The sequence below is a fragment of the Lepisosteus platostomus genome, chromosome 5 (genome assembly GCF_059453375.1).
Source record: "Lepisosteus platostomus isolate fLepPlt1 chromosome 5, fLepPlt1.hap1, whole genome shotgun sequence".
NCBI classification, from domain to species: domain Eukaryota; kingdom Metazoa; phylum Chordata; class Actinopteri; order Semionotiformes; family Lepisosteidae; genus Lepisosteus; species Lepisosteus platostomus.
The window spans coordinates 2516836-2792469 of record NC_142615.1 but is presented as its reverse complement, the minus strand read 5'-3'; the positions used below and the strand labels follow the sequence as shown (position 1 = coordinate 2792469).

Here is a 275634-nt window from a genome sequence, read left to right as displayed (position 1 = left end):
CTTCAGTGGGTTGCCAGTTGTGAGTTGCAGGGTGATATGGCTGCCGGTTTACACTCAAGGAGTTCTGGTGGTGACCATGAGATCGATGTGAATAACAACCCCAACATAATACGTTTTTGCTCAGTGGCCTGCAAATGTATTTGGTCAGATCACCCCCAATTGACTCAGTGTGGTCTTGTTTCTCACATTAGATCCTAGGGACATCGCGAGAGCACAACCTACATTCCCTAGAATGTCGGACTACATTCCCCAGAATCCTCTGGGGGGGCTCCCTGCATCACCTGACCAGCTACTCGAAGCTCATTGGTCAGTTGCCTGTTCCGGAAGAGGACGTCTGCAGACTCAGTGTTGACAAGCGGCGCAGCTTGATATCTTGATATCACTTTACACGTTTTCCGTTCAAGAAGTGGGGGAGGTTTTAGTTAATTGTAGTGTTTTTTTCATTAAAAAAAATCTTGAGCTTGTTTCCCCGTCTTGCGCAGCGGTTGAACGGGACCCCCATTAAAGAAAAGGTAAAGCGATTTTCTCTCCGGTACCGCGGTGAAGTTTTTTTAGTTTGTTTTTGTCAGCACCTGAGATGTTTAACAAGAAGTCATATCCGTATTTATTTAATGGAACATTTGGTAAATGTTTAAAATAGCATGTCTTTGAAATGAAGTGTGAAGGTATTTAAGAACAGTTATAGATAGCTACAGCAGTTACCTTTTAATTATTTATTAATGTCTTCATTGAACAGTAGGTCTGTTCTTCCACGAAACAGTCATGTCATGATTTTAATGTTTGCGATTTTGTTCATCTCTACTTACAAACGAGGAGCCATTTAGTCCAAATAATTCTGACTTATTTGGTAGAGGGTAGTGAATTGATCTGAGGGTCTTCTCCAGCTCTGGAGAGAAGCTGGTAGCTTGTTCCACACTCCCACCACCCTCTGTGTAAAGACGTTCCTCCTCTTCTCAGTATTAACGACGCTTTCCTGGAGTGACGCTTTCGGAGGAGGTGGGAGGGGGGGCACATTCATTTTAACTCCCCTTTGGAATTGAATGAGACGGTTTTGTTTGAGGTAGAGTTGGACAGTACTGATGGACACTGCCTGTGTCTCAGAATTAGCACAGAAAGGAACGTGTTACTTTAAGAAATTTCCTGTTGGCATTCAGTTTTTCAGTTATGCACTTAAACGTTTTTTATGTGTGAATGTATAATCAGTGTCCTTATTGTTTTGTCTTTTAACAGTCCGGACATTCTAAGGAATAATTATTTTATGGTCTAGCATTTAAGATTCTTGTGCCACAAACTTTTTTCCTACCTCATTTACTTGCTGAGTGTAGGCATTTTTGTACGATATCACTTTGCGTTGAGTCGTAGTTTCTCTTGTTGCTGATTCTTTTTGCAGTCATTGGATTTTCTTATAGTAGATACTGGAATGTTTCGTTTCTAAAGGAACAAGTACATTTTAATCCCACGGTGAGAATAAGGAAAAACAGTTCCCGCCGTTAAGCTATAAAGACTCTGAAAATGGCCAACATTTCTCTTTGGAGGAATCGCTGCAGGGTACAAAGATACATTTACACTTGTCAAGAGTCATTTTCTGAGCTGTAGCGCTACACTTGCACTAAAGAAACACAATAAAACGTGAATTGTTAGATCGTCCTCTGAGTCTGCTGTTCTTGTCTGCTGAGCTGAACTCGCATCAGCTCCTTCCTGGGCGGAGCAGGTTCTGGGGATCATCACTGGGAAACTGGGGTGTCCGTCAGGTGTCACAAAGCAACAGACAGTGGCCGTTCCGTGATCCAGATGGGAGCTGGATTTCCGAATATTTCAGCTCTTCTCCGCTTTCCTGTAATTGAAGAAAAAAAATGGAAGGACCCTTTATTCCTCTGGTTGTGAGATGTGTTCCTTTAAAAAAAAAAGACAGAGCCCTCATATTGAGGTGTGGAATGAAAACTGCAGAAGAGGCTTCAGGACGGCTCACGCTGCAGGGGACCAGTAGCTCATGTGCGGCGCCTGTGCTCTGACTTGGATTCAAGAACCACAGGGAAGACCTATTCGGCGGTTCGGGTGTAGCAGTACACTAGGAATCCAGCAGGTGGCGCTGTTGTTCTGTTTTTAATATCACTATGTCGTAGGAGGAGACTAGCGACGCCGATATACAATAAAAATAATTGCTTACACTTCTATAGCGCTTTTCTGGACTCTCCCCTCAGAGCTCTTCCCAGGTCAGCGGGATCCCCTCCAGCCCCCCCAGTGTGCAGCCCCACCTGGATGATGCTCCAGTCCGCTCAGCACACAACAGCTCTCAGTGGGGAGGAGAGCAGAGGGATGGAGCCAGTTCAGAGAGGGGGGTGATTAGGAGGCCATGATGGGTCAAGACCAGGGGGGTATTTGACCAGGACACTGGGGTAACACCCCTACTCTTCTCGAGAGACACCCCGGGATTGTTAATGACCACAGAGAGTCAGGACCTCGGTTTGACGTCTCATCTGAAGGACGGCGCCTGTTTACAGCCCGGTGTCCCCCGTCACTATACTGGGGCATCAGGACCCACACAGACCGCAGGGTGAGAGCGCCCCCTGCTGGCCCCACTGACACCTCTCCCAGCAGCAGCCTCGTCTCTCCTCCCAGGAGTCTCCCCTCCAGGTACTGGCCAGGCTCACACCTGCTGGGCTCCAGTGGGGCTGCCAGTGGGGAGCTGCAGGGTGATGTGGCCGCTGGCCAACTGGTTGATTCATCAGTCGGGGCCCCCCGCACGCTGAAAGGAGGTGAATCTCGTGAGCTCTTGTTCGCACGCAGAGAGGCTGCACGACGCTTGTGAGTTCAGGCGCTCCAGACAGCCTGGAAATTCTCCTTCCGTTCTCGGTTTCTTCAGTGCGGTGAAGCGGCGCTACCACGTCCGGCCAGCAGGGGGAGGCAGCGACCACCGGCTCTGGACCTGAATCTCGTCAGGCCGACCCGGTCTGGATGAACCGCTGTGTGTGTGTGGTGTTAGTCCTAACAGGCAGGTGAACAACGTAGATGTTTACTGAAAAGATTAATTCTTCTTATGTACTTATACTATACTAAATGGGTATCGGCAAAGGTGATCCAAATAATTCTGCAGCTCCTCTCCACCTCACAAGGGTCATTCTGGAGAAGAATCATTAAAACTGGGGCCTAGGAGTCGTTTCTTTACACAGTGAAATACTACGTGCAGTTATGGTCGCCCCGTTATAAAGAAAATGTTGCACAGATCTATATTTTTCATCTCCCCTTTTTATCCATACATCTAATGCATATCCTTCTGCGTAGAAAAGATATCGCTGCTCTGGCATCAGCCCAGGCAAGAACAACCAGATGCTTCCCTTAAGCTCCAGAAAACACACTGACGGGCTGAAGAAACTGAATCTCTGGTAGAATGAATAGAGAAACATGAGCCAGAGGAGACAAGGGAAATCTACATTGAAGGGCATTTAGAACTGGGAACAGGAGGCTCTTCTGTACACAGAGGGGGGTGGGGGTGGGGAACAAGCTGCCCAGCCCTGTGGTTGAAGCCGATACCGAGCTCCTCCAGTCAGGACAGGAGGCTCTTCTGTACACAGAGGGGGGTGGGGGTGGGGAACAAGCTGCCCAGCCCTGTGGTTGAAGCCGATACCCTGGCTTCTCTCCAGACACAGCTGGGTGAGCTCCTCCAGTCAGGACAGGAGGCTCTTCTGTACACAGAGTGGGGTGGGGGTGGGGAACAAGCTGCCCAGCCATGTTGTTGAAGCCGATACCCTTATTTCTTTTAAGAATGAGAATCTTCAAACTGTGATTTTCTCATCTCCGGCTGACACTTGGATGGATTAACTACTAACTACCCATCAGGTCAGCTGTGCTCTGTATTCAGTTCAATTCGAGGTGCTTTATTGGCATGACCGATGAGTACAACCAATGTTGCCAAAGTAAAACAAATACAATTCACATTAAACAAAAATCTACAGACATTTACAATAAAGACACAATCATAAAATATTTACATATAGATTTATGGAGCATTATTGAGAGACAGATTCACTGTTCCTCAGGCTGGGACAGGAGATCACACACTGTATTATTATTATTGAGAGACAGGCTCACTTTTCCTCAAGCTGGGACAGGAGATCACACACTGGGCTGCCAGTTCAGCTGAGTTCCCTCCTCCCTCTCCCAGTAGGATTGGGACCCGTTGTGATTCTGGCAGGTGTGGGAACTCTGGGATTAGATTTCTGAATTTCGGGGAGAATGTTTCTCTAATCCCAGAGTATCTGTCACAGTGCAGTAGGAAGTGCACCTCTATTTCTCCCCGCCGGCAGTGGGAGCACAGCCTGTCCTCTCTGGACAGTCAGGTCTGCCTGTGTCCAGTGTGTGTGTTTCCAGGCTGTGGTCACTGAGCCTATCCTTTCTGGACAGCCAGGTCTGCCTGTGTCCAGTGTCTCTGTCCAGGCTGTGGTCACTGAGCCTGTACTTCGTCAGGGTCTGTTTCTCTTTGCTGTTATTTAGCTTGGTTAGATATTCGGCTAGTGTGTATTGTCTGTTTAGGGTTCTGTAGCATTCCAGTTTATGTTGTGTTTGTGTGTGTGTGTCCCAGTGTGTGAGATATTGCTGTTTGATCCGTGCTGTGATGTGGTTGAGTCTGAGTTGTGGTGCTCTCACAGTGCTGTCCTGAGGCTGCTGTTGTGTTGTGTATTGTGCTGTGATGTGGTTGAGTCTGGGTTGTGGTGCTCTAGCAGTGCTGTCCTGAGGCTGGTTGTGTGTTGTGTGTATTGTGCTGTGATGTGGTTGAGTCTGGGTTGTGGTGCTCTAGCAGTGCTGTCCTGAGGCTGGTTAGTGTTGGTGTTGCTCAGGTCAGTGAGCCTCAGGACCAGCTGGCTCAGGGGGCTCTGTTTTGGGCTCAGCTCTTGGCTCAGCAGGGCTTTGTTGTGATTGGAGTTGGTCGCTGTTTTGTAGGTGTAGCCAATACTTTAATACTCTCTTCTGTATGTGCCCTATAGCTGCCTCTCGTTTGTGACCTGTCTTGTGTCCTCTGTCCAGGAAGGCACCACTTGTCTAACAGGTGCAGCTCTCCTGCGCAGAATCAAAAGCGTCCGATGTCTGAGAAACAGTCTGAGGGTCTTGGAAACAGATACAGAGGCCTGTGTGGTATCCATTTTTACACACTTGTCTATCTCATCCTCACATGTTTTTTTGGGGGGGGCTTTTCTGACCTGAATTCTGCCTGATGATTCATTTCAGGGAGGCTGAAGAGTAAACCAGCACACAGGCCAGCAGAGACACAGCAACAGAAACAAGACAGGAAACTGTCAGTGCGAACCTGTTGTCAAGTTCTCCACCTCCCCCCCAGCCCCCTCTCCTCCCGAGCCCAGTGTGACTATCACAGGCCTGAGAGAGTAAATATAGAGAGCAGTTGAGCTCATGGAAACATCTGCGGTCATCGTGCTGAACACCGCTCTGAAGCTCTTGTGCGAGGGTGAGATGAGGCTGCGGTCAGTTCTGCTGGCAGGTGCACACAGGCTGCACTGAGCCCTTGATGTGCTCGCTGGGGTAGAGTTCAGGGCTCGTTAGCTTGGATCAGCAAAGGCATCGCACAGGAAACTTCGAGAACTTTAATCTGTGTTTGGCTGCTTTCTTGCTCACTGCTTATCTTACTTGGTCTTCTGTATGGTGTAGGTTGTTTTTTTTAACAAACAGCCATATCACCCTGCAGCTCCCAGCTCCTTTCACCTCCTTTCAGCGTGCGAGGGGGCCCGACTGATGAATCAACCAGTTGGCCAGCAGCCATATCCCCCTGCAGCTCACCACTGGCAGCCCCACTGGAGCCCAGCAGGTGTGAGCCTGGCCAGTACCTGGAGGGGAGACCTCCTGGGGAAACACTGAGGCTGGTGCTGGGAGAGGCACCAATTCATCAAATCAATGGAGCAAAACAACCAGACATACAGAAAAATGATCAAACTAACAGAAATCACAGTTTCACAGGGTTCTTGTGAAGAGGACAGTTCAATCCCGTTTAACTAGTTCTCCACTGGACGTCTTGATAAAAAAACTTTTTTTATGGGTTGTTACACATTTATCAATTTTGATTCCCAGTAGTCAACCTGATTATGTTTTTCAGTCTGCTAAGTGCTCTTTGTGTATTTTGTGTACTTTACTGTCACACACGTCTCCCATGCTTGATCTCAGCATATGTAGTGGGCTGTGTGTTGTGGCCACCTCTCTTCTTGTGCTTCGTGTTTTGCCTGCTGATCTCTATAGTGGCGTACTGCAGTCCTGCCTCCTCTTCCTGCAAACACACAGACACACAGCACAGCTGCTGGTGAGGACGAGTCTGAACACACACACACACACACACACACACACACACACACACACTCTGCAAATTTCATCTGTGACCCTCCTGACACACGCTGATAAGACTGGCCAAATTGTTTCAGTCAAAATCAAAACTGCAGAAAAACACTTAGCGGCCCATAAAAATTGCCCTATCTTCACAAATACAATAATTACTAATAACAACTGGATCACACACATTCACTCATGGTCTTTAAGTTGTGTCTGTTGAAACGAGATATGATCTGAGATTGTGTTATATCACAGACAGAGGCAGACACTCCAGGTGATGAGACACAGTGTCCTGTCTGAAATAAAAATCGGATCGGTACCTGACTGTCCTGTCTCTCGCTGTGTCCACCAGTCTGGGGGCGACCCTCAGAGCTTCTACTGCCTGGTTTCGAAGAGGAAACACAGTTATACTCCACTGTGACCCCCAGAAATGACAATGACTGTACTACGTTTATCACAACACATTACTTAGTACCCTGAGAACCTACTGTGCGGAGAACCAGAGTTAAAAAAATGATGTCTTCCCACACAAAAGGTGACCAGAAAAAAAGGAAATAAATATTTTGCCCTACCCTACGGCACCGTAAAAGACGTGTTTCTTTATCTTAGACAGGGAGAAGAGGTGTATAAACACAGCTGTAGGATGTTCAGTAAGTACCGCTGTTCTGACACAACTACTAAAAGCATTGTTATGCAAAAGAGTCAGAAATAAGACATATCGGTTTAGGACATGAAAATCTTGGACCCCTTAAAGTTAGAATTAAACCGATACTTTTGTTTTTCAGTCCTTTTCTCCTGTTTTTCTTATTGAGTTAAACGGACTGACCAGCTGCTCACAGCCATACAAGACTAGGGAGCCCAACTGAATTATACGTCATCAATATCGCTGAAACAGCAGCACAATGCAAGATGTCAGAGTATCTCGGTTCTTTAGACTTCCCACGTTTACATGTTTGAATGTCTCGCGAACGTACAGCAGGTTTTCCGCAGACTGTATTTCTGTTTTCACTAATAAAGAAAAACACAGCCGTGTGGGCAGTCTTACCTCTTCTAAGGGAAACGCAGGAGAAAACGCAGACGGAGGACACGATGACACAGACCACACTCACAGAGGGCAGAAGAGTCCAGCACGTCAGGCAGGGACTGGGACTGACCACTGTCCGGTCTGGTTCTTCCAAGGAGGAGTTTTCTGTCACTGGTACTGCTGCTGAACCTGCAGGCGGACACAATGTCCACATCAGTGACAGGACAGTGAGGCTCCAGGCTGCTGGCCTGAGAGCAGGGTGACCTCTGCTCCCAGCTCCTCGACCTCACAGCCGACTGGCCTGGGCCGGACAGGGGCGGCGATGGACTGGTCAGCAGGGGCATCAGGTCCTCTCCAGCCTGAGCCACGCAGACGGGAGGGCCGGAGTGTGGAGGAGGAGGGGGTGCGGTTCTTTTTTCCATCAGCATCGTTTCAGTGAGGTCACAAAGCTGGGGTTCATCAATCGTGAAACTTTTTAAAAAAAGAATCCTTGTTTTCATCTGTGATATAAAACTCGGTATCGTTGAAAATCGAACTTTGTGCTGCATCCTGTGGGGGACGAAACGACTCTCACAGACATTTTGGAAGTGTTTACTGTACAGCGTTGTAATAAAGCACAGTAAAAATGGGGTAACGACCTAGCACTTAGCAGGTGTGGAAAAGGAAAGCAGCCGGTGTCGGGTACGAGCATGGCAACACCGGAACCGGTACCGAACAAGACTGCAGTGTTGAACAGTGAAGGAGTGGGACCCCAGGGTGTCTGTGCTGTGTAGGGGAGCGGGTGCACAGACTGGAACTGCTCGCGTGTTAGTGTGTGTGAGGGGTTATCGGGGTGTCGGGCGGTGGCTGGGGCTCACCGGGGAAGACGAGCTCCGTCCCGTTTCCGAAGCGCAGCCGCCCGAAGACTCTGCCGGCGCAGTAGTACAGCGCCCGGTCGGACTCCGTCAGGTTGGCGAGCGTCAGGCTGACGGAGAGGGTCGAGGGTTCGAGGACGAGGGAGAGGCGAGACCGGTACCCCTCTTCCACCTCCTTGTTGATCTGGGAGACGCTGACCTGGGCGACGGCGGCGATGAGCGGCACCTCCAGGGGCCGCTGTATCATCCAGAGCGTCGACGTCTGGTGCCTGATGTCGCAGGTCAGGGTGACCGTGTCTCCGGCTCGGACCCGCAGCTCCACGACCCCGGCCGAGCCAGCGAACAGTCCCCCCGCCAGGAAGACACCTGAGACACGAAACTCACGTCAGTCCTTTCAGAAGCTGGCCAGAACCTGCCACCGCCTTTGCGCAAGACACAGATAATAAAACTGTAATCACACTGGCGAGACCACTTCGTACGGAAGACGCGCTAATGTCGCTCATTTCAATCGCTTTCTGCCGGCGGGTGCAACACCGTTCATTCGGAAAAACCCCACAGAAGAAGAGACAGAAATGATTGATTTCAACCTCAAGTTTTCAAAAATAATTAGATCATCGTGAGCGACAGACACAGGCGGCACTGAAGGGGTGAAATAGGTACATATTTAAAGTCTTGAGCTTTCCCGTATTCAAAATCCACAAAGGCCTCGATACAGTCAACCCAATGGTTCAATATCAAGGCAGAGAGCAGAAAGGGAGGAGTACACATGCATCTGAAAATAGGAGGCTTTGCTTTACACAGAGAGTGGTGGGGGTGGGTGACAAGCTGCCCAGCCCTGTGGTTGAAGCCGATACCCTGGCTTCTCTCCAGACACAGCTGGGTGAGCTCCTCCAGGCAGGACAGGGGGCTCCTCTTTACACAGAGGGGGGTGGGGGTGGGGAACAAGCTGCCCAGCCATGTGGTTGCCTCTCTCCAGACACGAACAACAAAGATGGGCCAAATGTTCTACTGTCATTTTTTATCTCTCTCCATTATTGCGTTGCAATATTGAAAAATATTATTACTAATTTACGCCTCCATTTCAATATTCCTTTATATCTTTCTCTCAGCCTAAAATCTTTCAAAAATTCAATTTTTACCTGTGTTCGCAGTTAATTTCTCTTCTCTAACCTTTCCCACGTCTTTGTAATTGTATTAAATGCTTTGTTTCTTTTATTCCTATAGAAATTAAAATATGTTGCCAGAATAAAATTAGGGGTAAGAATTTTATTATTCTCAAAATTGCGGTATATGTAACAATTTTAAAAATTCATTTAGCCCTTAAATGGCGAAGTCCGGGAAAATATTACCTAAGTGATTTAATGGCGAAACTAAGAAAAAAAAACTTTATTAGGAAGAGACCGAAATATGTTATCTTGTTATCAATATGTGAGCTAAGAGTAACGGTCAAAAATATTAGATTAGAGAATCAGAGAAAAATATCGCGACAGAGGCAAATTATGTGTATAAAACATTTTCCAGCGATGTTTCCCGACTGTAACAGAACTGTAAGACAGTAAGGAGTTTACCTGATAACAAGAGACAATGAAGGGAGAGTGAACATGCTCTAAATATTTCAAAGATGTTTGTTTCCATTATACTAAAATGACGGACTGAGGCTCTAGGGGGGTATTTCAGTCTAACACGAGGAGAGTTACTATTCACTGTTGGATACTGGCAATTTCTAAAACTCGCGTTTTGCAGGCATTGATTTGGCGTCGTTAAATGCCGTGTTGTGGAAAATGCCAACTGTAGCATGAATCTTTTAACGAGCTCCATGTTTTTTACTCCAAGGTCAGCAATGCCCCACACATGCATATAACCAAAAGGAAACCGCTGCATCAATCAAACTAAAAACTATCATGTAACAAGACACTACATACTGCAAACTGAGGATATTGGACCTACAGCATGTTAACTTGCGTAATTGATATAAATATATCAGCAATCGATCTGATATTCGGAGAACGCGCTTAACTGAGAAGTGCCCCAGTTCTAAATAATTGTATTTATCAATAAGCATGATCAGTACGAAGTCCGCCGAGCGTTTAGTTTTTATCGAAGTCAAAGAATTCCCACATATTGGCGATTCAGCCGGTAACACCACCATGTCACTCACAGAGGAAGAGGAGCAGGGTCCGCGCTGCGTCCATGTCATCCTCTGCGCTGCTGTTGTAAAGAAGACCTGTAGTTCTCAGCCTATTTTGAACTTTACCCGGATTCTCATTGGTCGGAGGCCCAACTATTACACGTCTAACAACGAATGAACTATTGCAGTTCCTCTGATAGTCGACCTACAGGACACTGACGAAGGTGTCACTGTCGTCGTGATCTTGACATAGAGAAGGGCGTTTTCTGTGTAGATCGCAATTATGAGGAGTCCATACAGACTGTTTACCGGTATATGAAGCAGTAATTATACACAATAACATAAAAAAATTTATAAATGAGAGGTCATTCGGGCCATCTGGTCGTTAATTGATCCCAGGAGCTCACCCAGCTGTGTCTGGAGAGGAGCCAGGGTATCGGCTTCAACAACAGGGCTGGGCAGCTTGTTCCCCACCCCCACCCCCCTCTGTGTACAGAAGAGCCTCCTGTCCTGACTGGAGGAGCTCACCCAGCTGTGTCTGGAGAGAAGCCCCAGGGTATCAGCTTCAACAACAGGGCTGGGCAGCTTGTTCCCCACCCCCGCCCCCCTCTGTGTACAGCAGAGCCTCCTGTCCTGACTGGAGGAGCTCACCCAGCTGTGTCTGGAGAGAAGCCAGGGTATCGGCTTCAACCACAGGGCTGGGCAGCCTGTTCCCCACCCCACCACCCTCTGTGTACAGAACTTATCAGGTCACCTAACTGTCTTCTCTGTTCAAGACTAAAGAGACTCAGTTCCTCCAGCCTGTCAGTGTGGGATACTCCCTTCGTAGTAAAGAGACTCAGTTCCCCAAGCCTGTCAGTGTGGGATGCTCCCTTCAGACTAAAGAGACTCAGTTCCCCCAGCCTGTCAGTGTGGGACGCTCCCTTCAGACTGAAATAAATAGAAGACAAACACAATGGTCTAGAATTATTTGGGATGGTTTTGTCGCCCCTTATGTAAATAGTAATACTTTAGCAATTCTCTACGTACTGCTCCTGTCTTAACTGTTTAAACTAGTAAAGTTTGTGAACGGTTTATCTTTCCATCTGGACAATTACTTAAACCGATCAATTTACACATTTTAGGACGTACAGTGGTTGTTAATACAGAAGGTAATGATTGTTCTGTGTTAAACACTTCCCTCTAGTGGGCGTTTGTGTGTAATGCATCAAGATGGCCTTAAGCGAATGATAACTCTTCTGCTAAACGATGCATTTTAACGACTGAGAATATGATTTTGAGCTTTTATCACTTATCCACCTACTAATAAAATATACCTACTAATTAATGCACAATTGTTTTTATGCAAAGTTACATAAAGACGTGGTCTGATGAAACATCCACGGACCTGTGCGAGTGTCACATGGTCTATAAGCATATTCACTGCAAACTGTGCACTGAGAAGATCTACAGTTCAGCTGACGGGCGAGTTCATGCTCGATCACATCCGAGATACAGGACAGACTCCAGTCTGGTGAGAACTGGCAACAGCCCTACACCAGCACCACATGTTTTCTAGGACAACGAGCTTATCATTTGTTCATCAAGCTTCTGAATATAATGAGACTTCTGGTGCTCTTTCCATGCTGCAGCACTACCACGAGCCAGTGTGATCTCGGATCTAAAACTCTGATTGCAAATCCTGATCTCAAAACGTGACAATGGAAGGATTTCCCCCGCCGATGTTCAATTATTCCTCAGCTGGGCCAACGCCAACACACTGCCTACAAAGAGACGATTTGTGCTCCAGAGCGGCCCCTGACTGTGTGCTTGAGGTCTTCCCTCCTTCTTAAAGCTGAAAAATCAGACTGTCCAGTCATTGTACTGCGGTGAGAGCGCCGTCATTATGGTCAATCCGTAGTGCTGGGTGGGGAGCCCACAACACAGAGCGGGTTTGAGGCTGCTTGACCCCAGACACACCCCTCACACAAGAGTTTTTCAGTGGTAGAAATGTTGTCCTCTGGCAAAAATAAGCTTCTTCCAACCGGTGTCCGGCAAAGATAAACACTTTCAATTGAGGGGGGTGGAGCTTCGAGAATATTGTACTGCGTAACATGGGCATAACATCCGCTGAAGGGTTTGAGCGATTTCAGGAAGAGAAGGTCTGTTAGCCACCATTTTTTGTACGAAATCAAACCCCCAGGTTGAGCTGGACAGCGGTCGAGTTGTGAAGGAGATGGACATACTGTATGTCGTCTAACTACATAACAGAACGTCTTTCTGTTACCTGCCTCAGAAGACAATAGAAAAAAAGTTCGTTTTAACTTTCGGCAAACTCGTTTTCAAATTACTTTTAGTTTCGGTTGTGGGATCTAATTATATGCCTAAGTAGTAGTAGAAACAGTTTTGTATTGAACATTTAAGATACTTCATATATTGTTTCTGTTTCTGGACATTGACAGTCAAATGTCTTCATTTGTTTTCTTTTTTTCGGGCGATCGGATCTTATGTATAAGAGACGTTCTTGAATTTTCACGAAGGTAAAGGAGGAATTAAAGGTAAAGTGTTTCTTTTGTATACATCTCTTGAACTGGATAAACAATGTCCAGTTTTTATTACGAACAGTGTCTTTTAACAAACATTTTTTTCCGTTTCCGAAGTGATGTTATGTCGCCTTTCGCTCTACAGTCATTTTTAAATGTACTAATCCGGATGGATTACTGAACATATTGTAACGCAACGGGGGCATCAGGTCGGCCCCCCACCGTCGGGGGCTCGAACCCGGGACTCCCGCGTCTCTCTGCAGCGACCTAGCCCCGTGAGCCAAAGAGAGATCTCTCTACAGCCCAGTAGCTGTGGTCCTGCTATCACAGGGAAGGGCGGTGACGTCAACCGCTCTGGTACGCCGCCTCTTACACAGTGCCTGGCGGCCGTAAGCGTTACAATATCCTCGGTGAAAAGGGAATATCCAAATAAATAGCGACTGTCCAAGTCGTATTTTTGTATGGAATATATTTCAGAAAATCGCAAACCAATTAAAAAAAACTCAAAATAACACGAACTTGCACTGGGAAAAGGCGATTGCTGATTATAAAAACGTCTCACAGTTCTGACACCGAGGTGTGAGACAGTGTAACAGACTGTCCAAACCCTGAAGTACCAGAAAATCTACCGTACCGATTTTAAAATACGACCCTGTGAACACGGCATGTTCAAGTATATAGGAAGCCTAGATCAGGACAGGCGAACTGCAGTTCATAGTGATTGTCTCACTTCCTTTTTTTTCAGTGCTTAGGACACTTCGGCATGACATAAAATGTGCTTTAATGCCAGAATAAATAATCAAGGAAAAAATAGCCACAGTGGACATTCATAGCTGTGATTAGAGGGATGGTATATATCAGGTGGGCAGCTGCGTCAGCAGGCGTAGGCTGGAAAGGAACAAGTAAAGGTTTATCCCTGCTGAAAAGAGAGGAAAGGAAACGCAACGTTTCGGCTGTGGAGCGCTCTTCAGTTCTGAGAAAGACAGGGATAGTGATCTTTTCCTCTTTGCTGTCTGCAGTTTCTCTCTGCTGACAACATCAAAAAAGTGAAGGAATGTTTCTGGGCAACAGCTCCTCCTCGTGTTCCTTCGATAACGAATCTCATCGGATCCCTCGACCCCCACCTCCGAGAAGGATAACAAACTCCAATGACAACACCCGCAGCACCCCCACCAGTCCTTACTGAAACGTGTGATATCCTAAAGAGAAGACTGAATAAGGCATCATGCGGAATATTTTTGTAAAATATGTACGAAACGTTAAGAAGCATTTTTGTAACTTTCTACGTATTTTTCTTTGGGTACAAAGTATTATTGATGTATTTTGTATTATGGTATCATTCCCCTCTCAGGGGCACTACACCTGCGCTGGTATATTTGACTCGGATTCACCTTTTGCAAAGACAGAGCTTCAGACATCAAGTTTGTTCTGCGTGAATTTGCACACCTGCCATTTTGCTTTCACATCTATGTTCTGTGACGAGAGGCGTCCATTCACTGACCTGCGCGGTGGCCATTAGTGCTAAAATTAGGAGCCTTAACGCCGTGACAGTGTGCTGACATCACCTGATCACCCCCACACTCTGAATAAAATACCCCACTCCACGTAAGATGTATATCACTGTGGGCCACCTCTGCTGTCGTCATGACTTCTGCTCTTGTCATTACGCTATTTCTGTCTGTTTTGCAGACCTTTAATCATGAAGAGGATAACACTTCTGTTGTTTCTGGTCGGGAGTGTTCTGAACGGTAAGGGCTTTGAAATCATATCTAGAAAATAATGTCTGATTAATAATAATATTCAGAGGTATGGGTGTGTCTGGTATCTCACACAGTTCTAGGTGCTGTAGAGTTGTGTTTTCCTGTTCCTCTCCAGGATGTGTCGAGCTGTGTCGCTGTGTCTCTGAATATCTACTCTGTCTCCAGACTAAAGAGACTCCGTTCCTCCATCCTGTCAGTGTGGGACACTCCCTTCAGACTAAAATGAGGGCGTGTCGAGCTGTGTCGCTGTGTCTCTGAATATCTACTCTGTCTCCAGACTGAAGAGACTCAGTTCCTCCATCCTGTCAGTGTGGGACACTCCCTTCAGACTAAAATGAGGGCGTGTCGAGCTGTGTCGCTGTGTCTCTGAATATCTACTCTGTCTCCAGACTAAAGAGACTCAGTTCCTCCAGCCTGTCAGTGTGGGACCCTCCCTTCACACTAAAATGAGGGGGTGTCGAGCTGTGTCGCTGTGTCTCTGAATATCTACTCTGTCTCCTCAGATCCTCTCTCGGTGGTAGTGAAATATGGCGGATCTGTCATTTTGCCCTGTAAGGGAAACTCTATGGCAGTCCCCTTTAAGCTGATACACTTCAGATGGGACACGGACAAAGACGATCCCGTGCTGGAGTTCTTCAGTGAAGTGGTCTACCCTGGCGCCGGGTTCGAGACGGCAGCTGAAATCTCCAGAGAGCTGATTGGCCAGGGGGACTTTTCCCTGACTGTGCACAATGTGACATTCGCTCAAGAACATATCTATGAGTGCCGATATATAGACCTGGACCATACCAGAAAATTCCTTGGAGAGGTGCGCCTGTCTGTCACAGGTAAATACGTCCTGTGTTTTGCTGCAGGTATTAATGCAGATTGAACTAAGTTCTGGAAAATACGTGTGAAGTGAACCATCCCACTTGATAGACAAAGAACACTTCCTGCAGTATTGTCCTGTGTGCTTTATACTCTTGTTGCTAATCTGTCCAGGGAGAACAACAGTCTAACATAGGTTACAGAGCCAGGAAGTGGGAACTGTTTTCACGAAACTGAGGCAGGAGGGCAAAGTGGTGCAGACCTGTCTTTTTGTCACTTCAAATGTTCATTCTTGTTCTGTGTGCAGGTCATGAGGAGAATGTCACTGTCACTGATGGACACCCTCTGAACATCCGCCTCTACACCAGAGAGACTGTGAAGGTTCAGTTTGCTCCTGAGGGCTCTGGAGACTCTGTGCTGGTGTGTGCTGTAGAGAAGAGCATAGTGACCCCAGTCCAGCACTACAAACCCAGAGTCTCCCTCCAGGACGAGACTCTCCAGCTGTCTGGAGTCTCCTTCAGTGATCAGGGCTCTTACACAGTACTGGACCTCAGGGCCGACAGGATCATCAGCACTGTGAAAGTCCATGTGGAAGGTAGGACAGGAGACAGAGCACATTCATTTGCTGTACAATAGGCTGTGACAGAGCATGTGTTAACGCCGTCCTGTTTCTGAGTTACTCAGCTGTCTGTAGTTAAACATGCTCATCCTGGTCCTGAAATCTGTCTGTTGCATGAAGTCGGTTGTTAAGCTGGTTTATTGGATGTTTTCCAGACTCTGACTCCACTTGGCTGGTTCCTGTGATTGGCAGTATCCTGGCTGTGCTCGTGGCTGCTGGGGTTATATCTGTGCTGGTCAGACACCTGCGGTCAGGTCAGAGTCTCTCAGCCTCCTCCGCTAACGGCTCCAGCAGAACAGGGCCATCGTCATGGAGTTCCCCTGGGTCTGGTGTGGAGCTGCTGGGAAACGGAGCTGCTGGAAATCGCCCAGATGACCCAGGGCCTGCAGACACTCTGGTCCCCCAGTCTCCAGCCCAGCCCCAGTCTGATGGATCCCAGCAGGAGGAGTCCTGTTAAACTAAGCATTGACAGTGGGATGGGGAGAATCCTGATGTGCGAGTTCCTGGGATCAAGTGTAGGTCTCCCTGTGTTGAGTTTGTATGTTCTCCCCCAACGTTAATGTGGGTTTTCTTCCAGTTGCTTCAATCAATCAATCAATCAGGCATTATTTTTTATATCAATGCACAACACTACAACTGCCAGCAGTGCTTGTCGCCAATGAAATGCTTTTCCCACAAGCTGACAGCAGGTGATGGAATTTAATTTGGCAGAGTACAATAAGCTCCAATGTACAATTTAAACATTCCCAAAGCCCTGAGAAGTGTCGTTCACGTGACACTTTATTGTTTTTAACATCTCCCTCACCCCCTGCCCTTTCCAGCAGTAGTTATAGGACAAAACAGTGTCGAGAGACGCCTCTGCTGCCTCACAGACACAGAAACATTCCTACAGCGCTGAGCAGCTCCTCAGAATAATGTGAAAGGCCAACGTTACTCAAGTGCTGGACACCCAGAGCCTTAATTTTATGCACCTGGATGACCTGGACTGATGAACTGATGACCCTGAAAAGGGGCAGAGGGCACAACCCCCCAGGCCCAGAGGGGGTCTGTGCTGAAGCCACAAGAGAGGGGTCTACTGAGGAGAAAAGCTCAGCGCCCTGGCCAGATTTCCCCCTTGGCCTTTAACAATAATAATTCATAACTCCTCCCACGTCTAGAGCTCCACTCCGAGCTCTTCCCAGGTCAGGGGGATCCCCTCCAGCCCCCCCAGTCCTCTCCCCACACAGCAGCTCTCAGTGGGGAGGAGAGCAGAGGGATGAGGCCAGTTCAGAGAGGGGGGTATTAGGTGGCCATGCTGTTAGCACTCAGCGCAGCGGTAGAATAGATTTGCCAGAATGAACGTAGTTTCTGTCTTTCAGGCTTGTTTCCACAGCCTTGCAGTTTTTACCATGGTATCTTAACTGGTACGAAGTTAAATGGGCCCTATCTGTCATGAACACACAACTGGTGCTCTTAATTACACATTTCAGTACTGGGTGCTATTCTACAGTAATTAAGTGATATTCTACACTAGAAAGAGATTAGGTGAAAGAGCATTAATGGACATTTGAGCATTAATGTATGTTACACTTCACTGTGCCTTAAGACTGACACATTGCCTCTGTGCGTATCTCCTCATTAACACCTACAGGACAGTCAGGGACCCATTGAAATAGTCGAACAAGGGAGACACATCGTGTACCATGTAGGGCAGAATCAAAACGCTATGATTTTGTTCCGGATGTCAAGTGAATCGATGTGCTTTCTGTGCTTGTGCACGTGTTCCTCTTATTACTGGACAGACAGTGCTGCTCAGCTGTGGTTACCAGTGAGCCCACTCTCTGGTTTCCCCACTGTGGGGGTGCCTGTGGGAGCAGTCTTACTACAGGGGGGCTGGATCCAGTTGGGCTGTGGAGAGCCAGGCCAGGCGGGACCCTGCCCGTACCACGGTAACAAAAACCACCTAGTGCTGGTGGACCCGTAGGCGGCGCTCTGCCTGATGTCATTTCTGTACTAGAGAGGACCAGGGACACTGAGCTGTAGGAGAACTAGATCAAAGGAGGATTACAGCTGAGGTCCCGCCTGCTTAATTAAAGATCCCAGAGACAGTGATTGGAGGAGCAGGGGTGTGGAGTCCCACTGTCCCAGAGTCCCGGCTGTATCTGAGCTTGAACTGTCCCCTCCTACACATGAAACACCCTGGGATTGTTTGGAAAGACAAAATCAATTAATGCCAAAAGTGTTCTTTCAATTCTTATGAGTATTGATTAGAAACAGCTGAGCAGTATTCATAGTCAGTGTCCTGACCTCATTCCTGGCCAGATCAGAGCTTGAACAGTCTGAGATTTTCGGGTGAACAGTGCCCTCCTATGTGTGAAGCACCTTCGGGTCCTTCAGGAAGAACGATAATGCAGTATTGATAACTTATTGTTTTTCCTGTACGTATCCAGTAGGAGGTGCTTGAGGAACATCCCTTCAGGCTGGGGGTGTGTTATGTATTCTGCTCAGTGTTCTGGTCCACAGCTCCCTGTGTTAACAGCAGCTGCTCGGCACTGTCTCCAGACTGATCTGCGGTGCTGAGGGACGACCCCAGCAGGAGTCTGTGATGGTCTACAGGGTGTGCCCTTCACTGACACAGTACGACACTCTGCCCTCTGTCAAGTCTGACTCCACAGTGACGGTCTTCTGCTCTCCTCCCTCGAATCCTCGTTCTCCTGACTTCCTCAGATCCGCCGGTCTGTCACACTCAATACCTCCCCCAGTTCCCTGCAGCGCTGATCTCGATCTGGGATGGTGCATTTTACTGACCGTGTCTAAACACTGGAGTATCGGCTCCGCTGTTTTTCAGGAACCAAAGCGCGAGGTACCAGAAGCCTAGATGCCTCTGTGTCCTGTGGGATTTTGGGAATACAGCACTGGAAAAGTTGGAGAGAGAGGGAGCAGAAGACTGTGAGAGGGAACGGGTGTTAGACCGTTCTCCTGCTCTTTCTGGGAACTGAGCTGAAACCAGAGTTTTGTCGGGTTTAGACAATTCCTTGGAAGTTATTTTTGATGTGTAACGTTCAGCACTGAATTAATCGGAGTGTTTTAAAAGCATTGCACTGATACAACATCTCTAAATGTGTTACTGGAAGCATCACACTCCAGGCTGGGTTATGCACTGATGAGAGATGTGTTTGTCTCTTTAAATGATGGATTAGTTTGTGCACAGGTTAAAGTCAGTCTTTTACAGAGTATTAGAGAAATCTGGACCCCTAGGAGTTTTTTTTATATTGCTCAAAGAGCTTTAAAGCACTTTACATATAGAAGTGATTCTGGATACAAAAATCTCAAATGTAAAAAAATACTACAGATATAAGAGATGGAAAAATAAACTTTAATTTAATAATAATAATTACTTACACTTATATAGCGCTTTTCTGGACGCTTTACGGGTAATAGGGATCCCCTCCACCCCCACCAGTGTGTACCCCACCTGGATGATGCGACGGCAGCCATAGTGCGCCAGATCGCTCCCCACACACCAGCTCTCAGTGGGGAGGAGAGCAGAGGGATGGAGCCAGTTCAGAGAGGGGGGTGATTAGGAATCAGGCCAGGACACTGGGGTAACACCCCTACTCTTCTCGAGAGACCCTCTGGGATTGTTTATGAGCACAGAGAGTCAGGACCTCGGTTTTACGTCTCATCCGAAGGACGGCGCCTGTTTACAGTCCAGTGTCCCCCGTCACTATACTGGGGCATCAGGACCCACACAGACCGCAGGGTGAGCGCCCCCTGCTGGCCCCACTGACACCTTTATTTAGAGTTTTAATAGAAAATATTTTATGCAACAACGTTCGAGAGCGAGGTAAATAGCATTTTGTTATATTTTATATTATGATGTTATATTTTGTTTGCTCAGATGACAGATTCATTGAAATTGTATTACATTTAGTTTGCTGTTGTGCAAACTGAGGAAAATGTTCACTGGTTGTAATGAAGGGAAGAACAGACCTACTGTAGATGAAGTAAAAGTGTTCTTGAAAAACTGTTTCATGGAGCTACAGGGCTGCTCTTGCACTGAACTGAGTGTGTGAGGTGCTCAGTGTTCATGGTTGTACTGAGGGAGGTGTCAGATCCATGTGGGGTTTAAAACCTGGTTTCAGCTCTGCTGTCACGGAGTCGGGCACTTCTTTGTTTTTCATTGTGGTTTTTATTGTCTTTGTAAAATTGTCTAAGAATCATTATAATTTTAAGTTGCTACTGTTCCGAAGCCATTGACCAAAGGGATGGTGAATGGTGATTGTAGGTTTACGAAGGTTTAGTTTTCAATTTGATCGAGATCGCAGGTTGGGCGTTTGTCTTGGTGTGTATATATATGTATGTCATTTCCTGCAGCTGGATAGCGAGTCAGAAGCTATTGTCTGGAGTGGTGGGGGTGGGGAACAAGCTGCCCAGCCCTGTGGTTGAAGCCGATACCCTGGCTCCTCTCCAGACACAGCTGGGTGAGCTCCTCCAGTCAGGACAGGAGGCTCTACTGTACACAGAGGGGGGTGGGGGTGGGGAACAGGCTGCCCAGCCCTGTGGTTGAAGCCAATACCCTGGCTTCTCTCCAGACACAGCTGGGTGAGCTCCTCCAGTCAGGACAGGAGGCTCTTCTGTACACAGAGGGGGGTGGGGGTGGGGAACAAGCTGCCCAGCCCTGTGGTTGAAGCCGATACCCTGGCTTCTCTCCAGACACAGCTGGGTGAGCTCCTCCAGTCAGGACAGGATGGGTGGTGGGGGTCTGGAACAAATTGCCCAGCCCTGTTGATGAAGCCGATCCTTTCCAAAGAAGCCAAGACATCAATGAGCCATTAACTACCAACACCATCCTGTTGGTGGGTTTACTTTTATTCTTCAAGCGCTGGCAGTAGGAGAGGACTGTGACTGTTACAGGAGGCCATGTCCTAGTGTCCAAGATAAAACAAACACACTTGAATGTGGCTTTAATATGGAGACTTGATCACTGCGCACTGGGAGTCTGACAGCACTGTCACACCTGGAGCGGATCAGACTGCTGCGCACTGGGAGTCTGACAGCACTGTCACACCTGGAGCGGATCAGACTGCTGCGCACTGGGAGTCTGACAGCACTGTCACACCTGGAGCGGATCAGACTGCTGCGCACTGGGAGTCTGACTGACAGCACTGTCACACCTGGAGCGGATCAGACTGCTGCGTACTGGGAGTCTGACTGACAGCACTGTCACACCCGGAGCGGATCAGACTGCTGCGCACTGGGAGTCTGACTGACAGCACTGTCACACCTGGAGCGGATCAGACTGCTGCGCACTGGGAGTCTGACTGACAGCACTGTCACACCTGGAGCGGATCAGACTGCTGCGCACTGGGAGTCTGACTGACTGCACTGTCACACCTGGAGCGGATCAGACTGCTGCGCACTGGGAGTCTGACAGCACTGTCACACCTGGAGCGGATCAGACTGCTGCACTGTCACACCTGGAGCGGATCAGACTGCTGGGCACTGGGAGTCTGACTGACAGCACTGTCACACCTGGAGCGGATCAGACTGCTGCACACTGGGAGTCTGACTGACAGCACTGTCACACCTGGAGCGGATCAGACTGCTGCGCACTGGGAGTCTGACTGACAGCACTGTCACACCTGGAGCGGATCAGACTGCTGCGCACTGGGAGTCTGACTGACAGCACTGTCACACCTGGAGCGGATCAGACTGCTGCGCACTGGGAGTCTGACTGACAGCACTGTCACACCTGGAGCGGATCAGACTGCTGCACTGTCACACCTGGAGCGGATCAGACTGCTGGGCACTTACAGGGAGCTGAGTGCAGGCTGGGCTGGGGTCTTGAATTAAAGAGACCCCCTTAGATGATTTAATTGATGTATTATTTTGATGTTGCACCTCACTACTGCTGGTCCTACATGGGGCTTATTTTCAGTTAAAAAAGCGATTTTACCCTTTTTTTTACTTGCACGTTTCTGTGTTTTCTCCCAAGGGACTCAAGTTCTGAACTCTACCCCACCGCCGGCTCACACCGATGCTCTCTTTTTAAAGATGTGTGTTATTCAACTCCTTGTTGCTGCTGCTGTGTGTTTGTGTTTTTGGTGTTTCCTCAATGTCTCTGTCCTGGAGCCTACACGCGCACAAGCCTGTCATCGCACCTGTGCAGGTGACCGTGAGCTGGTCTGAGGTCTTAATGAGAAACAGGCTAGGAAAGCAGAGTGGGCGGGTGCGCGATGGAGACCAGTCTCTGATTGGCCAGAGGTCGCTGATTGACAGAGGTTTCCACCTGTTAGAGGAGCGGTGTCCACAGCCGGGCTATTTGAGCCGGTGGGAGGGGCTGGTCGTCATTCCGGCTGTGAGGTGTGTTCAAGCGAACAGGTGCGCTGCTTTTACTGCGAGAACAGACGGGTGGTGTTTCGAGGTGAAGGAAACCCTTTTGATGCACCTTTAGCAAACCTTTGCTTTAAATGTTACCGGTAAGTTATCGATGTGCTCTGTCGTGTTTTAAACTGTTCTAAAACGTTGTTTCCAAGGTAAGGGGAGGCGTTTTTAGGCAATTTAGGCGACATTTGCTGGGAAGCTGATACATGAGCGATGTGCTTTGGCGTGTTTTAAACTGAAACGCGAGGTGAATATTTCTGTGAAAGAGGTTCGTTTGCTCTGTGCGGTTGTATCTGGTGACACAACACGGTTCTACAAAGTCTTGTGTTTTGTGGTGTTTAGTCCGTGGTGGTGGTTTGATTTTGCGGGTAAAAATGTATTTTAGTTCAGGTGGGTAGCTGCGTCAGCATGCGTAGGCTGCAAAGGAACAAGTAATAGGTTTATTCCATGCTGAAAAAAAGAAGAAAGAGAACACAACGTTTCGGCCGTGGAGCCTTCTTCAGGTCCACGGCCGAAACGTTGTTTTCTCTTTCTTCTTTTTTTCAGCATGGAATAAACCTATTACTTGTTCAAAATGTATTTTATTTGCCCGTTGCGCAGTTCCTGTCTGAAGTGCCTTTGTCAGCGTTGACTCGTTTATTACAAAATAGTTTCACTGCTTTGAAAAAAAACTTAATGTTCGTGTTTAGAGGCGTTTGTGTTTTATTTTGCGAAACGATTTGAAAATGTTTGGGGAACTGAGAAGTGTCGCGTTGTAAGCAAATACACACGTGTAGTCGGGTGTGTCTGTTGTGGGCTGTTTAAAGTGTGGGTCTGTGCTTAAAGACATTGGATATTTCGGGTCGGTTTTATACACAAATCCATTGTTTGGTTCAGTTTCTGTTTTTTATGGGATAAACCGGCTTTAACATGAACTTTCAAAGCCCATTAAATGGTGCGAAGAAAGTATTTTTGTTGTCAAACGCCATTTACAACCCTGGATATAATAGTACTGACCCACAAAAATATCCAATGAGTTTATAGTAGAAAACTTGTTTACAGCATTAAATAACGAAAGATGAACACAGCTGCTCTTTAAGTAATCATTAAAACGGTTCTGTGACATTATTTCTTTAAAAGACCGTGTTTGTGTTATCTGTGCTGGCATAATGTAAATAGTTGATATAATAAAAAACAACCGGAAGGTGAAAGCAGTAGATTTTTTTTGTGTAGTATTTGTAAATCCTCGTATTGTTAAACAAAAAATAAATGTATTCAGAGGCCACTATATTACACCCTTTCTCAAAAAAACAAACAGGTTTTTCTGATGCACATTAACATGAGTGAGAGTCAGAGAGAGTGTAGCTGAGACAGAGGGACTGTTCTCAGTTCTGTTTCTGTCTTGAGTCATTTTCACTCCACAGCTTCTCCCTGAAAACTGAGTCCTGCTGGTTTGTTTTACAGGCTTCTCTTGTAAATCAACACCTAGGCTGTAGATGTGTGCTGTTTCTTCTTACTTCAGGGGGAAACTTCATCATTTAAAATACTAGTGTATTTGCTAATAAGGTTGCTTCAGTCAGAACCAGTGTTTTCTGTACACCAGGTGGAGTTTTGCACGAATGTCGGTTATTGTGCGAGACGTCGGTGTGAAATGGCGAGTGCGGAGTGACCAGGGCAGGTTGGGGTTCTAGTGATGGATTGGGGTGCACCTGCAGGCAGTGGGCTGGTGAGGACTGTGTCTGTGGGCTCATGTGGTCGTGTTTGTGGACGGGTGTCTCAGAGGGGCCTTCCAGCAGGTTCTCAGGAAGCTCTTCAGGAAGAGAGCCGGCAGAGGTCTGAAGTGGATCTCCTGGACTCGCCCCTGACCGGTCTGCTCCCAGTCCTGGCCTGGACTCTGGGAGTCGCTGTGGGAGGTGTGTCTTGGGTCAGGAGTCGAACCCTGGGCCCTGTCATTGGTGATTGGGGGGGAGTTGAGCCAGAGCCTCTATTGAGAACCTCAGGGCCACCGTCTTCACAGCAGGAGGAAGAGCTGGGTTCGAGGAGCTGGCCTGTACCGGATCCTGCACTCTGGGGCTGCAGGGAGCTCCAGCACCTGTACGAGGCCCGTGAGGAGGACCCCAGAGAGGACAGGGCGAGACCATCGGTGACTCTGACCTCAGGACAGGTCTTCTGCAGGGGGCAGCACAGCTCCGACTGGCCCAGTGTTCCCTGTCATAGAAGATCACTGGCTGTTCACTGGGCTGCTTATTCTCTGTGATGGACAGACACTGGACTGGGTATTCAGTATAATCATCACTGGACTGGGTATTTAATAATCACTGGACTGTGATCATTGAGGGATGATCACTGTACTGGGTTTTCAGTGCAGTCAATTTACTGGGTGTTCACTGTAATAATCACTGCAATGAGTATTAATCATCACTGTACTGGGTATTAAAAATCACTGTAGTCATCACTGCACTGGGTGTTCACTGTAGTTATCACTGCACTGAGTATTAATCATCACTGTACTGGATATTAATAATCACTGTAATCATCACTGCACTGGGTATTAATCATCACTGAATGGTTTATTCAGAGTGCTGTCTGTTACTCACTGTACAGATCAGTCCTGTTTTTCAGTTGTAGGTGGGCTCCTGAAAAGACTGCTGAGCCCAGAAGCAGGAGTGGGATTAGAGAGGAGGGACAGGTGAGGGGAGCTGTTTAAATCACCTGTGAGGCTGTCAGGGGCTGTGGGGCAGGGAGACACTGGGGGGCTGTAGGAGGCTGTGGCGCGGGGGGACACTGGGAAGGGTTTTGGCGCAGGGAGACACTGGGAGGAAGAGCTCAGTGTTGTCCCCATGCAGGTACCTCTCACTCATCCCTGCTGCAGCTCTGTGTGTGATTCACAGGACAGAAGTGTGGAGCTCACAGAGCAGAGGAAGTCAGAAACTCCTGCTGGAGCTCCTGACTCAATATTCTGTACAAACAGGCAGAGAAACAACATGGAGCCCTTTTCTTGGATAGGAACTGTACTGTTTAGTTGTTAGACTTTATTGAAGTGCTTTACTACATATTCACTGTGCTGGTCTGTCACATACACATACTCTCTCCTCAATATTTCCTGGAAATTCACTGTACTGGTTAGTCACTTTGACAGATATTCACTGGCATGTTCATCACTCAACTAGTCAGTTTCTTTCCTGAATGATTACTGACTTGACTCTACTGGGTCTTCACTGTAACTGTTCAACACTAAGCCAGTGTTTGTCTTCAATGGTTATTGTACAAGTTCCCTGGAATTACTAGTCAATCTCTATCCTGGATATTTTTTGTCCTGGATATTCAATGTACTCGATGTTTATAGTAATTGTTAATTACTAAGCTAATCATTGTCTTGATGAGAGCAGGGGGTTTTGGGGTACCAACTGGCTGAGAGCAAGAGTTGGGGTATCAGGCTACCAAATTATTTGTGGGAGAACTTCAAGTCAAGAGGAAGGACAGACGCCCCAACATCGGAGCTCTCTCCCAGTCGGACACCAGGAGCCCTGACGCCCTCATCCTCCCCCATCGGCTCCATCTCTCCGGTCGTCTCGTCTGGACGTCGGGCTCCAGGATCTCAGGGAAGGTTCCCTCCTCCCAGCCCGGCTCAGGCCTGAGGAGTCTGGAAGATCTGGGAGAAGCCAACGGGAAGAAACTCCTCCTGGACCTCGACTCTGGGAGGAGCCCAGCGCCTGGACCCCCCCGGAGACTCGGACTGACCAGGAGGAGGAGCCTGGCGCCTGGACACCCAGGGGTGTTGGAACAAAGAGGAGGAGGAGGAGGAGCCCAGTTGTGCCACAACAAGGAAGAGGAGCCCAGGGGTGTCAGAACCTCCGCAGGGGGAGAGAGAGCCTGTGGACAACACGCCTGTGTTTCTCCAGGACGGGTCACCAGAACAGCAGCTCTGGACCGGAGCAGTCGGGACTCGGTGGAGCACAGGCTGCCTTCAGGCCTGTTTATTCCCACCAGACACAGCTCCTGCAGGAGGAACCTGACCCTGCAGGCAGGGAGAGGTCAGGGAGGCTGTGGGACAGGTGGGGAGGGACTGGGAATGTGGGAGCTGCCCCCCGTGTTGGGGAAACAGGATCAGGCAGCCAGGGGTGAAGTGGGGTAACACTGTACCAGGCTGGAGAGGGCACCCCCAGACCTGCAGGTAGAGGACAGGGGAACAGGGGACCCCCAACAGCCAGGCAGGTGAGTGCAGAGCAGGTGAGTCTCTCCTTCGCTGGATTTCCCTCACAGGTGACGCTGGTCTTCATCGGTCCTGCAGGGATCCAATCAGACCAATCTGGGATCGACGCACTCCCAGGGGGCAGAGCAGGAGTTGTCTTGGGAAGACAGACAGGATGTCCCGACTGCCTTCCTCCTCCTCCTCCTCCTCCTCCCTGCCTGCTTGAGCCTGTGAGGATGAGGATGATCTTGATAAAGAGCTGCCGATGCCCCTGGTCCAGGTGGAGATCTGGAGCCCCAAGAGGACTCATCCTGTTGGGGTGTCAGGGGGTGACCCTCTTGGCTGTGTCCTGACCTCCTGCTGTCTCTCAACCACAAGATCAAGGTCAGTGTGCTGTTGACACTACACTCTCGTACCCGAGTCCAACACCACCCTCCAGCACGAGCACAAGGTCAGGTTTGTCCTGTCACTCCTGTGTCACACTCGGGGCATGAACACACAGCCCTACTAGTGAGAGAGGAGAACCGTTAATATTCTACCAGTATTGATATTTGTACTTGAGGAAATAGTTTGTTTTATTAACAGTATTAATATTAGTTGGCTTTTTTATTACCCCCACTTGCACTAGAAGTAGTTATTTTTAGCTGGAGCAAGACCAACAGAAGCAGTATTGCTGTTATTTTCTGCAGGAGCACAACTGATTGAGCCAGTCTTGTGAAATACGCCTCTTGTGTGTCTCCTGTGTTCTCTGCCATTGTCGTTCCAGTCGACCTCATCTCGAACCCTCACGGGACTGTGCTGGGACTCCTCTCATCCCGACTCCTGGGAGCTCGTATCGGGATCTTGTGAGGAGTCCACCAGGATGGGTTCAGTGACTCCTCAGCACTACCCACGGCGAGCCTCGAGCTGGGTCCCTCGGTTCTGACGGTCCCGTCTGCTTCAGGGTCTTCCTCCTGATCTTCATGACCGCAGCGCAGGTCTTCCCAGCGGCTGTGTGCTGTCGGATCTTCCCACAGTCGTCACTGGGAGGAGACCCTCCCTGGAGTCAGAGGATCGCTGGTGTCACCTGGGTGAGTCAGGTGTGGGACGTACAGTATGAGTACCTTTCTCTGGGGGGACAGGAGACACACTGGGGGACTTTCAGTGTCCCTTCTGTCCACATCCAGAGCACACAGGTGCTGTTTCCTTGCTTTCAGGGCCACTGTGATCTGCAGAGAGCTGCCCTTCTCCTCTACACTCTACAGAGCGGGTTACCGAGCCCGGGAGCTGTCCAGGTCTGAGGTCAGTGGGCACGTCAGTTCACAACACGTATGGGTGGAGATCGGGTATAGGCTGGACTCTCTCTGCTGGATTATTTTCCTTAATTCTCCAGGATGTCCAGAGACTAACACTAGGAAGACTGGTGCTGGGAAGACTGGGGAGTTGGAATGGAAGTGGGATACTCTCTTGTCCCATATTTTCCATGATGAGGCGGACTGTAGGAAGACGGGTGTGTGTGAAAATTATACCCTCCCCTGTATTTTCTTTAATTTTCCAAGATGTCCAGAGGCTGCCGGTGAAGAGCCAGGTATGGATGGGAAGATAAATCGGGAGTTGGGTGCTTCCTCCTGTCTCTTTTCCTAGTTTTCCAGGATGTTGGTATTGACATTGGACTGTTATTAATTCATTTTCCAGGCTGGCCAGAGGTGGCCAGTGGGAAGACGGATATGGCTGGGAGTTGGGATGGAGGTGAGTCTCTCCTTCACTGGCTGTCCCTCGCAGGTGACACTGGTCTTACATGATTGGTGCTGATTGGACCAATCTGGATCCACAGACTCCGAGGGGACAGAGCAGGAGTCGTCTCGAGGAGACATCCAGGGTGTCCTGATCTCCTGCCTGCTGGAGCCTGTGAGGATGACCATGATGACGAAGAGCTGCAGGTGACCCTGATTCAGGCTGCTCCTTAGAGATGAGCTCCAGGCGGAGAGCCAGTGGACTCCTCCTATCGGGGCTCCAGGGGGTGACCCTCAGGGCTGTGTCCTGACCTCCTGCTGTCTCTCGCCCACAAGATCCTGGTCAGTGTGCTGTTGACACTACACTCTCGAACCCGAGTCCATCACCAGCCTCCAGCACGAGCACAAGGTCAGGTTAGTCCTGTCACTCCTGTGTCCCACTCAGGACATGAACACACAGCCCTACTAGTGAGAGGAGTACAGTTATAAAGTTACTAGCATTGATATTGGAGCCTGGTGAAGTATTATTGTTGAATTAACACAATCTTGAGTGACAGGTGAACGCTGGGCTGAAGACGGATGATGAGGCACAGAGAGACTGCAGAGCCAAACTGCTGCCCTCAGACACACGAACCAGCTGTCCCAGCTGTGCAGCCTACAGCAGCGTGTCCTGGGATGGAGGTGGGACGCTCTCTCCTGTCTCTTTTCCCTTTTCCATTTTCCAGTAAGTCCGGCGGCTGACACTGGGGAGACATGTATGTATGAAGACTGAACCCTCTCCTGTTTTGTGTTCCTTCATTTTCCAGGATGTCCAGGGGCAGACAGTGGAGAGACAAGTATGGCTGGGATAGAGGTTGGATGTTCTCTTATCTTTTCCCTGATTTTCTAGGATGCCTGTAAAAATGACAGTATGGAAGGGGAGTTGGAATGGAGGTTGATGTTCTCTCCTGTCTCTCTTTTCCCTAATTTTCCAGGATGTCCAGTGGGAAGACGGGTATGGACAGGAAGATAGAATGGGGATTGATGGTCTCTCCTGTCTCCAGCAGCGTCTCCTGCTCTCTGAGGTCAAACACCAAAATGTCAGGGGTCAAAGGTTAAGATGGACTCCAATGCAGGGGCAGACAGTGGGGGGACTAGTGTGGATGGAGGATGATGCTCTATCTTGTGTTCATTGCTGTAGTTTTCCAGAATGGCCGGATGCAGACAGATGAGTTGTCCAGTGGCTGACAGTGGGAAGACTGGTATGGATGAGGATTTGGGATAGAGGTGGGATGATCTCTCCTGTGATCTTTTCCATTTTCTAGGCTGGCCAGAGGCTGCCACTGGGAAGATGGGTATGGCTGGCAGTTGGGATAGAGGTTGGTTACCCTCTCCTGTAATCTTTTTCCTAATTTTCCAGGATGTCCAAAAGAATTGACAGTTGGAAGACCCATTATAGATGGGAAGATGGATTGGAGTTCAGATGGTGTCTAGGATGTCCAGAAAACAGCCAGGGGGAAGACCAGTGTGGATGGAGGTTGACGCTCTGTCCTGTGATCATCTCTGTAGTTTTCCAGATTGTCCAGTGGCTGACAGTGGGAAGACGGATATGGATGAGGAGTTGGAATGGAGGTTGGATGCTCTCTCCTGTCTCTTTCCCTAATCTTCCAGAGTGCAGAGGCTGCCAGTGGGAAGATGGGTATGACTGGACTCATTGGACTGTATTTCCCTTAATTGGCCAGAGGCTGATAGTGGGAAGACTGGTATGGATGGAGATTGAACCCTCTCCTGTAGTCTCGTTCCCTCATTTTCCAGGATATTCTGAGGAAGACCGGAATAGATGGGGTGGTAGACTGGGGTTTGGATGCCGTCTCCTGTTTCTTTTGTCTAACTTTCCGGGATGTCCAGAAAAGTCAAGACCAGTGTGGTTGGAGGTTGATGCTCAGTCCTGTTCATTTCTGTGGCTTTCCAGAATGTCCTGAGGCTGCCAGTGGGAAGACGGGTATGTATGAGGTGTTGGGATAGTGGTTAGCTGCTCTCTCCCTGGTTTTTTTTTCCTTATTTTCCAGGAAAAGTGCAGAGTCTGACATTGTGTATGAAGCTTGAACCCTGTCCCTAATGTTCCAGGATGTCCACAAGCAGACAGTCGAGAGGCAGGTGTGGTGTTGGGATTGATGCTGAACTCTCTCTCCTGTATTGTTTTCAAGGCTGACCAGAGGCTGCTGGTGGGAAGATGGGTATGGCTGGGAGTTGGGATGGAGGTGAGAAGCTCTTTCCCGTCTTTCTCTTCCTCCTTGTGTCGGTCTCCGTGACGTCTCTTGAGCTGCGTCTTTCTCTGTCCAGCTGCTTGTGCTCTGTAAAACGCTACACTTCTGCAGTATTAAACAGGGCTTTTTGACTGTGGATTGCAGGTTTGATTCCAGAGGGGACACAGTCTTGTACCCCAGAGTGAGGTACTTTGCTCAGATGGACTGTTCTGATCAGGGTTATCGGTGGCTGTACTGTAGAAGTGTTGACAATGGTGTACTCGGTTCTCAAGAGTATTGTACCTTAATACACTGACACGTCTGTGTGTTGAACTGTCACCTGTAGTGAGCTTTGTTACTCAATGATATAGACCAGGGTGCTGAAGTCTTTCCTATATAATACTTGAACACCCAAACCTGTGTACTGTACTCCCATCTCCACTGAGCGTTAATACTGGTAATCCTCACACTTGTATAAGTAACTCTCTCTTGTACTGAGCTTTAATTCTCAATGACAGACCTGTGGACTGTGCTGTAATACTGAAACCAGCGTGCTCAACTTGTACTTAATCTAGTTCTCCCACTGACACGAGTGCTTTCATACTCAAAAGTGTGGACTGTACCATCATACTTAAACCGGTGTGATACACCTGTGTGCTAAACTCTCACCTTGACTGTGCTCTAATACTGAAACTCTGCTCAGCTCTCACCTGGACTGGGCTAAAATTAAATCACTGTGCTGATCTCTACCTTGTAAGTGAGCTTTAATATCCTGTGACACACCAGTATGCTTAACTTGAACCTGCAGTGTTATTTAAATCTCAAATCTGTGTGCTACACTCTTACCTTGACTGAGTTTTAATACTCTGCCACACCTGTGTGCTTTACTCTCGTTTTAAATTTTTTAATTCTCAGATCTGTGTGGTCAGTTCTGGACTAAAAAACTAAACCAGTGCTTTTTCCTGTGCTTTAATACTGATACCTGTGTACTCAACAGAATGGGTACTATTTTTCTGTGTTTTTAATACTGAGACCTGTGTTCTGAACTCTCCTCTCCACTGAGCTGTAATGTGTTGTAATACTTAAACCTGTGCACGTAACTCTTACATGGACTGTGCTTTAATACTTCAATCAGTGTCATCAGGTCTCACCTGGACTGTATTGAAATACTTAAACCAGGGAGGTGAGCTTGGACTGAGCTTTAATATTCAGAGATGTGTATGCTGAGCCTTCATCTGTAGTGAATTTCAATACTCAAATCTGTGTGCTACACTCTTACCTCTGAGTTTTAATCAATGACACCTGTACTATAAAAGTGAAACCAGGGTGCTGATCCCTAACTTGTTAGTGAGCTTTAATCCTCAGTGCCACATATGTAGGCTAAACCTTCACAAGCAGTGTATTTTAATACTCAAATCTGTGTGCTGGAGTGTCAACTGTACTATTGGAATACTCAGCCCTGTGGGATGAACTGTAACCTGTACTGTATTGTGATACTCAGGTCTGTGACCTCGCATGTCTGACTGGTACTATTTTGCAATGTACTGAGCTTTAATACTTAAACCAGTGTGCTGATCTCTCACTTGTGTGGATGTGTAATTTTTCAGTGATGTGTATGCTGGACCTTCATCTATAGTGTACTTCAATACTCAAATCTGTGTGCTACACTCTTACCTTGACTGAGTTTCAATACTCAACGACACACCTGTGTGCTTTACTCTCACCTTTTAAAAAAAAAAAAAAAAAATCTCAGATCTGTGGTTAGCTCTCAGGTGGATAGTACTAAAATACTTCAGGTGTGCTGAACTCTCCCCTTTACTGTGCTTTAATACTCAAACCTGTGTTCCCTACTCTCACTGGGCTGTACTAAACTACCTCAGCCAGTGTGCTGATCTCTTGTTCAGACTGAACTTCACTACTCAGTGATACAACCATTGCTGAAACCTTCACCTGCAGTGTACTTGAATACTCAAGTCTCGGTGCTGAAATTTCAACTGTCCTATTATAATACTCAGCCCTGTGTACTGTACTGTTGTAATATCTGGAGTGGTGTAGTGCAGTGTCACTTGTACACTGTTGTAACAGTCACCCTCTGTCCTGTATTTCAGTGTAACAGTCAGACTTCTGACCACAACTGTCACCTGTGCTCTAGTGTAATACTCAGCCCTGTGTACTGTGCTGTTATGTTAAATGTTTCCTATGTTGTTGTAATACCCAGACCTGTGTACTGTAGAGTGATGTGAACTGTCACTTGTATTGTGTTGGACCAGCCTTGTCTGTTGTGTGACAGTGTAATAAACACAGCAGTGTGCCAAACTCTCACCTGTAATCTATTGTAGTACTCAGACCTGTCTTCTGTGTTGTTGTAATATCTAGCCATGGGTACTGTACTACAACGTAATAATACACCCAGTGTGCCAAACTGAAACCTGTACTCTACTCTAATACTGAACTGTCAAACCTCAGCTGAAATCGTTTCCTTTCTTCTCTTTTCAGCAGGGAAGAAACCTGGACTTGTTCCTGTGCTGCCTACAGCTGCTGATGTAGGTTCCTACTTAAACTGTTGAAACCTTCAGCCCTGTGTACTGTGCTGCTGTAAAATTAATACTGGGGTGTTGAACTGTCATCTGTACTGTTTGTTAATACTCAGACCTCTGTAGTGTATGGTGTTGTAACAGATGGACTGGTCTAGTGAACGATCACTTGTACTATAATGTAACACTTCTTCTGTACTGTATTTCACTGTAACAGATGCATTGTGGATTATAGGAAAATGTCACCTGTACTCAATTGTAATCTTCCTTGTGTACTGTATTATGTGAACTGTTACCATTGTGGGGTTGTAATACTTAAAACTAGAACGGTCACCTGTGCTTTTGTCATACTCAGCCCTGTGTACTGTTGTAAAATTGACTGGTGTGTTAGTGTCATCTGTACTGTTCCTTTAATATGCTGACTGCTGTAGTGTATGGTGTTAAAATAGACTGCTGTACTGAACAGTCACTTGTACCTCTAATGTAACATTTCTTCTGTACTGTATTTCAGTGTTAAACAGGCGTTGTGGATGATAAGACAATGTCGATTTGTAATACTTGGCTTTGTGTACTGTATTATGTGAACAATTACCATTGTGGGGTTGTAATACTTAAAACGGTCACCTGTGCTATTCTGTCATATTAAACCTGTGTATTGTAATATGTGGACTACTCTTCTGAACTGTCACTTTTACACTGTTGTAATCACTCTTTACCATATTTGTGAGTAAAAGATGAATTTCGATCTGACAATGTCATCTGTACTTGATTGTAATACTCAGCCCTGTGTACTGTATTATGTGAATGGTTACCATTGTGGGGTTGTAATACTTAAAACTGTCACCTGTGCTGTTCTGTCATACTCAGCCCTGTGTACTGTTGTAAAATTGACTGGTGTGTAAAAGTGTATCTGTACTGTTCCTTAATACTCTGACTGCTGTAGTGTATGGTGTTAAAATGGATAGACTGCTGTACTGAACAGTCACTTGTACTATACTGTAACATTTCTTCTGTACTGTATTTCAGTGTTAAACATGCACTGTGGATTATAGGACAATGTCATCGGTACCTGATTGTAATACATAACCCTGTGTACTGTACTATGTGAACCATTACTGCTGTGGGCTTGTTATACTCACTTTTGTCTAAACCTGACACCAGTGCTGTTCAGTCTTAAGCCTGTGGAATTTACTAGTGTAATACGTGGACTAGTCTACTAGCCTGTTACTTTTATGATGTAATCATTCTTTACTGTTTTTGAGTGTTTCAGATTTCCATCTGAAACAGCCATCTGTCGTTGATTAATTGTAAGTCTTAGCCCTGTGTCCTGTACTCCCCTGTGATCTGCTACCTGGATTGTGCTGTACTACCCTGGTCTGGGGTCTGTGCTTCAGTGTAATACTCAGTTATGTCTAAAACTGTCACCACAACAGTGTTTATTGTATTGCAGTGTAAGATGCACACTGGTCCCACAATATCACCCTGTAGTTGATTGTAATAGTCAAATGTCTATAATGTACTGTGGTTTGCTCACCGAGCCCAGGGCTGCTGTTGTAAAACCACAACTGTCTGCTAGACTCTGAACTGTCATCTGTACTGTAGCGCAGTTGGGGACTGTTCTATTGTGAAGGGGTTAGATATCTGTACTAAACTTACTAGTATCTTAATCCTCCGTTCTCGGTTTAGCAGGATGGTGCTGTAATGGACAAACTGGCCTTTTTTTAAGCTTTAGCTGTTGAGATGTTGACCTGTTTCTGTGCTGAACCGTTTCCTGTATTTTACACCACTGCTTGGTGAGGCTGCAGCCTTTTTTCCCCCACCTCTGGGTGCTGCATGTTAACAAAACCACTGTGCTGGAGGTGTTCAAACAGGGCCCATGAGACCACACAGGCCCCCCTGAGAGGTGGGATGGGGGAATGAAGTCAGGGGAGTGGTGTTTCAGAGCGAGGGGGGAGATGTTTTCAGGTTTGGTTGGTGTAGACGGGCAGGAAGGGGGAGACTTCTTTTCTCGGTCCGGTGTTCAGGTACAATTCCTTTTTTCTGGTTGAAGCTCATCGCTGTTTGTTTTTTTACTTCATCTTTCCCTTCCCCTTGGGAACAGGAACATGCACCTCTGGAGTTCTAGTTCTGTTCTGTGCTCATCATGAAGTGGACTTGTTTCCAGGGGCCAGTCTGATCTGTTGGGTGTTCTTTTGTGTTGTGACTGTGTGTGGGCTCCTAGATGTGTTTTTAAGGTTGTAACGCTCCCTGATTTAACTGCTCTGAGCTGTGACGGGGTTATGGGAGAGGTGTGTGACTCCTGGCTGGAGTTGTGCTCCAGAACAGAGCTCTGCGTGGTGTCTGTGTGCAAGGAGAAGGAATAGGTCTCCTGGAGGAGACGTAGCCTGTGAGCAGCAGGAGCTGTGTACAAACACACCACCCCTCTGTCTGAAAGGGGAGAGAGCTGACTGAGCTGTGAGTGAAGCCAGTAAGTACTGGGGAGACTGAATATTAATCCACCTGCTGCCTCTGGATATGAGCGATAGAGGTTGAGCAGGAGCTCTTAACTGTTCAAGAGGGAGAGAGCAGGTCACTATTCCACAGAGCCAACCAGTCTGCTTTCTTTTCAATACAACACACCACCTTGCTCTTGGCTCCCTGGTGCAGTCATTTGCTCCAGGCTGGACTGGTCTTACACTGAGAGATACAGGTGGGGCAGTGGAGGAGTGTTTAAAATGGGCCAAGTGAGGGGTACAGTCTCAACCCTCTGTTACTCTCTCACTGGGACTGTCCTGCTGCATGATGTCATGAACTACATTTCCCAGCAGGCCATGAGGATGATGGTGGCCAATAAGCTGCCTCCCCTGGGTTAATGAGGCTCAGCTGGTGTATATAAGGAGGGGATGGGAGCTCAGCTCCTGCAGAGGGGTGGAAGGTGGAGGCAGGGGTCTGTCCAGTTAGTTGGACTTGAGGGTGGGAAGAGGACATCTGAGCTGCAGAGAAACTGGCAGCAGTTTTAAGAAAGGAAGAGATGGAGGGACAAGCTGGGTGGTTCTCAATGAGCTAGGAGCTGTGCTAGGGGTTGGGTTCAGGTGTTGTTAATCTCTTCCTGAATCAGTCCTCACCCCTGGTAGCAGGATCTGTGTTCCTGCTGTTTGAAGGCCAGTGGGGGGGGCTCTGGGGTGTAGGCAGGGCCAGTGTTTCACTTTCCTCTCAGTGGAGGCTCAGCAGGAGCCCTCATGAACCTCTAGAACTAGACTGGACAGGGGCCCTTATTTCTTCCTGGGCTTGTTGCTCAAGGAGCAGGGATGGATGTGTGCTGGTGACCCTCTCTCATTTGACACCCACCCTGTAGTCAGACCCTCAGGAAGAGGGCTCAGCTGGAGACTCATCACTGGTTGTTCTCCCCATCTTTTTCAGCTGGGAGGGGTCGAGGGGCTCACCTGGGCCCAGTCCTCCAGTGCAGGAGGCCCAGTGGGGCAGCTCTGGGCACAAACACTCACAGCCACAAGGTAAGGGATCGCAGTGCTCTTTATTCACAGCGAGGGACCCAGCAGGCCAGAAGCCACAAGACAGACCCTCGCTCTTACCTGGAGCCACCCCCAGCATCAAACCAGGCCTGTGGCAAGAAAGCCAGCACTCCCAGTTCAGACCTCCTCCTCTTCCGACACAGCAGCACAGCTCTGAAGCTCCTCTCTCCTGCTCTGCTCAGCACAACCACTCTCTTCCCCAGCCAAGGCTGGACTGAAGGGCTCCGCTGCCTGCTTTTTAAATGTCTCCTGACCAATGGGCTTCCACCAGTTAGCCAGGTAATAGTTTGGCGTGGCCTGCTGGGAAATGGAGTCGACATCTTGCTGCCTGAACCTGCTGCCCCTCACAGCGTCCAGAGCGAGTGGCACAGAAGCTGTTCCTGAAGTAGCTGAGCCCGTCGGCGAGGGAAATAAATCCAATTCAAATAAAAAAGAGCAAGTAGTCTTCTGGGATGAGTAAAATAATCATTGTTAACGTTTGTGAGAATTCAATGTAAAACACTTGTCCTGTGGAGGATTTGAACCTGTAGGCTGGAGGGGAGCAGGCGAGAGCTCTTCCACAGAGCCACCGTGTCTCTCTGCAGGCTGGGGCTCCTGTGGGCTCTTGCTCTTCCCGGCTCAGGGTTCCAGACTGAGCAGTAAAAGGCAGAGCGATGGCGTCTCCTCTCAGGGCAGGAGCAGGTGGAGGAGTGGAGATGGTGCTGCGCTCGTGACTGGGAGGTTGTGAGTTCGAATCCCAGGTGGGACCTGAGGTTGATAAGAAAAGTACATGATCTCAGTGTCTCTATTTATCAACATGTCTCTGTTTTCAAGAATTAAATTGAATAAAACAAGCAGCAAGTTTCTCCCTGGATTTGAACCCACAACCTCTCCAATACAGAGGCAGAGCTCTTCCACTGAGCCACCGTGTCTCTGTTGGTCTGGGGCTCCTGTGGGCTCTTGGTCTTCTTCCCAGGTCAGGGCTGAAACGGAGGGATAAGAGCCGGACCGAATCCCTCTCCCCTTGGGCCTGGAGCAGGTGGAGGAGTGGAGACGGTGCTGCGCTCATGACCAGGAGGTTGTGGGTTCAAGTCCTGGCTGATCCCTGGTAAGTAAACCGAGGTGAGTATGTGGGCAGGATGATGGGGAGGGGCTAGTAGTGGGGGGGTGGAGGAGGCAGAGCAGGGCCAGGAACAGGTAGTGGGGTGGAGGAGGCAGAGCAGGGCCAGGAACAGGTAGTGGGGTGGGCTAGGAAGGGAGGGGTGGTGGAGGAGGCAGAGCAGGGCTAGGGGTAGAGGCAGGTAGTGGGGTGGGCTAGGTAGGGCAGAGCAGTTAGAGGGGTGGTAGAGTAGGGCTAGGTTAGACAGGGGTAGTGGTGGGGTGGAGGAGACAGGGGTAGGGTAGACAGGGGGTAGGGCTAGGGTGAGGTGTAGGGTAGACAGGGGGTAGTGGTGGGGTGGAGGAGACAGGGGTAGGGTAGACAGGGGGTAGGGCTAGGGTGAGGTGTAGGGTAGACAGGGGGTAGTGGTGGGGTGGAGGAGGCAGGGCTAGGGTAGTGGTGGAGGTGAGAGAAGAGGAGGAGTGGCAGGTGGCCTGGGCCCGAGGGGTGGCGAGAGGAGGAGTGGCAGGTGGCCTGGGCCCGAGGGGTGGCGAGAGGAGGAGTGGCAGGTGGCCCGGGCCAAGGGGGGGGGTGGAGAGTAGGAGGGTAGAGTGCAGGTGGAGGAGAGTAGGGGGGGCCAGAGTGGAGGAGGTGGCAGTAGCAGCAGGAGGGGGGAGGGGGCCAGGCCCTTCAACTTTTGCTATACCCCTCCATGTAAACTCCATGTAGTTAGTCTGTAGTCTCAGAGAAGGAGAGGCCCCCTCCCAAACTACATGGAGGGGTATAGCAAAAGTTGAAGGGCCTGGCCCCCTCCCCCCTCCTGCTGCTACTGCCACCTCCTCCACTCTGGCCCCCCCTACTCTCCTCCACCTGCACTCTACCCTCCTACTCTCCACCCCCCCCCTTGGCCCGGGCCACCTGCCACTCCTCCTCTCGCCACCCCTCGGGCCCAGGCCACCTGCCACTCCTCCTCTCGCCACCCCTCGGGCCCAGGCCACCTGCCACTCCTCCTCTTCTCTCACCTCCACCACTACCCTAGCCCTGCCTCCTCCACCCCACCACTACCCCCTGTCTACCCTACACCTCACCCTAGCCCTACCCCCTGTCTACCCTACCCCTGTCTCCTCCACCCCACCACTACCCCTGTCTAACCTAGCCCTACTCTACCACCCCTCTAACTGCTCTGCCCTACCTAGCCCACCCCACTACCTGCCTCTACCCCTAGCCCTGCTCTGCCTCCTCCACCACCCCTCCCTTCCTAGCCCACCCCACTACCTGTTCCTGGCCCTGCTCTGCCTCCTCCACCCCCCCACTACCCCCCAGTAATAGCCCCTCCCCATCATCCTGCCCACATACTCACCTCCGATACTCACCTTGGTTTACTTACCAGGGATCAGCCAGGACTTGAACCCACAACCTCCTGGTCATGAGCGCAGCACTGTCTCCACTCCTCCACCTGCTCCAGGCCCGAGGGGAGAGGGATTCGGTCCGGCTCTTATCCCTCCGTTTCAGCCCTGACCTGGGAAGAAGACCAAGAGCCCACAGGAGCCCCAGACCAACAGAGACACGGTGGCTCAGTGGAAGAGCTCTGCCTCTGTACCAGAGAGGTTGTGGGTTCAAATCCAGGGAGAAACTAGCTGCTTGTGTTATTCAATTTAATTCTTGAAAACAGAGACATGTTGATAAATAGAGACACTGAGATCATGTACTTTTCTTACCAACCTCAGGTCCCACCTGGGATTTGAACTCACAACCTCCCAGTCACGAGCGCAGCACCATCTCCACTCCTCCACCTGCTCCTGCCCTGAGAGGAGACGCCATCGCTCTGCCTTTTACTGCTCAGTCTGGAACCCTGAGCCAGGAAGAGCAAGAGCCCACAGGAGCCCCAGCCTGCAGAGAGACACGGTGGCTCTGTGGAAGAGCTCTCGCCTGCTCCCCTCCAGCCTGCAGGTTCAAATCCTCCACGGGACAAGTGTTTTACATTGAATTCTCACAAACGTTAACAATGATTATTTTACTCATCCCAGAAGACTACTTGCTCTTTTTTATTTGAATTGGATTTATTTCCCTCGCCGACGGGCTCAGCTACTTCAGGAACAGCTTCTGTGCCACTCGCTCTGGACGCTGTGAGGGGCAGCAGGTTCAGGCAGCAAGATGTCAACTCCATTTCCCAGCAGGCCACGCCAAACAATTACCTGGCTAACTGGTGGAAGCCCATTGGTCAGGAGACATTTAAAAAGCAGGCAGCGGAGCCCTTCAGTCCGGCCTTGGCTGGGGAAGAGAGTGGTTGTGCTGAGCAGAGCAGGAGAGAGGAGCTTCAGAGCTCTGCTGCTGTTGCTGTCAGAAGAGGAGAAGGTCTGAACTGGGAGTGCTGGCTTTCTTGCCACAGGCCTGGTTTGAAGCTGGTGGTGGCTCCAGGTAAGAGCGAGGGTCTGTCTTGTGGCTTCTGGCCTGCTGGGTCCCTCGCTGTGAATAAAGAGCACTGCGATCCCTTACCTTGTGGCTGTGAGTGTTTGTGCCCAGAGCTGCCCCGCTGGGCCTCCTGCACTGGAGGACTGGGCCCAGGTGAGCCCCTCGACCCCTCCCAGCTAAAAAAGATGGGGAGAAAAACCAGTGATGAGTCTCCAGCTGAGCCCTCTTCCTGAGGGTCTGACTACAGGGTGGGTGTCAAATGAGAGAGGGTCACCAGCACACATCCATCCCTGGTCCCTGAGAAACAAGCCCAGGAAGAAATAAGGGCCCCTGTCCAGTCTAGTTCTAGAGGTTCATGAGGACTCCTGCTCAGCCTCCACTGAGAGGAAAGTGAAACACTGGCCCTACCTTCACCCCAGAGCCCCCCCCACTGGCCTTCAAACAGCAGGAACACAGATCCCACTCCCAGGGGAGAGGACTGATTCAGGAAGAGATTAATAACACCTGAACCCAGCCCCCAGCACAGCTCCTAGCTCATTGAGAACCACCCAGCTTGTCCCTCCATCTCTTCCTTTCTTAAAACTGCTGCCAGTTTCTCTGCAGCTCAGATGTCCTCTTCCCACCCTCAAGTCCAACTAACTGAACAGACCCCTGCCTCCACCGTCCACCCCTCTGCAGGAGCTGAGCTCCCATACCCTCCTTATATACAGCAGCTGAGCCTCATTAACCCAGGGGAGGCAGCCTATTGGCCACCATCATCCTCATGGCCTGCTGGGAAATGTACTTCATGAAGTCCTGCAGCAGGACAGTCCCAGTGAGAGAGTAACAGAGGGTTGAGACTGTACCCCTCCCTTGGCCCATTTTAAACACTCCTCCACTGCCCCACCTGTATCTCTCAGTGTAAGACCAGTCCAGCCTGGAGCAGATGACTGCACCAAGGAGCCAAGAGCAAGGTGGCGTGTTATATTGAAAAGAAAGCAAACTGGTTGTCTCTGTGGAATAGTAACCTGCTCTCTCCCTCTTGAACAGTTAAGAGCTCCTGCTCAACCTCTATCGCTCGTATCCAGAGGCAGCAGGTGGATTAATATTCAGTCTCCCCAGTACTTACTGGCTTCTCTCCCCTTTCAGACAGAGGGGTGATGTGTTTGTACACAGCTCCTGCTGCTCACAGGCTACGTTTCCTCCAGGAGACCTATCCCTTCTCCTGGCACACAGACCCCACGCAGAGCTCTGTCCTGGAGCACAACTCCAGCCAGGAGTCACACACCTCTCCCATAACCCTGTCACAGCTCAGAGCAGTTAAATCAGGGAGCGTTACAACCTTAGAAACACATCTAGGAGCCCACACACAGTCACAACACAAAAGAACACCCAAGAGATCAGCCTGCCCCCTGGTAACAAGTCCACTTCATGATGACCACAGAACAGGAGGAGAACTCCGGATGTGTACGTTCCTAATCCGTTGGGAAGGGAAAAATGAAGCCAAACAGAACCCAAAGATGGGCTAGAACTGGAAAAAAGGGAGTTGTGCCTAAACAGTAGGACCGTTCCTAAAAGAGTCTTCCTCCTCTCTCTGAGACACCACTCCCCTGCCTCCATTCCCCCATCCCACCTCATAGGGGGGCCCTGGGGGGTCTCATGATCCCTGTTTGAACACCTCTATCACCTGTGGGGAAAAAACAGAAGGACTCCAGCTCCAGCCTCACCCAGCGAGAGGGTGTAAAACACAGGAACAAGCTCAGGCTCGGAGAGGCTCAAGCTCAGGAAAGGACATTGTCCACTGCAGCACCATACTGGGGAGTGGACAGGTGGGGATTAAAATAGTAAGAGTAGTACAGCTGTCTGACCCATTCACAACAGAACAGTCCCCCCACTGAGTGTGACAATACAGGAGCCAGGTGTGATATTGCAACAGCAGGCCTGAGCCAAGGCAGCAAATCACAGTATTACATTACATACCTTTACATCTTACAATCAGGTACAGGTGAGAGTTTGGGTCATATATCTGAGTATTACACTACAATACAAATGATAAAGGTGACAGTTCACATGACACTACTGACAGTAGACTAGTATAGACAGTATTGAGTACAGGTGACAGATTTAGACAGAAGTGAGTATTACACTGCAGTACAGTCCACAGGTTTGGGTATTTCAACATGATACAGGTAACTGAGCACAGGGCAGTACAGTACACGGGACTAAGAATTACAACACACTCCAGGTGACATTTTCAGATAGAAATCTGTTACACCTAAATACAATAGAGAGGGTGATTGTTACAACATTGTGAAAGTAACCGTTCAAGAGAGTAGTCCATATCTTACAGTAGTACAATAGACAGGCATGAGTAAGAGAACAGGACAGATGACAGTTTCAAACAAAAGTGAGTATTACAACACCCCAGGGGTAACAGTTCACATAATACAGTACAGAGGGCTGAGTATTACAGTCAAGTACCAGTGATGTTTTCAGTTAGTCCACACCCCATATGTCACACTGAAATACAGTACAGAGCAAGTGTTACACTATAGTACAGTGACAGTTCAGTATACCAGTCCATCTGTTACAACACCATACACTACAGAGGTCTGAGTATTAACAAACAGTACAGTTGACAGTTCAACACACCAGTCTTAATTTTACAGTAGTACACAGGAGAGTGTTACAGTAAGAACAGATGACGTTGTCAGATAGTTCACACTGCATGTGTTACACTGAAACACAGTACAGAAAGCTGAATGTTACAACATTGGACAAGTGACAGTTCAGTATACAACACCGTACACTAGAGCAGGCTGCATACTAAAAAACAGCACAGATGACAGTTCAACACACCAGTATTAATTTTACAACAGCACAGTACACAGGGCTGAGTGTTACAATACAGTTTAAAGTAGGAATCTCTATCAGCAGCTGTAGGCAGTACAGGAACAAGTCCAGGTTTCTTCCCTGCTGAAAAGAAGAAAGGAAACTATTTCAGCTGTGGCATAACAGTTCAGTCTTATAATGATTACAGGAGACAGTTTGGTACACTGGTCAGGTTATTATATTGTAGTACAGTAAATATGGAGGATATTACAACAGATGACAGATATCACAGTACAGTACACAGATTACAGGTGACAGTTGACATTACAGAACAAAAGGGTATTATTACACAAGAAGTAATAGTTCACAAATTCTAATGCGGAGTACAGCTCATTTTGTTTGATCAGTTTTAGAGAAAGTTTGTTTTTAAACCTTAAAATCCCAAACAGGTTTTCGGTGTGCTTTTTGCCCTCAGTCTAGTTCTACGCCATCAACTTGCTGTTAAAGTAACATACAACACAGAGGTCTGGTATTACCATCAAGTACAGCTGAACGTGTTGAGCAGAAGTCTGAATTTTACACTGAAATACAGGTTGACGAGGGACTGTTACAAAAGGGTACAAGTGACAGTTCAGTACACCACTCCATCTACTCTAACAGCACAGTACACAGGGCTGAGTATTAGAATAGGACAGTTGAAGTTTCAGCACCCAGCCTTGTGTATTAAAGTACACTGCCAGTGAAGGTTTCAGTAATGGCTGCAGTACGGAGTAATAAATTTCAGTTTGAACAAGAGATCAGAACACTAGGTTAAGTACTTTAGTACTTTAGTAAGTGAGGAGTTGAGCACACAGATCTGAGAATTATTTTATTTTTTTTAAAGGTGAGAGGTGTGTCAATGACTACTGAAACCCAGTCAAGGTAAGAGTGTAGCACAGATGAGTATACAAGTACACTATAGATGAAGGTTCAGCATACACGTCCCTGAATATTACAGATCCGTACAAGTGAGTTCAGCAGACTGGTTTAAGTATTAAAGCTCAGTACTGGTGAGAGTTCAGAACAAGTCTGAGCATTGTAAGATAGTACCAGCCAGACATGCAAGTTCACAGACCTGAGTATTACAACAGTACAGGTTACAGTTCATCCCACAGGGCTGAGTACTCAAACAGTACAGTTGACAGTCCAGGGCACAGATTTGAGTGTTAAAATACACTGCTTGTGAATGTTTAGCATACATGTGTGTACAAGTGAGTATTAAAGCTCAGTTACAGTACAAGTTAGGGATCAGCACACTGGTTTCACATTTATAGTACAGCAAAGATGAGTAAAGCACACAGGTGTGTCATTGAACACAACTCCAGAGAGGTAAGAGTGTAGCACACAGATGAGTATTGAAGTACACTACAGATGAAGGCTCAGCATACACATCTCTGAATATTGAAGCTCAGTACAAGCTCACCTCCCTGGTTTAAGTATTTCAGTACAGTCCAGGTGAGATCTGACGCCACAGATTGAAGTATTAAAGTACAGTCAATGTGAGAGTTAAGTTCACAGGTTTAAGTATTACCACGCATTACAGCTCAGTGAAGAGGAGACTTCAGAACACAGGTTTCAGTATTTAAAACACAGAAAAAAGCACTGGTTTAAGTTTTAGTCCAGAGCTGACCACACCGATCTGAGAATTTAAAACACGTGAGAGTAAAGCACACAGGCACAACATCAAGTATGAAAACTCAATCAAGGGAAGAGTGTAGCACACAGATTCAAGTATTGAAGTACACTACAGATGAAGGTTCAGCATACACGTCTCTGAAAATTAAAGCTCACTTACAAGTTAAGGTTCAGCACAGTGGTTTAAGTATTTTAGTCCAGTCCAGGTGAGAGCTGAGCACAGAGTTTGAGTATTAAAGCCCACTTACAAGTTGGAGTTCAGCACACTGGTTTAAGTATGATAGTCCAGTCCACATGAGGGGTCAGTACACACTTGAGTATGAAAGCACAGTAATAGGTGAGAGTTCAGCACTCGTGTGTCAATGTGAGAATTAAATTAAGTACAAGTTCAGCACGCTGGTTTCAGTATTACAGCACAGTCCACAGGATAGCTCAGCACACAGGTCTGTCATTGAGAATTAAAGCTCAGGACAGGAGAGAGTTACTTATACAAGTGTGAGGATTACCAGTATTAACGCTCAGTGGAGATGGGAGTACAGTACACAGGTTTGGGTGTTCAAGTATTATATAGGAAAGACTTCAGCACCCTGGTCTATATCATTGAGTAACAAAGCTCAGTACAGGTGAAAGTTCAACACACAGATGTGTCAGTGTATTAAGGTACAATACTCTTGAGAATTGAGTACACCATTGTCAACACTCCACTCCCTACAGTACAGCCACTGATAACCATGATCAGAACAGTCCATCTGAGCAAAGTACCTCACTCTGGGGTACAAGACCGTGTCCCCCTCTGGAATCAAACCTGCAACCCACAGTCAAAAAGCCCTGAAAATAGACAGGAGAGGTTTCAAATCTTCATGCATACCCGTCTTCCCTCTGGCCACCTCTGGTCAGCCCGGAAAATACAGGAGAGAGAGTTCAGGATCAATCCCAACACCATATCTACACCTGCCTCTTGACTGTCTGCTTGTGGACATCATGGAAAATTAGGGAACAAGAACACAGGACAGGGTTCAGCCTTCATACATACCTGTCTTCCACAATGTCAGGCTCTGCACTTTTCCTGGAAAATAAGGAAAAAAACAGGGAGAGAGCAGCTAACCTCTATGCCAATTCCTCATACATACCTGTCTTCCCACTGGCAGCCTCTGGACATTCTGGAAAACTACAGCAATGAAAACAGGACAGAGCATCAACCTCCATCCACACTGGTCTTCCCACTGTCTGTTTTCTGGACATCCTAGACAGCATCCAAACTCAGTCTTCCCATCTATAAATCGGTCTTCCAATTATCAATTTTTTTTTGGACATCCTGGAAAACCAAGGAAAGATTACAGGAGAGGGTGACCAACCTCTATCCCAACTGCCAACCATACCTGTCTTCCCACTGGCAGCCTCTGGACATTCTGGAAAACTACAGAAATGAATACAGGACAGAGCCTGTCCTCCATCCCAACACTTCATCCACACTGGTCTTCCCACTGACTTCCCCTGCATTGAAGTCCACCTTGACCTTTGACCCCTGACTTTGTTTGACCTGTTTGACCTCAGAGCAGGAGACACTGCTGGAGACAATGGGGATTGATGGTCTCTCCTATCCATACCCATCTTCCCACTGGCAGCCCCTGAACATCCTGGAAAATGAGAAAAGAGACAGGAGTGAGCATCCAACATCCATTCCAACTCCTCCTCCATACCCGTCTTCCCACTGTCCATTTTATGGACATCCTAGAAAATCAGGGAAACGATTCTAGGAGAGAACATCCAACCTCTATCCCAGCCATACCCATCTCTCCACTGTCTGCCCCTGGACATCCTGGAAAAATAGAGGGAAAAAAAAACAAGGGTTCAATCTTCATACATACATGTCTTCCCATTGTCAGCCACTGGACTTACTGGAAAATGGAAAAGGGAAAAGAGACAGGAGAGAGCATCCCACCTCCATCCCAGGACACGCTGCTGTAGGCTGCACAGCTGTGACAGCTGGTTCGTGTGTCTGAGGGCAGCAGTCTGGCTCTGCAGTCTCTCTGTGCCTGGTCATCTGTCTTCAGCCCAGCGTTCACCTGTCACTCAACATTGTGTTAATTCAACAATAACACTTATTCACCAGGCTCCAATATCAATACTAGTAACTTTATAACAGTTCTCCTCTCTCACTAGTAGGGTTGTGTGTTCATGCCCTGAGTGTGACACAGGAGTGACAGGACTAACCTGACCTTGTGCTCGAGCTGGAGGGTGGACTCGGGTTCGAGAGTGTAGGGTCAACAGCACACTGACCAGGTTCTTGTGGGCGAGAGACAGCAGGAGGTCAGGACACAGCCCTGAGGGTCACCCCCTGGAGCCCCGATAGGAGGAGTCCACTGGCTCTCCGCCTGGAGCTCGTCTCCCAGGAGCAGCCTGAATCAGGGTCACCTGCAGCTCTTCGTCATCATGGTCATCCTCGCAGGCTCCAGCAAGCAAGAGATCGGGTCACCCTGGATGTCTCCCCGAGACGACTCCTGCTCTGTCCCCTCGGAGTCTGTGGAACCCAGATTGATCTGATCAGCCCCGATCATGCAAGACCAGCGTCACCTGCGAGGGACAGCCAGTGAAGGAGAGACTCATCTGGTCTGCACTCACCTGCCTGGCACCTCGTGCCCTTCAGTGCTGATGGGTTACCCTGTATCCTGCGCTGACCAGTCAAGAACATCCTCTTGTCCTCTACCTGCAGGTCTGGGGGTGCCCTCTCCTGCCTGGTACAGGGTCTGACCTGGCTCCTGGTGGGAATAAACATGCCTGAAGGCAGGCTGTGCTCCACTGAGTCCCGACTGCTCTGGTCCAGAGCTGCTGTTCTGGAGACCCGTCCTGGAGAAACACAGGCGTGTTGTCCACAGGCTCTCTCCCCTTCCTCACCTCCTCCTGACACCCCTGGGCTCCTCCTCCTGGTCAGCCCGAGTCTCCGGGGGGGTCCAGGCGCTGGGCTCCTCCCAGAGTCGAGGTCCAGGAGGAGTTTCTTCCTGTTGGCTTCTCCCAGATCTTCCAGACTCCTCAGGCCTGAGCCAGGCTGGGAGGAGGGAACCTTCCCTGAGATCCTGGAGCCCGACGTCCAGACGACACGACCGGAGAGATGGAGCCGATGGGGCTACTGGTGTCCGACTGGGAGAGAGCTCCGATGTTGGGTCGTCTGTCCTCCCTCTTGAATTTTCCTCCTTCAGGATCCCACAGATCATGGTTGAGGATGTTCAGTGTCCCACAGGAATGTTCTTTGGCTTCAACTGTCTGGTACCCCACTCCTCCAGCTCTCACCTGGCTGGTACCCCACTCCTCTCACCATTCCAGTGAACACAGAGAGACCGACTGGTTTAGTGACTCACCATTCCAGTGAACACCCAGCACAGAGACCAACTGGTTTAGTGACTCACTGCGTTCCAGTGAATACCCAGCACAAACTATGTAGTACAATATTCACCAAATAAACCAATGTTTTTTGTACAGCCATTGCTAAACACCCAGCATAGTGAGGACGCAATAATTCATAGAAGGCAGTGACTGGTTTAGTGTCCAACCACTGCAGTGAACATTCTGTACAGCAAATGTTTAATGAAATGATAAACAATGACATCTACAGGTGTAGTGACTTACCATTTTAGAGAATATCTTGGAAACCATTACTGTGAATGTCCAACACAGAAAGTTATCTATGACAGTGAATACCCAGTACAGGGTATATCAGTCAGAGAATAATTACAGTGCTTATCTGTTACAATGAACACACAGTACCACTCACAGTGGATATCAGTTAGTGAATAATTGTAATTATCTTTTACAACAAGATACCAGTAAGTGACTGGCCATTACAGTGAATAAGAGTGAGTATTCAGGACAAAGACTGTGTTGTGACTAACCATTACAATTACTATCCAGTAAACTGAATATCCAACATAATATTCAGGAAAAAAGACTGCCTGGATTAGTGAAGATTCAGGACAGTGAAGACACAAAAAGATATTTAGGAAAGAAACTGGTTTAGTGACCTACCATCCCAGTGCATTCCCAGCATGGGAAATAGGCAAATTAACCAATTATTCAGGAAACAGACTGGAGAGACCATCTGGTTTAGTGGTTAACAAGTACAGAGAATATCCCAGAAAGGGAGCCCTCTTTAATTCTCCGTTGGGTTTTCAGTTGTTTTGGTACAAAACTGTCCTTCATGAAGCAACACCTGCAGATTTCCACTGATCTGGTCCAAACTTCCATCTGTTTTCCAGGGAATCTCGTGGGCTTGTGAGGAGAATCAGAGATGAACGACAAACTTTATTGACATACTCATACCTGGTCAGATATTAATATTAACATCATATGCTCAAAACAGCTGGTGATACTCCAATTACAACCACACTAAACCTGACAGTGAAGTAGCCGTCTCTGCTCTGTACAGTATAAATACAGGACAGGTGTGACTCTGTACCGTGCCTCTCTAGACTGTATAAATAAATACAGGTCAGGTGCGTCTCTAGACCGCGCGTCTCTAGACTGTATAAATACTGTAGATATAGCAGAGGTGCGTCTCTAGACCGTGCGCCTCTGGACCATGCAAATACAGGACAGGTGCGCCTCTGTAGACTGTATAAACACAGGTCAGGTGTCTCTAGACTGTATAAATACAGGACAAGTGCACCTCACTCAGCTCTCTCTCCTGTTCCGTGACTGAGCCAGTGGACACACATGCAGAAGGAGAGCAGAGAACAGGGTGAAGATCAGACTCACTCGTGCTGCGATCTCCCATCAGGGTGGGCTCTGCTTCCTTTCCCTGTAAATTTCAAGACCAGAAACCCTTCAGCACAGGCAGCGAGTTCTCCTCCTCAGTGTCATTGCTAATTTCATGGTCCTGCCCAGCTTTATTCAGCAAACAGGAACATGAGGGTGGATGAGACTGAGGAAGAACTACAATGAGTTGTTTTTTCTACAACAGACAAGACAGATCACAAAGAGGAGGAGTCATCTGGCCCATCTTACCCTCTGGCAGTTAGGAGTTACAAGTCTGGAGGATCTTGAGAGAAGCCAGGGTTCAACAACATGGCCGGGCAGCTTGTTCCCCACCTCCACCAGCCTTTGTGTAATGAAGTGTAGATATGACCCATCCAAGAGCAAGCTCCAACTTCCACCCACCTGCTGGGAATAAACACTTCCACAAGGAAGTAATGCAACCAACGTCTGCATTTTTCCAGAGGATTTAAAGACTAAACACACCTCCTTCATCTGCCCTTGACCGACCGTCAGGATGTCCCACACAGAGCACAAGCAGCCTCACAGGACCACTGCTCTTGCCTCCTCGAGGTATCAGTCTGGCTCTCTTCCCAGTTTGAACTCACCCCCACACAGCTGCAGGAAAGTCTTTTCATCTCTCAACACTGAGATCACATCCTGACACACCCCAGATGAAGAAGAGAGTGGGATTTGTCCCACCTGTAAGCAGTCTGGTGCCTCTTCTGATGGGGATCTCTCCTCCGTCTCTGGTGGTGCAGTAGGACAGTCCGTCTCTGAGCCTCTCAATTCTCAGACCGGGAGAGTGAGTGGAGCTGGAAGACCATCAGGACAGAGAGCGATATAAGAACCCCCCTCTGTCAGGAGTGGAGACCCCTCTAGTCCCCCTACTGTAGACCTGCTCACCCTCCACAGTGACGATCGCAGTGCTGATGGTGTTTCCCTGAAGGTCCCTCACTGTGTAGCTCCCCTGATCAGACGCCCTCAGCTCCTGCAGCCTCAGCTCCTGATTGTCCACTGACACTCTGTCTCTGTACTGGGGGACACAGCTGGCTGTGCTGCTCTGGACAGAACACACTGAGGTCCAGTCTCCTGAGCCTACAGGGTCAAACAGCACCTCCACTGGCTCTCCAGTGAGCAGGGGGACAGACAGAGAGGCTCCAGCCTGCAGGGTGACATTGTCTCTGTGAGCTGGAAGACAATCAGGACAGAGAGCGATATAAGAACCCCCCTCCGTCAGGAGTGGAGACCCCTCTAGTCCCCCTGCTGTAGACCTGCTCACCCTCCACAGTGACGATCACAGTGCTGATGGTGTTTCCCTGAAGGTCCCTCACTGTGTAGCTCCCCTGATCAGACGCCCTCAGGTCCGTGCAGACACATACAACCGAAAAATAAAACCGTTCATCACTGCAAATAAGAGCCGCTATAATTGGATTCGCGTTCAGATCGTTTGTGCCGTGACTAATTGCACTTGAGTAACGCGCTTGTAGTCTCACCTGGTATAATTTAGCATGATAGTCCTTCTTAAATTAAAAAGGACAACACCCCGTTATACATAAACGCGACACAAAATAATTCTTCATATTCATTTACGGTTTAAATGAATTGAAATGCTCCGACTCAGAGCGTCTTGTAGATCGTGCTAATCAGGACAACAATGCGGAGCCCCTTGTGTATTAAGCACAAGTTCAGCTGGTCTCCAACTTGACACACATTAAAAACAAACTCAGATAAAGTACATTACATGTCGCTGCTTAAAGTGCTGAAGCCTGTTCAGACAAGTGTATATACGAGACATCCTTCATAGGTAACGAACGTTTTTTTTTCGGATCTCCGTATGAATCTTTAGCATTTCTCAGTGCAAATAAAAACCGCTTAAATAGGATTCGCGTTCAGAATTCAAACGCAGTAGTCTCGGACCCTCATCTGGTTTAATTTAACACAAATGACCCTCTTAAATCAAGAACAGGAACATCCCGTTATACATCAACACGACACAAAGTAATAGTTCTATATTAACGCGACCAGCATATTCATTTACGATTTAAATTAATTGAAATGCTCCGACTCAGAGCGTCTTGTAGTTAGTGCTAATCAGGACAGCAATGCGGAGCCCCTTGTGTATTAAACACAAGTCCAGCTGGTCTCCAACTTTACACACATTAAAAACAAACTTAAAGTGCAACACGTCGCCCCTAAAAGTGCAGAAGACCCGTTCAGACACAAACGTATATATGATACACACAACCGAGAAAAACGTTCGCTTACATATGAAGAATCTCCGGATGAATCTTCATTTCTCAGTGCAAATAAAGTCCGCTTAAATAGGATTCGCGTTCAAATTCAAACGCAGTAGTCTCGGACCCTCATCTGGTATAATTTAGCATGAATGACCCTCTTAAATCAAGAACAGGATCATCCCGTTATACATCAACACGACACAAAGTAATAGTTCTATATTAACCTGACCAGCATATTCATTTACGGTTTAAATGAATTGAAATGCTCCGACTCAGAGCGTCTTGTAGTTCGTGTTAATCCGGACAACAATACTGGGCCTTTGTGTATTAAGCACAAGTTCAGCTGGTCTCCAGCTTCACTCCGCACGGTTTCTTTCGTAGCGTTGAGCTCAGAGCTGTAGCTCTTCTCCAGACAGCAGATTGCTCTCCGAGAGCTCGTTATAACTGACCCACAGCGGTCAGTATGAAGTTTGCGCTGAACACTGTACATCACCCACACGCGGTACCTCTGCTTCCGAGCCCAGTCAGCTCTGCTGTGTTCACGACAGGACTCCAGCGCTGCCTCTCTCCTGTGATCTGATCCGACAAATGACGTTTCCCTCCGCTCTGGGCCCCAGACCTCTCTCACACCACCTGGGTGCGATCCCACCCCGGCCAATCAGGAGACTTCGTCAATTGTACAATTAAGAGTGCAGAAAACTTGATTGGAAACGCAAGTTCAGTTTCTGATGATGCATCTGAAAATACAGTTATAATTTTGCTTGAAAAGGTACTTTACCGCTGTAACAAGGATAAGAAGCAGCAAACAGTACGTAAAAGTGAATTCATATTCCATATTAACCTGACCAGCATATTCATTTACGGTTTAAATGAATTGAAATGCTCCGACTCAGAGCGTCTGGTAGTTCGTGTTAATCAGGACAGCAATGCGGAGCCCTTTGTGTACTAAGCACGAGTTCAGCTGGTCTCCAACTTGACACACATTAAAAACAAACTTGGATAAAGTGCAACACGTCGCCCCTCAGTGTGCAGAAGACCTGTGCAGACACAAATGTATATATGATACAGGCAACCGAAAAAACGTTCGCTTACATATGAATCTGTATCATTTCTCAGTGCAAATAAAACCCGCTTTAATAGGATTCGCGTTCAAATTCAAACCCACAGCTGCTGCTCTCGTTGGTGTCGTGACTAATTGCACTTGAGTATGGCGTTAGTCATCTCGGACCCTCATCTGGTCTAATTGAGCATGAATGACTTTCTTAAATTAAAACGAAGAACATCCCGATATACATAAACACGACAAAGTAACAATTCTACATACTCATTTACGGTTTAAATGAATTGAAATGCTCCGACTCAGAGCGTCTGGTAGTTCGTGCTAATGAGCACAACAATACTGAGCCCCTTGTGTATTAAGCACAAGTTCAGCCGGTCTCCAATTGTACACACATTAAAAACAAACTTAAATAAAGTGCAACACATGTCACCCCTAAAAGTGCAGAAGACCTATTCAGACACAAATGTATACAGGATACTGTACACACAACCGAGAAAACCGTTCGCCTACATATGAAGGATCTCCGTATGAATCTTCATCATTTATCAGTGCAAATAAAAGCCGTTTTAATAGGATTCGCGTTCAAATTCAAACGCAGTAGTCTCGGACCCTCATCTGGTATAATTTATCATGAATGACCCTCTTAAATTAAAATCAGGAACATCCCGTTATACATAAACACAACACAAAGTAATAGTTCTATATTAACCTGACCAGCATATTCATTTACGGTTTAAATGAATTGAAATGCTCCGACGCGTCTTGTAGTTCGTGTTAATGAGCACAACAATGCGGAGCCCCTTGTGTCTTAAGCACAAGTTCAGCTGGTCTCCAATTTTACACAAATTAAAAACAAACTTAGATAAAGTGTATTACATGTCGCCCCTAAATGTGCAGAAGACTTGTGCAGACACACACACACACAACTGTACATAATCATACATACCACCGAAAAAACCGTTCGCCTACATATGAATCTTCATCATTTATCCGTGCAAATAAAACCCAATTTAATAGGATTCGCGTTCAAACTCAAACGCAGTAGTCTCGTACCTCATCTGGTTTAATTTATCATGAATGACCCTCTTAGATTAAAAAGAAGAACATCCCGTTATACATAAACACGACACAAAATATTCATTCTATATTAACGCGACCAACATATTCATTTACGGTTTAAATTAATTGAAATGCTCCGACTCGGAGCGTCTTGTAGTTCATGTTAATCAGGACAACAATGCTGAGCCTTTTGCGTATTAAATTGGTCTCCAGCTTCACTCCGCACGGTTTTTTTCGTAGCATTGAGCTCAGAGCTGTAGCTCTTCTCCAGACAGCAGCGTGCTCTCCGAGAGCTCGTTAGAACTGACCCACAGCGGTCAGTATGAAGTTTGCGCTGAACACTGTACATCACCCACACGTGGTACCTCTGCTTCCGAGCCCAGTCAGCTCTGCTGTGTTCACGACAGGACCTCCACACTCTCTCTCTCCTGTGATCTGATCCGACAAATGACGTTTCCCTCCGCTCTGGGCCACAGACCTCTCTCTCACCACCTGGGTGCGATCGCACCCCGGCCAATCAGGAGACTTCGTCAATTAAGCAATTAAGAGTCCCGAAACTTTATTGAAAACGCAAGTTCAGTTTTTGAAGAATGCATCTGTAAATACAGTTATAATTTTGCTTGAAAAGGCACTTTACCGCTGTAACAAGGATAAGAAGCAGCAGGCTGTACATTAAAAAACAAGCTTAAAAAAATACGATTTCCTAAAAACGACATTCGATCTTTTAAACAACACAGGGCTGAGAGGGGTGACCGGAGAATTGCAGAGTAAACTTAACGATATTTAAGTTAATAAATGTTAAGATAGGTGTCAGTTCTGTACGTGATAGAAATATTTATGCAACGCAATAAGTACATCGAAGATGACTAACAGAATTGGAATTTTATGACCTTTCAAAGGTATAAATCTCAGTTCTGTACATTATACAGTATATCTAATAAGTAATTATATTAAAGACGATAGAATTTCATGTCATTTCAAATATATACATCTCAGTTCTGTACATTATACAGTATATCTAATAAGTAATTATATTAAAGACGATAGAATTTCATGTCATTTCAAATATATACATCTCAGTTCTGTACATTATACATTATATCTAATAAGTAATTATATTAAAGACGATAGAATTTCATGTCATTTCAAATATATACATCTCAGTTCTGTTCCACGATAGAAATATTTCTCTAACGAAGTAACTAATTACATTAAAGAGGATATAAATTCATGTGATGGCAAATATTTTAAATCTCAGTTCTGTACATGATGTATCTAATGAAGAAAGTCATTGTAATAAAGATGATAGAATTCCACGTCATTTCAAAGACATAAATCTCTTCTGAACACGATACAAGTATTTGTCTAGTGAAATCAGTAATTGCGCATAAACAAATCTCTGTTCTTTCTGCACATGACAGTACTGTAGCTCTTAGGACTAACATATACGTCACTGTGTCTGTACAGATACACTCAACGTGAAGAGACAGTTCTGTAAAATGGTCCGATTTCGATATAGAAGGAGTCTCTGATCCGGGGGGGGCTTGACCTCTGACCTCTGACCTCTGGGTTATCGCTGTCTGTCCACTAGTGGGGTTTCAAGAAAACCGCCACCTCATCTCCACCCCCACAGGGCTCAGATTCGGGGCTCCAGCTGCATCCCCTGTCCCCTCCGAACCGGGGTCTGGACCGGCCGAGTGGACGCCGACCCGACCCGAACCGACCCGACCCGCGACCCCAGGACGCCATGGTCAGTTCCTGGTTCCGAGCAGGCTCTCGAAACGCGTCCTCAGAGCTCTCCCCTTGCAGAAGCCAATCGCCGTTCCGCAAAGCGTCAGAACCACAGTGACCGCAGCGATGACCGCCCAAGGGTCAGTGGACTGGGCTCCTGAGGGCCCTGAAACCACAGAAACTGTCCGTCAGTAACTACATGGTGACCACAGTACACATCGGGGATGAGGATTCTGCACTGAGATTCATGGAGATAGACTGGGACTGGAGCTCCTATTGTAACAGACTGTTCTACTGGACTGGGACTGGAGCTCCTATTGTAACAGACTGGTCTACTGGACTGGGACTGGAGCTCCTATTGTAACAGACTGGTCTACTGGACTGGGACTGGAGCTCCTATTGTAACAGACTGTCCTACTGCACTGGGACTGGAGCTCCTATTGTAACAGACTGTTCTACTGGACTGGGACTGGAGCTCCTATTGTAACAGACTGGTCTACTGCACTGGGACTGGAGCTCCTATTGTAACAGACTGGTCTACTGCACTGGGACTGGAGCTCCTATTGTAACAGGACTGGTCTACTGGACTGGGACTGGAGCTCCTATTGTAACAGACTGTTCTACTGGACTGGGACTGGAGCATCTATTGTAACAGACTGTTCTACTAGACTGGGACTGAAGCTCCTATTGTAACAGACTGGTCTACTGCACTGGGACTGGAGCTCCTATTAATCAGTTACAAATTCCTCTCTCCCTTACCTCGCACAGTGACAGTGAGGGTGATAGTGCTGATGGTGTTTCCCTGAAGGTCCCTCACTGTGTAGCTCCCCTGATCAGACGCCCTCAGCTCCTGCAGTCTGAGCTCCTGATTGTCCACTGACACTCTGTCTCTGTACTGGGGGACACAGCTGGCTGTGCTGTTCTGGACAGAACACACTAAGGTCCAGTTTCCAGCTCCTGCAGGGTCAAACAGCACCTCCACCGGCTCTCCAGTGAACAGGGGGACAGACAGAGCGGCTCCAGCCTGCAGGCTCAGGACTTCTGATCGAGCTGAAAGACACAAGGAGGAAGGAGTTGACTGGGCAGAGTTTCACACACTGGTGACCAGTTCACGCTCACATCCCCCGTTTCTGTGGTCTGACTATATTCCCGTCAGACAACATTACACAATCTCGCATCTCCTCTCTCCACTGCCCGTTTACTCAGGGCACAATAATAATAATAATAATAATAATTGCTTACACTAATATACTGTAGCGCTTTTCTGGACACTCCACTCAAAGCGCTTTACAGGTAATGGGGAATCCCACTACCACCACCAATGTGCAGCCCCACCTGGATGAACCCATTCCTGTGTCCCTGCCTGTCTCCTGTCTCACACGCCCTCCCCTTACCACTGACGGCCAGGACTCAGGCACGATGCATCCTGGGATCTGTCTGGAGCGACACTTTGAAAACACGAGACTATTCTCTCCTGGCCCGAACCCTGCCCCCCTGTCTTGGAAAAAACGTCCCAGATCGTACCTGTAACGTTGAGCCGGACCCTCCCCAAACAAAGCAGGTTGTTGATTTCCTTCTTGAACGAGCACTCGTAGACGTCCTCGTCGGAGAAGGAGGCGTGGAGGAGAATCAGGGAGAAGTCCCCCCGTCTGATCTTCTCCCGGGACACCTGGGCTCTGGTCTCGAACCCGGGGCCGGCGTAGCGCTTCCCTCTGCTGAACGCACAGACGAAGAGCCGAACGGTTTTCCATCTCAGGTAGATCCGATCTTCTGGGGTCCCCCTGTAGGCTGATCCATCGCAGGGCAGAGAGACCGAGTCCCCAAACCTCACCGACACCGAGACAGGACCTGGGCAGACTGAGGGAGACAGCAGCGCCGTCACGGACACACAAAGATACAGGTTTTTCTACCCAATCAGCCACTGCCTCCCAGCGACACCGAGAAAGAGACGCAGGACAGCACCCTTACAGACACACGCAGGAGAAGCTCAGCCGCAGTGACAGACAGCTGTATTGATACCGTTATAGTTATTGGAAGAGGCTCTTGAGGTGTCTCGGGTGTCTGAGGGACAACAGTCAAACGTCCAGCGGGTGTCAACATTTCTAACGCTCGGGAGCTTCGGAGCAAGCGAGGAACTGAGGTCTTCACTCGGGTGGGGGGGACACACGCCAACCCGATGGGAGGAATGGTCTGGTTCTCCTTGGTTAAATCGAGCGCTGGGTCAACGATCGAGAGACATCGACTGCAGAGGAATAGAGAGATCTGACAGGTAGAGGAGTGAAGACGGGGCCAGACGGCGGTGGGGGGGGGTCCTCGTTCCGATTGTCCCCCAAGACCAGACTGGGGTTCAGTATCTGAAGCCAGTCCGTTGTATTTAGGAAACTCGGATTTCCTGTATAGGGAACCCCGAGGTGAAAAACAGTCTCTCCTGTTCAACGGAGGCCGTTTCGGAAAGAGGGAGATACGCTGCCCGTTCATTCTGTAGCACCTGGGCTTACAGAGAGAGATTTCACTCCAGGTTGGGTGCCGTCTGGCGGAGAAGGTAGGTTTAGGTACCCCGTTTGGCAGCGCAGGTGTTATACAGCAGTGGTTCTCAAACGTTCTGGACCAAGTACCACCCCTGACCAAACCAAAGCATCCAAGTGACACCTGCAGGTCGTCTTCACCTACAGGAACCCCAGGAATTCTCAATGAGCAACATGAGCGCGCACACACTCACGCTCACAAATAATCAAAATAGCACCGAGCACTTAGATCATATGGATCGTGCCGCCTTGCTGCCTGTAGTCAGGTTCCGCAGCAGAGCTAGCGTCGGTGCCCGATGAATCCCCCTCCTCGTTCTCAACAGGCGTGCGTGCTCGATCGGCGCTGGGCGTCAGTACTCTCGGTGTCTGTTCCTTTCAGCCAGGACATAAGTGTCACAGACGTCCAAAGGGACTCACCGTGGGGAGCAGGAGGGCGGAAAAAGACCCATATGCGTAGCGGCGAGACGGGAAAAAGGCCCGGGCTCGTTAGTGCAAAGAGTTCAGGAGTGCCGTATAGAAACCTGTGCCCTCAGGGAGCGGACGTGGGGCGCCCTGGTGCTAGGCGGGTCTCAGGACATCCGAACGTCAATGCTGAGCGAGGACAGAGAGCAAGACCCGGAAATATATAGCCCAAGGGAAAGAGAGGGACCGGAAGGACAGCAGACCGGAAACTAGGGACAGGGCAGAGAAGGAGCGCCCTCTGGCTGCAGAGGGCGTGACAATAAGACCTGATTTCTGCGAGGTATTTGCTTCCGATCGCTTGTTCTGTTGGCGTTAAGGTGGCGCTGAGCCGTGTCTCTAGAGGGATTCGTGCAGGCGTTGCATCGACAAAGGGAGGCACTCGTTTTATTCAAACAGAAAATCTGAAAACCCGTCTCAAGCTTTCTGAAACTGGTTAAGTAAATTCCAGATGAAAAACGCACATGATTTTTAATTGGTCGATTTTTAATTCCCAATTCTTCAGTGCACACAACACATTTCCAGGGTCATCTGGCACACCACCAGGGGGCGCTCCGTACCACAGTTTGAGAGCCACTGTTACGGAGGATTTGGGTACTTGCTAGCAGTCTGGGGATTTTCTGGTTGTTCAGGACCTGGGCCTTCTGAGATACCTGGTATGTAAACTGAGTAAACTGAGTAACTTGTATGTTGTACTGTAGGTTTATGTGGTGTGTTGTTCAGTGTGTCATCATCATGCAATTTTAATATTTCTTTAACCCAGTGGGGCAGAATTATTACTGTTATTTAAGGACAAGCACTGATTTCTGTGAGAAACAGTTAATACTGAACAGCACACAGAGCGCCAACAGAGACACACTGAGAGTAAATGAGATATTACTTTCCAATCGGGGCCCGAAGATTAAACACAAGCAGGATGCATTGATCATTACTGGGTCTCTGCACTTTGAATATTTAGCATTTTGCTTTTACCTGCCTGTAAATAGGAGAAACAAAGAAATAAATGTCTTGAGCTCTCACCTCCATTGAAGAAGATCCCAGTGAAGACAGCCCAGAGCATCATACGGGGACTCAGCAGAGAGACACAGCACAGCAAATACAGAAACAGTCGCTATAACAAGGAACACATGAATAAGACTCACTGACTTTTAGAACAGGCTCAATCATAGATCAGGCATTTCAGAAACAGCAGGGCTGTCCAGTCCTGGTCCTGGAGGGGTCAGTGTGTGTGTGTGTGTGTCTGCAGAGTCTCCAGGGGTCTTTAAAGCAGGGCTGTCCAGTCCTGGTCCTGGAGGGGTCAGTGTGTGTGTGTCTGCAGAGTCTCCAGGGGTCTTTAAAGCAGGGCTGTCCAGTCCTGGTCCTGGAGGGGTCAGTGTGTGTGTCTGCAGAGTCTCCAGGGGTCTTTAAAGCAGGGTGTCCAGTCCTGGTCCTGGAGGAGTCAGTGTGTGTGTCTGCAGAGTCTCCAGGGGTCTTTAAAGCAAGGCTGTCCAGTCCTGGTCCTGGAGGGGTCAGTGTGTGTGTGTCCCCAGAGTCTCCAGGGGTCTTTAAACCAGGGCTGTCCAGTCCTGGTCCTGGAGGGGTCAGTGTGTGTGTGTCTGCAGAGTCTCCAGGGGTCTTTAAAGCAGGGCTGTCCAGCCCTGGTCCTGGAGGGGTCAGTGTGTGTTATGTGTGTCTGCAGAGTCTCTAATGTAACACCACTAGAAGAGCTGGTAAACTCTGTCAATTAAGCCAATAACATGCTAAAATAATGTTTAAGAGCCCTCCCTACAGCAGCCTGAAAATATTTATTCCTTTGAATAATAGACAACTGTGCAGGTACTATACAGTATTAATTTTCTTTCATTTCCGTTTGTTATGTGGTATTTATGCAGAGTTACTCAATAGAAGAGGTAAAGCTATGACACATATTATAATCAATAATTTATATAACAGTGTGAAACAAAGGAAAACTCCGACGAGACCCGACACGAGTATTGAAAATCCTCAAGAGCCGTTCGTGCCACTAGCAGATAACAGGGAGAACAGTTACACGATGGAGACGAAGCGAAGCGTTAAGAAGACATACCGAGGCGCACAAATTAAAAAGGCGGACGTCACCTTCACGATAGCGTCCAAATCAGCACACAGACTGGCTCAAACCGCACAAACACAATTCTTCACCGAACCTCAGGCGCACAGCGCAGGGCTTCAGCGTCACATGAGCCTTGTTCCTGTGTCTGCTGCTGTAAAAAAACATTAACAGGCAGAATACTTCTCTTCAACAAGAAAACCGCAACTCGTTCAGCTTGTCTGGGAACTGACTCACGCCCCTCAAAGAGGAAATTAATTTCAATCTCTTCGCGATGCAAAAACAGAAACACCGCGCCTGACCTCAACAGCTTGAATGAGAGGGGAGGAATGAGATTCTTCTCCGTCATTTTCGGTCATTCGAGCGCTGTTTGGGCCGGCTGAGAAATTTCTGCAGCTTCTGTCCGATTTTGCACGGGGCAATGATATCAAATTCAAGTAAAAGCCCCCCCAGACGCGGACTATCTTATCCCAGCTCTGCAGACAAACACACACCGACCCCTCCAGGACCAGGACTGGGCAGCCCTGCTTTAAAGACCCCTGGAGACTCTGCAGACACACACACACACTGACCCCTCCAGGACCAGGACTGGACAGCCCTGCTTTAAAGACCCCTGGAGACTCTGCAGACACACACACACTGACCCCTCCAGGACCAGGACTGGACAGCTCTGCTTTAAAGACCCCTGGAGACTCTGCAGACACACACACACACTGACCCCTCCAGGACCAGGACTGGACAGCCCTGCTTTAAAGACCCCTGGAGACTCTGCAGAGACACACACTGACCCCTCCAGGACCAGGACTGGACAGCCCTGCTTTAAAGACCCCTGGAGACTCTGCAGACACACACACACACACTGACCCCTCCAGGACCAGGACTGGACAGCCCTGCTTTAAAGACCCCTGGAGACTCTGCAGACACACACACACACACTGACCCCTCCAGGACCAGGACTGGACAGCCCTGCAGACTCTGCAGACACACACACACTGACCCCTCCAGGACCAGGACTGGACAGCCCTGCTTTAAAGACCCCTGGAGACTCTGCAGAGACACACACTGACCCCTCCAGGACCAGGACTGGACAGCCCTGCTTTAAAGACCCCTGGAGACTCTGCAGACACACACACACACACTGACCCCTCCAGGACCAGGACTGGACAGCCCTGCTTTAAAGACCCCTGGAGACTCTGCAGACACACACACACACTGACCCCTCCAGGAGCAGGACTGGACAGCCCTGCTTTAAAGACCCCTGGAGACTCTGCAGACACAGACACACACACACACACACACACACACACACACACACACACACACACACACACACACACACACACACACACTGACCCATCCAGGACCAGGACTGGACAGCTGTGCTTTAAAGACCCCTGGAGACTCTGCAGACACACACACACTGGTGTAGGTTGGTAAATAATCTTATTTTTTGACGCTGTAACTAGTCTTTAAAGCAGGGCTGTCCTGTCCTAGTCCTGGAGGGGTCAGTGTGTGTGTGTGTCTGCAGAGTCTCCAGGGGTCTTTAAAGCAGGGCTGTCCAGTCCTGGTCCTGGAGGGGTCAGTGTGTGTGTGTCTGCAGAGTCTCCAGGGGTCTTTAAAGCAGGGCTGTCCAGTCCTGGTCCTGGAGGGGTCAGTGTGTGTGTGTGTGTCTGCAGAGTCTCCAGGGGTCTTTAAAGCAGGGCTGTCCAGTCCTGGTCCTGGAGGGGTCAGTGTGTGTGTGTCTGCAGAGTCTCCAGGGGTCTTTAAAGCAGGGCTGTCCAGTCCTGGTCCTGGAGGGGTCAGTGTGTGTGTGTCTGCAGAGTCTCCAGGGGTCTTTAAAGCAGAGCTGTCCAGTCCTGGTCCTGGAGGGGTCAGTGTGTGTGTGTGTCTGCAGAGTCTCCAGGGGTCTTTAAAGCAGGGCTGTCCAGTCCTGGTCCTGGAGGGGTCAGTGTGTGTGTGTCTGCAGAGTCTCCAGGGGTCTTTAAAGCAGGGCTGTCCAGTCCTGGTCCTGGAGGGGTCAGTGTGTGTGTGTGTGCAGAGTCTCCAGGGGTCTTTAAAGCAGGGCTGTCCAGTCCTGCTCCTGGAGGGGTCAGTGTGTGTGTGTCTGCAGAGTCTCCAGGGGTCTTTAAAGCAGGGCTGTCCAGTCCTGGTCCTAGAGGGGTCGGTGTGTGTTTGTCTGCAGAGCTGGGATAAGATAGTCCGCGTCTGGGGGGGGGCTTTTACTTGAATTTGATATTATTTGATATTATTTATTATAAAATATGAATTTTATTATTATTTGATATTATTACTCAGACACAGGGGGCAGGGGGACTCGGACACCACCGAGAGCAGCCGAGGAGGAGAAGGAGGAGGAAGGCTCTGGCGTTGTCTTCCTCCTGCCATGTGCCTGATGCTGGTGGAGACATTCGGCCCTGGCCTGAGGCCATCGAGGTTTAAAGGGACCCCTGCTCTCGTAGGGGGACACCTCGGAAACAGCTGAAAGGCGGGGACAACAGCATATCGGCTTGCACCACAGGGCTTGTTCCACACCCCCACCCCTCTCTGTGTAAGGAGCCATGTTGTTAAAGCCAATACCCTGCCTTCTCTCCAGACACACAGCACACAGACTGGCTCAAACCGCACAAACACAATTCTTCACCGAACCTCAGGCGCACAGCGCAGGGCTTCAGAGTCACATGAGCCTTGTTCCTGTGTCTGCTGCTGTAAAAAAACATTAACAGGCAGAATACTTCTCTTCAACAAATTCAAGAAAACCGCAACTCATTCAGCTCGTCTGGGAACTGACTCACGCCCCTCAAAGAGGAAATTAATTTCAATCTCTTCGCGATGCAAAAACAGAAACACCGCGCCTGACCTCAACAGCTTGAATGAGAGGGGAGGAATGAGATTCTTCTCCGTCATTTTCGGTCATTCGAGCGCTGTTTGGGCCGGCTGAGAAATTTCTGCAGCTTCTGTCCGATTTTGCACGGGGCAATGATATCAAATTCAAGTAAAAGCCCCCCCAGACGCGGACTATCTTATCCCAGCTCTGCAGACAAACACACACTGACCCCTCCAGGACCAGGACTGGACAGCCCTGCTATAAAGACCCCTGGAGACTCTGCAGACACACACACTGACCCCTCCAGGACCAGGACTGGACAGCCCTGCTCTAAAGACCCCTGGAGACTCTGCAGACACACACACACTGACCCCTCCAGGACCAGGACTGGACAGCCCTGCTTTAAAGACCCCTGGAGACTCTGCAGACACACACACACACTGACCCCTCCAGGACCAGGACTGGACAGCCCTGCTTTAAAGACCCCTGGAGACTCTGCAGACACACACACACACACTGACCCCTCCAGGACCAGGACTGGACAGCCCTGCTTTAAAGACCCCTGGAGACTCTGCAGACACACACACACACACTGACCCCTCCAGGACCAGGACTGGACAGCCCTGCAGACTCTGCAGACACACACACACTGACCCCTCCAGGACCAGGACTGGACAGCCCTGCTTTAAAGACCCCTGGAGACTCTGCAGAGACACACACTGACCCCTCCAGGACCAGGACTGGACAGCCCTGCTTTAAAGACCCCTGGAGACTCTGCAGACACACACACACACACTGACCCCTCCAGGACCAGGACTGGACAGCCCTGCTATAAAGACCCCTGGAGACTCTGCAGACACACACACACTGACCCCTCCAGGAGCAGGACTGGACAGCCCTGCTTTAAAGACCCCTGGAGACTCTGCAGACACACACACTGACCCCTCCAGGACCAGGACTGGACAGCCCTGCTTTAAAGACCCCTGGAGACTCTGCAGACACACACACACACACTGACCCCTCCAGGACCAGGACTGGACAGCCCTGCTTTAAAGACCCCTGGAGACTCTGCAGACACACACACACACTGACCACCTCATTCAGCTGCGTCTGGAGAGAAGGCAGGGTATTGGCTTTAACAACATGGCTCCTTACACAGAGAGGGGTGGGGGTGTGGAACAAGCGCTGCGGTGCAAGCCGATATGCTGTTGTCCCCGCCTTTCAGCTGTTTCCGAGGTGTCCCCCTACGAGAGCAGGGGTCCCTTTAAACCTCGATGACCTCAGGCCAGGGCCGAATGTCTCCACCAGCATCAGGCACATGGCAGGAGGAAGACAACGCCAGAGCCTTCCTCCTCCTTCTCCTCCTCGGCTGCTCTCGGTGGTGTCCGAGTCCCCCTGCCCCCTGTGTCTGAGCTCCCTGTCGTCTCTCTGCCGGTCCCTGGCGCCGGCGGACCCCTCTCGCTCTCCCAGGCCCCCCTTGACCGGCGGGGTGAGGACCAAACCTGGATGATGCTCCAGTCCGCTCAGCACACAGCAGGGTAGTCAGGGTGTGATTCCTTGCTCTTATATAGCGCCTTTCTGGACCCTCCACTCAGAGCTCTTCCCAGGTCAGGGGGCTCCCCTCCAGACCCCCCCCCAGTGTGTACCCCCACCTCGATGATGCTCCAGTCCGCTCAGCACACAGCAGCTCTCAGTGGGGAGGAGAGCAGAGGGATGGAGCCAGTTCAGAGAGGGGGGGTGATTAGGAGGCCATGAGGGGTAAAGACCAGGGGGGGGGGGGTGTGTTCAGCCAGGAGGGAGGGGATAAGACCCCCGCTCGATAAAAATACAGATAAAGAGACTGCAAAGGCCAGCGAGGTGGTGTACGGTCAGCGCCCAGCTTTATAAGAACAGCAGAGGGGGTATCTTCAACATCCAGTCCCACAGAGCGCCGTCAGAGTCCGAAAACAATGAGCAACGTGCCCTCCCATGTACCACCCCCACCCCCCCTCCCGATTCCAGTTTTTTACCCTTAAAATAAAATCCCACTCATTCCCCCTCCGACCTTTGACCTTTGACCCCCAGAACCCCTCCCACACACACACACCCCAAAAAAAAAAAGAGAGAGTCCTTCGTCCTTCACTGTCCGCCAGCAGGGCACTGCCGGATCGCCGTCGGGAGACTCCCCAGCACCCGGGAGGGGGTGAAGGGAGGAGGGTGGAGGATCGGCGGAGATCAGCACCGTCACAGGGCAACTCTCTGAGTGGGGGCCAGAGATATCGGGGTCCCCACCTCAGATTATACTACTCCCCCTCCCCTCCGTGGTGCACCAGCATGGATGTCCCCCACCCCCTGATTTCACGGGACACTCCCATCCAGCGACACAGGAAGACACACACTCAGGTGAGCCTGTCCAGTCCAGCTCGTTCATCTGAGCCCGATGAGGCAGAGAGCTGTGGGATCACAGAGTCCAGCAGGCCGGACAGTGGACAGCCAGCGGGTGGGTGGACTGAGCTGTTCACCTCTCCGGCAGGTAAAAGCTTTTTTGTGTGTGTGTGTGTGTGTCGGGCAGTGAGATGTCGCCCTCTTGTGGCGACAGGCGGAATGGAGGAATTTTCGCCGGAGACGGGAACGACGTCGGTCTCGCATACCGGCGGCTGGAAGAGAAAGACAAGGGAAAAAAAGGTTTAAAAAAAAAAAAAAGGCCGAAAATCAACAAAAAATTATTTAAAAAAAAACAGAGAGGGTGCCGACCGTTCAATTAGTCTGTCAAGGTGCAGCAGTGCAAATCAGAGATTCAGTCACGGACAGAGAAATCCAGCTTTCGGGAAATGGGAATTAATTATGAAAGTAATAATTGTTAAGTATGGCTTCTCTCAGGACACAGCTGGGTGAGCTCCTCCAGTCAGGACAGGAGGCTCTTCTGTACACAGAGGGGGGTGGGGGTGGGGAACAAGCTGCCCAGCCCTGTGGTTGAAGCCGATACCCTGGCTTCTCTCCAGACACAGCTGGGTGAGCTCCTTCAGTCAGGACAGGAGGCTCTTCTGTACACAGAGGGGGGTGGGGGTGGGGAACAGGCTGCCCAGCCCTGTGGTTGAAGCCGATACCCTGACTTCTCTCCAGACACAGCTGGGTGAGCTCCTCCAGTCAGGACAGGAGGCTCTTCTGTACACAAAGAGGGGTGGGGGTGGGGAACAGGCTGCCCAGCCCTGTTGCTAAAGATGCGATGCTGGGAAGAATAAACTGCTAACGATCAACCAGGCCCGTCTCGGCCTCCTCTCTCCTCCAGACTCCTCTCCTCTGCGATCAGTCCCGTCTTCGTCTCGTGTAAAGACGAGACGCTCAAACTCACCGGACCGGCGGCGGCTCCCTCCCCCTGCTGGGTCACAGGGTGTCCTTCAGGGCAGTGCGGGGCTCCAGCCGGGCCAGCAGGGTCTGCTGCAGCTCTGACAGCAGCCGGTCCTTCTCCTCCGCGTCGCTCAGGACTTGCTGGACCGGAACCACAGAGAGAGAGAGAGAGAAAGTTCTGAGCTCAGGACCCAGGGAGCAGGACACTCTCACCCCTGGGCAGGTTCTCCCAGAAGAAGAAGTAATAATTGTTAAGTATGGCCTCTCTCCAGACACAGCTGGGTGAGCTCCTCCAGTCAGGACAGGAGGCTCTACTGTACACAGAGGGGGGTGGGGGTGGGGAACAAGCTGCCCAGCCCTGTGGTTGAAGCCAATACCCTGGCTTCTCTCCAGACACAGCTGGGTGAGCTCCTCCAGTCAGGACAGGAGGCTCTTCTGTACACAGAGGGGGGTGGAGGTGGGGAACAGGCTGCCCAGCCCTGTGGTTGAAGCCGATACCCTGGCTCCTCTCCAGACACAGCTGGGTGAGCTCCTCCAGTCAGGACAGGAGGCTCTTCTGTACACAGAGGGGGGTGGGGGTGGGGAACAAGCTGCCCAGCCCTGTGGTTGAAGCCGATACCCCGGCTCCTCTCCAGACACAGCTGGGTGAGCTCCTCCAGTCAGGACAGGAGGCTCTTCTGTACACAGAGGGGGGGTGGGGGTGGGGAACAAGCTGCCCAGCCCTGTGGTTGAAGCCGATACCCTGGCTTCTCTCCAGACACAGCTGGGTGAGCTCCTCCAGTCAGGACAGGAGGCTCTTCTGTACACAGAGGGGGGTGGGGGTGGGGAACAAGCTGCCCAGCCCTGTGGTTGAAGCCGATACCCACCAGCCTGTGTTTGGACTGTGGGAGGACGCACACACCGACATGGGGGGGGGGGGACATGCAGACTCCACACAGACAGCAGCGCCGGTCCAGCACTGACCTCAGGGCCACAGAGCCGAGAGGCGGCAGCGCTCAATACTGTACCCCCCCGGGAACAGAAGCCATCCCCATCATCGCCACCCTCATCACAACACCGGAGACCTGAATGAGCTGGTCCCGGTTCTCCAGCCTCTCTCTCAGCCCCCTCGTCTCCCTCTCCTGCTCCTCCCTCTCGCACGCCTGCTGCCTCTCTCCCTCCCGGATCTCCCTCTCCTTCTCCCGGAGCTCGCGGAGAGCCGCGGCCAGTCGGGCGGACACCGCGTCCAGGGCCTGGGAGTGACCGTCACACCGCGCCTGGGAGAGAGACAGGAGAGAGACACACAGGGGTTAATAACTCTTCATCGAGGCCGGGGCAGGTGGGGCCGGAAATTTCAGCATTCCCAGAAATGGCGGCTGCCCACCTGCATCTCCGCCTCCAGGTGGTGCAGGGCGGCCGTCAGCTGTTCGACCTCCTGCCACTGGGTGGCGCAGTGCTCCTCCCGCTCCCGCAGAGCCCGGGCCAGCTGGTCCCCCTTCTCCCGCAGCTGACTGGCCAGCTGGCTCTCCGCCCCGCCCCCCTCCACGCCCCGGCCAATCACGGACTCCGACAACGCCTGTGGGGGGGGAGGAGACAGGGAGTGATTGACAGGTTCTGTTCTGTATTTCGTACACACACATGTACACATGTACACATCCTCTCTGCAAACTGCTCTCCGCTCGCACCGGACTTTGACTGCAATGTCTCTCCAGGGTGTGTGAGTGTGTGTGTGTGTCCTGTGATGGACTGCTGTCCTGTCCAGGGTGTGTGTGTCTGTGTGTGTCCTGTGATGGACTGCTGTCCTGTCCAGGGTGTGTGAGTGTGTGTGTGTCCTGTGATGGACTGCTGTCCTGTCCAGGGTGTGTGTGTCCTGTGGTGGACTGGTGTCCTGTCCAGGGTGTCTGAGTGTGTGTCCTGTGATGGACTGGTGTCCTGTCCAGGGTGTGTGTGTCCTGTGATGGACTGGTGTCCTGTCCAGGGTGTGTGTGTCCTGTGGTGGACTGGTGTCCTGTCCAGGGTGTGTGAGTGTGTCCTGTGATGGACTGGTGTCCTGTCCAGGGTGTGTGAGTGTGTCCTGTGATGGACTGGTGTCCTGTCCAGGGTGTGTGTGTGTGTCCTGTGATGGACTGGTGTCCTGTCCAGGGTGTGTGTGTGTGTGTCCTGTGATGGACTGGTGTCCTGTCCAGGGTGTGTGAGTGTGTGTGAGTGTCCTGTGATGGACTGGTGTCCTGTCCAGGGTGTGTGAGTGTGTGTGTGTCCTGTGATGGACTGGTGTCCTGTCCAGGGTGTGTGAGTGTGTGTGTGTGTCCTGTGATGGACTGGTGTCCTGTCCAGGGTGTGTGAGTGTGTGTGTGTGTCCTGTGATGGACTGGTGTCCTGTCCAGGGTGTGTGAGAGTGTGTGTGTGTCCTGTGATGGACTGGTGTCCTGTCCAGGGTGTGAGTGTGTGTGTGTGTCCTGTGATGGACTGGTGTCCTGTCCAGGGTGTGAGTGTGTGTGTGTGTCCTGTGATGGACTGGTGTCCTGTCCAGGGTGTGTGAGTGTGTGTGTCCTGTGATGGACTGGTGTCCTGTCCAGGGTGTGTGTGTGTGTATCCTGTGATGGACTGCTGTCCTGTCCAGGGTGTGTGTGTGTGTGTGTGTGTATCCTGTGATGGACTGCTGTCCTGTCCAGGGTGTGTGTGTGTGTGTGTGTGTGTGTATCCTGTGATGGACTGCTGTCCTGTCCAGGGTGTGTGTGTGTGTGTGTGTGTGTATCCTGTGATGGACTGCTGTCCTGTCCAGGGTGTGTGTGTGTGTGTGTGTGTGTGTGTGTGTGTGTGTGTGTGTGTGTATCCTGTGATGGACTGCTGTCCTGTCCAGGGTGTGTGTGTGTGTGTGTGTGTGTGTGTGTGTGTGTGTGTGTGTGTGTGTGTGTGTGTGTGTGTGTCCTGTGATGGACTTGTGTCCTGTCCAGGGTGTGTGTGTGTGTGTGTGTGTGTGTGTGTGTCCTGTGATGGACTTGTGTCCTGTCCAGGGTGTGTGTGTGTGTGTGTGTGTATCCTGTGATGGACTTGTGTCCTGTCCAGGGTGTGTGTGTGTGTGTGTGTGTGTATCCTGTGATGGACTTGTGTCCTGTCCAGGGTGTGTGTGTGTGTGTGTGTGTGTATCCTGTGATGGACTTGTGTCCTGTCCAGGGTGTGTGTGTGTGTGTGTGTGTGTGTGTGTGTGTGCTGGATGGATCAGTACCTGCATGTCGCGGGCTGTGCTCTCCAGCGCCCCCTGCAGGTCCCCGGCGAGGCGAGTCCTCTCCAGCAGGGCGGCGCCCTGCGCGGCGTCCCGGCGCCTCCAGGCCTCCCGCTCCCTCTGCGCCGCCGCCCGCGCGTCCCGCAGCGCCCCCTCCTGGCGGCCCAGCGCCGCCCGCAGCTCCTGGCCAGGCAGGGAGACCGCCGTCACCTCTCCCCGGGGGTACAGGGGCCCCGAGCGCCCCTGGGGGGACTCCAGATCTCCAGGCGCTGCCGGCTCCCCGGACACCCGGACACGGTTCGGAAGAGTATCCCCCCCACTTTTCCCAGTTCGGCACTTTGTCGTGCTGTTGGGGGACCAGTAGGGGTGCCCTAGAGCTCTAGACAGGACCCCCACGTTCCCCTGCAAATACCCCCCATGCCCCCCGTGAGGTTACGACTCCCAGGTCACTGTGTGTGAGTGTGTGTGTGTCCCCTGCGATGGACTGGTGTCCTGTCCAGGGTGTGTGAGAGTGTGTGTGTGTGTCCGTCCTGTGATGGACTGGTGTCCTGTCCAGGGTGTGTGAGTGTGTGATGGACTGGTGTCCTGTCCAGGGTGTGTGAGTGTGTGTGTGTGTCCCGTGATGGACTGGCGTCCTGTCCAGGGTGTGTGAGTGTGTGTGTGTGTGTGTCCTGTGATGGACTGGTGTCCTGTCCAGGGTGTGTGAGTGTGTGTGTGTGTGTGTCCTGTGATGGACTGGTGTCCTGTCCAGGGTGTGTGAGTGTGTGTGTGTGTGTGTGTGTGTGTCCTGTGATGGACTGGTGTCCTGTCCAGGGTGTGTGAGTGTGTGTGTGTCCTGTGATGGACTGGTGTCCTGTCCAGGGTGTGTGAGTGTGTGTGTGTGTGTGTGTCCTGTGATGGACTGGTGTCCTGTCCAGGGTGTGTGAGTGTGTGTGTGTGTGTCCTGTGATGGACTGGTGTCCTGTCCAGGGTGTGTGTGTGTGTCCCCTGTGATGGACTGGTGTCCTGTCCAGGGTGTGAGAGTGTGTGTGTGTGTCCCCTGTGATGGACTGGTGTCCTGTCCAGGGTGTGAGAGTGTGCGTGTGTGTCCTGTGATGGACTGGTGTCCTGTCCAGGGTGTGAGAGTGTGCGTGTGTGTCCTGTGATGGACTGGTGTCCTGTCCAGGGTGTGAGAGTGTGCGTGTGTGTCCTGTGATGGACTGGTGTCCTGTCCAGGGTGTGAGAGTGTGCGTGTGTGTCCTGTGATGGACTGGTGTCCTGTCCAGGGTGTGAGAGTGTGCGTGTGTCCCCTGTGATGGACTGGTGTCCTGTCCAGGGTGTGAGAGTGTGCGTGTGTCCCCTGTGATGGACTGGTGTCCTGTCCAGGGTGTGAGAGTGTGCGTGTGTCCCCTGTGATGGACTGGTGTCCTGTCCAGGGTGTGAGAGTGTGCGTGTGTCCCCTGTGATGGACTGGTGTCCTATCCAGGGTGTGAGAGTGTGCGTGTGTCCCCTGTGATGGACTGGTGTCCTATCCAGGGTGTGAGAGTGTGTGTGTGTCGCCTGCGATGGACTGGTGTCCTGTCCAGGGTGTGTGAGTGTGTGTGTGTCCTGTGATGAACTGGTGTCCTGTCCAGGGTGTGTGAGTGTGTGTGTGTCCCCTGTGATGGACTGGTGTCCTGTCCAGGGTGTGTGAGTGTGTGTCTGGGCCCGCTCAGGGTGAAAGGCGCTATACGGACCGGCCCTCACTCACGTGGATGGTGTCCTCATTGCTCTGCAGCACGGCGGCCAGGCGGCTCAGGTCCCTGTCCTTCTCCCTGAGCGCCCTCCGCAGGGACTCCAGCTCCCGGTCCCTCTCCCGCAGCTCCGAGAACTTGGAGTCCAGGGCGCGCTGTAGACGCACGCAGACACGCAAACACGCCGCGCGTTACACAGACCGGACACTGATCGCACACAGCCCCTAGAGCCGATCCCAGAGAGAGAGAGAGATCGCACCAGACGGACAGCCCTAAAGGCCGATCCCAGAGGGAGAGATCACACCAGACGCACAGTCCCAGAGAGAATCACACCAGCCACACAGCCCCTAGAGCCGATCCCAGAGAGGCGGATCGCACCAGACGGACAGCCCTAAGAGCCGATCCCAGAGGGAGAGATCACACCAGACGGACAGTCCCAGAGAGAATCACACCAGCCACACAGCCCCTAGAGCCGATCCCAGAGAGGGGGATCGCACCAGACGGACAGCCCTAAGGGCCGATCCCAGAGGGAGAGATCACACCAGACGGACAGTCCCAGAGAGAATCACACAAGCCACACAGCCCCTAGAGCCGATTCCAGAGAGGGGGATCGCACCAGACGGACAGCCCTAAGGGCCGATCCCAGAGGGAGAGATCACACCAGACGGACAGTCCCAGAGAGAATCACACCAGCCACACAGCCCCTAGAGCCGATCCCAGAGAGGGGGATCGCACCAGACGGACAGCCCTAAGGGCCGATCCCAGAGAGTGAGAGAGATCGCACCAGACGGACAGCCCTAAGGGCCGATCCCCGAGAGAGAGAGAGAGACCGCACCAGACACTCAGCCCTAAGGGCCGATCCCAGAGAGAGAGATTGCATCGAACCCCGTCTCGGGGACACTGGGGTCCCGGCACACCGCAGGGAGTAACCCGCCGGACGCTCACCTCGACGGCCAGCTCCCTCTCCTTCAGTCTGTCCTGCAGCCTCTCTACCAGGGCGCCCTGGAGCTCACCGGCCGACCCCAGGGTGACCTTCTTCAGCAGGCCGAGACAGTCCTGCAGAGAGACGCCCACACGGTAAGGCGAAACTGATCAGGGTACGGAGACATCCAGGATATCGACTCAGCGAGATGTCTGGAGAATTCCAGGTCCATTCTCAAGGGCCCCAGTCATTCCAGTCGCAAACTGGTTTCCCTCCTACTGCCCGGTAAACGGTACCAGAGCATCCGACCCAAGTCCGACAGACTACAGAACAGCTCCCACCTCCAGGCAGTCAGACTGCTGAACAGCCGGCCTGCGGCTCCTTCAGCTCATCCCCCGCCCTGGATACACGGACACAGCTGTCACTGTATCGGGCACAACTGGACCACTGGGACACTGGGACTGCACACAGCCTGGACACATCGCAGCTCTGTGTAGACTGACCCCTGTCTGAGCTTCTCTTGTTCCATTTCTACCGCACTGTTGTCTACTATTACAGTCTGTCACCTTATTTTTGTAACTTGAATTGTGTGATTTTTTTAATTTTGTGAGCTGCGGCACGCGGTCTTGTGGTGCATTTGAGAGACAAACTTTGATTGATTGATGCATTTGATAAACTTTAATTGATTGATTGACTGTATTGTGTATTTGAGAGGCAAACTTTGATTGATTGATGCATTTGATAAATAAACTTTCATTGATTAATGATTGACTGTATTGTTGTGCATTTGAGAGACAAACTTTGATTGATTGCATTTGATAAATAAACTTTCATTGATTAATGATTGACTGTATTGTTGTGCATTTGAGAGACAAACTTTGATTGATTGCATTTGATAAATAAACTTTCATTGATTAATGATTGACTGTATTGTTGTGCATTTGAGAGGCAAAGTTTGATTGATTGATGCATTTGATAAACTTTAATTGATTAATTATTTACTGTATTGTTGTGCATTTGAGAGATAAACTTTGATTGATGCATTTGATAAATAAACTTTGATTGATTAATGATTGACTGTATTGTGGTGCATTTGAGAGATAAACTTTGATTGATTGATGCATTTGATAAATAAACTTTAATTGATTGATTGATTGACTGTATTGTGGTGCATTTGAGAGAAACTTTGATTGATTGATGCATTTGATAAATAAACTTTAATTGATTGATTGATTGACTGTATTGTGGTGCATTTGAGAGACAAACTTTGATTGATTGATGCATTTGATAAACTTTGATTGATTGACTGTATTGTGTATTTGAGAGGCAAACTTTGATTGATTAATGATTGACTGTATTGTGGTGCATTTGAGAGACAAACTTTGATTGATTGATGCATTTGATAAATTGACTTTGATTGATTGATTGACTGACAGAGCGAAGCCCGCCTCCCCCCTCCCCCCCCCCGTCACTGACCTGTACGATCCTCTCCCTGCTGTGCAGACTCTGCCCCAGGCGGTGTACCAGCTGCAGCTGCCACTGGGGGGCGCCGTGCTCTCCGTTCTCGGGGGGCTGGACGGCGGGGCCGGCCGGCTGGGGGGGGGAAGACACGGGCTCGTCAGCCCCCCATGACCGCCGACGCAGGCCAGCGGGACCTTGGGGGCTCTGTGCCCGGGGACAGCGACCTCCTTTCTGAAAACCCCGAGCCCCTCCATTGATCGCCGTTTGAGTCGGCTTCCCAGACGCGTTTGACCTCTCCCCCCGAATATCATCGGACGGGTCACTAACGAGAGGTCAATCGGGCCCGTTTAGAGGTCACTATTCCTTCTTCCACACCCCCCCACCACAAAGGGTATCAGCTTCCAACCACAGGGCCGGGCAGCTTGTTCCCCACCCCCACCCCCCTCTGTGTACAGAAGAGCCCCCTGTCCTGACTGGAGGAGCTCACCCAGCTGTGTCTGGAGAGAAGCCAGGGTATCGGCTTCAACCACAGGGCTGGGCAGCTTGTTCCCCACCCCCACCCCCCTCCGTGTACAGAAACGCCTCCTGTTCTCAGCTTTGGACGCAGTTTCCCAGTTCATCCTGCAGAACGGTTTGATTTCTTCAGCGATGGCGGAGGATCTGGAGCCCTGGGAGTGAGCGCCCCCCCCGCTGCAGAGCGAGCGATTATCGGATCATCGCGTCTCGCCTGCAGGACGAGCCCAGCGCAGCAGGTGGCTGACTGGCGGAGCTCGTGAGCGATCCCCGGAGCGAGGGAGAGGAGGAGGGGGGGGAGGGACACCAGCCCTACAGAGGAATTCTGCTCCAGCGAGATTCCAGACGGGAGACACGCCCTGCACCTGTCCGCACCCGGGCGAGTCCTCAAGGCACAGAGGACAGCTCACCTCTGTAGATGAACAGATCTCACAGAGAAACCTCATCCCGGACTGGGACCCCGACTGTAGAGACTCGTCCTGCACTGGGACCCCGACTGTAGAGACTCACCCTGCACTGGGACCCCGACTGTAGAGACTCCTCCTGCACCGGGACCCCGACTGTAGAGACTCGTCATGCACTGGGACCCCGACTGTAGAGACTCACCCTGCACTGGGACCCCGACTGTAGAGACTCACCCTGCACTGGGACCCCACTGGTGATATTGCAGTGCTTGAAAGCTGCTCTGCACACACTCACCACGTCTGGGCTCTGCGCCGCCCTGGCCCCGCCCCTCAGCTCCGCCTCCAGGGTCCTGATCCGGGCCTGGGCCTGATCGAGCTGCCCTCTCAGCTGCCCGACGGCGTTCTGCAAGAGCTGACGCGCCGCAGCCCTCTGCCCAGAGAGAGAGGGAGAGGGAGAGGGACGCGCAGGTCGATGAAGGATGAGGATGTTCACAGTGACCCTTAACCCCTGACTGAAGACCCCCAGAGCCCCTGAAGGACTGGGGCGCTCAGAGCCTGAACTGAGCCAGTTACTGTCTTCATGAGCCCAGAGTCACAGTGACCTTTAACCCCTGACTGAAGACCCCCCGCAGCCCCTGAAGGACTGTGGCTCTCAGAGCCTGTGACCTTTAACCCCTGACTGAAGACCCCCCCGGAGCCCCTGAAGGACTGGGGGTCTCAGAGCCTGTGACCTTTAACCCCTGACTGAAGACCCCCAGAGCCCCTGAAGGACTGTGGCTCGCAGAGCCTGTGACCTTTAACCCCTGACTGAAGACCCCCCAGAGCCCCTGAAGGACTGGGAGCCGGTGACCTTTAACCCCTGACTGAAGACCCCCCCAGAGCCCCTGAAGGACTGGGGTCCCCTCAGCGGCTCCTCGACACATCCCCCCCTCGAGACCGGTCGTCCCCTCACCTCCCCGTGCAGAGGGATGTACTCCTCCCCCAGCCGGGCCAGGACGTCCCTCTCCTCCTCCTCCTCCTCCTCCTCCTCCTCCTCGCCGCGCGCCTCCAGTCCCTCCCCGAAGCTCAGCTTCCTCGCCAGCCCCCGCCCCCTGCTCCGGTCCCGGACGGGAAGCCTGCTCCCGGCCGGAGAGGCGACGGGCCTGGGCTGGATCCCCCTCAGCAGCCCGAGGGCGTCCGCCAGCTCCTCGGCCCCGCCCCCCGAGAGCAGCGATAGGCCGGAGGCCGGGCGGGAGGCGGGGCCGGGGGCGGGGCCGTCGAGGCCCGGCAGCGACAGGCTGGAGCTGGCCAGGGAGGAGGGGGCGGAGCCCAGGCGGAGGGCGCCGCGGCGACCGGCCGGGGGGGGCGGGGCCGGGGCGGCGGGGGCGGGGCCCAGCCCGTCCAGGGACAGGCTGCGGGCCGGGCCGCGGCGCAGCAGGGGCCGCTGGGCCAGGCGGCGGGGGAGGCCGCAGACGGACTCGTACTGGGACTCGGGCACCCGGAGGGCGTGGCAGCCCCCGCAGAGCCTGCCCCCCCCCGGGCAGGCCGCCCCGCCCTCGGCCCACCACTCCAGCCCGGCGAAGGCCATGTCGTCCTGCAGGAGCTGCCGGTAGGCCTCCCCGGGCCCCCCCTCCTCCTCCTCCTCCTCCTCCTCCCCCTCCCGGTGGCGCCGCCCGTACGCCCGGGCCAGCTGGCGGCCCAGCCGGGCCCGCTCCCCCTCCAGGCGGCGCAGGCGCTCGGCCGACAGGGCGCGCACGCGGGCCATCACGGCGTCGAAGCGGAAGAGCCGCGCCAGGGCGGCCGCGCACCTGCCGCACAGGAACTCCCCCCGCCCGCCCCCCCGCGGCACGGGCCGGCCCAGCAGGTGGGTCAGCACCGCCAGCGGGTCGGGCCGCGGCCGGGCGGCGGGGGAGGGGGGCAGGGAGAGGGAGGAGGAGGAGAGGGAGGAAGAGGAGGAGGAGGAGGAGGGGGGGGCGTCGGCTCGGAGGGAGGGGACGCTGCCCCAGGACGCGGGGGGCCCCCCCTGGGGGGGCCGGCGCCGGCCCCCGAAGAGCCACCGCCGCTGGGTGCCTCTCAGGGGCTCCCCGCACACCCGGCACTCCTCGTTGGCCCTCGTCGTCATGGCGCCGCCGCCGAGCTTCTAGAACGACCTAGAAGAGGGAAGAGGGGGTGTCAATGGGGGGGGGGGGGGATGGGGGTCCCCCCTAGAACGACCGGGCCCAAGAATTGAAAACGACGCACGGGACCGGGGGAAGAGGAACCGGGCCAGGAAACCGAGTGTCTCCCGTGTTCCAGGGGTCCCGGGGGTTCGGGGGTTCAGGGGTCCCGGGGGTACGGGCGGGGCTGTCTGTGTGGAGCCTGCACGCTCTCTCCAGGGGCTCCTCACACCCCCCGGGGCCGGGGACCGGCTGGTGGGTTACTGGGCTTCTGGGAAAACTGGCCCTGGTGTGAGTGTGCGTGTGTCCTGTCCAGGGTGTGTGAGTGTGTCCTGTGATGGACTGGTGTCCTGTCCAGACTGTTCTACTGCACTGGGACTGGAGCTCCTATTGTAACAGACTGTCCTACTGGACTGGGACTGGAGCTCCTATTGTAACAGACTGTTCTACTGGACTGGGACTGGAGCTCCTATTGTAACAGACTGGTCTACTGGACTGGGACTGGAGCTCCTATTGTAACAGACTGTTCTACTGCACTGGGACTGGAGCTCCTATTGTAACAGGACTGGTCTACTGCACTGGGACTGGGGCTCCTAGTGTAACAGACTGGTCTACTGCACTGGGACTGGAGCTCCTATTGTAACAGACTGTTCTACTGCACTGGGACTGGAGCTCCTATTGTAACAGACTGTTCTACTGCACTGGGACTGGAGCTCCTATTGTAACAGACTGTTCTACTGGACTGGGACTGGAGCTCCTATTGTAACAGACTGTTCTACTGGACTGGGACTGGAGCTCCTATTGTAACAGACTGGTCTACTGCACTGGGACTGGAGCTCCTATTGTAACAGACTGGTCTACTGGACTGGGACTGGAGCTCCTATTGTAACAGGACTGTTCTACTGCACTGGGACTGGAGCTCCTATTGTAACAGACTGTTCTACTGCACTGGGACTGGAGCTCCTATTGTAACAGACTGTTCTACTGCACTGGGACTGGAGCTCCTATTGTAACAGACTGTTCTACTGCACTGGGACTGGAGCTCCTATTGTAACAGACTGTTCTACTGCACTGGGACTGGAGCTCCTATTGTAACAGACTGTTCTACTGGACTGGGACTGGGGCTCCTATTGTAACAGACTGTTCTACTGCACTGGGACTGGAGCTCCTATTGTAACAGACTGGTCTACTGCACTGGGACAGGAGCTCCTACTGTAACAGGGCTGTTCTACAAATTTGCTAGTCATATCACCCGCTGCAAAAAAACAAGTTCAGCGAGGGAGACAATTTGCAATTTCAAGCGAGTCCAATTTCGACAGCGAACCCCAGTCGGCCTGACCTGCACGACCGGAATCACGCCACGCCGGGGGTCACGCCGTGTGTGACGACAAACCAGCACCGAGCACAGATACTCCAGCGATCGACGAAACAGCAAGATAAGCTCTGATTTCCCAACAGCGCCGGCACCTCCGATATAACTCAACCCCGCTCTGTCCCAGCTCCGTCTCTTTATTACTGACCGCTGAAGTCGGTTTGCCCGCAACGCCCGCTGTTCCAAAACAAGTCGCTCAAAACAAACAAAATAAAAAAAATAAAATAAAAGAAGCTTTTAGCTACAGCCGACGTGTCGTGTTGTCGACTCACCTCCGACGACACGCCGGCTTTTCCGCGACACCCCAAGTTCCCACGCTGTTCGGATCGGATCGGGTCGCTTACCTGAGTGAACGCGGAACTCCTGCAGCCCGAGTCTCTCTCTCTCTCTCTTTCTCTCTCTGTCCCTCCCTCCTGTGACAGGAGACCAGTTTTCTCTCAATCCGCCCGTCCGAGGCGGCTGATCAGACACACGTCCCCCGCTTCCGCGCTGGTTCGGACGGGTAGGTTTGGAGGTAAATGAGGGGCGATGGAGAAAGACACACACACAGAACTCTCTCCGAGCCGTGTGTGTGTGTGAGACAGAGTGATTACTGGGAGGGAGCTGCTGACGTCACGGCTCTCTACCTGTCGGTGACGCGCCCCTCCGAGACTCCCCTTTCTTCGCGCGTGGCGTGTCGGGACCAGCGCGGCTTCTTCTGTCTCCTCTCTTTCCCTGAAGGAAGCCGAGCCGAGCCGAGCCGTCGAGGGGGGAGATCACGCAGGAGGATTTCCACAGCGGGGTGTGCGCGGGTGTCTGCCGGCCGCTCAGTCCGGCTGCTGAACGCTGGTGTACGGAGCTGATCTCCATCACCAGCAACTGCAGGGAGCCCCGGCCCGGGGTCAGAGGTCACCCTCAATCAGGGGTGCCCCACTCTGAGCCCCCCCACTCCGGGTTCAATAGGGGCATAGGTCACCCTCAATCAGGGGTGTCCCACCCTGGGGTCATAGGTCACCCTCAATCAGGGGTGTCCCACTCTGAGAGCCTCAGTCCGGGTTCAATAGGGTCATAGGTCACCATCAATCAGCAGTGTCCCACCCTGGGGTCATAGGTCACCCTCAATCAGGGGTGTCTCACCCTGGGGTCATAGGTCACCCTCAATCAGGGGTGTCCCACTCTGAGCCCCCCCCGCTTTGGGTTCAAAAGGGTCATAGGTCACCCTCAATTTGGGGTGTCCCCCCTGGGGCTGGAGAGCCCCAATCCAGGGTCATAGGTCACACTCAGTATCTTGTCTTCCTGTTGGAGTGACCCCCGTTCCCCCCAAAAAACACAACCGGAAACCAGGCACTTTTCCAAAACCTCGTTTTAATGAACAGAGCTCAGAGCCAGGCCGGGAGAGGTGCAGCTCGGTCCGTCTCCCTCCGCAGCTCACTCCTCCTCCTCCACCGCCAGTACAGCACGCCGGCTGGCTCTGGGACCCGTCTCCCCTTCTCAGCTCGGAATTCGGTTATTGCAGAGGAATCCCGAGGGAAAGGGGCAAAATACGCAAAACCGCTCGCCGGAAAATACGACACAGGTACAGTTCCCTTCTGAGGACACTCACACACTGACACACACACACAGGTACAGTTCCCTTCTGAGGACACTCACACACTGACACACACTGACACACAGGTACAGTTCCCTTCTGAGGACACTCACACACTGACACACACACACAGGTACAGTTCCCTTCTGAGGACACTCACACACTGACACACACTGACACACAGGTACAGTTCCCTTCTGAGGACACTCACACACTGACACACACTGACACACACAGGTACAGTTCCCTTCTGAGGACACTCACACACTGACACACACTGACACAGGTACAGTTCCCTTCTGAGGACACCCACACACTGACACACACACCCACACACTGACACACACACACAGGTACAGTTCCCTTCTGAGGACGTAGAACACACCCACACACTGACACACACACACACCCACACACTGACACACCCACACACGTACAGTTCCTTCTGAGGACGTGGAACACAAACACACACACCCACTGACACACACACCCAAACAGGTACAGTTCCCTTCTGAGGACGTGGAACACAAACACACAGTGACACACCCACACAGGTACAGTTCCTTCTGAGGACGTGGAACACAAACACACACACTGACACACACACACTGACACTCAACAGGCGCCTCTGGCTGGGAGCTCAGCGTGGAGAGTGGGAGCGAGCTTCCCTTCGTCCCGAGATCCGGGGTACAAGCCCCGACTCTACCTGCCGAGGGGGTGGGGGTCTGTCAGGGGGGGAAACGCCCTCTTCAGAGCCCCAGTTCAGGGTCACAGGTCACCCTCAATCAGGGGTGTCCCACCCTGGGGTCATAGGTCACCCTCAATTAGGGGTGACCAATCCTGAGAGCCCCAATCCAGGGTCATAGGTCACACTCAATCAGGGGGGTCCCAACATGAGAACCCCAGTCCAGTAAGAACGAAAACAGCGACCTTACTGGTATCCCCCTCTCTATACACACACACGTGTGAGTTACCACCACGTGCACAAACTGTGTGAAACTACAAATCCAGGCTCTTCTGGGTGAGTGATCAGACCTGCTCAGAAAACGTGCAAATTCCTCCTGTCTGATACCTCCTTCCCCTGCCAGGGCCGAATCCTGCTGAGCTAACAGAGATAATACCCTCAGGCCTGGCCTTGACACTGAGAGAGGCACACACAGGCACAGGAGAGACACCCAGCCCAGAGAGCAAACACTTTAAACACACACAGGAGAGACACTCAGAGCAGAGAGCACACACACACACACAGGAGAGGCACTCACAGCAGACAGCACACACACACACAGGAGAGGCACTCACAGCAGACAGCACACACACACACAGGAGAGACACTCAGAGCAGAGAGCACACACACACAAACACAGGAGAGGCACTCAGAGCAGAGAGCACACACACACAAACACAGGAGAGGCACTCAGAGCAGAGAGCACACACACACACAGGAGAGACACTCAGAGCAGAGAGCACACACACACACAGGAGAGACACTCAGAGCAGAGAGCACACACACACACAGGAGAGACACTCAGAGCAGAGAGCACACACACACACAGGAGAGACACTCAGAGCAGAGAGCACACACACACACAGGAGAGACACTCAGAGCAGACAGCACACACACACACAGGAGAGACACTCAGAGCAGAGAGCACACACACACACACAGGAGAGACACTCAGAGCAGAGAGCACACACACACACAGGAGAGACACTCAGAGCAAACAGCGCACACACACACAGGAGAGGCACTCAGAGCAGACAGCACACACACACACAGGAGAGACACTCAGAGCAGAGAGCACACACACACACACAGGAGAGACACTCAGAGCAGACAGACCACACACACACAGGAGAGACACTCAGAGCAGACATCACACACACACAGGAGAGACACTCAGAGCAGACATCACACACACACACACACACACACACACACACAGGAGAGGCACACAGGAGAGACAGCACACACCCACACTCCGATCGACAATTTCACAACCCACGCAGGTGTGAAACACCACATAGAAAACAAAACCGGAGGCGAATACAGAGGCCGAGAAGCACACCACTTCTTCTCGATCATTACTCTCACATCTGGAGAGACGACTGAGCACAGAGGAAAGAGAACACATCCTTACAAAACACGGGTTGTACTGGGCAATAACGGTGTGTGTGTGTCTCTACGTGAGCCACCTCTCTATACAGCCTGTGAACACTGTCAGGTTGGAGTGCCACTTGGTGTGGTAGACTCCTGGGAAAACACAGACAACCAGGTCACCCCTGGACTGTAGCGTCCGGAGACCAAAAGAGTCCTGTATGTACACCTGGGAGAGAGAGAGAGAGAGAGGGGTTAATACACACACTGGACACTCCAGGACATGAACACTGCACTGAGAGAGAGAGGGGTTCATACACACACCCTGACTGGACACTCCAGTACATGAACACTGCACTGAGAGAGAGAGGGGTCCATACAGACACACTGACTGGACACTCCAGTACATGAACACTGCACTGAGAGAGAGAGGGGTCCATACAGACACACTGACTGGACACTCCAGGACATGAACACTGCACTGAGAGAGAGAGGGGTTCATACAGACACACTGACTGGACACTCCAGTACATGAACACTGCACTGAGAGAGAGAGGGGTTCATACAGACACACTGACTGGACACTCCAGTACATGAACACTGCACTGAGAGAGAGAGGGGTTAATACAGACACACTGACTGGACACTCCAGTACATGAACACTGCACTGAGAGAGAGGGACACAATCTGTCAGTAATCAATGCTAAATCTGTTAGTCTGCGTCTACAGTCTGTCTACAGCAGATCAGCACAGGGCTTCCTGACGAGACCTGTCGGAGAACTAACACTCTCGCTGAGGCCACCGAATCAGCCCCATTAACAAGACCTCCGGGGGTAATAAATCATCCTCACCTGCTGCTCCTTCAGCTCCACCACGGTTTCGTTCTCGTTGTAGAAAGCAAAGTGACTGAGAGGAGGGAAAAGAGAAGAGAAGGAGAGATTAGAGGCAAAACGAGTTCAGGAGGGGAACTCACCCGAGCCCAGAGGATCAGAGCTCGGATCTGGGGAGAAGACAGGAGGTCGCTGGGAGAGAGAGGAGTAGGGAGAGAGACAGAGAGGGAGGAGACACAGATAGAGGGGAAGAGAGGAGGAGAGTGGAGGAGAGTGAGACAGGGAGAGGGGAGAGAGGGACAGAGACAGGGTGAGGAGAGGAGGAGAGAGAGTCAGGGAGAGGGGAGTAGGGAGAGAGACAGAGAGAGATGAGACACAGATACAGGGGAAGAGAGGAGGAAAGTGGAGGAGAGTGAGACAGGGAGAGAGGAGAGAGAGACAGAGACACGGTGAGGAGAGGAGGAGACAGAGTCAGAGAGACAGGGAGAGGAGAGGAGGAGAGAGAGTCAGAGAGACAGAGAGACAGGGAGACAGGGAGACAGGGAGAGGAGAGGAGAGTCAGAGAGACAGGGAGAGGAGAGGAGGAGAGTCAGAGAGACAGGGAGAGGAGAGAAAGACAGGGCTGGAAGAACATCCTGCCGGAGACGCAGACGGACAGACGGGAGACCAGATGAACCGAGCGTCCCACACCCCACACCCACCTGGACTGCCAGGGCGTGATGACTCCATCGTCAGGGCCCCCGATCAGAACCAGCTTCTTCAGGCGCAGGAAGTTCTTCTTCCACACTGCGGGGGGGGGGGGGGAGAGAGAGAGAGGGGGGCTCATGCTGGGGCCCAGGACCGACACAGCGAGAGGCCCGCAGACGGCTCCGTGCCGGATAACCCATCAGGTGGGGGAGGAGGAGGAAGAGGAGGAGGCTGGGCGGGCGGCCCTTCCTTACCTGTGGAGTTGGGGTTGGGGCGCTCGCTGTTGACCACGGCCAGGAAGTCGCTGCTGTTGACATACAGGTCCCTGTGGTGGGGGTCTGGAACAGGCGAAGACGACGTGGGGTTAGCGTGCGTCCTGAGGCTTGACCGTCTCTCTCTCTCTCTCCGTTTGCCCCCCCCCAGGGTCTCGATTTCACTTCCTCTCTCTCCGTTTGCCCCCCCCACGCCTCCTTCGTTTCGTCCCACGAGGGGAGGGCGGGGGGCTGGAGGTCGATCACACCTGCCTCACCCCTGGAGTGAGCCACCGGACTGGAGTGGAGTGCGACACTGGTGTCAGCGGTGGGATGGCGGCTTCAGCATCGCCCCCCTTAAGAGTGATCGGGGGATACGGGAGTGAGACTGATCCTCGTTGGGACCTCTGTACCCCTCGTGTCACTACCCGAAACGTGATGACGCACAGCAGACGGAAAATGAAGCCCCCACCCCCCACCCCCTCTCTCACCGTTCCAGTAGTTACAGATGGACACTTTCTGGCCCACGGCGCTGTAGCAGAAGCGAAACAGGTTGGATTTCACGAAATGAGGAAACAGGTACTTCAGGTAGTCTGTGTCTGGGGAAAAGAACAGCCGATCACATAAACTGATTGCATTTCGACCAGTTAATTCCACCATTGATTGCTGGCATCAGCCCTGTCACTGCAGATACATCACCTCTGTCAGTGCAGATACAGCGATAACCATCACCCCTGTCACTGCAGATACATCACCTCTGTCAGTGCAGATACATCACCTCTGTCAGTGCAGAGACAGCTACCACCATCACCTCTGTCACCCCAGATACAGCTGCTACCATCACCACTGTCACCCCAAATAGTTACTACAGTCACCTCTGTCACCGCAGATAGTTACCACTGTCACCTTTGTCACTACAGATACAGCTACTACCATCACCCCTGTCACAGCAGAGACAGCTACTACCATCACCTCTGTCACTGCAGATACAGCTGCTACCATCACCTCTGTCAGTGCAGAGACAGCTCCTACCATCACCTCTGTCAGTGCAGAGACAGCTGCTACCATCACCTCTGTCAGTGCAGAGACAGCTACCACCGTCACCTCTGTCACCCCAGATACAGCTGCTACCATCACCTCTGTCACCCCAGATAGTTACTACAGTCACCTCCGTCACCGCAGATAGTTACTACTGTCACCTTTGTCACTACAGATACAGCTACTACCATCACCCCTGTCACAGCAGAGACAGCTACTACCATCACCTCTGTCACTGCAGATACAGCTGCTACCATCACCTCTGTCAGTGCAGAGACAGCTCCTACCATCACCTCTGTCAGTGCAGAGACAGCTGCTACCATCACCTCTGTCAGTGCAGAGACAGCTACCACCGTCACCTCTGTCACCCCAGATACAGCTGCTACCATCACCTCTGTCACCCCAGATAGTTACTACAGTCACCTCCGTCACCGCAGATAGTTACTACTGTCACCTTTGTCACTACAGATACAGCTACTACCATCACCTCTGTCAGTGCAGAGACAGCTACCACCATCACCTCTGTCACCCCAGATACAGCTGCTACCATCACCACTGTCACCCCAAATAGTTACTAGTCACCTCTGTCACCGCAGATAGTTACTACCGTCACCTCTGTCCCTGCAGATACAGCTACTACCATCACCCCTGTCACAGCAGATACAGCTGCTACCATCACCTCTGTCAGTGCAGAGACAGCTACCACCATCACCTCTGTCACCCCAGATACAGCTGCTACCATCACCTCTGTCACCCCAAATAGTTACTACAGTCACCTCTGTCACCGCAGATAGTTACTACAGTCACCTCTGTCACCCCAGATAGTTACTACTGTCACCGCAGATAGTGACTACCGTCACCTCTGTCCCTGCAGATACAGCTACTACCATCACCTCTGTCACTGCAGATAGTTACTACTGTCACCTTTGTCACTACAGATACAGCTATAACCATCACCTCGGTCACCGCAGTTACTACTGTCACCTCCGTCACCACAGATAGATACTAGTCACCTGTCACTGCAGACAGCTACTACTATCACCTCTGTCCCTGCAAATACAGCTACAAACATCACCTCCGTCACCGCAGAGACAGCTACCACCATCACCTCCGTCACCCCAGATAGTTACTACTGTCACCGCAGATAGTGACTACCGTCACCTCTGTCACTGCAGATACAGCTGCTACCATCACCTCTGTCACTGCAGATAGTTACTACTGTCACCTTTGTCACTACAGATACAGCTATAACCATCACCTCGGTCACCGCAGTTACTACTGTCACCTCCATCACCACAGATAGATACTAGTCACCTGTCACTGCAGACAGCTACTACTATCACCTCTGTCCCTGCAGATACAGCTACAAACATCACCTCCGTCACCGCAGAGACAGCTACCACCATCACCTCCGTCACCCCAGATAGTTACTACTGTCACCGCAGATAGTGACTACCGTCACCTCTGTCCCTGCAGATACAGCTACTACCATCACCTCTGTCACTGCAGATAGTTACTACTGTCACCTTTGTCACTACAAATACAGCTATAACCATCACCTCGGTCACCGCAGTTACTACTGTCACCTCCGTCACCACAGATAGATACTAGTCACCTGTCACTGCAGACAGCTACTACTACACCGCAGAGACAGCTACCACCATCACCTCCGTCACCCCAGATAGTTACTACTGTCACCGCAGATAGTGACTACCGTCACCTCTGTCCCTGCAGATACAGCTACTACCATCACCTCTGTCACTGCCAGTACTGTCCTACTGCTGCTGGTATTACTGCTCCAGATGGTACTGGCACTGCTGTCGAGAGAGCGAGGGAGAGCAGACCCTGACCTCCGTACTGTCCGGCCTGCGGAGAGGACAGGGAGATGAAGGAGTCGACGTTGTGATCTGGGAGGGTGGAGAGGATCCCCCGACACACCAGCCCCCCTGAGAGAGAAAGAGAGACAAGAGAGCCAGGTGTTGAGACAGTCAAACTGGGAGACAGACCATGCGCTCCTTTAACGAGAGAGAGAGAGACAGAGTGAGAGGAGAGGGACTGGAGAGGGACAGAGATGGAGAGGAGACAGGAGAGTGAGAGGAGAGAGACTGGAGAGGGACAGCGAGGGAGAGGAGACAGGAGAGTGAGAGGAAAGAGACTGGAGAGGGACAGAGGGAGAGGAGACAGGAGAGTGAGAGGAGAGAGATAGGAGAGAGACAGAGTGAGAGGAGAGTGGAGAGGGACAGGAGACAGGAGAGTGAGAGGAGAGAGACTGGAGAGGGACAGAGTGAGAGGAGAGAGACTGGAGAGGGACAGCGAGGGAGAAGAGACAGGAGAGTGAGAGGAAAGAGACTGGAGAGGGACAGAGGGAGAGGAGACAGGAGAGTGAGAGGAGAGAGATAGGAGAGAGACAGAGTGAGAGGAGAGTGGAGAGGGACAGGAGACGGGAGAGAGAGAGGAGAGAGACTGGAGAGGGACAGAGTGAGAGGAGAGAGACTGGAGAGGGACAGAGTGAGAGGAGAGAGACTGGAGAGGGACAGAGAGGGAGAGGAGACAGGAGAGTGAGAGGAGAGAGACTGGAGAGGGACAGAGTGAGAGGAGAGAGACTGGAGAGGGACAGAGAGGGAGAGGAGAGAGACTGGAGAAGGACAGAGAGGGAGAGGAGACAGGAGAGTGAGAGGGAGTGAGGCGAGAGTGACACACAGAGATACAGATGGCGTTCAGTCCCCCAGTCGAACACCGCCGTGTGCCCCGTAACCTGGCGGGGGGGGAGAGAGAGAGAGAGAGAGAGGCGGCGAGGCCCCTGTACCCTGAGAGTAGCAGATGAGGTGCACTCCGTCCGCAGCGTTCTGCATGATGGGGTAGATGGCCTCTTTGAACCCCTCTACCTGCTTCCACAGGGGCTGCAGGCTGGCGCTGCGGTCGAACAGGTCGATGACCGTCACGTTGGTGCCGGGATGGGACTGCAGCACGCAGGGAGAGACAGAGAGCAGGGTTAACTGCCCGTCTCGCTGAGGGCCTGTCTCACTGAGGGCCTGTCTCGCTGAGGGCCTGTCTCGCTGAGGGCCCATCTCACCGAGCGCCTGTCTCGCTGATGGCCTGTCTTGCTGAGGGCCCGTCTCACCGAGCGCCTGTCTCGCTGAGGGTCCGTCTCACCAAGCGCCTGTCTCGCTAAGGGCCCGTCTCACCGAGGGCCCATCTCACTGAGGGCCCGTCTCACCAAGCGCCTGTCTCGCTGAGGGCCCGTCTCGCCGAGCGCCTGTCTCGCTGATGGCCTGTCTTGCTGAGGGCCCGTCTCACCGAGCGCCTGTCTCGCTGAGGGCCCGTCTCACCAAGCGCCTGTCTCGCTAAGGGCCCGTCTCACCGAGGGTCCATCTCACTGAGGGCCCGTCTCACCAAGCGCCTGTCTCGCTGAGGGCCCGTCTCGCCGAGCGCCTGTCTCGCTGATGGCCTGTCTTGCTGAGGGCCCGTCTCACCGAGCGCCTGTCTCGCTGAGGGCCCGTCTCACCAAGCGCCTGTCTCGCTAAGGGCCCGTCTCACCGAGGGCCCATCTCACTGAGGGCCCGTCTCACCAAGCGCCTGTCTCGCTGAGGGCCTGTCTCGCTGAGGGCCTGTCTCACCGAGCGCCTGTCTCACCGAGGGCCTGTCTCACCGAGGGCCTGTCTCACCGAGGGCCCGTCTCGCTGAGGCAGAAGCAAGTGTGTATCTGTGTGACCCCGTGTGGGTGCATCTATGAGGCAGTGTGTGCCTGTGCTACTCTGTGTGTGTGTGCATCTATGAGGCAGTGTGCGCCTGTGCTACTCTGTGTGTGTGTCTGTGAGCCAGTGTGTGCCTGTGCTACTCTGTGTGTGTGTCTATGAGGCAGTGTGTGTGTGTGTGTGTGTGTGCCTGTGCTACTCTGTGTGTGTCTGTGAGCCAGTGTGTGCCTGTGCTACTCTGTGTATGTCTGTGAGCCAGTGTGTGTCTATGAGGCAGTGTGTGTCTGTGTGACCCTGTGTGTCTGTCTATGAGGCAGTGTGCGTCTGTGTGACCCTGTGTGTGTGTCTATGAGGCAGTGTGCGTCTGTGTGACCCTGTGTGTGTGTCTATGAGGCAGTGTGTGTCTGTGTGACCCCGTGTGTCTGTCTATGAGGCAGTGTGCGTCTGTGTGACCCTGTGTGTGTGTCTATGAGGCAGTGTGTGTCTGTGTGACCCAGTGTGTGTGTCTATGAGGCAGTGTGTGTCTGTGTGACCCTGTGTGTGTCTATGAGGCAGTGTGTGTCTGTGTGACCCCGTGTGTGTGTCTATGAGGCAGTGTGCGTCTGTGTGACCCTGTGTGTGTGTCTATGAGGCAGTGTGCATCTATGAGGCAGTGTGTGTGTGACCCTGTCAGTTCTTCTAAAATGACCACAGCTCCAACCAGACCAGCTCTCCGGGTCGGGTGGGGAACTCCTGAGTTTTCTTTAGCACTTTGCAAGGGCCGAAAAGAGGATTTCCCTCCCCCCAAACTTCCCCCTTTTGGGCCGTTTCGTTTTCTAACCGGACAGGCGCCGGCCACCACCAACGCCGCAGGTTTCGGGCCACACAAACAACAACAAAAAAAGAAACGAAAAAAGATTTTTTTTTAAAAAAAAACCCCGCCGTTAACGGCATCTTCCTTTCCGTTTTCGCTATCTTTAACGGCTCCCGTCTTACAAAGTGGGGGGCTTTGAGTGGAGTGCCCAGAAAAGCGCTATATAAGTGTAATTTAATATTATTATTATTATTATTAATTATTATTATAAAACGGCGCAAACGGTGAGAAAACGAAACCGGCCCAACGGTCGGGCCCGCGCCGGTTCAAACGGCCCGCCCGGGCTCCTCGCGCCGCGGCGGTTGGAGGCAGAGAGACGAGGAGAGGAGGAGGAGGAGGAGGAGGGGGGACGAGGTTAATGGCGTTTAAAATAAAAAGAAAACAAACAAAGTTTACGACGGGGAGGGCGTGACGGGCGTTGGCAGGAGGGGAGCTCGCATTACGCTTATCGCAGCGGTTTGCCGCGGGGGAGGCGGCCTCGCCGGCTCAAAGGGCCGTGTTGAGCGGAGCCGGCCAGCCGCCGTGTCGCAACGGCCATTAGGAAACGCTTAACACGTCGCAGGCACACGGGAGGGGGGCTACAGCGCCGGCTCCGGCCGCTCCTGGGCCGAAACTCGCCTCCCGTCTCCGACTCCTCTCCCCCAGTGCCTCCTCCTGTCCTCCTGTCTCTAACTCTTCTCCCCCTGTGCCCCCTCCTGTCCTCCTCTCCCCCTGCCCCCCCTCCTGTCCTCCCGTCTCTGACTCCTCTCCCCCTCTGCCTCCTCCTGTCCTACCATCTCTGACTCCTCTCCCCCTGCCCCCCCCTCCTGTTCTCCCGTCTCTGACTCCTCTCCCCCTGTCCCCACTCTTGTTCTCCCATCTCTGACTCCTCTCCCCCTGCCCCCCTCCTGTCCTCCCGTCTCTGACTCCTCTCCCCCTGTGCCCCCTCCTGTCCTCCCGTCTCCGACTCCTCTCCCCCTATGCCTCCTGTCCTCCCGTCTCTGACTCCTCTCCCCCTGCCCCCCCTCCTGTCCTCCCGTCTCCGACTCCTCTCCCCCAGTGCCTCCTCCTGTCCTCCCGTCTCTGACTCCTCTCCCCCTGCCCCCCCTCCTGTCCTCCCGTCTCTGACTCTTCTCCCCCTGCCCCCTCTCCTGTCCTCCCGTCTCTGACTCCTCTCCCCCTGCCCCCTCTCCTGTCCTCCCGTCTCTGACTCCTCTCCCTCTGCCCCCTCTCCTGTCCTCCCGTCTCTGACTCCTCTCCCCCTGCCCCCCCTCCTGTCCTCCCGTCTCTGACTCCTCTCCCCCTGCCCCCCCTCCTGTCCTCCCGTCTCGGACTCCTCTCCCCCTGCCCCCCCTCCTGTCCTCCCGTCTCGGACTCCTCTCCCCCTGTCCCCCCTCCTGTCCTCCCGTCTCTGACTCCTCTTCCCCTGCCCCCCCTCCTGTCCTCCCGTCTCTGACTCCTCTTCCCCTGCCCCCCATCCTGTCCTCCCGTCTCTGACTCCTCTTCCCCTGCCCCCCATCCTGTCCTCCCGTCTCTGACTCCTCTCCCCCTGCCCCCCCTCCTGTCCTCCCGTCTCTGACTCCTCTCCCCCTGCCCCCCCTCCTGTCCTCCCATCTCTGACTCCTCTCCCCCTGCCCCCCATCCTGTCCTCCTGTCTCTGACTCCTCTCCCCCTGCCCCCCCCTCCTGTCTCTGACTCCTCTCCCCCTGTCCCCCCTCCTGTCCTCCCGTCTCTGACTCCTCTCCCCCTGTGCCCCCTCCTATCCTCCTGTCCCTGACTCCTCTCCCCCTGTGTCCCCTCCTGTCCTCCTGTCTCTGACTCCTCTCCCCCTGTGCCCCCTCCTGTCCTCCAGTCTCTGACTCCTCTCCCCCTGTCCCCCCTCCTGTCCTCCCATCTCTGACTCCTCTCCCCCTGTCCCCACTCTTGTTCTCCCATCTCTGACTCCTCTCCCCCTGCCCCCTCTCCTATCCTCCTGTCCCTGACTCCTCTCCCCCTGTGTCCCCTCCTGTCTCTGACTCCTCTCCCCCTGTGCCCCCTCCTGTCCTCCCGTCTCTGACTCCTCTACCCCTGTCCCCTCTCTTGTTCTCCCGTCTCTGACTCCTCTCCCCCTGTCCACACTCTTGTTCTCCCATCTCTGACTCCTCTCCCCCTGTCCTCCTATCGTCTCTGACTCCTCTCCCCCTGTCCTCCTATCGTCTCTAACTCCTCCCCCCCCGTCCCGTGTCTCCTCTCACCTGGTTGATGAAGCCCAGCAGGGTCAGGAAGTCCAGCGAGCTGTCGAACAGCCCGTGCACGATCACCACGGGCTTGTAGCCGAGCGCCGAGCCCAGCAGGCAGGCGGCCAGCAGGGGCAGCCAGGGGCGCCAGGGCCCCCCGGCTCCGGCTCCGGCTCCGCGCATCGCCCCCTGTCTCACCCGAGGGCCACCATGCGAGGACAGGCGGAGCGACCCGAAGCCCCCTCACGGGCTCAGCGCTGCCATTCCCCCGTGAAAACAAAACCAAACAAAACACCAGCGCTCTCCCTCTCTCTCCGTCTGTCTGCGCGCCAGCAGAAATACGAAACCACAGCGGCCCCCGGGCGACCTGCTTCACAAGACGCCGTGAGAGGCGAGGGGCGGCTGCTGCTTCTTCTCCGCTTTTCTTCGCCGCACAAGCTCCGCTGTCCCCTCCAGCGCAGACGGTAGTAACAGAAGTGCAAACACTCCGGGCTGCTGCTGTCCGTCTCTCTCTCGCCGGCCGGCCCTCCTCCTCCTCCTCCTTCCGAGATGCGCGCCCGTGACGTCACGTCCGCTCTGCCCGGGGTGTCCGTCGCGCTGTCTCTCTCTCTCTCCCCTCCTCCTCCTCCTCCTCCTCCTGCTGCTGCTGCTTCTTCAGCCGAGCCCCGCGATAAAGGCAGGAGGGAGAGGACCCCCTCCCCCGTCCTCGCCCCCGATCGATTTTCTCTCCGCTCCCTCCGGCGAGAGCCGACCAAGCCGGAGAACCCGTTGTGTTGTTGTTGTTGTTGTTGTTTGTGTTGTTCCGCGGGTCGCCGAGGAGGAGATGGCGAAGATAAACAAGCTTCTTTCCGCCCACCCCAGTATTGACTGGGGCTGCAGGGAGACGTGGCAGTGCAGAGTTACTGCTGCCCCAGCTGGCCTTTTGGAGTCCGGGGGGGGTTGAGTCCGGTTGGGGGCACCTTCTGTGGGGAGTCTGCATGTTCCACCCCACCCCCACACATAACCGCCCCCCTCTCCCACCCGCCAAACCGCCACCGAGCGACACACACACACAACAAAATGAGGGGGAGACTCGTCCATCCAAGAAACGTCCTTTTATTTCATGTCCCGTAAAAAGGGATTTGGTCACAGGTCAGAGGTCAATTCCCAGAATCTCACCCCCCCCCCCCCATCCCTCCTTTCTCCCTCCCCAGCTGACAGCAGCACCCATGGGGGGGGGGGGGGTTGAAGGCCTAAATACAACTTGGCCAATGGGCTTCGAAGGTCCCAGGCAATCAGCCAATAGTCTTTGAGGGTCCCAAACTCTCAGCCAATCATCTTCAAGTGTCCCAGACTCACAGCCAATGGCCTGCGACGGACTCCAGCTCTCAGCCAATGGGCTTCAAGCTTCCCAAACTCACAGCCAATGGCCTGCGACGGGCTCAAGCGCTAAGCCACACCCAGTCTCCTCCACCCAACACTTCTTTAAAAAGGTTTTCAAAGACGGCTTTCAAACTGCACCCAGAATCCCACTTCTCTTTGCTGCTTGTGTGTGTGTGTGTGTCTGCTTGTTGTTAGTGTGTCTGAGTGTGTATAAGTGTGTGTGTGTGTGAGAGAAAGTATGTTTTTAGTGCGTCTAAGTGTGTATAAGTGTGTGTGTGGGTGGGTGTGGGAGAGTGTGTGTAGTTGTGTGTGTGTGTAGTTGTGTGTGTGTGTGTGTGTAGTTGTGTGTGTGTGTGTGTGTGTGTGTGTGTGTGTGTGTGCTTGCGTGCTGCAGTTTCTGTTCCTCACAAGCGATCCAGGAGGCACGGCGGGGGTGAAGTGGTCACACATCAGAGTTAAGTGTGTGTGCGTGTGTGTCCCTCCACACCACAACCTGCCTCCAGGGATCCCAGAACCCCCTGCAGCGTGCGTGTCCGCGAGTCCCCCCGCGCTCTCAGGCCGTGTACGAGGGCTGCAGCAGCTCCTGCAGCAGCAGGAGGGCGCTCTGCAGCTCCTGGGCCAGGCGGTCCGCGTGCGTCTCCTCGCAGCAGTTGAAGGCCGACACGGAGAAGTTGATGTGCTCGTTCAGGGGGTTGTAGCAGACGGCGTAACCGTCGGGCACCTGCGGGCCGAAGCACATCACGCTGTCCGTCCGAGAGGACACCTGCAGGGGCAGGGAGAGGGGCTGAGGGCACGGTACTCTCAGGGCAGTGTTCATGTCCTGGAGTGTCCAGTCAGTGTGTATGTATGAACCCCTCTCTCTCTCAGTGCAGTGTTCATGTACTGGAGTGTCCAGTCAGTGTGTATGTATGAACCCCTCTCTCTCTCAGTGCAGTGTTCATGTACTGGAGTGTCCAGTCAGTGTGTCTGTGTGAACCCCTCTCTCTCTCAGTGCAGTGTTCATGTACTGGAGTGTCCAGTCAGTGTGTATGTATGAACCCCTCTCTCTCTCAGTGCAGTGTTCATGTACTGGAGTGTCCAGTCAGTGTGTGTGTATGAACCCCTCTCTCTCTCAGTGCAGTGTTCATGTACTGGAGTGTCCAGTCAGTGTGTCTGTATGAACCCCTCTCTCTCTCAGTGCAGTGTTCATGTACTGGAGTGTCCAGTCAGTGTGTGTGTGTGAACCCCTCTCTCTCTCAGTGCAGTGTTCATGTACTGGAGTGTCCAGTCAGTGTGTCTGTATGAACCCCTCTCTCTCTCAGTGCAGTGTTCATGTACTGGAGTGTCCAGTCAGTGTGTCTGTATGAACCCCTCTCTCTCTCAGTGCAGTGTTCATGTACTGGAGTGTCCAGTCAGTGTGTCTGTATGAACCCCTCTCTCTCTCAGTGCAGTGTTCATGTACTGGAGTGTCCTCTCTCTCTCTCTCTGTGTGTACCTGTCCCGTCCTGAGTCTCCAGTGGGTGGCCAGGGCGTAGGCAGTGTCCATGAACAGTCTGGGCACGCTCAGCCCCTCCTCGATGGCCTGCAGCTTGAGGCCCAGCAGGTGCCGGTCGATGGCCTGTCCCTGGAGCGCCTGAGAGGAAATCGGGAAGAAAAGACCCCAGAGATTCGCCAAGGTGGGGATTCAAACGCGCAAACATCTGTACATAATCCATGCGGGGTGGGGGAGTCTGTTTTTAACTCTCTGATCTGCACGTCACTCACCGAGCTGGGTGTATGCCCTGCTGCTGGGCTGCCCACGGACCGCCTGAGCCAAATTTGCAAAAGGACCCCCCAGACTGGAGCTTTCTGGCCCCCTGCCAGCCCCCTGCCTCCGCCCCTCCCTGGCGTATCCGGGGCAAGAAACGGCCTCCCCACGCGTAGCGACCCGACAGAACCGGTCCACCAGGGGAAACCAGGAACCGAACGCCGGCCCGCGATTGGCCGGCCCGGGGCCGACCCCCAGGGCCTTTGTGATGTCATCCCAGCAGCGAGTTCCGGCCGCTCTCGGGCTCCAGCGTGTATCCCTACGCCGCCCCCAGGGAACTATTTAACGCGGCAGGAGGGTCGATTTGTCTCGTTTTCTGTTCCCGTACGGCGCTGAAAGAAGGCCCAGCGTTTGCCTTAAGCAAGATCACCTCCACCCCCCACACACCCGTCCCCAGCCGGGGATACAGGGACGAGTTCGGGGTCCTCGGCCCCAGGAATGTTACCTGGTCCGTCAGGGTGCTGTGAGCCTCGATGGCCTCCTTCAGCAGGGCCACCTTCATCTCCCTCTGCAACAAGAAGGCCATGCGTCAGCGCGCTGTCGCCTCTCCCTTCCCCTCTGCCCCCACCCCCCAGGGCTCACTCCCCGCCCCTTCCTGTCCCCGGGACTCACTCCCCGCCCCTTCCTGTCCCCGGGACTCACTCCCCGCCCCTTCCTGTCCCCGCCCCCCATGGCACACTCCCCGCCCCTTCCTGTCCCCGGGACTCACTCCCCGCCCCTTCCTGTCCCCGCCCCCACGGCACACTCCCCGCCTCTTCCTGTCCCCGGGACACAATCCCCGCCTCTTCCTGTCCCCGGGACACCCCTCCCGCCCCTTCCTGTCCCCAGGACAAAATCCCCGCCCCTTCCTGTCCCCGGGACTCACTCCCCGCCCCTTCCTGTCCCCGGGACTCACTCCCCGCCCCTTCCTGTCCCCGGGACTCACTCCCCGCCCCTTCCTGTCCCCGCCCTCCCCGGCAGGGGTCGTTACCATGGTGCCGGGGTCGTCGACGGCCTGCACGAACCGCAGCGCCTCGCTGGTGGCCGAGCGGATGGTGTCGGTGCGCCCCCCTCTGAACATCCGCAGCGACGCGGTGTCGCTGGTCGCACACAGCTCCCCGTACATCCTGGGACACAGAGAGAGAGATTAGCACCCCACACACTGACCCCTCCAGGAGCAGGACTGGACAGCCCTGCTTTAAAGACCCCTGGAGACTCTGCAGACACACACACACACACTGACCCCTCCAGGACCAGGACTGGACAGCCCTGCTTTAAAGACCCCTGGAGACTCTGCAGACACACACACACTGACCCCTCCAGGACCAGGACTGGACAGCCCTGCTTTAAAGACCCCTGGAGACTCTGCAGACACACACACACTGACCCGTCCAGGACCAGGACTGGACAGCCCTGCTTTAAAGACCCCTGGAGACTCTGCAGACACACACACACACACTGACCCCTCCAGGACCAGGACTGGACAGCCCTGCTTTAAAGACCCCTGGAGACTCTGCAGACACACACACACTGACCCCTCCAGGACCAGGACTGGACAGCCCTGCTTTAAAGACCCCTGGAGACTCTGCAGACACACACACACTGACCCGTCCAGGACCAGGACTGGACAGCCCTGCTTTAAAGACCCCTGGAGACTCTGCAGACACACACACACACTGACCCCTCCAGGAGCAGGACTGGACAGCCCTGCTTTAAAGACCCCTGGAGACTCTGCAGACACACACACACTGACCCCTCCAGGACCAGGACTGGACAGCCCTGCTTTAAAGACCCCTGGAGACTCTGCAGACACACACACACTGACCCCTCCAGGACCAGGACTGGACAGCCCTGCTTTAAAGACCCCTGGAGACTCTGCAGACACACACACACTGACCCGTCCAGGACCAGGACTGGACAGCCCTGCTTTAAAGACCCCTGGAGACTCTGCAGACACACACACACACACTGACCCCTCCAGGACCAGGACTGGACAGCCCTGCTTTAAAGACCCCTGGAGACTCTGCAGACACACACACACTGACCCCTCCAGGACCAGGACTGGACAGCCCTGCTTTAAAGACCCCTGGAGACTCTGCAGACACACACACACTGACCCGTCCAGGACCAGGACTGGACAGCCCTGCTTTAAAGACCCCTGGAGACTCTGCAGACACACACACACACTGACCCCTCCAGGAGCAGGACTGGACAGCCCTGCTTTAAAGACCCCTGGAGACTCTGCAGACACACACACACTGACCCCTCCAGGACCAGGACTGGACAGCCCTGCTTTAAAGACCCCTGGAGACTCTGCAGACACACACACACTGACCCCTCCAGGACCAGGACTGGACAGCCCTGCTTTAAAGACCCCTGGAGACTCTGCAGACACACACACACACTGACCCCTCCAGGACCAGGACTGGACAGCCCTGCTTTAAAGACCCCTGGAGACTCTGCAGACACACACACACACACTGACCCCTCCAGGACCAGGACTGGACAGCCCTGCTTTAAAGACCCCTGGAGACTCTGCAGACACACACACTGACCCCTCCAGGACCAGGACTGGACAGCCCTGCTTTAAAGACCCCTGGAGACTCTGCAGACACACACACACTGACCCCTCCAGGACCAGGACTGGACAGCCCTGCTTTAAAGACCCCTGGAGACTCTGCAGACACACACTGACCCCTCCGGGACCAGGACTGGACAGCCCTGCTTTAAAGACCCCTGGAGACTCTGCGGACACACACACACACTGACCCCTCCAGGACCACGACTGGACAGCCCTGCTTTAAAGACCCCTGGAGACTCTGCAGACACACACTGACCCCTCCGGGACCAGGACTGGACAGCCCTGCTTTAAAGACCCCTGGAGACTCTGCGGACACACACACACACTGACCCCTCCAGGACCACGACTGGACAGCCCTGCTTTAAAGACCCCTGGAGACTCTGCAGACACACACACACACTGACCCCTCCAGGACCAGGACTGGACAGCCCTGCTTTAAAGACCCCTGGAGACTCTGCAGACACACACACACACTGACCCCTCCAGGACCAGGACTGGACAGCCCTGCTTTAAAGACCCCTGGAGACTCTGCAGACACACACACACACTGACCCCTCCAGGACCAGGACTGGACAGCCCTGCTTTAAAGACCCCTGGAGACTCTGCAGACACACACACACTGACCCCTCCAGGACCAGGACTGGACAGCCCTGCTTTAAAGACCCCTGGAGACTCTGCAGACACACACACACTGACCCCTCCAGGAGCAGGACTGGACAGCCCTGCTTTAAAGACCCCTGGAGACTCTGCAGACACACACACACTGACCCCTCCTGGACCAGGACTGGACAGCCCTGCTTTAAAGACCCCTGGAGACTCTGCAGACACACACACACTGACCCCTCCAGGACCAGGACTGGACAGCCCTGCTTTAAAGACCCCTGGAGACTCTGCAGACACACAGAGCCCAGAGACAGAGACGGGCAGTGTTCCTCACCTGTAGTAAGCCAGCTGGAGAGCCACCTGGATGAGGGAGTTCGGGCTCAGCCGGTATTTCTTGGGGAAGTTCTTCCCAAACCTCCGGAACGTGAAACAGCTGATGTCCAAGTCGTTGATCAGGCTGCGGAAACGAAATAAATCGCTCACTCAGACGAGGAGGAGGAACGCCACGGACGCCCCTTCCCACAATCCCCGGCAGCCCCCACAATGCACCGCCTCTCGATTTCCTTTTTGTTTTTTTTGGGGGGGGGGGCGGTGGTGCTTTTCCAGCTCGTCCGAATTTAAAATCCGTGCGTCCGAGAGAACGTCATGCTGCCCGGAAACGAGAGGAGGAAGGGTTTTCCTCCCAGCCTTGACCGCGGGGGATTCAGAGCTGGACTGCGAGACGCCCGTCTTCAGCTTTACCCTCCTTCGTGACTCCTGCGCTGGAGTCCCCGCACTGGCTCCCCGTCAAGTGTCCCCTCGGCCCCTGTCCTCCGACTCCGGTCCCCCCTCTGTCCCCCCCAGCCCGTCTACACTCGGAGGGGGAGGGGGTGTAGAAGGGGTCTTCGCCCGCTGCGCCCCCGAGCTCTGGAACCCTCTCCCCCAGGAATCTCAGAGAGGCCCCCCTGCAGGTCCAGACTCAAAACCCGCTTCTTTCGGGAATCAGAATCATCTCCCGGCCCCGACTCCGATATCGCCTGTCCCTGTCACGTCCGTCGCCTAAAGCGCTTCGAGAGGCTGCTTTTAAAAGGCGCTATATAAAGTCCAGTTTATCGAAGCATTACCAGGGACGAGCCGCCGCCCACCCCGGCGTGGCCAGACGGTGCTGCCCTTACGCAGGCTGTCCATAAGGTGGCGCTGGACCGCGGGGCTGGGGGGCGCTGCGGGGGGACCCCCCCGGGGGTCACTGACCTGTCCAGGTTGAGCTTGGCCATCTCGATGTCCCTCTTGATCTCGGGGTCGATGTAGAAGTACAGCTTCTTCGGCAGTGGCAGGGGGACCATGGGGGCGCGCACCGTCTCCGGCTGCTTGCTGCGGGGATACCGCGACGCCGTTTCCGGGGGCGACAGGCACGCTCACACGAGCGCAGCATCGCCGTTTCCAAGGGCAACAGGCACACTCACACGAGCACAGCATCGCCGTCTCCAAGGGCGACAGGCACACTCACACAAGCACAGCATCGCCGTCTCCAAGGGCGACAGGCACACTCACACGAGCACAGCATCGCCGTCTCCAAGGGCGACAGGCACACTCACACGAGCGCAGCATCGCCGTCTCCAAGGGCGACAGGCACACTCACACGAGCACAGCATCGCCGTCTCCAAGGGCGACAGGCACACTCACACGAGCACAGCATCGCCGTTTCACTGACCAGTAGTCAAGCACGTGGTCCACCAGCGTGGCCACCGGGGGGCCCTCGGCGATGGCCTGCTCGTACACCACTCCACAGGAGCCGTCCTCCCCCACAACGAACTGGCCAGAGAGTGGACAGGGCTGTGGTCAGCGTGCACGTGGATTGTGACGGTGATTGGCTGCCAGGGATGACGGACAGCTCACCTGCAGGGTCTTGTCGAACCAGCGGTTGCCGCTGTTGGAGTAGGTCCCGCCCCCGTGCAGCATCTGCGCGGCCATGCGGCTGGAGTACCTCTCCTCCGACACCCTCATCACCGGGGCGTCCAGACACACCGTGAAGACCCCCCTCTCGATCGCCCGCACCGACTCCCGGTTAATCTTGTCTGAGAGAGAGGGGTCAATACAGACACACTGACTGGACACTCCAGTACATGAACACTGCACTGAGAGAGAGAGGGGTTCATACAGACACACTGACTGGACACTCCAGTACATGAACACTGCACTGAGAGAGAGAGGGGTTCATACAGACACACTGACTGGACACTCCAGTACATGAACACTGCACTGAGAGAGAGAGGGGTTCATACAGACACACACTGACTGGACACTCCAGTACATGAACACTGCACTGAGAGAGAGAGGGGTTCACACAGACACACTGACTGGACACTCCAGTACATGAACACTGCACTGAGAGAGAGAGGGGTTCATACAGACACACTGACTGGACACTCCAGTACATGAACACTGCACTGAGAGAGAGAGAGGGGTTAATACAGACACACTGACTGGACACTCCAGTACATGAACACTGCACTGAGAGAGAGAGGGGTTCACACAGACACACTGACTGGACACTCCAGTACATGAACACTGCACTGAGAGAGAGAGGGGTTCACACAGACACACTGACTGGACACTCCAGTACATGAACACTGCACTGAGAGAGAGAGAGGGGTTAATACAGACACTCTGAGAGAGACAGGGGTTAATGCGGACACTGGACACTTCTGTCCCCTGTGCCTCACACCTCTCAGGAGTCTGTTGTAGGCTTGACCCCACGTGTTCCTGTGCTGGCTGGTCAGGATGCCCATGGGCTCTTTGTCTGTCTTCCATGACTGAGCTCTAATCCTCTGCAGCTGTGTGTGGATCTGACCCACGGTCAGTGGGGAACCATCACTGTTGTACACCTCTAACTGGAAAAACTGACCAGAGAGACACAGAGAGAGAGAGACACATAGAGAGAGAGAGAGAGAGAGAGAGAGAGAATTGAATTGAATTGAGAGAGAGAGAGAGAGATCACTGCTGTACATGTCTAACTGGGGAAAAAAAACTACCCATCTTACAGCTCCTGTCCACAATCCCAGTTGAGTGCAGCAGTAGTAAAGAAGGAGTAAACAGTGAGTAGAGTGTGTGTAGACACCAGACAGCTCCTGCCCGCAATGACAGCTGAGTGCCGCAGCAGTGAAGTACGAGTAGAGAGCGAGTAGAGAGCGAGTAGGGCCCGCGGGCAGTACCTGGTAGTTCCTGACCACGGTGATGTGCGTGGGCGGCCGGCGGGACCGGTTGTGCAGGATCACATGGTCGTGTTTGGGGCCGGGGACTCGGCAGGACGAGAAGATCTGGGAGTACTGCTCCATACAGAGAGGGCGACCCCGCATGTACTCCACTAACAGAGTGTGACTGAGGGAGAGAGGGGTTCACACTGACACCCTGACTGGACACTGAGAGAGAGGGGTTCATACAGACACACTGACTGGACACTCCAGTACATGAACACTGCACTGAGAGAGAGAGGGGTTCATACAGACACACTGACTGGACACTCCAGTACATGAACACTGCACTGAGAGAGAGAGAGGGGTTCATACAGACACACTGACTGGACACTCCAGGACATGAACACTGCACTGAGAGAGAGAGGGGTTCATACAGACACACTGACTGGACACTCCAGTACATGAACACTGCACTGAGAGAGAGAGGGGTTCACACACACACACTGACTGGACACTCCAGTACATGAACACTGCACTGAGAGAGAGAGGGGTTCACACAGACACACTGACTGGACACTCCAGTACATGAACACTGCACTGAGAGAGAGAAGGGTTCACACACACACACTGACTGGACACTCCAGTACATGAACACTGCACTGAGAGAGAGAGGGGTTCACACAGACACACTGACTGGACACTCCAGTACATGAACACTGCACTGAGAGAGAGAGGGGTTCACACACACACACTGACTGGACACTCCAGTACATGAACACTGCACTGAGAGAGAGAGGGGTTCATACAGACACACTGACTGGACACTCCAGTACATGAACACTGCACTGAGAGAGAGAAGGGTTCACACAGACACACTGACTGGACACTCCAGGACATGAACACTGCACTGAGAGAGAGAGGGGTTCATACAGACACACTGACTGGACACTCCAGTACATGAACACTGCACTGAGAGAGAGAGAGGGGGGTTCACACAGACACACTGACTGGACACTCCAGTACATGAACACTGCACTGAGAGAGAGAGGGGTTCATACAGACACACTGACTGGACACTCCAGGACATGAACACTGCACTGAGAGAGAGGGGTTCATACAGACACACTGACTGGACACTCCAGGACATGAACACTGCACTGAGAGAGAGAGGGGTTCACACACACACACTGACTGGACACTCCAGGACATGAACACTGCACTGAGAGAGAGAGGGGTTCACACACACACACTGACTGGACACTCCAGTACATGAACACTGCACTGAGAGAGAGAGGGGTTCATACAGACACACTGACTGGACACTCCAGTACATGAACACTGCACTGAGAGAGAGAGATGGGTTCACACACACACACTGACTGGACACTCCAGTACATGAACACTGCACTGAGAGAGAGAGGGGTTCACACAGACACACTGACTGGACACTCCAGGACATGAACACTGCACTGAGAGAGAGAGGGGTTCATACAGACACACTGACTGGACACTCCAGGACATGAACACTGCACTGAGAGAGAGAGGGGTTCATACAGACACACTGACTGGACACTCCAGTACATGAACACTGCACTGAGAGAGAGAGGGGTTCATACAGACACACTGACTGGACACTCCAGTACATGAACACTGCACTGAGAGAGAGAGGGGTTAATACAGACACACTGACTGGACACTCCAGTACATGAACACTGCACTGAGAGAGAGAGAGGGGTTCACACACACACACTCACCTGTCGATCTTGGCCTTGAAGTCCAGGACTCCTGCGATGAGTTTGGCTGCAAACCTGCCGACACACAGACAGATATGAGATACCTGGAGCCACCGGGGGGTCTGGGGGGGCCGGGGGTGGGGGTGACCTACATGAGCTGCCCTCTCCAGTCGCTGTAGTCCTGCCGGGGCAGAGTGACGGCGGGGTTCGAGTGCACGGCCAGGGGCAGCCGGCTCTCCAGGTAGGCCGAGCGCTGCCACCAGTCCGAGATCTGGGAGGGGGAGAGGAGACAGGGCGCTCAGGCCGGCCCGCGGGGCGGGGGGCAGGGGGCGGCGCCGGCGGGCCCGGTTCGGTGCGGTCTTACCCAGTTGTTGGTCCGCTGGGCCCTCCTCTCCAGCCCCCCCTGCAGCCTCTCCCCCGGGCCCCCCGGGGCCCCCAGCTTCAGGGCCTCGGAGCGCGTGTGCTCCAGCTCGGAGCTGGGCAGGTGGGGCTCCAGGGCCCGCAGGTACCGGCTCAGGGTCTGGGCCAGGGGGGGCACCGGCTGGGGGGGCACCGAGGAGCTGAAGCCCCGGGCCCACAGCTGGGGGGGGGGAGAGAGGGAGGAAGAGGGAGGGGGAGAGACGGAGAGAGGAAGAGGGAGGGTGAGAGAGAGGGATGGAGAGGGAGAGAGAGAGAGAGGGAGAGGGAGAGAGAGGGAGAGAGAGGGAGGAAGAGAGAGAGAGAGAGAGGTTGATATCATCATCATCATCATCTCCCTCTGCAGGGCTTCAGCGCCCAGCGACAGTCCGCCCGCCCCCCCCCCGGGAGCCAGCCAGCCCGACACTGGCGCCGTGGACTCGGTCACGTAGCGACCGCGCACCCGACTCCCGTGACCACCCCAAAAAAAAACCCTCAACTCTCTCTCGCTCCGGGTCTCCGTTAACACAACAGCCCAGCCCAGCGACCCGCCAAGCTCGCCTTTCCCACTGCTCGAGTCCTGCCAAAAATAAAAACCCACGACCAGATCTAGTTTTCCCACGCACGCCGCTTCTGCCCAGCGAAAAAGCAGGAAGCGTTCGCGTTCGTGCGTGGAGGCCGGGGCGACGCGGAAGCGAGGCGCGATCAAACCAAGGACGTTTCAGGTGTCGAATAATCGCGTCTGAACTCTCCCCCACTCCCACTCGAGTCCAGACGGCTCCGCGGAGGACATACAGAGACACTCGAGCTGTCGGTGGGAGGAGAGCAGCGCAGGTGCTTTTGTTTTGGGGTGGGGAAAAAAAAAGTTTATGTTGAACACGCCAGCAAGAAAATCAGGAAGCCAACAAAAACACGCAGGAAAGAAAAACACTCGCATTGATCTCGGTTTCAGGAGGGGGGAAATGTCAACTCGCTCCCCCTCTCTCCTTCCACGCCCGCCCGCCCCGCAACCCGTAAAAACACGAACCGAAACATGGAAGAAACAACCACGCGAGTCCACTCCACGGCGCCCCGAGCCCCAGGAGACTTAGCTCTGTAAAAAGCAGCTCCGCAAAACACAAGCTTTCAAACACGACGTATGTTTATTATTATCGTTGCGATGTGCACAGAAAAGTTTGTAAAACAAACCGAAACACGCCTCCAGGCCCACTTACCCGCAACATGAGCGCGCCGTGTCCCGCACACCCACTCCCCACGGGCACCATGACAGCGCCCCGGGCCGACGGCCGGGAGGGAGCAGGGGGTGGAAGAATTGAATGTAATTAATTTGGTAATTAATTAATCCGGTGCAGTGTGGCCAGAGAGAGCTGGCGCTGGCGCTGCAAACCCCCCACGCGTGAACGCGGATGTGTCTCCGACGGTCCACGCAGCCTGGGGAGAGCGGTTAGTTTTTTGGGGGGGTTGACGGTGCCACCCCACCAACAGACACGAGCTCAGGGCTGTCCCGTCCCGTGTCGTGTCGTGTCACGGAAGCTCGGTCAAGCCCCCTTCGCGAAAGCTGCAGGTTACGTGTTTATTTCCACGGGTCGCATGTCTGGGTGGGGGTAAGGTTTTTGCTCTCGTGTTTTACGGCCCGACACCTTCCTCCACAGCCGACCGAGAGAGGAACAGCAGCAAAGAGAGAGAGTGGGTTTGTGTTTCTGGAGGGGACTGCGTGATTTCGGACACGCAGAGCTGGGCAGAGCCTCACACGTGCGCGAGCGCCACCCACTGGGCTACCGTAACTCCCCGCGTATAGGGGCGATGCAAGTCTTTTTTTTTCTTTTGCACTCGATTCCAGCAAGTTTTAGCGTGCGAGTTCGTCTTTTAAAGCACAAAAGAGGGGTGGCATTTCGTCATCGGGGTGCTCAGTTTATTCCACTGTAGTTTAAACCTAGAGACCCCTAACATCGGTGTACTCCTAACATCGGTGTACTTTATGGCCAGCAGCCATATCACCCTGCAACTCACAACTGGCAACCCACTGAAGCTAAGCAGGTGTGAGCCTGGTCAGTACCTGGATGGGAGACCTCCTGGGAAAAACTAAGGTTGCTGCTGGAAGAGGTGTTAGTGGGGCCAGCAGGGGGCGCTCACCCTGCAGTCCACGTGGGTCCTAATGCCCCAGTATAGTGACGGGGACACTATACTGTAAACAGGCGCCGTCCTTCGGATGAGACGTAAAACCGAGGTCCTGACTCTCTGTGGTCATTAAAAATCCCAGGGCGCTTCTCGAAAAGAGTAGGGGTGTAACCCCGGTGTCCTGGCCAAATTTCCAATTGGCCCTTACTAATCATGGCCTCCTAATAATCCCCCTCTATGAATTGGCTACATTACTCTGCTCTCCTCCCCACTGATAGCTGATGTGTGGTGAGCGTTCTGGCGCACTATGGCTGCCGTCGCATCATCCAGGTGGATGCTGCACATTGGTGGTGGTGGAGGGGAGTCCCCATTACCTGTAAAGCGCTTTGAGTGGAGTGTCCAGAAAAGCGCTATATAAGTGTAAGCAATTATTATTATTATTATTATTATTACTCATCCCGCCCTATGTCCCGGGAGTGCCCTGTAAATAGGAGTATTACGGTAAATCCACCCAGCGGGGGACGACCCGGTTGTTGTTGTAGTTTCGCCAGCCCGTGACCCAGGAACTGCTTCCGGCCGGGCCGCGTCGACTCGCTGGGGCTGCGAGTTCAGCTCCGTTACTGCTAATAAACTCAGAACCGCGTGGGGGCTGTTCTGCCCCTGCAGGTCCTGTGGTTGCTCAGCAGCCAGTTATTGGTAGAAGCAAGGATCTCCCCCAGCTGTGTTTGGAGAGAAGCCAGGGTATCGGCTTCAACCACAGGGCTGGGCAGCTTGTTCCCCACCCCCGCCACCCTCTGTGTACAGCAGAGCCTCCTGTCCTGACTGGAGGAGCTCACCAAGCTGTGTCTGGAGAGAAGCCAGGGTATCGGCTTCAACCACAGGGCTGGGCAGCTTGTTCCCCACCCCCGCCCCCCTCTGTGTAAAGAAGAGCCCCCTGTCCTGACTGGAGGAGCTCACCCAGCTGTGTCTGGAGAGAAGCCAGGGTATCGGCTTCAACCACAGGGCTGGGCAGCTTGTTCCCCACCCCCACCCCCCTCTGTGTACAGTAGAGCCTCCTGTCCTGACTGGAGGAGCTCACCCAGCTGTGTCTGGAGAGGAGCCAGGGTATCGGCTTCAACCACAGGGCTGGGCAGCTTGTTCCCCACCCCCAACCCCCTCTGTGTACAGTAGAGCCTCCTGTCCTGACTGGAGGAGCTCACCCAGCTGTGTCTGGAGAGAAGCCAGGGTATCGGCTTCAACCACAGGGCTGGGCAGCCTGTTCCCCACCCCCACCCCCCTCTGTGTACAGAAGAGCCTCCTGTCCTGACTGGAGGAGCTCACCCAGCTGTGTCTGGAGAGAAGCCAGGGTATCGGCTTCAACCACAGGGCTGGGCAGCTTGTTCCCCACCCCCGCCACCCTCTGTGTACAGCAGAGCCTCCTGTCCTGACTGGAGGAGCTCACCAAGCTGTGTCTGGAGAGAAGCCAGGGTATCGGCTTCAACCACAGGGCTGGGCAGCTTGTTCCCCACCCCCGCCCCCCTCTGTGTAAAGAAGAGCCCCCTGTCCTGACTGGAGGAGCTCACCCAGCTGTGTCTGGAGAGAAGCCAGGGTATCGGCTTCAACCACAGGGCTGGGCAGCTTGTTCCCCACCCCCACCCCCCTCTGTGTACAGTAGAGCCTCCTGTCCTGACTGGAGGAGCTCACCCAGCTGTGTCTGGAGAGGAGCCAGGGTATCGGCTTCAACCACAGGGCTGGGCAGCTTGTTCCCCACCCCCACCCCCCTCTGTGTACAGTAGAGCCTCCTGTCCTGACTGGAGGAGCTCACCCAGCTGTGTCTGGAGAGAAGCCAGGGTATCGGCTTCAACCACAGGGCTGGGCAGCCTGTTCCCCACCCCCACCCCCCTCTGTGTACAGAAGAGCCTCCTGTCCTGACTGGAGGAGCTCACCCAGCTGTGTCTGGAGAGAAGCCAGGGTATCGGCTTCAACCACAGGGCTGGGCAGCCTGTTCCCCACCCCCGCCCCCCTCTGTGTACAGAAGAGCCTCCTGTCCTGACTGGAGGAGCTCACCCAGCTGTGTCTGGAGAGAAGCCGGGGTATCGGCTTCAACCACAGGGCTGGGCAGCCTGTTCCCCACCCCCGCCACCCTCTGTGTACAGAAGAGCCTCCTGTCCTGACTGGAGGAGCTCACCCAGCTGTGTCTGGAGAGGAGCCAGGGTATCGGCTTCAACCACAGGGCTGGGCAGCTTGTTCCACACCCCCACCCCCCTCTGTGTACAGAAGAGCCCCCTGTCCTGACTGGAGGAGCTCACCCAGCTGTGTCTGGAGAGAAGCCGGGGTATCGGCTTCAACCGCAGGGCTGGGCAGCCTGTTCCCCACCCCCGCCACCCTCTGTGTACAGAAGAGCCTCCTTTCCTGACTGGAGGAGCTCACCCAGCTGTGTCTGGAGAGAAGCCAGGGTATCAGCTTCAACCACAGGGCTGGGCAGCCTGTTCCCCACCCCTGCCCCACCCCCGCCCCCCTCTGTGTACAGACGAGCCTCCTGTCCTGACTGGAGGAGCTCACCCAGCTGTGTCTGGAGAGAAGCCAGGGTATCGGCTTCAACCACAGGGCTGGGCAGCCTGTTCCCCACCCCCACCCCCCTCTGTGTACAGAAGAGCCTCCTGTCCTGACTGGAGGAGCTCACCCAGCTGTGTCTGGAGAGGAGCCAGGGTATCGGCTTCAACCACAGGGCTGGGCAGCCTGTTCCCCACCCCCACCCCCCTCTGTGTACAGAAGAGCCTCCTGTCCTGACTGGAGGAGCTCACCCAGCTGTGTCTGGAGAGGAGCCAGGGTATCGGCTTCAACCACAGGGCTGGGCAGCCTGTTCCCCACCCCCACCCCCCTCTGTGTACAGAAGAGCCTCCTGTCCTGACTGGAGGAGCTCACCCAGCTGTGTCTGGAGAGAAGCCAGGGTCTCGGCTTCAACCACAGGGCTGGGCGAGTGGGCGAGTGGGCGAGTGGGCGAGTGGGGGTGGGGGCGCGATTTCACCCCTCCCACGCCGATCTGCCGTGCAGTGGGGTTCCCTCCCACGCCTCAAGTGCTTTTGGGATGGAAAAAAAAAAGAGCTTTTCTGAGGCGCTGGATTGTTCTCGGAGCGAGCTGGGGGGGCGAAAAACAAAATCTAAATGAAAATGAACAAAACTGTTTCAGTCGCTGAGCTTTCTTCGGGTATTATCGTTATTATTTATTTTAATTATTCTCCCTATCTGTGTGTCTCATAATAATAATAATTAATCATTGCTTATACTTATATAGCGCTCCACTCAAAGCAGTTTACAGGTAATGGGGTCTCCCCTCCACCCCCACCAGTGTGCAGCCCCCACCTGGATGATGCGACGGCAGCCATAGTGCGCCAGAACGCTCACCACACACCAGCTCTCAGTGGGGAGGAGAGCAGAGGGATGGAGCCAGTTCATAGATGGGGGTTATTAGGAGGCCATGATTGATAAGGGTCAATGGGACATTTGGCCAGGACGCCGGGGTTACACCCCTACTCTTTTCGAGAGACGCCCTGGGATTGTTAATGACCACAGAGAGTCAGGACCTCGGTTTTACGTCTCATCTGAAGGACGGCGCCTGTTTACAGTCTAGTGTCCCCGTCACTATACTGGGGCATTAGGACCCACACAGACCGCAGGGTGAGCACCCCCGTCACTATACTGGGGCATCAGGACCCACACAGACCGCAGGGTGAGCGCCCCCTGCTGGCCCCACTAACACCTCCTCCAGCAGGAACCTTAGTTTTTCCCAGGAGTCTCCCATCCAGGTACTGACCAAGCTCACACCTGCTGGGCTTCAGTGGGCTGCCAGTTGTGAGTTGCAGGGTGAGATGTCTCATGGACAGCAAGCTGGGGTCTGTGAAAAGCCAAATTCATAATGCAAGAAATTGTAAAGGGTTAATAAAGTGATGTTGTTGTTATTATTATTATTATTAATATTAATCGACGCTGCAGTGGGACCCCGTACAGTACGGGAAGCTGCAGTGCCGACTCTTGTCCAGCAGGCGGCAGGAGAGAGCAGCCCACCGAACACCATAACACAGCACCTCCGCCCAGCTCCGATCCGCCCGGGACCCCAGTCATCTCCGGGTTTTTCCTCCCTCCCGTCACTGGCCTTAATAAACTCTTCGTCAGCTTAACTCGAGTGGTTTAACATTTTGTGCCAAGTCTCAGATACGCTTCACAACGACGACAACAACAACAACAGAAAAATAAGTCACGAGTCGATACATATCGTCTTTATTGATTTATATAGCAGTACACAGGATGGGGGGGAGGTACATTCGGAATAAAATACCCACACCGTATTTAAAAAATAAATTATTCAAAGCTAACAAACCACAGGTGTGTTTTTTTTTTTATTAAAGCGCTCTCCGAGTTCAAGCATGGGCAGGTAGCACTGCACCGCGTCAATCTGTAAATATACATTCTTTTAAGAGGGTTTTTAATCTCATAACGACCCCCAACATTGTCAAACAATCTATTAATACCGACCCGCCAGGCTGTTAAAAACCTGTAAAAAAAAAAAACAGCGCTCGGAAAAGTTATTCGCCCTTAAATATTCTAAATCTGGGGTCTCCAGCCCCAGTCCTGGGGTACCCCAACTCAGCAGACTTAAAATGACCAATTTCTAAAAATATAATAATTTAGGACTAATAATCCGAGTACTGGACTGCCGGGTCCCCTGACACCTGCCCTGAGTCACCTGGAAATGAAATTACAGGTGAGCCCCAACTCTAACTGCACATGACCCGAGAGACTTACTGGACCAGAGCTCTGCAGAACCAGGGACTCAGACCCCAGTACTAACTTTACTAGAGCTCTCCAGCACCAGGGACTCAGATCCCAGTACTAACTGGACCAGGGACTCAGACCCCAGTACTAACTGGACTAGAGCTGTCCAGAACCAGGGACTCAGACTCCAGTACTAACTGGACCAGAGTTCTGCAGAACCAGGGACTCAAACCCCAGTACTAACTGGACTAGAGCTCTCCAGAACCAGGGACTCAGACCCCAGTACTAACTGGACCAGAGTTCTGCAGAACCAGGGACTCAGATCCCAGTACTAACTGGACTAGAGCTGTCCAGAACCAGGGACTCTGACTCCAGTACTAACTTTACTAGAGCTCTCCAGCACCAGGGACTCAGATCCCAGTACTAACTGGACCAGGGACTCAGACCCCAGTACTAACTGGACTAGAGCTGTCCAGAACCAGGGACTCAGACTCCAGTACTAACTGGACCAGGGACTCAGACCCCAGTACTAACTGGACCAGAACTCTCCAGGACCAGGGACACCGACCTCTGGACTAACTGGACCAGAACTGTCCAGGACCAGAGACACAGACCCAGTACTAACTGGACCAGAGCTGTCCAGGACAGAAGGAAGAAGACGGTGTCTTTTTTAACCCTGGACGGATCGGGTCGGGTCCTAGGCTTGTGGTCGAAGGAAAGAGGAGTCCGGGAAACCGACTGTCCCACAGAAGCGATCTGGAACGGGTCTGAGAGAGGTTCTGGCGTTGTCCTTCTGCTGGGGCTATCGCCTGCAGGACTCGTCTGGGGGAGAGGGGGGGGAGGGGTTAATACTGACCAGCTGGGGCCAGATCATACCACACACACACACACACACACACACACACACACACACACACACCCTGGACAGGACACCAGTCCATCACAGGACACACACACACACACACACACACACCCTGGACAGGACACCAGTCCATCACAGGACACACACACACACTCACACACCCTGGACAGGACACCAGTCCATCACAGGACACACACACACACCCTGGACAGGACACCAGTCCATCACAGGACACACACACACACACTCACACACCCTGGACAGGACACCAGTCCATCACAGGACACACACACACACTCACACACCCTGGACAGGACACCAGTCCATCACAGGACACACACACACTCACACACCCTGGACAGGACACCAGTCCATCACAGACACACACACACACTCACACACCCTGGACAGGACACCAGTCCATCACAGGACACACAAACACACACTCACACACCCTGGACAGGACACCAGTCCATCACAGGACACACACACACACACTCACACACCCTGGACAGGACACCAGTCCATCACAGGACACACACACACACACTCACACACCCTGGACAGGACACCAGTCCATCACAGGACACAAACACACACTCACACCAGTAGCCCATTAACCCACCAGCCTGTTTCTAACCCACACCGACCTGGGGAGAACACGCAGACTCCACCCAGACAGCACCGCCCGGTGCCGCCCAGTCCAGTCCCTCAGTCCAACCCCTCAGGCGGGCTGGTTCCCGCGAGACTCACCCACTCGGAGCAGCCGGCCCCTGCCAGCGCCCGGGGCGCCCCCCCTGCAGAGGAAGGCCCCGCCGACGTCCTCCTCCTCCTCCTCCTCCTCGTCCCTGGGGGCGGGGGCAGCGGGGGGCTCGTCCCGGCTCGTCCCCTCGGAGCTCTCGGGGGGGTACTCGAACGTCGTCTCCAGCCGCGCCTCGTCGAAGCACACCGCCGCCTGCCGGGCCGAGAGGGACAGGGTCTGACAGTTAACCTGTCTCACTCTCTAACCTTTTAACATTTAACCTGTCTCTCTTTCCTCTGACATTTAACCTGTCTCACTCTCTAACCTTTTAACATTTAACCTGTCTCTCTCTAACCATTTAACCTTTATCCTGTCTCTCTTTTCCTCTGACATTTAACCTGTCTCACTCTCTAACCTTTTAACCTGTCTCTCTTTTCCTCTGTCATTTAACCTGTCTCACTCTCTAACCTTTTAACATTTAACCTGTCTCTCTTTCCTCTGACATTTAACCTGTCTCACTCTCTAACCTTTTAACATTTAACCTGTCTCTCTCTAACCATTTAACCTTTATCCTGTCTCTCTTTTCCTCTGTCATTTAACCTGTCTCACTCTCTAACCTTTTAACTTTTAACCTGTCTCTCTCTAACCATTTAACCTTTAACCTGTCTCTCTTTTCCTCTGACATTTAACCTGTCTCACTCTCTAACCTTTTAACTTTTAACCTGTCTCTCTCTAACCATTTAACCTTTATCCTGTCTCTCTTTTCCTCTGTCATTTAACCTGTCTCACTCTCTAACCATTTAACCTTTAACCTGTCTCTCTTTTCCTCTGACATTTAACCTGTCTCACTCTCTAACCTTTTAACTTTTAACCTGTCTCTCTCTAACCATTTAACCTTTATCCTGTCTCTCTTTTCCTCTGACATTTAACCTGTCTCACTCTATAACCATTTAACCTTTATCCTGTCTCTCTTTTCCTCTGACATTTAACCTGTCTCACTCTATAACCATTTAACCTTTAACCTGTCTCCCTTTTCCTCTGACATTTAACCTGGCTCACTCTCTAACCTTTTAACATTTCACCTGTCTCTCTCCCCCTCTCACATGTAGCCTGTCCCAGTCTCTCTCCCAGCCAGCACCCTCCCCTCCCTGCCCTCTCTCTCAGAGCCCTGCTCTTAATCTCCTCTCTCTCTCCAGACCCCAGCGCCCTCCTGCTGCGAATTCACCCCAGTTAATCCGGTCAGCACAGCCGATTAACTCCGGCTCTCCCTGCGCTCACCGCAGTTGACCCCCTGTCCCACCTGGAGCTGGGGGGTCGGACTGTCCAGTCAGGGTGTCTGTGTGAACCCCTCTCTCTCTCAGTGCAGTGTTCATGTACTGGAGTGTCCAGTCAGTGTGTGTGTGTGAACCCCTCTCTCTCTCAGTGCAGTGTTCATGTACTGGAGTGTCCAGTCAGTGTGTGTGTATGAACCCCTCTCTCTCTCAGTGCAGTGTTCATGTACTGGAGTGTCCAGTCAGTGTGTGTGTGTGAACCCCTCTCTCTCAGTGCAGTGTTCATGTACTGGAGTGTCCAGTCAGTGAGTGTGTATGAACCCCTCTCTCTCTCAGTGCAGTGTTCATGTACTGGAGTGTCCAGTCAGTGTGTCTGTATGAACCCCTCTCTCTCTCAGTGCAGTGTTCATGTACTGGAGTGTCCAGTCAGTGTGTCTGTATGAACCCCTCTCTCTCTCAGTGCAGTGTTCATGTACTGGAGTGTCCAGTCAGTGTGTCTGTATGAACCCCTCTCTCTCTCAGTGCAGTGTTCATGTACTGGAGTGTCCAGTCAGTGTGTGTGTGTGAACCCCTCTCTCTCTCAGTGCAGTGTTCATGTACTGGAGTGTCCAGTCAGTGTGTGTGTGTGAACCCCTCTCTCTCTCAGTGCAGTGTTCATGTATTGCACTGTCTTTCTTCTCTCACACGCTCTGTTATCGCCACACTCTGAAGAGGAAGTGGGTGGCTGTGACACAGGAAGTGCGACTCAAGAGCCAGCGTTTCTTTTGTAGACTCTGTGCTCTCGTGCTGCACAGGCAGTGCTGCCGACACTTCCAAAGGCTTAAAAAAGAGAGGCAGAGAGAGAGCACTGGGCCTAACATGCTCACAGCTATCTGTGCGCCCTCTGTCTCAACTGCCTGCCTCTTCTGAAAAAACACCCTTCACAATCATCGCCTTGAGAAATCTGCAGAAGTATCGCTGTGTGGTTTTATTTTCACTTCACCCTGTCGAGTAAACATATTAGATAAAGTAAATATTCACTTGGTTAATACAGCAGCCCAGCGTTGTATCTTCGGTAGAATCGGTGCTCATCATACTGATACTTTTACCCTAAATAGGGGCTACAGTAAAGTCAGTCTAATTGACATTAATACTAATCTGTATTATCTACGGTAAAGTCGGTGTTAATGATTTTAATACACCAACTTAGTCTGGGGTCACTGTTGATGATGTTAATACACAGCCCAGTCTGCCATCTACAATAACGTCGAGGATAACGAAGTTAAGACACTGACCCAGTCTGGGCTGTACAGTAAAGTCAGTGTAAATGATACTAATGCACCAGCCCAGTCTGGGGTCTACAGTCAGTGTTAATGATGTCAATACAGCTGAATTTGCTGTAGTCTGGGGTCTATAGTAAAGTCAATGCTAATGATATTAATACACCAGCCCACTGAAGAGTCTACAGTAAAGTCAGGGCTAATGGTATTAATACATCAGCCCAGTTAGCAGTCTACAGTAAAGTCAGGGTTAATGATATGAATACACTGCCCAGTCTGAGGTCTACAGTAAAGTCAGGGTTAATGTGTTAATACACAGTCTAGTCTGAAGTCTACAGTAAAGTCAGGGTTAATGATGTTAATACACAGCCCAGTATGAGGTCTACAGTAAAGTCAGGGTTAATGATGTTAATATATCAGCCCAGTTAGCCGTCTACAGTAAAGTCAGGGTTAATGTGTTAATACACAGTCTAGTCTGACGTCTACAGTAAAGTCAGGGTTAATGATGTTAATATATCAGCCCAGTATGAGGTCTACAGTAAAGTCAGGGTTAATGTGTTAATACACAGTCTAGTCTGACGTCTACAGTAAAGTCAGCGTTAATGATATGAATACACTGCCCAGTCTGAGGTCTACAGTAAAGTCAGGGTTAATGTGTTAATACACAGTCTAGTCTGAAGTCTACAGTAAAGTCAGGGTTAATGATGTTAATACACAGCCCAGTATGAGGTCTACAGTAAAGTCAGGGTTAATGATGTTAATATATCAGCACAGTTAGCCGTCTACAGTAAAGTCAGGGTTAATGTGTTAATACACAGTCTAGTCTGACGTCTACAGTAAAGTCAGGGTTAATGATGTTAATACACAGCCCAGTATGAGGTCTACAGTAAAGTCAGGGTTAATGTGTTAATACACAGTCTAGTCTGACGTCTACAGTAAAGTCAGCGTTAATGATGTTAATACACAGCCCAGTATGAGGTCTACAGTAAAGTCAGGGTTAATGTGTTAATACACAGTCTAGTCTGACGTCTACAGTAAAGTCAGGGTTAATGATGTTAATATATCAGCCCAGTATGAGGTCTACAGTAAAGTCAGGGTTAATGTGTTAATACACAGTCTAGTATGAGGTCTACAGTACAGTCAGGGTTAATGTGTTAATACACAGTCTAGTCTGACGTCTACAGTAAAGTCAGGGTTAATGTGTTAATACACAGTCTAGTCTGACGTCTACAGTAAAGTCAGCGTTAATGATGTTAATATATCAGCCCAGTATGAGGTCTACAGTAAAGTCAGGGTTAATGTGTTAATACACAGTCTAGTATGACGTCTACAGTAAAGTCAGGGTTAATGATGTTAATATATCAGCTCAGTTAGCCGTCTACAGTAAAGTCAGGGTTAATGTGTTAATACACAGTCCAGTATGAGGTCTACAGTAAAGTCAGGGTTAATGTGTTAATACACAGTCTAGTCTGACGTCTACAGTAAAGTCATGGTTAATGATGTTAATACACAGCCCAGTATGAGGTCTACAGTAAAGTCAGGGTTAATGTGTTAATACACAGTCTAGTCTGGGGCCTACAGTAAAGTCAGGGTTAATGTGTTAATACACAGCCCAGTATGAGGTCTACAGTAAAGTCAGGGTTAATGATGTTAATATATCAGCCCAGTTAGCAGTCTACAGTAAAGTCAGGGTTAATGATGTTAATACACAGCCCAGTCTGGAGTCTGCAGTAAAGTCAGGGTTAATGATGTTAATATATCAGCCCAGTATGAGGTCTACAGTAAAGTCAGGGTTAATGATGTTAATACACAGCCCAGTATGAGGTCTACAGTAAAGTCAGGGTTAATGTGTTAATACACAGTCTAGTCTGGGGCCTACAGTAAAGTCAGGGTTAATGTGTTAATACACAGCCCAGTATGAGGTCTACAGTAAAGTCAGGGTTAATGATGTTAATATATCAGCCCAGTTAGCCGTCTACAGTAAAGTCAGGGTTAATGATGTTAATACACAGTCTAGTATGAGGTCTACAGTAAAGTCAGGGTTAATGATGTTAATATATCAGCCCAGTATGAGGTCTACAGTAAAGTCAGGGTTAATGATGTTAATACACAGTCTAGTATGAGGTCTACAGTAAAGTCAGGGTTAATGATGTTAATACACAGCCCAGTATGAGGTCTACAGTAAAGTCAGGGTTAATGATGTTAATACACAGTCTAGTATGAGGTCTACAGTAAAGTCAGGGTTAATGATGTTAATACACAGCCCAGTATGAGGTCTACAGTAAAGTCAGGGTTAATGTGTTAATACACAGTCTAGTATGAGGTCTACAGTAAAGTCAGGGTTAATGTGTTAATACACAGTCTAGTCTGACGTCTACAGTAAAGTCAGGGTTAATGATATTAATATATCAGCCCAGTATGAGGTCTACAGTCAAGTCAGGGTTAATGTGTTAATACACAGTCTAGTCTGACGTCTACAGTAAAGTCAGGGTTAATGATGTTAATATATCAGCCCAGTATGAGGTCTACAGTAAAGTCAGCCCTGAAAAGAGGAAAGCACTGAACCGCAGCCATCGATATGATCAAATACACGTCCCTCAGTTTCTCTGCCATCGAATCTCCATGAGCAACAGCTAATTGAATTTGCTTCTGCAAAAGTGAGAAAAACAGGAAGAGACTTCGAGTGGCGGAAGAGCGGGTTTGCGAAGAGGAAGTCGGTCCTGTCAGAGCGAGCAAGAGAGTCGCTTGCCTCCTCTGCTGCTCCTGACACAGCGTCCTGCCCCCGAGTCTGCACAGCCTGCCACCCGCACGCACACGCACACCCACAGAGACTCAGACACACACTCACACGCACACTCACAGAGACTCAGACACACACTCACACGCACACTCACAGAGACTCAGACACACGCACACGCACACTCACAGAGACTCAGACACACACTCACACGCACACGCACAGAGACTCAGACACACACTCACACGCACACTCACAGAGACTCAGACACACACTCACACGCACACTCACAGAGACTCAGACACACACTCACACGCACACTCACAGAGACTCAGACACACACTCACACACACACTCACGGAGACTCAGACACACACTCACACGCACACTCACAGAGACTCAGACACACACTCACACGCACACTCACAGAGACTCAGACACACGCACACTCACAGAGACTCAGACACACACTCACACGCACACTCACAGAGACTCAGACACACACTCACACGCACACTCACAGAGACTCAGACACACACTCACACGCACACCCACAGAGACTCAGACACACACTCACACGCACACTCACAGAGACTCAGACACACACTCACACGCACACCCACAGAGACTCAGACACACACTCACACGCACACTCACAGAGACTCAGACACACACTCACACGCACACTCACAGAGACTCAGACACACACGTGTGCACACTCACACTCACAAAGACTCAGACACACACGCACGCACACGCACACTCACAGAGACTCAGACACACACGCGTGCACATGCACACTCACAGAGACTCAGACACACACGCACGCACACACACACTCACAGAGACTCAGACACACACTCACACTCACACTCACAGAGACTCAGACACACACTCACATGCACACTCACACACTCACACACTCACACACTCACACTCACACACTCACACACAGAGACTCCAGGCCTGCGCAGGACTGTGTGGCCTTGATCTGCTCGCTCTGCCTGAGAGACACGGTGTCTGGGTTTTCTAAAATAAAACCCCAGTCTGACCACAGACGGCGTGATTTGCTCTCCTCACGATGAAGCAGTAAGTAAGCATCTGGGAAAACCACTCCGTGATCACTCAGGGCCAAGACAAGGGAAAGCATGCGTTTTTACCCTGCTCTCACTGTGTTTTTACCCTGATCTCACTGGGCTTGACTGCACTGGACTGAGTTTTTACCACAGTCTGACTGGTCTGTACTGCGCTGTACTGTGTTTTTACCCTGATCCCCCTGGGCTGGAGTGCACTGGACTGTGTATTTACACAGATACTACTTGTCTTTACTGGGCTGTACTGTGTTGTTACCCTGATCTCCCTGGGCTTGACTGCACTGGACTGTGTACTTACACAGATACCACTTGTCTTTACTGGGCTGTACTGTGTTTTTACCCTGATCCCCCTGGGCTGGACTGCACTGGACTGTGCTTTGTCAGACAAGCAGAACAGGAAGCGCTCCCATGGTTTGGTAAAGCAGTATCTGACCTGCCAGCAGGCCTCCTGAGCTCACTGAGCCTGGCAGCCAGCACTGCTGTCACTCCTCATTAACAGCCCAACCAGAGGCCTGTGATCACAGTCCGGGTTAATCCCATTAGACCACCTGTCCACACGCACTGACCGGGTGGTCACTGACAGGCTGGATTAAGAGACAGCAGCCTGAGCTCCAGGAGAGAGTCACTCTAACTGCCTGGACACTCCAGGACATGAACACTGCACTGAGAGAGAGAGGGGTTCATACAGACACACTGACTGGACACTCCAGTACATGAACACTGCACTGAGAGAGAGAGGGGTTCATACACACACACTGACTGGACACTCCAGACACCGAGCTCGTCTCAGGCGATCTCAGCACCACGGCGCCCGGCACGGACGGGACTCACCTTCCTGTCTCCGGTCTTCGGCTTCCCCAGGCAGGACCTGGGCAGCGACACGTACCCCCCGATCACCGTGATCTCCTCCGCCGTGGGGTACCTCTTCTTCGCCTGGGTGCCCTCCGGGAGCAGACCGTTGGGGACCCCCGCGGGGGGCGCAGGGTCCTGGACAGGGGTCGTCGGAGGGGTCACGGCCTTCCTGGGGTTGATGGTGATGGTGTTGCCCCTGCGGGACTGGGCCGCCCCCAGACTGCGGAGAGCCACCAGGGCGGGGGGGGCCGATGAGGAAGAGGAGGAGGCCGGCGCTGGTGTGAGACGGGGCCAGGCCTGGTTTTTCGGGGTGCAGTCCTCAGTGAGCGGGGTGCCCGGTTTCCAGGAGGAAGAGGAGGAGGAGGAGGCCGGCGCTGGTGTGAGACGGGGCCAGGCCTGGTTTTTTGGGGTGCAGTCCTCAGTGAGTGGGGTGCCCGGTTTCCAGGAGGAAGAGGAGGAGGAGGAGGAGGCCGGCGCTGGTGTGAGACGGGGCCAGGCCTGGTTTTTTGGGGTGCAGTCCTCAGTGAGTGGGGTGCCCGGTTTCCAGGAGGAAGAGGAGGAAGAGGAGGCCGGCGCTGGTGTGAGACGGGGCCAGGCCGGGTTTTTCGGGGTGCAGTCCTCAGTGAGCGGGGTCCCCGGTTTCCAGGAGCAGGAGGAGGAAGGGGGCTCGGCGGGGGCCGTCGCCCGGGGCGTCAGGCCGGACGGCGGCTTCTCGGGGCCCGGGGTCCCCTCTCGGGGCCGGGGCCCCGCCGGCTGGAGGCTGTAGAGGCGGCTCATGGCCGCGGGGGGGCCGGGGGGCGGGGAGGGGGGGGGGGAGGTCGGAGGCGAGTAGGGAGCGTCGAGCCCCGCTGCCCCTTCGCCTTCGTCTTCTTCCTCGTCGTCTGGACCCCCGCGGAGGAGGGCGGCGGCGGAGCAGGAGCAGGAGGAGGAGGAGGAGGAGGAGGAGGAGGAGGAGGGCGCCGGTCCGCTGCCCCGGCGATCCTCGGCGACAGAGGCAGGACCCGCCGGTGCCGCTGGTGCTGCTGGTGCTGCTGGTGCTGCTGCTGCGCTGGAGACGGTTTGACAGGAAGCGGGCGGCCGGCCGGGGCAGGAAGGCCCGCCCGCCCCTCCCCCCGGCTCCGCGCTGACGCGGGCGGCAGGCCGCGGAGGCGCCGCCCCCTCTTCCTCTTCCTCTTCCTCTCCCTCTCCCTCTCCCTCTCCCTCTCCCTCGCCCGCCGGCTTCCTCTCTCGGGCTTCTCCTCCCCGCGGCGCGTGGCCAGACGCGGGCCCCTTCCTCCCTCCGGCAGGGGGGGGGCCCCGCTCGCTCCCCGTACCCCCGTCCTGAGGCACCGGGGGGGCACAGGAGGGCCCCCTTCCTCCCCCGCCCTCGCGGGGCTCCCCGTCTCCCCCGGGGCCCGGGCACAGACCGGCGCGTGTGGGCGGGAGTCCCCCCCTCGGCCCCAGCTCCCTCTGTCCGGAGTGGGGCGTCCCCCCGAGGGGTGGCCCCCCGCTGGGATCCCCCCCGGGCCCGCTCCGGGCCGGGCCCCCGCCCTCCACGTTTCGGGGAGCCCCGCCGGCGCCCCCCCCGTGCCCCCCCGCCCCCTGCCGCTGCCGGCTCTGCGAGGCTATCCCAGCATCCCCGTCCTGCTCCCCTCCGCCCCCCTCCCCCTGGGCGCCGGCAGCGGGGGTCCCCGCGTCCCTGAGGGGCGCCCCCAAAACCCCCCCCTCGCCCTCGGCGCCGCTGGGGAAGCTGAGCGACCGTTTCGGGACGCCCCGGGACGGGGGCCCGGTGTCGCCCCCCTCGCGCCCCTCCCTCCAGCGCCCAGGCCGGGGCGCCCCCTGGGGGTCGGCCATGTCGTCCCTGCTCCGGGAGCGCGGCGCCGGCGGCGTCCTCGAGCACTGGGGGGCACGAGGGGGAGCCGGGGACGGGGAGGGGTGACCCCCAAATTTGCTGAGCATCTGGCTCACCCTCCCTCCTCCCCCTTCACTACCCCCCTCTGCCCCTGGGTCCTGACCTCTCCCTGTCTCCCTCTCTCTCCCCATCTCCCTGCCTGTCTCCCTCTCTCCCCCTGTCTCCCTGCCTGTCTCCCTCTCCCTGCCTGTCTCCCTCTCTCTCTCCCTGCCTGTCTCCCTCTCAATCTCTCTCTCCCTCCCGACCTCTCTCTCCCTGCCCGTCTCCCTCTCTCTCCCTGTCTCTCTGCCTGTCTCCCTCTCCCTCTCCCTGCCTGTCTCTCTCCCTGTCTCCCTCTCCCTGCCTGTCTCCCTCCCAATCTCTCTCTCCCTCCCGATCACTCTCTCCCTGCCCGTCTCCCTCTCCCAGCCTGTCTCCCTGCCTGTCTCCCTCTCCCAGCCTGTCTCCCTGCCTGTCTCCCTCTCTCTCCCTGTCCCTCTCTCCCTCTCCCAGCCTGTCTCTCTCCCTGTCCCTCTGTCCCTCTCCCAGCCTGTCCCTCTCCCTGTCTCCCTGCCTGTCTCCCTCTCCCTGCCTGTCTCCCTCTCTCTCCCTGTCTCCCAGCCTGTCTCTCTGCCTGTCCCTCTCTCCCTCTCCCAGCCTGTCTCTCTGCCTGTCCCTCTCTCCCTCTCCCTGCCTGTCTCCCTCTCTCTCCCTGTCTCCCAGCCTGTCTCTCTCCCTGTCCCTCTCTCCCTCTCCCAGCCTGTCCCTCTCCCTGTCTCCCTGCCTGTCTCCCTCTCCCTGCCTGTCTCCCTCTCTCTCCCTGTCTCCCAGCCTGTCTCTCTCCCTGTCCCTCTCTCCCTCTCCCAGCCTGTCTCCCAGCCTGTCCCTCTCCCTGTCTCCCTCTCCCAGCCTGTCCCTCTCCCTGTCCCTCTCCCTGTCTCTCTCTCCCTCTCCCCCCCAGGCCTGCAGGGTGTCTGTTGGCCAGGGGGGGCGCTGGTGGGCCGGGGGGGGCCCCGCTGGATGATCAGCACCTCGGAGGCGCGGATCTCCGCCACGACCCGGCCCAGACGCAGCAGACCCCACCCCCCCCCCGGCCCCCCCGGCCCCCCGCGCTCCGCCTGCCCGGCGTCTCCCCTCCTCTCCGGGCGCGGGGAGGGGTTCTGCTCGGGTCCGGGGTCCGGCTCGGCCCGCCGGGCCCGCCGGCGCTCCAGCAGGCCCAGCTTCCAGGCCGGCATGCTGGCCAGGCGCTGGCCTTCCTCCCGCTGACGCCGCGCGCGCTCCTCCTCCTCCCTGCGGCGCCTCTCCAGCAGCTGCAGCTTCCACTCCGGGACAGGAGCCGACATGACCCCCGAGAACACTGCCCTGAGAGAGAGAGAGAGAGGGGTTCACACTGACTGACCCCCGAGAACACTGCCCTGAGAGAGAGAGAGAGAGGGGTTCACACTGACTGACCCCCCAAAACACTGCCCTGAGAGAGAGAGAGAGAGGGGTTCACACTGACTGACCCCCCAAAACACTGCCCTGAGAGAGAGAGAGGGGTTCACACTGACTGACCCCCGAGATCACTGCCCTGAGAGAGAGAGAGGGGTTCACACTGACTGACCCCCGAGATCACTGCCCTGAGAGAGAGAGAGGGGTTCACACTGACTGACCCCCGAGAACACTGCCCTGAGAGAGAGAGAGAGGGGTTCACACTGACTGACCCCCGAGATCACTGCCCTGAGAGAGAGAGGGGTTCACACTGACTGACCCCCGAGAACACTGCCCTGAAAGAGAGAGGGGTTCATACAGACACACTGACTGGACACTCCAGGACATGAACACTGCACTGAGAGAGAGAGGGGGGTTAATACAGACACACTGACTGGACACTCCAGTACATGAACACTGCACTGAGAGAGAGAGGGGTTCATACAGACACACTGACTGGACACTCCAGGACATGAACACTGCACTGAGAGAGAGAGGGGTTCACACAGACACACTGACTGGACACTCCAGTACATGAACACTGCACTGAGAGAGAGAGGGGTTCATACAGACACACTGACTGGACACTCCAGGACATGAACACTGCACTGAGAGAGAGAGGGGGGTTAATACAGACACACTGACTGGACACTCCAGTACATGAACACTGCACTGAGAGAGAGAGGGGTTCATACAGACACACTGACTGGACACTCCAGGACATGAACACTGCACTGAGAGAGAGAGAGGGGTTCACACAGACACACTGACTGGACACTCCAGTACATGAACACTGCACTGAGAGAGAGAGGGGTTCATACACACACACTGACTGGACACTCCAGGACATGAACACTGCACTGAGAGAGAGAGGGGTTCATACACACACACTGACTGGACACTCCAGTACATGAACACTGCACTGAGAGAGAGAGGGGTTCATACACACACACTGACTGGACACTCCAGGACATGAACACTGCACTGAGAGAGAGAGGGGTTCATACAGACACACTGACTGGACACTCCAGGACATGAACACTGCACTGAGAGAGAGAGGGGGGTTAATACAGACACACTGACTGGACACTCCAGTACATGAACACTGCACTGAGAGAGAGAGGGGTTCATACAGACACACTGACTGGACACTCCAGGACATGAACACTGCCCTGAGAGAGAGAGAGGGGTTCACACTGACTGACCCCCGAGATCACTGCCCTGAGAGAGAGAGAGGGGTTCACACTGACTGACCCCCGAGAACACTGCCCTGAGAGAGAGAGAGAGGGGTTCACACTGACTGACCCCCGAGATCACTGCCCTGAGAGAGAGAGGGGTTCACACTGACTGACCCCCGAGAACACTGCCCTGAAAGAGAGAGGGGTTCATACAGACACACTGACTGGACACTCCAGGACATGAACACTGCACTGAGAGAGAGAGGGGGGTTAATACAGACACACTGACTGGACACTCCAGTACATGAACACTGCACTGAGAGAGAGAGGGGTTCATACAGACACACTGACTGGACACTCCAGGACATGAACACTGCACTGAGAGAGAGAGGGGTTCACACAGACACACTGACTGGACACTCCAGTACATGAACACTGCACTGAGAGAGAGAGGGGTTCATACAGACACACTGACTGGACACTCCAGGACATGAACACTGCACTGAGAGAGAGAGGGGGGTTAATACAGACACACTGACTGGACACTCCAGTACATGAACACTGCACTGAGAGAGAGAGGGGTTCATACAGACACACTGACTGGACACTCCAGGACATGAACACTGCACTGAGAGAGAGAGGGGTTCATACAGACACACTGACTGGACACTCCAGTACATGAACACTGCACTGAGAGAGAGAGGGGTTCATACAGACACACACTGACTGGACACTCCAGTACATGAACACTGCACTGAGAGAGAGAGGGGTTCACACAGACACACTGACTGGACACTCCAGTACATGAACACTGCACTGAGAGAGAGAGGGGTTCATACACACACACTGACTGGACACTCCAGTACATGAACACTGCACTGAGAGAGAGAGGGGTTCACACAGACACACTGACTGGACACTCCAGTACATGAACACTGCACTGAGAGAGAGAGGGGTTCATACAGACACACTGACTGGACACTCCAGTACATGAACACTGCACTGAGAGAGAGAGGGGTTCATACACACACACTGACTGGACACTCCAGTACATGAACACTGCACTGAGAGAGAGAGGGGTTCATACACACACACTGACTGGACACTCCAGGACATGAACACTGCACAGAGAGACACAATTCCTCTGGACAGACAATAACATCCTTCATTACGCTGGTTTCTGGTATGAGACCCTGCGCTTTATTATAAACTCTGTCTCTTCTGAACGCCCCGCTGAGGACAGCGACAGGACTCGCCGGTGAGCTGTACCGCGAAGGACAGGCGGTCCCGTCGAGCTGATGCACTCCCAGCGTGAGCGGAAGATACGGGCGGGTGGCCGCCCTGTCCCGGACCGGACCGGGCCAGTCCCGGGTCTGTCCCGGGTCTGTGCCAGTCACTCTCCTGACAGGTCACCCGCGAGCAGCACCACTAGCCGCGGAGACCCCGCTCTCGTGGGCGGTGGTGGGGGGGATCAATTAATTAATCAATTAACTAACCGAGGGGCTCATTTTACCCCCCGGAGTTTCGTCAGCGGAGACGGTGGGGGTTGATGCCCCCTGAAAACCGAACCTTGTATTGGGGGGGCTCCCCTCCCCAAGGAGGCCAGAACAGCACCCCCCGCCCCCCGGCGGGTCCGTCATAACGTCACGGAGACGAATAGAAACGGCACACACACACACACACAAAAAACAAAACAACCAACAACTGGATTTTTCCCACCCACTTCCTGTACGCGGCACCAGGAATGTGGGTGAAAAATAAACCCGAACTAGAACTAAAAACCCCAAACTAAAAACTACAACACGGGGCCCCGTCCCTCCCTCACCCCCTCCGGACGGTCCCAGCTGAGGGCGCTCACCTCACGTCTCAGAGCGGCTGTCCGGTCCGGGAAGTCCCGACCCGGCGGCGTCTCATCCGAACCAGCTGAAGCACTGCCCCCAAACCAGTGCCGCCGCCGAGTCTCCGGCTGCCTGCCTGCCCGCCTGCCCGCCTGCTCGCTCAGATCTTCTCCAGCTCGTTTCTCCTCTTTTTAGATCTATCGACCCAGAGGGGAGAGTGGGCTGGGGGTCGTGAGAGAGAAGGAGACGTCCAGCGGGGTCGGTTCCGAAGCGGTCCGGCTGGGCTCGCTGGAGCAGGCGAGGCGAGGCGGGCGGTCACTCCACCCCAAACACACACACACACACTCACACACACTCTCACTCTCTCTCTCCCTTCCTCCCTCTCTCTCTCTCTCTCCTTTCCATCCCTGCCGGTCCCGCTGATCCCGCCCGGCCGGGCTGCCTTCCCGGGACGCCGCGACCCGCTGTCGTCTGCAGGCGGCGCGTTTCCCTCCCACGAAGCGCCGTCTTTTTTTTTTTTAAAGAATTGAAACGAGACGGGCGGGTCCACGATTCGTGGCGTTTCTGAAACCGCTCTCAGGGTCGAACTGTATTGCCTTTATATGTACAAAAATATACAGGAGCTTCATCTCTAGAGTATAGGAGCTTTATAACTATATATTGTATAGACTGTACATATATAGGAGATTTATACCTATATACATATATAGGAGCTGTAACACTATCACGCACACTAACACACACAGACACTGACACACACAGTCACTGGCACACAGACACAGACACACACCAAAGACACACACAGAGATGCACACAGTCACTGTCACAGAGATACACACATACTGACACACACAGTCGCTGGCACACAGACACACAGACACACACATACTGACGCACACAGTCAATGGCACACAGACAGACACACACCAAAGACACACACAGAGATTCACACAGTCACTGTCACAGAGATACACACATACCGACACACACAGTCGCTGGCACACAGACACACAGACACACACATACTGACGCACACAATCACTGGCACACAGACGCACACAGTCACTGGCACACAGACACAGACACACACCAAAGACACACACAGAGATTCACACAGTCACTGTCACAGAGATACACACATACTGACACACACAGTCGCTGGCACACAGACACACAGACACACACATACTGACGCACACAGTCACTGGCACACAGACACAGACACACACCAAAGACACACACAGAGATTCACACAGTCACTGTCACAGAGATACACACATACCGACACACACAGTCGCTGGCACACAGACACACAGACACACATACTGACGCACACAGTCACTGGCACACAGACACACACAGTCACTGGCACACAGACACAGACACACACCAAAGACACACACAGAGATGCACACAGTCACTGTCACAGAGATACACACATACTGACACACACAGTCGCTGGCACACAGACACACAGACACACACATACTGACGCACACAGTCGCTGGCACACAGACACACACAGTCACTGGCACAAAGACACAGACACACACCAAAGACACACACAGAGATGCACACAGTCACTGTCACAGAGATGCACACATACTGACACACACAGTCGCTGGCACAAAGACACACAGACACACAGATACTGACACACACAGTCACTGGCACACAGACACAGACACACCAAAGACACACACAGAGATGCACACAGTCACTGTCACAGAGATACACACATACTGACACACACAGTCGCTGGCACACAGACACAGACACACACCAAAGACACACACAGAGATTCACACAGTCACTGTCACAGAGATACACACATACTGACACACACACAGTCACTGGCACAAAGACACACAGACACACACATACTGACACACACAGTCACTGGCACACAGACACAGACACACACCAAAGACACACACAGAGATGCACACAGTCACTGTCACAGAGATACACACATACTGACACACACAGTCGCTGGCACACAGACACAGACACACACCAAAGACACACACAGAGATTCACACAGTCACTGTCACAGAGATACACACATACTGACACACACAGTCGCTGGCACACAGACACACAGACACACACATACTGACGCACACAGTCGCTGGCACACAGACACACACATACTGACACACACAGTCACCGGCACACAGCCACTAACACGCACACACTAACACACAGCCAAAACCCGACTGACAAACACTGTCGCCAACAAAAACGTCCTTGTCAGACTCTTTTTTAAAAACCAGTTTATTACACACGATGCAAGGCGAGTGTGACCCCTCTCACAACACCCCTAGTATAAAAATAGACCCGACAGCTTACATTAAAAAATTATTGCTTTGTTATTTTTCAAAAATAACACTTTGCAGGCGGTTGTTACTCTGAATGAAATGATGCTCCAGCGGTTATCGAGTGCATTAGACATTTTTTGCTTTAAATACAGAACGCAGTGCAAACTCAAAGAGAATTAAAATATAAAAACGCAGCATTCATCCATTAAACACTGAAGGTTCTCCTATCACTTTCTACCTGAACTCTTATTTCTTACTGTGTCTCCTCTCCTGTTGTGTTTATTACTGAGGGACTGCTACTCACTGTGTCTCCTCTCCTGTTGTGTTTATTACTGAGGGACTGCTACTCACTGTGTCTCCTCTCCTGTTGTGTTTATTAGTAAGGGACTGTTACTCACTGTGTCTCCTGGCCTGTTGCGTGTGTTTATTACTGAGGGACTGTTACTCACTGTGTCTCCTGTCCTTTGTATTTATTAATGAGGGATTGTTACTCACTGTGTCTCCTCTCCTGTTGTGTTTATTACTGAGGGACTGTAACTCATTGTCTCCTCTCCTGTTGTGTTTATTACTGAGGGACTGTAACTCAGTGTCTCCTCTCCTGTTGTGTTTATTACTGAGGGACTGTTACTCACTATGTCTCCTGTCCTGTTGTGTGTGTTTGTTACTAAGGGATTCTCTGGGATCTCCTCTAAGTGTCTCCTGTTCTGCTGTACACACCACACTTCTTACTGAATCCTTCACTAATAAAGACACACAAACACACAACAGGGCAGGAGCTGAAGACGGGGATCAAACAGAGCAGGGGGTCAATGTATACAACTTAAAAAAACATTTAGTTCTTTATAAAAACACCACAGATACAAATGCCCCCGGAGAGCAGATACAGTCCTGATTTTACAAGACTGTTTGGCAGGTGACTCTACACCTCTGGCGGCCCTTAATCCAACAGTCACATTCAGAGCAGGGACACGGGTTCGAAACGCAACCAGCTGTCAAACACTGTTGCCTGGTGCGTGACCCGAGTGTCCAGTGTTTGTTCATGACCGCAGGTCTGGGCAGACAGGTCAGCCCTGACCGTGCCCAGAGAGAGAAAGACCAGTACTGACAGTGTGCAGAAAGAGAGAGAGAGGTCAGTCCTGACAGTGCCCAGAGAGAGAGACAGGTCAGTACTGACAGTACCCAGAGAGAGAGACGGTTCAGTAGTGACAGTACCCAAAGAGAGAGACAGGTCAGTGGTGACAGTACCCAGAGAGAGAGACGGGTCAGTAGTGACAGTCCCCCGAGAGAGAGAGACGGGTCAGCAGTGACAGTACCCAGAGAGAGAGACGGGTCAGTAGTAACAGTACCCAGAGAGAGAGACAGGTCAGTACTGACAGTACCCAGAGAGAGAGACGGGTCAGTAGTAACAGTACCCAGAGAGAGAGACAGGTCAGTACTGACAGTACCCAGAGAGAGAGACGGGTCAGTAGTAACAGTACCCAGAGAGAGAGACAGTGTCACGGACGTCCAAAGGGACTCACCGTGGGGAGCAGGAGAGCAGAAAAAGACCCATATGCGTAGCGGCGAGACGGGAAAAAGGCCCGGGCTCATTAGTGCAAAGAGTTCAGGAATGCCGTATAGAAACCTGTGCCCTCAGGGAGCGGACGTGGGGCGCCCTGGTGCTAGGCGGGTCTCAGGACATCCGAACATCAATGCTGAGCGAGGACAGAGTGCAAGACCCGGAAATATATAGCCCAAGGGAAAGAGAGGGACCGGAAGGACAGCAGACCGGAAACTAGGGACAGGACAGAGAAGGAGCGCCCTCTGGCTGCAGAGGGCGTGACAGACAGGTCAGTACTGACAGTACCCAGAGAGAGAGACGGGTCAGCAGTGACAGTCCCCCGAGAGAGAGAGACGGGTCGGCGCTGACAGACCCCCGAGAGCGAGACGGGTCAGCAGTGTCAGTACCTAGAGAGAGAGAGAGAGACGGGTCAGCAGTGACAGTCCCCCGAGAGCCAGCCCCCGGCCTCAGTCCTGCCTGTGGTTGGGGGCGCCGGCGCTGGGGCTGCCCTGGGGCTCGGAGAAGAGCCTCAGCTTGCTGTGCAGCTGGGCGCCCAGGTAGGCGCAGTCCTGGGGGTCCAGCGAGTGCCCCAGGCCGAGGTAGGCCGTCAGGCCGGCGGCCAGCAGCAGGCGGTCGGGGGGCAGGCAGGGCACGGCCCACAGCACCGCGCACAGCTCCAGGAACACCGGGTGGCGCAGGTGGGCGTACAGACGCTGGGCGCGGGGCGACTTCATGGCCAGAGGGTCGCCCAGGCCCAGGCAGTGGTAGTACACCTGCAGCGGGGGGGAGTAGAGGGGGAGTAAGGAGTGAGTGAGGAGTGCAGGGGTGGGGTGGGGGTGAGAGTAGAGGGGGAGTAAGGAGTGAGTGAGGAGTGCAGGGGTGGGGTGGGGGTGAGAGTAGAGGGGGAGTAAGGAGTGAGTGAGGAGTGCAGGGGTGGGGTGGGGGTGAGAGTAGAGGGGGAGTAAGGAGTGAGTGAGGAGTGCAGGGGGGTGGGGGTGAGAGTAGAGAGGGAGTAAGGAGTAAGTGAGGAGTGCAGGGGGGTGGGGGTGAGAGTAGAGGGGGAGTAAGGAGTGAGTGAGGAGTGCAGGGGGGTGGGGGTGAGAGTAGAGAGGGAGTAAGGAGTGAGTGAGGAGTGCAGGGGGGTGGGGGTGAGAGTAGAGGGGGAGTAAGGAGTGAGTGAGGAGTGCAGGGGGGTGGGGGTGAGAGTAGAGGGGGAGTAAGGAGTGAGTGAGGAGTGCAGGGGGGTGGGGGTGAGAGTAGAGGGGGAGTAAGGAGTGAGTGAGGAGTGCAGGGGGGTGGGGGTGAGAGTAGAGGGGGAGTAAGGAGTGAATGAGGAGTGCAGGGGGGTGGGGGTGAGAGTAGAGGGGGAGTAAGGAGTGAGTGAGGAGTGCAGGGGGGTGGGGGTGAGAGTAGAGAGGGAGTAAGGAGTGAGTGAGGAGTGCAGGGGGGTGGGGGTGAGAGTAGAGAGGGAGTAAGGAGTGAGTGAGGAGTGCAGGGGGGTGGGGGTGAGAGTAGAGAGGGAGTAAGGAGTGAGTGAGGAGTGCAGGGGGGTGGGGGTGAGAGTAGAGGGGGAGTAAGGAGTGAGTGAGGAGTGCAGGGGGGTGGGGGTGAGAGTAGAGAGGGAGTAAGGAGTGAGTGAGGAGTGCAGGGGGGTGGGGGTGAGAGTAGAGAGGGAGTAAGGAGTGAGTGAGGAGTGCAGGGGGGTGGGGGTGAGAGTAGAGGGGGAGTAAGGAGTGAGTGAGGAGTGCAGGGGGGTGGGGGTGAGAGTAGAGGGGGAGTAAGGAGTGAGTGAGGAGTGCAGGGGGGTGGGGGTGAGAGTAGAGGGGGAGTAAGGAGTGAGTGAGGAGTGCAGGGGGGTGGGGGTGAGAGTAGAGGGGGAGTAAGGAGTGAGTGAGGAGTGCAGGGGGGTGGGGGTGAGAGTAGAGGGGGAGTAAGGAGTGAGTGAGGAGTGCAGGGGGGTGGGGGTGAGAGTAGAGAGGGAGTAAGGAGTGAGTGAGGAGTGCAGGGGGGTGGGGGTGAGAGTAGAGGGGGAGTAAGGAGTGAGTGAGGAGTGCAGGGGGGTGGGGGTGAGAGTAGAGAGGGAGTAAGGAGTGAGTGAGGAGTGCAGGGGGGTGGGGGTGAGAGTAGAGGGGGAGTAAGGAGTGAGTGAGGAGTGCAGGGGGGTGGGGGTGAGAGTAGAGAGGGAGTAAGGAGTGAGTGAGGAGTTCAGGGGGGTGGGGGTGAGAGTAGAGGGGGAGTAAGGAGTGAGTGAGGAGTGCAGGGGGGTGGGGGTGAGAGTAGAGAGGGAGTAAGGAGTGAGTGAGGAGTGCAGGGGGGTGGGGGTGAGAGTAGAGAGGGAGTAAGGAGTGAGTGAGGAGTGCAGGGGGGTGGGGGTGAGAGTAGAGAGGGAGTAAGGAGTGAGTGAGGAGTGCAGGGGGGTGGGGGTGAGAGTAGAGGGGGAGTAAGGAGTGAGTGAGGAGTGCAGGGGGGTGGGGGTGAGAGTAGAGGGGGAGTAAGGAGTGAGTGAGGAGTGCAGGGGGGTGGGGGTGAGAGTAGAGGGGGAGTAAGGAGTGAGTGAGGAGTGCAGGGGGGTGGGGGTGAGAGTAGAGAGGGAGTAAGGAGTGAGTGAGGAGTGCAGGGGGGTGGGGGTGAGAGTAGAGAGGGAGTAAGGAGTGAGTGAGGAGTGCAGGGGGGTGGGGGTGAGAGTAGAGGGGGAGTAAGGAGTGAGTGAGGAGTGCAGGGGGGTGGGGGTGAGAGTAGAGGGGGAGTAAGGAGTGAGTGAGGAGTGCAGGGGGGTGGGGGTGAGAGTAGAGGGGGAGTAAGGAGTGAGTGAGGAGTGCAGGGGGGTGGGGGTGAGAGTAGAGGGGGAGTAAGGAGTGAGTGAGGAGTGCAGGGGGGTGGGGGTGAGAGTAGAGGGGGAGTAAGGAGTGAGTGAGGAGTGCAGGGGGGTGGGGGTGAGAGTAGAGAGGGAGTAAGGAGTGAGTGAGGAGTGCAGGGGGGTGGGGGTGAGAGTAGAGGGGGAGTAAGGAGTGAGTGAGGAGTGCAGGGGGGTGGGGGTGAGAGTAGAGAGGGAGTAAGGAGTGAGTGAGGAGTGCAGGGGGGTGGGGGTGAGAGTAGAGGGGGAGTAAGGAGTGAGTGAGGAGTGCAGGGGGGTGGGGGTGAGAGTAGAGAGGGAGTAAGGAGTGAGTGAGGAGTTCAGGGGGGTGGGGGTGAGAGTAGAGGGGGAGTAAGGAGTGAGTGAGGAGTGCAGGGGGGTGGGGGTGAGAGTAGAGAGGGAGTAAGGAGTGAGTGAGGAGTGCAGGGGGGTGGGGGTGAGAGTAGAGAGGGAGTAAGGAGTGAGTGAGGAGTGCAGGGGGGTGGGGGTGAGAGTAGAGAGGGAGTAAGGAGTGAGTGAGGAGTGCAGGGGGGTGGGGGTGAGAGTAGAGGGGGAGTAAGGAGTGAGTGAGGAGTGCAGGGGGGTGGGGGTGAGAGTAGAGGGGGAGTAAGGAGTGAGTGAGGAGTGCAGGGGGGTGGGGGTGAGAGTAGAGAGGGAGTAAGGAGTGAGTGAGGAGTGCAGGGGGGTGGGGGTGAGAGTAGAGGGGGAGTAAGGAGTGAGTGAGGAGTGCAGGGGGGTGGGGGTGAGAGTAGAGAGGGAGTAAGGAGTGAGTGAGGAGTGCAGGGGGGTGGGGGTGAGAGTAGAGAGGGAGTAAGGAGTGAGTGAGGAGTGCAGGGGGGTGGGGGTGAGAGTAGAGGGGGAGTAAGGAGTGAGTGAGGAGTGCAGGGGGGTGGGGGTGAGAGTAGAGGGGGAGTAAGGAGTGAGTGAGGAGTGCAGGGGGGTGGGGGTGAGAGTACAGAGGGAGTAAGGAGTGAGTGAGGAGTGCAGGGGGGTGGGGGTGAGAGTAGAGGGGGAGTAAGGAGTGAGTGAGGAGTGCAGGGGGGTGGGGGTGAGAGTAGAGGGGGAGTAAGGAGTGAGTGAGGAGTGCAGGGGGTGGGGGTGAGAGTAGAGGGGGAGTAAGGAGTGAGTGAGGAGTGCAGGGGGGTGGGGGTGAGAGTAGAGGGGGAGTAAGGAGTGAGTGAGGAGTGCAGGGGGGTGGGGGTGAGAGTAGAGAGGGAGTAAGGAGTGAGTGAGGAGTGCAGGGGGGTGGGGGTGAGAGTAGAGAGGGAGTAAGGAGTGAGTGAGGAGTGCAGGGGGGTGGGGGTGAGAGTAGAGGGGGAGTAAGGAGTGAGTGAGGAGTGCAGGGGGGTGGGGGTGAGAGTAGAGAGGGAGTAAGGAGTGAGTGAGGAGTGCAGGGGGGTGGGGGTGAGAGTAGAGGGGGAGTAAGGAGTGAGTGAGGAGTGCAGGGGGGTGGGGGTGAGAGTAGAGGGGGAGTAAGGAGTGAGTGAGGAGTGCAGGGGGGTGGGGGTGAGAGTAGAGGGGGAGTAAGGAGTGAGTGAGGAGTGCAGGGGGGTGGGGGTGAGAGTAGAGAGGGAGTAAGGAGTGAGTGAGGAGTGCAGGGGGGTGGGGGTGAGAGTAGAGAGGGAGTAAGGAGTGAGTGAGGAGTGCAGGGGGGTGGGGGTGAGAGTAGAGAGGGAGTAAGGAGTGAGTGAGGAGTGCAGGGGGGTGGGGGTGAGAGTAGAGGGGGAGTAAGGAGTGAGTGAGGAGTGCAGGGGGGTGGGGGTGCTCCAGCTGAAGACGAGCAGGGCGCCTGCGCAGTGTGAGAATACTGGCTATGGTGCGAGTAAACTGGAAGTAAAGAGTGAGTAAATTGTGAGTAAAGAGTGTGGGGGGCCTGCTGAGTGCCCAGCTGGAGACTGGCTATAGTGTGCATCGGAGTAAATTGGGAGTAAAGACTGAGTACCTGCTTGATTCCCAGCAGCTCGGGGTAGTCGAAGATGAGCAGGACAGCTCTGGGTGTACAGTGTGACTAGACTGTGAGTGGAGTGGGAGCAGGGTGTGAGTAAGGCACGAGTACAGCACCTGCTTGATTCCCAGCAGCTCGGGGTAGTCGAAGATGAGCAGGACAGCTCTGGGTGTACAGTGTGACTAGACTGTGAGTGGAGTGGGAGCAGGGTGTGAGTAAGGCACGAGTACAGCACCTGCTTGATTCCCAGCAGCTCGGGGTAGTCGAAGATGAGCAGGACAGCTCTGGGTGTACAGTGTGACTAGACTGTGAGTGGAGTGGGAGCAGGGTGTGAGTAAGGCACGAGTACAGCACCTGCTTGATTCCCAGCAGCTCGGGGTAGTCGAAGATGAGCAGGATGCTGCAGATGACCAGCCAGCAGACGAAGTGCAGGACGAAGCAGAGCAGGGGCAGCCAGGTGTCCCAGGGCGCGGAGCTCACCGACCACAGGCAGGGGGCGCCACTCACCGGCCGCCAGCAGCGCATCATCACCTGAGACACGCAGACAGGCGAGGGTTCGACCGCTGCAGGCCACACACACGTTGACAGATGTCAACAGACACACCGACAGTCTGACAATATAGGCAAACGGCCTATATGACATCACACACGTCTGACATCACACACGTCTGACATCACACACGTCTGACATCACACACGTACGTCCCGCGGCTGTCAGGCCACAGCACACAGGGCACAGGGGTACCTGCAGCGCCAGCGCGGTGGTGAACACGTAGAAGGCTCTGTTCATGACGCCCAGCACTGCCCGGCAGGCCAGCTTCACCGGAGCCCAGGCGAGGGCGCTGTGCTGCAGGGCGAAGAGCAGGACCAGCCCCCCGTCCACACACAGAGCCCTGACCACAGCCTGGTCACGCAGGGCCTGTCCCCAGGACACTGAGTCTGAGAGAGAGAGAGAGAGAGGGGTTCATACAGACACACTGACTGGACACTCCAGTACATGAACACTGCACTGAGAGAGAGAGGGGTTCATACAGACACACTGACTGGACACTCCAGTACATGAACACTGCACTGAGAGAGAGAGGGGTTCACACAGACACCCTGACTGGACACTCCAGTACATGAACACTGCACTGAGAGAGAGAGAGGGGTTCATACAGACACACTGACTGGACACTCCAGTACATGAACACTGCACTGAGAGAGAGAGGGGTTCATACACACACACTGACTGGACACTCCAGTACATGAACACTGCACTGAGAGAGAGAGGGGTTCATACAGACACACTGACTGGACACTCCAGTACATGAACACTGCACTGAGAGAGAGAGGGGTTCACACAGACACACTGACTGGACACTCCAGTACATGAACACTGCACTGAGAGAGAGAGGGGTTCATACAGACACACTGACTGGACACTCCAGGACATGAACACTGCACTGAGAGAGAGAGGGGTTCATACACACACACTGACTGGACACTCCAGTACATGAACACTGCACTGAGAGAGAGAGGGGTTCATACACACACACTGACTGGACACTCCAGTACATGAACACTGCACTGAGAGAGAGAGGGGTTCATACACACACACTGACTGGACACTCCAGTACATGAACACTGCACTGAGAGAGAGAGGGGTTCATACACACACACTGACTGGACACTCCAGTACATGAACACTGCACTGAGAGAGAGAGAGGTTCATACACACACACTGACTGGACACTCCAGGACATGAACACTGCACTGAGAGAGAGAGGGGTTCAAACAGACACACTGACTGGACACTCCAGTACATGAACACTGCACTGAGAGAGAGAGGGGTTCATACACACACACTGACTGGACACTCCAGTACATGAACACTGCACTGAGAGAGAGAGGGGCTCATACAGACACACTGACTGGACACTCCAGTACATGAACACTGCACTGAGAGAGAGAGGGGTTCACACAGACACACTGACTGGACACTCCAGTACATGAACACTGCACTGAGAGAGAGAGGGGTTCATACAGACACCCTGACTGGACACTCCAGTACATGAACACTGCACTGAGAGAGAGAGGGGTTCATACAGACACACTGACTGGACACTCCAGTACATGAACACTGCACTGAGAGAGAGAGGGGTTCAGACACACACACTGACTGGACACTCCAGTACATGAACACTGCACTGAGAGAGAGAGGGGTTCACACAGACACACTGACTGGACACTCCAGCACATTAACTCCCAATTATTTGATACATCCTTCATGCAAGTGACTTTAAATGGTGTAAAACGTTTTTTAAGTCGTTAAGTTAAAAAGCAGACCGCCCAACGTGGGGCTCGAACCCACGACCCTGAGATTAAGAGTCTCATGCTCTACCGACTGAGCTAGCCGGGCGGGTGTGAATATCAGGCGACGTGTTTTTTTTAATGAACGCAGCGTATCGTGACACGATCACCGAGCTGCGCGCAAAACACAAACACCAGTGTGTGCAGCGTTTGCGCGGAAGATAAACAGCAGAGCAGGAAGAGAAGAGAGCCTTTTTTATTATTGAGGTTTCACACCGACTGTATTTACACCACAGGGAAACATCTGCCTGCCTCTGTTAAGCAGAAAACAAGTAAAACACTTCCCTCCAAAAGATCCGAGTAGCTCCAGGAGAACTTTTATTGATTTCAGATGGATAGATCCTGCGGCAGCTGTCTTTTTTTATGTATGTATATAATATTATTTGACAATTCATTATGAATAACTGATCGGTTAACCGGAATAAAATCTCAAAACACGGAATAATGGCGGACCACCTTCGAATCGCTTCGTAAAGGAGCGTTTTCAGCTCCTGCGGGCGATGCGACCACTCGAGAAACATTATTTGGAAGAAAACGCCTCTTTCAGCTCAATAAGGAAATGACAGCGCTGTCCCTCCCCCCCACGTGGGTCACGGGCCCTGCGGACCGCCCGCTTCTCGGCCCGCGATTGGCTCGTTCCCGGTAGCAACGCCGGCCCCGATTGGTCGACGCCCGCTCGGCGTGACCGCTGCTCGGCATTCTGATTGGACGCTTCTGGGCGGCCAGGCGCGACCTGATTGGATCGGATGAAAAAACCAGCCGGTGGAGGGGGTGTGGTTACTCCCAATTATAACAGATGGCAGGAAAACTGAGCGATATATCACCCCCTAAATTATTACTTTTTATTTTTTTAAAAACAGCGTTTTGTGAAAGTGTGCACCACCCACACACACACACACACTGACCTGGCGCAGGCTGCGATCACAGCTCATGCATTTCTCGTAAAACGGGCGCACAGCGAGAGCAGAAAAGGTAAACACCGCCGCCCAACGTGGGGCTCGAACCCACGACCCTGAGATTAAGAGTCTCATGCTCTACCGACTGAGCTAGCCGGGCTGGTGCACGCAGCCCCCTGACACCCGAGTGTTTCTTCATCACAGACAGATCAGGCGTGAAGGATAAACGTTCATACACACCCACCCACCTACACACAGCGGGGCGCCGCCCGTCAGGTTGCGATAAATCGCCCGGAAGGACAGGAAGCGCACGAACTCGGCGCCGGTGCCGAAGACGAAGACGAAGTTGAGGAGGGTGAGGGCGGCCAGGCACAGGCTGGGGAGGGTGACGGCGGCGGCGGCGGCCATGGGCGTCAGAGAGAGAGGAGACACACACACACGCTCACGCACGCACAAGAAGAAAGGAGCCAACGGCGGCCAACCTCTCTCTCTCTCTGTGTCTCGCCCAGCCCCTTCCGCCCAGAGCGGCGCTGCAGTGAGGCCCGGCGGCCGCCAGGGGGAGCCCTTTGCGCCTGTGTTTCCGCCCAGCGGCGAGACACAGGAAAAAAAAAACCCGAATCACTGTCTCTCTGCATCCATAAAGCGGGCCAGGAAAGGTTTTAAAACGAGCCGGGCCCTCGCCGCTGTCAGGATCAGAGGGCCCTGCGAGTCTTGCCCGACGTCTGTGAGGACGCTCCCCGCAGCGGCCCGGCTAGCTCAGTCGGTAGAGCATGAGACTCTTAATCTCAGGGTCGTGGGTTCGAGCCCCACGTTGGGCGGCGCCGAGTTATTTTCTTATGCGATTTAAAAAAAAAACAAACAACCGACGCCCCTGAAACGCGAGGGAAAGTGGGAGAGGGTCTGTGAAGCGGGCCTGGCTAGCTCAGTCGGTAGAGCATGAGACTCTTAATCTCAGGGTCGTGGGTTCGAGCCCCACGTTGGGCGGCGCTGAATTCTTTTCTTATTTGTGATTTAAAAAAAAAAACAACAACCGACGCCCCTGAAACGCGAGGGAAAGTGGGAGAGGGTCTGTGAAGCGGGGACGAGGCACGAACTCGAATGACTAATAAATTAACTAGAAATAAGTGCTCTCTTTCCAAATTTTCTATTAAAACGGTCTAATAAAATATCAATATCCTTCAATCTAAAAAACACCTTTAACTGCCTGCAAACAAACAGAGCTCTGCATGTCCGTCCAAAACAGCTTCATTATGAACAAATAAACGCGTCAAAGTTTCCCCTTCAGCCCGACACAGAACACACACACAGATCCTCCCGCCCATGCTAACACTGAGAGAGCGCTAACTGGACCGGGTGAAACTTCTGCACAACTTGAAAAGCAGCTCCGACTGTTGCAGCTACCGCTGCACGCCGTCCTGTAGTGCGTTTGATCAATAAACTTTGATTTGATTGGACTGACGTGACATCACGCCGCTCGCATATTGAAGATACTCCAGACTCGGCGGTCCCTGCCTTGTCTGAGTGGGCGAGTCTCCCCGAATCATATACGGTTTATAAAAGAGGTTCAGCTGCTCTTTCTTTCTCTTTTCTTTAAAAAAAGGGGCTAAATTCATTCCTGTACCCTGGAGACCTGAGACGACTGCTCCTAGCGACACAGCCCGGCTAGCTCAGTCGGTAGAGCATGAGACTCTTAATCTCAGGGTCGTGGGTTCGAGCCCCACGTTGGGCGGCGTGGTCTTTTGCTCTACCTGAACCGGATCGAGTTAATTCCCGTGTGTCTCACACCTCCACGGTGTCCGAGGTTGCTATCGCGACCTAATCGAGCCCAACGCGGATGAAAACACCCCTTTCCCCGCGTTTTTAGCAGACCCCTCAAAGCCTCCTGCGTCCGAAACCGACGCGCCAGGGGCTCTCGGACACGCAGGAACCGCCGTGGAAAATCTGCCCCGTGTGATAGATCACCCGGGATTCCACCCGTGATCTACCGAGCGCGCCGCCAGACTCCGGGTCGCCAGACAGTCACTGAAACTCGGCAACAAGCCCGGCTAGCTCAGTCGGTAGAGCATGAGACTCTTAATCTCAGGGTCGTGGGTTCGAGCCCCACGTTGGGCGGTGGCGTGTGTTTTGTTACCAGGTATTTCATGCGCCGAGTCTTAACACTGGAATTTTCTGAGCGCTATTATTTTTCTTTAAAAAAAAAACAAAACAAACGCTTTGCTCATTAACAATCCCGGGGTGTCTCTCGAGAAGAGTAGGGGTGTTACCCCACTGTCCTGGTCAAATACCCCCCCTGGTCTTGACCCCTCATGGCCCCCTAATCACCCCCCTCTCTGAACTGGCTCCATCCCTCTGCTCTCCTCCCCACTGAGAGCTGCTGTGTGGGAGAGGACTGGTGCTCTCCAGTCTAGTGTCCCCCTCACCCCTCACTATACTGGGGCACTAGGACCCACACAGAGCGCCCCCTGCTGGCCCCACTGACAACTGGAGGTTGTCCAGGTGGGGGTACACACAGGTGGGGGTGGAGGGGATCCCCATAACCTGTAAAGCGCTTTGAGTGGAGTGTCCAGAAAAGCGCTATAGAAGTGTAAGCCATTATTATTATTAATTAACTCCCCCAGCAGCATGTATTTTTAAAAAAATGTTCACACCGCCGTTCACTCAGGATATAACACACACACAAGCGGAAACCCTTTTTTGTTTACTGGGTGAGGGCCATATCGCCATGGTGTTTGTCCACCTAAAAGGTGGTTGTTGTTTTTTTCCCGCACGGCGTTTTGAGGCGTAGACAAACAAACGAACCGCTTCCTCCTCAATCCTCAAAGACAGGCAGAAGTGAGGAGGGGGGGGCCGAAGCGCTACTCGTTGGAACAAAAACGCAAGAAAAAAAAAAACAGAAAAACAGACGCAGGTTTTACCTGTGCGGTCTGTACACCTGCGGAGCCGTCTCCATGGAGCCGAGGGGAGGGGGGGATGGTGACGTCACGCCTACGTGCTGCCCGTGACTCCCGTCTCTCGCGGTATCTGCCGCAGCGGCCCGGCTAGCTCAGTCGGTAGAGCATGAGACTCTTAATCTCAGGGTCGTGGGTTCGAGCCCCACGTTGGGCGGCGCCGAATTGTTTTATTTTGTGTTTTTTTTTTGTTACACCCACCCCAATTCAAATCAAAATCAAAGCAAATCAAAGTTTATTTATCAAACGCACAACAAGACGGCGTGCAGCAGTAGTTGCTGGCAATGAAATGTCTTTTTCTGCGAGCTCACAAAAGCCACAAGAATCACAGAAATCACAAAATTCACAAAGACACAAAAATCACAAAATTGAGGTTACATTATTTTTAATTGAATAAAACTCAATATGCGTAGAGCTGTTATGTGTCTGTGGTGTATGCAATTATATACATGTAGTGCAGTTATGGTGAATACAGTAAAAACTGTGTCCATGTAGGCAGGACAGGTGATTTGCTGAAGGAGCTGCAGCTTGGCTATTTAGCAGTCTTATTGCCTGAAGGTATTTCATACGCCCTGAAAACACTGAAATTTTATAAGTGATTGGTTATTTTTTTTAAGAAAACAGTGACTAAAGGGAAGCTCTGAGAAGGTTTGTGAAGCAGGTATGTGGTACAAATTAGAGATTTATGACATCTCTCCACTTATCAACACCCGAATAATGTAGGTTTTGCTGGATACAAGGCTCTGAAAACTTGTTCCTCAGGCTGGGACAGGAGATCACAAACTGTATTATTATTATTATTGAGAGACAGGCACACTGTCTGTTCCTCAGGCTGGGACAGGAGATCACACACTGTATTATTATTATTGAGAGACAGGCTCACTGTCTGTTCCTCAGGCTGGGACAGGAGATCACACACTGTATTATTATTATTGAGAGACGGGCTCACTGTCTGTTCCTCAGGCTGGGACAGGATATCACACACTGTATTGTTATTATTGAGAGACAGGCTCACTGTCTGTTCCTCAGGCTGGGACAGGAGATCACACACTGTATTATTATTATTGAGAGACAGGCTCACTGTCTGTTCCTCAGGCTGGGACAGGAGATCACACACTGTATTATTATTATTGAGAGACGGGCTCACTGTCTGTTCCTCAGGCTGGGACAGGAGATCACACACTGTATTATTATTATTGAGAGACGGGCTCACTGTCTGCTCCTCAGGCTGGGACAGGAGATCACACACTGGGCAGGAGTTGAAATTCTTGGGTTAAATTTGTCATTTCAGGGACGAAGGTCTAATCCCAGAGTATTTATCACAGGGCGGAAGAAAGCGCATCCGCCTGCAGTATTATATACCCTCAACTTGGGCCCGGCCAGGCGGAACATGCGGTAGTGAAGACCCAAGACGCGTGGTGCCGCCAGGGGGCGCTCAGGCGTTCCTCTCCCCGCCTCGCCGGAGCCCTTTGACCCGAACTTCCGCTTCCGGGTGAAAGCGGCGGCGGCGGCGGTGGTGGGGGGTCAGATGTTGTTATGGCGTGTGTTTGAAAGTTGAGGGTGTGGGTTCGGATCTTGATTCGAGCGGGACCGGTTCCGGGACCATGAGGTGCTAGGAGCGGGCTGCCTGAAATAAAGAGCGAAGAAAACAAACAGCGCGGACGGACAGGAGACCGGTTCGGACGGGAGGGTCGCCGAGAGAGAGACATGTATGTAAACAGTTCAGCTCTCGGTTTTCAAGTCGCTGCACTGTAAATGGTGCGAGGTGTAGTCATTATCTCCCAGTATTGACATAAAACAGTGTGTTTGCGGTCGGCATCTCACACACATAGGACGTTTAGCCTCTTTCTGATTATGAACCGGTTTTGTGTATCTGTTGCTGTTGTTGTTTTTTCTAAGTAAATAAAGCACAACCTCGTCTGCTGGTTGTTGTTGTCGTCCAAACGCCGCTCGTCTGCGCCTTCGTAGCCGGAGCGCGGTGCGAAAGGTGTCGTGTCGTGAACGTGATGTCGTGTGGACGAGACGAGATGCATTTAAAGGCACTGAAGAACTAGTCCAGCTCCCAGTCCAGTCCAGCCTGGAGAGTCTCAGACTGCTCTGTCAGTGTGAGTCTGATTATAATCCCAGTTCAGAACTCATCCAGCTCCCAGTCCAGTCCAGCCTGGAGAGTCTCAGACTGCTCTGTCAGTGTCACTGGAGTCTGATTATAATCCCAGTGAAGAACTCGTCCAGCTCCCAGTCCAGTCAGTCCAGTCCAGCCTGGAGAGTCTCAGACTGCTCTGTCAGTGTCACTGGAGTCTGATTAAAATCCCAGTGAAGAACTGATCCAGCTCCCAGTCCAGTCAGTCCAGTCCAGCCTGGAGAGTCTCAGACTGCTCTGTCAATGTCACTGGAGTCTGATTAAAATCCCAGTGAAGAACTGATCCAGCTCCCAGTCCAGTCAGTCCAGTCCAGCCTGGAGAGCCTCAGACTGCTCTGTCAGTGTCAGTGGAGTCTGATTATACTCCCAGTGAAGAACTCATCCAGCTCCCAGTCCAGTCAGTCCAGTCCAGCCTGGGGAGTCTCAGACTGCTCTGTCAGTGTCAGTGGAGTCTGATTATAATCCCAGTTCATAACTAGTCCAGCTCCCAGTCCAGTCAGTCCAGTCCAGCCTGGAAAGTCTCAGACTGCTCTGTCAGGGTCAGTGGAGTCTGATTGTAATCCCAGTGAAGAACTCATCCAGCTCTCAGTCCAGCCCGGAGAGTCTCAGACTGCTCTGTCAGTAGGTATGTAGACGTGTGCTCTGGAAGTGTAGATGTGTGGATGTGTGCCCTGTCACTGTATAGCCTCAGTTATCCCCTAAAAAAAAACCCCATTGTAAAGGGTTTATTAACCCTTTACAATGTCTTGCATGACGAATGTGTCTTTTTCACAGACCCCAGCTTGCTCTCCATGAGACCCACAGACAGGGAGAGAAGCTGGGGGTCAGAGCACAGGGTCAGCCGTTTATACAGCACCCCTGGAGCAGTGGGGGTGAAGGGCCTCGCTCAGGGGCCCAGCGGAGTAGGATTCCTCTGCCGGCCGCGGGATTCGAACCGGCAACCTCCCAGCCCCAGGCACAGATCCTGAGCCACAGGGACACCGCTTCGCCCCAGTGATCCGTGTCTGATCTGATCAAGCCGATGTTTCATGATCCGTGTCTCTCCCTCGCCCTCAGAATGGCCGGCCTGGAGCAGTGGGTCAGTGACCAGCTCCACGGCCTCCTGGGCCTGAGCGACCGCTACGTGGCGCAGTTCCTGATCGGCACGGCCAAGAGGAGCGCCAGCGCCCAGGACTTCCTGTCCCGGCTGAGGGAGACGGGCACCATCGACGTCGACCAGCGCGTCGCCTCGTTCGCCGCCGAGCTCTACGCCAAGGTACCGGGCCCCCGCCTGCCCCCTCCCCCTCCGGCGCGGAGGCAGCCAATCGCGGGCCGGTCGCCGCGGCGCCTCGCCGGGGAGCCGGCGCTGATTGGACGAGCTGCCGGACTGGTCCTCTTTCGCTGACGTCACAATCGGGTGTTGCCCCTGGCAACCAGAGGGCGCCAGTCCTCTCCCCACACAGCAGCTCTCAGTGGGGAGGAGAGCAGAGGGATGAAATCAGTTCAGAGAGGGGGGGTGATTAGGAGGCCATGAGGGGTCAAGACCAGGGGGGTATATGACCAGGACACTGGGGTAACACCCCTACTCTTCTCGAGAGACACCCCGGGATTGTTAATGAGCACAGAGAGTCAGGACCTCGGTTTGACGTCTCATCTGAAGGACGGCGCCCGTTTACAGTCCAGTGTCTCCCGTCACTATACTGGGGCATGAGGACCCACACAGACCGCAGGGTGAGAGCGCCCCCTGCTGGCCCCACTCACACCTCTCCCAGCAGCAGCCTTAGTTTTTCCCAGGAGTCTCCCCTCCAGGTACTGGCCGGGCTCACACTGCTGGGCTCCAGTGGGGCTGGGAGCTGGGTGAGAGCGCCCCCTGCTGGCCCCACTCACACCTCTCCCAGGAGTCTCCCCTCCAGGTACTGGCCAGGCTCCCCCTGCTGGGTTCCAGGGGGGCTGCCAGCGGGGGGCTGTGGGGTGACACGGCTGCTGAAGGCCTCGGCCGAAGTCCCTGGCCCCGGGCGATCCTGGGGGGCTGTTCCCCGCGCGCGGGGCGCAGGCGGAGGGGCGTTTCCTTCGCCCCCCAGCGTGACCTGTTTCTTGTTTTGTTTTTTTTTGCCTCCCCAGGTGCCCAGGAGGCAGGTGGTGGAGAAGCCGGCGCGGGCGGCCGAGAGGCTGGCCCTGGAGATGGAGAGGAAGAACCGGAGCTACGTGCTGCTGGAGGACAGCGAGGGAGAGGGCGGGGGGCAGGAGGAGGAGGAGGAGGCGAGGGCGAGGAGGAAGGGCCCGCGGGGAGGGCCGGAGGGGGCCAAGGACCGGGGGAGGAAGAGGAAACACCTGAGGCAGAAGAGGCAGGAGAGCTCCTCTTCTGGGGAGGAGGAGAAGGGGGAGAGCAGGTGAGTCCGTTAGGGAGTTCAGTTCCACGCCCCCGCCACCCTCTGTGTACAGAAGAGCCCCCTGTCCTGACTGGAGGAGCTCACCCAGCTGTGTCTGGAGAGAAGCCAGGGTATCGGCTTCAACCACAGGGCTGGGCAGCTTGTTCCCCACCCCCACCCCCCTCTGTGTACAGAAGAGCCTCCTGTCCTGACTGGAGGAGCTCACCCAGCTGTGTCTGGAGAGAAGCCAGGGTATCGGCTTGTTCCCCACCCCCACCCCCCTCTGTGTACAGTAGAGCCTCCTGTCCTGACTGGAGGAGCTCACCCAGCTGTGTCTGTGTGAGAGAAGCCAGGGTATCGGCTTCAACCACAGGGCTGGGCAGCTTGTTCCCCACCCCCACCCCCCTCTGTGTACAGAAGAGCCTCCTGTCCTGACTGGAGGAGCTCACCCAGCTGTGTCTGGAGAGAAGCCAGGGTATCGGCTTGTTCCCCACCCCCACCCCCCTCTGTGTACAGTAGAGCCCCCTGTCCTGACTGGAGGAGCTCACCCAGCTGTGTCTGTGTGAGAGAAGCCAGGGTATCGGCTTCAACCACAGGTTGAATTTGTTTTGTCACCGAGCATTAATAAAAGGTCTGAGAGACTGGGACGGCAGCTCCTCTTTAAGACGGAGCTGCACTGGGCTTGCTGGTCCTGACTCTCAGCCCGGCTGGTTTCTGACCCCGTGCGTGCCATCTGCGCAGGCAGAAGCCGGGCGCGGCGCCGAAGGGGGGGACTCGGGGGGAGGAGGAGGAGGAGGAGGAGGAGGACTGGGAGAAGGAGGAGAAGGCCAGGCTGCAGGACCTGAAGGAGCGGGACGCCTTCGCCGAGCGCGTCAAGCAGAGAGACCGGGATAAGACCCGCAACGTGCTGGAGAGGAACGACAAGAAGGTACCAGGGGACGACTGTGTCTCTGAGAGAGGGGGGAGAGGAGGGGGACGACCGCGTCTCTGAGACAGGGGGGAGAGGAGGGGGACGACAGCGTCTTTGAGACGGGGGAGAGGAGGGGGACGACTGTGTCTCTGGGACAGGGGGGAGAGGAGGGGGACGACTGTGTCTCTGGGACAGGGGGGAGAGGAGGGGGACGACCGTGTCTCTGGGACAGGGGGCAGAGCAGGGGGACGACTGTGTCTCTGAGACAGGGGGGAGCAGGGGGACAACCGCGTCTCTGAGACAGGGGGGAGAGGAGGGGACTGCGTCTCGGGGACGAGGGGTCACTGATCGCTCTGTGTCGTTCCCAGGCCTATGAGGAGGCCCAGAAGAGGCTGAAGATGGCCGAAGACGACCAGAAGAAAATGGTGGGCCCGCGTCTCCTTTCATTTTCAGTCGCTGTTGAATAGAATCAAACGTGTGGTTTGCCTGCCAGTGTCTCCGTTGACACACCTCTCCCTGTGTCGACCGCTGTGTCTCTCTGTGTTGACTGTGTGTAGTGAACCCTGTCTCTCCCTGTGTGTCGGCTCTCCCTGTGTGTCGGCTCTCCCTGTGTGTCGATACTGACGTGTGTGTCGGCTCTCCCTGTGTCGATACTGACGTGTGTGTCGGCTCTCCCTGTGTGTCGGCTCTCCCTGTGTGTCGATACTGACGTGTGTGTCGACACTGACGTGTGTGTCGACTCTCCCTGTGTGTCGACTCTCCCTGTGTGTCGACACTGACGTGTGTGTCGACACTGACGTGTGTGTCGACTCTCCCTGTGTGTCGACTCTCCCTGTGTGTCGATACTGACGTGTGTGTCGGCTCTCCCTGTGTGTCGGCTCTCCCTGTGTGTCGGCTCTCCCTGTGTGTCGGCTCTCCCTGTGTGTCGATACTGACGTGTGTGTCGGCTCTCCCTGTGTGTCGACTCTCCCTGTGTGTCGATACTGACGTGTGTGTCGACACTGACGTGTGTGTCGACTCTCCCTGTGTGTCGATACTGACGTGTGTGTCGGCTCTCCCTGTGTGTCGGCTCTCCCTGTGTGTCGGCTCTCCCTGTGTGTCGGCTCTCCCTGTGTGTCGACTCTGACGTGTGTGTCGACTCTGACGTGTGTGTCGACTCTGACGTGTGTGTCGATATTGACGTGTGTGTCGGCTCTCCCTGTGTGTCGGCTCTCCCTGTGTGTCGGCTCTCCCTGTGTGTCGGCTCTGACGTGTGTGTCGACTCTCCCTGTGTGTCGATACTGACGTGAGTGTCGACTCTCCCTGTGTGTCGATACTGACGTGTGTGTCGGCTCTCCCTGTGTGTCGGCTCTCCCTGTGTGTCGGCTCTCCCTGTGTGTCGGCTCTCCCTGTGTCGATACTGACGTGTGTGTCGGCTCTCCCTGTGTGTCGATACTGACGTGTGTGTCGGCTCTCCCTGTGTGTCGATACTGACGTGTGTGTCGGCTCTCCCTGTGTGTCGATACTGACGTGTGTGTCGGCTCTCCCTGTGTGTCGGCTCTCCCTGTGTGTCGGCTCTCCCTGTGTGTCGGCTCTCCCTGTGTGTCGGCTCTCCCTGTGTGTCGGCTCTCCCTGTGTGTCGGCTCTCCCTGTGTGTCGACACTGACGTGTGTGTCGGCTCTCCCTGTGTGTCGGCTCTCCCTGTGTGTCGACACTGACGTGTGTGTCGACTCTCCCTGTGTGTCGACTCTCCCTGTGTGTCGACTCTCCCTGTGTGTCGACACTGACGTGTGTGTCGACTCTCCCTGTGTGTCGACTCTCCCTGTGTGTCGACTCTCCCTGTGTGTCGATACTGACGTGTGTGTCGATACTGACGTGTGTGTCGATACTGACGTGTGTGTCGACTCTCCCTGTGTGTCGACTCTCCCTGTGTGTCGACTCTCCCTGTGTGTCGACACTGACGTGTGTGTCGACTCTCCCTGTGTGTCGGCTCTCCCTGTGTGTCGGCTCTCCCTGTGTGTCGACACTGACGTGTGTGTCGGCTCTCCCTGTGTGTCGACACTGACGTGTGTGTCGGCTCTCCCTGTGTGTCGGCTCTCCCTGTGTGTCGACACTGACGTGTGTGTCGACTCTCCCTGTGTGTCGACTCTCCCTGTGTGTCGACTCTCCCTGTGTGTCGACTCTCCCTGTGTGTCGACACTGACGTGTGTGTCGACTCTCCCTGTGTGTCGACTCTCCCTGTGTGTCGACTCTCCCTGTGTGTCGACTCTCCCTGTGTGTCGATACTGACGTGTGTGTCGATACTGACGTGTGTGTCGACTCTCCCTGTGTGTCGACTCTCCCTGTGTGTCGACTCTCCCTGTGTGTCGACTCTCCCTGTGTGTCGACTCTCCCTGTGTGTCGATACTGACGTGTGTGTCGACTCTCCCTGTGTGTCGACTCTCCCTGTGTGTCGACTCTCCCTGTGTGTCGACTCTCCCTGTGTGTCGATACTGACGTGTGTGTCGGCTCTCCCTGTGTGTCGGCTCTCCCTGTGTGTCGGCTCTCCCTGTGTGTCGGCTCTCCCTGTGTGTCGGCTCTCCCTGTGTGTCGGCTCTCCCTGTGTGTCGACACTGACGTGTGTGTCGACTCTCCCTGTGTGTCGACACTGACGTGTGTGTCGACTCTCCCTGTGTGTCGGCTCTCCCTGTGTGTCGGCTCTCCCTGTGTGTCGACACTGACGTGTGTGTCGACTCTCCCTGTGTGTCGACTCTCCCTGTGTGTCGACTCTCCCTGTGTGTCGACACTGACGTGTGTGTCGACTCTCCCTGTGTGTCGACTCTCCCTGTGTGTCGACTCTCCCTGTGTGTCGATACTGACGTGTGTGTCGACTCTCCCTGTGTGTCGGCTCTCCCTGTGTGTCGGCTCTCCCTGTGTGTCGGCTCTCCCTGTGTGTCGGCTCTCCCTGTGTGTCGATACTGACGTGTGTGTCGACTCTCCCTGTGTGTCGACTCTCCCTGTGTGTCGACTCTCCCTGTGTGTCGGCTCTCCCTGTGTGTCGACTCTCCCTGTGTGTCGATACTGACGTGTGTGTCGGCTCTCCCTGTGTGTCGGCTCTCCCTGTGTGTCGGCTCTCCCTGTGTGTCGGCTCTCCCTGTGTGTCGACACTGACGTGTGTGTCGACTCTCCCTGTGTGTCGACACTGACGTGTGTGTCGACTCTCCCTGTGTGTCGACTCTCCCTGTGTGTCGACACTGACGTGTGTGTCGACTCTCCCTGTGTGTCGACTCTCCCTGTGTGTCGATACTGACGTGTGTGTCGACTCTCCCTGTGTGTTGGTATTGACCCCAGTGTTGACTCCCCCTGTGTGTTGATATTAACTCCCCCTGTGTGTTGATATTGACTCCCCCTGTGTGTCGATATTGACTCCCCCCGTGTGTCGATATTGACTCCCCCCGTGTGTCGATATTGACTCCCCCCGTGTGTCGATATTGACTCCCCCCGTGTGTCGATATCGACCCCTGTGTTGACTCCCCCCGTGTGACGATATTGACTCCCCCCGTGTGACGATATTGACTCCCCCCGTGTGTCGGTATTGACTCCCCCTGTGTGTTGGTATCGACCCCCAGGTGCCCGAGCTCCGGAAGCAGTCCCGCCGGCAGTACCTGGGCAAGCGCGAGGCGGAGAAGCTGGAGGACCTGGAGGCGGAGATCGCGGACGAGGAGTACCTGTTCAGCGTCCAGGAGCTGACCCGCCGCGAGCAGGAGGAGCTGGAGTACAAGCGCACCGTCCGGGACCTGGCCCGCGAGTACAAGCACGCCGGCGCGAAGGAGAAGGAGGAGAGGAAGAACCGCTACTACATCCCCGAGGAGAAGAGGAGCAAGGTAGGGGGGGCCGGGGGACAGGGGGTGGGCAATCCCATCATCCCTTCGAGGAGGACAGGAAGGGGAGGGGCTTCGGTAAAGAGCAGGGACCGACGGGGAGGAGACAGGAAGTGTGCAATCCCATCATCCCTTCGAGGAGGACAGGAAGGGGCGGGGCTTCAGTAAAGAGCAGAGAGAGACGGGGAGGAGACAGGAAAGGGAGGGGCTTCAGTAAAGAGTAGAGACTGACAGGGAGGAGAAGGAAGTGTGCAATCCCATCATCCTTTGGAGAGGACAGGAAGGGGAGGGGCTTCAATAAAGAGCAGAGACCAACGGGGAGGAGACAGGACGGGGAGGGGCTTCAATAAAGAGCAGGGACCGACGGGGAGGAGACAGGAAGTGTGCAATCCCATCATCCCTTCGAGGAGGACAGGAAGGGGAGGGGCTTCAGTAAAGAGCAGAGACTGACAGGGAGGAGACAGGAAGTGTGCAATCCCATCATCCCTCGGAGAGGACAGGAAGGGGAGGGGCTTCAGTAAAGAGCAGAGACCGACGTGGAGGAGACAGGAAGTGTGCAATCCCATCATCCCTCGGAGAGGACAGGAAGGGGAGGGGCTTCAGTAAAGAGCAGGGGCCGACGGGGAGGAGACAGGAAGTGTGCAATCCCATCATCCCTCAGAGAGGACAGGAAGGGGAGGGGCTTCAGTAAAGAGCAGAGACCGACGGGGAGGAGACAGGAAGTGTGCAATCCCATCATCCCTCAGAGAGGACAGGAAGGGGAGGGGCTTCAGTAAAGAGCAGAGACCGACGTGGAGGAGACAGGAAGTGTGCAATCCCATCATCCCTCAGAGAGGACAGGAAGGGGAGGGGCTTCAGTAAAGAGCAGGGGCCGACGGGGAGGAGACAGGAAGTGTGCAATCCCATCATCCCTCAGAGAGGACAGGAAGGGGAGGGGCTTCAGTAAAGAGCAGAGACCGACGGGGAGGAGACAGGAAGTGTGCAATCCCATCATCCCTCAGAGAGGACAGGAAGGGGAGGGGCTTCAGTAAAGAGCAGAGACCGACGGGGAGGAGACAGGAAGTGTGCAATCCCATCATCCCTTCGAGGAGGACAGGAAGGGGCGGGGCTTCAGTAAAGAGCCGAGACCGACGGGGAGGGGCTACAGTCTGAGACTGACACCTCCTCCCCCCTGCTCCCGCCTGCGCAGACGGTGCCGGAGCGCGCGGAGGCGGAGGAGGGCGAGGCGGGCGGCGGCGGCGAGGCGGGCTGGAGCGGCGCCGGGGAGCAGAGCCGCTGGGAGGACGCGCGGCTGGAGGCGGCCTCGCTGCGCTTCGGCGCGCGGGAGGCGCGGGAGCGCGGGCAGGAGGCGGAGAGGGAGAGGTACCAGCTGGTCCTGGAGGAGGACGAGATGATCAACTTCGTCAGCGCCGTCACCATGAAGGGCACCGACACGGGCCAGGTACCGGCCGGCTCTCTGTGTGCCCCCTGTGTGCCCCCTGTGTGCCCCCTGTGTGTCTGTGTGCCCCCTGTGTGTCTGTGTGTGCCCCCTGTGTGCCCCCTGGCCTGTCTGTGTGCCCCCTGGGCTGTCTGTGTGCCCCCTGTGTGTCTGTGTGTCTGTGTGCCCCCTGTGTGTCTGTGTGTCTGTGTGTCTGTGTGTCTGTGTGTCTGTGTGTCCTCTGTGTGTCTGTGTGCCCCCTGTGTGTCTGTGTGCCCCCTGTGTGTCTGTGTGTGCCCCCTGTGTGCCCCCTGGCCTGTCTGTGTGCCCCCTGGGCTGTCTGTGTGTCCTCTGTGTGTCTGTGTGTCTGTGTGCCCCCTGTGTGTCTGTGTGTCTGTGTGTCTGTGTGTCTGTGTGTCTGTGTGTCCTCTGTGTGTCTGTGTGCCCCCTGTGTGCCCCCTGTGTGTCTGTGTGTCTGTGTGCCCCCTGTGTGTCTGTGTGTCCGTGTGCCCCCTGTGTGCCCCCTGGGCTGTCTGTGTGTCCTCTGTGTGTCTGTGTGTCTGTGTGTCCTCTGTGTGTCTGTGTGCCCCCTGTGTGTCTGTGTGTCTGTGTGCCCCCTGTGTGTCTGTGTGTCTGTGTGTCCTCTGTGTGTCTGTGTGCCCCCTGTGTGTCTGTGTGTCTGTGTGCCCCCTGTGTGTCTGTGTGTCTGTGTGCCCCCTGTGTGTCTGTGTGTCTGTGTGTCCTCTGTGTGTCTGTGTGCCCCCTGTGTGCCCCCTGTGTGTCTGTGTGTCTGTGTGCCCCCTGTGTGCCCCCTGTGTGTCTGTGTGTCTGTGTGCCCCCTGTGTGTCTGTGTGTCTGTGTGTCCTCTGTGTGTCTGTGTGCCCCCTGTGTGTCTGTGTGTCTGTGTGTCCTCTGTGTGTCTGTGTGCCCCCTGTGTGTCTGTGTGTCTGTGTGCCCCCTGTGTGTCTGTGTGTCTGTGTGCCCCCTGTGTGTCTGTGTGTCTGTGTGTCCTCTGTGTGTCTGTGTGCCCCCTGTGTGTCTGTGTGTCCTCTGTGTGCCCCCTGTGTGCCCCCTGGCCTGTCTGTGTGCCCCCTGTGTGCCCCCTGTGTGTCTGTGTGTGCCCCCTGTGTGTCCGTGTGCCCCCTGTGTGTCCGTGTGCCCCCTGTGTGTCTGTGTGTGCCCCCTGTGTGTCTGTGTGTGCCCCCTGTGTGTCTGTGTGTCTGTGTGTCTGTGTGTGCCCCCTGTGTGTCCGTGTGCCCCCTGTGTGCCCCCTGGGCTGTCTGTGTGTCCTCTGTGTGTCTGTGTGTCCGTGTGCCCCCTGTGTGTCTGTGTGCCCCCTGTGTGTCTGTGTGCCCCCTGTGTGTCTGTGTGTCTGTGTGCCCCCTGTGTGCCCCCTGGGCTGTCCGTGTACCCTCTGGGTGCCCCCTGGGTGTCCAAGTGCTCCCTGGGTGTCCAAGTGCCCTCTGTGTGCCCCCTGGGTGTCCAAGTGCCCTCTGTGTGCCCCCTGGCCTGTCTGTGTGCCCCCTCGGTGTCCAAGTGCCCTCTGTGTGCCCCCTGGGTGTCCAAGTGCCCTCTGTGTGCCCCCTGGCCTGTCTGTGTGCCCCCTGGGTGTCCAAGTGCCCTCTGTGGGCCCCCTGGGTGTGTCTCTGTACTCATGGTGCCCTCTGATTGGGTCTCTCACTGTCCTTCACTCCCTCATGGTGCGCTGTCCCTCTCCCCCTCCCCCTGTGCCCCAGGAGAAGAGGGACCAGGCCGAGCCCGAGCTGTCGGAGGCCCAGAAGGCGAGACAGTCGATCCAGGAGGTGAGGCGCAGCCTGCCCGTCTTCCCCTACCGCGCCGACCTGCTGGCCGCCATCGCCGAGCACCAGGTGCTCATCATCGAGGGCGAGACGGGCTCAGGGAAGACCACCCAGATCCCGCAGTACCTGCTGGAGGAGGTGAGCGGGCCCCGCGCCTGTCTGTCTGACTGCTCGCCTCCGACTGTCTGTCTGTCTGTCTGTCTGTCTGTCTGTCTGTCTGACTCCCAGCTCACCTGTCTGCCTGTCTGCCTGTCTGTCTGTCTGACTCCCAGCTCACCTGCCTGTCTGTCTGTCTGCCTGTCTGTCTGACTGCTCGCCTCTGACTGCCTGTCTGTCTGACTGCTCGCCTCCGACTGTCTGTCTGTCTGTCTGACTCCCAGCTCACCTGCCTGTCTGTCTGTCTGTCTGACTCCCAGCTCACCTGCCTGTCTGTCTGTCTGACTGCTTACCTGTCTGCCTGCTAGCTCACCTGTCTGCCTGACTCCCAGCTCACCTGTCTGTCTGACTGCTCGCCTCTGACTAACTGTCTGTTTGTCTGCTGACCTGCCTGTCTGTCTGACTCCCAGCTCACCTGTCTGTCTGTCTGACTCCCAGCACACCTGACTCCCAGCTCACCTGTCTGTCTGTCTGTCTGTCTGTCTGTCTGTCTGTCTGTCTGTCTGTCTGTCTGTCTCCCAGCTCATCTGTCTGTCTGCCTGCCTGCCAGCTCACCTGTCTGTCTGCCTGCCTGCCAGCTCACCTGTCTGCCTGCCTGCCAGCTCACCTGTCTGCCTGCCTGCTCACCTGTCTGTCTCTCTCCCAGGGCTACACCGAGGGGGACAAGAAGATCGGCTGCACGCAGCCCCGCAGGGTGGCGGCCATGAGCGTGGCGGCCCGGGTGGCGCAGGAAGTGGGCGTCAAGCTGGGCAACGAGGTGATGATGACGTCACTTCCTGTCGGGGCGGGGGGGCGGCGCCGCACGCGGGCTCTCTCGCGGCGCGGGCCTGTTCTGAGCAGGTGTGTGTGTGTGTGTGTGTCTGTGCGCCAGGTGGGTTACAGCATCCGGTTTGAGGACTGCACCTCCGAGCGCACGGCGCTCAAGTACATGACCGACGGCATGCTGCTGAGGGAGTTCCTCACCGAGCCGGACCTGGCCAGCTACAGGTCTGTGTGAACCCCTCGGAGCGGAGTGTCTGTGTGAGCCCCCCTCTCTCTCTCAGAGCGGAGTGTCTGTGTGAACCCCTCTCTCTCTCTCAGAGCAGAGTGTCTGTGTGAACCCCTCTCTCTCTCTCTCAGAGCAGAGTGTCTGTGTGAACCCCTCTCTCTCTCTCTCAGAGCAGAGTGTCTGTGTGAACCCCTCTCTCTCTCTCTCAGAGCAGAGTGTCTGTGTGAACCCCTCTCTCTCTCTCTCAGAGCAGAGTGTCTGTGTGAACCCCTCTCTCTCAGAGCGGAGTGTCTGTGTGAACCCCTCTCTCTCTCTCTCAGAGCGGAGCGTCTGTGTGAACCCCTCTCTCTCTCTCTCAGAGCAGAGTGTCTGTGTGAACCCCTCTCTCTCAGAGCGGAGTGTCTGTGTGAACCCCTCTCTCTCTCTCTCAGAGCGGAGCGTCTGTGTGAACCCCTCTCTCTCTCTCTCTCAGTGTTCATGGGGTGTAGCCTCTCTCTCTCTCAGTGTTCATGGGGTGTGGCCTCTCTCTCTCTCTCTGTGTCTCAGCGTGGTGATTATAGACGAGGCCCACGAGCGGACCCTGCACACCGACATCCTGTTCGGCCTGATCAAGGACATCGCCCGCTTCCGGCCGGACCTGAAGGTCCTGATCGCCAGCGCCACGCTGGACACCGAGCGCTTCTCCACCTTCTTCGCCGACGCCCCCGTCTTCCGCATCCCCGGCCGGCGCTTCCCCGTGGACATCTACTACACCAAGGTGCGGCCCGGGCGCTGTGCGCCGCAGACGCTGGCGGCTGGCGGTCGGGAGCGGTCTGTTGCCGTTAGGCCGCCAGACCGCTGGGCCGTCGAGCAGTTAAGCAAGACCCCTAATGAGCTAAAGACCCCCCCCGTGTTGCGTTTCGTGTCCGCTGGATGAGGTCAGTGTGTGTGCGTGCGTGCGTGTCTCATCTTGACCGCTGACCCCTGACCCCTTTCACTGGGAAGGGGAGTGTGTGTGTGTGTGTGTCTCGTCTTGCCCGCTGACCCCTGACTCCTGACCTCCTGGCACCAGGAAGGGGAGTGTGTGTGTGTGTGTGTCTCGTCTTGCCCGCTGACCCCTGACCCCTGACCCCTTTCACCGGGAAGGTCAGTGTGTGTGTGTGTCTCGTCTTGCCCGCTGACCCCTGTTCCCTGTCACCGGGAAGGTCAGTGTGTGTGTGTGTGTGTGTGTGTCTCGTCTTGCCTGCTGACCCCTGACCCCTGTCACCGGGAAGGTCAGTGTGTGTGTGTCTCGTCTTGCCCGCTGACCCCTGACCCCTGACCCCCGGGAAGGTCAGTGTGTGTGTGTCTCGTCTTGCCTGCTGACCCCTGACCCCTGACCCCCGGGAAGGTCAGTGTGTGTCTCTGAAGTCACACCTCCTCAGTCACCCTAGGCCAGCTGGGGTGGAACAGAACAGTCACACGTGAACAGTGAACACCCTGGACCAGCGCCTGGCCTGTGACCCTCGCCCCTCGCCTCCGAGCGGGTCTGAAAGGTGGTGTTGGGCTCCGGCGGTCCGCGCGGTCAGCCCCGGCCCGGCGCTCACCTCCCCCCCTCCCCGCAGGCCCCCGAAGCGGACTACCTGGAGGCCTGCGTCGTCTCCGTCCTGCAGATCCACGTGACACAGCCCCCCGGAGACGTCCTGGTCTTCCTCACTGGGCAGGTGAGCGCGCTGCTGTCTGGTCTGTCTGTCTGCAGGAGAATTCAGTGGGGCTCGCAGTGTTCAGTCTCTCCTCTCTGTGTGGCTTGCAGTGTTCAGTCTCTCCTCTCTGTGTGGCTCGCAGTGTTCAGTCTCTCTCTCTCCTTTGTGTGGCTCGCAGTGTTCAGTCTCTCCTCTCTGTGTGGCTCGCAGTGTTCAGTCTCTCTCTCTCCTTTGTGTGGCTCGCAGTGTTCAGTCTCTCTCTCTCCTCTGTGTGGCTCGCAGTGTTCAGTCTCTATCTCTCCTCTGTGTGGCTCGCAGTGTTCAGTCTCTCCACTCCGTGTGACTCACAGTGTTCAGTCTGTCCTGCCCCTGTGTTCAGGAGGAGATCGAGGCGCTACAGTGGAGCTGTAGCTCAGAGTGTTCGGTCTGTCCTGCGCCTGTGTGACTCACAGTGTTCAGTCTGTCCTGCCCCTGTGTTCAGGAGGAGATCGAGGCGCTACAGTGGAGCTGTAGCTCAGAGTGTTCGGTCTGTCCTGCGCCTGTGTGACTCACAGTGTTCAGTCTGTCCTGCCCCTGTGTTCAGGAGGAGATCGAGGCGCTACAGTGGAGCTGTAGCTCAGAGTGTTCGGTCTCTCCTGCCCCTGTGTGACTCACAGTGTTCAGTCTGTCCTGCCCCTGTGTTCAGGAGGAGATCGAGGCGCTACAGTGGAGCTGTAGCTCAGAGTGTTCGGTCTGTCCTGCCCCTGTGTGACTCACAGTGTTCAGTCTGTCCTGCCCCTGTGTTCAGGAGGAGATCGAGGCGCTACAGTGGAGCTGTAGCTCAGAGTGTTCGGTCTCTCCTGCCCCTGTGTGACTCACAGTGTTCAGTCTGTCCTGCCCCTGTGTTCAGGAGGAGATCGAGGCGCTACAGTGGAGCTGTAGCTCAGAGTGTTCGGTCTGTCCTGCCCCTGTGTGACTCACAGTGTTCAGTCTGTCCTGCCCCTGTGTTCAGGAGGAGATCGAGGCGTGCTGTGAGATGCTGCAGGACCGCTGTCGCAGGCTGGGCTCGAGGATCGCAGAGCTGATCGTCCTGCCCATCTACGCCAACCTGCCCTCCGACATGCAGGCCAAGATCTTCAACCCCACGCCCCCCGGCGCCAGGAAGGTCAGTGTGTGTGTGTGTGTGTGTGTGTGTGTGTGTGTGTGTGTGTGTCACCTCTCGCCCCCTGACCCCTGACCCCTGACCCCACGCCCCCTGGTGCCAGGAAGGTCAGTGTGTGTGTGTGTGTCACCTCTCGCCCCCTGACCCCTGACCCCACGCCCCCGGGCGCCAGGAAGGTCAGTGTGTGTGTGTGTGTGTGTGTCACCTCTCGCCCCCTGACCCCTGACCCCACGCCCCCGGGGGCCAGGAAGGTCAGTGTGTGTGTGTGTGTGTGTGTGTGTCACCTCTCGCCCCCTGACCCCTGACCCCGCGCCCCCTGGCGCCAGGAAGGTCAGTGTGTCTCCTCTGACCCCAGCACCAGGAAGGTCAGTGTGTCTCCTCTGACCCCAGCACCAGGAAGGTCAGTGTGTCTCCTCTGACCCCAGCACCAGTAGGGTCAGTGTGTCTCTCCTCCTGCCCCCTGGTGCCAGTAGGGTCAGTGTGTCTCTCCTCCTGCCCCCTGGTGCCAGTAGGGTCAGTGTGTCTCTCCTCCTGCCCCCTGGTGCCAGTAGGGTCAGTGTGTGTCTCTCCTCCTGCCCCCTGGTGCCAGTAGGGTCAGTGTGTCTCTCCTCCTGCCCCCTGGTGCCAGTAGGGTCAGTGTGTGTCTCTCCTCCTGCCCCCTGGTGCCAGTAGGGTCAGTGTGTGTCTCTCCTCCTGCCCCCTGGTGCCAGTAGGGTCAGTGTGTGTCTCTCCTCCTGCCCCCTGGTGCCAGTAGGGTCAGTGTGTGTCTCTCCTCCTGCCCCCTGGTGCCAGTAGGGTTAGTGTGTCTCTCCTCCTGCCCCCTGGTGCCAGTAGGGTCAGTGTGTGTCTCTCCTCCTGCCCCCTGGTGCCAGTAGGGTCAGTGTGTCTCTCCTCCTGCCCCCTGGTGCCAGTAGGGTCAGTGTGTGTCTCTCCTCCTGCCCCCTGGTGCCAGTAGGGTCAGTGTGTGTCTCTCCTCCTGCCCCCTGGTGCCAGTAGGGTCAGTGTGTGTCTCTCCTCCTGCCCCCTGGTGCCAGTAGGGTCAGTGTGTCTCTCCTCCTGCCCCCTGGTGCCAGTAGGGTCAGTGTGTCTCTCCTCCTGCCCCCTGGTGCCAGTAGGGTCAGTGTGTCTCTCCTCCTGCCCCCTGGTGCCAGTAGGGTCAGTGTGTGTCTCTCCTCCTGCCCCCTGGTGCCAGTAGGGTCAGTGTGTCTCTCCTCCTGCCCCCTGGTGCCAGTAGGGTCAGTGTGTGTCTCTCCTCCTGCCCCCTGGTGCCAGTAGGGTCAGTGTGTCTCTCCTCCTGCCCCCTGGTGCCAGTAGGGTCAGTGTGTCTCTCCTCCTGCCCCCTGGTGCCAGTAGGGTCAGTGTGTGTCTCTCCTCCTGCCCCCTGGTGCCAGTAGGGTCAGTGTGTGTCTCTCCTCCTGCCCCCTGGTGCCAGTAGGGTCAGTGTGTCTCTCCTCCTGCCCCCTGGTGCCAGTAGGGTCAGTGTGTGTCTCTCCTCCTGCCCCCTGGTGCCAGTAGGGTCAGTGTGTGTCTCTCCTCCTGCCCCCTGGTGCCAGTAGGGTCAGTGTGTCTCTCCTCCTGCCCCCTGGTGCCAGTAGGGTCAGTGTGTCTCTCCTCCTGCCCCCTGGTGCCAGTAGGGTCAGTGTGTGTCTCTCCTCCTGCCCCCTGGTGCCAGTAGGGTCAGTGTGTCTCTCCTCCTGCCCCCTGGTGCCAGTAGGGTCAGTGTGTGTCTCTCCTCCTCCCCCCTGGTGCCAGTAGGGTCAGTGTGTCTCTCCTCCTGCCCCCTGGTGCCAGTAGGGTCAGTGTGTGTCTCTCCTCCTGCCCCCTGGTGCCAGTAGGGTCAGTGTGTCTCTCCTCCTGCCCCCTGGTGCCAGTAGGGTCAGTGTGTGTCTCTCCTCCTGCCCCCTGGTGCCAGTAGGGTTAGTGTGTCTCTCCTCCTGCCCCCTGGTGCCAGTAGGGTCAGTGTGTGTCTCTCCTCCTGCCCCCTGGTGCCAGTAGGGTCAGTGTGTCTCTCCTCCTGCCCCCTGGTGCCAGTAGGGTCAGTGTGTGTCTCTCCTCCTGCCCCCTGGTGCCAGTAGGGTCAGTGTGTCTCTCCTCCTGCCCCCTGGTGCCAGTAGGGTCAGTGTGTCTCTCCTCTGCCCCCTGGTGCCAGTAGGGTCAGTGTGTCTCTCCTCCTGCCCCCTGGTGCCAGTAGGGTCAGTGTGTGTCTCTCCTCCTGCCCCCTGGTGCCAGTAGGGTCAGTGTGTGTCTCTCCTCCTGCCCCCTGGTGCCAGTAGGGTCAGTGTGTGTCTCTCCTCCTGCCCCCTGGTGCCAGTAGGGTCAGTGTGTCTCTCCTCCTGCCCCCTGGTGCCAGTAGGGTCAGTGTGTGTCTCTCCTCCTGCCCCCTGGTGCCAGTAGGGTCAGTGTGTGTCTCTCCTCCTGCCCCCTGGTGCCAGTAGGGTCAGTGTGTCTCTCCTCCTGCCCCCTGGTGCCAGTAGGGTCAGTGTGTGTCTCTCCTCCTGCCCCCTGGTGCCAGTAGGGTCAGTGTGTCTCTCCTCCTGCCCCCTGGTGCCAGTAGGGTCAGTGTGTCTCTCCTCCTGCCCCCTGGTGCCAGTAGGGTCAGTGTGTCTCTCCTCCTGCCCCCTGGTGCCAGTAGGGTCAGTGTGTGTCTCTCCTCCTGCCCCCTGGTGCCAGTAGGGTCAGTGTGTGTCTCTCCTCCTGCCCCCTGGTGCCAGTAGGGTCAGTGTGTCTCTCCTCCTGCCCCCTGGTGCCAGTAGGGTCAGTGTGTGTCTCTCCTCCTGCCCCCTGGTGCCAGTAGGGTCAGTGTGTCTCTCCTCCTGCCCCCTGGTGCCAGTAGGGTCAGTGTGTCTCTCCTCCTGCCCCCTGGTGCCAGTAGGGTCAGTGTGTCTCTCCTCCTGCCCCCTGGTGCCAGTAGGGTCAGTGTGTGTCTCTCCTCCTGCCCCCTGGTGCCAGTAGGGTCAGTGTGTGTCTCTCCTCTCCCCCCCCGAGGCCGTGGCTGGTGAAGGCAGGGGGGCGTTTGTCCAGGACACTCTGATAAGCTTCCTGAGACGCTGCTTAACGGCTTCAGACCAAACCAAGCGGCTCTTGACCGCAGCCCCTCCGTGAGACTCCTCAGCTCGACTCCTGCCCCTCCTGAAGACCTTCTTCCTCCCAAACCGCCCACCGACCCCCCAAAGCCCCCTGCTTCTGTTCTGTCTCGCCCGTCGCCTGACCCGTCGCCTTCCCTCCCCCGACCCCCGCGGCAGGTCGTCGTGGCGACGAACATCGCGGAGACCTCCCTGACGATCGACGGTATCATCTATGTGATCGACCCGGGCTTCTGCAAGCAGAAGAGCTACAACGCGAGGACGGGCATGGAGTCGCTGATCGTCACGCCCTGCTCCCGCGTAACGTATCGGTCCCCCGTCTGTCTCGCGCGCTCTCTCGCTGGACACAGAGCCACACATCGGTCCTCTTGGGCGGTCGGTAGCTAACTGACCCCGGGGTATCAGGGCTTCAACCACAGGGCTGGGCAGCTTGTTCCCCACCCCCGCCCCCCTCTGTGTACAGAAGAGCCCCCCTGTCCTGACTGGAGGAGCTCACCCAGCTGTGTCTGGAGAGAAGCCAGGGTATCGGCTTCAACCACAGGGCTGGGCAGCCTGTTCCCCACCCCCACCCCCCTCTGTGTACAGCAGAGCCTCCTGTCCTGACTGGAGGAGCTCACCCAGCTGTGTCTCGAGAGAAGCCAGGGTATCGGCTTCAACCACAGGGCTGGACAGCCTGTTCCCCACCCCCACCCACCTCTGTGTACAGAAGAGCCTCCTGTCCTGACTGGAGGAGCTCACCCAGCTGTGTCTGGAGAGAAGCCAGGGTATCGGCTTCAACCACAGGGCTGGGCAACTTGTTCCCCACCCCCACCCCCCTCTGTGTACAGAAGAGCCTCCTGTCCTGACTGGAGGAGCTCACCCAGCTGTGTCTGGAGAGAAGCCAGGGTATCGGCCTCAACAGCAGGGCTGGGCAGCTTGTTCCCCACCCCCACCCCCCTCTGTGTACAGTAGAGCCTCCTGTCCTGACTGGAGGAGCTCACCCAGCTGTGTCTGGAGAGAAGCCAGGGTCTCGGCTGTACGCCGTGATTCTGAGGGTGTGGCCCCCGTGCGGGGCGCTCGTGTGGCTCGGTGGTTGACGTGGCGTGTGTGCGGGCGCTCACGCGTGTTCCTGCCCCCCCCCCAGGCCTCGGCGAACCAGCGGGCGGGCCGGGCGGGCCGGGTGGCGGCGGGGAAGTGCTTCCGGCTGTACACCGCCTGGGCCTTCAAGCACGAGATGGAGGAGACCACCGTGCCCGAGATCCAGCGGACCAACCTGGGCAACGTGGTGCTGCTGCTGAAGAGCCTGGGTACGAGGGCCGGGGCACGTGGGGGCGGGGCATGGGAGTGTCAGAGGGAGAGGGGGCGGGGGAGTGTCAGAGGGGGCGGGGTGTGGGAGTGTCAGGGGGAGAGGGGGCGGGGTGTGGGAGTGTCAGAGGGAGAGGGGGCGGGGCGTGGGAGTGTCAGGGGGAGAGGGGGCGGGGCGTGGGAGTGTCAGAGGGAGAGGGGGCGGGGCGTGGGAGTGTCAGGGGGAGAGGGGGCGGGGCGTGGGAGTGTCAGAGGGAGAGGGGGCGGGGCGTGGGAGTGTCAGAGGGAGAGGGGGGCGGGGCATGGGAGTGTCAGAGGGGGCGGACGGGGTAATGGGAGTGTCAGAGGGAGAGGGGGCGAGGTGTGGGAGTGTCAGAGGGAGAGGGGGCGAGGTGTGGGAGTGTCAGAGGGAGAGGGGGCGGGGCGTGGGAGTGTCAGAGGGAGGGGGGGCGGGGCGTGGGAGTGTCAGAGGGAGGGGGCGGGGCATGGGAGTGTCAGAGGGAGAGGGGGCGGGGCGTGGGAGTGTCAGAGGGAGAGGGGGTGGGGTAATGGGAGTGTCAGAGGGAGAGGGTGGGAGTGTCAGGGGGAGAGGGGGCGGGGCGTGGGAGTGTCAGGGGGAGAGGGGGCGAGGTGTGGGAGTGTCAGAGGGAGAGGGGGCCGTGGGAGTGTCAGAGGGAGAGGGGGCGGGGTGTGGGAGTGTCAGAGGGAGAGGGGGAGGGGTAATGGGAGTGTCAGAGGGAGAGGGGGCGGGGCGTGGGAGTGTCAGAGGGAGAGGGGGCGGGGCGTGGGAGTGTCAGAGGGAGAGGGGGCGGGGCGTGGGAGTGTCAGAGGGAGAGGGGGCGGGCCGTGGGAGTGTCAGAGGGAGAGGGGGCGGGGCGTGGGAGTGTCAGAGGGAGAGGGGGCGGGGCGTGGGAGTGTCAGAGGGAGAGGGGGTGTGGGAGTGTCAGAGGGAGAGGGGGCGGGGCGTGGGAGTGTCAGAGGGAGAGGGGGCCGTGGGAGTGTCAGAGGGAGAGGGGGCGGGGCGTGGGAGTGTCAGAGGGAGAGGGGGCGGGCCGTGGGAGTGTCAGAGGGAGAGGGGGCGGGCCGTGGGAGTGTCAGAGGGAGAGGGGGCGGGGCGTGGGAGTGTCAGAGGGAGAGGGGGCCGTGGGAGTGTCAGAGGGAGAGGGGGCGGGGCGTGGGAGTGTCAGAGGGAGAGGGGGCGGGCCGTGGGAGTGTCAGAGGGAGAGGGGGCGGGGCGTGGGAGTGTCAGAGGGAGAGGGGGCGGGGCGTGGGAGTGTCAGAGGGAGAGGGGGCGGGGCGTGGGAGTGTCAGAGGGGGTGGGCGGGGTAATGGGAGTGTCAGAGGGAGAGGGGGCCGTGGGAGTGTCAGAGGGAGAGGGGGCGGAGCGTGGGAGTGTCAGAGGGAGAGGGGCCGTGGGCGTGTGTGTGTCAGAGGGAGAGGGGGCGGGGCGTGGGAGTGTCAGAGGGAGAGGGGGCGGGGCGTGGGAGTGTCAGAGGGGGCGGGGCGTGGGAGTGTCAGAGGGAGAGGGGGCGGGGCGTGGGAGTGTCAGAGGGAGAGGGGGCGGGGCGTGGGAGTGTCAGAGGGAGAGGGGCCGTGGGCGTGTGTGTGTCAGAGGGCAGAGACGGTGGTGCTCAGTTGCGTCACGCGCGGGGCTGGCGGTGGGGGTGACCTTCGGTCTCTCTCTCTCTCTCTCTCAGGCATCAATGATCTGATCCACTTTGACTTCATGGACCCTCCTCCCCACGAGACGCTGGTCCTGGCTCTGGAGCAGCTGTACGCGCTGGGGGCCCTGAACCACAGGGGAGAGCTCACCAAGGTACAGGGGCCAGGGAGGGTGAAGCAGGGTGATGCAGGGGGGGCCAGTGTAGGGTGAAGCAGGGTGATGCAGGGGGGGCCAGTGTAGGGTGAAGCAGGGAGGGGTGGGGCAGGTACAAGGTGATGCAGGGGGGGCCAGTGTAGGGTGATGCAGGGAGGGGTGTGACAGGTGCAGGGTGATGCAGGGAGGGGTGGGGCCGGTGCAGGGTGATGTAGGGAAGGATGGGGCAGGTGCAGGGAGGGGTGGGGCAGGTGCAGGGTGATGTAGGGAAGGATGGGGCAGGTGCAGGGAGGGGTGGGGCAGGTGCAGGGTGATGTAGGGAAGGATGGGGCAGGTGCAGGGAGGGGTGGGGCCGGTGCAGGGTGATGCAGGGAGGGGTGGGGCCGGTGCAGGGTGATGCAGGGAGGGGTGGGGCAGGTGCAGGGTGATGTAGGGAAGGATGGGGCAGGTGCAGGGAGGGGTGTGACAGGTGCAGGGTGATGCAGGGAGGGGTGGGGCAGGTGCAGGGAGGGTGACAGGTGCAGGGTGGTGCAGGGAGGGGTGGGGCAGGTGCAGGGAGGGGTGGGGCAGGTGCAGGGTGATGTAGGGAGGGGTGGGGCAGGTGCAGGGAGGGGTGGGGCAGGTGCAGGGTGATGTAGGGAAGGATGGGGCAGGTGCAGGGAGGGGTGGGGCAGGTGCAGGGTGATGTAGGGAAGGATGGGGCAGGTGCAGGGAGGGGTGGGGCAGGTGCAGGGTGATGTAGGGAGGGGTGGGGCAGGTGCAGGGAGGGGTGGGGCAGGTGCAGGGTGATGTAGGGAAGGATGGGGCAGGTGCAGGGAGGGGTGGGGCAGGTGCAGGGTGATGTAGGGAAGGATGGGGCAGGTGCAGGGAGGGGTGGGGCAGGTGCAGGGTGATGTAGGGAGGGGTGGGGCAGGTGCAGGGAGGGGTGGGGCAGGTGCAGGGTGATGTAGGGAAGGATGGGGCAGGTGTAGGGAGGGGTGGGGCAGGTGCAGGGAGGGGTGGGGCCGGTGCAGGGTGATGCAGGGAGGGGTGGGGCAGGTGCAGGGAGGGGTGGGGCAGGTGCAGGGTGATGTAGGGAGGGGTGGGGCAGGTGCAGGGAGGGGTGGGGCAGGTGCAGGGTGATGTAGGGAAGGATGGGGCAGGTGCAGGGAGGGGTGGGGCAGGTGCAGGGTGATGTAGGGAAGGATGGGGCAGGTGCAGGGAGGGGTGGGGCAGGTGCAGGGTGATGTAGGGAAGGATGGGGCAGGTGCAGGGAGGGGTGGGGCAGGTGCAGGGTGATGTAGGGAGGGGTGGGGCAGGTGCAGGGAGGGGTGGGGCAGGTGCAGGGTGATGCAGGGAGGGGTGAGGCAGGTGCAGGGAGGGGTGGGGCAGGTGCAGGGTGATGTAGGGAAGGATGGGGCAGGTGCAGGGAGGGGTGGGGCAGGTGCAGGGTGATGCAGGGAGGGGTGGGGCAGGTGCAGGGAGGGTGACAGGTGCAGGGTGATGTAGGGAAGGATGGGGCAGGTGCAGGGAGGGGTGGGGCAGGTGCAGGGTGATGTAGGGAAGGATGGGGCAGGTGCAGGGAGGGGTGGGGCAGGTGCAGGGTGATGCAGGGAGGGGTGGGGCAGGTGCAGGGAGGGGTGGGGCAGGTGCAGGGTGATGTAGGGAGGGGTGGGGCAGGTGCAGGGAGGGGTGGGGCAGGTGCAGGGTGATGTAGGGAAGGATGGGGCAGGTGCAGGGAGGGGTGGGGCAGGTGCAGGGTGATGTAGGGAAGGATGGGGCAGGTGCAGGGAGGGGTGGGGCAGGTGCAGGGTGATGTAGGGAGGGGTGGGGCAGGTGCAGGGAGGGGTGGGGCAGGTGCAGGGTGATGTAGGGAGGGGTGGGGCAGGTGCAGGGAGGGTGACAGGTGCAGGGTGATGTAGGGAAGGATGGGGCAGGTGCAGGGAGGGGTGGGGCAGGTGCAGGGTGATGTAGGGAAGGATGGGGCAGGTGCAGGGAGGGGTGGGGCAGGTGCAGGGTGATGTAGGGAAGGATGGGGCAGGTGCAGGGAGGGGTGGGGCAGGTGCAGGGTGATGTAGGGAGGGGTGGGGCAGGTGCAGGGAGGGGTGGGGCAGGTGCAGGGTGATGTAGGGAGGGGTGGGGCAGGTGCAGGGAGGGGTGGGGCAGGTGCAGGGTGATGTAGGGAAGGATGGGGCAGGTGCAGGGAGGGGTGGGGCAGGTGCAGGGTGATGTAGGGAAGGATGGGGCAGGTGCAGGGAGGGGTGGGGCAGGTGCAGGGAGGGTGACAGGTGCAGGGTGATGTAGGGAGGGGTGGGGCAGGTGCAGGGTGATGTAGGGAAGGATGGGGCAGGTGCAGGGAGGGGTGGGGCAGGTGCAGGGTGATGCAGGGAGGGGTGGGGCAGGTGCAGGGAGGGTGACAGGTGCAGGGTGATGTAGGGAAGGATGGGGCAGGTGCAGGGAGGGGTGGGGCAGGTGCAGGGTGATGTAGGGAAGGATGGGGCAGGTGCAGGGAGGGGTGGGGCAGGTGCAGGGTGATGTAGGGAGGGGTGGGGCAGGTGCAGGGTGATGTAGGGAAGGATGGGGCAGGTGCAGGGAGGGGTGGGGCAGGTGCAGGGTGATGTAGGGAAGGATGGGGCAGGTGCAGGGAGGGGTGGGGCAGGTGCAGGGTGATGCAGGGAGGGGTGGGGCAGGTGCAGGGTGATGTAGGGAGGGGTGGGGCAGGTGCAGGGTGATGCAGGGAGGGGTGGGGCCGGTGCAGGGAGGGGTGGGGCAGGTGCAGGGTGATGTAGGGAAGGATGGGGCAGGTGCAGGGAGGGGTGGGGCAGGTGCAGGGTGATGTAGGGAAGGATGGGGCAGGTGCAGGGAGGGGTGGGGCAGGTGCAGGGTGATGTAGGGAAGGATGGGGCAGGTGCAGGGAGGGGTGTGACAGGTGCAGGGTGGTGCAGGGAGGGGTGGGGCAGGTGCAGGGAGGGGTGGGGCAGGTGCAGGGTGATGTAGGGAAGGATGGGGCAGGTGCAGGGAGGGGTGGGGCAGGTGCAGGGTGATGTAGGGAAGGATGGGGCAGGTGCAGGGAGGGGTGGGGCAGGTGCAGGGTGATGTAGGGAAGGATGGGGCAGGTGCAGGGAGGGGTGGGGCAGGTGCAGGGTGATGTAGGGAGGGGTGGGGCAGGTGCAGGGAGGGGTGGGGCAGGTGCAGGGTGATGTAGGGAAGGATGGGGCAGGTGCAGGGAGGGGTGGGGCAGGTGCAGGGTGATGTAGGGAGGGGTGGGGCAGGTGCAGGGAGGGGTGGGGCAGGTGCAGGGTGATGTAGGGAAGGATGGGGCAGGTGCAGGGAGGGGTGGGGCCGGTGCAGGGTGATGTAGGGAAGGATGGGGCAGGTGCAGGGAGGGGTGGGGCAGGTGCAGGGAGGGGTGGGGCCGGTGCAGGGTGATGTAGGGAGGGGTGGGGCAGGTGCAGGGAGGGGTGGGGCAGGTGCAGGGTGATGTAGGGAAGGATGGGGCAGGTGCAGGGAGGGGTGGGGCCGGTGCAGGGTGATGTAGGGAAGGATGGGGCAGGTGCAGGGAGGGGTGGGGCAGGTGCAGGGTGATGTAGGGAAGGATGGGGCAGGTGCAGGGAGGGGTGGGGCAGGTGCAGGGTGATGTAGGGAAGGATGGGGCAGGTGCAGGGAGGGGTGGGGCCGGTGCAGGGTGATGTAGGGAAGGATGGGGCAGGTGCAGGGAGGGGTGGGGCAGGTGCAGGGTGATGTAGGGAAGGATGGGGCAGGTGCAGGGAGGGGTGGGGCAGGTGCAGGGTGATGTAGGGAAGGATGGGGCAGGTGCAGGGAGGGGTGGGGCAGGTGCAGGGTGATGTAGGGAAGGATGGGGCAGGTGCAGGGAGGGGTGGGGCCGGTGCAGGGTGATGTAGGGAAGGATGGGGCAGGTGCAGGGAGGGGTGGGGCAGGTGCAGGGTGATGTAGGGAAGGATGGGGCAGGTGCAGGGAGGGGTGGGGCAGGTGCAGGGTGATGTAGGGAAGGATGGGGCAGGTGCAGGAAGGGGTGGGGCCGGTGCAGGGTGATGTAGGGAGGGGTGGGGCAGGTGCAGGGAGGGGTGGGGCAGGTGCAGGGTGATGTAGGGAGGGGTGGGGCAGGTGCAGGGAGGGGTGGGGCAGGTGCAGGGTGATGTAGGGAAGGATGGGGCAGGTGCAGGGAGGGGTGGGGCCGGTGCAGGGTGATGTAGGGAGGGGTGGGGCAGGTGCAGGGAGGGGTGGGGCAGGTGCAGGGTGATGTAGGGAAGGATGGGGCAGGTGCAGGGAGGGGTGGGGCCGGTGCAGGGTGATGTAGGGAAGGATGGGGCAGGTGCAGGAAGGGGTGGGGCAGGTGCAGGGTGATGTAGGGAGGGGTGGGGCAGGTGCAGGGAGGGGTGGGGCAGGTGCAGGGTGATGTAGGGAAGGATGGGGCAGGTGCAGGAAGGGGTGGGGCAGGTGCAGGGTGATGTAGGGAGGGGTGGGGCAGGTGCAGGGAGGGGTGGGGCAGGTGCAGGGTGATGTAGGGAAGGATGGGGCAGGTGCAGGAAGGGGTGGGGCAGGTGCAGGGTGATGCAGGGAGGGGTGGGGCAGGTGCAGGGAGGGGTGGGGCAGGTGCAGGGTGATGTAGGGAAGGATGGGGCAGGTGCAGGGAGGGGTGGGGCCGGTGCAGGGTGATGTAGGGAGGGGTGGGGCAGGTGCAGGGAGGGGTGGGGCAGGTGCAGGGTGATGTAGGGAAGGATGGGGCAGGTGCAGGGAGGGGTGGGGCAGGTGCAGGGTGATGTAGGGAGGGGTGGGGCAGGTGCAGGGAGGGGTGGGGCCGGTGCAGGGTGATGTAGGGAAGGATGGGGCAGGTGCAGGGAGGGGTGGGGCCGGTGCAGGGTGATGTAGGGAGGGGTGGGGCAGGTGCAGGGAGGGGTGGGGCAGGTGCAGGGTGATGTAGGGAGGGGTGGGGCAGGTGCAGGGAGGGGTGGGGCAGGTGCAGGGTGATGTAGGGAAGGATGGGGCAGGTGCAGGGAGGGGTGGGGCAGGTGCAGGGTGATGTAGGGAAGGATGGGGCAGGTGCAGGGAGGGGTGGGGCAGGTGCAGGGTGATGTAGGGAAGGATGGGGCAGGTGCAGGGAGGGGTGGGGCAGGTGCAGGGTGATGTAGGGAAGGATGGGGCAGGTGCAGGGAGGGGTGGGGCAGGTGCAGGGTGATGTAGGGAAGGATGGGGCAGGTGCAGGGAGGGGTGGGGCAGGTGCAGGGTGATGTAGGGAAGGATGGGGCAGGTGCAGGGAGGGGTGGGGCAGGTGCAGGGTGATGTAGGGAAGGATGGGGCAGGTGCAGGGAGGGGTGGGGCAGGTGCAGGGTGATGTAGGGAAGGATGGGGCAGGTGCAGGGAGGGGTGGGGCAGGTGCAGGGTGATGTAGGGAAGGATGGGGCAGGTGCAGGGAGGGGTGGGGCCGGTGCAGGGTGATGTAGGGAGGGGTGGGGCAGGTGCAGGGAGGGGTGGGGCAGGTGCAGGGTGATGTAGGGAGGGGTGGGGCAGGTGCAGGGAGGGGTGGGGCAGGTGCAGGGTGATGTAGGGAAGGATGGGGCAGGTGCAGGGAGGGGTGGGGCAGGTGCAGGGTGATGTAGGGAAGGATGGGGCAGGTGCAGGGAGGGGTGGGGCAGGTGCAGGGTGATGTAGGGAAGGATGGGGCAGGTGCAGGGAGGGGTGGGGCCGGTGCAGGGTGATGTAGGGAGGGGTGGGGCAGGTGCAGGGAGGGGTGGGGCAGGTGCAGGGTGATGTAGGGAGGGGTGGGGCAGGTGCAGGGAGGGGTGGGGCAGGTGCAGGGTGATGTAGGGAAGGATGGGGCAGGTGCAGGGAGGGGTGGGGCAGGTGCAGGGTGATGTAGGGAAGGATGGGGCAGGTGCAGGGAGGGGTGGGGCAGGTGCAGGGTGATGTAGGGAAGGATGGGGCAGGTGCAGGGAGGGGTGGGGCAGGTGCAGGGTGATGTAGGGAAGGATGGGGCAGGTGCAGGGAGGGGTGGGGCAGGTGCAGGGTGATGTAGGGAAGGATGGGGCAGGTGCAGGGAGGGGTGGGGCCGGTGCAGGGTGATGTAGGGAGGGGTGGGGCAGGTGCAGGGAGGGGTGGGGCAGGTGCAGGGTGATGTAGGGAGGGGTGGGGCAGGTGCAGGGAGGGGTGGGGCAGGTGCAGGGTGATGTAGGGAAGGATGGGGCAGGTGTAGGGAGGGGTGGGGCCGGTGCAGGGTGATGTAGGGAGGGGTGGGGCAGGTGCAGGGAGGGGTGGGGCAGGTGCAGGGTGATGTAGGGAAGGATGGGGCAGGTGCAGGAAGGGGTGGGGCAGGTGCAGGGTGATGTAGGGAAGGATGGGGCAGGTGCAGGGAGGGGTGGGGCAGGTGCAGGGTGATGCAGGGAGGGGTGGGGCCGGTGCAGGGAGGGTGACAGGTGCAGGGTGATGTAGGGAAGGATGGGGCAGGTGCAGGAAGGGGTGGGGCAGGTGCAGGGTGATGTAGGGAGGGGTGGGGCAGGTGCAGGGAGGGGTGGGGCAGGTGCAGGGTGATGTAGGGAAGGATGGGGCAGGTGCAGGAAGGGGTGGGGCAGGTGCAGGGTGATGTAGGGAGGGGTGGGGCAGGTGCAGGGAGGGGTGGGGCAGGTGCAGGGTGATGTAGGGAAGGATGGGGCAGGTGCAGGGAGGGGTGGGGCCGGTGCAGGGTGATGTAGGGAAGGATGGGGCAGGTGCAGGAAGGGGTGGGGCAGGTGCAGGGTGATGCAGGGAGGGGTGGGGCAGGTGCAGGGAGGGGTGGGGCAGGTGCAGGGTGATGTAGGGAAGGATGGGGCAGGTGCAGGGAGGGGTGGGGCAGGTGCAGGGTGATGTAGGGAAGGATGGGGCAGGTGCAGGGAGGGGTGGGGCAGGTGCAGGGAGGGGTGGGGCAGGTGCAGGGTGATGTAGGGAAGGATGGGGCAGGTGCAGGGAGGGGTGGGGCAGGTGCAGGGTGATGTAGGGAAGGATGGGGCAGGTGCAGGGAGGGGTGGGGCAGGTGCAGGGTGATGTAGGGAGGGGTGGGGCAGGTGCAGGGAGGGGTGGGGCAGGTGCAGGGAGGGGTGGGGCAGGTGCAGGGTGATGTAGGGAAGGATGGGGCAGGTGCAGGGAGGGGTGGGGCAGGTGCAGGGTGATGTAGGGAGGGGTGGGGCAGGTGCAGGGAGGGGTGGGGCAGGTGCAGGGTGATGTAGGGAAGGATGGGGCAGGTGCAGGGAGGGGTGGGGCAGGTGCAGGGTGATGTAGGGAGGGGTGGGGCAGGTGCAGGGAGGGGTGGGGCAGGTGCAGGGTGATGTAGGGAAGGATGGGGCAGGTGCAGGGTGATGTAGGGAAGGATGGGGCAGGTGCAGGGAGGGGTGGGGCAGGTGCAGGGTGATGTAGGGAGGGGTGGGGCAGGTGCAGGGAGGGGTGGGGCCGGTGCAGGGTGATGTAGGGAAGGATGGGGCAGGTGCAGGGAGGGGTGGGGCAGGTGCAGGGTGATGTAGGGAAGGATGGGGCAGGTGCAGGGAGGGGTGGGGCAGGTGCAGGGTGATGTAGGGAAGGATGGGGCAGGTGCAGGGAGGGGTGGGGCAGGTGCAGGGTGATGTAGGGAAGGATGGGGCAGGTGCAGGGAGGGGTGGGGCCGGTGCAGGGTGATGTAGGGAGGGGTGGGGCAGGTGCAGGGAGGGGTGGGGCAGGTGCAGGGTGATGTAGGGAGGGGTGGGGCAGGTGCAGGGAGGGGTGGGGCCGGTGCAGGGTGATGTAGGGAGGGGTGGGGCAGGTGCAGGGAGGGGTGGGGCAGGTGCAGGGTGATGTAGGGAAGGATGGGGCAGGTGCAGGGAGGGGTGGGGCAGGTGCAGGGTGATGTAGGGAAGGATGGGGCAGGTGCAGGGAGGGGTGGGGCAGGTGCAGGGTGATGTAGGGAAGGATGGGGCAGGTGCAGGGAGGGGTGGGGCAGGTGCAGGGTGATGTAGGGAAGGATGGGGCAGGTGCAGGGAGGGGTGGGGCAGGTGCAGGGTGATGTAGGGAAGGATGGGGCAGGTGCAGGGAGGGGTGGGGCAGGTGCAGGGTGATGCAGGGAGGGGTGGGGCAGGTGCAGGGAGGGTGACAGGTGCAGGGTGATGTAGGGAAGGATGGGGCAGGTGCAGGGAGGGGTGGGGCAGGTGCAGGGTGATGTAGGGAAGGATGGGGCAGGTGCAGGGAGGGGTGGGGCAGGTGCAGGGTGATGTAGGGAAGGATGGGGCAGGTGCAGGAAGGGGGAGTGTTCCCCTCCAGCCTCAGCGCCTCACTGGTCCTCTCCGCTCCCCCACAGCTGGGCCGCAGGATGGCTGAGCTGCCTGTGGACCCCATGCTGTCCAAGATGATCCTGGCCTCGGAGCAGTGAGTATCCCCTGTCCCTCTGTGTGAGAGAGTGTGTGTGTGTGCGACTAAACACATGCTTGGACAGCTGTCTCCTCTCTTATCTGTCTCTTCTCTCCTCTCCTCTCTCCTCTCTCCTCTCTCTGTCCTCTCCTCTCTCCTGTCTCCTCTCTCTCAGGTACAAGTGCTCGGAGGAGATCCTGGCCATCGCCGCCATGCTCTCGGTCAACAACTCCATTTTCTACCGGCCCAAGGACAAGGTGGTCCACGCCGACAACGCCCGGATGAACTTCGTGGTGCCGGGCGGAGACCACCTGGTCCTGCTCAACGTCTACAACCAGGTCTGGTCCGGCTTCTTGTGTGTGTGTGTGTGTGTGTGTGTGTGTGTGTGTGTGTGTCCTGTGATGGACTGGTGTCCTGTCCAGGGTGTGTGTGTGTGTGTCCTGTGATGGACTGGTGTGCTGTCCAGGGTGAGTGTGTGTGTGTGTGTGTGTGTGTCCTGTGATGGACTGGTGTCCTGTCCAGGGTGAGTGTGTGTGTGTGTGTGTGTGTCCTGTGATGGACTGGTGTCCTGTCCAGGGTGTGTGAGTGTGTGTGTGTGTCCTGTGATGGACTGGTGTCCTGTCCAGGGTGTGTGAGTGTGTGTGTGTCCTGTGATGGACTGGTGTCCTGTCCAGGGTGTGTGTGTGTGTGTGTGTGTGTGTGTGTGTGTGTGTGTGTGTGTGTGTGTGTCCTTTGATGGACTGGTGTCCTGTCCAGGGTGTGTGTGTGTGTCCTGTGATGGACTGGTGTCCTGTCCAGGGTGTGTGAGTGTGTGTGTGTCCTGTGATGGACTGGTGTCCTGTCCAGGGTGTGTGAGTGTGAGTGTGAGTGTGAGTGTGAGTGTGAGTGTGAGTGTGAGTGTGTGTCCTGTGATGGACTGGTGTCCTGTCCAGGGTGTGTGTGTGTGTCCTGTGATGGACTGGTGTCCTGTCCAGGGTGTGTGAGTGTGTGTGTGTCCTGTGATGGACTGGTGTCCTGTCCAGGGTGTGTGAGTGTGTGTGTGTGTGTGTCCTGTGATGGACTGGTGTCCTGTCCAGGGTGTGTGAGTGTGTGTGTGTGTCCTGTGATGGACTGGTGTCCTGTCCAGGGTGTGAGTGTGTGTGTGCATGATGAATGAATGATGTGATTGTGGTGATTGGAAGTGATGACTTGGTAATTGGTGAGGATTGATTGGTGATTGGCTAGTGATTGATGCTTATTACTCAGTGATAAATACGGATTGGTGAAGGATGGCGATTGGTGGTGAATGGTGATTGATTGGTGTTTGATGTGATAGGTAGGTGGTTGGTAGTGATTGGAAGTAATTGATTGGTGATGGATGTTGATTGATTGGTGATGGATGTGATTGATTGCTGATTGACATGATGTTTGGAGGTGGTTGATGGGTAATTGATAGGATTGATTGGTGATTGACATGGTAGCTGGTGGTGATTGATGGGTGATGGATGGTGTCTGGTTGGTGATTGATGGTGATTGTTGAGTGATGGATGGTGACTGATGGGTGATTGATTGGTTATTAATGGTGATTGTTGATTGAAGCTGATTGATTGGTGATTAATGGTGATTGATTGGTGATGGATGGTGATTGATTGTTGATTGAAGGTGGTTGGTGATGGATGGTGATTGAAGCTGATTGATTGGTGATTGATGGGTGATGGATGGTGATTGAAATTGATTGTTTGGTGATGGATGGTGATTGATGGGTGATTGATGGTGATTGAAATTGATTGATTAGTGATGGATGGTGATTGAAATTGATTGATTGGTGATGGATGATGATAACAGCCGTACAGCAGTTGCCTTGGTACTGGGGCTGTGGCTCGGACTGTGCTCGGTCTGTGTGCTGACCCGTATATCGGTCGCGTGTCGATACCGCAGTGGGTGGAGAGTGGCTACTCGACTCAGTGGTGCTACGAGAACTTCATCCAGTTCCGCTCGATGAAGAGGGCCAGGGACGTGCGCGAGCAGCTGGAGGGGCTGATGGAGAGGATCGAGATCGAGCTGACCAGCTGCCAGGGGGACACTGTCCCTGTGCGCAAGGTCTGTCCCCCCTCCTCTCACTCTCTCTCGGTGTCCAGTCAGGGTGTGTGTATGAACCCCTCTCTCTCTCAGTGCAGTGTTCATGTACTGGAGTGTCCAGTCAGTGTGTGTGTATGAACCCCTCTCTCTCTCAGTGCAGTGTTCATGTACTGGAGTGTCCAGTCAGTGTGTCTGTGTGAACCCCTCTCTCTCTCAGTGCAGTGTTCATGTCCTGGAGTGTCCAGTCAGTGTGTCTGTATGAACCCCTCTCTCTCTCTCTCAGTGCAGTGTTCATGTACTGGAGTGTCCAGTCAGTGTGTCTGTATGAACCCCTCTCTCTCTCAGTGCAGTGTTCATGTACTGGAGTGTCCAGTCAGTGTGTCTGTATGAACCCCTCTCTCTCTCAGTGCAGTGTTCATGTCCTGGAGTGTCCAGTCAGTGTGTCTGTATGAACCCCTCTCTCTCTCAGTGCAGTGTTCATGTCCTGGAGTGTCCAGTCAGTGTGTCTGTATGAACCCCTCTCTCTCTCAGTGCAGTGTTCATGTCCTGGAGTGTCCAGTCAGTGAGTCTGTATGAACCCCTCTCTCTCTCAGTGCAGTGTTCATGTACTGGAGTGTCCAGTCAGTGTGTCTGTATGAACCCCTCTCTCTCTCAGTGCAGTGTTCATGTCCTGGAGTGTCCAGTCAGTGAGTCTGTATGAACCCCTCTCTCTCTCAGTGCAGTGTTCATGTACTGGGGTGTCCAGTCAGTGTGTGTGTATGAACCCCTCTCTCTCTCAGTGCAGTGTTCATGTACTGGGGTGTCCAGTCAGTGTGTCTGTGTGAACCCCTCTCTCTCTCAGTGCAGTGTTCATGTACTGGAGTGTCCAGTCAGTGTGTGTGTATGAACCCCTCTCTCTCTCAGTGCAGTGTTCATGTACTGGAGTGTCCAGTCAGTGTGTGTGTATGAACCCCTCTCTCTCTCAGTGCAGTGTTCATGTACTGGAGTGTCCAGTCAGTGTGTCTGTGTGAACCCCTCTCTCTCTCAGTGCAGTGTTCATGTACTGGAGTGTCCAGTCAGTGTGTGTGTATGAACCCCTCTCTCTCTCAGTGCAGTGTTCATGTACTGGAGTGTCCAGTCAGTGTGTCTGTGTGAACCAACTCTCTCAGTGCAGTGTTCATGTACTGGAGTGTCCAGTCAGTGTGTGTGTGTGAACCCCTCTCTCTCTCAGTGCAGTGTTCATGTACTGGAGTGTCCAGTCAGTGTGTGTGTGTGTGAACCCCTCTCTCTCTCAGTGCAGTGTTCGTGTACTGGAGTGTCCAGTCAGTGTGTCTGTGTGAACCCCTCTCTCTCTCAGTGCAGTGTTCATGTACTGGAGTGTCCAGTCAGTGTGTCTGTATGAACCCCTCTCTCTCTCTCAGTGCAGTGTTCATGTACTGGAGTGTCCAGTCAGTGTGTGTGTGTGTGAGCCCCTCTCTCTCTCAGTGCAGTGTTCATGTACTGGAGTGTCCAGTCAGTGTGTGTGTGTGTGAACCCCTCTCTCTCTCAGTGCAGTGTTCGTGTACTGGAGTGTCCAGTCAGTGTGTCTGTGTGAACCCCTCTCTCTCTCAGTGCAGTGTTCATGTACTGGAGTGTCCAGTCAGTGTGTGTGTATGAACCCCTCTCTCTCTCAGTGCAGTGTTCATGTACTGGAGTGTCCAGTCAGTGTGTCTGTATGAACCCCTCTCTCTCTCAGTGCAGTGTTCATGTACTGGAGTGTCCAGTCAGTGTGTGTGTATGAACCCCTCTCTCTCTCAGTGCAGTGTTCATGTACTGGAGTGTCCAGTCAGTGTGTGTGTATGAACCCCTCTCTCTCTCAGTGCAGTGTTCATGTACTGGAGTGTCCAGTCAGTGTGTCTGTATGAACCCCTCTCTCTCTCAGTGCAGTGTTCATGTACTGGAGTGTCCAGTCAGTGTGTGTGTATGAACCCCTCTCTCTCTCAGTGCAGTGTTCATGTACTGGAGTGTCCAGTCAGTGTGTCTGTATGAACCCCTCTCTCTCTCAGTGCAGTGTTCATGTACTGGAGTGTCCAGTCAGTGTGTGTGTATGAACCCCTCTCTCTCTCAGTGCAGTGTTCATGTACTGGAGTGTCCAGTCAGTGTGTGTGTGTGAACCCCCCTCTCTCTCTCTCAGTGCAGTGTTCATGTCCTGGGGTGTCCAGTCAGTGTGAACCCCTCTGTCTCCCTCAGGCTGTGACGGCTGGGTTCTTCTACCACACTGCTCGCCTCAGTAAGTCGGGGTACAGGACGGTGAAGCACCAGCAGACGGTCTACGTCCACCCCAACAGCTCGCTGTTCGAGGAGCAGCCCCGCTGGCTCATCTATCACGAGCTGGTCTTCACCACCAAGGAGTTCATGAGACAGGTACCCGTCCGTCCGTCTCTGCGTGTCTCTCTGCGTGTGTCTCTCTGCGTGTGTCTGCGTGTGTCTGCGTGTGTCTGCGTGTGTCTGCGGCTCTCTATGTCTCTCTATGTCTCTCTGTGTCTCTCTCTCTGCCCGTGTGTATGTGTGCTTGTCTGTCTCTCTCTCTGCCCGTGTGTGTGTCTGTGTGTCTGTCTGTCTGTGTGTCTGTGTGTCTGTGTGTCTGTGTGTCTCTGTGTCTCTGTGTCTCTGTGTCTCTGTGTCTGTGTGTCTGTGTGTCTCTGTGTCTCTGTGTCTCTGTGTCTGTGTGTCTGTGTGTCTGTGTCTCTGTGTCTGTGTGTCTGTGTGTCTGTGTGTCTGTGTGTCTGTGTGTCTGTGTGTCTGTGTGTCTGTGTGTCTCTGTGTCTCTGTGTCTCTGTGTCTCTGTGTCTGTGTGTCTCTGTGTCTCTGTGTCTCTGTGTCTGTGTGTCTGTGTGTCTGTGTGTCTGTGTGTCTCTGTGTCTCTGTGTCTCTGTGTCTCTGTGTCTCTGTGTCTCTGTGTCTGTGTGTCTCTGTGTCTCTGTGTCTCTGTGTCTCTGTGTCTGTGTGTCTGTGTGTCTGTGTGTCTGTGTGCTTGTCTGTCTCTCTCTCTGCCCGTGTGTGTGTGTGTGTGTGTGTGTGTGTGTGTGTGTGTGTGTGTCTGTGCTTGTCTGTCTCTCTCTCTCTCTGCCCGTGTCTGTATGGGTGTCTGTGTGTGTGTGCTTGCCTCTCTCTCTCCCCCCGCCCGTGTCTGTATGGGTGTCTGTGCTTGCCTGTCTCTCTCTCCCCCCGCCCGTGTCTGTATTGGCGTGACTGCAGACAGTGCCAGGCAGGCGCGGGCGGGCGGGCTCTGTCCTCACTCGGGCCCTCTCCCCCTGCGCAGGTGGTCGAGATCGACAGCTCCTGGCTGCTGGAGGTGGCGCCCCACTACTACAAGTCCAAGGAGCTGGAGGACAGCGCCAGCAAGAAGATGCCCCGGCAGCAGGGGAAGACGAGGGACGAGCTGGGCTGAGCAGCGCTCTCTCTCTCTCTCTCTCTCTCGCACACCGGACACCGAGACTGACCGGGCCTCCGGAGGGGCTTACTGGGGGGTACGGGGGGGCCTCTTTCTCCGGAAGCGCGGGAGTCCACACCCACACACAGGACTGGCGGCGGGGAGTTGTCCTGTACCTCGTAGTTGGACTCCTTTCTCTCTCTTTTGTTCTGGTCGTCCTGCTCCGTCCGACATCGGGATCGGGGCTCCGCCGGAGAGAGGGAGAGACGGACAATAAAAGCCTTTTCTGCGGCCGGCCAAGACTGTAATGCGGAGTTGAGCCGTTTTCTAGTTTTAATCATCGTTTCTGACCTGCTGCTGGTACGGGGGGGGGGGGGTGGGGGTTTCACCACCAGAGGGCGGCCTTTCCTTGTTGTCTCCCCCCCGATGTCTGATATGTGAGAAAGCGATGATGTGGCTGTCCTGCCCCCCAGGGACGTGCGGGTCGAGTTATTTCGCAGGTTCCTGCTGGCGGGTGACAGCAGCGTTTTTCTGTTCCTTTTTAATAAACCTTTTCTAAAGCTCCACCTTGATTCGCCTGGTGCTGCGGTCTCTCTCCCCTCCCCCTGATGAGCTGGTGCAGGACGATCGCTGTGCGTCTCCCAGGTGGGGTTACTGGTTTCAGAACGATCGCTGTGCGTCTCCCAGGTGGGGTTACTGGTTGCAGAACGATCGCTGTGCGTCTCCCAGGTGGGGTTACTGGTTGCAGAATGATCACTGTGCGTCTCCCAGGTGGGGTTACTGGTGCAGGACGATCGCCGTGCGTCTCCCAGGTGGGGTTACTGGTTTCAGAACGATCGCTGTGCGTCTCCCAGGTGGGGTTACTGGTTGCAGAACGATCGCTGTGCGTCTCCCAGGTGGGGTTACTGGTTGCAGAATGATCACTGTGCGTCTCCCAGGTGGGGTTACTGGTGCAGGACGATCGCCGTGCGTCTCCCAGGTGGGGTTACTGGTTTCAGAACGATCGCTGTGCGTCTCCCAGGTGGGGTTACTGGTTTCAGAACGATCGCTGTGCGTCTCCCAGGTGGGGTTACTGGTGCAGAACGATCGCTGTGCGTCTCCCAGGTGGGGTTACTCTTCATTGTGGGATTCTCTCGGTAGGAAATACTGTCATAATGAAGTGGATCAGACTGCTGTTCACTGCTAGTCTGACTGACAGCACTGTCACACCTGGAGCGGATCAGACTGCTGCGCACTGGGAGTCTGACAGCACTGTCACACCTGGAGCGGATCAGACTGCTGCGCACTGGGAGTCTGACTGACAGCACTGTCACACCTGGAGCGGATCAGACTGCTGCGCACTGGGAGTCTGACTGACAGCACTGTCACACCTGGAGCGGATCAGACTGCTGCGCACTGGGAGTCTGACAGCACTGTCACACCTGGAGCGGATCAGACTGCTGCACACTGGGAGTCTGACAGCACTGTCACACCTGGAGCGGATCAGACTGCTGCACTGTCACACCTGGAGCGGATCAGACTGCTGCGCACTGGGAGTCTGACTGACAGCACTGTCACACCTGGAGCGGATCAGTCTGCTGCGCACTGGGAGTCTGACAGCACTGTCACACCTGGAGCGGATCAGACTGCTGCGCACTGGGAGTCTGACTGACAGCACTGTCACACCTGGAGCGGATCAGACTGCTGCGCACTGGGAGTCTGACTACACTGTCACACCTGGAGCGGATCAGACTGCTGCGCACTGGGAGTCTGACTGACAGCACTGTCACACCTGGAGCGGATCAGACTGCTGCGCACTGGGAGTCTGACAGCACTGTCACACCTGGAGCGGATCAGACTGCTGCAGACTGGGAGTCTGACTGACAGCACTGTCACACCTGGAGCGGATCAGACTGCTGCGCACTGGGAGTCTGACTGACAGCACTGTCACACCTGGAGCGGATCAGACTGCTGCGCACTGGGAGTCTGACTGACAGCACTGTCACACCTGGAGCGGATCAGACTGCTGCGCACTGGGAGTCTGACTGACAGCACTGTCACACCTGGAGCGGATCAGACTGCTGCGCACTGGGAGTCTGACAGCACTGTCACACCTGGAGCGGATCAGACTGCTGCGCACTGGGAGTCTGACTGACAGCACTGTCACACCTGGAGCGGATCAGACTGCTGCGCACTGGGAGTCTGACTGACAGCACTGTCACACCTGGAGCGGATCAGACTGCTGCGCACTGGGAGTCTGACAGCACTGTCACACCTGGAGTGGATCAGACTGCTGCGCACTGGGAGTCTGACTGACAGCACTGTCACACCTGGAGCGGATCAGACTGCTGCGCACTGGGAGTCTGACTGACAGCACTGTCACACCTGGAGCGGATCAGACTGCTGCGCACTGGGAGTCTGACTGACAGCACTGTCACACCTGGAGCGGATCAGACTGCTGCGCACTGGGAGTCTGACTGACAGCACTGTCACACCTGGAGCGGATCAGACTGCTGCGCACTGGGAGTCTGACTGACAGCACTGTCACACCTGGAGCGGATCAGACTGCTGCGCACTGGGAGTCTGACAGCACTGTCACACCTGGAGCGGATCAGACTGCTGCGCACTGGGAGTCTGACTGACAGCACTGTCACACCTGGAGCGGATCAGACTGCTGCGCACTGGGAGTCTGACTGACAGCACTGTCACACCTGGAGCAGATCAGACTGCTGCGCACTGGGAGTCTGACTGACAGCACTGTCACACCTGGAGCGGATCAGACTGCTGCGCACTGGGAGTCTGACTGACAGCACTGTCACACCTGGAGAGGATCAGACTGCTGCGCACTGGGAGTCTGACTGACAGCACTGTCACACCTGGAGCGGATCAGACTGCTGCACACTGGGAGTCTGACTGACAGCACTGTCACACCTGGAGCGGATCAGACTGCTGCGCACTGGGAGTCTGACTGACAGCACTGTCACACCTGGAGCGGATCAGACTGCTGCGCACTGGGAGTCTGACAGCACTGTCACACCTGGAGCGGATCAGACTGCTGCACTGTCACACCTGGAGCGGATCAGACTGCTGCGCACTGGGAGTCTGACTGACAGCACTGTCACACCTGGAGCGGATCAGACTGCTGCGCACTGGGAGTCTGACTGACAGCACTGTCACACCTGGAGCGGATCAGACTGCTGCGCACTGGGAGTCTGACAGCACTGTCACACCTGGAGCGGATCAGACTGCTGCGCACTGGGAGTCTGACTGACAGCACTGTCACACCTGGAGCGGATCAGACTGCTGGACACTGGGAGTCTGACAGCACTGTCACACCTGGAGTGGATCAGACTGCTGCGCACTGGGAGTCTGACAGCACTGTCACACCTGGAGCGGATCAGACTGCTGCGCACTGGGAGTCTGACAGCACTGTCACACCTGGAGCGGATCAGACTGCTGCGCACTGGGAGTCTGACTGACAGCACTGTCACACCTGGAGCGGATCAGACTGCTGGACACTGGGAGTCTGACAGCACTGTCACACCTGGAGTGGATCAGACTGCTGCGCACTGGGAGTCTGACAGCACTGTCACACCTGGAGCGGATCAGACTGCTGCGCACTGGGAGTCTGACAGCACTGTCACACCTGGAGCGGATCAGACTGCTGCGCACTGGGAGTCTGACTGACAGCACTGTCACACCTGGAGCGGATCAGACTGCTGCGCACTGGGAGTCTGACTGACAGCACTGTCACACCTGGAGCGGATCAGACTGCTGCGCACTGGGAGTCTGACAGCACTGTCACACCTGGAGCGGATCAGACTGCTGCGCACTGGGAGTCTGACAGCACTGTCACACCTGGAGCGGATCAGACTGCTGCACTGTCACACCTGGAGCGGATCAGACTGCTGCGCACTGGGAGTCTGACTGACAGCACTGTCACACCTGGAGCGGATCAGACTGCTGCGCACTGGGAGTCTGACTGACAGCACTGTCACACCTGGAGCGGATCAGACTGCTGCGCACTGGGAGTCTGACAGCACTGTCACACCTGGAGCGGATCAGACTGCTGCGCACTGGGAGTCTGACTGACAGCACTGTCACACCTGGAGCGGATCAGACTGCTGGACACTGGGAGTCTGACAGCACTGTCACACCTGGAGTGGATCAGACTGCTGCGCACTGGGAGTCTGACAGCACTGTCACACCTGGAGCGGATCAGACTGCTGCGCACTGGGAGTCTGACAGCACTGTCACACCTGGAGCGGATCAGACTGCTGCGCACTGGGAGTCTGACTGACAGCACTGTCACACCTGGAGCGGATCAGACTGCTGCGCACTGGGAGTCTGACTGACAGCACTGTCACACCTGGAGCGGATCAGACTGCTGCGCACTGGGAGTCTGACTGACAGCACTGTCACACCTGGAGCGGATCAGACTGCTGCACACTGGGAGTCTGACTGACAGCACTGTCACACCTGGAGCGGATCAGACTGCTGCGCACTGGGAGTCTGACTGACAGCACTGTCACACCTGGAGCGGATCAGACTGCTGCGCACTGGGAGTCTGACAGCACTGTCACACCTGGAGCGGATCAGACTGCTGCGCACTGGGAGTCTGACTGACAGCACTGTCACACCTGGAGCGGATCAGACTGCTCTCCTGAGGGAAACTTTATTCTGTGACGCGGAAGGGGTTGCCGTTGAGACAAATTAAATGTGTGAACCAGGGCTGGGAAACCACTGGTTTTGAGCTCGTGTGTGTGTGTGCAGCCTGTGTCCCTCCTGCATTATTGCCACTGTTGTATGGGGGGAAAAAATAAACAGGTAAAGCTATTTTATTAAAAACGAATAAACGATTTGAAGAAAAAACCCGAGAGGTTATGAGACTTGGTGGCGGCGTGCGAGATGGGGTTCTTGTGGGTGATATTAATATCAGCAGGGGTAATATTGATATCGGGAACATTCATGTTCCTGTCCTTTTTAATCCCGGTGGCCTCTTTAAATCAGTCCTCCTGCACCTCCTCACAGAGCAGGGACTCCTAGCCCACACCCCCCTGTTTCCAGTATTACTGAAGAGGCGACGTTGACATTGGACATATTCGTGTTGACATCAGTCAAACGGATCAGTTGGCAGTCCCTGATCCCAGTGTTCTGAAAGAGGGAACGTCGACATCATTGAATTTAAGGAACAGGTAAAGGTTCGTTCCAGGCTGAAAAGAGGGTGCGTCTCTTTCCCTCTCTCTTCGACGCAGGAATAAACCTACTGGAACTCATTTGATTTGAAGTCAGCTTGAAGAGGCCATCAGGACTCAGAGCAGCCATTTTACTGATATCAATGTACAATATCACCGCTCCTGATCCCGGTATCATCAAAGAGGTGGCGTTGCTATCGGACATACGCAGCACGTTGCTATCGGCTGCTCTTGGTTCTGATGTCCTCTTCAGATGGATTACAGAGCAGGGCCGCCCAGTCCGCAGACACACACCTGTTTCCAGTGTTGTCAAAGAGGTAACGTTGCTACCTGTCCAATGGCTGGTGTCCATGCTGAGCTCCTCACTGTCGCAGCAGTGGTGTAAGACACCTCTGTGAATGCTGTATAACGTAGACATTATCAGACACGGGACACTCTCACAATATTATATACACCTGCTTATTCTGGGACAGCCTTTTATACACTGAAAGACACTACACTAACACAAAGACCCTCTGTACACAGATACACACACGCTACACTAACACAGAGACCCTCTGTACACAGGTACACACACACACTGCACTAACACACAGACCCTCTGTACACAGGTACACACACTACACTAACACACAGACCCTCTGTACACAGATACACACACACGCTACACTAACACACAGACCCTCTGTACACAGGTAAACACACACTACACTAACTCACAGACCCTCTGTACACAGATACACACACACACTGCACTAACACAGAGACCCTCTGTACACAGATACACACACACGCTACACTAACACAGAGACCCTCTGTACACAGGTACACACACACTGCACTAACACACAGACCCTCTGTACACAGGTACACACACTACACTAACACACAGACCCTCTGTACACAGATACACACACACACTGCACGTGCACACAGGCCCTCTGTACACAGATACACACACACGCTACACTAACACAGAGACCCTCTGTACACAGATACACACACACACACTGCACGTGCACACAGGCCCTCTGTAGACGGATACACGCACACACTGCACGCGCACACACTCTGTACACAATGACAGGCTGGCTCACGATAGCAGGGCGACACCCCCACGCCTAGTCATGCTGTCATACATACCTCTCCGACAGGTCGGACCTGCTAGGCAGGACCGAGGCAGAGAGGACACACTCTGAGCAGTGCAGGGAGCAGCAGAAGGAAAACAGCACAGGAGCAGCAGGGAAGAGGAGACACAGGCTGAGCTGCTGACACAGACAGAGGGACCCTGTGTGGAGACAGACTGAGGAGCCAGGAGAGAGCAGGTGAGAGAGAGAGAGGGGTTCATACAGACACACTGACTGGACACTCCAGTACATGAACACTGCACTGAGAGAGAGGGGGGTTCACACACACACACTGACTGGACACTCCAGTACATGAACACTGCACTGAGAGAGAGAGGGGTTCACACACACACCCTGACTGGACACTCCAGTACATGAACACTGCACTGAGAGAGAGAGGGGTTCACACAGACACACTGACTGGACACTCCAGTACATGAACACTGCACTGAGAGAGAGAGGGGTTCACACACACACACTGACTGGACACTCCAGTACATGAACACTGCACTGAGAGAGAGAGGGGTTCATACAGACACACTGACTGGACACTCCAGTACATGAACACTGCACTGAGAGAGAGAGGTTCATACAGACACACTGACTGGACACTCCAGTACATGAACACTGCACTGAGAGAGAGAGGGGTTCATACACACACACTGACTGGACACTCCAGTACATGAACACTGCACTGAGAGAGAGAGGGGTTCATACAGACACCCTGACTGGACACTCCAGTACATGAACACTGCACTGAGAGAGAGAGGGGTTCACACAGACACACTGACTGGACACTCCAGTACATGAGCACTGCACTGAGAGAGAGAGGGGTTCATACAGACACACTGACTGGACACTCCAGTACATGAACACTGTACTGAGAGAGAGAGGGGTTCACACACACACACTGACTGGACACTCCAGTACATGAACACTGCACTGAGAGAGAGAGGGGTTCATACACACACACTGACTGGACACTCCAGTACATGAACACTGCACTGAGAGAGAGAGGGGTTCATACAGACACACTGACTGGACACTCCAGTACATGAACACTGCACTGAGAGAGAGAGGGGTTCATACAGACACACTGACTGGACACTCCAGTACATGAACACTGCACTGAGAGAGAGAGGGGTTCATACACACACACTGACTGGACACTCCAGGACATGAACACTGCACTGAGAGAGAGGGGTTCATACAGACACACTGACTGGACACTCCAGGACATGAACACTGCACTGAGAGAGAGGGGTTCATACAGACACACTGACTGGACACTCCAGGACATGAACACTGCACTGAGAGAGAGAGGGGTTCATACACACACACTGACTGGACACTCCAGGACATGAACACTGCACTGAGAGAGAGGGGTTCATACAGACACACTGACTGGACACTCCAGTACATGAACACTGCACTGAGAGAGAGAGGGGTTCATACACACACACTGACTGGACACTCCAGTACATGAACACTGCACTGAGAGAGAGAGGGGTTCATACACACACACTGACTGGACACTCCAGTACATGAACACTGCACTGAGAGAGAGAGGGGTTCATACAGACACACTGACTGGACACTCCAGTACATGAACACTGCACTGAGAGAGAGAGGGGTTCATACAGACACACTGACTGGACACTCCAGTACATGAACACTGCACTGAGAGAGAGAGGGGGGTTAATTCTGCAGTTAATATTCTACTCTTGTGATGTTGTACGCCCGTCATGTGATCGTGCTGAATGTTTTTCCTGATCTGGGTGTGCACTGCCCCCGTCCAAAAGACCTAGCTGCTCTCCTGAATGTCCTGAATGTCGTTCTGTGCCTCCGCCATGCTGCCACGCGCGCTTGTCTGCTTCCCTGGGCCTCCCCGGTGCGCGTCCGCACGTCCGAGGCCCGCAGCCCTGTCCTACCTTCCGAATTCGAGCTGTGACCCTCTCCCTTCCACCCCCTCTAGGACCACCCCGCCCGCGCCCGGAGACCGTATCCCTCCGCCCTGCCCGGCTCCGATGACCTCCTGACCGGGACTACTTCCCCAGCCCCCGCCCGCCGCCGCCGCCGCCGACGATGCTAGCGGTCGCCATGCCGACGGAAGCCGGCGACAAGGGCGCCGAGGGGGGCGGGGCCGGGGGCGGGGCCGGGGGCGGGGCTTGGGGTCGCCGCCCAGGCAGCGCCAGCAGCGAGCGCAGCCAGAAGGGGGCGGACAAGATGGCCGCCGCGGGCGCGGGGCCGGAGAAGGGGAGGGCGAGCCGGCGGCGGCGGCGGCGGGAGCGGAGGGCCCTGGAGGCGCCCGGCGGCGAGGAGGCGGGCGAGCCGGGCGAGCCGGGCGAGCTGGGCCTGGAGGTGAGCGAGCAGGAGTGCGTCGTCTGCTTCTGCGCCTTCGACAACCTCTTCAAGACGCCCAAGCTGCTGGCCTGCGGGCACACCTTCTGCCTGGAGTGCCTGGCCCGCATCAACGTGGCCTCGGCCCGCCTCACCAGCCTGCCCTGCCCGCTGTGCCGCGCGCCCACGCCGCTGCCCCACGGCCGCGACCTCACCCGGCTGGCCACCGACGCCAGCGCGCTGGGCCGCCGCCGCCCGCCGCTCTCCGTGCGCTTCGACCGCAGCCGGGGCCGGCTCTTCGTGCGGGGCGTCGGGGCCCTGCCGGGGCTCAAGCGGGGGGGCGGGGCGGCCGCCGGCCCGTCCCTGGAGGTGGGGCGCCCCCCCAGCCGGGCGCCCGGGCGCCTGCGGCGGTTCTTCCGCTCCGACGGGTGCTACTACGGGGTGCTGGCGGCGGTCGTGCTGGTGATCGTCGTGCTGCTGCTGCTGGGGGTCCTGGCCTTCCTGACCGTGCCCGGCCTGGGGGGCGGCTCCCGCCCCACCTCCTCCTCCTCCTCCTCCTCCTCCTCCTCCTCGGCCCCCAACACTTCCGGGTCGCAGGCCACCGGCCAGCCCAATCCCTGAGGAGGAGGAGGAGGAGGAGGAAGGGCGGGGCAGGGCGCAGCTGGCAGGGGCCGGAGGGCGCAGGCAACCGGGGAGCAGCTACCTCGGAGGGGTTCGTGCCCGGCGTTCAGCCGAGACACAGGACGACAGCGAGGCCTGCTGGGAAATCACTGCCACTTCCTGTTCCTGTCTGGTTGGCCACGGCCGGCGCCGCTTCCTGTTCCTGTCCGGTTTGGCCGCGGACGGCGCCACTTCCTGTTCCTTTCCGGTTGGCTGAGGCCGGCGCCACTTCCTGTTCCTTTCCGGTTGGCTGAGGCCGGCGCCACTTCCTGTTCCTGTCCGGTTGGCCGCGGCTGGCGCCGCTTCCTGTTCCTGTCCGGTTTGGCCGCGGCCGGTGGGGACTGTGGGACGGTCTCTGGCAGAGCAGCGCCCGGGTCCTCGTTTGCAGGGGGTGGACGGTCATGTCCGTGGTCAGGACTCCCGGCTCCTGATCCCCCTCGACCCCCCCGGGCGGCCCCCGCTGTCTGGATCTGCATCGTGGCTCCAGTGCCCTCCCGGGGTCACAGTGGAGTGATATCGTGGCCGAATCGTCTGTCCAGGGGGCGCCTGGTGCTGGGAGGAGTGGGCTGGACTTGCTGGAGAATCTGGGCGAATCCTACGCTCTCCGCCCCATGTGACTGCCTGCGCACCAGGAGGAGAGTTCACTGCTCTCCAGGGGACATCGGACCCCCGTCTGCTGTCTGACAGCTTCTTCCAGTCCAGGGTCACAGACTGGGGGAGCTGGAGTCTGTCCCAGCAGGCAACCGGCACAAGGCAGGGCTCACCCTGGACAGGACAGCAGTCCATCACAGGACACACACACACACCCTGGACAGGACAGCAGTCCATCACAGGACACACACACACACTCACACACCCTGGACAGGACACCAGTCCATCACAGGATACACACACACTCACACACACACCCTGGACAGGACACCAGTTCATCACAGGACACACACACACACTCACACACCCTGGACAGGACACCAGTCCATCACAGGACACACTCACACACTCACACACCCTGGACAGGACACCAGTCCATCACAGGACACACACTCACACCCTGGACAGGACACCATTCCATCACAGGACACACACTCACACACCCTGGACAGGACACCAGTCCATCACAGGACACACACACACACACACACACACACACACACACACACACACACACACACACACACACACACACAGCAGCCTGTCTGTGGACCGTGGGAGGAAACCCAAGTGAACAAGGAGGGGGCAGCATGCAGACTCCACACAGACAGCGAACCCCCCAGACCCGGAGCGGGACCTGGGGCCCCAGCGCAGGGAGGCGGCAGTGCTGAACCCTGACCCCCGCCGGCGGTGTCCCGCTGGTCCAGCTGCGAACTGGGAGTACAGGAGGCACTTTCTGGAGGAGAGATTGCGATGCTCTAAGCGCCCTCGGGCTGGAGCGCTGCATGATGGGACTCTGCGGAGCCGTTTGCCGTCGCACAGCGATACAGCAGGCGCTGGCTGCCGGCGAGCACCGGGTGAGAGGACTCTGGTGACGCGCCCCCCCGTGGGGCGGGCGGGGGCGGACCGGAGCGCTCTGATTGGGCGGCGCGGACCCCGCTGAAACGGCCCAGCCAATCGCAAGGCTGGAATGGGGGAGATCGACACTGGTGGGTGGTGGTGGTGGGGGGGGGGGGTGATTCTGTATTCCTTTGTACATATTCCTGGTGTAAATAAACGCATGTGACTTGAAGGGACCCCTCCCCGAGTTCCTCTTCCTTCGCTCCGGGGGGGTAAAAGCTGCATATCCTTAGTGGTCACAAATGACATGAGGTCATTCTGTCCAGCTCTCACCCAGCTGTGTCTGGAGAGAAGCCAGGGTATCGGCTTCAACCACAGGGCTGGGCAGCTTGTTCCCCACCCCCACCCCCCCTCTGTGTACAGTAGAGCCTCCTGTCCTGACTGGAGGAGCTCACCCAGCTGTGTCTGGAGAGAAGCCCCAGGGTATCGGCTTCAACCACAGGGCTGGGCAGCTTGTTCCCCACCCCCACCCCCCCTCTGTGTACAGTAGAGCCTCCTGTCCTGACTGGAGGAGCTCACCCAGCTGTGTCCTGAGAGAAGCCGGGGTATCGGCTTCAACCACAGGGCTGGGCAGCTTGTTCCCCACCCCCACCCCCCCTCTGTGTACAGTAGAGCCTCCTGTCCTGACTGGAGGAGCTCACCCAGCTGTGTCTGGAGAGAAGCCCCAGGGTATCGGCTTCAACCACAGGGCTGGGCAGCCTGTTCCCCACCCCCACCCCTCTCTGTGTAAAGACGCAGGTTTGTGTCTCAGTGTTCACCTGCTGGCTTGAGTTTTCAGTGCTGTTGAGGATTTTAATACTCTTATCCGGCCTCTTTTCAGTTCAAAACTAAAGAGACTCAGTTCCTCCAGCCTGTCAGTGTGGGACATTCCCTTCAGACTAAAGAGACTCAGTTCCCTCAGCCTGTCAGTGTGGGACGCTCCCTTCAGACTGAAGAGACTCAGTTCCCTCAGCCTGTCAGTGTGGGATTGTAGGAGTGTAATGAAGTCCCTGATCTGCGTGGGTTATGAGCGCGGGTGGTCCTTGAATCCGATGGTGTTTTCCGTCCGATGTCCCGACGTCTGGAGTGTCCGGGTGATGGTATGAGTCACGGAGGCGGGTGAGCTGAACGTGCCGTTTTCAGCCGACAGACCACTCGCCAAGAGGCGACGTGAAAGTGTGTGTGTGTGTGTGTTTTGTTGTTTTTTTGCGCATGCTTATGAATCTAAACTCTTTTCCCCGACTTCCCCTGTCCGCGGTCTGCTGGTGTTTGGTTTTGTAAAGAGTTTCCCCCGGTCCCGAGCTGACCGGAACTGACCGGAAGCGAGCGTCCGTTCCTCTGTTACACAGCCGAGACGCCGAATGGTATCTGGGTGTTTTTTTTTTTCTTCAGGTCAGGGGTGAGCCAGACAGAACTGGTTGTCGGGGTTTTTCCTAGACTGGGTGGATTTGTGGTGGTGGTGGGGGTCGCCTCACAGGTATGGGCGCATTCCTGAGATCCCACCAGCCGATAAACGACCGCTTTCAGCATATGAAGTACACCCCCCGCAGGTGGGATAGCTAACTTAGCTTGTTCAAGATGAAACAGACCACCTGAACCCGTAACCTGACAGCAGGCTGCGCCTTTGAAGACTGCAGGGCTGGGGACGATACACACGGACGATAAGATACCCCCCAGCTGTGAACAGGGGCGCGGAGCAGGCTTTACCGGGAGAAACACCCATCGAAACGGACGCCGAAGCTGACCCGGTGAATGAGTTATTTTTGGCGGCGAGGGGCAGCTGATGACTGACAGGGGTTAGAGGGCTCTGGCCTGGATAACGACAGCGGGACGCAAAAATGTCTTAATTGTTTTTCAAAGTTGTTGTTGTTGTTGTTTTACGGTTGGGAATTCCTCTGGCTGAGAAGTGTCTATTTCTGGATCGGTTTCAATCTTCTGTCTCCTGGTGTTGTATTATTTGTGGTGTTTAAATAAATATATATATATTGGCGAAAACATGACAGCGGGGAGGTGACGAGGGCAGGAATGATGAGCCCATTTGAGGTGACCCCTGACCCGTAACCCCACACAGCCTCTGCACTGTTGAGAAACGTCTAGCCGAGGTTGGCTCTTACCGTCATATTGTGACATCGGTACGCGTATAACCTCGTTTTTTTTGTATTTGACTTTTTGTTTTGTCTTTAAAAAACCAGACAAACTAAACAAACGGAGCTGTGAGTCTTTCGCGTGAAGCAGGTTTTTTTTGTATTGTGGGGAAGTTTATTTATATACGTTTGCGTGTGTGTGTGTGTGTGTGTTTGTTTTTGTTCCGAAGAGGAAATTAACGAATTCGCTCGACTCCTTTGCGCTTTTCGTGACCCGCTACGCCCGTTCGCTGTGTGATTGATGTGAAGATGAAGATGTCTGTCTTTGGCTCGGTGTGAGGTTCCCTCTTTGAGCTCCTGCCAGAGTTTCAGCGCCGACGGAGGAGCAGGTCGGACTGCGTTGATCTCCCGGGTGCGTCACCAGGAGGAATGTTCTTCTGCCCATCCGAGGTAGAAACCGGAACACGCGTGAGCGGAGACATCGGCACAGGCCAGTAAACGCAAGGGGAAACTATAGGACTTTCTACAGTCCCAGTCCCGCAGAACAGTCTGTTACAATAGGAGCTCCAGTCCCAGTCCAGTAGAACAGTCTGTTACAATAGGAGCTCCAGTCCCAGTGCAGTAGAACAGTCTGTTACAATAGGAGCTCCAGTCCCAGTCCAGTAGGACAGTCCTGTTTCAATAGGATCTCCAGTCCCAGTCCAGTAGGACAGTCTGTTACAATAGGAGCTCCAGTCCCAGTCCAGCAGAACAGTCTGTTACAGCAGGAGCTCCAGTCCCAGTCCAGTAGAACAGTCTGTTACAATAGGAGCTCCAGTCCCAGTCCAGTAGAACAGTCCTGTTACAATAGGAGCTCCAGTCCCAGTCCAGTAGAACAGTCCTGTTACAATAGGAGCTCCAGTCCCAGTGCAGTAGAACAGTCTGTTACAATAGGAGCTCCAGTCCCAGTCCAGTAGAACAGTCTGTTACAATAGGAGCTCCAGTCCCAGTCCAGTAGAACAGTCTGTTACAATAGGAGCTCCAGTCCCAGTGCAGTAGAACAGTCTGTTACAATAGGAGCTCCAGTCCCAGTCCAGTAGGACAGTCCTGTTTCAATAGGATCTCCAGTCCCAGTCCAGTAGGACAGTCTGTTACAATAGGAGCTCCAGTCCCAGTCCAGCAGAACAGTCTGTTACAGCAGGAGCTCCAGTCCCAGTCCAGTAGAACAGTCTGTTACAATAGGAGCTCCAGTCCCAGTCCAGTAGAACAGTCCTGTTACAATAGGAGCTCCAGTCCCAGTCCAGTAGAACAGTCCTGTTACAATAGGAGCTCCAGTCCCAGTGCAGTAGAACAGTCTGTTACAATAGGAGCTCCAGTCCCAGTCCAGTAGAACAGTCTGTTACAATAGGAGCTCCAGTCCCAGTCCAGTAGAACAGTCTGTTACAATAGGAGCTCCAGTCCCAGTGCAGTAGAACAGTCTGTTACAATAGGAGCTCCAGTCCCAGTCCAGTAGACCAGTCTGTTACAATAGGAGCTCCAGTCCCAGTGCAGTAGAACAGTCTGTTACAATAGGAGCTCCAGTCCCAGTCCAGCAGAACAGTCTGTTACAATAGGAGCTCCAGTCCCAGTGCAGTAGAACAGTCTGTTACAATAGGAGCTCCAGTCCCAGTCCAGTAGGACAGTCCTGTTTCAATAGGAGCTCCAGTCCCAGTGCAGTAGGACAGTCCTGTTTCAATAGGAGCTACAGTCCAACAAGAGTCTGTACAGGTGTGCATGTACAGTGTGTTTGATACAAGCCTGTACACCAGTTGCACAATATAATGGGAATCAATAAGAAATAAACAGGTTTATTGTGCCTGAGGCAGAGAGAGAAAACATTTGTCACTCTTCTATCAGCAGGGCAGTGGAATGCAGAACATCACAGGAATTTCAAACCAGTCTGTCTACAGCCTGTTTGTTCCTCCACCAAGCACAAGAAGGTAAAGATCAACAGATACATACCGGATACACACTGCACTGAGAGAGAGAGGGGTTCATACACACACACTGACTGGACACTCCAGTACATGAACACTGCACTGAGAGAGAGAGGGGTTCACACAGACACACTGACTGGACACCCCAGTACATGAACACTGCACTGAGAGAGAGAGGGGTTCATACAGACACACTGACTGGACACTCCAGTACATGAACACTGCACTGAGAGAGAGAGGGGTTCACACAGACACACTGACTGGACACTCCAGTACATGAACACTGCACTGAGAGAGAGAGGGGTTCATACACACACACTGACTGGACACTCCAGTACATGAACACTGCACTGAGAGAGAGAGGGGTTCACACAGACACACTGACTGGACACCCCAGTACATGAACACTGCACTGAGAGAGAGAGGGGTTCATACAGACACACTGACTGGACACTCCAGTACATGAACACTGCACTGAGAGAGAGAGGGGCTCATACAGACACACTGACTGGACACTCCAGTACATGAACACTGCACTGAGAGAGAGAGGGGTTCACACAGACACACTGACTGGACACTCCAGGACATGAACACTGCACTGAGGTTAATACAGAACTTGAGTTGTAGCGCTGCTGCCCTCGTGTGGTGAGGTGAGGGAACTGCGCCCTAGCCAGGTCTTCACTTCTCGCTGTGAAGTGAACTGTTCTGTGGTCACCAGCCTCCCTGCGATTCATCACGCTGTATCTAGTGGAGTCCGATGGCGGTGCGATTCTGATTCTGAATCTAACTATGCCTTACTTGTGCTTAGTACTGTCGTAACTTTCTTATTTTACAGTCCCTGACTTCTAATTATTCACTTTGTAACAGATACTTTGTACGCAGATACACACACACTGACCCCTCCAGGACCAGGACTGGACAGCCCTGCTTTAAAGACCCCTGGAGACTCTGCAGACACACACACACACTGACCCCTCCAGGACCAGGACTGGACAGCCCTGCTTTAAAGACCCCTGGAGACTCTGCAGACACACACACACACACACACTGACCCCTCCAGGACCAGGACTGGACAGCCCTGCTTTAAAGACCCCTGGAGACTCTGCAGACACACACACACACTGACCCCTCCAGGAGCAGGGCTGGACAGCCCTGCTTTAAAGACCCCTGGAGACTCTGCAGACACACACACACTGACCCCTCCAGCACAAGGACTGGACAGCCCTGCTTTAAAGACCCCTGGAGACTCTGCAGACACACACACACTGACCCCTCCAGGACCAGGACTGGACAGCCCTGCTTTAAAGACCCCTGGAGACTCTGCAGACACACACACACACTGACCCCTCCAGGACCAGGACTGGACAGCCCTGCTTTAAAGACCCCTGGAGACTCTGCAGACACACACACACACACTGACCCCTCCAGGACCAGGACTGGACAGCCCTGCTTTAAAGACCCCTGGAGATATGCAGACACACACACACTGACCCCTCCAGGACCAGGACTGGACAGCCCTGCAGACTCTGCAGACACACACACACTGACCCCTCTGGGACCAGTACAGCTCATTCGTGATCTAGATTCCCGTCTGGTCTTGTGTAGAAAGACTGGTGGAGGTGCCTTTATAACGAGCTGACAGCTGGCTTCCTTGTGGGCGTGTTTTCTTGAAATACCCCCCTCTCCCCCCCCAGCCTCAGACTCGAGTCTCTTGGTGGAAACTTGCCTGGCTGACAATAACCGCGGCCACTGGAAACTCCCCCCTGTGTGAGCGGCTCAGATATCAGAGGAGGGAGGTGGTGGGGGCGGTGTGGTTTTGCTGAGACTCCGCTCTGGCCAGAGACCACATCCTCCCCTGCAGGTGTAAGCAAGGAAGCCAGGCGAGCTTCACCTGCACGCTGGTCAACCTGTGATCACCTCGCAGGTAAACAACAGCAGCAGCAGCTCAGAGCTCTCTGCACCCAGGCCAGCTCAGCCTAGCTCAGCCCAGCCCAGCCCAGCCCAGCCTAGCTCAGCTCAGCTCAGCCTAGCTCAGCCTAGCTCAGCTCAGCTCAGCCTAGCTCAGCTCAGCTCATCCCAGCTCAGCCTAGCTCAGCCTAGCTCAGCTCAGCTCAGCCCAGCTCAGCTCAGCCCAGTACAGCCTAGCTCAGCCCAGCTCAGCCAAGCTCAGCCCAGCTCAGCCTAGCTCAGCTCAGCTCAGCCCAGCTCAGCTCAGCCCAGCCCAGCCCAGCCCAGCCTAGCTCAGCTCAGCTCAGCTCAGCTCAGCCTAGCTCAGCTCAGCTCAGCTCAGCCTAGCTCAGCCCAGCTCAGCTCAGCCCAGCCCAGCCTAGCTCAGCTCAGCTCAGCTCAGCTCAGCTTAGTTTTGCTCGGCTCAGCGCAGCCCAGTTCAGTTTGGCTCGGCTCAGTTCGGCCCAGCTCAGCTCAGCCTAGTTTGGCTTGGCTCGGCACAGCCCAGCTCAGCCCGGCCCAGCCAGGAGATCGTTCCGCGTCGCTGACATCCTCCAGACCAGACGCTTCTTGCACAAGCAGGTGTCTGTTTTGTGTCTCTCTCGGGTCCGGGCCGGGGGGGGGGGGCTCTCGCCGCCCATGTTCACCGCGACCTACAAACCTGTGACACGCTCTGGGCGGCCCGTGCAGTGAGGTGCAGCGCAACACACCAGCGCGCACAACCACACACACACATCCTCCCCAGCGCCGGGCGCGAGACCTGTAAACAAGCACTCCCAGACGTGCGACACAAGGCCGGTCTGCAGTTTCCAACGACATCCTCGTCGCCATGCTAATAAAACTAATAACAATCACAACAACAACAACAACCACAATCGCATCCACGCCAGCCTGCGTGTATTATCGCACCTCTCCGGGCCTCCAGGACGCCGAGAACAGGACGTCCTGCGAACGCACACGACTGCGGTACACGTTGTTTCGCGGCGCGACAGTTTCGCAACGCGGAACGCTCCGCGGGCCGGGTCAGGGCGAGTCCGACGCTGTGGCTCCGGCACCGCAGCGAGTCCGAAAAAGGCCCGGGAGAAAAAGGGTCCTGGGAGACAGCCCACGCGATGACCCCCGGGGGGGGGGGGGGGTTGTCCGATCGGGACCATCACACCCTCCGGCGGTACTCCACCTCCGAGTACAGGGAAGACTCGGCGCGCTGCGGAGGTTTGCTCCGGGGGCGTTTCGGGCCGCCCTGGATCTGCAGCGTGGCGTAGTTCAGCGCTTCGTCGTCGTCGTCGTCCTGCAGGGGAAACAGACACGCGCGGCACAGAGTGGGGCTCGCGATTGAAAACACACACACACACACACACACACACACACACACACACGTTTATCCTCCCTCTGGAGGCACCAGTCACAGGGCCTCTGGGGGTGTGGCCGGAGGGGCGACGGGTTCGAATCCAGATCGCCTCTGCGCTGTGGCACGCCTGTGTGTGAGGGCGCTCCACCTGGATCGCTGCGCGGAGAGGGAATCCGCCCCAGGGGTCCTGATCTCTAGACTCTAGCGCCGCGGGAGACGGCGGGCTTACCTGCGCCGTGCCTGCGCCGCGCCTCCTCTCCGCGCTCGCCCGCCCGCCCCCGGGCTCCCCGGCGCTTCCCGGGCCTGAGGGGGACACGGACCGCTCGGTTACCCCACTGCTGCTCCGGTTTGGCCCTGCGGTAGCCGAGCAAGATCGCCAAATGGGGGAAAAGGGTGGGACCGGAAGGCGTTATGGGGGTGATCGGGTCGGCTCAGGCCGTCACTGGGGTACAGCTGACATATTTACAGCTCGCTGTCTCAGGAAGGCGTTATGGGGGTGATCAGGTCAGCCCAGTCTAACACTGGGGTACAGCCCCCCTCTGTCGCTGACATATTTACAGCTCGCTGTCTCAGGAAGGCGTTATGGGGGTGATCGGGTCGGTCCAGTCTAACACTGGGGTACAGCCCCCCTCTGTCGCTGACATATTTACAGCTCGCTGTCTGACTGGAAGGCGTTATGGGGGTGATCGGGTCACATTCTTTCACATTCTTGCTAATATAAGCCAGATTCAGAAACGGCGCTTTTTCAAGTCGCTGGGGCAGAAAACCAACACAGGAACACTGTTCGTGCTGTCAGGGACTTGTAAGCTGAGGTTCTTGAAGCAAACTAAGACGTTATGGGCATTTTGTTTTTGCAAAAGACGCCTCCGTAGGTCCCCGAGCAGATTAAAACTGCACTCCACCCACTGAGCGCCCATCGCATACCCCTGTGCAGAAGAGGTAGGAGGGAGCTTGTCAGTCGCAGGTGGGTGGGCACTGGGATTGTGATGTGGTCCAGGGGTAGGTGCTGTGTGGGGAGGGGCGAGTTAGATTCGTCTGTGTGACCAGGACGGGCTCGCTACTGCCTGACGACGAAGGTGCTGCTGCTGTTGTGGATCATGCTGGTGATGGTGATGATGATGATGAAGATGGAGGTGATTGTGATGGAGGTGGTGATGATGATGATGATGGAGGTGATTGTGATGGAGGTGGTGATGATGATGATGGAGGTGATTGTCATGGAGGTTGTGATGTTGATGAAGATGGAGGTGATTGTGATGGAGGTGGTGATGATGATGATGATGGAGGTGATTGTCATGGAGTTTGTGATGTTGATGAAGATGGAGGTGATTGTGATGGAGGTGACTGTGATGGAGGTCGTGATGTTGATGAAGATGGAGGTGATTGTGATGGAGGTGGTGATGATGATGATGGAGGTGATTGTCATGGAGGTTGTGATGTTGATGAAGATGGAGGTGATTGTGATGGAGGTGGTGATGATGATGATGATGGAGGTGATTGTCATGGAGTTTGTGATGTTGATGAAGATGGAGGTGATTGTGATGGAGGTGACTGTGATGGAGGTCGTGATGTTGATGAAGATGGAGGTGATTGTGATGGAGGTGGTGATGATGATGATGGAGGTGATTGTCATGGAGGTTGTGATGTTGATGAAGATGGAGGTGATTGTGATGGAGGTGGTGATGATGATGATGATGGAGGTGATTGTCATGGAGTTTGTGATGTTGATGAAGATGGAGGTGATTGTGATGGAGGTGACTGTGATGGAGGTCGTGATGTTGATGAAGATGGAGGTGATTGTGATGGAGGTGGTGATGATGATGATGGAGGTGATTGTCATGGAGGTTGTGATGTTGATGAAGATGGAGGTGATTGTGATGTTGATGAAGATGGAGGTGATTGTCATGGATGTTGATGTTGATGAAGATGGAGGTGATTGTGATGAAGGTGGAGATGATGATGACAACAATGATGATGATGTAATGGAGGTGATTGTGATGAAGGTGGTGGTGATGAAGATGATGTAGTGGAGGTGATTGTGATGAAGATGCTGGTAATGGCGGTGATGAAGATGATCAGGGCAGCCCTCTCACCTTTCTGCCGACGGCACCAGTAGACCCAGGCGGACGACCCCAGGACCCCCAGCAGAAGGACCGAGGCCAGCAGTGACCAGCACAGCATGCAGGACCGGTCCACCTCCTCCTCCTCCTCCAGGTCAGTGCTCCTCCCCCCTCCTGAAGGACACCAACGCCCAGGATCAGAGCTCAGGTCCGGACAGCGGTACAGCACGGACCCCCCTCCCCCCAGACCCAGGAGCAGTCTCCCCCCTCCTGCAGCGCACGTCCTCAACCACTCGCTGCGCAAAGCCATACACGTCGGCGCTACGAGCTTCCCGCACGGTCTGTCAAAGGGTTTTTTTTTTCTTTTTACAGATCTACCGTCCAGAAACACATTTACTGTATGCGTCCGTTCCCTGTTCTTATTATTGACTATGCGTGTGTGTGAGGTGGTGTGCACATCGTGTGTGGTTGTCTGCTGTGCTGTGCTGTGTGTGTGTGTGTCCCCAGAGCTCAGCGCGGTGAAGAACCCCTCTGTGCGCGAACACAGGGCGGTGAAGTCCCCTACTGCAGAGCCTCGGCACGGCTCTGATCGCCAGAACAAGCACAGAATAGCGCTGGCGTGACAAAACACTCCTACGGGTCCCCTTACAAACACTGTTGGCTTTGCGGTATTCGTACCAAATACATTTCCCACTTATGATATTTTTTTTTCCGTTTCCCCCTGGGGGACATGATCTTTGCCCACGTCAAAATAACACTTTTAACAACAACAACAACAACACAAAAACAGGACGCGCACGACTACAGCTCGCCTTGTCTCCGGCGGGAAAGGCAACTACGGGTTCACCCATTATAGTCAAGACGTGGAGATGATCGCGGGGATTTTAACCATGTACAATAAATATATATATATATGCTGTTCGTCCATACGCCCCAGAAACGTCACGACTTGTTAAATGACCTCACCGCTAAATGTAAAATCGGGGCCGCCGTCTGTAGACTTTTTGGGTTCAAAACTTCCGAGTTCGGGTTAAAAAAAGAAAGTGCAGGAAAAGAGAAATGATTCGTTCCTACGTTAAATGTTATCGACGAAATAATATGATCGTGTCATGAACTCATTACAAACGTTTGCTGGAGCGATTACCAACGTACCGATGCCCTGGGAGAATTCAAGGACCGGGTTTGATCTGACAGAAACGCAGGGGAACCTTTCTCCGTCCGCGAAGGCAGGAGGGAGAACGGTTCGGCACGTCCCCTTTCTCTGAACGCCTTCAAACCCAGACGCCAAACCTCCTCTTTCTGCAGAAGAGCCTCTCCCGACCCGGTTCTGTTCTGTTCTGTCCTCCCCCCTGCTGTATTTAGTACCGCCGTCCGCGGTCTCCAACGCGTGTGGTAATTCGTGTTTAATCCCGGCTGTTCTTTTTGTATGAGTTGTTGTTGTAGTGAAGTGATATATAAAATAAAGGTACAAGTATTATTTGGAATTACAAGAGTCCATCAGATGCCTCTGCCCCATCCTCGTCGCCAAAATATGTTGTATATCTTAACACGAAGCAAAGACTGACACGGAGGCGGGTGTGGAGCGGTGAGCTATTTATCAAAGTGAAGCTTGTTTGTACAGACCGTTACCCTGCCGATCCGACCCCTCTCTCTCTCTCTCTCCAACCAGCTCTCCTCAGCTGTCCCCCAGTTCCCCAGTTCTTCCCGGTTTTCTCCCTCGCTTGTTCTGGCGCCGGGAGACTCCTGCAGCTTCGGAAAACGGGATCCGATGGACTCTCACTTGTCATTCCAAATCATACTTATACCTTTCTTTATAGATATAGCTCTCACTGTACTACAGCTGTCGTCCCGTCAAGCGCATTGAGAAGCCATCTTTAGATAGAGAGATACTTTATTGATCCCGTGAGGGAAATTGCAGTGCAACAGCAGCTTAACACACACAACACAACCACAGTGTAACGAATTATATACTAATAGTACAATACATACAATACAATCAGTACAGTGAGGGTGCACTAAAAGAGCGACTCACAGTCCGGACACACAAAGAACAAACTAGAAGAGAACAGCACGCAGAAAAATCGTATCACACATATGACTATAAATATAGATGTAAATATAGATAGAAATATAAATATAGATGTAAATGTATTGCACAGTTCCCTGGCATATATTGCACAGAATACGGTTATAAACGGGAAAGAGAAAGAGAACAGATGTAGCAGTAGATGTGTAGATGCGTTCAGTCCAGAAACAGGTCACTGTCGGTGTTCAAGGCGCTATATAAAATCATGTTAATGTTATAAAAACACTGTCAATGTTAAAGGCGCGATATAAAATCGTGTTGTGTTTATGATGATTATTTATGAATTAAATAATCATAAATTACTGGCGACACGCGGGCGGAGGGACGTCGTGCGCGGATTCCCCGTCACGCCACGGAGACGGAGCTGGACAACTGAGGAGTGAAGAGCCTCTCCGGGCGCTTTTATCGACCGACTGCCCTCTCTCTCCCCCTCACCCCTGAGGAAGACCCCCGCAGCCGAAACGTTGTGTCCTAAATCGAAGTTTTCAAGAAACCCGTACTTGGGTCCTCGGGCCGCGTTCTGACCTTTGAACCCGGGACGCGGCGAACGCGAGGCAGGGGTGCGATTCGTTTAACAGAACTGTTGACCTGGGGGGGGACTTCTGTAAATTGAGCAGCAAACAGGACTCGGGAACATTAATCCGAGCGGGGAGGATTAAAACGCACAGAGAAAGGCGGCTCTGGGAACGGCCGGTCCAGCGGAATTAATAGACGCACACCGCTCGTTCACTCACACAGCGACCATGAATAAATATGTCGATACCGTAAACGAATCTATCTACTGAATTCTTATTAATCTACGAATACTGCGTGTGGAATTATTAATGGGCTGGATCAGGCTGAAAGCGGCGTCAAAATGGTAGATCTCTCGCGTACGATTCATCGGTCATATTGCTGTTGCTCATGATTTTGGGGGGCGCCGGTTATTTATACCGGTTCGTTTGGCTACGAAACGCGTTTCTTTCGTGCTCATTTTCCTGCGATTTAAGCGTGAGCGCCGGCCGAGACTCCGGGGTTTTAAAATAACATCCACCCCCCCCGCTCGCCCGCCGTGTTATCATCACGTGTACAGGACGCGCTTCATCGCCACCAGAATAAAATCAATACCAGATATTGGGAAATACCAACGTGTGTTCGGTCTCACAGGCTCGTCGTGTCTCCCGGTTCAGGTCGTCCGGAATGTGTGTCCGAAATTTCAGTGTCCGAAATGATCGGCGACCTTTTACAGATTGCAAACGTTTCGGGACGTTTTCTCTTCTTTCTCTCCTTTTAAAGGGATTTTGAAAACGGATGAATTTAGCGAGTTCATAAAAACCCGGGTCTTTCTGCCTGCCTGCCTGCCTGCCTCCCGCGGGTCTCGTCCCAGCTGAGCTCTGGATCGATTCGGCGCATCGATCCCCCCCCCCCCCGGTGCGTCGACGACCCGATTAGACATCTGTTTCGAGGTCGCGTCGGCTGGAGAGGACACGGGACACGGGCCAGTCAGTCCACACACTGAGCACGGGTTGGCGACGGCGGGGGGGTGATTCCTGACCCCACCCTAACTCCCTCTTCTTGGCCCAGCCGAGCGAATCGATCGGTGATCGGCCGATCGGAACACGAGAGACGACGGGAGACGCCCGGGAGATCAGGACTCTGGGGACCTCGCCGGGGACGATGCCGACTCGGGCGTCGGACCCCCTCCGCCATCACCCGCAGGCGTAAAAGCCCCCCCCAAAATTGACCCGTTTCGGTCTTTAAACCCGTCTCTCTCTCTCTCCCTCCCAAACCGCGCGAAACACGCACTCTCTCTGGTCTCCCCAGCCGTGTCTCCCGTGCCGACGTCTGGGGGAGGGTTGTCACGCGTGCGTTGGTATGGTTGTGTCGTGAAAACGTGAATTTAAGCCCCCGGAGACAAGAGACTGGACTGGACTGGACTGGGGGAGTCTGTACCCCTCGCCTTGCTGCCCGCAGCTTGGGCGACCCGGTGCCGGATGAAGCGCCTCGGTGTCGGGTGGGCTTGCGCGCTGTGTGGAAACGGCACGGCCCTGTCTCTTACCCGGGAAGACGAGCCGGGTGCCGTTCCCCACGACCAGCCGCCCGCCGACCCGGTCGGCGCAGTAGTACATCGCCAGGTCGGCCTCGCCGACGTCCCGGATCCGCAGGCGGACGGAACCGGCGGTCGCGTCCAGCTCGCCGGTGAGGCGCGGGTCCGGCCCCCGGTGGACGACCCCCCCCTGCAGGCTCTTGGACACCGCCACCCCCACGGCCGGCGTGGCGTTGGGCCGCTGGACGAACCACAGGGTCTCGTACTGGAGCGGGATGTCGCAGCGCAGGGTGACGTTGCCCCCGGGCCGGACGGGCGCGGTCACGATGGAGCCGGCGACGAGGTCCCGGGTGACTGCGGAGGGGAGGGGGAGACGAAAACGGGTTTGAGTCAGGGACCAGGAGCCGGCCGACCGCGTGGGTCCGGCCCACGGGCGAGGGGCGACACGAAAGAATAGTTTTCATCTCTCCGCCAAAATCTTCTCTCTGCGGGATCTCTCACACGGGCGGTTTATCGCTAAAAACAACCCCCCCCCCGGAAAAAAATCGATATAAGAAAGCGAGGCGCGCCGCCACAACTTTTTTTCAATTTTCAATTCCATCCCCAAAGGCAGTAAGAGCATCCAGGGTGGACACACAAACAACACAAAACAACACAAAACTGGCACGCTGATGGGTGAAATCAAAGTGCAGACTTTGCAAACTTTTTGTTTTGCATCGGCACGACGCGTCCCGACCCCGTCAGGTGCACCGCCGCCCCCCCCCGGCTCCTGATCGACGGACGCCCGGACCCGCCGCGGTGCCGGCCTCAGACTCAGCCGGGTCCAGCCGGACTGGCGGTACTCACGGAGCAGGACGACGAGAACGGCCGGGCCGGCGGGGACAGTCATGTCTGCTGCTGCTGCTGCTTGTGGACCCCGCTCACCCCTGACTGACAGACAGACTGGTGGCCAGGTGGGGGTGCGAGGGAGACCCCCCCTTCCCTCCTCCGTGGGGGGGAGGGCGGCACTGGGCGGGATCGCGGTTCATTGGCCCGGCTGCGAGAAAGGGCGTTATCATCCCTCGGGCCTGGGGGGGGTTCAGAAGCTGGGGGGGAGACCAGACACACACACACACACACACACACACACACACACACACACACACACTACCGGGTGACTGTCATGATATCCACAAGACCTTCGACGGGTTGCGCCCAGACAGCCTGCCCAGCGTACACGCCGTCTTCGGGTGTGCAGATAACGACATATATATATATATATCGATATATATTTATCTCGACATCTGCAGGACGTGTACTCTTAAAATAAGCACGGTGTGGTATTTGAGGGGCGAGTCTTGTACAGACTGTATCGGTGGGGTGTTTTGGTTTGTGCAGATGTTTGTGCATGGTGTCGCGTGTACATCGCCCCTTTGGTCCCTGGTGTTCAGGGAGATCGATGTTCAGGGGTGGTTGTTGTTTTTTTTTCCAAGTTCACCTGCGCCGCCGGGAGCGCGGATTCCACTCGCTGCAGTGCGCGTCCTCGGCCGCCAGGCGGCGCCCCACCGCCCAGAACTGTAACCTCTCTTCGGTCAGACCTCGTCGGCTTCTGAAAACCCCGTCTTCCGCCACCCCGCGCTAGGCAGCGGGCTGTCTCTCTTTTCTCTTCCCTCTCTGCGCAGTGTCCTTGCGCAGCAGACGCAATCAAAGGCCGTTCACAACACACAATCTGCGTCGCTGCGCATAGGAGAGGAAACGTCCGACAGCATTGCTCTCCTGTGCCTCTGATGTCTTCGAGTCTGTCGATTAAGATCTGAAAGCACCGCGTAAGAGTCTCGTCGGCTGCCTCGATGCACAGAGACCTGGATAGAGCTCTCCTCTTCGGGGCATATCGAATAATAATAATTAATAATCATCATCATCATCATTATCATCATCATTCCTCACACGCCTCTTCTCTGGACTCTCCCCTCAGAGCTCTGTACATTAATGGGGATTGGGGATCCCCTCCTCCCCCACCAGTGTGTACCCCCACCTGGATGATGCGCCAGTCCGCTCAGCACACAACAGCTCTCAGTGGGGAGGAGAGCAGAGGGATGGAGCCAGTTCAGAGGGGGGGTGATTAGGAGGCCATGATGGGTAAAGACCAGGGGGGGTATTTGACCAGCACACTGGGGTAACACCCCTACTCTTCTCGAGAGACACCCCGGGATTGTTAATGAGCACAGAGAGTCAGGACCTCGGTTTGACGTCTCATCCGAAGGAGGGCGCCTGTTTACAGCCCAGTGTCCCCCGTCACTATACTGGGGCATCAGGACCCACACAGACCGCAGGGTGAGAGCGCCCCCTGCTGGCTGTCTTCACTGTCTTCTAAATTCTAAATCTATGTGTATTCAGACTCGAAGATAAACATCAGTCCGCCTGTCTCTTAGGAACCAAAACTAAAAAAAAGGTTTTATTTCCTGCTCCAGTGCTCGAAACAAGCTAGACCCAGGTGTGCTGTTACTGGGGTTTATGTCCTGAGATCTGCAGCTCCTCAGGCTGGTTCTGGCTGGAGGTGACAGTCTGAGTGACGCCCAGGAGAGGGCGCTATTGTCAGAAGAGAGGGTTTATTTGAAAGGCTCCAAATATCTGACAGTGTAATCCCACCCATTGCCCTATACGGCAGTGAAGTGTGGGGTCCCCTCACAGACCAGGAGTACACTCAATGGGACAAACACCCCACAGAAACTCTGCAGTCTAACAACGGGTGCAGACCAGTACCCACTATTGATAAACATACAGAAGAGAGTATTAAAGTATTGGCTACACCTAAAAAACAGCAACCAAAAATTCCTACCACCACAAAGCCCTGCTGAGCCAAGAGCTGAGCCCAGAACAGAGCCCCCTGAGCCAGCTGGTCCTGAGGCTCACTGACCTGAGCAACACCGACACTAACCAGCCTCAGGACAGCACTGCTAGAGCACCACAACTCAGACTCAACCACATCACAGCACAACACACACACAACACACAACCAGCCTCAGGACAGCACTGCTAGAGCACCACAACTCAGACTCAAGCACATCACAGCACAATACACACAACACACAACCAGCCTCAGGACAGCACTGCTAGAGCACCACAACCCAGACTCAAGCACATCACAGCAATATCTCATACACTGGGACACACACACACAAACAACATAAACTGGAATGCTACAGAACCCTAAGCAGACAATACAAACTTGCCGAATATCTAACCAAGCTAAATAACAGCAAAGAGAAACAAACCCTGACGAAGTACAGGCTCAGTGACCACAGCCTGGACACACACACTGGACACAGGCAGACCTGGCTGTCCAGAAAGGATAGGCTCAGTGACCACAGCCTGGACACACACACTGGACACAGGCAGACCTGACTGTCCAGAGAGGACAGGCTCAGTGACCACAGCCTGGACACACACACTGGACACAGGCAGACCTGGCTGTCCAGAGAGGACAGGCTCAGTGACCACAGCCTGGACACACACACTGGACACAGGCAGACCTGGCTGCCCAGAAAGGATAGGCTCAGTGACCACAGCCTGGACACACACACTGGACACAGGCAGACCTGACTGTCCAGAGAGGACAGGCTCAGTGACCACAGCCTGGACACACACACTGGACACAGGCAGACCTGGCTGTCCAGAGAGGACAGGCTCAGTGACCACAGCCTGGACACACACACTGGACACAGGCAGACCTGGCTGCCCAGAGAGGACAGGCTCAGTGACCACAGCCTGGACACACACACTGGACACAGGCAGACCTGACTGTCCAGAGAGGACAGGCTCAGTGACCACAGCCTGGACACACACACTGGACACAGGCAGACCTGACTGTCCAGAGAGGACAGGCTCAGTGACCACAGTCTGGACACAGACACTGCACACAGGCAGACCTTGCTCCCCAGGGAGGACAGGCTCAGTGACCACAGCCTGGACACACACACTGGACACAGGCAGACCTGGCTGTCCAGAGAGGACAGGTTCAGTGGCCATAGCCTGGACACAGAAACTGGACACAGGCAGACCTGGCTGTCCGGAGAGGACAAGCTGTGCTCCCACTGCCAGCGGGGAGAAATAGAGACAGAGGTGCACTTCCTACTGCACTGTGACAGATACTCTGGGATTAGAGAAACATTCTTCCCGAAATTCAGAAATCTAATCCCAGAGTTCCCACACCTGCCAGAATCACAATGGGTCCCAATCCTACTGGTAGAGGGAGGAGGGAACTCAGCTGAACTGGCAGCCCAGTGTGTGATCTCCTGTCCCAGCCTGAGGAACAGACAGTGAGCCTGTCTCTCAATAATAATAATACAGTGTGTGATCTCCTGTCCCAGCCTGAGGAACAGACAGTGAGCCTGTCTCTCAATAATAATAATACAGTGTGTGATCTCCTGTCCCAGCCTGAGGAACAGACAGTGAGCCTGTCTCTCAATAATAATAATACAGTGTGTGATCTCCTGTCCCAGCCTGAGGAACAGACAGTGAGCCTGTCTCTCAATAATAATAATACAGTGTGTGATCTCCTGTCCCAGCCTGAGGAACAGACAGTGAGCCTGTCTCTCAATAATAATAATACAGTGTGTGATCTCCTGTCCCAGCCTGAGGAACAGACAGTGAGCCTGTCTCTCAATAATAATAATACAGTGTGTGATCTCCTGTCCCAGCCTGAGGAACAGACAGTGAGCCTGTCTCCCAGTAATGCTCCATCTGTCTACAGTATATGTCAATATTTTAGGATATGTCTTTGTTGTAAAAGTCTGTAATATGCCTGTAGATTTGTCTCCTCCACGCCCCTCCTGACTTCTGCAATCTGACTCCCGCCCCGGACGGCCCACAATCCTCTGCGCGGCGCACGAGTCGAGCCGCAGAAGGAGGAAGCCGGACGCTCGGGTCAGTTTCGACTTGAATTCATCATCAACAGGGAGGTAGGGAGTCTTGTGTCAACAAAACCACTGTTCCGGGAGGCTCTGAACTTGACCCTGGTCACAGTCACAGAGGCGCGATCCGAAGATATTCATTATCGTGATCTCGCCGGAGAGAAAGTGAAACTGCTTTCCGATGTGCGCCTCTTGTTGAAACATTTTCCAAATCCCAAAAATGATGAACAGCCCTGCGCTGGTAACAGAGAGGGTGGAGACAGGGAGCAGAGAGTTTGTGACCGATACTGACAGTCTGATCTCCTCCAGGAAAGAGATAAACACATCAGATTAGGAGTATTTGCACAGTATAGACACGGATCACATGACCCGGACGCGACCCGGATGCACCCCAGATACAGCAGGCCTGGCCTCTCTGTGCTCCGGGCGGTGCACTCTCATACTGTACATACACCCAGCAATGCGTGTTTTAAACAAGTAATCCACTCCCAGCTGGTCTGTCCCTGCTGCCTCTGCTGCTGCAGGGACTCTGGTCTGACTGCAGATCTGTGCTGAGGTGGGTCTCTCTGCCCGTCTGGCCCTGTGATGGCCTCTCCCAGCCCTGAAGTATGACTTCATCTTGAATGCTGGAAGTGCTCTTGCATACAGCCTGAGCCTGACGAGAGCAGCGTTCTCGGAAAAGACAGACCTGCACTGGTAACTGACAGGGGGTGGACATTGAGAGGAGAGAGTTTGTGACCGATACTGAGTCTGATCTCCTCCAGGAAAGAGATGAGCACATTAGATTAGGAGTATTTGCATAGATCTCATGACCCAGATACAGGCCTGTCCTCTGTGCGTCATGTCTCCTGCACCAGGAGCTGGGTGTGTATCCCAGTGGGAACCAGTGCAGATCCCCAGGGAGTCCAGGAGCTGGGTGTGTTTGTGTGTATCCTAGTGGGAACCAGTGCAGATCCCCAGGGAGTCCAGGAGCTGGATGTGGATCCCAGTGGGAACCAGTTCAGGTCCCCATGGAGTCCTGGAGCTGGGTGTGTATCCCAGTGGGAACCAGTGCAGATCCCCAGGGAGTCCTGGAGCTGGGTGTGTATCCCAGTGGGAACCAGTGCAGATCCCCAGGGAGTCCAGGAGCTGGGTGTGTATCCCAGTTCGAACCAGTGCAGATCCCCAGGGAGTCCAGGAGCTGGGTGTGTATCCCAGTGGGAACCAGTGCAGATCCCCAGGGAGTCCAGGAGCTGGGTGTGTATCCCAGTGGGAACCAGTGCAGATCCCCAGGGAGTCCAGGAGCTGGGTGTGGATCCCAGTGGGAACCAGTGCAGATCCCCAGGGAGTCCAGGAGCTGGGTGTGGATCCCAGTGGGAACCAGTGCAGATCCCCAGGGAGTCCAGGAGCTGGGTGTGGATCCCAGTGGGAACCAGTGCAGATCCCCAGGGGGTCCAGGAGCTGGGACATCAGTCAGGTGCCAGGTGGTGTGTGTTGGGCTGTACAGACATGAGTGAGGTGGACTGTGACTGGATTGTCTCTCTGCAGGGCTGTGCTGATGGGCTTGTTCCTCCCTCTGCTCTTCACCCTGCTGCACACAGAGGGTAGGTACTGATCCCACCTGCTCCTGTCCCATCAGGCACAATATATCTGCTGGTGTACCCCCTGTCCCCAGCTTTGTCACATATCCCCTCCTGCACCCCATATCCTCCGCCAATACCCCACATCCCCTCCTGCACCCCATATCCTCCACCAATACCCCACATCTCGTGCTGTTTGAAAAAAAACAGACGTCTCAAAGAACTCCCAGATTATTTCCCAGAAGCCTGGGTTTGTCTGGGCAGAACAACATCTAATCAAGTCGTGTCAAACCTCATGTCCCTTCTCCTGATGTCTCTCCCTGTGTCCCCCCAATTCCAGCTCTCGCAGGGACCTCGGTGTCGGTGAGGGTCGGGGATGGGGTCACCCTGCCCTGCAATGGGAGCAGAGCTCTGGGAATCCCGGAGAATGAGCTCCATGTCATCTGGAGAACTCCGACCAGGAATGTGTGGAGATTCAACGGTGGAAGAGAACTTGCTGGTCCTGGGTACGAGCACAGAGCTGAGGTCTCAAGAGACGGGATCGGACAGGGGAACTTCTCTCTGACTCTGCGGCGCACACGGATCTCGGACTCGGATCTGTACGAGTGCTCCTATTTCACGGGCTCCTTGCAGTTTCTGGGGGACGTTCGGCTCTCTGTCACCTGTAAGTCTGTGGGACTCTCAGTTTCTCCATATCGTAGGAAGGGAGATATATCATAAGTGTCTGTTTATAGAGGAAGAAAAAGATTCTTCAGCTACGCTAGTTAGGAGGACAGAAAAGTGCAAATCATACTACACAGAAACACTCGATTCCCTCATAGCACACAAACAGGATATGAAGGGAGTAATATCTGTGATAATAGTGTAAATATTTTTTTCCACCTAGATCATAAAGCAACCCTGAATCTGCAGGCTGGAGCCTCTCTGTCTGTGCCCCTGTTCACTGGAGACCCAGTGGAGGTGCTGTTTGACCCTGCAGGCTCAGGAGACTGGACCTCAGTGTGTTCTGTCCAGAACAGCACAGCCAGCTGTGTCCCCCAGTACAGAGACAGAGTGTCAGTGGACAATCAGGAGCTGAGGCTGCAGGAGCTGAGGGCGTCTGATCAGGGGAGCTACACAGTGAGGGACCTTCAGGGAAACACCATCAGCACTGTGATCGTCACTGTGGAGGGTGAGCAGGTCTACAGCAGGGGGACTAGAGGGGTCTCCACTCCTGACAGAGGGGGGTTCTTATATCGCTCTCTGTCCTGATTGTCTTCCAGCTCGCAGAGACAGTGTCACCCTGCAGGCTGGGGCCTCTCTGTCTGTCCCCCTGTTCACTGGAGAGCCGGTGGAGGTGCTGTTTGATCCTGCAGGATCTACTAGGTCTCTCAGGGTTTTCCTGAGCAGCGCAGGGCTCCCTGGCCCCGGGTACGAGCAGAGAGTGTGGGTGCAGGACGGCTCTCTGACACTGCGCTCCCTCACACCAGCTGATCAGGGGAGCTACACAGTGAGGGACCTTCAGGGAAACACCATCAGCACTCTGATCGTCACTGTGGAGGGTGAGTCTGGACACCGAAGTGCTGGATGATCTTCTTATGAATCATTTTTGGGGCTGTAATGTATTTTGTCTTTTGAGCTGCCAGCTCTAAACATGTCTGCTCCTTTCACCTCCTTTACTGATGATAAGAGTGTTGCTGTCTTTCTCTGCTCCAGAGACGCCTCATCGAGCAGCTCACTTGATCCCAGCGATTGTGCTTCCTTCTGCTCTGGTCATCGTGATCGCGGTCGCTGTGGTCATGTGGAGGAAACACAGGAAGTGAGAAGTGTTTGCTCAGGAGACGGACTCTCTGGACCGGAGCTGTCAGATGTTAAAGGAGCAGAGACACTTGGGAACGCTGGGCATGACTGGGGGTGAGGACTCCTGTTTCCTGTCTCAGAGGAGAGACACTGTCACCATCTCTCCTGAGACACCACTGGTCACCCTGTGAGCCAACAAGATAGACACTGTCCCTGACCACAGTGAGACACCACTGGTCACCCTGTGAGCCCACAGCACTGAGCCAGAGCAGAGACACTGTCCCTGACCACAGTCAGACACCACTGGTCACCCTGTGAGCCACAGCACTGATCCACAGGAGAGACACTGTCCCTGACCACAGTGAGACACCACTGGTCACCCTGTGAGCCACAGCACTGAGCCAGAGCAGAGACACTGTCCCTGACCACAGTCAGACACCACTGGTCACCCTGTGAGCCACAGCACTGACCCAGAGCAGAGACACTGTCCCTGACACACTGACAGTGAGACATACCTGTCTCAGACACCGAGTCGGCCAGATCATCTCCGAGACTCCACCTCCCAGATCCAGTCCTGCTCCTGTCTCCCTCCTGCGTGTCCAGTCCTCATCCGCTCAGGACCCTGGACAGGAAAGAGGGAAGGAAGACTGTTCGGAAAGCTGCCTGCACTAGAAGGAACATGGAAACTCCTCACAGACTGTTCCTCAGAAGGTGCCTCAATCTGCTCAGTCTGGAATCGAACCCAGGACCCAGAACCCAGTGTCTTACAGTATTTATACAGTATTCGTGCAGTATTTTCACCTTTTTTTGTCTGTAAAGTGGTTCAGTATCGGGTTAAATACATTAACTTTTTGAAATCATGGAGTCGCAGTTTTCACAGTAAAAACAGGTGCACTACCGATTACTGTCATTACCAGAGAGGACAGGCTGTGCTCCCACTGCCAGTGGGGAAAACAGAGACAGAGGTGTGCTTCCTACTGCACTGGGACAGATACTCTGGGATTAGAGAAACATTCTTCCCGAAATTCAGAAATCTAGTCCCAGAGTTCCCACACCTGCCATAATCACAACAGGTCCCAATCCTACTGGGAGAGGGAGGAGAGAACTCCGCTGAACTGGCAGCCCAGTGTGTGATCTCCTGTCCCAGCCTGAGGAACAGTGAGCCTGTCTCTCAATAATAATAATACAGTGTGTGATCTCCTGTCCCAGCCTGAGGAACAGACAGTGAGCCTGTCTCTCAATAATAATAATACAGTGTGTGATCTCCTGTCCCAGCCTGAGGAACAGACAGTGAGTCTCTCAATAATAATAATACAGTGTGCGATCTCCTGTCCCAGCCTGAGGAACAGTGAGCCTGTCTCTCAATAATAATAATACAGTGTGTGATCTCCTGTCCCAGCCTGAGGAACAGACAGTGAGCCTGTCTCTCAATAATAATAATACAGTGTGCGATCTCCTGTCCCAGCCTGAGGAACAGTGAGCCTGTCTCTCAGTAATAATAATACAGTGTGTGATCTCCTGTCCCAGCCTGAGGAACAGACAGTGAGTCTCTCAATAATAATAATACAGTGTGCGATCTCCTGTCCCAGCCTGAGGAACAGTGAGCCTGTCTCTCAATAATAATAATACAGTGTGTGATCTCCTGTCCCAGCCTGAGGAACAGACAGTGAGCCTGTCTCTCAATAATAATAATACAGTGTGTGATCTCCTGTCCCAGCCTGAGGAACAGACAGTGAGCCTGTCTCTCAATATTAATAATACAGTGTGTGATCTCCTGTCCCAGCCTGAGGAACAGTGAGCCTGTCTCTCAATAATAATAATACAGTGTAAGATCTCCTGTCAAAGCCTGAGGAACAGACAGTGAGCCTGTCTCTCAATAATAATAATACAGTGTGTGATCTCCTGTCCCAGCCTGAGGAACAGACAGTGAGCCTGTCTCTCAATAATCATACAGTGTGCGATCTCCTGTCCCAGCCTGAGGAACAGTGAGCCTGTCTCTCAATAATAATAATACAGTGTGTGATCTCCTGTCCCAGCCTGAGGAACAGACAGTGAGCCCGTCTCTCAATAATAATAATACAGTGTGTGATCTCCTGTCCCAGCCTGAGGAACAGACAGTGAGCCTGTCTCTCAATAATAATAATACAGTGTGTGATCTCCTGTCCCAGCCTGAGGAACAGACAGTGAGCCTGTCTCTCAATAATAATAATACAGTGTGCGATCTCCTGTCCCAGCCTGAGGAACAGTGAGCCTGTCTCTCAGTAATAATAATACAGTGTGTGATCTCCTGTCCCAGCCTGAGGAACAGACAGTGAGCCTGTCTCTCAATAATAATAATACAGTGTGCGATCTCCTGTCCCAGCCTGAGGAACAGTGAGCCTGTCTCTCAGTAATAATAATACAGTGTGTGATCTCCTGTCCCAGCCTGAGGAACAGACAGTGAGCCTGTCTCTCAATAATAATAATACAGTGTGTGATCTCCTGTCCCAGCCTGAGGAACAGACAGTGAGCCTGTCTCTCAATAATAATAATACAGTGTGCGATCTCCTGTCCCAGCCTGAGGAACAGTGAGCCTGTCTCTCAGTAATAATAATACAGTGTGTGATCTCCTGTCCCAGCCTGAGGAACAGACAGTGAGCCTGTCTCTCAATAATAATAATACAGTGTGCGATCTCCTGTCCCAGCCTGAGGAACAGTGAGCCTGTCTCTCAGTAATAATAATACAGTGTGTGATCTCCTATCCCAGCCTGAGGAACAGACAGTGAGCCTGTCTCTCAATATTAATAATACAGTGTGTGATCTCCTGTCCCAGCCTGAGGAACAGTGAGCCTGTCTCTCAATAATAATAATACAGTGTAAGATCTCCTGTCAAAGCCTGAGGAACAGACAGTGAGCCTGTCTCTCAATAATAATAATACAGTGTGTGATCTCCTGTCCCAGCCTGAGGAACAGACAGTGAGCCTGTCTCTCAATAATAATAATACAGTGTGCGATCTCCTGTCCCAGCCTGAGGAACAGTGAGCCTGTCTCTCAATAATAATAATACAGTGTGTGATCTCCTGTCCCAGCCTGAGGAACAGACAGTGAGCCCGTCTCTCAATAATAATAATACAGTGTGTGATCTCCTGTCCCAGCCTGAGGAACAGTGAGCCTGTCTCTCAATAATAATAATACAGTGTAAGATCTCCTGTCAAAGCCTGAGGAACAGACAGTGAGCCTGTCTCTCAATAATAATAATACAGTGTGTGATCTCCTGTCCCAGCCTGAGGAACAGACAGTGAGCCTGTCTCTCAATAATAATAATACAGTGTGCGATCTCCTGTCCCAGCCTGAGGAACAGTGAGCCTGTCTCTCAATAATAATAATACAGTGTGTGATCTCCTGTCCCAGCCTGAGGAACAGACAGTGAGCCCGTCTCTCAATAATAATAATACAGTGTGTGATCTCCTGTCCCAGCCTGAGGAACAGACGGTGAGCCTGTCTCTCAATAATAGTAATACAGTGTGTGATCTCCTGTCCCAGCCTGAGGAACAGACAGTGAGCCTGTCTCTCAATAATAATAATACAGTGTGTGATCTCCTGTCCCAGCCTGAGGAACAGACAGTGAGCCCGTCTCTCAATAATAATAATACAGTGTGTGATCTCCTGTCCCAGCCTGAGGAGCAGACAGTGAGCCTGTCTCTCAATAATAATAATACAGTGTGCGATCTCCTGTCCCAGCCTGAGGAACAGTGAGCCTGTCTCTCAATAATAATAATACAGTGTGTGATCTCCTGTCCCAGCCTGAGGAACAGACAGTGAGCCTGTCTCCCAGTAATGCTCCATCTGTCTACAGTATATGTCAATATTTTAGGATATGTCTTTGTTGTAAAAGTCTGTAATATGCCCGTAGATTTGTCTCCTCCACGCCCCTCCTGACTCCTGCAATCTGACTCCCGCCCCGGACGGCCCACAATCCTCTGCGCGGCGCACGAGTCGAGCCGCAGAAGGAGGAAGCCGGACGCTCGGGTCAGTTTCGACTTGAATTCATCATCAACAGGGAGGTAGGGAGTCTTGTGTCAACAAAACCACTGTTCCGGGAGGCTCTGAACTTGACCCTGGTCACAGTCACGGAGGCGCGATCCGAAGATATTCATTATCGTGATCTCGCCGGAGAGAAAGTGAAACTGCTTTCCGATGTGCGCCTCTTGTTGAAACATTTTCCAAATCCCAAAAATGATGAACAGCCCTGCGATGGTAACAGAGAGGGTGGAGACAGGGAGCAGAGAGTTTGTGACCGATACTGACAGTCTGATCTCCTCCAGGAAAGAGATAAACACATCAGATTAGGAGTATTTGCACAGTATAGACACGGATCACATGACCCGGACGCGACCCGGACGCACCCCAGATACAGCAGGCCTGGCCTCTCTGTGCTCCGGGCGGTGCACTCTCATACTGTACATACACCCAGCAATGCGTGTTTTAAACAAGTAATCCACTCCCAGCTGGTCTGTCCCTGCTGCCTCTGCTGCTGCAGGGACTCTGGTCTGACTGCAGATCTGTGCTGAGGTGGGTCTCTCTGCCCGTCTGGCCCTGTGATGGCCTCTCCCAGCCCTGAAGTATGACTTCATCTTGAATGCTGGAAGTGCTCTTGCATACAGCCTGAGCCTGATGAGAGCAGCGTTCTCGGAAAAGACAGACCTGCACTGGTAACTGACAGGGGGTGGACATTGAGAGGAGAGAGTTTGTGACCGATACTGAGTCTGATCTCCTCCAGGAAAGAGATGAGCACATTAGATTAGGAGTATTTGCATAGATCTCATGACCCAGATACAGGCCTGTCCTCTGTGCGTCATGTCTCCTGCACCAGGAGCTGGGTGTGTATCCCAGTGGGAACCAGTGCAGATCCCCAGGGAGTCCAGGAGCTGGGTGTGTATCCCAGTTGGAACCAGTGCAGATCCCCAGGGAGTCCAGGAGCTGAGTGTGTTTGTGTGTATCCTAGTGGGAACCAGTGCAGATCCCCAGGGAGTCCAGGAGCTGGATGTGGATCCCAGTGGGAACCAGTGCAGGTCCCCAGGGAGTCCAGGAGCTGGGTGTGGATCCCAGTGGGAACCAGTGCAGATCCCCAGGGAGTCCAGGAGCTGGGTGTGGATCCCAGTGGGAACCAGTGCAGATCCCCAGGGAGTCCAGGAGCTGGGACATCAGTCAGGTGCCAGGTGGTGTGTGTTGGGCTGTACAGACATGAGTGAGGTGGACTGTGACTGGATTGTCTCTCTGCAGGGCTGTGCTGATGGGCCTGTTCCTCCCTCTGCTCCTCACCCTGCTGCACACAGAGGGTAGGTACTGATCCCACCTGCTCCTGTCCCATCAGGCACAATATATCTGCTGGTGTACCCCCTGTCCCCAGCTTTGTCACATATCCCCTCCTGCACCCCATATCCTCCGCCAATACCCCACATCCCCTCCTGCACCCCATATCCTCCACCAATACCCCACACCTCGTACTGTACCCCACATCTCAGACGTCTCAAAGAACTCCCAGATTATTTCCCAGAAGCCTGGGTTTGTCTGGGCAGAACAACATCCAATCAAGTCGTGTCAAACCTCATGTCCCTTCTCCTGATGTCTCTCCCTGTGTCCCCCCAATTCCAGCTCTCGCAGGGACCTCGGTGTGGGTGAGGGTCGGGGATGGGGTCACCCTGCCCTGCAATGGGAGCAGAGCTCTGGGAATCCCGGAGAATGAGCTCCATGTCATCTGGAGAACTCCGACCAGGAATGTGTGGAGTTTCAAAGGTGGGACAGAACTTGCTGGTCCTGGGTACGAGCACAGAGCTGAGGTCTCCAGAGATGGGATCGGACAGGGGAACTTCTCCCTGACTCTGCGGCGCACACAGATCTCGGACTCGGATCTGTACGAGTGCTCCTATTTCACGGGCTCCTTGCAGTTTCTGGGGGACGTTCGGCTCTCTGTCACCTGTAAGTCTGTGGGACTCTCAGTTTCTCCATTTCGTAGGAAGGGAGATATATTATAAGTGTCTGTTTATAGAGGAAGAAAAAGACTCTTCAGCTACGCTAGTTAGGAGGACAGAAAAGTGCAAATCATACTACACAGAAACACTCGATTCCCTCATAGCACACAAACAGGCTATGAAGGGAGTAATATCTGTGATAATAGTGTAAATATTTTTTTCCACCTAGATCATAAAGCAACCCTGAATCTGCAGGCTGGAGCCTCTCTGTCTGTGCCCCTGTTCACTGGAGACCCAGTGGAGGTGCTGTTTGACCCTGCAGGCTCAGGAGACTGGACCTCAGTGTGTTCTGTCCAGAACAGCACAGCCAGCTGTGTCCCCCAGTACAGAGACAGAGTGTCAGTGGACAACCAGGAGCTCAGACTGCAGGAGCTGAGGGCGTCTGATCAGGGGAGCTACACAGTGAGGGACCTTCAGGGAAACACCATCAGCACTGCGATCGTCACTGTGGAGGGTGAGCAGGTCTACAGCAGGGGGACTAGAGGGGTCTCCACTCCTGACAGAGGGGGGTTCTTATATCGCTCTCTGTCCTGATTGTCTTCCAGCTCGCAGAGACAGTGTCACCCTGCAGGCTGGGGCCTCTCTGTCTGTCCCCCTGTTCACTGGAGAGCCGGTGGAGGTGCTGTTTGATCCTGCAGGATCTACTAGGTCTCTCAGGGTTTTCCTGAGCAGCACAGGGCTCCCTGGCCCCGGGTACGAGCAGAGAGTGTGGGTGCAGGACGGCTCTCTGACACTGCGCTCCCTCACACCAGCTGATCAGGGGAGCTACACAGTGAGGGACCTTCAGGGAAACACCATCAGCACTCTGATCGTCACTGTGGAGGGTGAGTCTGGACACCGAAGTGCTGGATGATCTTCTTATGAATCATTTTTGGGGCTGTAATGTATTTTGTCTTTTGAGCTGCCAGCTCTAAACATGTCTGCTCCTTTCACCTCCTTTACTGATGATAAGAGTGTTGCTGTGTTTCTCTGCTCCAGAGACGCCTCATCGAGCAGCTCACTTGATCCCAGCGATTGTGCTTCCTTCTGCTCTGGTCATCGTGATCGCGGTCGCTGTGGTCATGTGGAGGAAACACAGGAAGTGAGAAGTGTTTGCTCAGGAGACGGACTCTCTGGACCGGTGCTGTCAGATGTTAAAGGAGCAGAGACACTTGGGAACGCTGGGCATGACTGGGGGTGAGGACTCCTGTCTCCTGTCTCAGAGGAGAGACACTGTCACCGTCTCTCCTGAGACACCACTGGTCACCCTGTGAGCCAACAAGAGAGACACTGTCCCTGACCACAGTCAGACACCACTGGTCACCCTGTGAGCCCACAGCACTGAGCCAGAGCAGAGACACTGTCCCTGACCACAGTCAGACACCACTGGTCACCCTGTGAGCCAACAAGAGAGACACTGTCCCTGACCACAGTCAGACACCACTGGTCACCCTGTGAGCCAACAAGAGAGACACTGTCCCTGACCACAGTCAGACACCACTGGTCACCCTGTGAGCCAACAAGAGAGACACTGTCCCTGACCACAGTCAGACACCACTGGTCACCCTGTGAACCCACAGCACTGACCCAGAGCAGAGACACTGTCCCTGACCACAGTCAGACACCACTGGTCACCCTGTGAGCCCACAGCACTGAGCCAGAGCAGAGACACTGTCCCTGACCACAGTCAGACACCACTGGTCACCCTGTGAGCCCACAGCACTGACCCAGAGCAGAGACACTGTCCCTGACCACAGTCAGACACCACTGGTCACCCTGTGAGCCCACAGCACTGACCCAGAGGAGAGACACTGTCCCTGACCACAGTCAGACACCACTGGTCACCCTGTGAGCCCACAGCACTGACCCAGAGCAGAGACACTGTCCCTGACCACAGTCAGACACCACTGGTCACCCTGTGAGCCAACAAGAGAGACACTGTCCCTGACCACAGTCAGACACCACTGGTCACCCTGTGAGCCAACAAGAGAGACACTGTCCCTGACCACAGTCAGACACCACTGGTCACCCTGTGAGCCCACAGCACTGACACAGAGGAGAGACACTGTCCCTGACCACAGTCAGACACCACTGGTCAGCCTGTGAGCCACAGCACTGACCCAGAGCAGAGACTCTGTCCCTGACACACTGACAGTGAGACATACCTTTCTCAGACACCGAGTCGCCAAGATCACCTCCGAGACTCCCCCTCCCAGATCCAGTCCTGCTCCTGTCTCCCTCCTGCGTGTCCAGTCCTCATCCGCTCAGGACCCCGGACAGGAAAGACTGTTCGGAAAGCTGCCTGCACTAGAAGGAACATGCAAACTCCTCACAGACTGTTCCTCAGAAGGTGCCTCAATCTGCTCAGTCTGGAATCGGACCCAGGACTTGCTCTAACCTGCCTTCATTTCGTGTTTTTACAGTATTTATACAGTATTCGTGCAGTATTTTCACCTCTTTGTGTCCGTAAAGTGGTTCAGTATCGGGTTCAATACATTTCCTTTTTGAAATCATGGAGTGGCGGTTTTCACAGTAAAAACAGGCGCACTACCGCGGTGAACTTCAGAGACGGTTGAGTGATTATTGTTGTGTTTATCCTGCGACGGTAAAAACGATACAGTCGTGGCCTCACCCTGTCTGGCTGAGCTCTCGCCCTCCTGGTCAGTGCAGAGCGCGGAGTGACCAAGGGGCAGCTGGACAGGCGGGCACGCGTGGACACGGGGTGCAGGACACGTCCACGGGGGAGAGTAAGGGGTTCCCACTCCTGGTCCCCCCCCCCCAAACCGGCCGACCCCTCAAACCCTTCTTGACTTAACGGCCGCGTCACTGTTTGCTTCCAGATCTCAGAAAATGCAGCTTCTCACCCGAAGCAGCTGCTCAGAGCCAGTGAGGCTTCACTGATCCAGCAGGCGGGCGGGTTAACCGGGACTGGGAACCAGTGAGGGCGAGTATTTATACTGTCGTGGGTGAAAGGGTGAGGTCAGGAGGTGGGGGGGTCGCGCATTAGTAACCATCTCGAATTCGACCGCGGCTGTTGTCACCCCGTTATAAACTCGATTTGACGAGGCGCTGAGCGACCCTCGGGGGTCAAAAACGTTTTTGTGTTGTTGTTGTTGTCGTTGGCCGATTGCGAACTGAATCCACCTGAAATTCGTTTCCCGTTTTGCTCAAGATTCAGGCAGCCGACTTGCAAGTCCAAAAACAAACAAACAAACAAACAACAAAGTTCTGATCGCAGCGACACCTTCAGTAATAAACAACAGAAACAAGACGGAGAGGAAATTCACACGCCCGCTCAGCAAGGAGATCAGCCGGAATAATCTACCAGCGCGCATCTAGAACATCATTACACTTCGTCCTTCATAACAAACTCCGAGACGGAGAAATACTTGAGTTTTATGGGGTTTTTTTAACAAAAAAATAAAACTACGAAAAGGGGAGTTCGCGTATTTTAAAACGCCACGTTTAATCGCGCAGCAGAGCGATCTTGTGGTTGTTGGTATTGGCTCTCTGGGCGGTGCGCTGTTTGTCCAGCGCTGGGAAATTCGCTTAGCAAAGATTACGACAGGAGCAGCAGGCGGCTCCATTGCTGCTATATTACTGTCGCTGCTGCTGCTGTTCAAATGACAGTTTAAATGATGAGCTCGATTTGTGTCATAATCCTGAGGAAGATGTGATCGGACCTACCCGAGAGAGTGTGATCGCGGCATCAGTCCAGTCCCGTTCGCGTCTCCTCTCCTTCATCCTGTCCTTGATGTTTTAGTCAGACCTCTGGTGGGGGGGAAACCCCAACTTCCTCTTGCATGAAGTCCACGCAAGTTGGAACTTTTCGCACTATCTGACGTTGCGATGCAAGTTTCGTTTCTCCTTCTCCAACAGCGGCCGTGCAGACAGAGACGTGACTCGGTCAGGGGCTCGGCGTGTGTCCCTGCTCAGAAGCTACCGCGGAAATAGACTCGGGCTGAGAGAGGTGGAGTTTACTGTTCTACAGATACAGACAGGAATAGACAGCCTGGCTCTGACACTGAGTCCAGCAGCGCCAGGCTGTGACAGTCCTGCTCTTGTCCAGAGTGTGTGTCGGTGTCCAGCTCAGACAGTCCTGCTCCAGCAGTGCCAGGCTGTGCCAGTCCTGCTCTTGTCCAGAGTGTGTGTCGGTGCCCAGCTCAGACAGTCCTGCTCCAGCAGTGCCAGGCTGTGCCAGTCCTGCTCTTGTCCAGAGTGTCTGTCGGTGCCCAGCTCAGACAGTCCTGCTCCAGCAGTGCCAGGCTGTGCCAGTCCTGCTCTTGTCCAGAGTGTGTGTCGGTGCCCAGCTCAGACAGTCCTGCTCCAGCAGTGCCAGGCTGTGCCAGTCCTGCTCTTGTCCAGAGTGTGTGTCGGTGCCCAGCTCAGACAGTCCTGCTCCAGCAGTGCCAGGCTGTGCCAGTCCTGCTCTTGTCCAGAGTGTGTGTTGCAGAGTGAGAGTCATACCCTTTTGGCTGAATTTACTGACAGAGTTTCTTCTGAAATACTTCCAGAGTGTTTCTGTTCGGTATTCCGGGTATTTCCGTCGTGTCGTGTTGGTGTGTCCAGGTTCTGGGTCTGGAGTTAGCCCCCCACCGTGTGGACATCGCGATGAAGTACCGAAAAGAAACGTGTTTCCTTTAACAGAACCGGATCAGCTCGCAGTCCTTGCACTGAACTACACCGTCCCTTCAGATCCGTCCCGACAGTGACACCCGGTGACAGTACGCAAGCCCACACCCTCAGACCCAGACCAGGGTTCGCCAAATGTGCATATCCGGGCAGCTGAGAGAAGAGGTTCACAGCTCAGAGCAAGGTGGTGATGGGTCAGAGGGCCGGCCCGGTGTGTAAAACCCTTGCTTACCGCCTCAAGAAGTAAAAGTTTCACAAAGCAAAGGTATAAAAAGTCTTATTTATAAAACATTTGACACACACACACAGAGAGAGAGAGGCAGCCCAGCGTGCGACCACCTGTCACCTGAGCCTGATCAATAATGCTCCATCTGTCTACAGTATATGTCAATATTTTATGACATGTCTGTGTTGTAAATGTCTGTAACATGTCTGTAGATTTTACTTGACGTTTATTTTTAGTTTTGTTCCGTGTTCATTTTATTATTCTTGTTTGCTTCGGCAACACGGATTGTACCCATCGGTCAGGCTCATGAAGCACCTTGAGCTGAAATGGAATTGAACCCTTCGGACCGGACAAAAACCGAGCTCAGAAAACCTTCACGTCTCTGACCCTCGCTAGCGGGACGCGTCGAGGGTCCGAGATGACTAACGCCATGCTCAAGTGCCATCAGTCACGACACCAACGAGAGCAGCAGCTGCGGGTTTGAATTTGAACGCGAATCCTATTGAAGAGGCTTTTATTTGCACTGAGAAATGATGAAGATTCATCCGGAGATCCTTCATAGGGAAGCGAACGTTTTTTTTTTTCGGTTGTGTGTACAATATATACATTTGTGTGTGAACAGGTCTTCTGCACATTGAGGGGCGACACGTGTTGCGCTTGATCCCAGTCTGTTTTGAATGGGTGTATCTTCTCTGTTTGAGGCTGCGAGTCGGTTACGGGGACGTCCACCAGTGACGAAGACGGGTGCCGCATCTTCCTCACCGCGGAGTCAGTCAATAGTGACGAAAAAGCACCAGCTTATGTCCAATAACGTTCGCATCTCTTCTAAACGGATCGTAAAATAAGGTCCTGGTACGTGGTTTCGTCTCCAGGTAAGAAAACGTGATTTTTGCAGCTCACAAGATGTTCAGCGTTGGCGATTAATACAGCGGATCTGTGTCACTTCGTCGGTTCACGACACACTGATTGGTCCAGAGGGCAGCCAAGGAAATTTTCCCATTGGTCCAGAGGGCGGCCAGGGGAATTTTCCCATTGGTCCAGAGAGCGGTCAGCAACACACTCCTGATTGGTCCAGAGAGCGGCCAAAGGAATTTTCCCATTGGCCGGTCTCTGGACCAGCTCTTTCCTGAGTTGATCGAATGTCGGCTTTAGGAAATCTTATTTTTAAACCGAATTCACTTTTACGTACTGTTTGCTGCCTCTTATCCTTGTTACAGCGGTAAAGTACCTTTTCAAGCAAAATTATAACTGTATTTTGAGATGCATTCTTCAGAAACTGAACTTGCGTTTTCAATCAAGTTTTCTGCACTCTTAATTGCTCAATTGACGAAGTCTCCTGATTGGCCGGGGTGCGATCGCACCCAGGTGGTGTGAGGGAGGTCTGGGGCCCAGAGCGGAGGGAAACGTCATTTGTCGGATCAGAGCACCGGAGAGAGAGAGAGCGGAGGTCCTGTCGTGAACACAGCAGAGCTGACTGGGCTCGGAAGCAGAGGTACCGCGTGTGGGTGATGTACAGTGTTCAGCGCAAACTTCATACTGACCGCTGTGGGTCAGTTATAACGAGCTCTCGGAGAGCACGCTGCTGTCTGGAGAAGAGCTACAGCTCTGAGCTCAACGCTACGAAAAAACCGTGCGGAGTGAAGCTGGAGACCAATTTAATACACAAAGGCCTCAGCATTGTTGTTCTGATTAGCACGAACTACAAGACGCTCTGAGTCGGAGCATTTCAATTCATTTAAACCGTAAATGAATATGCTGGTCGCGTTAATATTACTTTGTGTCGTGTTGATGTATAACGGGATGTTCCTGTTCTTAATTTAAGAGGGTCATTCATGCTAAATTATACCAGATGAGGTACGAGACTACTGCGTTTGAATTTGAACGCGAATCCTATTAAAACGGCTTTTATTTGCACTGATAAATGAAGATTCATACGGAGGTCCTTCATATGTAGGCGAACGTTTTTCTCGGTTGTGTATCTCATATATACATTAGTGTCTGAACAGGTCTTCTGCACTTTTAGGGGTGACACGTGTTACACTTTTATTTAAGTTTGTTTTTAATGTGTGTAAAATTGGAGACCGGCTGAACTCGTGCTTAATACACAAGGGGCTCAGTATTGTTGCCCTGATTAACACGAACTACAAGACGCTCTGAGTCGGAGCATTTCAATTCATTTAAACCGTAAATGAATATGTAGAACTATTACTTTGTGTGGTATTTATGTATATCGGGATGTTCCTGTTTTTAATTTAAGAAGCTCATTCATGCTCAATTAGACCAGATGAGGGTCCGAGATGACTAACGCCATACTCAAGTGCAATTAGTCACGACACCAACGAGAGCAGCAGCTGCGGGTTTGAATTTGAACGCGAATCCTATTAAAGCGGTTTTTATTTGCACTGATAAATGATAAAGATTCATATGTAAGCGAACGTTTTTTTCGGTTGCCTGTATCATATATACATTTGTGTCTGCACAGGTCTTCTGCACATTTAGGGGCGACGTGTTGCACTTTATCCAAGTTTGTTTTTAATGTGTCAAGTTGGAGACCAGCTGAACTTGTGCTTAATACACAAAGGGCTCCGCATTGCTGTCCTGATTAGCACGAACTACAAGACGCTCTGAGTCGGAGCATTTCAATTCATTTAAACCGTAAATGAATGCTGGTCAGGTTAATATAGAACTATGACTTTGTGTCGTGTTTATGTATAACGGGATGTTCCTGTTCTTAATTTAAGAGGGTCATTCATGCTAAATTATACTAAATGAGTGTACGAGACTACTAGGTTTGAATTTGAACGCGAATCCTATTGAAGCGGTTTTTATTTGCTCTGATAAATGATACAGATCCATACGGAGATCCTTCATATGTAAGCGAACGTTTTTCTCGGTTGTGTGTACAATACAGTATATACATTTGTGTCTGCAGAGGTCTTCCGCACATTGAGGGGCGACACGTGTTGCGCTTGATCCCAGTCTGTTTTGAATGTGTGTATCTTCTCTGTTTGAGGCTGCGAGTCAGTTACGGGGACGTCCACCAGTGACGAAGGCGGGTGCCGCATCTTCCTCACCGCGGAGTCAGTCGATAGTGACGAAAAAGCACCAAATCATGTCCCATCACGTTCGCATTTCTTCTGAGCGGATCGTAAAATAAGGTCCTGGTACGTGGTTTCGTCTCCAGGTAAGGAAACGTGATTTTTGTCACTAAACCAGTCAATGAGCACACTGGGGTACAAGGCTACTTCTTGTGGAGATTCTGGAAGAGACGAAAGGAAAAGCAGATGCCCCAACATCGGAGCTCTCTCCCAGTTTGACAACAGGAGCCCTGAAGCCCTCATCCTCCCCCATCGGCTCCATCTCTCCGGTCGTCTCTTCTGGACGTCGGGCTCCAGGATCTCAGGGAAGGTTCCCTCCTCCTCCCAGCCCGGCTCAGGCCTGAGGAGTCTGGAAGATCTGGGAGAAGCCAACAGGAAGAAACTCCTCCTGGACCTCTCCTCTGGGAGGAGCCCAGCGCCTGGACCCCCCCGGAGACTCGGGCTGAGCAGCAGGAGGAGGAGGAGCCCAGGGGTGTCAGGAGGAGGTGAGGAAGGGGAGAGAGAGCCTGTGGACAACACGCCCGTGTTTCTCCAGGACGGGTCTCCAGAACAGCAGCTCTGGACCGGAGCAGTCGGGACTCGGTGGAGCACAGGCTGCCTTCAGGCCTGTTTATTCCCTCCAGACACAGCTCCTGCAGGAGGAACCTGACCCTGCAGGCAGGGAGAGGTCAGGGAGGCTGTGGGACAGGTGGGGAGGGACTGGGAATGCGGGAGCTGCCCCCCGTGTTGGGTAAACCGGATCATGCAGCAAGGGGTGACGTGGGTTAACACTTTTTACCAGGCTGGAGAGGGCGCCCCCAGACCTCCAGGTAGAGGACAAGAGGATGTTCTTGACTGGTCAGCACAGGAGGGGACAGGGTACCCCATCAGCACTGAAGGGCATGAGGCGCCAGGCAGGTGAGTGCAGACCAGGTGAGTCTCTCCTTCACTGGCTGTCCCTCGCAGGAGACGCTGGTCTTACATGATCGGGGCTGATCGGACCAATCTGGATCCACAGACTCAGGGGGGGGACAGAGTAGGAGTTGTCTCGGGGAGACATCCAGGGTGTCCTGATCTCCTGCCTGCTGGAGCCTGTGAGGATGACCATGATGACGAAGAGCTTCAGGTGACCCTGATTCAGGCTGCTCCTGGGAGATGAGCTCCAGGCGGAGAGCCAGTGGACTCCTCCTATCGGGGCTCCAGGGGGTGACCCTCAGGGCTGTGTCCTGATCTCCTGCTGTCTCTACCTCAGAAGGACCTGGTCAGTGTGCTGTTGACACTACACTCTCGAACCCGAGTCCAACACCAGCCTCCAGCACAAGGTCAGGTTAGTCCTGTCACTCCTGTGTCGCACTCAGGGCATGATTACACAACCCTACTAGTGAGAGAGGAGAACCTGCACTAACTTATAAAGTTACTAGCGTTGATAGAGCCTGGTGAGTAGTTATTCTTGAATTAATAGTAATGCTATTAGTAGACTTATTTTATTAGCAGCACTATTATTGGAAGCAGTATTGTTGTTCTCACTAGCAGTACTTGTAATAGAAGCAGTGTTGCTGTTTTTTTCGAGAGGACACTAGTAAGAGAAACAGTTCTACTGTTGTTTTCAGCAGAAACACTGGTGATAGAAGCCGTGTTCTTGTCACCTGTATGTAATGTGTATGACACCACCATCAGGACTGGAACAGAGAGCTCAGACGTGCCTCTGCTCTGTTAGTTGTGAAAGAATCCACACAGCTCCTCTGTGCCGAGCGATGTTGTGTAGTTATTGTACAGCTGTAATAGTTAAGGTCAGGTTTTCTCAATCTGGAGTGAGAGGTGAACGCTGGGCTGAACACAGATGACCAGGCACAGAGAGACTGCAGAGCCAGACTGCTGCCCTCAGACACACGAACCAGCTGTCACAGCTGTGCAGCCTACAGCAGCGTGTCCTGGGATGGAGGTGGGATGCTCTCTCCTGTCTCTTTTCCCTTTGCCATTTTCCAGTAAGTCTTACGGCTGACACTGGGAAGACCTGTATGTATGAAGATTAAGCCCTCTCTTGTTTTCTCTTCCCTAATTTTCAAGGCTGTCCAGAAGCTGCCAGTGGGAAGACGGGTATGTTTAGAGTTGGGATAGAGGTTGGTTACCCTCTCCTGTGTTTCTTTTCCTGGATGTCCAAAAGAATTGACAGTGGGAAGACAGAGTGGAAGGGGAATTGGAATGGAGGTGGGAATCCAATTTTTTTTTTCCAGCCAGTGGGAAGACCAGTGTGGATGGAGTGTTGGGATGGAGGTTGATGCTCTGTCCTGTGTTCATTTCTGTAGTTTTCCAGAATGTCCAATGGGAAGACAACGGGCTGTAACCCTCTCCTGTTTTCTTTTCCTTAACTTTCCAAGATGTCCAGGGGCAGACAGTGGAGAGACAAGAATGGCTGGGATAGAGGTTGGATGTTCTCTCCTGTAGTCTCTTCCCTGATTTTCTAGGATGTCCATAAAATTGACACTGGGAAGACGGGTATGGAGGAGGAGTTGGAATGGAGGTTGATGTTCTCTCCCGTCTCTTTTCCCTTATTTTCCAAGATGTCCAGAGGCAGACAGTGGAGAGACGAGTATGGCTGGGATAGAGGTTGGATGTTCTCTCCTGTAATCTTTTCCCTGATTTTCTAGGATGTCCATAAAATGGACAGTGGGAAGACAGGTATGGAGGAGGAGTTGGAATGGAGGTTGATGTTCTCTCCCGTCTCTTTTCCCTTATTTTCCAAGATGTCCAGAGGCTGCCAGTGGGAAGACCGGTACGGATAGGAAGACAGAATGGGGGTTGATGGTCTCTCCTGTCTCCAGCAGTGCCTCCTTCTCTGAGGTGAAACGCCAAAATGTCAGGGGTCAAAGGTCAAGATGGACTCCAATGCGGGGGCAGACAGTGGGAAGACCAGTGTGGATCAAGTGTTGGGATGGAGGTTGACGCTCTGTCCTGTGTTCATTTCTGTAGTTTTCCAGAATGTCCTGAGGCAGACAAGATGGGTTGTCCAGTGGCTGACAGTGGGGAGACCAGTATGGATGAGGAGTTGGGATAGAGGTGGGATGCTCTCTCCTGTGATCTTTTCCATTTTCCAGGCTGTCCAGAGGCTGCCAGTGGGAAGACGGGTATGGCTGGCAGTTGGGATAGACGTTGGTTACCCTCTCCTGTAATTTTTTCCCTTATTGTCCAGGCTGTCCACAAGCAGACAGTCGAGAGGCAGGTGTGGTGCAGGGATTGATGCTGAACTCTCTCTCCTGTATGATTTTCCAGGCTGACCGGAGGTGGCCAGTAGGAAGACTGGTATGGTTGGGATAGAGATTGGATGTTCTCTCCTTTAATCTTTTTCCTACTTTTCTAGGATGTCCAGAAAATGTCAACCCTCTCCTGTATTTTCCCTAGTTTTCCAGGATGTCCAGAGGCGGCCAGTGGGAAGACGGGTATGGCTGGAAGTTGGGATAGAGGTTAGATGCTCTCTCCTGTAGTCTTTTCCCTTATTTTCTAGGATGTCCATAAAATTGACAGTGGGAAGATGAGTATGGAAGGGGAGTTGGAATGAAGGTTGGATTCTCACTCCTGTCTCTCTTTTCCCTAATCTTCCGGTGTCCAGAGGCTGCCAGTGGGAAGATGGGTATGAAAGAGGTGTTGGGATTGTCATTGGACTGTATTTTCCTGAATTGTCCAGGCTGCCAGTGGGAAGACATGTATGTATGAGGATTGAACCCTCTTCTGTATTCTTGTTCCCTAATTTTCCAGGATGTTCTGAGGAAGATGGGGAAGACCAGTGTGGATGAAGGTTGATGCTCTGCCTCAGGACATTCTGGGAAAACTACAGCAATGAACACAGGACAGACAGTGGGAAGACGGGTATGGATGAGGAGTTGGAACGGAGGTTGGAAGCTCACTCCGGTCTCTTTTCCCTAATTTTAGTCTAGGGGCTGCCAGTGGGAAGATGGGTATGAAAGAGGTGTTGGGGTTGACACTGGACTCATTGGACTGTATTTTCCTAAATTGTCGAGGCTGACAGTGGGAGGACAGGTATGAATGAAGATTGAACCCTCTCCTGTATTCTTGTTCCTTAATTTTCCAGGATCTTCTGAGGAAGGCAGTGGAGAGACTGGTATGGATGTGAAGATGGAGTCGGGGTTGGGTGCCGTCTCCTGTTTCTTTTCCCTAATTTTCCAGGGTGTCCAGAGAAGTCAGTGGGAACACCAGTGTGGATGGAGGTTGCTCAGTCCTGTTTTCATTTCTCTAGTTTTGCCAGAATGTCCAGAGGCTAACAGTGGGAAGACCAGTGTGGATGAGGAAGACAGGATGGGGGTTGATGGTCTCCTGCTCTCTGAGTTCATACACCAAAGTGTCAGGGGTCAAAGTTCAAGATGGACTCCAATGCAGGGGCAGACAGAGGGAAGACCAGTGTGGATGGAGGTTGATACTCTGTCCTGTGATCATTTCTGTAGTTTTCCCAGAAAGTCCAGTGGCTGACAGTGGGAAGATGGGTATGGATGAGGTGTTGGGATTGACATTGGACTGTATTTTCCTTATTTTTCCAGGTTGTCCAGTGGGAAGACAAGTATGGCTGGGAGTTGGGAAGGAGGTGAGAAGCTCTTTCCTGTCTTTCTCTTCCTCCTTGTTGGTCTCTGTGACGTCTCTTGAGCTGTGTGTCTCTCTCGCTCAGTCCAGCTGCCTGTCCTCTGTAAGACACTACACTTCTGCAGTATTAAACAGAGCTTTTTGACTGTGGATTGCAGGTTTGATTCCAGAGGGGGACACAGTCTTGTACCCCGGAGTGAGGTACTTTGCTCAGATGGACTGTTCTGATCATGGTTATCAGTGGCTGTACTGTAGGGAGTGGAGTGTTGACAATGGTGTACTCAATTCTCGAGAGTATTGTACCTTAATACAGTAACACATCTGTGAGTTGATCTTTAACCTGAGCTGAACTTTGTTACTCAATGATAAATACCAGTTTGCTGAAGTCTTTCCTATATAATACTTGAACACCCAAACCTGTGTACTGTACTCCCATCTGCACTGAGCGTTAATACTGGTAATCCTCACACTTGTATAAGTAACTCTCTCCTGTCCTGAGCTTTAATTCTCAATGACAGACCTGTGTGCTGAGCTATCCTGTGGACTGTGCTGTAATACTGAAACCAGGGTGCTGAACTTGTACTTAATTTAATTCTCACATTGACACACGAGTGCTGAACTCTCACCTATTACTGTGCTTTCATACTCAAGTGTGTACTGACCCCTCATGTGGACTGGACTATCATACTTTAAACCAGTGTGATACACCTGTGTGCAAAACTCACCTTTACTGTGTTTTTAATACTCAAACCTCTGCGCTCGGCTCTCACCTGGACTGCACTAAAATACTTATTAAACCACTGTGCTGATCCCTAACTTGTAAGTGAGGTTTAATATTCAGCGACGTGTATGCTGAACCTTCATCTGTAGTGTACTTCAATACTCAAATCTGTGTGCTACCCTGTGAGACTTAATACGTACTGACACACCTGTGCGCTTTAATCTCACCTTTTTATAGCTTGATTTTTTTTTTTTAATGCTCAAATCTGGTGAGTAAACCCTCACCTGGACTGTACTAAACTACTTAAACCAGGGTGCTGAACTCTCCCTTGTACTGAACTGGAATACTCAGTGATGCACCAGTTTGTCGAACCTTCACCTGCAGTGTACTTGAATACTCAACTCTGTGTGCTGAGCTGTCAACTGTACTATGAGAGTACTCAGCCCTGTGATGAACTGTACTGTTGTAATGCTCAGACTTGTCACTCAATATTAAAGTTCAGTACATGCCTCTATGCTGAACCTTCGTCTATAGTGAACTCTTGATTGTACTGCGCTTCAATACTCGGCGACACCAGTATGGTGAACTTTCACCTGCCATCTTCTTCAATACTCAAATCAGTGTGCTACACTCTTACCTTTTTACTGGGTTTTAAAACTCAGACACCTGTATAATTTACTTTCAATGTTTTTAATATAATGTTCTAATACTCAGATCTGTGTGGTCGGCTCTCACCTGGACTGTACTAAACATAACTAGTACTTTTTTTGTTTTTAATTCTGAAACCTGTGTTCTGAACTCTCGTCTGCAGTGAGCTTTAATACAAAACCCTGTGTGCTTCAATCTTGTCTGTAATGTGTGGTAATACTCAAACTGGTACACTAAACTCTAGCTTTACTGTACTTTAATACTCAAATCTGTGTTCAGCTCTCCCCCGGACTGTACTAAACTACTTCAAGCAGTGTGCTCATCTCTCGCTTGTACTGAAATTTAATACTCAGTGACACAACTGTCTGTTGAACCTTCACCTGCAGTGTTTTTATACCCAACTGTTTATGCTAAACTGGCAACTGTCCTATTAGGGTACTCAGCCCTGTGTGATGAACTGTAACCTGTACTGTGTTGTAATAGAGATGTGAACTCACAGCAGACTGGTACTATTTTGCTCTGCTCAGAGTTGTGTACTGAACTATCACTTGTACTGGCCTTCAATGGTGAAAACCATTGGACCTACAGGACATTTATGACAGATGGAAAGCTCTAAGCATCATCAAAGACCCCACCCACCCCAGCTACAGCCTCTATGACCCTCTACCATCTGGAAAATGGTACCTGGACTACCAGAGTCGGAGACAGTTTTTACCCCTGCACTATCAGACTATTAAACTCCCAGCCTCTCTCACCTCTGATCTGAACCTCACAGTACCTTCTCTCTTACCACAAACTCGCACACACGTTGAAATCTACCCCTACCTTACACTCCCCATTTCTATCCTTTATTCTGTTCTGTTGATGCATGTTTTTCCACATTGCCTGTTGTCCTTTAATATACAATTGTATTGTTTTTTTTGTGCTACTTATCGTCTGAGCGCAAGCTCAATAGCATTTTATCCCATCTACCTGTATGAGTATAATGACAATGAACTTGACTTGAATCCTCAGTGTTAAACCAGTAGGCTGACCTTTTGACCTGCAGTGATCTTTATAATACTCATGTCTGTGGGCTGAACTCTCCTCATCTCTTCTATTTAAACAGGTGGACTGTACTCTAATAGTGTGGCTGAACTCGTACTTGTAACTGAGCTTTAATCCACAGTGACATGGATGTAGAGTGAACCTTCAGCGGTAAGTTACTTTAATACTTGAGTCTGTGTGCTACACTCGCCTTTACTCGGTTTCAGTACTCAATGACGCTCCTGTGTGCTTTTCTCTCACTTGATTATGATTATAATTACTCAAATGTGTGCTCCCTTCTTACCTGGACTGTACTAAACTACTTTCCCCCCGTGTGCTGAACTCACTTGTACTAGATATTAATTCTGGGACACAACTGCTTGTTGAACCCTCACCGGCAGTGTTTTAATACTCCAATCTGTGTGATGAGCTGTACTGTGCCAATGCTCAGCCCTGTGTCCTGTACTGTTGTGAGACTGAGCCGAGTGTGTTGAACTGTCACCTGTACTGTTCTGTCATACTCAGCCCTGTGTACCGTACTGTGCTGTAATACATGGACTGCTGTACTGAACTGTGCTTGTACACTGTTGTAACAGTCACCCTCTGTTCTGTATTTCAGTGTAACATTCAGATTTGAGTCTGAAACAGTCCCCTGTGCTCTAGTGTCATACCCTGACTTGTCTACTGTACTGTTGTCACCTGTAGTGTTTTGTAATATCCTGCCATGTGTACTGATTTACAATGTAATAACCTGTTTGGTGTACCAAACTATCACCTGTAATCTATTGTAATTCCCTGACTTGTCAACTGTATGGTGTTGTAATACCCACCCATGTGTACTGTCCTATAATGTAATAACCAGTTCACTGTACCACTCACCTGTGCTAATAGTCAGACATGTGTATGCTGTTGTCATGTTAAATGTTTCCTGTATTGTTATTACTCAGCCCTGTGTGTTGTATGGGGATGTGAATGGTCACTTGTATTGTTGTATCACCCAGCTGTATGACAGTGTAATAAACACAGCAGTGTGTCAAACTGTCACCTGTGCTCTAGTGTAATACTCAGTCCTGTGTACTGTACTCTCCTGTTAACTGTTACCTATATTGTAGTAATACCTAGACCTGTACTGTATGGTGATGTGAACTGTCACTTGTATTGCTGTAATGCCCTCTGTGGTGTATGATGGTGTAATTAGAGCAGTGTGCCAAACTGTCACCTGTAATCTAGTGTGAGATCCTGATCTCTCTTGTACTGTGATGTCAACTGTCACCTGTATGGTGCTGTAATACCCAGCCATGGGTACTGTACTATAATGTAATAACGTGTTCAGTGTACCAAACTGTTACCTGTACTCTAGTGTAATACTCAGACATGGGTACTGTGCTGTTATGTTAAATGTTACTTATCTTGTTATAATAGCTAGACCTCTGTGTAGTATTGTATGGTGATGTGAACTGTCACAAGTATGATATAATACCCAGCTCCCTGTTGTACAACAATGTAATTAGAGCAGTGTGCCAAACTATCACCTGTGATCTAGTGTAATACCCTGACTTGTCACCTGTATTCTGTTGTAATATAGGCATCTGCCCTATACTGCACTATAATAAGTGGACCTGTGTACTAAACGGTCACCTGTACTCTAGTGTAAGAGTCAGATCTGTGTCCTGTACTGGTGAATGTGGACTATTGTACTGAGCTGTCACTTGTACTGTGTATGAACCCTGGGCCCTCTGTCCACTAATCCACTGTACTATGTGTAGTTAAAACAGTGTTACTAATATAGTACTGTAACCTTTAGCCTTGTCGATCATGTGAACTGTTATCTCTATTGTGTTTTAAGAGCCAAAGTTGTGGACTGTAGTACTTGCCCCAGGAGGCCAACAGCTCCCCTGTACTCCACTGTCCTATTCAGCGCACTGTTGTGTACCTGAAGGTGGACTCTCACCTGTACTGTATTGTAGCACTCCCGTCTCTGACCTGTTCTCTTTTAAAAATGGTTGACCTGCGTCCTGAGCTCTGACTAGTGTTGGTGTAACCTCCCCACATGCCCACACACCAGTCTGCTGCTGTCACAGCTGAAGGCAGGCGTTGATGTTCTTCCTCTAGTGAGCTCCAGTACTTAAAGATGGACCCAATCTGGTGCTGAACTGTTTTGTATTCTGTTACACCGCGCTGAGCCTCTCCCTCAAGTTCAGAGCTGACGTATCCTGAATAACAGAGGTGGGGTGAGGTGTGTGCGCGCGGGCGGGCGGGCGGGCTTCACAGGAAGTAGGTCATGTTTGGGAAATGTGGCCTCTGTCATCCTGAGTTGTGCACAAACATACTCCCCCTGTAGCTGAAGGTCAAGAGAGCTGCCTACCCTGTGCCTGTGGTCAGTAAGTCGAGGTGTGAGTGAGGATATTGACCCAGCTGCTGCCTGTGCTCACGAGAGACAGGGGGAGAGCTGGAGCTCCTCACTGCTCAAGAGTAAAGAGGTGAAACCCCTGGTTCAGGACCCAAACTGAGCCATGGGTAAGGAGGTGAGTCTGGGGGTTTCCTGAGGGCAGAGGCTGCTCTGTCTTCTGTCAGTATAACCTCCTACCTGTTTCAGATTGAAGACTCCTCAGTCACCAATTCATGTCTAAAGGGCTGCAGCACCTCTCTCATGCAGAAGAGTTACCCCAGTGGGGGAGCTGAGGTGCAGTAACAGCTGTGCTCCAGCAGATGGCAGTGTGTGCAGGAGAGGAGGTGCAAGAGTCCAGGTTTTTTTATATTTGCCATCTACCACAACCCTAGTGGAATTCTTACTTGCTCAGCTGTACCCAGTGCCACAAGAGGGGAAAAAAAGTCCCCTGCCACAGAGATGATCAGTCTGCTTGCTATTCAATCTAATGCACCACCTTGATATTCGCTCCCTGGTGCAGTCACCCACTCCAGGCTGGACTGGTCTTACAGTGGGAGATACAGGTGGGGCAGTGTTAGTGTGTAAAATGGGCCAAGGCAGGGGTACAGTCTCAACCCTCTGCTACTCTCTCACTGGGACTGTCCTGCTGCAGGACTTCATGAACTACATTTCCCAGCAGGCCATGAGGACGATTGTGGCCAATAGGCTGCCTCCCCTGGGTTGATAAGGTGCAGGTGTTGTCAATTGAAGCCTGCAGCCAGTGTATATAATGAGGAGCTCACAAAAGAGAGAGCTCAGGGCCTGGTTGAATTCCTGCAGAGGGCTGGAGCCTGGAGGTGCAAGTTCATACATTCTGTGTGGATTTGTCACTGGGCACAACTCTGTCAGCTGCCCAGCTGCAGAAACAGGATTGGTCAGGTGACAATTAAAAAGCAGGAAGTGGAGTCTCCCAGTGTTGCTGCAGCCAGAGCAGTGAGTGGAGGAAGGAGCTGCTGAAGAAAGACCAGTTCACAGTTCTGTCTGTGTCCTTCCCAGCACAACCCCCTGCTCTCCTACAGTCAGGGCACGTGTTTCATCTCTCTCACTTCCACAGAGCTCAGCAGGAAGGGTTTGCTTTAGACATCGTTCATATACGACCTGGGATATGGTGTATGTACTCTACTACCTATTTTCCTGTTTTTCCATTGATCTAGAGTGGAAGTTTGCTGGTGACCCTGTGACAACTCACAGATTCTCCCCTCATGACGATCAACCTTTCTCACCAGCCCAGCAGTGGCCCTGACTGACCAGAAGATAAAGCCAGTTGTTTTTCCAGCTCAGAGGGGACAGGAGACCTGTCCTGACCCAGTGTCCAGTTGACAGCCCCACTCCCCGTCCAAGTGAGACGCAGGCAGATGGCTCTCAGAACAAACACTTTCACAGCCAGGTAAGGAAGGTAAGGAAACTGTGTTCTTTATTCACAGTTTGGGATAAAGCAGTCCTGAAACCAGAAGACAAACCTCTAGTTCTTCTGCAAACTGTCGCTAGACATGCATCCAGACACAGCTCCCAGGCTCAGAAGTCAGACCTCCCCCTGACTCAGCTCTGCAGCTCTTCCCTCCTGCTCTGCTCAGCACAACTGCTCTCTGTCCCCAGCAGCACCAGACTGAAGGCCTCCCCTCCTGCCTTTTAACTGTCTCCCCACCAATCGTCTTCCACCAATTAGGCAGGTGATTATAGGCAGCAGGTTGTTCTCCTGGGCCTCGTTGGGGATGAAGGTCAGACCAGTGCCACTCTTGCCTGAACCTGCTGTGGTTTGGGAGAGGCGTGTGACGGGAAGGTGAAGTGGTTTTTGGGTCTTTCTGATCCCATATTATAATCAGTGTTAAACCTTTGCTGTAGTTTGTTTTGGGTCTCAGGATTAACCTTGCTGGATGTCCTACAGGCTCACCCTCCTCATCCTCTGTGTTGGGACTCAGTTGTTCCTGAAATCAATAAAAAATAAACCCAATTCAACTAGGAAAACTGTGTGATTAGTTTTCCATGATGAGTAAAAGCATAAATGTTAAAATATGCAGAGAATTCAATGAAAATAAACAGCTTGTTTTTCAGAGGCTTTGATCCCACAGCCCCAGAGTTAGAAACCCAGAGCTCTTCCACTGAGCCACAGTGTCTCTGTGAGTCTGGGGCTCCTGTGTGCTCTTGGTTTTCCCAGCTCAGGGTTCAAGACTGAGGGATAAAAGACAGACCGAATGAGCTCTCCTTCAGGACAGGAGCCAGTGGAGGAGTGGAGATGGTGCGGAGCTCCTGAGCCCAAGGTTGCAGGTTCAAGTCCTGGCTGAGAACTGAGGTGGGTTTGCAGTGTGGTTCTCCCCAGTGGTGACCGGGGTGAGAAGTAAAAGCCCACAGCTCTCGTGTCTTTATTTATCACCATGTTACTGTTCACAAGAATTAAATTAACAAAAGCTCCAGGTCCTTCCAGGATTTGAACCCACAACCTCCAGGCAGAAGTCCAGAGCGCTTCCCCTGAGCCGCAGTGTGTCTTTGTAGGTCTGGGGCTCCTGTGGGCTCTTGGTCTTCTTCCCAGGTCAGGGCTGAAATGGAGGGATAAGAGCCGGACCGAATCCCTCTCCCCTTGGGCCTGGAGCAGGTGGAGGAGTGGAGACGGTGCTGCATTCATGACCAGGAGGTTGTGGGTTCAAGTCCTGGCTGATCCCTGGTGAGTATCGGAGGTGAGTATGTGGGCAGGATGATGGGGAGGGGCTATTACTGGGGGGTAGTGGGGGGGTGGAGGAGGCAGAGCAGGGCCAGGGGGAGGGGCAGCTAGTGGGGGGTGGGCTAGGAAGGGTAGAGCAGGGTAGCTGCTAGGTTAGGCAGGGGGTAGTGGGTGGTTAGGGTAGAGTAGCGGTAGAGTAGGGTAGGGCTAGGATAGGATAGACAGTTAGGTGGGTGGGGTAGCACTAGGGGGAGGGGTAGCTCCAGTGGGGTAGTGGGGGGTAGGATAGAGTAGGGCAGGGCTAGGGAGAGAGGTGGGGGGTGGGTGAGTAGGGCAGGGCTAGGGAGAGAGGTGGGGGGTGGGTGAGTAGGGCAGGGCTGGGGTAGGAAGAGGAGGAGGGAGGGGTGACAGGAGGATGCAGGGCAGTGTAGGGGCAGGCAGGCAGGTAGGGCAGGGCTGGAGAGGTGAGGGAGGAGGAGTGGCAGGTGGCCTGGGCCTGAGGGGGCAGGAGGAGGAGCTGGGAGGGGGGCCCAGGCCAGGGTAGGAGGGAGGGGTGACAGGAGGAGGCAGGTAGAGCAGGGCAGTGTAGGGGCAGGCAGGCATGGAGAGATGAGGGGGCAGGTGGAGGAGCTGGGAGGGAGGTAGAGTGGAGGGGGGAGGCAAGGAGAGGTGAGGGAGGAGGAGTGGCAGGAGGGAGATAGAGCAGGAGAGGGGAGGAGGCAGGCCCAGAGCAGGGGAGGGGGGGTGGAGATGAACAGAAGTCACCATGAAAAAAAATTTTCATCTCCACCTGCCCCCTTCCCCCCTGGCCTGGGCCTGCCACTCCTCCCCCCCCTCTCTCCTTGCCTGCCCCTGCTCTACCTCCCTCCCTCCTACCCTGGCCTGGGCCCCCCTCCCAGCTCCTCCTCCTGCCCCCTCAGGCCCAGGCCACCTGCCACTCCTCCTCCCTCACCTCTCCAGCCCTGCCCTACCTGCCTGCCCCTACACTGCCCTGCCTCCTCCTGTCACCCCTCCCTCCTCCTCTTCCTACCCCAGCCTAGCCCTGCCCTACTCACCCCTCCCCCTAGTGCTACTCTACCTGCTACCCCCCTGTCTAACCTCACACCTGTCCTGCCCACCCCCCCCACCTCTCTCCCTAGCCCTGCCCTACTCTATCCTACCCCCCACTACCCCACTGGAGCTACCCCTCCCCCTAGTGCTACCCCACCCACCTAACTGTCTATCCTATCCTAGCCCTACCCTACCCACTCACTACCCCTCCCTCTACTGCTACTCTACCCTAACCACCCACTACCCCCCTGCCTAACCTAGCAGCTACCCTGCTCTACCCTTCCTAGCCCACCCCCCACTAGCTGCCCCTCCCCCTGGCCCTGCTCTGCCTCCTCCACCCCCCCACTACCCCCCAGTAATAGCCCCTCCCCATCATCCTGCCCACATACTCACCTCCGATACTCACCTTGGTTTACTTACCAGGGATCAGCCAGGACTTGAACCCACAACCTCCTGGTCATGAGCGCAGCACCGTCTCCACTCCTCCACCTGCTCCAGGCCCAAGGGGAGAGGGATTCGGTCCGGCTCTTATCCCTCCGTTTCAGCCCTGACCTGGGAAGAAGACCAAGAGCCCACAGGAGCCCCAGACCTATAAAGACACACTGTGGCTCAGGGGAAGCGCTCTGGACTTCTGCCTGGAGGTTGTGGGTTCAAATCCTGGAAGGACCTGGAGCTTTTGTTAATTTAATTCTTGTGAACAGTAACACGGTGATAAATAAAGACACGAGAGCTGTGGGCTTTTACTTCTCACCCCGGTCACTGCTGGGGAGAACCACACTGCAAACCCACCTCAGTTCTCAGCCAGGACTTGAACCTGCAACCTTGGGCTCTGGAGCTCCGCACCATCTCCACTCCTCCACTGGCTCCTGTCCTGAAGGAGAGCTCATTCGGTCTGTCTTTTATCCCTCAGTCTTGAACCCTGAGCTGGGAAAACCAAGAGCACACAGGAGCCCCAGACTCACAGAGACACTGTGGCTCAGTGGAAGAGCTTTGGGTTTCTAACTCTGGGGCTGTGGGATCAAAGCCTCTGAAAAACAAGCTGTTTATTTTCATTGAATTCTCTGCATATTTTAACATTTATGCTTTTACTCATCATGGAAAACTAATCACACAGTTTTCCTAGTTGAATTGGGTTTATTTTTTATTGATTTCAGGAACAACTGAGTCCCAACACAGAGGATGAGGAGGGTGAGCCTGTAGGACATCCAGCAAGGTTAATCCTGAGACCCAAAACAAACTACAGCAAAGGTTTAACACTGATTATAATATGGGATCAGAAAGACCCAAAAACCACTTCACCTTCCCATCACACGCCTCTCCCAAACCACAGCAGGTTCAGGCAAGAGTGGCACTGGTCTGACCTTCATCCCCAACGAGGCCCAGGAGAACAACCTGCTGCCTATAATCACCTGCCTAATTGGTGGAAGACGATTGGTGGGGAGACAGTTAAAAGGCAGGAGGGGAGGCCTTCAGTCTGGTGCTGCTGGGGACAGAGAGCAGTTGTGCTGAGCAGAGCAGGAGGGAAGAGATGCAGACCTGAGTCAGGGGGAGGTTGTCTGACTGCTGAGCCTGGGAGCTGTGTCTGGATGCATGTCTAGTGACAGTTTGCAGAAGAACTAGAGGTTTGTCTTCTGGTTTCTGGACTGCTTTATCCCAAACTGTGAATAAAGAGCACTGTTTCCTTACCTTCCTTACCTGGCTGTGAAAGTGTTTGTTCTGAGAGCCATCTGCCTGCGTCTCACTTGGACGGGGAGTGGGGCTGTCAACTGGACACTGGGTCAGGACAGGTCTCCTGTCCCCTCTGAGCTGGAAAAACAACTGGCTTTATCTTCTGGTCAGTCAGGGCCACTGCTGGGCTGGTGAGAAAGGTTGATCGTCATGAGGGGAGAATCTGTGAGTTGTCACAGGGTCACCAGCAAACTTCCACTCTAGATCAATGGAAAAACAGGAAAATAGGTAGTAGAGTACATGCAACATCTCCCAGATCGTATGTGAATCATGTCTAAAGCAAACCCATCCTGCTGAGCTCTGTGGAAGTGAGAGAGATGAAACACGTGCCCTGACTGTAGGAGAGCAGGGGGTTGTGCTGGGAAGGACACAGACAGAGCTGTGAACTGGTCTTCCTTCTCCAGCAGCTCCTTCCTCCACTCGCTGCTCTGGCTGCAGCAACACTGGGAGACTCCACTTCCTGCTTTTTAATTGTCACCTGACCAATCCTGTTTCTCCAGCTGGGCAGCTGACAGAGCTCGACTGCAGTCTGGGTCCTGTAGTTGTGACCAGGACCATCGTAGAGTCACAGTGAAGTTTGTCACACTGAGCTGGAGTTTCAGAAAGCAGCAAAACTGACAATGGGCAGAGTGAGTTACAAAACTATCTTATTAAAAATAACCCAGTTTGTTGATCAATATATATTCCTTCAGCACAGCTTCAGACAGTTTCCCTGCTCTTTAACCTTTTCCTTCCCAGTGACAAACCCACACAGAATGTATGAACTTGTACCTCCAGGCTCCAGCCCTCTACAGGAATTCAACCAGGCCCTGAGCTCTCTCTTTTCTGAGCTCCTTATTATATACACTGGCTGCAGGCTTGAATTCACAACACCTGCACCTTATCAACCCAGGGGAAGGCAGCCTATTGGCCACAATCCTTCTCATGGCCTGCTGGGAAATGTAGTTCATGAAGCAGGACAGTCCCAGTGAGAGAGTAACAGAGTTGAGACTGTACCCCCTACCCTGGCCCATTGTACACACACTCCAGCACTGTCCCACCTGTATCTCCCAGTATCAGATGAGTCCAGCCTGGAGCAGATGACTGCACCATGGAGCTGAGAGCAAGGAGCTGCATTAGATTGAAAGGAAACCAGACCATCTCTGTGCCCCCAGTGTCAGACACCAGCTGGTGGACAAAGGCTGTTACTGCACCTCAGTTCCCACACCTTGGGTAACACTTCCTGAGAGACAACCGACTCCAGGCACATAGAGACCAGCCCTCTGCTTCTGCAGTATGAAGCAGAGCCAGGAGGAGATCACCCTGAGCACAGAGACAGCAGCCCTGCCCTCAGGACTGCCCCAGACTCACACTCCTTTCCGCTCCTGGGGTTTGACTCCTGGGAGTGGGGTTCCTCGCCCTTGAGCAGTGAAGACGGCGTGGCCACAGGCAGTAGGTGCATCAGTATTCGCTCACTCACCCTGCGTGGTCACTTTAGTGACTGGTCCATCAGCTCTCTTACACAGCCAACAGGGGGGTAGTCCCCACAAGGCTACATTGACAGAACAAGACCTGTTTCTGCAAGGGGCACAGCAGAGGAGTAGAGACTGAACACAGACAATTCACACATGTCCACAATAACCCCAGCTTGGTGTGGTTACTGTAGAAGAGAATTCAGGACATAGCAAACTGGTGAGCCGCAACATAATACCGACTATAAAGACTGCTGCTCAACAGAGGTGAAACATCAGTAGCCATGTTATTCTAGGACAGTACCAGAGAAGAGGTCAGGCCTGGCGGTTTTACACTTCCTCTCCTAAGAGTTTAGGACAGAGGTCTGAGCTATGAGTCTTACAATAGATGACAGGTGACAATGCCCCTCGCACTTCAGTACAGAGAGTGGAATACTACCATAAAGTACAGATGATGGTGTACATGAGAGTACAATACAAATACTACAATGGACTACAGCTGACAGTGCATCTGACTACAGTACAGAGTGAAAATTACTACCATAGAGTACAGGTGACAGTGTACATGAGAGTACAATACAAAGATAATTACAATAGAGTACAGGTGACAGTTCAAATCACCATACAATACAGAGACCTAAGTATGACAATAGAGTACAGGTGACAATTCACAATACTATAGAGATCTGAATATGACAAAGTACAGGTGACAATATACATCAGACTAGAACACAGATAGCTGAATACAATAGTGAAGAAGTGACAGTCCAATACAGATCTGAAATTTACAACAAAGTACAGGTGACAGTTCAATACAGAGACCTGAATCTTACAGTAGAGTACAGGTGACAGTGTACATAATACAAAGACCTGAATATGACAAAAGAGTACAGGGGACAATTCACAATACTATAGAGATCTGAATATGACAATAGAGGACAGGTGACAAGTCACTTTACAATACCATAGAGATCTGAATATGATCATAGAGTACAGATGACACTTCCCATGACAGTACAATACATAGTCCTGCATATAACAGTACAGATGACAGTATGCTACAGCAATCTCATTACTACAACTGGGTACAGATGAGAGTACAATACAGAGATCTGAATCTTACAAAGTAGAATACAGAGATCTGAATCTTACAATAAAGTACAGGTGACACTTAATATACAGTACAACACAAAGATCTGAAACTACAGTACAAATGATAGTACACATAATACAAAAATTGATTATGACAGAGTACAGAGGACATTTCACTTCACAGTACAATACAGATCTGAATCTTACAATAAAGTACAGGGGACAGTTCACAACACAATACCGTGATCTGAGTCTTACAATAAAGAACAGGTGACAGTTCAATACAGAGTCCTGCATCTGCCAGAGTACAGGTGACAGTGAACATGACAGTACAATAAAAACCTGAATAATACACTAGAGTGCAGGTGACAGTTCACAGCAGAGTACAATACAGAGATCTGACTATTACAAGAGTACAGGTGACCGTGCGCATGAGAGTACAAGTGACACTTCACATCACAGTACAATACAGAGACCTGAATATTACAGTAGAGTACAGAGAACCAGTTAGCACACTGGTCAAGTGATTAGACTAAAGCACAGTCCACAAGGCAGGGTATTACAACACCATAGAGGTGACAGTTCACAGTACAGAGGGTTGAGTATTACAGGCCAGTGCAGGTGACAGATCAGCATACAGAAGTACACTATTACAGCACAGGACCATGGACAGCTCCAAGTGCTACAATACAGTTCAGCAGCGCAGTCCAATTATTACACTGTCGTACAGCACACAGGTTTCAGTATTACAACAGGAGAGGGGACAGTTCACATCAGGGGACAGAGGGTTGAACAATACAAGAGGATCGAGGTGACATGTCAGCACATTATTACAGCAGAGTACAGTACACAGGCAGGAGTATGACAGAGGACAGTTTGGAACACGGGTCCAATTATTAGACTGCAATACATCGGTCTGGGTTTTACAAAACACTATAGGCGATAGTTCAGATTACAACAGACAGGGCTCAGTATTACAATCGATGACAGGGGACACTTTCAGCCTGAAGTCTGAGTATTAACACTGCAATACAGGACAGAGGCTGACTGTTACAACACTGTTCAAGTTCATTGTCATTACACTCACCTACAGGTATATAGGATAATGAACGTACAAAAAAAAACAATACGATTGTATAATAAAAGAAAGAGACAACAGGCAGTGTGCAACACATCAACACAATGAAATAAAAAGGATAGAAATGATGTGGAGTGAGCTTTTTGACATGTGAGGTAGGGGTAGATTTCAATGTGTGTGTGAGTTTGTGGTAAGAGAGAAGGCACTGTGAGGTTCAGATCGTAGGCGAGAGAGGCTGGGAGTTTAGTAGTTTGATAGTGCGGGGGTATAAACCGTCTCCGAGTCTGGTAGTCCGGGCCCGAAACCTCCGGTACTCTTGTTTTCCAGAGTTCAGGTGACGGTTCAGTACACCAGTCTATATATGACTACACAGTACAGTACACAGGTCTGTGGGTTACAAAACAGTACAGATGAGAGTTCAGCACACGACACAGGGCTGAGTATTATAATAGTCCAGATCAGCACAACACAGATTTGAGTATTAAAACACGCCACAGGTGAAGGTTCAGCAGACTGGTCTAGTACTGAAGCTCAGCACAAGTGAGAGCAGCACACTGGTTTAACTCGTATTGTACAGTACAGGTGAGAACCCAGCACACAGGGGTGCTGTTGTGGATTAAAGCTCAGTACTGGAGCCCGTTCAGGACACACGTCTGAGCACGGCACAAGAACAGTACAGGTTACAGTTCATCATGCAGGGCTGAGTATTATAAAACACTGCAGGTGAGGGTTCTACAACCGATTGTGTCACTGAGTATGACAGCTCAGTACAAGCAAGAGTTCAGCACACTGGGTGAAGTAGTTTAGTACAGTCAGGGTGAGAGAGACGTCCAAACCGATGAGAGTATTAAAGCACAGAAAAGACCAGAGTAAAGATGACCAGTCTGCGTATTACCACTCATTACAGACGACAAAGAAGCAAACAGGTTTTTGTATTAAAGCTCACTGCAGAGGAGAGTTCAGAACACAGGTTTCAGTATTAAGGCACAGAAAAAAGCACTAGGTTATGTGTTTTAGTACAGTCCGGGTGAGAGGTGACCACAACACTTTCAGGATAAAAGCACAGAAAGTTGAGAATCCAGCACACACACATCTGAGTATTACAATACACTGCAGGTGAAGGCTCAGCAAACTGATGTGTCACTGAGTACTAAAGGTCAGTACAAGCTAGAGTCCAGGTGAGAACTGACCACACAGGTGTGAGTATTAAACAGTCAAGGTGAGAGTAAAGCACACAGGTGTGTCATTGAGTATTACAACTCAGTAAAAGGTAAGAGTGTAGCACACTGATTCATGTATTAAAGAACACTGCAGGTGGAAGTTCAGCATACTGGTGTGTCACTGAGTATTGAAGCACAGTACAATTGAGAGTTCAGCACACTGGCTTAAGTTTTATAGTACAGTACAGGTGAAAATTCAACACAAAGGTATCATTGTGTATGAAAGCTCAGTACTGGCGAGAGTCCAGAACACAGGTCTGAGCATTGTAAAATAGTACCAGTCAGACCCGTGAGTCCACTTATCTGAGGATTACAATACAGTACAGAGTATCAGTATAGTACAGCTGAGAGCCCAGCACAGAGGTTTGAGAATTACAACAGTCAAGGCGAGTTTAGTTTCTAGTTTGGAGTATTACCACACCGCACAGACAGCAGTGCAGCCCTTTGGAGTTTGTATTAGACCACAGTGGAGATGAGAGTTCAGCACACAGGTTTGAGTATTACAGTACAGTCCAGGTGAGAATTGAGCACACAGGTTTGAGTATTAAAACGGTCAAGGTGAGAGTTCAGCACACAGGTGTATCACTTGAATATTAAAGCTCAGTTCACCAAACTTGTTTAAGTATTAATAGTCCAGTCTGTGTGAAGGTTTACAACACAGGTTTGAGTTTGACAGGTTTGAAAGCACAGTAAAGGGGAGAATTCAGCGCTCGTGTGTCAATGGGAGAATTAACACTCAGTACAAGTGAGGGTTCAGCACACTGGTTTAAATATTTTAGTCCAGTCCAGGTGAGAGCTGAGCACAGAGGTTTGAGTATTAAAGCACAGTCAAGGTTTAGCACACAGGTGTATCACACTGGTTATACTGGTTTAAGTAGGATAGTACAGTTCACATGAGGGGTCAGTACACACTTTTGAGTATAAAAGCACAGTAAAGGTGAGAGTTCAGCACTCGTGTGTCAATGTGAGAATTAACACTCACTACAAGTGAGAGCTCAGCACACTGGTTTCAGTACTACAGTCCAGTCCAGGTGTGAGCTCAGCACACAGGTGTGTCACTCAGAATAAAGGCTCAGTACAGGAGAGAGGTACAGGCTTGATAATTACCCCAGTTTTGCATATTAAAGCTCAGTGGAGATGTGGGTACAGTACACAGGTGAGGGTATTAAAATATAATATTGGAAAGAACTCACTGGTGTATCATGCAGTACCAAAGTTCAGCTCAGGTGAAAGTTCAACACACAGACGTGTCAGTGTATTAAGGTACAATACTCTCGAGAATTGAGTACACCATTGTCAGCACTCCACTCCCTACAGTACAGCCATTGATAACCATGATCAGAACAGTCCATCTGAGCAAAGTACCTCACTCTGGGGTACAAGACTGTGTCCCCCTCTGGAATCAAACCTGCAATCCACAGTCAAAAAGCCCTGTTTAATACTGCAGCAGTGTAGTGTTTTACAGAGCACAAGCAGCTGGACTGAGAGAGACACACAGCTCAAGAGACAGACAGAGACGTCACAGAGACTGCCACAAGGAGGAAGAGAGACAGGAAAGAGCTTCTCACCTCCATCCCAACTCCCAGCCATATTCATCTGCCCACTGGACAACCTGGAAAAATAAGGAAAATACAGTCCAATGTCAATCCCAACACCTCCTACATACCCATCTTCCCAGTGGCAGCCTCTGGATAACCTGAAAAATTAGGAAAAAGAGACAGGAGAGGTTTCAAATCTTCATACATACCTGTCTTCCACTATCAGCCTCTGGCCAGCCTGGAAAATTAAGGAAAATACAGTCCAATGTCAATTCCAACACCTCATCCATACCTATCCTCCCACTGGCAGCCTCTGGACTCTGGAAAATGAGGGAAAAGAAACAGGAGTGAGCATCCAAGCTCCATTCCAACTCCTCATCCATACCCGTCTTCCCACTGTTAGCCTCTGGACATTCAGGAAAACCACAGACATGAACACAGGACTGAGCATCAACCTTCATCCCAACACTTCCTCCACACTAGTCTTCCCACTGACTTTTCTGGACCTCCTGGAAAATTAGGGAAAAGAAACAGGAGACAGCATCCAACCCCAACTCCATCTTCACATCCATACCTGTCTTCCCACTGGCAGTCTCTGGCCATCCTGGAAAATTGGGGAAAAGAAACAGGACAGATCATGAATCCCCAATCTATCTTCCTATCCATAGACTGTTGGCTTTTGGACATCCTGGAAAATTAGGAATGAACCTCTTCCCATATTCTATCTTCATACATACCCGTCTTCCCACTGTCAATTTTGAGTACATCCCGGAAAATTAGGGAAAAGATTACAGAGAAAGCATCCAACTTATATCCCAAACATACCGATCTCTCCATTGTCTGCCTCTGGACAACCTGGAAAAATACAGTCCAATGTCAACCCCAACACCTCATCCATATGCATCTTCCCACTGGCAGCCTCTGGACTCTGGAAAATTAGGGAAAAGAAAGACAGGAGAGAGCATTCAACCTCCATCCCAACACTTCATCAACACTGGTGTTCCCACTGACTTTTCTGGACACCCTGGAAAACTAGGGAAAAAGAGAGGAGAGAGCACCCAAACCCGACTCCATCTTCACATCCATACCTGTCTCGCCACTGTCTTCCTCAGAACATCCTGGAAAATTAGGAAAGAGTACAGGAACAGGTTCAATCTTCATACATACCCATCTTCCCACTGTCAATTTTGAGTACATCCTAGAAAATAAGGGAAAAGATTACAGGAGAGCATCCAACTTCTATCCCAAATCCCAACTATACCTGTCTCTCCATTGTCTGCCTCTGGCCATCCTGGAAAATTAGGATTAAGACGGACAGGAGAGAGTATCCCACCTCCATCTTCTCACTGTCTGCCTCTGGACATCCTGGAGAATTAAGGAAAATACAGCAGAGAGAGTCCAGCCTATACCCGATCTCTCCACCCATACGTGTTGCGAACCGACGTGCCCACTGACCTCAGACCTGGACAGCTCCCGGGCTCGGTAACCCGCTCTGTAGAGTGTAGAGGAGAAGGGCAGCTCTCTGCAGACCACAGTGGCCTTGAAAGCAAGGAAACAGCACCTGTGTGCTCTGGATGTGGACAGAAGGGACACTGAAAGTCCCCCAGTGTGTCTCCCGTCCCCCCAGTGAAAGGTACTCAGATACGTCCCACACCTGACTCACCCAGGTGACACCAGCGATCCTCTAACTCCAGGGAGGGGATCCTCCCAGTGACGACTGTGGGAAGATCCGACAGCACACAGCCGCTGGGAAGACCTGCGCTGCGGTCATGGAGATCAGGAGGAAGACCCTGAAGCAGACAGGACCGTCCGAACCGAGGGACCCAGCTCGAGGCTCGCCGTGGGTAGTGCTGAGGAGTCACCGAACCCATCCTGGTGGACTCCTCACAAGATCCCGATACGAGCTCCCAGGAGTCGGGATGAGAGGAGTCCCAGCACAGTCCCGTGAGGGTTCGAGATCAGGTCGACTGGAACGACAATGGCGGAGAACACAGGAGACACACACGAGGTGCACTTCCCACAGAGCCCTGAACTGGAACAGCTTTCCAGAGGTTTATATCGCCTGAGTCCAGCCATGTTCATGTCCAGCCCTGAATGGGGTCTGAAGGGTCTGCTTGGGGCCCGGGGGCTGTTCTTGATGATGTCCAGGGCTCTCAGCTGTTTCTCTGGGGTCCAGTTCAGAATCCTCCCAGACCAGGAGACCAGGTCAGTGACCCCCAGACCGGAGCCCGATATCCACACCGAGCGAGCGTTACCCCCAGGTCTCGCACCCAGCTGGGGGTCCGGCGCAGCGAGAGAGTGGTCCGGGGCGAACTCCGTCCCTCTGCTGCGGGCGATCGAGACCCCGGAGACAGGACAAGGCGCAGAGAGAGGAGAGCGGAGCAACTGGGCCGGAGGAGACCAGTACCGTGCCCAGGGGAGCGGAGCGACTGGGCCAGAGGAGACCAGTACCGTGCCCGTGCCCAGGGGAGCGGAGCGACTGGGCCGGAGGAGACCAGTACCGTGCCCGTGCCCAGGGGAGCGGAGCGACTGGGCCGGAGGAGACCAGTACCGTGCCCGTGCCCAGGGGAGCGGAGCGACTGGGCCGGAGGAGACAGACTGGTCCTTCCCGCCCGGACCGCCTCGCCCGCCCAGACACGCTGGGAGCAGGAGCTGTGGAGGCCGAGGAAGACTCCGTGGTGAAGGGCGACTGGCTTCATCACACAGAAAACGAACACAACAGCTCGTTTCAAGATGAACTGCAGTCCCAATTTCCCAACCCAGTTGTTAAATCTCCCCCCAAAAAATTTGACAGTTTTGCAGAAGTTGACACGTTCCAAATTAGGCACCGAATCGTGAATTTCCTGACAGTACTGAAGTGTCGCTACTTGGTTGGAAACCCCTGCTCTGGCCTCGGGCGAGAGCGAGAGTTCCCAGGCATCGCGATGTGGAGCTGCCCTTCCTGCTCACTAGTCACAGTGATGAGCGAATGAGCACCGATTGTGCAGCAGATACTTCACCGCAGAGACGTGATCTACGTGCAGAGTTCACAAGGAGTATTTGTGGGCAAAACCCATCTTGAAACGGAGAGTCATCTTTCTATTGAATTAAAGCAGGCCTGCTTGTTCACAGTGTCATAGGGTCACTTCTCCTCTGCCTCGTCCTGAACTACAGAACACAGCGCCGCACGTATCTGGAAATTTGGTCTATTCTGCGACATCAACAGGAGGTTTCCCAAGTCCAAGTGCACATTTGACTCGTGTCGTGGTTTGAAACGCCCTGATCAATGCTGATTCTCTCACCCTGAAGCCAGACCAACGACCGGACCTGACCAGTGTCTCCTCTCCCGCTCCATTCTGGGACTGGTCAGGAGGGAGGGCGGCGAGACCACAGCGTTATCGAGCCGACAGAGACGGGGCCGGCCCGAAACCCGACTCGTCCAGACCAGGCAGCTGAAAGAAGAACGAGACACCCTGGTGAAACTGGACCGAACCGAGCCCCACCGGTGAGCCAGCAGGGCAGAACCCGGAGCTCTGGACCCGACGAAGGCGAAATGGAGGTTCGAGACTCGGCGGGGACTTGACCCCCGACACCTGCAGGCGCCCCGGGCGGATGACATACTGGGGAGGCGAGGAACAGTCACACAGATCAGCCCACCAGACCTCTGGCAAGAACACTGTGACACGAACTGACCTTCTGAACACTCAGCTGCTCTCCAAACGCCCGGACGTCTGCTTCCAGTTAACTCTCTGCCTTCTGGACCCCAGGGGGCCACGGAGACTTCCTCCCAGGGGCGCATGGTGATGATGTCATCATCTACTGCCCCCTCCTGGACCGAGCGCCTGCAACGACCGAGACGTCCCTCAAGGGGGGGGGACCCACCGAGCGGGACCGGGCGGGAAGGGAGCGGTTCGGTCCACCTGGAGCACGGCGCCGGCCACTGGGCTGTCCAAGCACCGGGCCAACGAGATCCCGGCCTCGCTCCCAGACAAGTCCGCTCAGTCCTGGGACTGCTGGGTGGGTACCGCAGGATTATTCCTGGATCCGCAGACAGAGCCTCAGTCCTCCAGGACCTGACTGGAGAGACAGCTGAGTAACAAAGCACACCGGACCAGAGAGCACAGCAGACAGGCATTACCGACTGGAGAGAGGCCGATGTGCTCAGAACCTGTGCTGCAGTGTTCAGGCTCCGTCTCCCTCACCCTTGGCTGGGAACAGCCCCCTCCTACCCGTCTTCCCAACGTCAGCCTCTGGACATCCTGGAAAATGAAGGAAAACAGGAAATCTGCTGTGTACCGGAGTCCCTCCTGACCCTTGACCCCTGACCCCATGGCTTGTGGGTGTTGACATCAGAGAGCAGGAGGCGGGGGTGTAGGCTGAGCAGCTGTTTCAGGAGTCTGAAGGCTCTGTCATCTCAGACAGACCCCAACCTTCACTTGTCTCTCAAGACGAGCTCGCAGGAGAAACAGACCATAATGACAACTGTACAATAATATCACACCTGAGAATCACAGAGGAGCCAGTTAGTTAATGAAACAGAGACGTCTGAACTCTTCCGCTCCTGATGGTGGTGTTGAGCATAATTAGATTCTAATGCTGGTGCTGCTAATAAATTAATTTGACTAATATTACCGTTAATAAAATGAACAATATTTCATCATGTACCAATATCCATAATGGAACTTTAACAGTTCTCCTCTCACTAGTAGGGTTGTGGGTTCCAGCCCTGCGTGTGACACAGGAGTGACAGGACTAACCTGACCTTGTGCTCGAGCTGGACTCGGGTTCGAGAGTGTAGTGTCAACAGCACACTGACCAGGTCCTTGTGGGCGAGAGACAGCAGGAGGTCAGGACACAGCCCTAAGGGTCACCCCAACAGGAGGAGTCCAGCTCTCCACCTGGACCAGGGGCATCTGCAGCTCTTCATCATCATCGTTGTCGTCGTCACCCTCACAGGCTTCAGTGGGCAGGGAGCGACCTGTCTGGCACCTTGTACCCTTCTGTGCTGATGGGGGTACCCTGTCCCATCTTGTACAACCAGTCACACACCCCCTTGTCCTGTGCAGGTCTGGGGGTGCCCTCTCCTGCCTGGTACAGGGCCTGACCTGGCTCCTGGTGGGAATAAACAGGCCTGAAGGCAGCCTGTGCTCCACCGAGTCCCGACTGCTCCGGTCCAGAGCTGCTGTTCTGGAGACCCGTCCTGGAGAAACACAGGCGTGTTGTCCACAGTCTCTCTCTCCCCTTCCTCACCTCGTTAGGAGGTTCTGACAATCCTGGGCTCCTCTTCATTACTGCGGCAACACTGGACTCCTCCTCCTCATTCTGATACCCCTGGGCTCCTCCTGGTCAGCCAGAGTCTCCGGGTGGGTCCAGGCGCTGGGCTCCTACCAGAGTCGAGGTCCAGGAGGAGTTTCTTCCTGTTGGCTTCTCCCAGATCTTCCAGACTCCTCAGGCCTGAGCCGGGCGTGAATATTCAGGAAAAACACTGGTTTAGTGTTGAACTATTAACAGTGAAAATGCAAGTCAGTAATTATTGAGGTAAGAAACTTACTAGTTTGTGAATGTGCAGTACAGAGGTTATTTCTTAGTGAATATCTGTCAAAAGTGACTAACCACTACAGTGAGTTTCCAGTAAATATTCAAGAGACTGTAGAAGTGACTGACCATTAAGGTGAATACCCAGTACAGTGAATCTGTAGTAAAACTATTCACAAAAAAAACTGTCTGTTAAGAGACAATTTCTCCAAATAAACAGCACAAAATTAATCAAGAAGAAATAGATGACTGAATTGCACAGTTCCTATCCAAGAAAAGGGCTCCATGTCGTTTCTCTGCCTGTTTGTACAGAATATTGAGTCAGGAGCTCCAGCAGGAGTTTCTGACTTCCTCTGCTCTGTGAGCTCCACACTTCTGTCCTGTGAATCACACACAGAGCTGCAGCAGGGATGAGTGAGAGGTACCAGCATGGGGACAACACTGAGCTCTTCCTCCCAGTGTCTCCCTGCGCCACAGCCCCCCCCAGTGTCTCCCTGCGCCACAGCCCCCCCCAGTGTCTCCCCGCGCCACAGCCCCCCCCAGTGTCTCCCCGCGCCACAGCCCCCGACAGTCCCCCCGTGTCTCCCTGCTCCGCAGCCCCTGACAGCCTCACACAGGTGATTTAAACAGCTCCCCCCACCTGTCCCTCCTCTCTAATCACACTCCTGCTTCTGGGCTCAGCAGTCTTTTCAGGAGCCCACCTACAACTGAAAAACAGACTGATCTGTACAGTGAGTAACAGACAGCACTCTGAATACCCAGTACAGTGACTATTAATACCCAGTGCAGTGATTATTACAGTGAACACCCAGTAGTTATTATTGTACTGAACACCCAGTGCAGTGATGATTACAGTGAATCCCAAGCACAGTGATTGCCTGTCATAGTGAACACCTACTAGTTTTTATTATACTGAACACCTGGTACAGTGATTTTTACAGTATTGTACAGTAAATACCCAGTACAGCAACTGTCTGTCAGTGAAAAAGGAGTAGTGACTATAACATCAATTACCCAATAAAGCAATTATACTGAATACCCAGTATGGTGATTACAGTAAAAACCCAGTACAGTGATTGTCCCTCACAATGAAAACAGAGTTCAGTGATTATTACAGTGAACACACAGCACAGTGATTATATTAAATTAACAGTGCAGTGATTATTATACTGAATACCCAGTATGGTAATTACAGTAAACCCCCAGTACAGTGATTGTCCCTCACAATGAAAACAGAGTTCAGTGATTACAGTGAACACACATTACAGTGAGTGTCCCTCACAATGAAAACAGAGTTCAGTGATTATTATATTAAATAAACAGTGCAGTGATGTTTATGGTGAACACACAATACAGTGATTATTAATACCCAGTGCAGTGATGATTACAGTGAACACCCAGTACAGTGACTATTAATACTCAGTGCAGTGATTACTGAAGTGAACACCCAGTAGTTATTATACTGAACACCCAGCACAGTGATTATTATACTGAAGACCCAGTATGGTGATTACAGTAAAAACCCAGTACAGTGATTGTCCCTCACAATAAAAACAGAGATCAGCGATTATTACAGTGAACACACAGTACAGTGAGTGTCCCTCATTATGAAAACAGTTCAGTGATTATTATACTGAATACCCAGTATGGTGATTATTAGTGAACACACAGTACAGTGGTTATTATTTAAATAAACAGTGTGGTGATAACAGTGAACACACAGTACAGTAACTGTCCCTCATCATGAAAACAGTGCAGTGACGATTATATTAAATACCCAGTGCAGTGACTATGATGTTTCATGAGTCTAGAGGCAGCAGTCTGACCAGAATCTTGAGGGAGAGACAGCAGGTCAGGACACCACCCTGAGGGTCACCCTCCGCCACCACAACAAAAGGATGGAGATCCCCTCTCCACCTGGACCAGGGTCATCAGTAGCTCTTCGTCATCCTCCTCTTCCTCCAGCAGGCAGGGAGGAGGAGGAAGGCAGTCGGGACATCCTGTCCGTCTCCCCGAGACGACTCCTGCTCCGCCCCCTCGGAGTGCGTCGATCCCAGATTGGTCCGATCACATCCCTGCAGGACCGATGAAGACCAGCGTCACCTGTGAGGGAAACCCAGCGAAGGAGAGACTCACCTGCTCTGCACTTACCTGCCTGGCTGATGGGGGGGTCCCCTGTCCCCCTGTCCTCTAACTGCAGGTCTGGGGGCGCCCTCTCCAGTCCTGGCTGCCTGGTCCCATTTCCTATCATCAGGGGGAGCAGCCCCCACATTCCCAGTCCCTCCTGACCTGTCCTGGAGCTTCCCAAACCAAATTTGCAATTGTGTAGGACTCTGTGTGTTTGTGTGTAGGTGGAGCAGGGTTGGGGTGGCGCCTGTCTGTCTCTCAGTGTGTGAGTCAGCATCGACTCCTGACCCAAGACTCAGCTCCCACAGCGAATCCCAGAGTCCAGGCCAGGACTGGGAGCAGACCGGTCAGGGGCGAGTCCAGGAGATCCACTTCAGACCTCTGCCGGCTCTCTTCCTGAAGAGCTTCCTGAGAACCTGCTGGAAGGCCCCTCTGAGACACCCGTCCACAGACACGACCACATGAGCCCACAGACACAGTCCTCACCAGCCCACTGCCTGCAGGTGCACCCCCATCCATCACGAGAACCCCAACCTGCTCTGGTCACTCCACACTCGCCATTTCACACCGACGTCTCGCACAATAACCGACATTCGTGCAAAACTCCACCTGGTGTACAGAAAACACTGGTTCTGACTGAAAATCGCTGATATCTTGCTAGCAAACATACTCCACTACATTGCAAATGATGAGATTTTCCTATAAAGTATTAAGAAACAGCACACATCTACAGCCTAGGTGTTAATTTATAAGAGAAGCCTGTAAAACAAACCTTCTCAGGGAGAAGCTGTGGAAATGACTCAAGACAGAAACAGAACTGAGAACAGTCTCTCTGACTCTCACTCATGTTAATCCGCATCAGAAAAACCTGTTTTTTTGTGAGGGTGTAATGTAGCTGCCTCTGAATACATGTTTTTTCTTTAACAGTGAAGGGATTTACAAACACAACACAAAGTAAAACAATCTACTGCTTTCATCTTCCGGTTGTTTTTATATCATGAACTATTCGCATTATGTCAGCACGGATAACACCAACACGGTCTTTGAAAGAAATAATGTCACAGCCCTGTTTTAATGACTTTAAGAGCATCTGTGTGCATCTTCCGCTATTTAATGTTTTGTTTGTTTTTCCAGCAGTGAAACTATTTTGTAATAAACGAGTCAACAGTGCAACGTTAACAAAAACACTTCAGATAGAAACTGCACAACGGGTGAATAATATATATACACACACCAGCTAAACCACAACACAACACAACCTGAACTTTCCAGAACTGTGCTTTGTAACCAATCAGCAAAAAGCAAATGATCCTTTTTCCCCATTACAAATATTCACCTCTAGTTTAGAACAGTTTAAAAGACGACGAAGCACGGTGATAATTTATCGTTTTTCCAGCAAAACGCAATGAGAAAAGCAAATGTTTGTTTAGTTACATAGCTTTTTCCCCTTACCTTGGAGAAAAACGCTTTTTATTGCAGTAAAAGTGAAGCACCCGGTCAAGTTCAGGCCTTTTGTAATGATGACTTTAAGAGCAGCTGTGGGCATCTGTTGCTAATTAATGCTGCAAACAAATATTTTCTATTATAAGGGCATTGCGTGGTTTTTGTGGGTCGGTGTCGTTATATCCAGGTTTGAAAATGTCATTTTACATAAAAATACTTTACTTGTAGCATGTAATTATCTTTGAACGGTCATATTAAAGCCCTAGTCTATCCAAGACATACAAATGTAAACTGAACCAAAAAAAATGGATGTTGTTTATAACACGGACCCAAGCTCAAACATCAGAAAGTGCCCATCCCTTTGTCAAGAAGTACAGACACACACTGCACAGCACATAGTACACACATCCGACAACACGTGTGTATTTGCTGACAACGCTTCACTTCTCAGTTTCCAAATAAATTAACTGTTTTGCAAAATACGGCAGGCGCAGGTGAGGCCCGATAACTCACTAAAGACGAACATAATGTTTGTTTTCACCGCAGTGCAACTATTGTATAATAAACGAGTCAACAGCGCAACGTTTGCCAAAACACTTCAGATACAAAGTGCACAACGGAAAGATAAATATTTTTACCCGCAAAAACCACAAAACGCCACACCACGGACTACACATCACGAAACACCAGACGAGCCCAACTCCTCAGAACTGTGTTCTGTAACCAGACACATCAACACACAGCAACACGAACATTTCTTTCCCATTAAAAATATTCACCTCTCGTTTAGAACAGTTTAAAAGACGACAAAGCACGTCGATAAGCTATCGGCTTTCCAGCGAAATGCAACGGCAAAAGCAAATGTTTGCTGAGCTACATAAAAACGCCTTTGATTGCAGTACAAGTGAAGCACCTGTCTGCTTGAACACAAGTTGCAGCCAAGATGACGACTCACCCCTCCCACCGGTTCAAATAGCCCGGCTGTGGGAACAGCTCCTCTGATAGGTTGAGGTCTCTGTCATTCCCAGCGAGTTCTGACCAATCAGAACCTTAAACCCGCCCCCCCATAGCGCGCATGCCTGGTTTATGTGTTTAAACCCTGTTCTCGTAAGAACTTAGGTAACTTGTGAGGAAACACAGAAAAGTAAAAGAAATCCCCCCTTTTCAAACTGTAAACATTCAAATCAGCCTCTGTAGGAGCAGCCGTAGTGAGAAACAACAATAAAATAATACACACGTGCTTTTTTTCTCCACCACAAGGTAATCAAACCTGTATAAATACTGAATAATATTCATGGTGGAAAAACAGTCAATCATTCAAAGTTTATTTCTCAAAGGCACAGCAAGACAGCGTGCCGCAGTGGTTGCCGGCAACGAAATGTCTTTTCTGCGAGCTCCAGGTTACAAAAATAAGGTGACAGACTGTAATAGTAGAGAACGGTGCGATAGAAATGGAACAAGAGAAGCTCAGACAGGGGTCAGTCTACACAGAGCTGCGATGTGTCCAGGGTGTGTGCAGTCCCAGTGTCCCAGTGGTCCAGTTGTGCCCAATACAGTGCAGTCCCAGTGTCCCAGTGGTCCAGTTGTGCCCAATACAGTGACAGCTGTGTCCGTGTAGCCAGGGCGGGGGATGAGCTGAAGGAGCCGCAGGCCGGCTGTTCAGCAGTCTGACTGCAGTCTGGCTGTGTCTCTCTTCTGCTACAGGCAGTATGGAAATAGATCAATGAACTGCAGCAGCAGGAGTCACAGTTGCACTGCAGGGGTTGCTGGGTCGCTGGGTCCAATCCCGGACCCGGGCTGCTGTCTGTGTGGAGTCTGCATGTTCTCACTGCATGATCGAGTGGGCTCCTTCCGGGGGGGGCGCGCCGGTTTCCTCCCGCAGTCCAGTGAATCCAGGGACCGGGGGGTGTCTCTCTCTCTCTCTCCCCTCCGCCCACTGGTGCTCCGTCAGCGCTTTGTTCCCGCGTTCTGATCCGGATTTCAATTCCTCATGTTTTCATTTCCTCCCGCCTCGTCAGAACGAAAGAGTCTAGTGAGAGTGAGAGAGAGTGAGAGAGTATAAATATCTTAACGCCAGACATGGGGCAACTTCCTCAGTCTAAGTTCTGTTCCTGCGCCGGACACACACGGCCCGCTGGAGGGGTATCGGTGCGGGGGTGGGCGCTCGGGTGGGGTGGAGAAGGAGCTGCGTGATCCGGGCAGGTGAGTGTTTGGGGGTCGCCCGAACGCACGTGTGTGTGTGTGTGTGTGTGTGCGTGTGTGTCTCACGAACCCGCAGCTGTGGAGAGAGACAGAGAGAAAAACTGTGACTGCGAGAGAGATACTCTGGGATTAGAGAAACATTCTTCCCCGAATTCAGAAATCTCGTCCCAGAGTTCCCACACCTGCCAGAATCACAACGGGTCCCGATCCTACTGGGAGAGGGAGGAGGGAACTCCGCTGAACTGGCAGCCCAGTGTGTGATCTCCTGTCCCAGCCTGAGGAACAGTGAGCCTGTCTCCCAGTAATGCTCCATCTGTCTACAGTACTGTATATGTCAATATTTTAGGATATGTCTTTGTTGTAAATGTCTGTAGTATATCTGTAGCTTTTAATGTGTTTTTAGATTCGTTTCATGTTAATTTTATTATTTTTATTGGCTTTGGCAACGCTGATTGTACCCATCGGTCACGCTAATAAAACACCTTGAATTGGATTGGAAATAAAACCCTGTGCAGGCTGGCGCGGTTTCGTTTAGTCTTCCGCGAAAGCGCATGGAACGGCCAAGCGGTTCCGATCGCCAGTGTTCCCCGCCAGAGCCACGCGTGAACCACGCGTGAAAGTGGGTGCGTTTCCTCGGGGCCCCTGGGACACGCCTGAAGCTGCGGCCACCCAGTGCCCACGGCGGCGACCCCCGGTTGCAATTCCACGCGATTTCATTGCGGAACAAAGACAAAGAGCTTTTTCAACCCGCCCAAATTTGAAATCAAAACTCACATGGTAAAAACATTTACAGCCACTGGGGGGCATCGTGTGACAGACCACGTGCTGGCGAGCCTGACTTCCGTGTTCTTATAGAGGCGTTTCTCTCTGACGTTTGACATGTGAAAATATCAGGAGCGTCAGTTATCGCGGCAGGTGCCTCGTTTTTCGGATTTAGATTTCTGGTGTAACGATTTCAGGCAGATTCTAGTTACAGTTTAACAGCTTCTCCCAGGTCTTCTAGTGCTGCAGACACACACACTGACCCCTCCAGGACCAGGACTGGACAGCCCTGCTTTAGAGACCCCTGGAGACTCTGCAGACACACACACACACTGACCCCTCCAGGACCAGGACTGGACAGCCCTGCTTTAGAGACCCCTGGAGACTCTGCAGACACACACACACACTGACCCCTCCAGGACCAGGACTGGACAGCCCTGCTTTAGAGACCCCTGGAGACTCTGCAGACACACACACACACTGACCCCTCCAGGACCAGGACTGGACAGCCCTGCTTTAGAGACCCCTGGAGACTCTGCAGACACACACACACTGACCCCTCCAGGACCAGGACTGGACAGCCCTGCTTTAGAGACCCCTGGAGACTCTGCAGACACACACACACTGACCCCTCCAGGACCAGGACTGGACAGCCCTGCTTTAAAGACCCCTGGAGACTCTGCAGACACACACACACTGACCCCTCCAGGACCAGGACTGGACAGCCCTGCTTTAAAGACCCCTGGAGACTCTGCAGACACACACACACACACTGACCCCTCCAGGACCAGGACTGGACAGCCCTGCTTTAAAGACCCCTGGAGACTCTGCAGACACACACACACTGACCCCTCCAGGACCAGGACTGGACAGCCCTGCTTTAAAGACCCCTGGAGACTCTGCAGACACACACACACACACTGACCCCTCCAGGACCAGGACTGGACAGCCCTGCTGTTTCTGAAATGCCTGATCTATGATTGAGCCTGTTCTAAAAGTCAGTGAGTCTTATTCATGTGTTCCTTGTTATAGCGACTGTTTCTGTATTTGCTGTGCTGTGTCTCTCTGCAGAGTCCCAGTATGATGCTCTGGATTGTCTTCACTGGGATCTTCTTCAATGGAGGTGAGAGCTCAAGACATTTATTCGAATTATTCCCTTCCTCGTATGGGAGCAAATTTAAAAAGCACTATATATTCAACCTGCATACATCCAATACTGACCAACACACCCTGTTGTTTAGTTTTGTTGCTGTTTCTCACTCTACTGTGTGTTTATGAGAGTTGTATTGCTGTCTCTTGCCTCTGATAGCTGTTTGCAAGTGTGTTGTCTTGTGGTGGTGTTGCCTCTCTCTCTCGTGTGATTATGATGGTGTTGTCTTTTTGTGTTCTGTCTCTCTTTCGTCTGTTTATGAGTGTGATGTCTAGCTGTGTTGTTGTGTTGCTGTGTCTCTCCCCATTGTGTTTATGAGGGTGTAATTTAGTTGTGTTGCTGTGTCTCTCTCTCCAGTGTGTGTCTGTCAGGTGGTGTCTAGTTGTGTTGCTGTGTCTCTCTCTCCAGTGTGTGTCTGTCAGGGGGTGTCTAGTTGTGTCTCTCTCTCCAGTGTGTGTCTGTGAGGGGGTGTCCAGTTGTGTTGCTGTGTCTCTCTCCAGTGTGTGTCTGTCAGGGGGTGTCCAGTTGTGTTGCTGTGTCTCTCTCCAGGGTGTAATTTAGTTGTGTTGCTGTCTGTCTCAGTGTGCTCAGATCCTGTCTCGGTGTCGGTGAGATTTGGGGGTTCAGTCTCTCTGCCCTGTGACGGATCAGCCTACAGAGGGACCCCAGAAGATCATCTCTTCTTCCTGTGGCAGACAGAGGACAGACGTGTGTGTGAGTACAACAATGGGAAAGTCTACACCGGCCCCGGGTTCGAGAACAGAGCTGAGGTGTCCAGAGAGACGATCAGACGAGGAAACTTCTCCCTGACTCTTCATCACGCCTCCTTCTCTGATGAAGACATCTACAAGTGTTCGTACGAACATGAGAGAGATCGGCTGAAATTTTTGGGAAGTGTCCATCTCATCATCACAGGTAAGTGGTGGGAATTTCTTTTCTACCAGAACAGAAAGTCCCAGGAAGTTTGTGAAACAAAACATTTGATCACACAAATGTAGGTCATTACTGTCTTTATCAGGGGGACTTCTGTCCTTCTCTCTCAGCTCAATCAGAAGGTGGCACAGTATGGGGCCCTGGGTTCAGTGCCGGACTGGGCTGCTGTCTGTGTGGAGTCTGCATGTTCTCCCAGGGTTCATGTGGGTTTCCTCCCACAGTCCAAAGACATGCTGGTGGGTCACTTTCCTTCTGGGAAAACTGGCTCTGGTGTGTCTGTGTGTGTCCTGTGATGGACTGGTGTCCTGTCCAGGGTGTGTGAGTGTGTGTGTATCCTGTGATGGACTGGTGTCCTGTCCAGGGTGTGTGTGTGTGTGTGTGTCCTGTGATGGACTGGTGTCCTGTCCAGGGTGTGTGAGTGTGTGTGTGTCCTGTGATGGACTGGTGTCCTGTCCAGGGTGTGTGAGTGTGTGTGTGTCCTGTGATGGACTGGTGTCCTGTCCAGGGTGTGTGAGTGTGTGTGTGTCCTGTGATGGACTGGCGTCCTGTCCAGGGTGTGTGTGTGTGTCCTGTGATGGACTGGTGTCCTGTCCAGAGTGTGTGAGTGTGTGTGTGTGTGTGTGTGTCCTGTGATGGACTGGTGTTCTGTCCAGGGTGTGTGAGTGTGTGTGTGTCCTGTGATGGACTGGCGTCCTGTCCAGGGTGTGTGTGTGTGTCCTGTGATGGACTGGTGTCCTGTCCAGAGTGTGTGAGTGTGTGTGTGTGTGTGTGTGTGTGTGTGTGTGTCCTGTGATGGACTGGTGTTCTGTCCAGGGTGTGTGAGTGTGTGTGTGTGTCCTGTGATGGACTGGTGTCCTGTCTAGGGTGTGTGAGTGTGTGTGTGTGTGTCCTGTGATGGACTGGTGTCCTGTCCAGGGTGTGTGAGTGTGTGTGTGTCCTGTGATGGACTGGTGTCCTGTCCAGGGTGTGTGAGTGTGTGTGTGTCCTGTGATGGACTGGTGTCCTGTCCAGGGTGTGTGAGTGTGTGTGTGTCCTGTGATGGACTGGTGTCCTGTCCAGGGTGTGTGAGTGTGTGTGTGTCCTGTGATGGACTGGTGTCCTGTCCAGGGTGTGTGAGTGTGTGTGTGTCCTGTGATGGCCTGGTGTCCTGTCCAGGGTGTGTGTGTGTGTGTGTGTGTGTGTCCTGTGATGGACTGGTGTCCTGTCCAGGGTGAACCCTGCCTGTTGCTTGCTGGGATAGACTCCAGCTCACCTGCGGCCCTGCACTGGATTAAAGCCGAGATTGAAAGTCATGTGAAACAATGCAGTCCTCGAGCACTAACGCAAATGGCTGTGTTTCCTCTGTGTTATTTCAAGAACACCGTCTCTGCCTTCAGCTCCCAGGATGCACAGGGGTCAAAGGTCATAGAGGCACAGGAAATGACATCATGACGGGCTGCTCTTCTGGCTGGTGTTTAATCCACTGGGCACGGAGAGCTGAGAACTCACTGTCCGTAAGTTGTAGATAGTCTGCCTCAGGAACACAGAGACAGGACAGAAGAGCAAGAGAGCTTGGAGCCGATGGGGCAGATCTGTGTGCAGACAAACTCTCCAGAGTGAGTCACATCTGGAGAAGTGCTCCTTGTGTCATGAGAGATTTCGAACACGCTACGTACGATCAGACAACTGAATGGTAGGGCATAGCAAAAGAGAATTTTAACCAAAGGGATTTGTGTCCTTCTCTCTCAGGTCATTCAGAAGTCCTCACCCTGCTGCCTGGAGACAGTCTGTCCCTCCCTCTCCACACTGCTGCTCCAGTGGAGGTGCTGTTTGATCCTGCAGGATCTGCCCAGTCTCCCAGAGTCTTACTGAACAGCACAGGGCCCCCTGGCCCCGGGTACGAGCAGAGAGTGTGGGTGCAGGACGGCTCTCTGACACTGCGCTCCCTCACACCAGCTGATCAGGGGAGCTACACAGTGAGGGACCTTCAGGGAAACACCATCAGCACTGCGATCGTCACTGTGGAGGGTGAGCAGGTCTACAGCAGGGGGACTAGAGGGGTCTCCACTCCTGACAGAGGGGGGTTCTTATATCGCTCTCTGTCCTGATTGTCTTCCAGCTCGCAGAGACAATGTCACCCTGCAGGCTGGAGCCTCTCTGTCTGTCCCCCTGATCACTGGAGAGCCGGTGGAGGTGCTGTTTGATCCTGCAGGTTCAGGAGACTGGACCTCAGTGTGTTCTGTCCAGAGCAGCACAGCCAGCTGTGTCCCCCAGTACAGAGACAGAGTGTCAGTGGACAATCAGGAGCTGAGACTGCAGGAGCTGAGGGCGTCTGATCAGGGGAGCTACACAGTGAGGGACCTTCAGGGAAACACCATCAGCACTGTGATCGTCACTGTGGAGGGTGAGGATCTTCAGTTCTTCCCATCAGGTCATGTTTTTTATCTAAGGGTTGTGTTAATGCAGCCTGTGGAAGATGTTGAGTCCAAGACATGTTGGGGTGCAGTCTGTAGGATTCCAGATGTTGCGCCCCAGGAGTATTGGGGTGCAATCTGTAGGATTCCAGATGTTGCGCCCCAGGAGTGTTGGGGTGCAGTCTGTAGGATTCCAGATGTTGTACCTCATGGGTATTGGGGTGCAGTCTGTAGGATTCCAGATGTCGTGCCCCAGGAGTGTTGGGGTGCAGTCTGTAGGATTCCAGGTGTTGAGCCCCAGGAGTGTTGGGGTGCGGTCTGAAGGATTGTAGGTGTCGTGCCCCAGGAGTGTTGGGGTGCAGTCTGTAGGATTGTAGGTGTCGTGCCCCAGGAGTGTGGGGGTGCAGTCTGTAGGATTGCAGGTGTCGTGCCCCAGGAGTGTTGGGGTGCAGTCTGTAGGATTGCAGGTGTCGTGCCCCAGGAGTGTTGGGGTACAGTCTGTAGGATTGTAGGTGTCGTGCCCCAGGAGTGTGGGGGTGCGGTCTGTAGGATTGTAGGTGTCGTGCCCCAGGAGTGTTGGGGTACGGTCTGTAGGATTGTAGGTGTCGTGCCCCAGGAGTGTGCGGGTGCGGTCTGTAGGATTGTAGGTGTCGTGCCCCAGGAGTGTGGGGGTGCAGTCTGTAGGATTGCAGGTGTCGTGCCCCAGGAGTGTTGGGGTGCAGTCTGTAGGATTGCAGGTGTCGTGCCCCAGGAGTGTTGGGGTGCAGTCTGTAGGATTGCAGGTGTCGTGCCCCAGGAGTGTGGGGGTGCAGTCTGCAGGATTGTAGGTGTCGTGCCCCAGGAGTGTGGGGGTGCGGTCTGTAGGATTGTAGGTGTCGTGCCCCAGGAGTGTGGGGGTGCGGTCTGTAGGATTGTAGGTGTCGTGCCCCAGGAGTGTGGGGGTGCGGTCTGTAGGCTTGTAGGTGTCGTGCCCCAGGAGTGTGGGGGTGCGGTCTGTAGGATTGTAGGTGTCGTGCCCCAGGAGTGTGGGGGTGCGGTCTGTAGGATTGTAGGTGTCGTGCCCCAGGAGTGTGGGGTGCGGTCTGTAGGATTGTAGGTGTCGTGCCCCAGGAGTGTTGGGGTGCAGTCTGTAGGATCGTAGGTGTCGTGCCCCAGTGACGCTGTGTCTGTCTCTCTCTCGCCAACAGCCCCTCATACCCGGAGCCGTGTGGTCAGTGCTGTGGCCACTGGCCTCGCTGGTGCCTGTGTCCTGGCCGTGGTGGCTGTGATCTGGGGTAAGAGGGGAAACTCGGGGGCAGTGGGCAGTACCGGGCAGCACCAGAGGGCCCGGCGCCTGGAGAGGACAGGGAGGACGAGACGCTGACCGGCCCTCCTCACCAGCACTGTCCCACAGCCTGGCCGGACCACCGGGGTGCCCCACTGAGAGTGGGGGTGCAGGGAGATCCAGCCATTCCCAATGGACACCCTGCTGTTCCCAGTGAAGATCCAGCCATTCCCAATGGACACCCTGCTGTTCCCAGTGAAGATCCAGCCATTCCCAGAGGACACCCTGCTGTTCCCAGTGAAGATCCAGCCATTCCCAGCGGATACCCTGCTGTTCCCAGTGAAGATCCAGCCATTCCCAGAGGACACCCTGCTGTTCCCAGTGAAGATCCAGTCATTCCCAGCGGTGATCCTACATCCTGACTCGAGGATCTTGTCTGGTCTTCTCAAGGGGAACTGTAGTCACACCACTGTAGTCAGCTCTTTACATATCGGGTGAGACCACTGTAGGTGCGTTTTCTATTCTTTTTTTGTATTGTTCTGCACTGAGTTTTTTTAATGAACAAATGTTTGTTTGTTTTTTAACAAAGGAACAAGTGAGAGGTTTCTTCCCTGCTTGAAAGAGGAGAGAGAAAACGCAACGTTTCGGCTGTGATCTTCACACCCGAAGGGGGCTTCAGAGCCGAAACGGTGCGGTTTTTCTCTCTCCTCTTTCCGGCAGGGAAGAAACCTCTCACTTGGCATGCTGACGCAGCTGCCCGCCTGAAATGTGTTTTTACTGTGTTTGGAACTGATTTAACCTTGACCGTTTAATTGCTCTGAACTGCCGCAAGGTGCTCTTGCTCAGAACAAATGTCTAACGTACTAGAGACTGAGCGGTGCTCATGGGGTTGGGGTTTTGTATGGGGGATTTTTTTATTTTATTTTTGGCTAACTTTCTTACTATGTTTTTAACAAGACTATTTATTGTAGAGGTCCGTAGCGCTGCTGGGCAGCTCTAAAAACCCACCGACAGGCAGCTCTTATTCCTCAAGTCTTCAGTCCCAAAGGGGCAGAGATCAGTAGAATTAAAGAACTACACTTCCCATTATTCACTGGGCCTCACGAGTCTTCAGTCCCAAAGGGGCAGAGGTCAGTAGAATTAAAATACTACACTTCCCAGTATTCACTGGGCCTCACAAGTCTTCAGTCCCAAAGGGGCAGAGGACAATAACATTAAAGAACTACACTTCCCAGCATACACTGGGCCTCACAAGTCTTCAGTCCCAAAGGGGCAGAGGACAATAACATTAAAGAACTACACTTCCCAGCATACACTGTGCCTCAAGTCTTCAGTCCCAAAGGGGCAGAGATCAGTAGAATTAAAGAACTACACTTCCCAGTATTCACTGGGCCTCACAAGTCTTCAGTCCCAAAGGGGCAGAGGTCAGTAGAATTAAAAAATTACACTTCCCAGTATTCACTGGGCCTCACAAGTCTTCAGTCCCAAAGGGGCAGAGGACAATAACATTAAAGAACTACACTTCCCAGCATACACTGGGCCTCAAGTCTTCAGTCCCAAAGGGGCAGAGATCAGTAGAATTAAAGAACTACACTTCCCAGTATTCACTGGGCCTCACAAGTCTTCAGTCCCAAAGGGGCAGAGGTCAGTAGAATTGAAGAACTACACTTCCCAGCATTTACTGGGCCTCACAAGTCTTCAGTCCCAAAGGGACTCAGTCGCATTGAAGAACTACAATTCCCAGTTTTCTGTGCCCCTTGACTTGAAAAGCATGCTCCCTTTAAACTCAATCAAGTGCACAGTGATGTACAGAAATGTTGACTCATTTACTTTTTTTCTCGGTATGTGTGAGCGAGTGGGGTATCGCAAAATCAGAACGGTAAATCATTTTATTTCTGTCTCGAGTGAGTGAAGGAAATGATTGGGGGTTTTACATTTCCTTGGGCGTTAGGTTCTGTGTTTCAGTTGGAAGTGATTTTTTTTACCTACTTTTCTATGAAACCGCAGCTGTTCGTATCTGATCATTATCATCAACCAGGAGTTACCTTAAAGTGTTAGTTTTCGGCTTCTAGGATGGACGACTCGAATCACTAATTACCAGGAGCTGAGACATTAAGCGCGTTTCTAATTGACTAGTAGCAGCTTTTTTATGGTTCATTTTCAGTTTTGATGAGGTTTCCAAACGCACTGTTTGGCACTGTGGTTTGCTGTAAGTTTTTTTTTATCTACGACAATGTTTTTATACACCATTTTTATACTACAACCGTGTGTGACTTTGTTTGCAAATGACGGCTTTGACTTGTTTTTTTGATAATTAATAAATGAAGTTGGTCAGTGTGGACTGTTCCTTTGATGTTCCTCCTCGATAAAGAGAGTAAAGCAGACCCACTGGACTCAAGACCCTCTGCAACACGGACACAAGCCTGCAGGAGTTATCGGAAACCTCATTTTAGGGAAAACACATTAGGCAGCCTGCTTACTTGTGGACCAGACTCAGCCCAGACCTGTCACTTCTGTCTACTGCATGCATAACCCGCAGTACCGAGTGTCTTACTGTAAAACACTGATGTTTGCACATATACTGTAGATACTATCAAATGGCTTGAAACCATGAGGAAGTGACGATAGGTGTACTCCGAGTCCTGCTCCGATTAACGCCGTTTCTCGACAATTAGATCAGAACGACTTCTTTCTTTTATTTTATTTTTTTGCATTGAGTTCATATTCCCTATAAACAAAAGACCCGCGCACACACACACACTCTTGGGGGGGGAGAGGCGTAATTGTATTGATCATGTCGTCTGCCTCCGCAGAAACATGCAATATACTCGCGTCCGGGGGGGTTGGCTGACTGTAGCACTGGTGAATGTGTTGGGGTTTTTAAAAATACATTTCGGGCTGGCAGGAGGAAGGGAGACGAGAGAGAAAGATCTAATCCCAGAGTTCCCACACCTGCCAGAATCCCAACGGGTCCTGATCCTACTGGGAGAGGGAGGAGGGAACTCAGCTGAACTGTCAGCCCAGTGTGTGATCTCCTGTCCCAGCCTGAGGAACAGACAGTGAGCCTGTCTCTCAATAATAATAATACAGTGTGTGATCTCCTGTCCCAGCCCGAGGAACAGACAGTGAGCCTGTCTCTCAATAATAATAATACAGTGTGTGATCTCCTGTCCCAGCCTGAGGAACAGACAGTGAGCCTGCCTGTCAATAATAATAATACAGTGTGTGATCTCCTGTCCTAGCCTGAGGAACAGACAGTGAGCCTGTCTCTCAATAATAATAATACAGTGTGTGATCTCCTGTCCCAGCCTGAGGAACAGACAGTGAGCCTGTCTCTCAATAATAATAATACAGTGTGTGATCTCCTGTCCCAGCCTGAGGAACAGACAGTGAGCCCGTCTCTCAATAATAGAGAGAGATGCACTCCCTTTCGGATGCACTCGCGTCTCTTGAACGCCGCCTCAACAAAGTCAAAGTTTTATTTTCCCCGAAATCCGAGGGGTGGAAAATAAAACTTTGACTTTGTTTTCGTCGACAGAAACGAGCGGCGCACCGATGCCACACGTGTCACAAGAGGCCAACAAGACCCTAGGGACCGCAGACTGCAGCCCTGAACCGAAAGAGTTAAACCGAAAGTAAAAGGACAGTCACGTGGGAGTAGTAGGAGGGGACAGACGCTCAAGGCGCCAGTGTTTGAAAATGTTTGCGCTCCTGAACCTTGTTCACTTTGTCTCGGCTCTTTCTCCCGAGACGGAAGATCCCGCAGAAATCTCCGTCCAGGGCTGACGAGGAGCGCACTAGGTGAGTAGAGCCTCTCGGCGGCCAGCTTAGCTTGCAATGACATTATAAGGCTGCACATCCTCTCTTCAGCACAGGGATAAACACCTTCCCTCGTTCCTGTGCCTCCCGACGCAGCCCGCCCTGCTGGAACTGCTTTAATCGCACGGATCCCGCCCTGAAACGGGTTCGAGAAGCCGTGCAAACGCCGTCATCGGGGCTAGGAAAAAAAAAAAGCTATTTTATGAAGGCACCCCACCACCAACACAAACGAGTTAGCAACCGGACGCCGAGGGAGAACGTGCATGATTAGCGCTGTCGCTTGGGCTGGTAGGGAACGGCTTTCAATCGGGTTCCGGTGCGAGTTTTGAACGGCACAGACTAAAACAGAACTGCTGTGTGTGTTTGTGTGTGCGGTGGGAACAAGCTGCCCAGCCCTGTGGTTGAAGCCGATACCCTGGCTTCTCTCCAGACACAGCTGGGTGAGCTCCTCCAGTCAGGACAGGAGGCTCTTCTGTACACAGAGGGGGGTGGAGGTGGGGAACAGGCTGCCCAGCCCTGTGGTTGAAGCCGATACCCTGGCTTCTCTCCAGACACAGCTGGGTGAGCTCCTCCAGTCAGGACAGGAGACTCTTCTGTACACAGAGGGGGGTAGGGGTGTGGAACAAGCTGCCCAGCCCTGTGGTTGAAGCCGATACCCTGGCTTCTCTCCAGACACAGCTGGGTGAGCTCCTCCAGTCAGGACAGGAGGCTCTTCTGTACACAGAGGGGGGTGGGGGTGGGGAACAAGCTGCCCAGCCCTGTGGTTGAAGCCGATACCCTGGCTTCTCTCCAGACACAGCTGGGTGAGCTCCTCCAGTCAGGACAGGAGGCCCTACTGTACACAGAGGGGGGTGGGGGTGGGGAACAGGCTGTCCAGCCCTGTGGTTGAAGCCGATACCCCGGCTTCTCTCCAGACACAGCTGGGTGAGCTCCTCCAGTCAGGACAGGAGGCTCTTCTGTACACAGAGGGGGGTGGGGGTGGGGAACAGGCTGCCCAGCCCTGTGGTTGAAGCCGATACCCTGGCTTCTCTCCAGACACAACTGGGTGAGCTCCTCCAGTCAGGACAGGAGGCTCTGCTGTACACAGAGGGGGGTGGGGGTGGGGAACAGGCTGCCCAGCCCTGTGGTTGAAGCCGATACCCTGGCTTCTCTCCAGACACAGCTGGGTGAGCTCCTCCAGTCAGGACAGGAGGCTCTTCTGTACACAGAGGGGGGTGGGGGTGGGGAACAGGCTGCCCAGCCCTGTGGTTGAAGCCGATACCCTGGCTTCTCTCCAGACACAGCTGGGTGAGCTCCTCCAGTCAGGACAGGAGGCTCTGCTGTACACAGAGGGGGGTGGGGGTGGGGAACAGGCTGCCCAGCCCTGTGGTTGAAGCCGATACCCTGGCTTCTCTCCAGACACAGCTTGATGAGCTCCTCCAGTCAGGACAGGAGGCTCTTCTGTACACAGAGGGGGGTGGGGGTGGGGAACAGGCTGCCCAGCCCTGTGGTTGAAGCCGATACCCTGGCTTCTCTCCAGACACAGCTGGGTGAGCTCCTCCAGTCAGGACAGGAGGCTCTTCTGTACACAGAGGGGGGTGGGGGTGTGGAACAAGCTGCCCAGCCCTGTGGTTGAAGCCGATACCCTGGCTTCTCTCCAGACACAGCTTGATGAGCTCCTCCAGTCAGGACAGGAGGCTCTTCTGTACACAGAGGGGGGTGGGGGTGGGGAACAGGCTGCCCAGCCCTGTGGTTGAAGCCGATACCCTGGCTTCTCTCCAGACACAGCTGGGTGAGCTCCTCCAGTCAGGACAGGAGGCTCTTCTGTACACAGAGGGGGGTGGGGGTGGGGAACAGGCTGCCCAGCCCTGTGGTTGAAGCCGATACCCTGGCTTCTCTCCAGACACAGCTGGGTGAGCTCCTCCAGTCAGGACAGGAGGCTCTTCTGTACACAGAGGGGGGTGGGGGTGGGGAACAGGCTGCCCAGCCCTGTGGTTGAAGCCGATACCCTGGCTTCTCTCCAGACACAGCTTGATGAGCTCCTCCAGTCTCCTCTTCACGGTTTCCTTGTGCAACATGAACACTTCGGCGGTTGTGCACGCAGGAAACGGGCTGAAACTGCTCGTTTCGGGGGGGGGGGCGTAATTGTATTGATCATGTCGTCTGACTCCGCAGAAACATGCAATATACTCGCGTCCGGGGGGGTTGGCTGACAGTAGCACTGGTGAATGTGTTGGAGTTTTTAAAAATACATTTCGGGCTGGCAGGAGAGAAGGGAGAGAGAGAGAAAGATCTAATCCCAGAGTTCCCACACCTGCCAGAATCCCAACGGGTCCCGATCCTACTGGGAGAGGGAGGAGGGAACTCAGCTGAACTGGCAGCCCAGTGTGTGATCTCCTGTCCCAGCCTGAGGAGCAGACAGTGAGCCTGTCTCTCAATAATAATAATACAGTGTGTGATCTCCTGTCCCAGCCTGAGGAACAGACAGTGAGCCCGTCTCTCAATAATAATAATACAGTGTGTGATCTCCTGTCCCAGCCTGAGGAACAGACAGTGAGCCTGTCTCTCAATAATAATAATAATACAGTGTGTGATCTCCTGTCCCAGCCTGAGGAACAGACAGTGAGCCTGTCTCTCAATAATAATAATACAGTGTGTGATCTCCTGTCCCAGCCTGAGGAACAGACAGTGAGCCTGTCTCTCAATAATAATAATAATACAGTGTGTGATCTCCTGTCCCAGCCTGAGGAACAGTGAGCCTGTCTCTCAATAATAATAATACACTGTGTGATCTCCTGTCCCAGCCTGAGGAACAGACAGTGAGCCTGTCTCTCAATAATAATAATAATATAGTGTGTGATCTCCTGTCCCAGCCTGAGGAACAGTGAGCCTGTCTCTCAATAATAATAATACAGTGTGTGATCTCCTGTCCCAGCCTGAGGAACAGACAGTGAGCCTGTCTCTCAATAATAATAATACAGTGTGTGATCTCCTGTCCCAGCCTGAGGAACAGACAGTGAGCCTGTCTCTCAATAATAATAATACAGTGTGTGATCTCCTGTCCCAGCCTGAGGAACAGTGAGCCAGTCTCTCAATAATAATAATACAGTGTGTGATCTCCTGTCCCAGCCTGAGGAACAGACAGTGAGCCTGTCTCTCAATAATAATAATACAGTGTGTGACCTCCTGTCCCAGCCTGAGGAACAGTGAGCCTGTCTCCTAATAATGCTTAATCTGTCTACAGTACATGTCAATATTTTAGGATATGTCTTTGTTGTAAATGTCTGTAATATATCTGTAGCTTTTAATGTGTTTTTAGTTTCGTTTCATGTTAATTTTATTATTTTTATTGGCTTTGGCAACGCTGATTGTACCCATCGGTCACGCTAATAAAGCCCCTTGAATTGGATTGGAAATAAAACCCTGTGCAGGCTGGCGCGGTTTCGTTTAGTCTTCCGCGAAAGCGCATGGAACGGCCACGCGGTTCCGATCGCCAGTGTTCCCCGCCTGAGCCACGCGTGAAAGTGGGTGCGTTTCCTCGGGGCCCCTGGGACACGCCTGAAGCTGCGGCCACCCAGTGCCCACGGCGGCGACCCCCGGTTGCAATTCCACGCGATTTCATTGCGGAACAAAGACAAAGAGCTTTTTCAACCCGCCCAAATTTGAAATCAAAACTCACGTGGTAATACCATTTACAGCCACTGGGGGGCATCGTGTGACAGACCACGTGCTGGCGAGCCTGGCCTCCGTGTTGTTGTTTTTTATTTTTATTTATGCTTAACAAAAGAACAAACATTACAATACAAACAAGAGTACATATAACAATTCCAAACAAAAATATCGTCAGGGGTACATACTACTACATCAATTCAAGTTATGAAAAAAGGTTAAACAAATTAAATAAAAATAATGTCTGCACCGCTTTCATATTTTTGCATTTCGAAATAGTCTGCAAATACCCCTTTACTTCCATTTTAAAATACTCAAACACAGGGTACCTCCCAGACCACTTCATTTTATGTATGTGATAACGTGCCAATATAATAATTAAATTTATTACAAAAGAAATTTTTATATTGTTTTCACTGGGGCTGACTTCCGTGTTCTTATAGAGGTCTTTCTCTCTGACGTTTGACATGTGAAAATATCAGCAGCGTCAGTTATCGCTGCCTCGGTCCCGTCCTTCATCGAGACCTGTTTGTTTTCGTCTCCGGCAGAGACCGCGGCAGGTGTCTCGTTTACAAAATCCGGGATTTAGATTTCTGATGTAACGAGTTCAGGCAGATTCTAGTTACAGTTTAACAGCTTCTCCCAGGTCTTTTAGTGCTGCAGGTTTAAAGACCCCTGGAGACTCTGCAGACACACACACACTGACCCCTCCAGGACCAGGACTGGACAGCCCTCCTTTAAAGACCCCTGGAGACTCTGCAGACACACACACTGACCCCTCCAGGACCAAGACTGGACAGCCCTGCTTTAAAGACCCCTGGAGACTCTGCAGACACACACACTGACCCCTCTAGGACCAGGACTGGACAGCCCTGCTTTAAAGACCCCTGGAGACTCTGCAGACACACACACACACACACACACACACACACACACACACACTGACCCCTCCAGGACCAAGACTCGACAGCCCTGCTTTAAAGACCCCTGGAGACTCTGCAGACACACACACACTGACCCCTCCAGGACCAGGACTGGACAGCCCTGCTTTAAAGACCCCTGGAGACTCTGCAGACACACACACACTGACCCCTCCAGGACCAGGACTGGACAGCCCTGCTTTAAAGACCCCTGGAGACTCTGCAGACACACACACACACTGACCCCTCCAGGACCAGTACTGGACAGCCCTGCTTTAAAGACCCCTGGAGACTCTGCAGACACACACACACTGACCCCTCCAGGACCAGGACTGGACAGCCCTGCTTTAAAGACCCCTGGAGACTCTGCAGACACACACACACACACTGACCCCTCCAGGACCAGGACTGGACAGCCCTGCTTTAAAGACCCCTGGAGACTCTGCAGACACACACACTGACCCCTCCAGGACCAGGACTGGACAGCCCTGCTGTTTCTGAAATGCCTGATCTATGATTGAGCCTGTTCTAAAAGTCAGTGAGTCTTATTTATGTGTTCCTTGTTATAGCGACTGTTTCTGTATTTGCTGTGCTGTGTCTCTCTGCAGAGTCCCAGTATGATGCCCTGGGCTGTCTTCACTGGGATCTTCTTCAATGGAGGTGAGAGCTGAAAACATTTTTTGATAATTCCATCAAGTGAAAGTAAGTGAAAGTAAAAAGAACTACAGTAAATATTCAACATGCAGATAACAACCAACATTTTCTTCATTTAACGTCTAATGCCTGCGTTTAATCCTTATACCCGATTGAGGTGTCATTTTCCGTCTTCTTAGTTTCTAAACTCTTGAGTTGTGTTGTTCACTATGAACTGTGCTCCTGCCAAAATAGATCAGTATTTCTCACATAAATCGGTATTTGTTCTTAATGGAAATCTGGCAACTTTCTCAGTAAGGAAAAGTTTGATCACAGTAATATTAACATCCGGTACGTTTGTTTCACTGTGTTGTGGAGCTTGGTGAAGATTGAATATCCTGTGTTCATCATGCAAAGAAAGTTCTCAGGGCACAGTGCTGTGTGACCAGATCTATTGATTACAGTCGGGGTGTCGTAGACTGATGCTCGCTGCGTCTGAGTTTCTCCTGCGTGTGTCTGTAAGGGTGCTGTCCTGCGTCTCTTTCTCGGTGTCGCTGGGAGGCAGTGGCTGATTGGGTAGAAAAACCTGTATCTTTGTGTGTCCGTGACGGCGCTGCTGTCTCCCTCAGTCTGCCCAGGTCCTGTCTCGGTGTCGGTGAGGTTTGGGGACTCGGTCTCTCTGCCCTGTGACGGATCAGCCTACAGGGGGACCCCAGAAGATCATCTCTTCTTCCTGTGGCAGACAGAGGACAGACGTGTGTGCGAGTACAACAATGGGAGACTCTACACCGGCCTCGGGTTCGAGAACAGAGCTGAGGTGTCCAGAGAGACGATCAGACGAGGAAACTTCTCCCTGACTCTTCATCACGCCTCCTTCTCTGATGAAGACGTCTACAAGTGTCTGTACGAACATGAGGAAGATCGGCTGAAATTTCTGGGAAGTGTCCACCTCATCATCACAGGTAAGTGGTGGGAATTTCTTTTCTACCAGAACAGGAAGTTTGTGAAACAAAACATTTGATCACACACATGTAGGTCATTACTGTCTTATCAGGGGGACTTCTGTCCTTCTCTCTCAGGTCATTCAGAAGTCCTCACCCTGCTGCCTGGAGACAGTCTGTCTCTCCCTCTCCACACTGCTGAGCCAGTGGAGGTGCTGTTTGATCCTGCAGGATCTGCCCAGTCTCCCAGAGTCTTCCTGAGCAGCGCAGGGCTCCCTGGCCCCGGGTACGAGCAGAGAGTGTGGGTGCAGGACGGCTCTCTGACACTGCGCTCCCTCACACCAGCTGATCAGGGGAGCTACACAGTGAGGGACCTTCAGGGAAACACCATCAGCACTGCGATCGTCACTGTGGAGGGTGAGCAGGTCTACAGCAGGGGGACTAGAGGGGTCTCCACTCCTGACAGAGGGGGGTTCTTATATCGCTCTCTGTCCTGATTGTCTTCCAGCTCGCAGAGACACTGTCACCCTGCAGGCTGGAGCCTCTCTGTCTGTCCCCCTGCTCACTGGAGAGCCGGTGGAGGTGCTGTTTGACCCTGCAGGCTCAGGAGACTGGACCTCAGTGTGTTCTGTCCAGAGCAGCACAGCCAGCTGTGTCCCCCAGTACAGAGACAGAGTGTCAGTGGACAATCAGGAGCTCAGGCTGCAGGAGCTGAGGGCGTCTGATCAGGGGAGCTACACAGTGAGGGACCTTCAGGGAAACACCATCAGCACTGCGATCGTCACTGTGGAGGGTGAGTGCAGGTCTCGGGGGTCCGCCCTGTGCACCGTCGTCGCCACAGACCCGACAGCGGTTTCCTCCCTGACATCACGGCGGATTACGGCGTTTGTGTGCGTGTGCCCCTCTTCAACAGAGCCCCCTGGTGGTGGAATCGCTGTCGTGTGCGGAGCGGCGGCGGGGGTCCTTCTGGTTGTCGTGGCTACGGCGGCCGTGGCGAGGAGGCGGATGCGGAGAGAGGCCGACAGCAGGGGACGCCGCTGGTGCAGGACGAGGCGCGTCCGCGGAGATTCGGCAGCCGAGAGCGCGGAACCTCTGATGGCGACTACCGGTGCTGAACTGCCCGACCCCCCCCTGCTCTCCTCCTCTGTAAGGAGCGGCTCATGACTGGATTCTGCAGGACGGTCCCTGGGTCTGTCCCTGCATGACTAGCGCCGGGATTCACACCCTGAAGACAGCCTGAGCAGGACTGTGAGCAGGGGAGCCACACACACACACCCTGAAGACAGCCTGAGCAGGACTGGGAGCAGGGGAGCCACACACACACACCCTGAAGACAGCCTGAGCAGGACTGGGAGCAGGGGAGCCACACACACACACCCTGAAGACAGCCTGAGCAGGACTGGGAGCAGGGGAGACACACACACACACCCTGAAGACAGCCTGAGCAGGACTGTGAGCAGGGGAGACACACACACCCACCCTGAAGACAGCCTGAGCAGGACTGGGAGCAGGGGAGCCACACACACACACCCTGAAGACAGCCTGAGCAGGGGAGACACACACACACCCACCTTGAAGACAGCCTGAGCAGGACTGGGAGCAGGGGAGCCACACACACACACCCTGAAGACAGCCTGAGCAGGACTGGGAGCAGGGGAGACACACACACACACACACACACACACACACACCCTGAAGACAGCCTGAGCAGGACTGGGAGCAGGGGAGACACACACACCCACCCTGAAGACAGCCTGAGCAGGACTGGGAGCAGGGTAGGTAGACACACACACACACCCTGAAGACAGCCTGAGCAGGACTGGGAGCAGGGTAGGTAGACACACACACACACACACACACACACACACACACACACACACACACACACACACACACAGCGGGAGACCAGTATCATCACCGACGGGAACAGGACCAGCGACTTCCAGCTCGTCCCCTCAGAGCGCTGGTGGGGGCTGCCTGGACTCTACGAGCACCAGAACTAAATCATGTACCCCACCTGGATGATGCTCCAGTCCTCTCACACACAGCAGCTCTCAGTGGGCAGGAGAGCAGAGGGATGGAGCCAGTTCAAGGCAATGTTTATTTATATAGATTTGCATTTTCGTTATACAGGCATGTCTGTTCTTCAGTACTGGGCTCATGTGTGAAAGGAGTGTTGTCTGTTTCACCTGCCTGCAAAGCACAATCCCCATCTGGGCCCATGAAGTTAGAAAGTCTCAGGGCAGAGCTGCCCTGACCACAAGGGGGCAGCAGAGAGCCGGGGCTCAGTGGAGCTGAGAGAGAGTCTTGTAAATATCTGTAATAAGTCTGTCGATTTTATTTTACTTTTATTTTTTTTGTTCCATGTGAATTTTCTTATTTTTATTGGCTTTGGCAACACTGATTGTACCCATTGGTCATGCTAATAAAGCACCTTGAATTGACTTGAGAGTCACTGTTGGACGTCATGTATTGCACATTATATATGGAGAATATTTCTGAGCGGGATCGGGCTTCGTTTCTCACTGAAACAGGGTTTTCCTGCCTTAGGAGAAAAAGCACAGCCGCTCCCCTCGAACCTGTGACCATCTGTTAGCGCACCGTACATCGCTTGAAATGCTAGATCATGTTTGTGATGGAAAAAATTCAACTTGCGAGGATTTGTTTCCGTGGAGTGGACGCTCAGATTGAGTCAACGAGAATGGAAACGATCTGAAGTGTTTTCAATTCTTTAATTAATAATAACTGCTCACACTTATAGAGCGCTTTTCTGGACACCCCACTCAAAGCGCTTTACAGGTCAGGGGGATCCCCTCCACCCCCCAAGTGTGCAGCCTGGATGATTAATCCCCCCTGGATGATTAGATGGATCAATAGGATTAATAACCATTTTTCGCAGGGGTGTGTTCTTGCTCCTATTCGGTCATGGCGAGGGGCAGGTCGTCTGCGATTTGCGATTCCATTCTGACCAGCCTGAACACACTGATCAATAAGCCGATGGGGTCAGAGGTCAGAGCTCTGTCCTTGGCGCTGGATGTTTCTGGGTTCAAATCCTGGCGATCTCTTTTTTCGATCTCTTCTCCGTCCCTTGTTGATCAGCGAGTCCGGGTGCGCAAACTCAAGTCCAGAGAAGGCTCAGAACTCGCTCTGGGTTCGAACTCCCCGGTATAAAAGTCCATCGCCTTCACTCATACTCAAACACCCCCCCCACCATCTTTACTCAGCAGGGTGGAAACGCTCGGTGAGAACTCAGTGGAAAACAGAGTTTGGGCCTCCCCAAGGACTCGAACCCACCACCACACAGTCACCGCCCCCCACACCGAGGCCCTGCTCTCCAGATCCACACGCGCACACGGCTGCAAGACCCTTCGTGCCCCACCTGTTCATCTTCCAGGACAAACTTAAATGCAGCAGGAAACGCTTGCTGGACCCAGGCTTCAGAACCGAAGCCTTCCTCCTTCATAGGCCACAGAGTTCGTTAGCTGAGCTCTGGCAGGTCACGCCCACCCACCCACCCACCCAAAGGGCTCCCTCTTTTTGTTCAGCACTGCGTCACTGTGGGAAAGAAGGAGATTGGAAATATAACCCTGCAGGTTATGCTGGGGATTTGAACCTGAACGGCTGAGGGACACAGCCCCCACTTAAAAACAAAGATCAAGTCCCACAGAGGGGTTTGAACCCACAGCCCCAGGGTCAGGGGTCAGGAGCTGTCCCACTGAGCCCCAGTGTCTCAGTGGGAGTGGGAGTGGGAGTGGGGCTCCTGTGTCCTCTAAGGGG

General features: G+C 53.9%; 13 protein-coding genes, 5 long non-coding RNA genes and 7 other non-coding genes across 46 annotated transcripts; 13 read left to right on the top strand and 12 right to left on the bottom strand.

The window, feature by feature from the left end:
• Positions 1-3854: 3854 nt before the first annotated feature.
• Positions 3855-10670, bottom strand: LOC148662472 (uncharacterized). Of its 2 annotated transcripts, none has more exons than XM_088632127.1 (5): positions 10364-10670; positions 8209-8571; positions 7373-7516; positions 6648-6709; positions 3855-6268 (listed from the first exon to the last, which is right to left on the bottom strand). In XM_088632127.1, the coding sequence occupies exons 1-5, from the start codon at positions 10395-10397 to the stop codon at positions 6140-6142; spliced, it is 732 nt and encodes a 243-aa protein (XP_088488253.1). In that variant the 5' UTR covers positions 10398-10670; the 3' UTR covers positions 3855-6139. The 2 variants fall into 2 exon arrangements, with proteins under 2 accessions (XP_088488253.1, XP_088488251.1); XM_088632125.1 differs by having other exon boundaries at positions 7373-7540; positions 10364-10669.
• Positions 10671-14466: 3796 nt separating this feature from the next.
• LOC148662471 (uncharacterized) lies at positions 14467-25656 on the top strand. Of its 2 annotated transcripts, XM_088632107.1 has the most exons (6): positions 14467-14603; positions 15119-15442; positions 15730-16017; positions 16197-22502; positions 24167-24662; positions 25009-25656. In XM_088632107.1, the coding sequence occupies exons 1-4, from the start codon at positions 14555-14557 to the stop codon at positions 16496-16498; spliced, it is 963 nt and encodes a 320-aa protein (XP_088488233.1). In that variant the 5' UTR covers positions 14467-14554; the 3' UTR covers positions 16499-22502; positions 24167-24662; positions 25009-25656. The 2 variants fall into 2 exon arrangements, with proteins under 2 accessions (XP_088488233.1, XP_088488234.1); XM_088632108.1 differs by lacking the exon at positions 24167-24662.
• On the top strand, positions 22139-36383 carry LOC148662470 (uncharacterized). Its single transcript, XM_088633006.1, has 15 exons — positions 22139-22381; positions 24167-24299; positions 25845-26420; positions 27345-27373; positions 27551-27648; positions 27775-28067; positions 28264-28306; positions 28392-28497; positions 28627-28704; positions 28848-28971; positions 29097-29143; positions 29265-29354; positions 29595-29648; positions 30477-30530; positions 33012-36383. The coding sequence occupies exons 1-15, from the start codon at positions 22139-22141 to the stop codon at positions 33060-33062; spliced, it is 2019 nt and encodes a 672-aa protein (XP_088489132.1). The 3' UTR covers positions 33063-36383.
• Positions 36384-54177: 17794 nt separating this feature from the next.
• On the bottom strand, positions 54178-62599 carry LOC148662469 (uncharacterized). The gene is made up of 5 exons (XM_088632119.1): positions 60451-62599; positions 59374-59464; positions 56894-57226; positions 56129-56419; positions 54178-55535 (listed from the first exon to the last, which is right to left on the bottom strand). The coding sequence occupies exons 2-5, from the start codon at positions 59414-59416 to the stop codon at positions 55390-55392; spliced, it is 813 nt and encodes a 270-aa protein (XP_088488245.1). The 5' UTR covers positions 59417-59464; positions 60451-62599; the 3' UTR covers positions 54178-55389.
• A 2504-nt stretch (positions 62600-65103) lies between these two features.
• Positions 65104-78904, bottom strand: LOC148662468 (uncharacterized). 3 transcript variants are annotated; one of them, XM_088631156.1, is made up of 11 exons: positions 78638-78904; positions 75739-76915; positions 75082-75216; positions 73885-74001; positions 72432-72542; positions 71504-71641; positions 69778-69957; positions 67936-68127; positions 67637-67828; positions 66577-66713; positions 65104-65881 (listed from the first exon to the last, which is right to left on the bottom strand). In XM_088631156.1, exons 2-10 carry the CDS (start codon positions 76885-76887, stop codon positions 66609-66611), a joined length of 2319 nt encoding a protein of 772 aa, XP_088487282.1. In that variant the 5' UTR covers positions 76888-76915; positions 78638-78904; the 3' UTR covers positions 65104-65881; positions 66577-66608. The 3 variants fall into 3 exon arrangements, with proteins under 3 accessions (XP_088487282.1, XP_088487283.1, XP_088487284.1); XM_088631157.1 differs by lacking the exon at positions 78638-78904 and adding an exon at positions 78261-78415; XM_088631158.1 differs by lacking the exon at positions 69778-69957.
• Positions 78905-79233: 329 nt separating this feature from the next.
• LOC148662467 (uncharacterized) lies at positions 79234-80806 on the top strand. Its single transcript, XR_015936324.1, has 3 exons — positions 79234-79327; positions 79479-79545; positions 80674-80806. It is a non-coding gene; the product is annotated as an uncharacterized LOC148662467 (long non-coding RNA).
• Positions 79618-92059, bottom strand: ppt2b (palmitoyl-protein thioesterase 2b). 3 transcript variants are annotated; one of them, XR_015936323.1, is made up of 9 exons: positions 91523-92059; positions 87568-87721; positions 86612-86707; positions 84215-84322; positions 83727-83810; positions 83487-83571; positions 82807-82861; positions 80380-82184; positions 79618-80337 (listed from the first exon to the last, which is right to left on the bottom strand). XR_015936323.1 is itself a non-coding variant. In XM_088631155.1 (8 exons), exons 1-8 carry the CDS (start codon positions 91685-91687, stop codon positions 82041-82043), a joined length of 891 nt encoding a protein of 296 aa, XP_088487281.1. In that variant the 5' UTR covers positions 91688-92059; the 3' UTR covers positions 79618-82040. The 3 variants fall into 3 exon arrangements, 1 of the variants encoding a protein (XP_088487281.1); XR_015936322.1 differs by having other exon boundaries at positions 79618-81054; positions 81250-82184; XM_088631155.1 differs by having other exon boundaries at positions 79618-82184.
• A 524-nt stretch (positions 92060-92583) lies between these two features.
• On the bottom strand, positions 92584-104828 carry cratb (carnitine O-acetyltransferase b). Its single transcript, XM_088631154.1, has 14 exons — positions 104332-104828; positions 103086-103301; positions 102874-102992; positions 102743-102796; positions 101007-101172; positions 100520-100694; positions 99691-99869; positions 99506-99606; positions 99046-99165; positions 98150-98272; positions 95623-95758; positions 95098-95160; positions 94341-94478; positions 92584-93629 (listed from the first exon to the last, which is right to left on the bottom strand). Exons 1-14 carry the CDS (start codon positions 104380-104382, stop codon positions 93420-93422), a joined length of 1851 nt encoding a protein of 616 aa, XP_088487280.1. The 5' UTR covers positions 104383-104828; the 3' UTR covers positions 92584-93419.
• A 4648-nt stretch (positions 104829-109476) lies between these two features.
• On the bottom strand, positions 109477-125725 carry LOC148662464 (uncharacterized). 4 transcript variants are annotated; one of them, XR_015936319.1, is made up of 5 exons: positions 125181-125725; positions 118784-122036; positions 111603-111804; positions 110106-110809; positions 109477-110075 (listed from the first exon to the last, which is right to left on the bottom strand). XR_015936319.1 is itself a non-coding variant. In XM_088631152.1 (4 exons), exons 2-4 carry the CDS (start codon positions 122015-122017, stop codon positions 110790-110792), a joined length of 3456 nt encoding a protein of 1151 aa, XP_088487278.1. In that variant the 5' UTR covers positions 122018-122036; positions 125181-125725; the 3' UTR covers positions 109477-110789. The 4 variants fall into 4 exon arrangements, 1 of the variants encoding a protein (XP_088487278.1); XR_015936320.1 differs by having other exon boundaries at positions 110122-110809; XR_015936321.1 differs by having other exon boundaries at positions 110260-110809.
• Positions 125726-127759: 2034 nt separating this feature from the next.
• Positions 127760-140071, bottom strand: nrm (nurim). Of its 3 annotated transcripts, none has more exons than XM_088631149.1 (5): positions 139984-140071; positions 134566-134759; positions 133937-134351; positions 129311-129794; positions 127760-128942 (listed from the first exon to the last, which is right to left on the bottom strand). In XM_088631149.1, the coding sequence occupies exons 2-5, from the start codon at positions 134608-134610 to the stop codon at positions 128744-128746; spliced, it is 1143 nt and encodes a 380-aa protein (XP_088487275.1). In that variant the 5' UTR covers positions 134611-134759; positions 139984-140071; the 3' UTR covers positions 127760-128743. The 3 variants fall into 3 exon arrangements, with proteins under 3 accessions (XP_088487275.1, XP_088487277.1, XP_088487276.1); XM_088631151.1 differs by lacking the exons at positions 127760-128942; positions 139984-140071 and adding an exon at positions 137317-137572 and having other exon boundaries at positions 129307-129404; positions 129477-129794; positions 134175-134351; XM_088631150.1 differs by lacking the exons at positions 127760-128942; positions 139984-140071 and adding an exon at positions 137317-137572 and having other exon boundaries at positions 129350-129794; positions 134175-134351.
• trnak-cuu (transfer RNA lysine (anticodon CUU)) lies at positions 136149-136221 on the bottom strand. Its single transcript has one exon. It is a non-coding gene; the product is annotated as a tRNA-Lys (tRNA).
• On the bottom strand, positions 137156-137228 carry trnak-cuu (transfer RNA lysine (anticodon CUU)). The gene has a single exon. It is a non-coding gene; the product is annotated as a tRNA-Lys (tRNA).
• trnak-cuu (transfer RNA lysine (anticodon CUU)) lies at positions 137814-137886 on the top strand. Its single transcript has one exon. It is a non-coding gene; the product is annotated as a tRNA-Lys (tRNA).
• On the top strand, positions 137980-138052 carry trnak-cuu (transfer RNA lysine (anticodon CUU)). Its single transcript has one exon. It is a non-coding gene; the product is annotated as a tRNA-Lys (tRNA).
• Positions 138725-138797, top strand: trnak-cuu (transfer RNA lysine (anticodon CUU)). Its single transcript has one exon. It is a non-coding gene; the product is annotated as a tRNA-Lys (tRNA).
• Positions 139108-139180, top strand: trnak-cuu (transfer RNA lysine (anticodon CUU)). Its single transcript has one exon. It is a non-coding gene; the product is annotated as a tRNA-Lys (tRNA).
• A 29-nt stretch (positions 140072-140100) lies between the features above and the next one.
• On the top strand, positions 140101-140173 carry trnak-cuu (transfer RNA lysine (anticodon CUU)). The gene has a single exon. It is a non-coding gene; the product is annotated as a tRNA-Lys (tRNA).
• Positions 140174-141505: 1332 nt separating this feature from the next.
• Positions 141506-176962, top strand: dhx16 (DEAH (Asp-Glu-Ala-His) box polypeptide 16). Of its 2 annotated transcripts, none has more exons than XM_088632032.1 (21): positions 141506-141725; positions 143213-143411; positions 144257-144525; positions 145246-145432; positions 145783-145839; positions 149002-149256; positions 150443-150694; positions 152410-152607; positions 153272-153382; positions 153497-153612; positions 154160-154370; positions 155197-155295; positions 156266-156418; positions 159658-159798; positions 160622-160784; positions 162480-162598; positions 170892-170959; positions 171117-171279; positions 172859-173020; positions 175208-175381; positions 176280-176962. In XM_088632032.1, exons 2-21 carry the CDS (start codon positions 143214-143216, stop codon positions 176406-176408), a joined length of 3225 nt encoding a protein of 1074 aa, XP_088488158.1. In that variant the 5' UTR covers positions 141506-141725; position 143213; the 3' UTR covers positions 176409-176962. The 2 variants fall into 2 exon arrangements, with proteins under 2 accessions (XP_088488158.1, XP_088488157.1); XM_088632031.1 differs by having other exon boundaries at positions 141507-141725; positions 152407-152607.
• Positions 176963-182076: 5114 nt separating this feature from the next.
• Positions 182077-187418, top strand: rnf183 (ring finger protein 183). The gene is made up of 2 exons (XM_088632112.1): positions 182077-182889; positions 184667-187418. Exon 2 carries the CDS (start codon positions 184777-184779, stop codon positions 185650-185652), a length of 876 nt encoding a protein of 291 aa, XP_088488238.1. The 5' UTR covers positions 182077-182889; positions 184667-184776; the 3' UTR covers positions 185653-187418.
• Positions 187419-191115: 3697 nt separating this feature from the next.
• Positions 191116-202182, bottom strand: LOC148662453 (uncharacterized). Of its 2 annotated transcripts, none has more exons than XM_088632122.1 (5): positions 201574-202182; positions 200740-201081; positions 196649-196789; positions 194785-194909; positions 191116-194495 (listed from the first exon to the last, which is right to left on the bottom strand). In XM_088632122.1, exons 1-5 carry the CDS (start codon positions 201614-201616, stop codon positions 194361-194363), a joined length of 786 nt encoding a protein of 261 aa, XP_088488248.1. In that variant the 5' UTR covers positions 201617-202182; the 3' UTR covers positions 191116-194360. The 2 variants fall into 2 exon arrangements, with proteins under 2 accessions (XP_088488248.1, XP_088488249.1); XM_088632123.1 differs by having other exon boundaries at positions 194785-194858.
• A 3127-nt stretch (positions 202183-205309) lies between these two features.
• LOC148662448 (CD276 antigen-like) lies at positions 205310-274308 on the top strand. 9 transcript variants are annotated; one of them, XM_088632059.1, is made up of 8 exons: positions 209529-209668; positions 212850-212965; positions 214220-214275; positions 214592-214915; positions 215138-215422; positions 260338-260622; positions 272366-272650; positions 272771-274308. In XM_088632059.1, exons 3-8 carry the CDS (start codon positions 214230-214232, stop codon positions 273019-273021), a joined length of 1476 nt encoding a protein of 491 aa, XP_088488185.1. In that variant the 5' UTR covers positions 209529-209668; positions 212850-212965; positions 214220-214229; the 3' UTR covers positions 273022-274308. The 9 variants fall into 9 exon arrangements, with proteins under 9 accessions (XP_088488189.1, XP_088488186.1, XP_088488188.1 ...); XM_088632063.1 differs by lacking the exons at positions 209529-209668; positions 212850-212965; positions 214220-214275; positions 214592-214915; positions 215138-215422 and adding exons at positions 205310-205632; positions 207147-207202; positions 207519-207842; positions 208065-208349; XM_088632060.1 differs by lacking the exons at positions 209529-209668; positions 212850-212965; positions 214220-214275; positions 214592-214915; positions 215138-215422 and adding exons at positions 205310-205667; positions 207147-207202; positions 207519-207842; positions 208065-208349.
• On the bottom strand, positions 209277-219623 carry LOC148662452 (uncharacterized). Its single transcript, XR_015936813.1, has 4 exons — positions 218635-219623; positions 217113-217254; positions 209407-209579; positions 209277-209338 (listed from the first exon to the last, which is right to left on the bottom strand). It is a non-coding gene; the product is annotated as an uncharacterized LOC148662452 (long non-coding RNA).
• Positions 225629-228634, top strand: LOC148662451 (uncharacterized). Its single transcript, XR_015936318.1, has 3 exons — positions 225629-226917; positions 227135-227307; positions 227433-228634. It is a non-coding gene; the product is annotated as an uncharacterized LOC148662451 (long non-coding RNA).
• LOC148662450 (uncharacterized) lies at positions 228715-231670 on the top strand. The gene is made up of 2 exons (XR_015936317.1): positions 228715-230038; positions 230487-231670. It is a non-coding gene; the product is annotated as an uncharacterized LOC148662450 (long non-coding RNA).
• Positions 250504-254325, bottom strand: LOC148662449 (uncharacterized). Its single transcript, XR_015936821.1, has 2 exons — positions 253972-254325; positions 250504-253311 (listed from the first exon to the last, which is right to left on the bottom strand). It is a non-coding gene; the product is annotated as an uncharacterized LOC148662449 (long non-coding RNA).
• Positions 274309-275634: the final 1326 nt, after the last annotated feature.

Excerpts from the sequence above, each read along its gene's own strand:
- LOC148662472 (XM_088632125.1), bottom strand. The coding sequence starts at position 10,397 with ATGGACGCAGCGCGGACCCTGCTCCTCTTCCTCT. Across the intron at positions 7,541-8,208 it reads GACGGAGCTCGTCTTCCCCG|GTTCAGCAGCAGTACCAGTG; the intron begins GTGAGCCCCAGC and ends GTCCGCCTGCAG. Across the intron at positions 6,269-6,647 it reads GCGAGAGACAGGACAGTCAG|GAAGAGGAGGCAGGACTGCA; the intron begins GTACCGATCCGA and ends GTGTGTTTGCAG.
- LOC148662471 (XM_088632108.1), top strand. The coding sequence starts at position 14,555 with ATGAAGAGGATAACACTTCTGTTGTTTCTGGTCGGGAGTGTTCTGAAC. Across the intron at positions 14,604-15,118 it reads GGTCGGGAGTGTTCTGAACG|ATCCTCTCTCGGTGGTAGTG; the intron begins GTAAGGGCTTTG and ends CTGTCTCCTCAG. Across the intron at positions 15,443-15,729 it reads GGTGCGCCTGTCTGTCACAG|GTCATGAGGAGAATGTCACT; the intron begins GTAAATACGTCC and ends TTCTGTGTGCAG.
- LOC148662470 (XM_088633006.1), top strand. The coding sequence starts at position 22,139 with ATGTCTCTGTCCTGGAGCCTACACGCGCACAAGCCTGTCATCGCACCT. Across the intron at positions 22,382-24,166 it reads GGCTGGTCGTCATTCCGGCT|AGGGGCCTTCCAGCAGGTTC; the intron begins GTGAGGTGTGTT and ends CGGGTGTCTCAG. Across the intron at positions 28,068-28,263 it reads GGCGGACTGTAGGAAGACGG|GTGGCCAGTGGGAAGACGGA; the intron begins GTGTGTGTGAAA and ends GGCTGGCCAGAG.
- LOC148662469 (XM_088632119.1), bottom strand. The coding sequence starts at position 59,416 with ATGATGCTCTGGGCTGTCTTCACTGGGATCTTCTTCAATGGAG. Across the intron at positions 57,227-59,373 it reads TGGGATCTTCTTCAATGGAG|TCTGCCCAGGTCCTGTCTCG; the intron begins GTGAGAGCTCAA and ends TGTCTCCCTCAG. Across the intron at positions 56,420-56,893 it reads GGTCCGGCTCAACGTTACAG|CTCGATCAGAAGTCCTGAGC; the intron begins GTACGATCTGGG and ends TGTGTCTTTCAG.
- LOC148662468 (XM_088631156.1), bottom strand. The coding sequence starts at position 76,887 with ATGACGACGAGGGCCAACGAGGAGTGCCGGGTGTGCGGGGAGCCCCTG. Across the intron at positions 74,002-75,081 it reads CGGCGCAGAGCCCAGACGTG|CCGGCCGGCCCCGCCGTCCA; the intron begins GTGAGTGTGTGC and ends TCCCCCCCCCAG. Across the intron at positions 71,642-72,431 it reads AGAGGGAGCTGGCCGTCGAG|CGCGCCCTGGACTCCAAGTT; the intron begins GTGAGCGTCCGG and ends GTGCGTCTACAG.
- ppt2b (XM_088631155.1), bottom strand. The coding sequence starts at position 91,687 with ATGCGCGGAGCCGGAGCCGGAGCCGGGGGGCCCTGGCGCCCCTGGCTG. Across the intron at positions 87,722-91,522 it reads TGCTGGGCTTCATCAACCAG|TCCCATCCCGGCACCAACGT; the intron begins GTGAGAGGAGAC and ends TGCGTGCTGCAG. Across the intron at positions 86,708-87,567 it reads CCTCATCTGCTACTCTCAGG|GGGGGCTGGTGTGTCGGGGG; the intron begins GTACAGGGGCCT and ends TTTCTCTCTCAG.
- cratb (XM_088631154.1), bottom strand. The coding sequence starts at position 104,382 with ATGGTGCCCGTGGGGAGTGGGTGTGCGGGACACGGCGCGCTCATGTTG. Across the intron at positions 100,695-101,006 it reads CCGTGGTCAGGAACTACCAG|TTTTTCCAGTTAGAGGTGTA; the intron begins GTACTGCCCGCG and ends CTCTCTGGTCAG. Across the intron at positions 94,479-95,097 it reads ACAGCACCCTGACGGACCAG|GCGCTCCAGGGACAGGCCAT; the intron begins GTAACATTCCTG and ends ATTTCCTCTCAG.
- LOC148662464 (XM_088631152.1), bottom strand. The coding sequence starts at position 122,017 with ATGTCGGCTCCTGTCCCGGAGTGGAAGCTGCAGCTGCTGGAGAGGCGC. Across the intron at positions 111,805-118,783 it reads CGAAGACCGGAGACAGGAAG|GCGGCGGTGTGCTTCGACGA; the intron begins GTGAGTCCCGTC and ends TCGGCCCGGCAG. Across the intron at positions 110,810-111,602 it reads GGGCCGGCTGCTCCGAGTGG|ACGAGTCCTGCAGGCGATAG; the intron begins GTGAGTCTCGCG and ends CCTCTCCCCCAG.
- nrm (XM_088631149.1), bottom strand. The coding sequence starts at position 134,610 with ATGAACAGAGCCTTCTACGTGTTCACCACCGCGCTGGCGCTGCAG. Across the intron at positions 134,352-134,565 it reads CCACCGCGCTGGCGCTGCAG|GTGATGATGCGCTGCTGGCG; the intron begins GTACCCCTGTGC and ends TGCGTGTCTCAG. Across the intron at positions 129,795-133,936 it reads AGCTGCTGGGAATCAAGCAG|GTGTACTACCACTGCCTGGG; the intron begins GTGCTGTACTCG and ends CCCCCGCTGCAG.
- dhx16 (XM_088632031.1), top strand. The coding sequence starts at position 143,214 with ATGGCCGGCCTGGAGCAGTGGGTCAGTGACCAGCTCCACGGCCTCCTG. Across the intron at positions 144,526-145,245 it reads GAGGAGAAGGGGGAGAGCAG|GCAGAAGCCGGGCGCGGCGC; the intron begins GTGAGTCCGTTA and ends CCATCTGCGCAG. Across the intron at positions 173,021-175,207 it reads ACACTGTCCCTGTGCGCAAG|GCTGTGACGGCTGGGTTCTT; the intron begins GTCTGTCCCCCC and ends TGTCTCCCTCAG.
- rnf183 (XM_088632112.1), top strand. The coding sequence starts at position 184,777 with ATGCTAGCGGTCGCCATGCCGACGGAAGCCGGCGACAAGGGCGCCGAG.
- LOC148662453 (XM_088632122.1), bottom strand. The coding sequence starts at position 201,616 with ATGACTGTCCCCGCCGGCCCGGCCGTTCTCGTCGTCCTGCTCC. Across the intron at positions 201,082-201,573 it reads CGTTCTCGTCGTCCTGCTCC|TCACCCGGGACCTCGTCGCC; the intron begins GTGAGTACCGCC and ends TCCCCTCCGCAG. Across the intron at positions 194,910-196,648 it reads CTGGTGCCGTCGGCAGAAAG|GGCCAAACCGGAGCAGCAGT; the intron begins GTGAGAGGGCTG and ends CGGCTACCGCAG.
- LOC148662448 (XM_088632063.1), top strand. The coding sequence starts at position 207,157 with ATGGGCTTGTTCCTCCCTCTGCTCTTCACCCTGCTGCACACAGAGG. Across the intron at positions 207,203-207,518 it reads CACCCTGCTGCACACAGAGG|CTCTCGCAGGGACCTCGGTG; the intron begins GTAGGTACTGAT and ends CCCCAATTCCAG. Across the intron at positions 207,843-208,064 it reads CGTTCGGCTCTCTGTCACCT|ATCATAAAGCAACCCTGAAT; the intron begins GTAAGTCTGTGG and ends TTTTCCACCTAG.